The sequence below is a fragment of the Sus scrofa genome, chromosome 8 (assembly GCF_000003025.6).
Source record: "Sus scrofa isolate TJ Tabasco breed Duroc chromosome 8, Sscrofa11.1, whole genome shotgun sequence".
In the NCBI taxonomy this organism is placed as follows: domain Eukaryota; kingdom Metazoa; phylum Chordata; class Mammalia; order Artiodactyla; family Suidae; genus Sus; species Sus scrofa.
The window spans coordinates 72,522,893-72,811,250 of NC_010450.4; the positions used below are offsets into that span (position 1 = coordinate 72,522,893).

The 288,358-nt window shown below is 43.6% G+C and overlaps 4 protein-coding genes and 2 long non-coding RNA genes across 22 annotated transcripts; 4 read left to right on the forward strand and 2 right to left on the reverse strand.

Moving 5' to 3' along the window:
• Nucleotides 15,912-20,424, reverse strand: SOWAHB (sosondowah ankyrin repeat domain family member B). Its single transcript, XM_005666780.3, has one exon. The coding sequence runs from the start codon at nucleotides 20,341-20,343 to the stop codon at nucleotides 17,944-17,946; it is 2,400 nt and encodes a 799-aa protein (XP_005666837.1). The 5' UTR covers nucleotides 20,344-20,424; the 3' UTR covers nucleotides 15,912-17,943.
• Nucleotides 20,749-156,281, forward strand: SEPT11 (septin 11). 14 transcript variants are annotated; one of them, XR_002346719.1, is made up of 12 exons: nucleotides 65,301-65,483; nucleotides 114,319-114,433; nucleotides 124,867-125,062; nucleotides 132,264-132,450; nucleotides 137,132-137,293; nucleotides 140,545-140,641; nucleotides 141,661-141,829; nucleotides 145,652-145,784; nucleotides 147,095-147,282; nucleotides 153,095-153,163; nucleotides 155,198-155,699; nucleotides 155,860-156,281. XR_002346719.1 is itself a non-coding variant. In XM_021101474.1 (11 exons), exons 4-11 carry the CDS (start codon nucleotides 124,896-124,898, stop codon nucleotides 153,117-153,119), a joined length of 1,128 nt encoding a protein of 375 aa, XP_020957133.1. In that variant the 5' UTR covers nucleotides 20,749-20,862; nucleotides 62,416-62,548; nucleotides 114,319-114,433; nucleotides 124,867-124,895; the 3' UTR covers nucleotides 153,120-154,703. The 14 variants fall into 14 exon arrangements, 13 of the variants coding, with proteins under 13 accessions (XP_020957133.1, XP_020957135.1, XP_003129144.1 ...); XM_021101474.1 differs by lacking the exons at nucleotides 65,301-65,483; nucleotides 155,198-155,699; nucleotides 155,860-156,281 and adding exons at nucleotides 20,749-20,862; nucleotides 62,416-62,548 and having other exon boundaries at nucleotides 153,095-154,703; XM_021101476.1 differs by lacking the exons at nucleotides 65,301-65,483; nucleotides 155,198-155,699; nucleotides 155,860-156,281 and adding exons at nucleotides 20,749-20,862; nucleotides 62,416-62,548 and having other exon boundaries at nucleotides 150,835-154,702.
• Nucleotides 163,203-196,415, reverse strand: CCNI (cyclin I). 2 transcript variants are annotated; one of them, XM_003129097.6, is made up of 7 exons: nucleotides 195,612-196,415; nucleotides 186,874-187,030; nucleotides 175,929-176,057; nucleotides 172,986-173,060; nucleotides 172,695-172,835; nucleotides 172,173-172,403; nucleotides 163,203-164,739 (listed from the first exon to the last, which is right to left on the reverse strand). In XM_003129097.6, the coding sequence occupies exons 2-7, from the start codon at nucleotides 186,985-186,987 to the stop codon at nucleotides 164,296-164,298; spliced, it is 1,134 nt and encodes a 377-aa protein (XP_003129145.1). In that variant the 5' UTR covers nucleotides 186,988-187,030; nucleotides 195,612-196,415; the 3' UTR covers nucleotides 163,203-164,295. The 2 variants fall into 2 exon arrangements, with proteins under 2 accessions (XP_003129145.1, XP_020957137.1); XM_021101478.1 differs by lacking the exon at nucleotides 186,874-187,030 and having other exon boundaries at nucleotides 163,211-164,739; nucleotides 195,612-196,162.
• On the forward strand, nucleotides 219,470-249,537 carry LOC110262131. The gene is made up of 3 exons (XR_002346720.1): nucleotides 219,470-219,766; nucleotides 247,494-247,618; nucleotides 248,791-249,537. It is a non-coding gene; the product is annotated as an uncharacterized LOC110262131 (long non-coding RNA).
• LOC106504701 lies at nucleotides 262,586-265,381 on the forward strand. The gene is made up of 3 exons (XR_001298375.2): nucleotides 262,586-263,909; nucleotides 264,332-264,377; nucleotides 265,083-265,381. It is a non-coding gene; the product is annotated as an uncharacterized LOC106504701 (long non-coding RNA).
• On the forward strand, nucleotides 267,502-277,661 carry CCNG2 (cyclin G2). Of its 3 annotated transcripts, none has more exons than XM_003129100.5 (8): nucleotides 267,502-267,854; nucleotides 268,812-268,949; nucleotides 270,058-270,195; nucleotides 271,497-271,747; nucleotides 272,222-272,300; nucleotides 272,395-272,493; nucleotides 274,831-275,036; nucleotides 276,205-277,661. In XM_003129100.5, the coding sequence occupies exons 2-8, from the start codon at nucleotides 268,812-268,814 to the stop codon at nucleotides 276,326-276,328; spliced, it is 1,035 nt and encodes a 344-aa protein (XP_003129148.1). In that variant the 5' UTR covers nucleotides 267,502-267,854; the 3' UTR covers nucleotides 276,329-277,661. The 3 variants fall into 3 exon arrangements, with proteins under 3 accessions (XP_003129148.1, XP_013834264.1, XP_003129147.1); XM_003129099.5 differs by lacking the exon at nucleotides 267,502-267,854 and adding an exon at nucleotides 268,410-268,725; XM_013978810.2 differs by lacking the exon at nucleotides 270,058-270,195 and having other exon boundaries at nucleotides 267,536-267,854.

Genomic DNA, 288,358 nt, shown 5'->3' on the forward strand with positions numbered 1-288,358 from the left:
CCCACAGCCTCATGGTTCCTAGTCAGATTCGTTTCTGCTGCGCCATGATAGGAATTCCCAATTTTCCCATCTTACAAATCACCAACCACTACACCAAAGAATCTGAGCTCCTCTATGACAGAAACGAAAGCCGTTATTTCCCAAGGACCACATTACAAGAGTGTCTGCATTCTGTTGCATTTCTCATGTATGACAAATTTTAAGAACATAAAAATTATAATACCATAGGGAGGAGTACATTTCATGGCTAGGACTTATAATATAATAAATAATACTCATCATGCTAATAAAGAGTGAAAATTATAGTGGTGCTGCCAAGAGTATTTCATTGAATGCCAACTGGAAAATGAACTCGTGATAAATTAAAAATCGTACTAATGGTATCAGCAGGAGAGACATCATACATGTCTTCTGAAAACTGATAGACTCTCACAGTTTACTTGAAAATATTTCATACTGTAGTTATGTAAGATGTCACCACTGGAGGAGATGGTGTGTCTCTCAAGTGAGCCTTTCCTGCAGGGTGGGGCTGAAGTACCTAAAAGAATCAGAGAACTAGGAGCCTCACGGAGCTTACGCAACAGGTGGTATAGACTGTATTCTGCTTTTTAATGGTCCTTTCTTCCAAAAAACATGCAGCAGAATTTGGACTGAGGTTGACTTTTGTTATAACTCGCTATCTATGTGTCATGATTGAGTCGGTTGGCAGGGTATGTAACTGCCTATTCCACCCTACACTTCTTGAATAGTTAAAATTGTCTTTTTCCAAAAGGAAGCTCAGCCTTGCGACCAAGTTATCTCGGGTCAGTTTGCAACAGTGCTGAAGTGACTGACAGCTTGGGGGTAAATAACCTCTTTGTCCCCTCCCTCTGGAATCAGAAGATACTGGAAAACACACATCATCAGGTCAGATCACTATCCTACAGAATTCCTCCAATGGCATCATTTTGCCCCCAGGATAAAGCCAAAAATCCTTAACATAGTTTTTATGGCCCTTCAAAATCTGGCCCAGTTACCTTTTCAGCTCATGGCTAACCACTCCCCATTCACTCTCCACTGTAATTCAGAGTTTCTTTCAGTTTCTCAAAAGAGCTGACCTCTTGCTCCAGGTTTTTGCTTTTGGTTTTTTTCCAATTAAAAAAAAATGAGATAAAATTTACAAAACACAAATTTGACCATTTTAAAATGCGTAAGTCAGGATGTCATGCAACCATCATCACTATCTAACACTGAAAGAAACCTCACACCCACCAGTGGCCACTCGGAATTCCTCCCTACTCGCATCACCCAACCACCACTAATCTACATTCTCTCTCCATGGATTTACCTGCTCTGGACATTTCACATAAATGAAATCATACAATATGTGGTCTTGGTGTCTGCATTCTTTCAGATAGCGTAAAGTTGTCCGCGTTCACCCAAGTTGTCACATGTAACAGTGTTTCATTCCTTTTTCACAGCGGAATAACTTTCCATTGTATGGATGGACAAATTTGGTTTATTCATTCATCAGTTGGTGGACATTTGCATTTTTTCCATTTCTTTGGCTATTATGAATGATGATGCTATGAATGTTTGTGTACCAGTTTGTGTGTGAATGCGTATTTTCAATTCTTTTGGGTATATACCCAGGAATGAATTGTACTAAGTCAGATGATTAATATTTAGCTTTTTGAAAAAACTGCCCACCTATTTTTTTTTTTTTTTTTTTGTCTTTTTGCCTTTTCTAGGGCCACTCCCGTGGTGTATGGAGGTTCCCAGGCTAGGGGTCCAATCAGAGCTGTAGCCGCCAGCCTACACCAGAGCCACAGCAACATGGGATCCGGAGCTGTGTCTGCAACATACACCACAGCTCAAGGCAACGACAGATCCTTAACCCACTGAGCAGGCCAGGGATCAAACCGCAACCTCATGGTCTTAGTCGGATTCGTTAACCACTGAGCCACAACGGGAAATCCCTGCCCACCTATTTTCTTTCCAGGATATTTTCAATGGCCCTTGGGAAAGTGTGAAGGTGCCAGGCCTTAGCATTCATCCTTTCACGTCCCTGCTTAGACAATACTTTTCTTTCTTTTCTTTTTTTTTTTTTTTTTTTTTTGGTCTTTTTGCTATTTCTTGGGCTGCTCCTAAGGCATATGGAGGTTCCCAGGCTAGGGGTCTAATCGGAGCCGTAGCCACCGGCCTACACCACAGCCACAGCAATGCAGGATCTGAGCCACGTCTGCAACCTACACTGCAGCTCACGGCAACGCCAGATCGTTAACCCACTGAGCAAGGGCAGGGACCAAACCCGCAACCTCATGGTTCCTAGTCGGATTCATTAACCACTGCGCCACAACGGGAACTCGACAATACTTTTCTAAGAAGTCTTCTCTGACTTGAAATTAGATGTCCCTAATTCTGAGGTAAAGAATACTATCCCAGCACTCACCATATTCTTTTCTTTTCTTTTTTTTTTTAGGGCCGAACCCCCTGTATATGGAGATTCGCAGGCTAGGGGTCCAATCGGAGCTACAGCTGCCGGCCTACACCACAGCCACAGCCACAGCCAATACGAGCCATGCCTACAACCTACACCACAGCGCATGGCAACACCAGATCCTTAACCCAGTGAGCTAGGCCAGGGATGGAACCTGTGTCCCCATAGTTCCTAGTTGGATTCGTTTCCACTGTGCCACAACAGCAACTTCCCAGCACTCACCATATTATTTCATATTTGTTTTTCTCTCTCTACCAGCACACACAGTCTATGGATTCTAGGGGTGTAAAGAGGGAACACGTGTATCTTATGCTCTTGCGCAGTGCCTGTTACCTGGGGGCACCCAATGAGAAGCTGTAAGAGTGCATATATTCTATTCAAAGCAACAAAAACCTCTGCTGCAGGATTCTTCCACTAACAAGTCTACATGAACTGATTCATGGAGTTGTCACTGAAGTTTGGTAATCAGTGAATTATTTATGTATATATACACACATGTATATATACGTATATCACTAATACTCATGACTATTTTATTGTTTGCTTTTTTGCTGAGTTGTTTTTTGTTTTTGTTTTGTTTTGGTCTTTTTAGGGCCATATCTGTGGCATGTGGGTCGAATCGGAGCCGTAGCTGCTGGCCTAATCCACAGCCACAGAAATGCCAGATCCAAGCCACATCTGAGACCTACACCACAGCTCATGGTACCGCTGGACCCTTAACCCACTGAGCGAGGCCAGGGATTGAACTTGAGTCCTTGTGGATATTAGTTGGGTTCGTTAACTGCTGAGTCACGACAGGAACTCTTCATGACTAATTATTTTAGTGACTGATTTTTTTTAAGTGTTTTAAGAATAAAGTTAGGGATCACTTATTATGCCAGAGTGAAACTGCATTAATATTTTAGAAAACAACTGTTACTTTTGACCAAGTAATTCCTCATCTGAAAATCCTAAAGAAATAACTCTACATGCATAATGTTTTGCCTGAAGATCTTTTTTTTTTAAATAATGTTTTAGAAGAATCTAGTATAATTTGGTAGATACTGTAATATACTATGACCACACTATTTAAAGAGAGGGGGGAAAATCCCACACCTTTTTAAAAAATATATCAAAATGTTAACACTGAAATGGTTTGTGTGGTGGACGGTGGACAGTTTTTCCCTTCAATTTCATTTTCTAAATTTGTATATGTGATTTTACTACCATAATAGTTTTTTTTTTTTTTTTTTTTTTTTTTGTCCCACAGTATATGGAGTTCCTGAGCCAGGGATCAGATCCCAGCCACAGGTGCAACGTACACCACAGCTGTGGCAAAGCCAGATCTTTAACCGACCGTGCCAGGCCAGGGATCAAACCTGCGTCCCAGTGCTCCTAAAACGCTGCTGATCCCATTGCACCACAGTGGGAACTCTTACCATAAAAATGTTTGAAGTACAGTAAAACAGGGAGTTCCCATCATGGCTCAGTGACAACAAACCTGACTAGGATCCATAAGGACCGGGTTCGACCCTGGTCTCACTCAGTAGGTTAAGGATCTGGCGTTGCCGTGAGCTGTGGTGTATGTAGATCACAGACTGGGCTAATATCTGGTGTTGCTGTGGCTGTGGTGTAGGCTGGCAGCTATGGCCTGGGAACCTCCATATGTGGTGGATGTGGCCCTAAAGAGAAAAAAGTATGATAATCATTGAAGCACGTAACACGAAAAAAAATGTTAAAAGTCCATATGACTAAAAGGGATGGCTCTGATGAAGTTTTTGTTTAGGACTTTCACTTTGAGAGTACGGAGATTTATAATGCTTTATGAGATGCTGTAAGGCCCCTGGCAATTCAGAAGAAAGTGGGGGGGGGTCACTTTCTTCTCCCCACTTGTCTCCAAGGTTACCCGGGACACTGGTGAGGACAGGGTGTGGTCTCCATTTCCATCCTCAGCAGGAAGCTTGTGTCTGGCAAAGAGCGAGGCAAGACACAAAGACTCAAAAGAGACCCATATTTAGCCCAAATCATCCAAGAAAATTAACTTTCTCCAATACTCACAGAAATATTGGTACTCTTATCTATAATTTTCCACATTTCTAATAATTATGCAATGCCTGGGGAATACAGAGCCAAGCCCAGCCTCAAACTTCAGTGAGCGTAATAATCACCAGAGTGCCTGGATTGAGAGAGATTCCCCAGTCCTGGCCCCAGAGATTCACATTTGCTAAATCTGGGATGGAGTTCAGGCATCAGCCATTTTTACCTAACAAGCAAAGTAATGATGCAGATGAGCTATAGACCACACGTGAGAAAACATGCTTTCCATCATCTTCCAAGATCTTGACCTGGTTCTAATTCAGAAGTGGCCAATTGTAAAGAGCTCTGCTATAGAAAATGAACGCTGCAACATTCATCAGCCTACAGCACAGCTGACTCCAATGGCCCCAAGTTGGACGTTTTACTGAGCATTTCACCTTAGTTTGCTTGCTCTTAAGGAAAAACAGAAAATAGAAGAAAAAAAAAAAAACACACACACAGAAAATGCCTATGTTTTAAATTTGAACAAATATCCTGTGTCTTGTCACCTTGGGACAATAATACAACAAATGAGCAGTCACTTTTATCATTTCTAAACGGGCTCCTTTGATAGGTTTAACATAAAAAGCAAGCTCAAGCACTACTTCAAACCTCCTTTCCTAATTCCAAGAAACTTTGCTAGTCAGTCACTGTTTGCACTTGGACTTTGGATAAACAATGATACTATCTCATCTGCACTTCAGTGTAATTTTATCATCTTAAAACTTGGAGAGCACCAGCGAGAATCTGGCTGTCTGGCAGGGTTTCTCTCTCCCCGAGATGCCCTAGAGGCGAGAAAGTTGGACAGCCACATACCCCATGTGTTCACAGTTCCAGCCTTTGCCAAGTACATGTCCAATTGCTTGGAGCTGGTGATGAAAGGAAAAGGAAATCTTTGCTGGGAGCGTTCACCTAATTCTAAAGGGAATTTTGGTCCATCTGTAGCCAGCCCCGAGTTCTACTTCTCCAGCAGACGCGTAATTAAGGCGCAATGACTGGTTAAGAGTCAGAGCCACAAAAGAGAGAAGAAAAAAAAAGCTTCAACAAACCTGTTAACTGCTCTTCGTTGCTACCGCCGACACTTTTTAAAAAGAGCCCGGGGTCTCTGCACATACGTCTACCTCTTCCCAGCCCCAGGGAGCACCTCTAAGATATTGATAGACGGGGGCGTGGTTAGGGGAGGAGACCAGGGGCAGCAGACTTTATTTAGGAAATGAGGGGTCCTTCGAAAACCTGCTACCGGAAGGACGGAGGCTCAAAATACCTTTTAAAACGCACATGAAAAGACAAAAAAAAAAAAAAAAAAAAAAAAAAAAAAAAAAAAAGGGAGTTCCCGTCGTGGCGCAGTGGTTAACGAATCCGACTAGGAACCATGAGGTTGCGGGTTCGGTCCCTGGCCTTGCTCAGTGGGTTAACGATCCGGCGTTGCCCTGAGCTGTGGTGTAGGGTGCAGACGCGGCTCGGATCCTGCGTTGCTGTGGCTCTGGCGTAGGCCGATGGCTACAGCTCCGATTCAACCCCTAGCCTGGGAACCTCCATATGCCGCGGGAGCGGCCCAGGAAATAGCAACAACAAAAAGACAAAAAAATAAAAAATAAATAAATAAATAAATAAAACGCACATGGCTGCTGAGCTATACCTGCTGGGTAGCATTTGCACCTTTATTTACCTGGCCAGGAACAGCAGCCTCTGGCTGTCCTCGGTCAGCCCTGTTCCCTTCCCGGTTGCCCCAAACTCGAATTTTGCCTAGCAACACGCCATTTGAGATTCCCATTGGTGGGAACTAAACTTATTTAATAATAACGATAACATCCTCTTATTACACATTGCAGGATTAATTGTTGGTGAGCATTTAGGATAGATGTGGTTCGAGAAAGGGATAATCAGTTTTATATTTTTTAAATTTCTAGTTTGAAAAACTTAAAGAAAAGGTGCAAGAACCATACAAGGAACAATTTACCCTTTACTCCTATTTCATGATAATATTTTACCATCTTTGCTCTGTACTCCCCCTTCTATCTTTTCTTTTTAAGTTAATAAGCTTTTTAACAACAGTTTTAAATTTGCCCCAAATTTTTTGAGCAGATAGACATAGAGCTAAAATACCACCCCCCAATACACGGTTTCCCCATTAGTAAGATGTTACATAGGTATAGTACATTTGTTATAATGAACTAACATTGATTCATTATTATCTAAAGTCTATAACTTACTCAGGTTTCCTTAGTTTTTACGTCCTTGCTCCTGTCACTTTAATTCGACTCAATCTCTGTGAAGTAAAAGCTGGCAAATGTAAGCCATAAAACTGCACCTGGGAAAATAGCCAAGAAATAAAAAGACCTTGCGATTATTTTTTTAAAAGATATTTGAGTATTATTTGTTATAGTGAGAAATGACCTGAATGTCAAAGAGTAGAGAAATAGCTAAGGAAACTATTATGCATTAACATAGTGGTATAACTTCTGGCTATTAAAAATATAAACTAGGAAAATTGTTTTAAGGTATGGAGTATGCGCTTAATGAAAATAGTGGAAGGTAAAATAAAAGATGCATGCTGGTTAGCATTAGACAGCCCAAAGTTAAAATGAATTTATGGGGTTGGAATGATTAGAACTTATTACTTCCTGGGTCATATCTTTTGTAAGTATGTTTGAATTGGGTTTTTTAATTATTATTATTAAAAAAATAAAAACCAGCAGTAATTTTCATCAAGACATGTTTTAAGATTTATACAATCAGAAAAAAAAAAAAAAAAAACTTTTAGGCACCTATATTCCCTTCCGCATTCTTTTCTTTTTGTCTTTTTTCTTTTCTTTTTAGGGCCGCTCCAGTGGCGTATGGAGGTTCCCAGGCTAGGGGTCCAATAGGAGCTGTAGCCACCGGCCTACACCACAGCCACAGCAACGCGGGATCCGAGCCGCGTCTGCAACCTACACCACAGCTCACGGCAACGCTGGATCCTTAACCCACTGAGCAAGGCCAGGGAGCCAGCTCAACTTCATGGTTCCTAGTCGGATTCAATGCCGCTGCGCCACGACAGGAACTCCTTCTTCCCCATTCTTAGGTTGAATGATAAAGTAGTTCTAAAATATCCTCCCTTGTACACCTATAAATGTAATAAAATTCATTGAATAATTTAAAAAATAAAATAAAATATCTCCCTAGCTATCAAATAAATAAATAAATAAATAAATAAATAAATAAATAAATAGAAACCCCAGGTCAGTGAAACTGGAAGATCTATCCCATTTTAAGTTGTAATCAAGCATAGTAAATGTTCTTCAATCATATCTGGCCCACACCTGTCTCCTGTCTCCACTGCCCCCACGAGCAAACAAAACAGCTACAGGTGTGAGATGGGTGTCATAGCTGGGAGTTCCCTCTGTCTGCGGGCCATGAGTGAGAGCAGGCAACCAGTTTGCTCAAGGAGGGGCCTCCTGACTGAAAAGTCATGCATCCAGAACACCAGGCAAAAAAGAAAGGAAAAAAAAAAAGCTGATTAAAAACAAAAGAAAATCATGCTTCAAGTCAAATGAATGCAAAGAATGATTTTTGAAATAGTTCAAAACAATACATTTAGGATCTAGCCCTATATGGGAAAGGATGTAACACTGAAGTGAAGTCTCTAATGAATTCTGAACCACCCCACCTTCAGCCAACTGGAGACCTAAACTTTGTTTTTTCATTTTGAACTCAATATATAATGCCCAATTCAAGTGAAAAAATAACAATAAACAACAAAATAGGTTGGAAATTGCTATTTACAGTATGGTTGCACTTTGGGTATAAATTCTGGAAAGACATGCACCAAAACATTATCAGGGTTACCCTAATGTAGTGAAATTAGGGCAGTTTTTGTTTGCTTCTTTTTCATCTATGTTATTTAATTTGTTTACAATAAAGTATCACTTGCATAATTTAAAAATTCTTCAAAATATGAAAATAGATGTAAAATTTCTAAAACCCAACCTTTCATCAACTGACTTTAGTTCTACATATCTAAATGCAAAGAGAGTTGATATTTATAATAACAATCACAAAGCACTTAAGGCTCTTGTATGGTTTTTTAAAATCATAGATTGGAGTTCCCGTCGTGGCTCAGCGGAAACAAATCTGACCAGCACCCACAAGGATACAGGTTTGATCCCTGGACTAGCTCAGTGGGTTAAGGATCTGGCGTTGCCGTGAGCTGTGGTATAGATTGCAGACATGGCTCAGATCCTGCACTGCTCTGGCTGTGGCATAGGCCGGTGGCTATGGCTCCGATTCAACCCCTAGCCTGGGAAACTCCATATGCTGCAGGTGTGGCCCTAAAAAGACAGAAAATAAATAAAATCATAAATTACTTTGTGTTTAATTTTAGTGGTGAGTATATTTAATTGTAGTTCAATTTTCTTGAACTATTAATCAAGTGAAATACATGTGAGAAATTCCTATTAATTAAATAATTTATTATCCAGAGCAATCCATTTCTCAAACCTTCCAGATAATGGGAGTATATATCATGGCACTTTCTCATATGACAAAATACGGCTTCACTTCTATATAAACTTCCTCTTTTTTGGTGGGGGGGGAACACCAAACACTTCATTACTTCAAAGCCAATTTCTATCACAAGCCAGTATCTAGATGCTGTGGCTTTAAAGTTATAAAGGACCAGGATTTTCTTTTCTCAACTCATAGAAAATGAACAAAGACATACAAAGACAGAAGAAGTTTTGAACCTGAGGAAATAGCCCCAAAATGGAATTTGAGTCAAATGCTTACCACAATCAAGAGAAAAGGTTACCTTTGCTAGAATAAGCACTGCCCTGTGCCCATAATGCTGGATTGCCAGGTCGTACCTGTCCACCTGTTCTGGCGCTCTTCTCTCCCAGGTGGTCTTGGAGAAGTTTTAACAGGAAAACACCTGGACCCAAGAAACCATAGAATGTGTCAGGTGACACACGTATAAGAGATATAGGGTTATGGTCAGGTGGCACCTAATACAACTTCTGCCTGCAGCTGTTCATCTGTGCCCTGTGTTTAGAGAATTAATCCTTTTCTCAAAGAGTCACAGACTGCTTGCAAGATTAGGAGCTTTTGTAGTCACTCATGCAGATGCCTTCCTCAGAATCTGGGAGACATCATAAATAGACACAATAAACCTTGTGGTGTAAGAATAGAAACAAAACCAATTTGATTCCCTACTATCCATGTTTGAACATACATGGTAGAAGGGGGGTATTTTGGAATAACACAGAATATCAACAACACTCATCACTGAAATTTTCAGACAATTAAAAAATCTTAACAAAGTGCAAGCAGTCATGTTTCAATTCCCTGGTCAGTTCCTGATTGAAAGCTGCAGTTGGCTGGAGCTGCCATGCGGATGCGGGTTCAATGGCTGGCCTCACTCAGTGAGTTAAGATCTGGCATTGCTGAGAGCTATAGTGGAGGTCACAGACGTGGCTCGGATCTGGCGTTGCTGTAGCTGTGGCATGGCTGGCAGCCGCAGCTCCAATTAGACCCCAGATCTGGCATTGCTGTAGCTGTGGCATAGGCTGGCAGCTGCAGCTTCGATTAGACCCCTAGCCTGGGAACTTCCATATGCCATACATGTGGCCCTAAAAAGCAAAAAGAAAAAAAAGAAACTCCAAATACTCTGATCTAGGCATCCTTATGCAATTGGACAAGCTCTGTCCTCAAACCGCAAAGGAAATGGGACTATTTCTGACCCAGTTGTCCCGAGCCTTAACTTGACCTTGGCCAGGCCCAGACTCATAGGCAGTGAGACCCATGGTGAAATGATGACAGGTCACTTGGTTCTCTACATTCATGTCCTTGAAGCACTTCTCAGTCAACAAATAAGAGTTCACCAGAAAGATAACTGTATTTGGGGATATAAATATAATAGAAAAATCTTCAAGTTCTATAATAGCTACAGTTACAGGTCCACAAGAGTCATGGCACAGAAATACCCCTTAACAGCTGCTGGACTTGGGAGTAGTCACAAAAGAAGAAATGGAACACAGGAGAGAATTAGACCCTCTAAAAACAGAGTCCTAGCTTTGGCCCCAACAGGCAAGTTGAAAACTATCTTTCTCCTTAGTTGTCTTATGTTCTTATTTAATTGAGGCATAATTTACATACAGTAATTTTTTTTTAATCCAAGTCTTAAAAGTAGAAAAGAGGGAGTTCCCTTGTGGCTCAGTGGATTAAGGATCCAGAATTGCCACTGCTTCAGCTCAGGTCACTTCTGTGGCACAAGTCTGATCCCTGGCCCAGGAAATTCTGCATGCCTTGGGTGTGGCGAAAAAACAAACCAAAAAAGAGTTGAACTTGGGAGCTAGGCATCAAGAAGTACTATTCTCACACCAGGGAGGAAAAATATCTCAATATGTCAATAATTTTTACTCTGGTTCAGTGAGACTTCATCTTGACCAAGTTAGTGGAATTTGGGTAAAGTTGACTACATGGCCAAATTTAGATATTTCACATTTCATGAGTGAGAGTGGCTTCACACACACTCCCACACTACCCTTCCCATAAGCCTTCAGAGCTCTGCCTGGGTTTCAATTCTAGGCTAAACCAGAGCTGTTAATTTGACTGGTGTTACTTCATAGGACTTCAATTAGGCCTAATTCTCTTCAATGACATACTATAATAACTCATGATTGATACACATGAGATAATTGAATCATCTTTTTCATTTGAAATTAGAAACAGGAGCATCTTTTTACGTAGAATCACAAGGGAAAATGTTTGCCTCTATTAGCAAACCTTTCCTGTAGAGCCTTTTTGTTTTATTTTATTTTTATTTTTAGGGCTGCAGCTGCGGCATATGGAAGTTCCAAGATTAGGACTTGAATTGGAGCTGCAGCTGTAGGCACACACCACAGCCATGCCAGATCCTTAACCCACTAAGTGAAGCCAGGAATCGATCTTGAATCCTCATGAATGCTGGTCAGGTTCTTAACCCACTGGAGCCACAGTGGAAACTCCATTGTAGCACCTTTTTAATCAACTAGAGAACTTGTCTTCAGCATAGATGAAAACTTAAAAAGTGAACTGTATATTTTGGATGGTGTTTAAAATAATAATAGCTAACATTTTCTGAGGATTTACTATGTACCAGGCATTTTCTAAGGACTTTGTGTTCATTCACTTGATTAAAAAAATTAAAAAAAAAAACAAAACACCTTAAAAATGAGAAAACAGAGAAGCCAAAGGTTGTCCAAGCCAAGACAGGAAACCAGGCAGCCTGGGTTATTGCTGAGCCCAAGTACTACACTCTCTTATCACTTCATTACCTGTTTGTAATCATTTATTTGATATCAGCAAACACAAGCACACCCACTTACAGGGCTGTGCTACACAGCCTGAACAGAGATTGAATTTACACTCTAGATCAGTGCCACCTTGAACCTAGACGGTCATCACTGTAATGACGTGATCTCGTCACTGACCCTGGGCATTAGAGATGAGAGGAAATGGAGAGATCCTTTTGGATCTTCCCTAATTCTTTCTGATTTTAGCAGTTATGTAAACTGCTCCAAGTAAAAATTTCTTTCTTCATTGTAGACGTCCAGTCTCATTCACCTGATCCAGCAGCTTGAGGCAACGTTCTTATTAATGATACGAAACGGACACTGCAATTACTTAACTGATCTCTGCTTCTACGTTATCTCCTTCAGTGTAGCGAGAGGAAACTTTGTTTCACTGCAGTCTATATATGTCACTCCTCTGCATTAAATTGTCCATGGCTCCCCATTGCCTGGGACAGTAATTCTCAAATGTGTACAGGAATTTATTGTGGTGATGATTGTGCATAGACTCGAAACCTATGAACTGTGTACTTTAAATAGGTGAATTGTATGGTATGTAAACTATACCTCAATAGAGTTGTTACTTTGAAAAAGTTATTGAAGTTCTTTTGTGGCCCAGCGGGTTAAGGATCCAGCCTTGTCACTGCAGCAGCTCAGGTGGCTGCTATGGTGCAGGTTCGATCCCTGGCCCAGGAACTTCCACATGCTGCAGCCGCCACTGGAAAAAAAGAAAATTTATTGAGGAAACAAAGCATCTGGAAGGCATAAGATGCTATGTGTAACATCCTGAAATGCTGAACCCAAAGTGGTTTTATTAGCAGAAAATAAGACTGTGGTAGATATATAAGATCACTACTTTACAACTTTCTCTATAAAAAAGCAAGTGGTTAAGCTAAAACTATCACCAGTTTCTAATGTTTCTCTTTAATGTTAAGTTGTCACGGGTTAAATTATTTTATTGCCTACTGCTATGTGCCAGCAAATAAGCATTGACATCAAAGACAAGGAACAGTTGGAGTTCCCCCAGGGGCTCAGTGGTTAAAGAACCCAACTAGCATACATAAGGATGTGGGTTCGATCTCTAGCCTTGCTTGGTAGTGGGTTAATGATCCCACATTGCTGTGAGCTGTGGTGTAGGTCGCAGACATGTCTCAGATCCTGTGTTGCTATGGCTGTGGTGTAGGCTGGAGGCTGCAGCTCCATTGGACCCCTAGCCTGGGAACCTTCATATGCTGTGAGTGTGGCCCTAAAAAGCCAAATAATTATTTATAATTAAATAATAAATAATTGTATTTAATTTATAATTAAATAATAAATAAAGACAAGGGGCATTTGAAAGGGAGACTTTAAAATTCAGTACATTCTATGTAATAATACTTTTATCTACTCACTTGCCTTCAGATTAAGACTTTGGGGAGTTCCTCTCATGGCGCAGTGGTTAACCAATCCAACTAGGAACCATGAGGTTGCAGGTTCGATCCCTGGCCTTGCTCAGTGGGTTAAGGATCCGGTGTTGCCATGAGCTGTGGTTAGTTCACAGACGCGGCTCGGATCCCATGTTGCTGTGGTGTAGGCCAGTGGCTACAGCTCCGATTCGACCCCTAGCCTGAGAACATCCATATGCTGCAGGAAGCAGCCCTAGAAAAGGCAAAAAGACAAAAAAAAAAAAAAAAAAAAAAAATTTAAGATTTTGGAACAGCACCAAGATTTTCTGGAGGAAATTTGACAGTCCCTGGCTTCCTAGAAGGTGCCTATGTTTCTTGACACATCATAAAAGATCCTTTTTTCAGCCTGGCTTTAAATTCCCTTTCCATCTTTACCTCGTTGTTCCATACACCCTGGCAGCCGGCATCCAGCATTCACCACGGATCACACCATCAGCCTCGAGCAGTTAAGTATCCCCCAGGCACACCCTGCAGCTTTGCTCATGCTCCTCCTTCTCCTAGAATATTCTTTCCTCCTTTCTCCACTGGACAATCTAACTTACCATTACCTCCCTGACCTCCCCATTAGAAAGAAAGGGTCATGAGAGCAGAGAGCACATGTATGTTCCTGAATGTTGTATTTCCAGCATAAATATAGAGGCTGGTATCTAGAAAATTCTTCATCAGTATCCCCTTCTCTGCATCCCCACAGACTCCAGGCTGATGTCTCTCCTCATTGTGCTGAAATCACTTTTCAGTGACACCACTCCCCTTCATGGAAGATGATGGGTTCTTTTTTTTTGTTTTTTTTTTTTTAATTTTTTGTCTTTTTGTCTTTTCTAGGGCCACACCCATGGCATATGGAGGTTCCCAGGCTAAGGGTCTAATCGGAGCTGTAGCCGCCGCCCTACGCCACAGCCATAGCAACGTGGGATCCAAGCCGAGTCTGGAACCTACAGCACAGCTCAGGGCAACGCCGGATCCTTAACCCACTGACTGAGGCCAGGGATCGAACCTGCAACCTCATGGTTCCTAGTCGGATTTGTTAACCACTGAGCCAAGACGGGAACTCCCAGAAGATGATGGGTTCTTAAAGGCAGGAATTATGTCTATCACATAGCAGATGCTCAATAAGTACCCACTAATTTTTTTTTCCTTTTTTTCTTTTTAGGACCACACCCACGGCATATAGAAATTCCCAGGCTAGGTGTCAAATCAGAATGGCAGCTGCCAGCCTACCCCACAGCCAGGACAACACAAGATTTGAGCTGTATATGCCACCCATGCTGCAGCTTGTGGCAGTGCCCAATCCTTAACCCACTGAGGGAGGCCAGGGATTGAACCCGCCTCCTTATGGCTACTAGTCAGGTTCTCAATCCACTGAGTCACAGTGGGAACTCCAATAGCCGCTAAATTTAGATGAATTGAAAATTACATTCTCAGAGTTCCTGTCATAGGGCAGTGTATAGAATCTGACTAGGAACCATGAGGTTGTGGGTTCAATGCCTGGCCTCGATCAGTGGGTTAAGGATCCGGCATTGCCATGAGCTGTGGTGTAGGTCGCAGACGCGGCTCGGATCCCACACTGCTATAGCTGTGCCATAGGCTGGCAGCTGTAGCTCCAATTAGACCCCTAGCCTGGGAACCTCCATATGCCGCAAGAGCGGGCCTAGATTATGCAAAAAGACAAAAAAAAAAAAAAGAGGTTTTGGTGTTCCTGTGGCTGTGGTGTAGGCCGGCAGCTGCAGCTCTGATGCAACCCCTAGCCTGGGAACTTCCATATGCTGTGGGTGCGGCCCTAAAAAACAAAAACCAAAAAAGCCAAAAACAAAAACCCAAAAAAACAATTTTACTAAAATATTTTAGTATTTTGCCACCCAAAAGAAAGTGAGGTGTCTACACAGTATTATGAGAATCCTGATGAAGGAATTTAGACGTGTGGACCCTGGAATCCTCACAGAGACTTAGACACTTGAGCTGTTCCTTGAACAAGAAAAGTCCTCCAGGAAAACAAGGGATTGTACGGTGAAGAAATTCAACACCAAGACAGAAACTGAGGGGGAAGGGTGTTCACATCCCAGTGGTTCTGACGAGGCCTCAGTGTGGGGTTCATGGGAGGGAGTGAGGGAGTGGCTGGCAGCAGGCTGGGCCTGGCAGTAGTCTTAGCCTGTGCCCCAATGACATGAGCAAAAGGGTGACCCCATCAGATGTGTGCTCTACGCTGCTCCCGGCACCCCCTTCTGCCTCACCCTTTCCCAACACACATATTGACCACATAAGAAAGTGGGCCACTGCCACAGGTATGATATATGGACAAAGGCTGGAGGGACCTGACGGAGCTTCATGAGAATGAACCTGGGACCCAGGATGGTGTCCTAACCACTGAGCAATCAGCCGACACTGTGTTATGCAAATCACATGCTGAAGCCAAAGTCAAGAATGTGGCAGAACCAACAAAGCTGGTTTCTGTGGAAAGCCGGCATCATTCATGTAAAGATGCCTGGCCTTCCAGAAGCCTGCCCTGATTTCCTTAGCCCAAAGGACTCTCTTGTCCAAAACCCTCTGGAGCACTTAATGTTGTACTTAACAATACTTTGAAAAAAATTCTTTTCCTGCACAGTTGTTTTGCCCTCATTCCTGGTATCCTTTTTTTTTTTTTTTTTTGGTCTCATTTTAAAAGCTTATACCTAATACAATGCAGCTTTAAAAGACACCAGGGCAGCAAGATAAGGTATAAATCAATCAACAACAAGCCTTGCTCGATTTTAAGAGGGGAGAAGTCATGTCCCCCTCACCTTTATAAATCCCACAGCAAGAAGGAAAACATATTTGTTGAATAAATTGACATTGTGATAACAATATGGTAAAGTAAAAACATTCTTTGGCTTTTAAAAGTTGACATTTTTATGATTTCTTCCCCCTTGGAAATCACCCCTTTTACTAGAGTATTCGCATACATGTTTATCTTTTATTTTAAAAAATGTCATCTCTCCTAAATGTACACTTGCCATCTGTGCTTATAGCTTTTTTTTTTTTTAGAAAAGCAACATAGATTTCTTTACTCTGCCTAGTTTTTGTTTCCTAACAGAACAGAGATACATTTATTTCAGTAAAACTATAAAGAGACGAAAATATTTGACACAGAGATACAGTTTTGCAAAGCGGATTGTTAACAGTAATCAGCATTAAGTACAATAAATTATAAAGAACTATTCATATTTTAATGGGGAAAAAAGCTGAAGAAACATAAAAATACTTAAAAAAATACAATATCATTACCACCGCACATGAAACACATTTCCATAACAAGTTAACTATTTGCACATGGACACTTAACTGCTCAGCCCTCTTAGAACTTACATTCTGAAATCCTGATGTTCTATTGCAGTTTCTAAACTAGCCACTCTCTCATTCCAGGGACCCACAAAGATCAGTCCCATCACAAGCAATTAAAAGGAACACTTCTCGTTAGAGCACTTCAAGGCTAATAGTTAATCTTCATTGGCAACAAGTTTAGTGCAAATAAATTATATTTAGCAGCTTAGAAAATTCCTGGTGGGGAGGCATTCACCTCTTACTCCTCACCACATCCCCAGAAGAAAACCATTTCTCTCTTTTCATGAGTATGAGCACTGGCCATTCAAATGGACTGAAAGCTACAAATGCTAATTCTGCTGTTTGTTACACAGGGAGTTTCCGTGAAAGATGGTTTCAGTCACAGGCAAATGAACCACACAGTGTTTACATTTGGAAAAGCCCCCTTAGGCTGACTTTTTTTTTTTTTTTTTAATGGCCCCACCTATGGCACATGAAAGTTCCCAGGCCAGGGATCTAATCTGAGCTGCAGCTGTGACCTATGGGATCCCTGAACCCACTGCCTGGGAGGGGGATCAAACCCATGCTTCTGCAGCAACCTGAGCAGCTGCAGTCAGCCTCTTAACCAGCTGCACGACAGCGGGAACGCCTAGATTGATTTTTTTTTTTTTTAACAAAAACAGGGCCTGAATGTCCGTCATAACTGGATCTTACTTAACTGCTTCTCTGAAATGAGGCCCTAATGATTTCTTGCATCGGCCACCAAAGGAAGATCTGAGGATGGCACTGAGGAAGCTGTTAAATCAAGTTCTACTCCCCAGTACTAATTTTATTTCACAGATTCGAATACAAAATAAAGGGGGGGTAGGGGGGAGTAGTGGAGTCATCTGATTTCACACCTGGTGCTTTCCACTCTCAGCCAAGATTTCATGTTCTCCAAATGAATGGAAGCCAGAAAGCTCCTAGCCAGAGAGAGAATGTGAGCTTCCTCGTTCCTTGAATTGCCTCTCTTCTTCTTAGACATCTGTTCCCTCTCTAGCCAAGGCCTAGGAGAGCTGCTTGGGAGCAGAGTGTGGCCTGCTGGCCTGGATCTGCAGTGGCAAGGGACAGGAAGAATGCCTGGGTTTTAAGCACCTGTTCTTCGTCTACATTCATGGGCCCGAGGACTTGAGTCATCAGAAAGCTTGGATGACTTCTGAGGTCCAGGATGTGCTGACACAGAATCCAGGGAGGTAAACACTAGGCAGGCCATCTCAGTTGACCAAGTCCTCAGCAATTTTTCCATCGCCCTTGAATCTCCTCACCGAATCGCTCAAAGACAGGGGCGCGGTGGCCGTGTTGGAGTCGGGGGTGGGGGGGCACCTCAGTCACTGTATTCCTCTCTTTCCCTTGGCGTGGGGAATTTCTCATACTGGTTGGCCAACTTCCATTTGTTGTGCTGACTTTTGAGCAGTGCAGCAAAGGAACTCTTTCGGGTGACACTTCTAGATATTTCCCGGCTCTTGGCCTTCCTGGTGGGGGAAGAGTTTCGAACCAAGGGCTGGGTGGGGAAAATGGGCTTGCCCCGTGGGGCTTCCAGTAGCTGCCATATTTCCCCAGAGGTATTACTGGTCAGATACTGCCAAGGCTTCTTCCCACTGCTGTCCCGGACATTCACACGAGACGACAACCTTTGCACTAGCAATCTGATGATCGCCTGGTGGCCGTGGATGGCTGCAAGGTGCAGCGGAGTATACCCACAGCCAGACTTCACATTTACATCAAGAGCAATCCCTGCCTTCTGTGCACCTGAGACCAGGTCCTGAAGGGCCGTGAGGTCACCATGTTTGGCTATCCAGTGCAAGGCAGTGTACCCAGTCAGAAAGTCTTTGTGCAGCGCTAGCTGGGGGTCCTGCCAGAACAAAGTCAACGCCTGATTCCAAGTGCCACTGGCAAGCTTCACAATCCATTCATGCTCCCTGGCATCGAGGGGAACCAAGGATGACTTGTGCTCAGAAGATCTGTGGTGGACGAAGGCTGCAGGCCTCTCCCCTCCGAGGGCCCATGGGCTGTGTGGAGGACCCTGCTCCGTGGCAGCCTTAATGTCTACAAGTTTGGATGTCAAAGCAGCATCCACCCTTAGGCTGGACACTGCTCCTGCCTTGGAGGGCTTCCTGGACCGGGGCGGGCGCCGGCTCCTTTTCAGCAAATCTTCCTCCAGGCACTCCTCATCAGAGGAGGACAATCTGGCTCTCCCTGCCCTGGAGCTCCTTCTTAGAGACCTTCTTAATCTGGGGACTGGCCAGGGCAAAGGCTGCTGCGGGTGGCCTTCAAGGCCATCAGCTCCTACAGGAAGGGGCTGAGAGGTATGGCCATCCCCTGCGTTGCCTAGACCCTGGGAGCTGCCGTTGGGGCTGCCCTTCTTTGGAGAGGGGTCCCCAGCTGTATTCCTGAGCCTTCTTCCATCTGGGGCTCCTGGGGCAAGATGCAGCTCTTCGTCAGAACGCCCAGGGGACTCTTTGGGGCCACTGCTGCTCTCTTCACTACCATGGCTCTCCTGGTCTACGAAGTCCTCCAGATCTTGTAGGGACAACTGACAACGAATGCTCCGAAAGACCGCCAGTGGCGAATTCCCGGGCCAGGATTCCGAACCAGCAGGCAAAACAGAATGAGAGGAAAGAGGGGGTTCGGGTGTTGCTGACTTAGATTCGGGGACCCAGAAGCCTGGCTCTGGGGGTAGCCGGGGGAAGTCGTCGGGGAGCACCGACCAGGCTCGGATGGGGCCTCGGTCCCGGGCCTCAGGTATCTGGGGGTGTCTCGCCACCCACTCTCGAGTGCGCTGCTGCTGCTGCTGCAGGGTTGAATAAAGCAGAGGGCCGCGAGTCACCAGCTCTGGAGGATCTCCGGGGGCAGGAGAGCAGGACAGGAGAGAAGGCGACAAAGCCCAGCTCTCGGCAGCCTCGACGGTTGTAGAACGCGAGCGGGACGCGGCGGGCACAGGCGGGGGCTCCGCGGGCGCACCTTCCCGCTGCGGCCTGGGAGCCCGGCGGTCGTCCTGGGCTGGCGGAGCCTGCGCTGTCTCCTCCCCGGCGCAGGCGGTGACAGTGGTAGTGGCGGGGTCAGGGAGTGCGGCAGGCAGCGGCTGGCCTGGGAGTCCCCCCAGGCCGTTCTGGAGGCATTCCCAGCAGCAGCGGCCCTGCGTCTCGGCCGCCGCGCACCTCGCTCGGGCCTGGGCAGCCGCAGCCACAGCCGCCGGCACCCGCTCCTGGGGGCCAGAGCTGCCCCTCCGCCCCCCGCCTCCTCGGGGCGCCTCCCGGACGCCGCTGGCGGGGAATCCATTGCACCCCGCAGCGGGAACCGCGGCTGCGGCTGCGGCACCTGCTGGCTCCTCCTCTGGCTCCTTCTCGCGCCGCCGCCGCCGGGGCTGCTGCGGAGGCAGCGACTCCCCCGGGCAGGCGGGGAGTGGGCAGCGGGGCGCAGCTCCCCCTGCAGGGGCGGCGGTCGCGGGCGGGTCGCTGGGTCGCTGCAGCCCCTCCTCCCCCAAAAGGTCCCTGTACCTCCTCTTGAGCACCACGTACTTGGTGCCGTCGGGGTCCTGGCGCACTGCGGCGACCGAGTTAACGAAGCCCTTGAAAAGCTCGCGGCGGCGCTGGTGCTGGCCGGGGGGCGCGTCGGGGTCTCGGAGGAAGTGCTTGAAGTGGCTCAGCAAGGCGGCATTGGTCACTCGGCCCCCGGCTTGGCACAGAAAGTCCAGTAGTGCCTCCTGGCTCAACTCTCGGGCCATAGCTGCCCTGTGGTCACCTGGCCCCGGAGTGTCTGCGTCTCGCTCTCGCTGAGGTCTCCCCCGCCAGCCGAAACCCTGGCCTGGCGTGTGTCACCTGCGCCCGGGGCGGCGCCAGGCTCCTCCATCAGCCGCGGCCTGCCTGCAGCCCCCGAACGTGCCAGGAGGGCTGCGGGTCCCCCGGAGAGAGGCCGGGGGAGAGGGCGGCTCCCAGGCCGCCCCTGCGCGACGCGCTCCTCTTGCAGCGAGTCCCAGGCGGCGAAAGTTGCAGGGATAGGTCGGAGTCGGTTTCACCTGCGCCCTGGCGACGCCTCCTGCCCGGCTTTGGGGGAAGGGCCCGGCCCGCCTCCTCTCGTCCCTCCGCCCTCCGAGGTCTCCCCCACCCCTGCCACCCATCCCAGATGAGTCAGGCTGGTCCGAGCCGGGAGAGCGCTGTAAGGTGAGGTCGGCGGCGAGCGCGAGCCGACAACCAACAGCTCTGTGGGCCACGCAGCTGCTCCCCGCCCGGGGAATGGAAAGCAGGTAGGCGACTCGCGGTTCCTTCGGGTCTCGGCCACGTAGGAAACGAAAACAATAGAAGATCTGTTCCTGGCCTCTCCTTGCGCTGCGTAGGTCGTGGCTGAAGTCGATGGGTGGGGAAAAAGGAGCACATTAGCCAGCACCCTGCGGTCTCTCCAAAACGTATCTTTATTAACGCTGTAGGGTAGTCATTTCAGATTCCCCGAGGCGGTGCCGAGGTCGAGGAAACTGTTGCATCCCAAACAAACCTATCTCGATCTGGAGATACTGCTGGGGCGGCTCCTCCAGACACTGGCTCCTAAGGGTTCAAATACACCGTTGAAGTCTGTGCTGAAATAACACTCTGAAGGTTACGTTAAGGTGCCAGAAACATCATGATGGTTGAATTCCGGAGCAGCGGAAATGAACAAGTCTTATGTCTGGACAGTTATGGTATTTGTTGCTTAGTGTTGCTCTGTTTTTATTTACTCCAAAATTAGTGCACAATAGAGGTTTGTCCAGTCTCTTTTGTGTTGGCATTAAGCGGTGAAGTTGTTGTCCTCCGAATGTAAGGTTTCCAACACAGGCTCAGGGTGTTAAGCATCACAGGCTAGCTTGATTTGCTACCCACCTTAGAAAGTCTGCTTGACTCACTGAGGGGCTGAGAACTTCCTAATTTCAAGTTCAGTTGTAGATTAGAGCTTGAAAAACTCTAATTTCAAGACACTGGCTTCTTCCAGACTGGTGGAATCACAGCACTTTTCTTAACAGCTGCTTTCCCCCCTTCATTTTATTTGTCCACATGTGGATCCCACCTGTCCCGTAATACTCCTTCTGTTCTTATCCTGTGTCTTTATCAGTCCTATCTACATGCCCAAAATACTCTTCTTTTATCTACTCACCTGTCTGGCTCCATGCCCTGTCCCATTCTTTTTTTTTTTTTTTTTTTTTTTTTTTAAATTTAAGCCTTCCTATTTCTTTCAGTTCTGATTGGTTGTTTATCTTCAGCCCAAACTGTGACAGCAAATATGCTTATTTTTTGGAATCTTCGGTCAGCTACATTTCCAATTACAAGGTGTCTCTTTTCTCCTGCCTTGTCATGGCCAGTCTTCCTTCATGTACTGCCTCTGTCTTTCCCCTTTTCCTTCTTCGGCTTTGCTACTTCTGATTGTTTCATGACTCCTTGTCCTTTGGGCCAAGTCAGGGGTGGTGGTGTTAAAAGTATGTTGGCCCCTTAATTGTCAACATGTGTTAGCATAAGCCAGTTTTACTGACTGCCATGTAGACCACATTAGCTGAGCTTTGTTTTATGTCCCCAACAGTACTCTGGTACTTTTCCATGAATGAATTGGAATTCTTGGTTTTAAATTATCTAGGTCAGAAAGAACTGGGAAACATTTTTGTCTACCTTTGGCATTTTCTAGAATCCAAACCCAAGACTGGGTTACAGGGAGGTGGTGGTAAATGTTTTCCACTGAGGCCTCTACATTAACTTTGAGCCTTAAGGAGAGTCATTAAAATAAAGGTTTCATATAAAACTTGAGTGTCCTTTTGTGTTTATTTCCTGGTGGCATCTTGATGGGCTGCCAGATGTGTCCCCACCTGGGGCAGGAGGGCGACCCAATGGACAGCTCAAGTGGGCACTGTGGAGTGTCAAGTGGAAAAAAGCCCCCTTTGGTACTTTTCAAAACTCTGGTTATGAGATCAGGGACTTTGCAGCAAGAGAAGGTGAAGATGGGTTTGAACTTGAAGCACTTAGGACTAGAAAGACAGGAAGGGGTCATTAAGGCCACGGTTGTTGATATCAGCTTATCTTTAGTGGAAGGTGGAATTAGTAGGTCTGGAGGAGTGGAAAGTAGAAAAAGGGGAGATAACCCCTTGCTTTAGCTTTCTGGGTACCCAGGGGGGTTGGCATCCAGACCTTCTTTTTCTCTCTCTTCCCAGGTTAAGGTGAGAGATAATTGGGATGCTCTTTACCTTATCTTAAGGAACATTTTCCTGCTTCTCTCATATACAGTTCGTTTATTTCCAGAAATATTTATAGGACACCCATATTGCCCTGGCACTGCTGAAAATGAGTATAAAGAATGCATGCTCTGGAGTTCCCGTCGTGGCGCAGGGGAAACGAATCCAACTATGAACCATGAGGTTCCAGGTTTGATCCCTGGCCTCACTCAGTGGGTGAGGGATCCGGCGTTGCCGTGAGCTGTGGTGTAGGTCGCAGACATGGCTTGGATCTGGCATTGCTCTGGCTGTGGTGTAGGCCAGAGGCTGAAGCTCTGATTCAACCCCTAGCCTGGGAACCTCTGTATGCCATGGGTGAGGCCCTAAAAAGACCAAAAAAAAAAAAAAAAAAAAGAATGCATGCCCTGGAGTTCCCTTCGTGGCTCAGTGGTTAACGAACCCGACTAAGATCTATGAGGGTTCAATCCCTAGCTTCATTCAGTGGGTTGAGGATCTGGCGTTGCTGTGAGCTGTGGTATGGGCTGCAGACCCCACTCAGATCCCACGTTGCTGTGGCTGTGGTGTGGGCCAATGGCTGCAGCTCCGATTCCACCCCGGCCTAAAAAAAAAAAAAAAGAACACATGCTCAAGAACTCACTACTTATTGGGAGGAATAAATAAGACACATGGCTACAACCTGTATGTTAAGTGATTTAACAAAGACGTGTGCCAGATGCTAGAGAAATGGAGAGGCATCACATAAGGCAGGCCCCAGGCTCAGCTGCAGGGGATCAGGACAATTTTCCAATAAGAGGCAATTTGGAGAAGAAAAGGTGATGAAGAGGCCAAGGAAACTTCGGTGCAAAAGCACCAAGAACTGGCTCAGCAGAGCATATTTGGGGAACTAAGTGCAAATAGGCTTTACGGAAGAGAATGTGTGTGGATGTGCTAGAAATAAGACTTGCTGAAGTAGGAGGGAGTCAGAAGATGAAGGGGATGGAGGTGGGGGTGGCAGGGGAGACTTTGAAGAATTTTGGGCAGGAGGGCAATGACCTGACTAACTTTGTACTTTAGAAAGATCACCCCAGAAGTAAGAGCTGGTTTGGAGCATGACCCATATTAACAAATAAAAATAGCACATTGCAGAACAATAATTTATTTAACCAAATCTAAGACACCATTGATTATATGATACAGTTGACTTCAGAGATCTTAAAATATGGGGGGGGGGTGCCTCTTAAAGTAGAAGCAATACATCCTGTTCAATAAAATCCTATTTTTAGGAAAAGCATGCATTTGGGAGTAAGGTTTGAGGTCTGGATCAGGATAAATTTAACTTTTTCTTTACAGCCTTATAAACGATTGGCTGTTTTACACTAAGTGTATTCCTTCTTAGTTTGAAAAAGACAATAAAGGAAAAAAAGACATAAGTGGATAACAGTGACAAAGAAAAAATATCGAATCTTTAGGTTGGAGGAAGGAGAGGACGGCCAGCAGGAAGAAGAGCCCAGAAATTACTGAGATGATCCAGAAAAACGGGAGCCAAAAAAGTCCAGCAGAGTCAGAGAAAAGGAGGCAAGTGGATGGATTGGAGAAAGAGGGGGCCAAGTCAGTGGAATTTGGAGCCAGAGGAGTCTGGAGGTGAGGAACAAGCTGGCTTCTCTCGTGCCTTTGGCCTGAGTTGCTGGCCAAGTGGTCCTTGCCATGTTCAAGGATAGTAAATATAGAACGAAGAGTCAGTTTGGGAACTAGGAAAGATGATCACGTGAGTATGGAACACAGTGAGTTTGAGGGGCCTTCAGGCCATAACAACAGGAATGTCTAGAAGCCAGTTGACCATATAGGTTGGAGGCTCGAAGAATGTATGACCTTAGTTTATATGAATGTTCCTTTAAGCCACCACTGACGATAAAATTGCTTAGAAAGAGATATGCTGGTGGTGGGAAGGAATGGGGGTAGAGAGTGAATCCACTTTTACCAAAGAGAAAGAGGAAAAGAGACCCATTAGGAGATTTAGAAGTGGCTACAGGGGGAGAGGAACACCCCTGTGCATAGTAGCACAGAAGCACAGAGGGAAGCTTTCTAGAGTTGATGCCAAGTTAGCTAAGAAGCGAAATGTGACCAGAGCCTGTTAGATCTCTGGAGCCAGGTCTGGAGCAGTTTCAGAAGCATGGTGGGGACAGATGGCAGGTTACAGAGGGGTAAGGAGTGAGTGGGATTAGAGCAGGGAGAGAAAGACTTGAGCATGAAAGGAAGAGAAAGAGAATTCCAGGTCAGGAGACTATCAGATCCTGTCATCTAAGATTTGGGCGGGGGTTGTTAGAAGAGAAATGATCACGTCTCTGTGCTGAAGGAAAAAAGCCCAGAAAGGATAAGTGAATTGGAAAACCTAGAGGAGAGGGTAAATAATTAATGAGACAGGGCATGGGGGTGGGGCTGGAGTCCAGAGTTCAGGTGGTGAGATTCCCTGGACGGGACGGCAGAGCCACTTTTCCCTTTGAGGACAGAAAGAAGCCACATGGCAATTTCCCTCTTGAGGAGGCGAAGAGATCAGGAGAAAAGGTTAGCAGACATCCTGGGGGAGTTGAAAAGCAGGTACAAAAGCAGTAAGTGAATTTGGAGCTAGGAGTCTAGGTGACTGTAAGCAGGACCTGAGATATTCTCAAGCCTTGGGGCTGAAGGGTTCCAAAGCGGGATGGGATCGTTTGGAGGTGATGACACGATTCAGAGCGTGGCCACCCATCGTGGAAGTGACAGGCACTGGAGAAGATAACGTCACGGAACTGTGAGACGGGGTGTTGGTGAGCCTGACGGAGGATACTGGCATCACCTTGGAGGGAGAGGACACTGTGAATCATTTACGTAAGGCTTTAGTCTTGCGGTATGAGTAACCCAGATGGCATTTTGCCAGGAGCACTCGCTCTGCTCCTCATCAACAGATACACCAGCAAACAGTGTGATATAGTGACTAACGCTGCATGACGCATTCCTGATGACTCGCCTTATCTGATCCTCAGAACAAGTAAGGGAAACATGTAGAACGGAGGTCATTGTCTTGCAGGAAGTAGCTCTCCTTGCTATTAATATGTAGGTTTGTTTTGTAGGATTTCTTTTTTTTTTTTTTTTTTTGGTCTTTTTCGGGCCACACCTGTGGCATATGGACGTTCCCAGGCTAGGGGTTGAATCAGAGGTGCAGCTGCCAGCCTACACCACAGCCACAGCAACTTGGGATCTGAGCGGCATCTGCGACCTACACCACAGCTCACGGCAACGCCGGATCCTTAACCCACTGAGCGAGGCCAGCGATCCAACTGCATCCTTATGGTTACTAGCTGGGTTCGTTACCACAACCAGAACTCCTGTAGGATGTATGCTGCTGGGCCTATTCTTTGCCTTCAGTCCAAACCTCTGCTATGGGTGTAGAGTGGAATCCCCATCCAAAAAAGTGGACCTGCCCAATGTCAACCCTCCAGGTAGGAAGACAGCTCCCCCGGTGAAGCCAGAGCTAAGGTGTACCACAGAAAGACAGGAAAGGAGTTCCCATTGTGGCTCAGCAGATTAAGAACCTGACACTGTCTGTGAAGATGCACGTTCGATCCCTGGCCTCTATCAGTGCGTTATGGATCCGGTGCTGCCGTGCAGCTCTGTTTTGATCTCTAGCCTGCATGCCACAGGTGCAGCTATTTTTAAAAGAAGAAGAAGGAAAAAATGCAGGAAAGAAAACCAGGGTGCTGGAACACCCTCCCTCTTTCTCCCTCGCTCTCTACCTCTCTCCCCCTTCCTCCTTTCCCCCTCCTCTGCCCTTCCCCACCTCTCCCCGCCCCCTTCTTTCCCCGCCCCCTTCTTTCCCGCCCCCTTTTCCCCTCCCCTCCTTTCCCCTCCCCCTCCTTTCCCCTCCCCCTCCTTTCCCTCCTTCCCCCTCTCCTCCCCCCTCTCTTCCTCTTTCCCCCTCCCCTTCTCCCCCCTCCTTCTCCTCCCTCTCCTCTCTCTCTCAGGTTCAGATTTCCACAAGTCATTCCCCAGGGCTCTCTCAAGCAGCAAAGGGAAAGCGTTTTTATGCTGGGCTACAAGCTAAGGTCTAGGGCTCTCATTTACACGCCAGATAATCTAGTGATATTGAGCCCTCTGCTTTCATTTCCCCTCTTCTGTCCTGAGCCTTTAGTCATTTATGTATCTGTCAGTATTTATTGAGGGTCTACCGTGTCTGCACTATTCTGGGGCTGGGAACACAGTGATACACCAAACAGACAAAACCTCTTTCACCAAACTTGTACCTACAATAAACATGAAAATAAACAAGAAAATATTGCCAGATAAGTAAGTGATCAGATACAAAAGCCAGCTGATCTGAGAGTGACTGACTGGAAAGATGGGCAGAGGTTTCTCTTAGAAGATTTCAGTAAACGGAGACCTCAGGGATGAGGAGGAGAAGCTGGGGGAGATGGGAGCAGGATGGGGATAGTATTCCAGACAGCGGGAATAGCTAATGTTACACCAGAAATGAGTGCGATGTTTTAGAAAGCTAGCATAGTGCCACAAACTCCATAAAAATTGACATAATGTTTATAAGCTAATTGCCTAATAAACTCCCGCGACAACTTTTTTCTGTTTTTTAAAGTACACTCTTTGATGATCTCATCAAAATATCACCCAAGAGAGCATAAAAAGATCATTCATTTTTTTCTTTTCTCTCTCTCTCTTTTTTTTTTTTTTTTGCTTTTTAGGGCCACGCCCACAGCTTATGGACGTTCCCAGGCTGGGGGTTGAATCAGAGCTGTAGCTGCCGGTCTACACCACAGTCACAGCAACACTGGATCCTTAACCCACTGAGCAAGGCCAAGAATCCAACCCTCATCCTCATGGATACTAGTCAGTTTCGTTACCACTGAGCCACAGCAGGAACTCATTTTCTTTTCTAACACATGATTGAAGTTCACTCTTTTTTAGTGATAGTTTGGGTGATTCAAGCATATCATTTCATACACAAATATGCTAGTTGTTTGTAGAAGTACTATGAATTTAGGTCATACAGACCCAAAAATTCTGATCAATTTATTTCACAAAATTCTTCTCAAAAAAGGAAACAATGGAAGTTCCTATCATGGCTCTGTGGTTAACGAACCTAGCTAGCATCCATGGGGATGCGGGTTCAATCCCTGGCCTGGCTCAGTGGGTTAAGGATCCGGTGTTGCCATGAGCTGAGGTGTGGGTCACAGATGAGGCTCAGATCCTGCATTGCTGTGGCTGTGGTGTAGGCCGGCAACTATAGGTCTGATTTAACCCCTAGCCTGGGAACCTGCATATGCTTTGGGTACGGCCCTAAAAAGACAAAAAAAAAAAAAAAGGAAAAATATTTATACTTGTTTATGCTTTATTATCAAGTATACTCCTAACAAGGAAAGAGATTGTGTTTTTTGTTTTTTTTTTTTTCTTTTATTCGGAGGAGTTACCTGAACATATGATATTTTCCTCCCAGCTTTTTGGAGGTATAATTGACAAATAAAAATTGTATGTATTTTAAAAAGAAAAAGGAAAAAAAATGAATGCAGTGTATTTGAGAAACAGAAGCAACAACAACAACAAAACAAACAATGGCTAAGTTGGAGCACAGTGAGAGAGGGAAGGTGAAGTGAGAAAAAGCCAAAACAGTGAGCAGCATTTGGATCTTGTAAGACCTGATGGGGTTTGGGTTTTTGTCTGATTGGTGTGATGGGAAGCTTTTGGTGGTTTATAATTAAGAGGGAAGCATGTGATTTCTTTTTTGTGTGTCTTTTTTTTTTTTTTTTTTTTGTCTTTTTGCCTTTTCTAGGGCCGATCCCGTGACATATGGAGGTTCCCAGGCTAGGGGTCCAATTGGAGCTGTAGCTGCCAGCCTACGCCAGAGCCACAGCAACATGGGATCCGAGCCCTGTCTGCAACCTACACCACAGCTCATGGCAAAGCCAGATCCTTAACCCGCTGAGCAAGGCCAGGGATCGAACCCACAATCTCATGGGAAGCATGTGGTTTCTATATAACAGAATATCCAGCTGCTGTGCGAAGGGTAGTTATAGGGGATGCCAAAGTAGAAACAGAAAGGCCAACTTGAGAGATGACCCCAGAGGTCTATGCAAGACATGGTGGTAACTTGAAATAGCCAAGGACAGGGTGCAGAGAAGGGTTGAGATCTGGAAAATCTGGAGGTGGAACCAAGTGAACGTGCTGGTGGATTGAATATAAATTTCCTGAGATTGGGACTTTGGAGGTAAGGCTTGGTCTGGGGCTTGGAAGGCAAGTGTTCCCTTTGGAAAGGTTAAGTTTGGGATCATGGCCTTTAGACATCTCAGTAATGATCTAGAGTAGCCAACTGCTCCGGGGTGGAATCAGGGCTGAGATATAAATGTGAGAGTCTTGGGCCTTGAGATTGAAAGTTATGGGATTAGATGAATTTCTCTATAGAGGGAACCTAGAAAGCAGAAAAGAGGTTCACAGCCAGCGCCAGCATTAGGGCTCCAACCTTTGTGGTGTCTTACTTGAATGCTATAATCTGTCTCAGCCCTACTGGGGCCATGATAGGAACTGGATGATCTTATTCTGTCCCCCTAAGTCCCCCTGCAGCTGCTTGTGGCTGCTGCAGGGATTAATGTGAATCACCCCGAAAGAAAGTTTAATTTCAAGGTCTGGAGTAAGATCCACCGACCCCTCCTCAGCTAGAAAGTCTCCCTCCATTGCCAACCTTACAAGATAGGGCTTAACATTTGTTAAAGGAGTCAGCAGCTTGTCCCTGCATGTCCTGATTTTACGTACAGGAAACCCAAGCTCTGGAGCTTAGTGTCTTGTGGAATCGATGCTCTAATCAAGTTGACTGAGCAGTTTGCACAGAATCATAATCTTTCCTCAACTCTGGAGTATTTGACTCCACTGACCATCTCTGTTTCAGCTTCTACACCCCTTACTCTTTTCTAGTTCTTCTCTTTCCTCCCTCCCCAGCTCTGAGCATCCCTTGCAAACTCTTCTTTCCACATTTTCTCCTCATTCTCTGCCTTCTACCTGAGTGATGTTTATTTTCCCAGACTCAGTTACCCCCTGGATTCTTAGGATTCCCAATTCTGTATGTGATGCCTAGAAAAAGCGCAGACTTTCCAGTGGTTACACTCATCTCGATGCTGCCCATTGCCATGTCTTTAAATTTGGCCAATTTACACACCAAACTCTGGGCCTCAGTTTCTTCATTTGTACAGTGAAGGAATGAGACCAGCTGATGCTTTTTGTTTCTTTTTTAAAAAAGGTTTATTGAAATATAGTTGATTTACAGCGTGGTGATAATTTCTGCTCGACAACAAAGTGATTCAGTTACACATGTACACACATCCATTCTTTTTCAGGTTCTTTTCCCATAGAGATCATCTCAGAATATTGGGTGGAGTTCCCTGTGCTGCAGAGGGGGTCCCCGCTGCCAATCATTCCACATACCAGAGTGTGCCTATGTCAAACCCAAACCCCCAGTCCATCCCCTCCCCCACCTGTCCCCTTTGGTAACCGTAAGTTTATTTTCAAAGTCTATGAGTCTGTTCTGCAAATAAATTCATTTCTATCCCCATTTAAGATTCTACATATAAGTGATATCATATGAGGTTTGTCTTTGACTTACTTCATTTAGTACGATAATCTCTAGGTCCATCTATCTTGCTGCAAATGGCATGATTTCCCTCTTTTTTACGGCTGAGTAGACCAGATGATTCGGAAGTACCTTCCAGTGCTCACAGTCTGATTCGAAACTTGATACTACTGCTCATGATCTCCGTCATAATGATGACATCGATTGCATATGCTCTGTGCCAGACGTGGAGCCCAGTACTTCATACATATTAATATATTTAATTTTCCTAACAAATTCCTATGAGCTAGAAACTATTAATATCCTAATTTTATAGTAGAGGATATTAAGATCCAAATAATGTAATTTCCTGCTATTCTGTAACTGGTAAGCTGCAGAGGCAGGATTCAAACCCAACAGTCTGAGTCTAGGCTCAGCATCCTTTAGCCCCCGCTCTATTCTTGCGGTCTTCCTCTGAAGACCCGGAGCCCTGTTCTGCTTTCTCAACGTAGCCCCACATCACTTCTGCCTCCTCGGGACCGTGACTCCTGCTGCTTCCCCTCTCCCTGTATCTTCATCCTCTTCCTCTCTTCATCCCCAAGGGCCGCTGTCCTTCCTAAAACCAAACCAAACCAAAACCAGCACCTTGCTCTGAAGCACCCTCCTGTGGTCACTGCCTTAGCCCACCCTCTGCATTCCTGCGTGGGCCACCTCCTCCCAGAGGCCATTCCTCCCCGTGGGGATAAATCAGCTGCCACTTCCAGGCACCTCCAGGCACTGCTGTCTGGGGCAAGTTAAGTCTGAGATGCCCACTAGACATTTAAGGAGAGACGCCAGATACTTACCTGGCAGGGAAGATACCTTGATGATGAAGATGGTTTTCCCAAGGCGAGTCTCTCCCAATGCACTCCGGGTGTTCTGACCCCTGCAATTTCCCCAAATGTGGGAAACTTGACTGCATAATTTGTAGTAGAGGGGGACCGTGTGCGAGCTTTCCCCTAAAAAAAAAAAGTAGAGATGCCAAGTGGGTGATTGGACAGACAGTTTTGGAGCTTGGCTTTCATAGCATCTAACGTGCCACTATTAAGAATACTTTTGGGAGTTCCCATTGTGGTGCATCGGAAATGAATCGGACTAGGAACCATGAGGTTGTGGGTTCAATCCCTGGCCTCGCTCAGTGGGTTGAGGATCAGGCGTTGTCATGAGCTGTGGTGTAGGTCGCAGACGTGGCTCGGATCCCGAGTTGCTGTGGCTGTGGCGTAGGCCGATGGCAACAGCTCTGATTAGGCCCCTAGCCTGGGAACCTCCATATGCCACCAGTGCAGCCCTAATAGGACCAAAAAAAAAAAAAAAAAAAAAAAAAAAGAAGAAGAAGAAAGAAAAGAAAAAAGAATAATTTTGTATTTGTTCATTGTTACATCATCCCCTCACCTGGAACACAGACTCCTTGAGAGCCAAGATTGTGCCCTATTCACCACCAGCAAAGAATTCATTGTGGAGGAGTTCTCTTGTGATGCAGCGGGTTAAGGATCCAGCGTTATCACTACAGCAGCCCGGGTCATTGCTGTGGTGTGGGCTTGATTCCTGGTCCGGGAACTTCCACATGCTGTGGGTGTGGCCAAATAAAATAAAATAAAAATAAAAATAAAATAATTAGTTGTGGAGAGGACCAGATTTGGAAAACAAGCCCTGTTGGTTTCCTGGGGCTGCTGTAATGCATTATGACAAATGGGGTGCGGGGGAGTTCATCTCAGAGATTACTCCTCACATTTCAGGAGGTGAGACCACAGAGGGGACACACTCCTTCTGAAGATTCTAGGAGAGCATCCTTTTCCCTCTTCCAGCTCCTCAGAATGTCTTCATTCCTTGGCTGCTTTGGCGTGTGGCCATATCACTCCCTTCTCTGGCTCCATCTCCCCGTGGCCCTCTCTCTTCTCTGTGCCTCTCCTCTTCTGACTCTTACAAGGACATTTGTCAGTGGATTTAGGTTCCCTTCCAATAATCCTGGATGATCTGATCATAAGAACCTTAATTTAATTACATTTGCAGATCGTCACCTTTTTACAAATAAGGTAACATCCGAAGGTTCCAGAGATTTGGACTTGGTTGTATATTTTGGGCGGCCACTGTTCCACCCACTACTTAAGGGAACAGGAAGAAGATCAGGAATGTCTCTCCAACCCCACCCCTTCTCCCTTTATTCTGGCTAACTTACTTTTCCTTCAAGATTCAGCTCATTGGTCACCCAATCAAAGGAGTCACGCCCCAGCCAGTACTGCCTCTCCCATTGTAACAATAGCTATCGCATATCCAGCTGTTTTAAGGGCTTTATGTGTATGAACTCACTTAATACTTGCTACCACCCTAGACAATCATCCCTATTTTGATCCTATTTTTACTGAAAGCTAATTGTCTCTCTTCCCTGGTAGACCTGCCCCCACGACAGCAACCAAGATTTATTCTCTCTGTCCTCAATACACACTGTGGCACATCTGGGCTGTCTATGAAGGCTGATGAGTTGAATAAATGACTGAGCAAGAGGAAGCCTGATACTAGACTGGGCAGGGTTTTGACATTAAGACAGTTCCATTTTCTCTTTTAGATCACAGGCAGCCAGCAGTGTTATTTTATTTTATTTTATTATTATTATTTATTTATTTATTTATTTTTTGGCCATGCCCAGGGCATGTGGAAGTTCCTGGGCCAGAGATCGAACCCACATCACAGTAGTAACCAGCGCCATGTCATCAGTGACAATGCCAGGTCCTTAACCTGCTGAGCCACCAGGGAGCTCCTGGCCAAAAGTTTTAAAGCTGAGAATTGATAGAATGGGCCCTTCTTTCAAATATATCTTCCCCTTGGGAGAAACCTCATCAAATATTGTTTTAATTATTACCTCTAAAAATGGAGAGCTCCCCCCGGGACTTCCTCCTGAGCTCTCGGGGTACATACCCAGCTTCTTGCTGGGTCTCTCTAGGCTCAAATTCCGCTTGTCCAGACCAGCCTTCATCCTCTTTTCCCTAAAGTCACTCTTCCTGTGAAACTGAGCTCACATGCATCCAAACAAGACAACTTGAGTCAGTCCCAAATACTTTCTTCACCCACAGCCAATCAAGTGCTGTCAATGCCATCTCCTGAACCTTATCTCTTCCCATCTCTTGGCCTCTGCTATATTTCACGCTCTTGCATCTTTCACCTGGACTATAGCACTAGCCCCTGTACCAGTCTTCTTGCCTCTGCTCTTCCCTCTGCCACTCCGGTCCATCCTCTGCTCTGTTGCTCGTTTTGTAAGTCTAAAAACCAGGTCTGATCATTCGCTTTCTTGTTAATAAACAACTGTAGTGATTCTTCATTGCTTCTAAGATCAAGATCTTCAAGATCTACCTGCAAAGATCTACCTTTCTTCCCTATTCCTTCACTTAACACATATGTATGGAATGCCTATGTGTCTGGTCCAGTGCTCATTGCATTCATATACATATCATATATATACATATACATACTCATATATGCATATACTTTCATACACATATGCATGTAGTGAGGGAGATGTCCCACACCTATACAGCTGGACCTGGGTTTTCTTACTTGGGCTACCTCACGTTGTGGGCAGTAAGGGAGTACCCTAGACAAGAAACTGCAACTGGAGAGCATCCTTGCTGTTGGCTTTCAGGAAATACTGTAACTTTATTGCTATCACTCTATACCTGTTGAGTAGACTCCAGATTATATTTATCTACTTTCAAGTTAATCGTCCCTAAAAAGGAAAATATTTTTAAGTAATTCTGAATAAAGATAATACTAAAGAATTTCTGAATAAAGATAATACTAAACTTTAAGCCAAGGAAATAATTTTGCAAGTCCAGGGGACTGGGGCTACAGCTAGAATGAGACTTCAGCAACATTAGACATAAAAGAATAACCATCTAACCACATGTGACAGGAATTGGCTCCCAGATTTTAAATTATGATAAAGAATATTTGGGAGTTCCCGTCGTGGTGCAGTGGTTAACGAATCCGACTAGGAATCATGAGATTGCAGGTTCCATCCCTGGCCTTGCTCAGTGGGTTAAGGATCCGGCATTGCCATGAGCTGTGGTGTAGGTTGCACGCCAGGCTCAGATCCCGAGTTGCTGTGGCTCTGGTGTAGGCTGGCAGCTAAAGCTCCGATTCGACCCCTAGCCTAGGAACCTCCATATGCCATGGGAGCAGCCCTAGAAAAGGCAAAAAGACAAAAAATAAAAATTTAAAAAAAAAAAAGAATATTTGAAGTAGAGATTTACATTCTCCATCTTTTTTTTTTTTTTTTCTTTTTTTCTTTTTTAGGGCATATGGAGGTTCCCAAGGTAGGGGCCCTATCAGAGCTACAGCTACTGGCCTACACCACAGCTCATGGCAACACCAGATCCTTAACCCACTGAGCAAGGCCAGGGATCAAACCAGCATCCTCATGGATGTTAGTCATATTCGTTTCCACTGAGTCACAACAGAAACTCTTACATTCTCCATCGTTAATGATAAGCTTATTCTTAAATATATACTAGGATGTGAGATATTAGCTGATAATAGTCTAAAAACTATGATGATTCGCAATATCTTTTCTATTTTTATTTTATCGTTGTTATTATTATTAGTCTTTTTAGGGCCACACCCACGGCATATGGAGATTCCCAGGCTAGGGCTCAAATCAGAGCTGTAGCTGCCAGCCTACACCACAGCCACAGCAACTCGGGATCCAAGCCAGGTCTGCCACCTACACCACAGCTCACAGCAGTGCTGGATCCTTAACTGATCGAGGCCAGGGATCAAACTCACGTCCTCATGGATGCTTGTCAGGTTTGTTTCCACTGAGCTATGACGGGAATTCCAGCAATATCTTTTGCAGGGGGTGCAGAGGGTGCTGTGAGAGGTATAAGTAGAGTCTGTATGAGGTGACTATAATTTTTGTATTTATGGAGGGGGTAAGTCATAAAAATTCCCAAGTACCATGCTTTTCTTTGCTCTCACAGCCTTTCCTAATATCTCTCTTCTGGAAAATATTAAGCACCCAGTTAAGTATAAATAAATTGCTCAGTCCCATACTGTTAACTATTACAAAGAAAACAAATTAATGAGCTTTTAGTTCTCACTGATTTTAATCTAATTTTACTACGTTCACTACTGGTGGTAACTTTATCCTTGCCTATTTTTCCACCTAAGTTCTATTCATGTTAATTTTTACAATGTACATTAGTAGAATAGTAATGGAAGTTCCCAGGCTAGGGGTTGAATAGAGCTGCAGCTGCCAGCCTACACCACAGCCGCATTAACCCTGGATCCTTAACCCACTGATCGAGGCCAGGGATTGAACCCACGTCCTCATGGATGCTAGTCGGGTTTGTAACTGGCTGAGCCACAACGGAAGATCTGAATTGTTTTTTTCTCAGTCTGGTTTCTCTCTTCTCGATTTGGCAGAATCCTAAGGATTGTTCAAGTCTTCCCCAATATCCAGAGGCACAAATAATCTCTTTTCTCTCTCTTCCCAGAGAATATCCCTCTATTTTGGTCCATCTCGCTTGGGTTATTCTTGTCTTATTTATGTCTTCCCTAGTGGATTGTGAGTTTCCAGAGGTTAAGGATCATTCTTAGTCCTCATCTTATTCCCAGTGCCATACAATTGCAAGTAGTGGGTGTTGCAAGTGTTAATTGAATTTAATCATCTCAGAAAATTCAGTGTTCTAAATCTCAAACCAGTTTGAGAGGTATAGAAAGCATGAGACAGGAGTTCCCGTCGTGGCGCAGTGGTTAACGAATCCGACTAAGAACCATGAGGTTGCGGGTTCGGTCCCTGCCCTTGCTCAGTGGGTTAACGATCCGGCGTTGCCGTGAGCTGTGGTGTAGGTTGCAGACGCGGCTCGGATCCCGCGTTGCTGTGGCTCTGGCGTAGGCCGGTGGCTACAGCTCCGATTGGACCCCTAGCCTGGGAACCTCCATATGCCGCGGGAGCGGCCCAAGAAATAGCAACAATAACAACAACAACAACAACAACAAAAAAAAAAAAAAAAAAAAAAAAAAAAAAAAAAGAAAGCATGAGACAATATGAGATATAAAGAAACAAGAAACAGGAGTTCTCTGGTGGTACAGTGGGCTAAGGATCCAGTGCATCACTGCTGTAGCTCGGGTCACTACAGTGCAGCCAGTTCAGTCCTTGGCCTGAGAACTTCTGCATGCCATGGGTGTAGCCAAATAATAATAATAATAATTACTGTTTTTTAAAAAACTGAAAAAGTGTTTGGAGTTCCCACGGTGGTGCAATGGGATTGGTGGCATCTTGGGAGCGCTGGGATGCAGGTTCGATCCCCAACCTGGAACTGTGGGTTAGGGATCCAACATTGCCACAGCTGTGGTTTAGGTTGCAACTGTGGCTTGGATCGGATCCTTGGCCAGGGAACTCTATATACCATGGGGCGGCCAAAAAAAAAAACCTTAAAAACTTTTTAAAAATTAAAAAAGAAAAAAGAAACAGTGGGCTGCGAATTTAAACAAAGAGCTTTAATTTCACATATAGTATTTCATAAGAATGATTCTCAAGATATGGTCTGTAGATCCTCTTAGCAGAGTGCAAATTTAACAAATGCACACTCTTCATTCGTCACGTGAAGGATGTGTAATTCCACAGGTTTTCATTTTTGCTTGCAGCTAAGGGCTGCTTAGTAATCTACTAAATGAGTTATTAAAATTTGATATTTATAAACTATAAATTGGCACATATCTTAAAAGTGCTAAGGATTCTAATTTAGCTCTCTGCCCAAAAGTCTGGCAGCCACAAAAATGCCTGGTGAATGCACATATGCTTGGATTTCCCCAAAAATTCAGGGGGCCGATTTCTTACCGTGGCTCATCGCTATTATTTTGAGGTATCTGAGGTTCTGATTATAGTTCCTCCTACTTATTAATTATATATTATTGTTATTTTAGGTTTTTTGCCTTATCAATTTATTCTGGGTTTCATTAATATTTTGGTGTCTTCTCAGAGAGATAGTTTCAGAAATGGGCTCTGGAGGCAGTGTCTTCCATGCATAATTTGTAATGAACTTGGGCAGTTTATTTCATCTTTCTGAGCCTCAGGTTTTTCCACCTCAAAGTGTTTTCTTTCTTTCTTTCTTTTTTTTTTTATTTGTATTTTTGCCTTTTCTAGGGCTGCTTCCGTGGCATATGGAGGTTCCCAGGCTAGGTGTCAAATCAGAACTTTTGCTGCTGGCCTACGCCAGAGCCACAGCAACGCAGGATCCAAGCTGCATCTGCAACCTACACCACAGCTCACGGCAACACCAGATCCTTAACCCATTGAACAAGGCCAGGGATCAAACCTGCAACCTCATGGTTCCTAGTCAGATTCGTTAACCACTGTGCCACAACAGGAACTCCACATGTAAAGTGTTTTCACAGAATGGTATTTGGTACATGGAGAAAGTGTCCGGCACGCCAAACATGGTTATATTTTAGTTAGGATTTGGTTTGGCCAAGGATGACAGGAACCAGTGACTTATTCAGATAGAAGTTTATTTCTTCCCATAGTGCCAAGGGCAGCCCAGAGTGGGTGTGACAGTCTCTGCTGACCATATTCCTCCCATCTTGTTCCACCATTTCTCAGAATGGGATTTGCACTCCAGGGCCTGGCTAGCTGTTCCAGGGCTGGCCATCATATCTGCATCCATCCCAGCTAACAGGAAGGAAGAGCAGCAAAGAGAGGGCACAGCCCCTTTCTTCAAGGACACTTCTCAGAAGTCACACACACCACTTCTGCTTCTATCCCATTGCCTAGAACTTGATCACATGTCACGCCCAGCTCCAAAGTCAGACTGGCAAACAGAATCTCTATTTTAAGTGGCATGTTCCCAACTGAAAAAGAAAGAGTGAGTTTGTTTGTTTATTTGTTTTGTCTTTTTAGGGCCGCACCCACGGCATGTGGAAGTTCCCAGGCTAGGGGTCAAATCAGATCTATAGCTGCTGGCCTACACTACAGACTCAGCAACGTGGGATCCGAGCCACGTCTGTGACCTACACCACAGCTCACGGCAATGCCAGATCCTTAACCCACTGAGCAAGGCCAGGGATTGAACCCACGTCCTCGTGGATACAGTCAGTTTCATTACTACTGAGCCACAATGGGAACTCTTATATGATCCTTTTTATAACAACAGAGGTGAGAAAATGGGTCAGCATCTGACCCAGGCCAGGCCACATAAGATCTTTTCCCAGGTTTTCAAAAATTGGACTTAGGGCAAGAATTTTAATTTCTTCATGGGTGGAGATGCAAGATTCAGGGTGTTTCATACATGACTGGTGAGACTGTAAAATGGTGCTGCTGCTGCTGCTGCTTTAGAAAACAATCGGGCAAGTCTTTGAGAGACTGGATATAGAGATATCATCTGCCAAAGCAAGTCTACTCCTAGGTATAGATCCAGGAGAAATGAAAACATATGTCACATAAATGTTTGTACGTGAACGGTCACAGCAGCCAAAAGTGGAAACAGCCCAAGTGTCCACCAACTGCGGAATGGATAAACAAAATGTAGTCTATCTATGCAATGGAATATTATTTGGCAATAAAAAGAAATGACTTACTGATATATGCTGGAACATGGGTGAAAGGGAGGATATTGTGCTAGGTGAAAGAGGCCAATCACACATACCATGTATTGTATGATTCAATTTATATGAAATGAGCATGATGGGCAAAGCCATAGACACAGAAAGTAGATTACTGGTGGCTGGGGGAGGTAAGGTGGGGAGTGACTGCTAATAATATGGGGAGATTGAGTCCAGTCACATGGCCAATGATTCATCAATCATGCCTGTATAATGAAACCTTGATAAAAAGTCTAAGGAGGTTCAGAGAATTTCCTGGTTGGTATATTTATCGAGGTACCTGGAGGGTCACAACCCCCAGGCCTCATCCACTCCAGACCTTGCCTTATGTGTCTGGTCCATTTGGCTCTTTCTGGGTTGCATCCTTTATAATAAAATAGCAATTGCAAGTGTAGCATTTTCCTGAGTTCTGTAAGCCATTCCGTTGAATTATCAAGCCTGAACATAGATCATAGGAACCCTCAAATTTGTAGTCAAGCTGGTCCATTCAGAAGTGTGAATGGCCCCCTGGATTTGTAGCTGGAGTCTGGAGTAGAGGTAACCTTTTGGACTAAACCCATCATCGGGGGAAGTAGGGGGATCTGACTAGTGTCAGGTTTGAGTGGAACTTTTGGGCACCCATCTGGTATTGGAGATTTGCTGGAGAGCACTGGGGAAGGTAAGTGGGTCATTGGCTAAGCGGGCTATTACCTAAGAAGTCTGAGAACACTACAGATCAGTATTTAGTCCAAAATCTTAAATACAGACAGAAGGAGCAACTGTGTTCCTTGGAGGCACTTCTTAAAGTGACAGATAAAATTGTTGACATTCTTAGAGTTAAACTGAACTTTACAATACAATACAAATGTTTACTAAAGGTACTTTTCAAAAGACACTTTCTCTTATCAATTTTTTTTTTTTTTTTTTTTTTTTTTTTTTGCCTCAGCCTGTGGTGGCTTTATTTGGAACCTCAGTTCCCCAGATCAGGGATTGAACCCAGGCTGCAGTGCTGAAAGCACCAAATCCTAACCACTAGACTACAAGGGAACTCCTCTTATCAAAATTTTCAAAGATAATGAAACCCGTCTACCCCAATACATAGGGGTGGGTCTGTCTGAAGGTGCACAGATGAAATTAGAGGTTCTCTTTTAGCCCTGTGATTATGTATTTCCATCAGGAAAAAAATCTTCCTGGATCTTGAAACAAAACAACTGCTGCTATCCAAATATGTACTGAATGCAACATGCTCTATTCCTTTCAATAGATACTTTTTATTACATTGTTTCTTTTGGAAATGTTGCTTATTTCCATACTTGCTCTGTATCCTCCTCTCCTCTTTGGTCTCCTTCTTTGGTTCCTGATCCTCCCAGATCCGAGGAAGGACATTCTTAGAAATTCACATATACAGTGGCAGAAATACTCAAGACCACAGGGGCAAGACACCGTCCATGATGAACAAAGTTACATCACTTCAATAAGATGGGAATGAAAGATGTTACACCCTGGTCTTCATGGCAGGGAGTAGGGGGAAAGAAGGGACCATACTTTCAGATTTGGTCAAGGACAAAGCTTCAAAACAATTCATGTGGCATAATATAAACTAAATAAATATGAAATGAATAGAAAGAACATGAGGATTAAAAAAAAAAAAAAAAAAACAGGGAGTTCCCATCGTGGCTCGGTGGTTAATGAATCCAACTAGGAACCAGGAGGTTGTGGGTTTGATCCCTGGCCTTGCTCAGTGGGTTAAGGATCCAGCATTGCTGTGGCTGTGGTGTAGGCCGGCAGCTACAGCTCCAATTAGACCCCTTGCCTGGGAACCTCTAGATGCTTCGAGTTCAGCCCTAAAAAAGAAAAAAAAAAAACAAAAAAAAAAACTACAAGAGTTGCCATCATGGCTCAGCAAGTTACAAACCCGACTAGTAACCATGAGGACACAGGTTTGATCCCTGGCTTTGCTCAGTGAGTTAAGGGTCCAGTGTTGCTGTGAGCTGTGGTGTAGGTCGAAGATACAGCTTGGATTTGGCATTGTTGTGACTGTGGAATAGACTGGCAGCTGCAGCTTTGATTTGACCTCTAGCCTGGAAACTTCCTCAGTTACAGCCCTAAACAAAGAAAAAAAAACAAAAACAAAAACACACATCCCCCCCCCAAAAAATCTGCAAAAATAATTAAGGAAATAACTAGTCAGTGTGTGTGGATGTAGGGTTCTCCTTGTGAGGAACCTTATCACTGTCAAATCTGTGACTTTGATCTTACTAAATCAGAATCCCAACTTATGGCATTAATTTACAAGTTAGAATTTCATTTCGTTAGTCTTTTTTTTTTTTTTTTTTTTTTTTTTTTTTGTCTTTTTAGGGGCACACCTGCGGCATATGGAGATTCCCAGGCTAGGGGTCAAATTGGAGCTGTGGCTGCCAACCTACACCACAGCTCATGGCAATGCCAGATCCTTAACCCACTGAGTGAGGCCAGGGATCGAACCTGCATCCTCATGGATACTAGTTAGGTTCATTAACCACTGAGCCATGATGGGAACTCCACAAGTTAGAATTTTAATACAATATTTGTTTTCCCCTAGACAAAAGCAATGTGTCTAGTTTTAGTGCAATTTTAAGTGAGAATATTTACTGTGAATGAGTTCATCAAATCATGATAATAAAATGGTACACTGACATTTTTTTCTCATTGTAAACGATTGCCATTAGCAGTCGTATGATGGGTTTTTGTGGATTGCCTTTTGCACTAACGAAAATGTCTTATGTGACTTTCCTCATATTTTAAAACTGCAGGAGTCCTTGTTCATAGCACCTGAGGAAATGGTGAGCATGAAGAAAACGATGTTGGCAATTCTTAGTTTGCTAAATGAATAACACTTTAGTTCATCCCAAGTGGTGCCTGGAGATGATAATGTGTCGTTCATTTCTTTTTAATTGCTAATTTAATTTCAGCAGTAATGCTTTTATTTAGGAAATGACTTCCTGGGAGAAAGTATGAGCAAGAAAAGCAATAATAAACTGTGGAGTAATCGTTGACATTCCACTAGAAACAGGGCTCACGATACTATTTAGAAGAAATGAGGCTGTTCTGTAATTTTCCCATTCAAATGTAATATATATTACATTGTAATGAAAATCCGTATATATCTTTTAATTTTCTTAACATGTTAAGTATGTTTCCAAAACAGGCTGCACATTGTCATGGAAGGGACACCATGGGACCATCTGTGGGGCTGGTTCTGGGTCCTGCTGTGAGACCAGGCAGCTCTGTGGTCACAGACTTACAGGTGAATATAGCTTTCCTGACTCCTGACTCCTCAGCCTGGGGAGCAGACTCAGAAATCGTGAATGGAGTTCCCTTCGTGGCTCATCAGAAACAAATCTGGCTAGCATCCATAGGATGTAGGTTCGACCCCTGTCCTTGCTCAGTGGGTTAAGGATCTGGCATTGCCGTGAGTGGTGGTGTGGGTTGCAGACACAACTCAGATCCCACATTGCTGTGGCTGCAATGTAGGCTGGCAGCCACAGGCTACAGCTCCCATTCGACACCTAGCCTGGGAACCTCCATATGCTGTGGGTGCAGCCCTAAAAAGACAAATAAATAAATAAATAAATAAAAGAAGAAGAAAAAGAGGAAGAAGAAATTTCAAATGTACTTCCTAGCTCCAAATTTCCATGATTAAGTCCATCATCATCAATGTGTACCTACAGCATTAACATGCTTTAGGAAGAGCCTGGAGCCCCAGTTCTGCAACTCACTTGTAGTGAAACTTTGGGCAACTAACCTTGCTGAGTTCCAGTTTATCACTTTTTTTTTTTTTTTTTTTTGTCTTTTTGCCTTTTCTAGGGCTGCTCCCGCAACATATGGAGGTTCCCAGGCTAGGGGTCTAATCAGAGTTTTTGCTGCTGGCCGACACCACAGCTCAGGGCAACGCTGGATCCTTAACCCACTGAGCAAGACCAGGGATCGAACCTGCAACCTCATGGTTCCTTGTTGGATTCCTTAACCAGTGCACCACGATGGGAACTCCAAGTTTATTCACATTTAAAACCAGATTGGGAGTTCCTGTTGCAGCGCAGCAGAAATGAATCTGACTAGGAATCATGAGGTTTTGGTTTGATCCCTGGCCTTGCTCAGTGGATTAAGGATCCCGCATTGCCGTGAGTGGTTAGAATTTTATTACAAGATTTGTTTCCCCCTAGACACAAGCAATGTGTTTCGTTTTAGCACAATTTTAAGTGAGAATATTTACTGTGAAGGAGGTTCATTAAATCATGATAATAAAAATGGTATAATGACATTTATTGCTGTGGTATATGTCCCAGAGGCAGCTCAGATCCTGTGTTAAGGTGGCTGTGGCGTAGGCCAGTAGCTATGGCTCTGATTAGACCTCTAGTCTGGGAACCTCCATGTGTTGAGAGTGTGGCCCTAAAAAGGAAAATAAAGAGGTAAAATAAAATAAATAAATAAATAAAACCAGATTGGTAATAGTACAGCAGACACTGCTGGTGCCTCCACAGCCTTCCGTGTCCCTGGGTGGCTCTCGCACAACCCAGACATACAGGGCTCGAATAATCCCCAAGTGTGACCTTCCACCACTGAGAGACAGTTTTCCTGTCTTTTGGGGCATATTAATCCGGTTTCTCAGTGGATGCCCAGCTGGCTGGAGTTCCTGTTCCGCGCAGTGGTACCCAGCTCATTGACAAACTCTGTAAGTCTTCTCTCTCCCACTGTCTCATTTTCCCACTATCTCCTTATGCCTCCTGGGCTCACCTCCCAAACAATATACTTGCACACAATTTCTTGTCTCAGGTTTTGCTTTTGGTAAATCACATTTCACAGTTGCTATGCAATTAAGAGCATGTGGAAATCACCCACTAGATCCAAGAGTAAGACCCTAACATAGTAATGATTTTATATCTGACAACTGAGATAGAATTTCATGGTTCTAGGCAATGTTTATTTATTTATTTATTTATTTATTTATTTTTTTTTGTCTTTTTGTCGTTGTTATTTCTTGGGCCGCTCCCGCAGCATATGGAGGTTCCCAGGCCAGGGGATGAATCGGAGCTGTAGCCACCGGCCTACGCCGGAGCCACAGCAACGCAGGCTCCGAGCCGCATCTGCAACCTACACCACAGCTCACGGCAACGCCGGATCGTTAACCCACTGAGCAAGGGCAGGGACTGAACCCGCAACCTCATGGTTCCTAGTCGGATTCGTTAACCACTGCGCCACGACGGGAACTCCTTTTTATTTTTATTTTTTTTTATTTATTTATTTTTTTTTGGGTTCTAGGCAATGTTTAGATTGTGTTCCTATAGTTAAGAGATGTTAAGAGCCTGTTAATGTATATTTACATAATTTTATGAAGGATATAAAATGTATAGAAAATTTTGGAAGTGGAGAAACTTTAGATATGTTTAAAAATTGGGTATAGAAAAATAATGTCTGCTAAGGACTTTTTGCTTTTTCTGTTCCACTTTTCTTTTTTTTCTTTTTGGTGGCTCCAAAGCATACAGAGTTCCCCAGCCAGGGATCAGATCTGAGCTGCAGTTGTGACCTATGCTGCCTGGATGCTAAATCCTTTAACCTACTGTGCTAGGCCAGGGATTGAACTTGCGTCCTGGTGCTGCAGAGATGCCACTGATCTCACTGTGCCACAGTGGGAACTCCTCTTCCATTTTTCATTTTTCCTTTTCATTGTTTCTGTACTAAGGTCAAAATTCTACTTCTGTATGTGAGATGTCATAAATTGAGCACTATTTCATTGAAGAAATAACTAGAAGAGCATTAATAATGTAAGAAACAGCCAGTATATAAATATAAATCTTTGGGGGTAGGGAGGGATGGATTGGGAGTTTCAGATTAGCAGATGCAAAATATTACATATAGAATGGATAAACAACAGGATCCTACTGGGAACTATATTCAATATCCTGTAATAAACCATAATGGAAAAGAATACGAAAAAAAATATATATACATGTATGCACACACACACACAAATCACTTTGCTGTATAGCAAGAATTAAAACAACATTGTAAATCAATAAAATAAATTTTTAAAAAAATGTATAGGAGGAGTTCCCATTGTGGTGCAGCGGTTAACGAATCCAAGTAGGAACCATGAGGTTGCAGGTTCAATCCCTCGCCTTGCTCAGTGGGTTAAGGATCCGGTGTTGCCATGAGCTGTGGTGTAGGTCGCAGATGTGGCTTGGATCCCATGTTGCTGTGGCTCTGGCGTAGGCTGGTGGCTGTAGCTCCGATTAGACCCCTAGCCTGGGAACCTCCATATGTTGCAGGAGCAGCCCTAGAAAAGGCAAAAAGACCAAAAAAAAAAAAAAAAAAGTATAGGAGTTCCCTGGTGGCCTAGCATTTAAGGATCCTACATTGTCACTGCTGTGGCTCAGGTCGTTGTTCTGGCACAGGTTTGATCCTGGCTGGGGAAAATCTATATATGTTTGACTATTGAATCCTTTAATCATTTCTTGGTCTAGTCTTTCCTTGGCAATTGTATTTAACATGGATGTCGTGGTTTCCTGGTAGTACGTCTCTGTCCAATTTAAAATGCATTTTTGTGAGTTCCCATTGTGGTTCAGTGGTTAGCGAACCCAACTAGCACCCATGGGGACACAGTTTCGAGCCCTGGCCTTGCTCAGTGGGCTAAGGATCTGGCATTGCCATGAGCTGTGGTGTGGGTCACAGACACGGCTTGGATCCCACATTGCTGTGGCTGTGGCATAGGCTGGTGGCTACAGCTCGCTCCCATTCGACCCCTAGCCTGGGAACCTCCATATGCTGCGGGTGCAGCCCTAAAAAGACAAAAAAAGGCCAAAAAAATGCATTTTCAGCTCATAAAAAAGGTTGTGAACAAGTGTATAGCTTATGTAGAAATTCTAAAAAATGATGAAGTGGAGTAGAATAAATCTTGAAGCAAGCAGCTGTAGGTAGGTCAAGTTCTTAGTCATACATACTAACTGAAAAGAGCTCTCTAGGATATATATATATATTTGAGGGCCACACCTGGGGCATATAGAAATTCCCAGACTAGGGGTCCAATCAGAGCTACAGCTGTTGTCCTACACCACAGCCGCAGCGACTCGGGATCCGAGGCTCATCTGTGACCTACACCTCAGCTCACAGCAACCCCGGATCCCAGACCCACCGAGCGAGGCCAGGGATCAAACCTGGGTCCTCATGGATACTAGCCAGATTTGTTTCCACTGTGCCACAAGGTGAACTCCCTAGGACTTCTATATTTATTGGCAGAAGTTTGATCCCTGTGGGCTCACTCCAAGCAGAAAGACATCCCCTGGACAGTGCCAGGTACATGCAAAGGGAATAATTCTTCTTTTCTTTTTAAAAGATATTTGTATTGAGATGTAATTGGCACATAACACTGTGTAAGTTTAAGGGGTACATTGTCTAGACATTGCAGTATGATTACCAGGATAGCTTTAGCTATGACCTCTATCATGTTACATAATTACAGTTCCTATCAGTGGGATGGCTTAAGATCTAGTCCCTCAGCAACTTTGGTTTTTATGATGCAGTACTGTTGTCTGTAGTCACTAGGCTGTGCATTATTTATTTATGTGTGTATGTATTTATTTATTTATTTTGTCTTTTTGCCTTTTCTTGGGCCGCTCCTGGGGCATATGGAGGTTCCCAGGCTAGGAGTCAAATCGGAGCTGCAGCCACTGGCCTACGCCAGAGCCACAGCAATGTGGGATCCGAGCGGCATCTTTGACCTATACCACAGCTCACGGCAACGCCAGATCCTTAACCCACTGAACAAGGCCAGGAATCCAACCTGCAACCTCATGGTTCCTAGTCAGATTCATTAACCACTGAGCCACGACGGGAACTCCATAGGCTGTGCATTAGATCTCCAGTCTTATTTGTCTACTGGTTGCAAGTTTGTATCCTTAAGCATCTCCCTAATTACTCTACCTCCAGCCCCTGATAACTACCACTCTACTCTGTTTTTACAAGTTCGGTTTATTTTTTGTTCTACATATAAATGATATTGTATAGTATTTGTCTTTTTCTTTCTGAATTCTCTTACTTAGCATCATGCCCTTAAGTCCATCCATGTGGTTGCAAATGGCAGGACTTCCTTCTTTCTCATTGCTGAATAATATTCCATTCATCTATTGATGGATACCTGGGTTGTTCCATATATTGACTTTCGTGAATAGTGCAATAAATGTGGAATGCAGATATATCGTTGATATTCTGTTTTCATTTCCTTTGGATACTTACTCAGGAGTGGAATTGCTGGACCATGTGGTAGTTCTATTTTTTTTTTTCCTTTCTTGGCTGCCCCACAACATATGGAGTTCCCAGGGCAGGGATCAGATCCTGTCTGCAATTGTGATCTACACTGCAGCTGCAGCAACACAAGATCCTTTAATTCACAGTGCCAGCCAGGGATTGAACCTGCGTCCTGGCACTGCAGAGGCACCTCTGATCCCATCTTGCCATAGTGGGAACTCCAATAATTCTATTTTTAAGTCTTTTTTTTTTTTTTTTTTTGGCTTTTTGCCATTTATTGGGCCGCTCCCGCGGCATATGGAGATTCCCAGGCTAGGGGTCTAATCGGAGCTATAGCCGCTGGCCTATGCCAGAGCCACAGCAACGCAGGATCCGAGCCATGTCTGCGACCTACACCATAGCTCACGGCAACGCTGGTTCCTTAACCCACTGAGCAAGGGCAGGGATTGAACCCGCAACCTCATGGTTCCTAGTCGGATTCATTAACCACTGAGCCACGACGGGAACTCTTATTTTTCTTTCTGAAGGTATGGTGACCTGAGGACACCACTATGTTGGTAATGGGAATATAAATCGTTTGGTTCTTTCTGAAAAATAACACAATTCTATGTATCAAGAGTTTTAAAATAGTCACACTTATAGATTCAATAATTTCACTTTTAGGAACATTTCTTAGGGAAAAAATTAGAAATTTAGGCACATGTGTGCAAAGATGTTTATTGTGCTTTTTATAATAGTAGAAAGGAAGAATGAAAAGAGAGGAGGAAAGAAGGAAGAAAAGAAAGGAAGGGAAGGTGGAGATGAAAAGAGAAGGAGAAATTGAAAACGTAATATTCAATAACCAGGTTGATTACATAAATTCTGATGTGCTCACATGGTAGACTATTTGCAGCCAAAGAGAATTTTGTTTCTCTGCTTATTTTATGCATAAAATCTAGAAAAAATATTAAACTAGCTCAAGAAAAAAAAAGTTAAACACTCTATGAAAATAATAGACAAATGATGTAAGTAGGAAATTTATAAAGAAATTAAAAAATGGCTAGTAAAATATTTTAAAAATTCGATCACTGTTATATAAATTTAAATTAAAAAACCACAAGCTATCTATCATTCTTTACTATAAAAATGGCAAAGATTTTTTAAAATTAACGTATAGTTAAATTAAAATGTGCTGAGTTCCCACTGTGGCTCAGTGGGTTATGAACCCAACACAGTGTCTGAGAGGATGAGGGTTTGATCCCTGGTGTCACTCAGTGGGTTAAGGATACAGCATTGCTGCAAGCTGCGGTATAGCTCACATGCCGCTGGGATCTGGCATGGCTGTAGCGTAAGCCGGCTGCTGCAGCTCCAATTCAGCCCCTAGCTTGACAACTTCCATATGCTGTGGATGTGGCCCTAAAAAATAAACCAAAAAAACTGCCTTGTTTCTACCCAAAGTTAGTTAGATATTGAATGGAAAAAAAAAAAAAAAAGGAAGCATGGCACACATATTGCTATCTGAAAGAAGGCAGTCTTGAATGTTACATAATGTATAATTGCATTTCTATGACATTCTGGAAAAGACAAAATTATAAAACCTGTAAATAGATCATGGTTGCAAGGGGCTTGGGAAGGGTTGAATAGGTGTAATACAAAAGATGTTTTAAGATATTTAAAGTATTCTGTGTAATACTGTAAATGGATCTCAGATGTAATAAGCTCATGGCACTCTGCATTTGTGAAACCTGTAAAACTTTATAGCCCAGTAAACTTTAATGTATACATATTTTAAAAAATCTTAGGAGGGTGAGGATCCCAGGATGGTATACCAAGTATGACAAGAGAGTCTAAGTGTATTACAGGGGTTCTCTTTGGCATAGTGGGTTAAGGATCCAGCATCATCACTGCAGAGGCTTGGGTTGCTGCTGTGGTTCAGGTTTGACCCCTGGCCTGAGAACTTCCATATGCTGCAGGCATGGCCGAAATATATTTATGTATATGTAATAGTTATTGTAATATATATACACAAATGAATATATATGTAGTATATTGAGATATATATACACACACACAAAGGAATGAAATAGCCTCACTAAAGGGGAAAGGTGCTGATCTAAGTAACTATGAGAATGAATGGAGTCTGTAGATTGGATTGATTTCTAATATAAAACTCTAATGATAGGACTCAGAGCCCATTAGAGAAATGGCAGGCTCCAGGACTGGGGCAGGAAATAGACCAGATAAGCCTGGAGCATTTTGTAGTGCCAGCAAGTAAGGAAGTACTCAAAACAAAGAGCAAACACAACCAACGATGGGCGTGTGTTTAAGGGACACAGTAGCTGAACAAGTTCCCAAGGCTCCTCTCATGACATCACCTCAAGGGCTCTAGACAATCAACATGACTCCTCATTGTTGATTCTCTTAATCATCCGGCTGAGTCGCGTTTGCCCAGTTTCTCCACTTATGATGTACAGAGAATGGCGTGTTACCGCTTTGACCTTCCTGCTGCAGACTCATAACCTCAGTCTCATCATGGAGAAAATGTCAGGTGAATCCAAATTGAAAGCCATTCTACAAAATTCCTGACCACGGACTCCTCAAAACTGTCAAGATCCTCAAAAGCAAGGAAGGTTTGGCGTTCCCATGGTGGCTCAGTGGTTAACGAATCCGACTAGGAACCATGAGGGTATGGGTTCAATCCCTGGCCTCGCTCAGTGGGTTAAGGATCCGGCATTGCTGTGAGCTGTGGTGTAGGTCGAAGACGCAACTCGGATCCCACATTGCTGTGGCTCTGGTGTAGGCCGGTGGCTACAGCTCCAATTTGACCCCTAACCTGGGAACCTCCATATGTCGCTGGAGCAGCCCTAGAAATGGCCAAAAAAAAAAAAAAAGTAAGGAAGGTTTGAGAAACTATCACAGCCAAAAGGAGCCCCAAAAGATGTGACAACAAAAATAAGGGGGTGACCTATACAAGATTCCCCTGGAATAGGAAAAGGACATCAGGTAGAGACTAAGGAAATAGGAATAAATTATGGATTTAAACTAATAATAATGTATCAATCTTGGTTCATTCATTTAACAAATGCATCACTCTATTATGTTAATGGTAGAGGAAACCGGGTATGGGTTATATGAGAACTTTAATTACCGTCGTCATAACTTTTCTACAAATGTAGAAGCATTTTAAATAGAAGATTTAGGAGTTCTCATCGTGGATCTGTGGAAACAAACCCGACAAGTATCCATGAGGATGTGGGTTTGATCTCTGGCCTCACTCAGTGGTTAAGGATCTGGCGTTGCTGTGGGTGTAGGTCGCAGACACAGCTTGGATCCCGCATTGCTGTGGCTGTGGTGTAGGCCGTCGGTTACAGCTCCCATTCAACACCTGGCCTGGGAACTTTCATATGCCACAGGTGTGGCCCTAAAAAGACCAAAAAAAAAAAAAAAGAAGAAGAAGAAGATTTATTTTAAAGTGACTGCCAAGGAGTTCCTGTTGTGGCTCAAGAACCTGACATAGTATATGTGATGTGGGTTCGATCCCTGGCCTCACTCAGTGAGTTAAGGATCTGGTGTTGCCCCCACACTATAGGTCACAGACACAGCTCAGATGTGGCATGGCTGTGGCTGTGGCATAGGCCAGCAGCTGCAGCTCTGATTGGACCCCTAGCCTGGGAACTTCCATAGACTGCAGATGCAGCCATAAAAATGAAATGAAATGACAGACATAGCTTTGAAAGCAGAAAAAATAAAAAGGACCTGTGGCTTGTGGTCAACAAATGCACAACACAAATCCCTTTCAAGGAAGGATTTGCTTCCCAGCCACTGAGAGTGTGGGTAGCAAACGGTCTCAACTATCAGCTCTTTTCGGTCTTCCTTAGCTGTAGAGAGAGGCCCCTCCTCACTCACAGTATCTGGGAGCAGCTCACCTAATGACTGAGCAAGGTGGGCAGAAGGGCGCCACCACCTCTGCTCAAAGACCAACAGCTCTGATGCTTCAGAACTTCCCACTGTGTTGGTTGAGGCTGTGCTAGGTCCACCTTCTGGTTCCAGTTCTCCCTGGGCCCAATCTGGCTTCATCCCATTTCTTTCCGCATCTCTAATAAACATCTTGTGCCCCAAACTCCACTTTAGCATTCGCTGGCAGGTCTATCTGCTCATCATGGGCCTCCTCTCTCTCTCTCTCTTTTTTTTTTTGTCTTTTTTAGGGCCACTCCCATGGCATATGGAGGTTCCCAGGCTAGGGGTCTAGTAGGATCTGTAGCCACTGGCCTATGACAGAGCCACAGCAACACGGGATCCGAGCCTCATCTGCAACCTACACCATGGCAACGCTGGATCCTTAACCCACTGAGCAAGGCCAGGGGTCGAACCCAAAACCTCATTGTTCCTAGTCGGATTCGTTAACCACTGTGCCACGACGGGAACTCCAAGGGCCTCCTCTCTTAACAGAAGGATTTTACTTAATATGCAGGATCATCTCTCTCTGAGCCTTACCTTGGCCCCCAATTTATGCTTAAATGTTGAAACATACTTAATGCCTTCTCTGTTATCATTTAAAGACATCTACAAAGGGGTTCTTGCTCTGGTGCAGCAGGTTAAGGATCTGGCATTGTCTCTGCAGTGGCTCCAGTTGCTGCTGAAAAAAAAAAAGCAAAAATGGAGCTCCCATCGTGTGGGAGGTCTACCACATGTATAGATAGCCTCATGAGGTAAAAGAAAAATTATAAAATATGGTTTGTCCAAAAAAAAAAAAGAAAAGAAAAGAAACAATAATTTAACATTGACAAAACAGTTCAAAGTCTTTCCAGGATAGGATGGCACCACATCAGAGGCAGGATGACAGAGTAGCAAGGGCATCAGACTACGGTGGCCTCCCATCAGCCTCTACCACTTTCTTATGGAATGTGTGACTTGACACATCGATAGACCCTACAAATATCAATTTTCTCATCTGGAAAGTGGAGAAAATACTAGCCTACATGTTACCACATGTAGCTGCATGTGGTATGTACGTGCATACCACATGCTGCAAGTACCTCTGTCAGCTGCAGAGGTAGTCCCTAGTGATTCTTGCTTTACAGCCCCTGTGTAGTCACCTCCTATACTGAAAAGAGCTATTTTGATAACCAATAGGATGTTGCCGAGATGGTACTGTGATTTCTCTAATGCTAGGTTGTAAAAGACCTTGTGAGTTCCACCTTGCCCTTTCCTCTGTTTGGATCACTTATTAGGGAAAGTCAGCTGCCGTGTCATATTGACATTCAGCCTTATGTTGAAGTCTCCACAGGGAAGAACTGTATCCGTTAATCAACAAGTAGTGCCAACTTGCCGGGCCTCTGAGTCTGGCATCTTGGAAGCAGATCTTTCAGTCCTTGCCAAGGCTCCAGATGACTGCAGCATCATTAGAGACAGAACCACCCAGATAGGCTGCTTCTGACTTCCTGACCCATAGAGGCTGTGATATAATTACTGTTGATTGCTTTAGGTCACTGCATTTGAGGGTAATCTGCTATGCAGTAAGAGCTAACCAATACTCTATGTCATGACATATCAGTGTCTTTTTGTTTTCTTTGCCTTCTGGTCCGACATCAGACAATTGAGAACACAGGGTCTGAGAGCCAGCCTCTTTGGAAAGGTAGAGTGATGCAGAGAGCTACCGGCATAGGGGCCAATTTGTACATTAGAAGGAAGTGGGCACTCCTGATGGGAAGGTTGCTTTTTCTCTGTAAGTGGAAAATATGGAAAAGCTGCTAGAGGGAATGGCAGGCAACAGATAATATAAAAAAGGGGAGGGGGGATAGACAGTATGAATGTATACTGAAGTGATCTCTGGAGCTCTGGTCTTTCTCCATCAATTCTCTGTGTTCTAGAGGTGGAAATGATGAAAACAGCCAGCAATGGGGAAGTTCAGGAATGGCCAAGAATATTCAGGGCATTAGCAAGGGAGATTGATGCTCTGAGTAGCAATGTGTATAATTTCTTTTATGTGAACACTATGTGCAGTGATTTACACTGTGAAACTGCCAATATTTGACCACTTTGACCTACAAAAATGTCAATTTCACATAGTCAACCTATATTAACTTGGTAAAGGGTAAATCTATGGAAGATATGTCTTCCATGTAGAGGAGTTGGAATAGTTGACCTCATTGAGGAGAAAGAAGCAAGTCTCTTAAAAAACAAAAAACAAAAAAACAAAAAAACAAACAAGGAGTTCCCATCATGGCACAGTGGTTACCGAATCCGACTAGGAACCATGAGGTTTTGGGTTCGATCCCTGGCCTCACTCAGTGGGTTAAGGATCCGGCGTTGCCCTGAGCTGTGGTGTAGGTTGCAGATGCGGCTCGGATCCTGCGTTGCTGTGGCTCTGGCGTAGGCTGGTGGCTACAGCTCTGATTGGACCCCTGGCCTGGGAACCTCCATATGCCGGGGGAGCAGCCCTAGAAATGGCAAAAAGACAAAACAAAACAAAACAAAAAAAACCAAAAATAAAATAAAATAAACCCCATAAGGTTAAAGGGGACTTTTCTCAAACACTCTCTGTTTCCCAAAGCCTGGAACACAGTAAACTCTCAAAATCTTTTAAAATAGATATACATGCACATGATTTAAAAAGAAAAAGGTAGAACGTATATAAAAGGAAAAAAGTCAGTCTCCATCTGCATTCATGGTTTTCAGCTGTAAGTTGCAGAAACCTGACATTTGATTAAAACTGGCTTAAATGAAAGGGAAATGTATTCGTTCACTTATCAAAGACATGTGAGGTCGAGTTCAAGAGTTAGTTGATTTAGAAGCTCAAATCAACATCATCAGGGACCAGATTTTTTTCTTCCTACTCTTTTCTCTAGTGCATGTGCTTCAGCCTGATACTGATTTCTTTCATAGCTGTAAAATGGAAACAGTTGGGCTTCATGCTTCCTTTATGTTCAGCAGGAGAGAGAAAAGCTGACTCCTGTGAATTTCCTCAGAGTGAGAAAGCATAATCCCAGAAGCTTCCAGCAATCCTCTCCTCTCATTTCACCAGACAGACCTGGGTCTCATAACACAGGTCACTGTCAAGGGAATGGAACCATATTTATACCAATCAGAGACATCCCAGGAGAAAAAGTTTTCCAAATGCATTTGGGTAAAATGGATCTGATTAAGGCACCCACAGTGTTTATTACCTCGACCCACACCTGCCCCACAGGCCCTTTCACAGAGGCAAACACTGTTAGGCGTTTCCTGTGCATCCTTTTGAAGATGCTCTTTGCGTGTTCACTTAGAAGGCTTTCTCTCTCCATCCTCTTTTTACAGAAATGATAGTGTAGTACACACATCATCTTTTACTTTGCTTTTTTCCATAATACATGATGGGTAAACATTTCATTAACAAATGGTAAGGGGAGTTCCCGTAGTGGCTCAGTGGTTAACGAATCCGACCAGGAACCATGAGGTTGTGAGTTCGATCCCTGGCCTTGCTCAGTGGGTTAAGGATCCGGCGTTGCCATGAGCTGTGGTATAGGTCGCAGATGCGGCTTGGATCCCAAATTGCTGTGGTTGTGGCATAGGCTGGCGGCTACAGCTCCAATTGGACCCCTAGCCTGGGAACCTCCTTATGCCGCAGAAGCAGCCCAAGAAATGGCAAAAAGACAAAAGAAAAAAAAAAAAAAAAAGGTAAGGGAGTTCACTGGTGGTACAGAGGGCTAAGGATTTGGTATGTAGTCACTGCTGGGGCTTGGGTTGCTGCTGTGGCATGGGTTTGAACCCTGGCTCTTGGAACTTCTGCGTGCCATGGGCGTGGCCAAAAGAACAAAAAAATTACAGCGTTGGTGAATGTAAATGGATAGTGAAGGAACATGAATCCAATTGTCCTAACTCCCAAACGCATGAGTTAGGGAGTCAATGAACAAGGATGCAGCTTTGCAATGGCCAATTCTGTTCAAAGAAAATATAGCAGAATATAGCAATATTATATGTATGTTATAACAGACTATAGTAATGAGGCATGGAGCATAACCGGCCAAAATTTAGCATACCAACCAAACAATAGCCACTTCTGTTAATCCAACTGGGATTAAATGAAACAGAAGAAAGAAATACGGTGCTGGTGACTTTTAAAATCTTGGGTTAGAAAGAGGGAATTAAAGGCAAACCAAATTTAACTTGAAAAAAATCAACAAAGGGAGATGAATGCAAAATAATAGATACTGATAGGTGAGGGACTTACGACTGAAATAAGGAAGCTTTACCTCAATCAAAAGGGACAAGTCTCCGAGAAGGGAAATGAGGGTGCAGAGTAGCCCCAGGCACTAGAGAGTTAGCCAGCTGGTGGCAATCAATGGCAGTAGCATGATGGATAGCAAATAGGTTGAGACCAAAGGCAAAAATATAGAAGTGATATTGCTATTAGAATACACAGGCATGTATGTATGTTACTGTTCAAATTCAGTGGTAATATCTAGTGACCGAAGGGACTTCAACTACATACATTTTCTAGGCTTACAAAAAGGAATAATAACGGATATCACAATAAGTGGCTGCAGGGAGAAAGGGATTCTCTGAGAATTAGAGATGCTACAACTATGAGAACTGACCCAGCTCCAGGGCTGGCTGCTAAGGAAAGTGACCGGCAGGCCAAGTCATCTTTCTCCAGGGAGCATGTCATTTCACAAGATGCTTCTTAATGAGAGCAGATTTCTATTTTATTTATTAATTTTTTTTCATTTTTGGCTGCCTCGAGGCATGTGGAATTCTCGGCATGTGGAGTTCCCAGGCCAGGGATCACATCTGATCTGCAGTCATGACCTCAGCCACATGTGTGGCAACACTGGATCTTTAACCCACTTGTGCCGGGCAGGGGATCAAACCCGCCTCCCAAAGCTTCCAAGACTTGGTGAACCTGTTGCATCACAGTGGGAACTCCAAGATCAGATTTTTAAAAGAGCATGTATTAAAGAGTAGCACAAGCCTAAGACGACTGATACTTTCTTGTAGGCTAGATCATTTTTTACTTTAAAAAATAATAGTATGATTTTTCAAAATTTGTGTTTTGCTTTTCAAGTAATACTTGCCATAAGAGAGTGAAAAGAAAAAGTCTCACTTGATGCTGATGATATAGTGCTATCAGAAGACAAAAGTCAAAACTACCCAACTCTTGTTTTGTCTCCTTTCTCAAAGAGAGTAATTCTTTTCATGGAAATAAAAAGTAGCATAAACAAGATTAAGTCTGGTAAAAGCAACCAGTAGTTTTAAGTGAGTTAAACTTTCTAGGCCTAAATGAATTATCCATGAAAGACTTTGCATAATGGGGTTCCCATTGTGGCTCAGTGGTTAACGAATCCGACTAGGAATCATGAGGTTGCGGGTTCAATCCCTGGCCTTGCTCAGTGGGTTAAGGATCCAGCATTGCCATGAGCTGTGGTGTAGGTTGCAGATGTGGCTTGGATCACACATTTCTGTGGCTCTGGTGTAGGCTGGCGGCTACAGCTCCGATTAGACCCCTAGCCTGGGAACCTCCATATGCCGTGGGTGCGGCCCTAGAAATGGCAAAGATACAAAAAAAAAAAAAAAAAAAAAAAAGAAAGAAAGACTTTGTGTAAGTGATTTTAGATCAATATTAGTCAGCCTTGAGGAAACCAGAGAAAAATAAATGCCAAAGACTGAAGAAGGGCAAATATTGTCCTCATTTTCAAACAGAATAAAAAGCAGCAGGAGCGGGGCAGAATTTGAAACATTGGTAAATTTAATATTGTCCAGAATGAATTTTTTAAAAATTATTTTAACAACAGAGGAAGAGACTGAGCTTATAAATACCAATTTCAAATTTTTTTCTTTCCTTGTGTGTCCATCAAAGTCTCAGTGGAAAAAAATTACTGCCGACATTTCAAATAAAAAAACCCCAAAACTTGGGAGTTCCTGTCACGGGCTCAGCGGAAACGAGCCTGACTAGCATCCATGAGGTTTCGGGTTCGATCCCTGGCCTCGCTCAGTGGGTTCAGGATCTGGTGTTGCCGGGAGTTGTGGTATAGGTTACAGACGTGCCTTGGATCTGGTGTTCCTCTGGCTGTGACTGTGACGTAGGCCGGCAGTTGTAGCTCCGATTCCACCCCTAGCCTGGGAACGTCCATATGCTGTGGGTGCAGGCCTGAAAAAAAAAAGAAAAAAACTTAAAGGGACTACTTTAGAAGAGTAAACACCTGCTAGTCCAGTATGATCACCAGACAAGCAGTGTAAGTATCACTTGAGAGGCTAATGGAACTAAACACTATCGGGCCCCATCCCAGATCTGCTTATTGTAAAAACTGCATTTTAACAGGATCCCCAAGGGATTCATATATACTAAAATTTGAGAAGCACTGAAATAGAACAAATAAGGGATGGTAAGTTACCCCAAAGCTAATAACATTAAGAAGTCATTACCACTACTAAGGCTGAAGGAGCAAATGGAGGAAAATGTGAGACTGGAAGTGGTAAATATATTCAGGGTTTTTTTTTTTTTAATTTTTAAAAAATTTTTGCTTTTTTTTTTAGGGCCGCAACTGAGGCATACGGAAATTCCCAGGCTAGGGGTCTAATCGGAGCTACGGCTGCCGGCTTACACCACGGCCACAGCAGCGCCAGATCTGAGCTGTATCTGTGAGCTACACCACAGCTCACGGCAATGCCAGATCCTTAACCCACTGAGCAAGGCCAGGGATCGAATCCGCAACCTCATGGTTCCTAGTCGGATTCGTTTCCACTGCGCATGATGGGAACTCTGGTAAATGTATTCAAAACCATTAAATTGTACACTTTAAATGGGTAAATTGTATGATATGTGAATGCTCTTCCAATAAAACTGTTTAAAAATAAGAAAACAAAACCAAAAAATACATGCAAAGTCTGTATGCCGAAGTCTCCAAAATATTAAAGCAAGCAAGCAATGGAATTAACTGGAGTGCTATACCATGTTCTTGGACTAGCAGATTCCATAGTTTTAAGATGTTAATTCTCCCCATGATCTATAGGTTTAATGCCATCCAAAATAAATCCAACCACGCTCTTTTGGTATAATTTTACAAGCTTATTATAATTGCACATGGAGAGACAAAGGATCTAGATTAGCCAAAATAATTTCGAAAGAGAATAGAGTTGGAGAGTTTATTTTGCCTCATTTCAAGGCTTATTACAAAGCGATAGTAACTAAGGCTGTGTGGTATTGGCAAAAGGGTAGACACAATTAACAGAGTGTCTAGACAAGCACGTATATGTGTTACCAATTTTTGACTAGGGTACAAAGGCAATTCAGTGGAGAAAGGATAATCTTTCTAATATGTGAAGCTGGAAAAATTGCATATGTGAAAGAATGAACTTTCACCCTTATCTCACACTGGAGACAAAAATTAACTCAAACTAGATCACAGACCTAACTGTAAAAACTAAAACTATAGACTTCTGAAAGAAAAACAGGAGTTCCATTGTGGTGCACTGGGTTAAGGATCTGACATTGTTGCAGCTGTGGTGAGGTGAAGCTGTGGCTTGGATTCGATCCCTGGCCCCTGGCCCATGAACTTCCGTATGTTGCTGGTGTGGCGTGGGGCCAAAAAAATAAAAAGAAAGAAAGAAAGAAAAGAAGGAAAACAAAGGTTTGACACAAATTGCTTAGACACCAAAAGCACACTCCATTAAAAAAAATCAATGTTATACTCCATCAAATAAAAATCTCTGCTCTTAAAAAAAAATTCTGTAATTAGGAAGATGAAAGATCAACTCTAGACAGAGAGAAATATGTGTAAAACATGTTGAGTGTCTATAAGAATAAATAATAATAAAATGACCCAGTTTAAAAATCAGGCAAAAAGCTCACATGACCAAAGGCAGTATACGGATGGCAAATAAGCAAATGAAAAATTCTCAAAGCCATTAGATACTGGAGAAATGCAAATTAAAATCACAAACTACTAGAATGACTAAAAATTTAAAAATATATTGAATACACTTACAGTTGGCAGAGAACAGAAGAGCTGGAACCCTATATGTCACTATAATAAATTTTATTTATTTATTTTTTTTGTCTTTTTGCCTTTTCTAGGGCCGTTCCTGCGGCATATGGAGATTCCCAGGCTAAGGGTCTAATGGGAGCTGGAGCCACTGGCCTACGCCAGAGCCACAGCAATGCGGGATCTGAGCTGCGTCTGCGACCTACACCACAGCTCACTCACGGCAACGCCGGATCCTTAACCCACTGAGCAAGGGCAGGGATCAAACCCGCAAGCTCATGGTTCCTAGTTGGATTCGTTAACCACTGAGTCATGACGGGAACTCCTTGAAATAATTTTTGTGTGTGGTAGGTCTGAATTTATTCTATTGCATCTGCCCAGGTAGTTGTCTACCATTCGTTAAAAAGATTATTCTTTTCCCATTGAATATCCTTGTCCAGTTGCCCACAGACATTTGGGTTTATTTCTGGCCAATTCAATTCCATTGATCTTTATGTCTATCCTTATGGCAGTACCACAGTCTTAATTACTGTTGCTTTGTAGGAAAATTTGAAACATGGAACTGAGAGTCCACGTTTTGGCTATTCTGGGTCCCAATTTTTACATAAATTTTAGAATCAGATTGTATTCTATAAATAAGCCAGCTAGGATTCTGATAGGGATTGTGATGAATCCGTTGATCAATTTGGGGATGGCATCAATGAATAAGTCTTCTAATCCATGAACATAAGATGCTTTTCCATTTACTCAGACTAAAACAATTTCTTCCAGTGATGTTTTTTAGCATTTTATACTTTTTTTTTTTAAAGTTTATTCCTAAGTAACTTTTTGATTTTTTTTTTTCTCCTTTTTTGGTTGCACTAGCAGCATATGGAGGGTCTCAAGCCAAGGGCTGAATCCAAGCCAGAGCCATGACCTATGCCACAGCTGTAGCAACTCTGGATCCTTAACCCACTGTACCAGACCAGGGATCGAACTGGTGCCTCCACAAAGACAAGTTGGATCATTAATCTGTTCTGCCACAGCGGGAACTCCTATTTCTTTTTGTTATTATAAATGAAATTGTTTTCTTGTTTGGGTCCCCCACCACCACCCATGGCATGCAGAAGTTCCTGGCCCAGGGATCAAACCCATGCCACAGCTCTAACCAGAGCCACAGCAGTGACAGTGCCAGATCCTTAACCCACTGAGTCACAAGGGAAGTCCTGAAGTTGTTTTTTCTTAATTTCATTTTTGGATTGTTCATTGCCAGTGTGTAGAAAAAGAACTGGCTTTTCTGTACTGACTTTGTATCAATACAATCTTGTTGAACTCATTTATTAGTTCTAATGATTCTTTAGTGGATTCCTTAGGACTTCCCATATGTAAGTTCATGTGAATAGAGATGATTTTACTTTCTCCTCTCCAATCTGGTTGTGTTTTAAAATATTAGAACATCTTTATACATTGGGTTCCAGGAGGGGTTCGGGATCTGTTGTGGGTTAAGTGTCTGAAATGAAAGTGGCAATAGCTTCTAACTTTTTTTTTTTTTTAATCTTTTTACCTTTTCTAGGGCTGCTCCTGTGGCACATGGAGGTTCCCAGGCTAGGGGTCCAATCGGAGCTATAGCCACCGGCCTATGTCGGAGCTACAGCAACGTGGGATCTGAGCTGCATCTTTGACCTACACCACAGCTCACTCACGGCAACGCCGGATCCTTAACCCACTGAGCAAGGGCAGGGATCAAACCCGCAAGCTCATGGTTCCTAGTTGGATTCGTTAACCACTGCACCATGATGGGAATTCCGTTGTGTTAGAGTTTTTGATTCCAAGTCACAGAGACAAGCTTTAGATAAATTACAAAATAAAAATAGATGATGGAATGCATAAACCCTAACCATTTGTTCTGTTGGTTTGAGTCACTTGACTTAAGATTCAAACTTCAGTGTCTGATTGGCCAAGCTTAGAGCAAAGGCTCTCTTGGATGTACTTTCATGGTAAAAGAAGGATTTGATGGAAAGCAACTTGAGGAACCTCTTTTGTAGAGGCATTTACTTTCCATCAAGGTGGAACATACATTGGAAAATCTCCCCAAACAAATTGGGGTTCCATTAAAAAGGGAATAGACCTGGCATGACTAATAAAGTCAAATATGCAGTAAAAATCTTTTCTAAAATGCAAACATAGGAGTTCCCTTTGTGGCGCAGTGGTTAACGAATCTGACTAGGAACCATGAGGTTGCGGGTTCGGTCCCTGCCCTTGCTCAGTGGGTTAATGATCCGGCATTGCCGTGAGCTGTGGTGTAGGTTGCAGACGCGGCTGGGATCCCGCGTTGCTGTGGCTCTGGCGTAGGCCTGTGGCTACAGCTCCGATTAGACCCCTAGCCTGGGAACCTCCATATGCCACGGGAGCAGCCCAAGAAATAGCAAAAAGACAAAAATAAATAAATAAATAAATAAATAAAATGCAAACATGATGCCACTTCTATGCTTAATCTCCTTGGCTCTTCATTGCCCACAGGATCAAGTTCAAAATCCTTAGCGTGGCAATAAAGGGTTTTTGAAGCCTAGCCCCTAGCCTCATCTCCATTCCAATGCTGCCCAATATTTACTGAATATATCAGACTTTGTGAAACACTGATAAGCACTCTTGCCTTGAGACACTCAGAGTCTAGTAAAAGATGTGTATTAGTATGATCACCTCTCAGTAACTTGTAATAATAGCCAGGGTGACTGTAAGTCCTGGTTTTTGCCTATTGTCCTAGAGTAGTTATTAATATAGCACCAGTGGTCTTTTTCAGTCTCAAAAGCTTCTCAGTTTGGACAGTAAGTATAGGTCACTCTAATAATAGCCTACCTCTGTTGTCTCAGTTAACTGAAGAAATTCTCTGAAGGACTGAATCTGTTAAGGTTGAGATGGTACATTCCTATTGGGTAATTTGAGCAGAGTTTAATAAAAAGACAATTGGCGAAGGTATGGGCAAAATGAAGAGAAACCCCAAGGGGTTTACCCTAGGTTACTGTAGAATAACCTCAGGAGCTGTGACCTTCAGATGTAGTCATGTCATGGCAAGGGGCCTGAGGAAATAAATTCCCAGACTCCTTTGGTGTGGTGCGGTTGCTCCCCATTGCCTGAATCCAATGGACTGAACCTAAGGGGAAGAGAGCCCTTTCATTTCAGGCTCTCCTCGGGGCAGGAACATGGATATCTTTCACCAGGACTCACTGTTTCTACCCTATTTTGCAACAGGAAAAAATGAGATGAAGAAAGGCGAACATGCTTGATGTTGCAAAGCTGATAAGTGATCATCTGGAGCGAAGTGCTGCGTTCTCCCCACTCTACTAGGCTCCCTCTAAGGCTCCTACATACTAGCGATGCCCAGGTACCAATCCTTCCCATAGCATCATCACCCTTGAAACCATGCAGTCCTGGCTCCTTCTGTTCCCTGGTTTGGAATGTCTTCCTTGCTCTCCCTGCCTCCTCCACCTCTTTGATGAAGCCTTTCCTGTTCTTTCAGGCAAAGTGAAGAGCTCCTTCTACTGTACTTTCAAATCCCCTAATTCATAGAGCTTTTCTAGGATTTGACTTATCAGAGTTGTTTTCACATCTGTCTTCCAGCAGACTGTACTGGTTACGAGTCAGAGAGGCATCCTTATTTAAACATATTTTAACTCCTAGCACACTGTTGGACATGATTTAAAAGGTAATCTAATCCCTTAGCTCCTCTATTAGGGAGGAACTATTACTAAACAGGTCTTGAGAAAAGTGAAGCACTGAAAGGTTAAGTAATTTGCCCAAGGTCGCGCAGATATGAAGAGGTGAAGCCAGGAGTCTGAATCTAGGCAGTGGGGTTGTAGAATGATATTTGAATAACTTCAGAATGAGAACTGATATTCTGAAATGGCCTTTCTTCATTGAAAGTTAATGCCTATCTGCCCCAAAAAAACGGGGGGGGGGGGATTTAAGATATTGCTCCTAGTCAATGAAAACATTTAGGCAGAAGCTGGATAAACTGATGATATCATCCTAAAAGGGTTTCCTCAAACAGATGAGATGGTGGAAGAAGTGACTTGAAGCTTCGGTGATGAGAATAAACTAACCTACCAACAAGGGAGTTCACATTCTTATAAACGAATCAGCTCTTTTCCACATCAGCACTTGCAAACAAAGAAAGTAAATAAAATTAAAAGCAATTCATTGAATCCTGCAGTCTGGTTTGTTCAATATAACACCAAATGGGGAGCTGGTTTACAATTGCCCTTACATCTGGTTGGCAGACAGTGGAGCTGTCTTTTCATGAGGTTTACTTAAGACCTCTTGTCCATGGGCAGTGCTGCTGCCTAGTCCTCGGTCTGGGGGAAGGAACAAAATGGCCATATACAGACAGCTCAGATCCAAGTATTTCTTCCCCATCCCTTTGCATAGCACCCGTGCATGTGGTAATACTAGCTCGACGAGAGCCGGGTGCTGAAGCTAAGCTTGACATAAAATGGTGGTCCCTGTCTTCAAAAGATTGGAAGTTTAGGGGTAGAAATTGGTCAAGACTGGAGGTTAGTGCTCTGCAAGTCAGGGCTCGCCCTCACACTGGAGTGGTCCCTATTCAGAGCCCCTCATCTCTCTTTCACTGTGAGTGCTTTCACCGTATTCTCATTCCTGGCGGTCTCACCAGCGTCCTGTGGGTGGAGTTCAGTCTGGGTGGCTTTGAACCCTCGACCCCTTCCGGGGCAACCCTGCGTCTACCTCGCAGCAGCGGAATGCACTCCCAGAGCCCACTCACCCTTAGCCAAAGGCGGCGCAGCGCGTTTGAATCCTCTGGCCCATCGCGGGCAGAGAGAGCAGCAGCGGCAGACACAAGGCCCCGAGCAACCTGAGCGCTCTCAAGTCAGACTCTGCGGCGCCCCAGTCTAAAAAGGTGGTTTGTCTTTCACCTAATTCAATAGGCCTGGGTTTTCCCCAAGGGCGCAATCCGGTGGCCTGATAACAGCCCGTCTTTGCCTCACCACTCTTTGGATCCGACTGGTTCCCTGCCCCCGACCGGTCGCTATCCTCAATCCCCTTGTTGTCTTGCCCGCCATCCCTGCTCCCGGGCCCCAGGAATCTCCACCCCGCAGGCACCAGGACCCTACCCTGCCATTCTGCCCGCAACATAGACAAGCAGCGACGCCCCAACAGCGGCTAAAAAAATATCCTACCCCACCGAGGAGCAGCTTCCCAGTCCCACGCGCTTAGAGTCGCACCCCTAGACTCTAGGGTCACCCGCCTGGCGCCGTCGCAGCGCCCCCCCAGCAGCTGCCCAGCGCGCCTGCCTCCAGGAGGTCGGGTCAGTCTCCAGTGATCAAAAAAAGGTCGGCTGAGCTCTCCCTTGTGCCCAGCTCTCTCATTACACCCCGGGGAGGCCTCGGCCCCCACGCTCTAGGGCAGTCAACAGCTGCTCCAATTCTCCAGCGGGGGCGTCCTTTTCTTCCTCTCCAGCTGGCGGTGGTTAGTCGTCCTCAGCAGCAACTACTACGGCCTCTTCCTCGCCGCCCGCAGTCACCTACCCGGCCGCATGCCACAGTGACAGCTTCCAGCTGCCTGCCTTTTACTGTCTCCCTAAGGAAGACTAGAATTGTTGAGAGGGCACCTCTACGCCCAGCCCCACCTTGGCCGCCCGCCGCTCTCCCCAGTGGCCCGCACCCTTTCCAAGCCGGTTCCTCCGGGTGGGGCGTGCATGCCCGGGGCTAACTTTCCACTGTCCCGGGAGACCTGCCTCGCGCCAGTGTTCGGTCCCCCTCTCCGCAGCCGCTCCAGCAGCCGGCTCCGCGAAGCGCGTGGCGAGACCCGGGGCCGGGACCTCCTCGCCCAGGTTTTTTACTCGGACTCTAGCACGTGGTGCAACGGGGGGGTGGCTGCGGCAGGCGCAAGGCTGAGAGCTCTCGGTGGCACCGGAGAGGGTCATTTCGGGGCCGACCGCTACATTCGGGTAGTGCGAGCCCTGCGGCCTGAGCCGACTGACCAAGGCTAGAGGCCCGCCCACCATTCTCCCTCCCACCGCCTCAGCCCGGGCGCTTAGGCTCACACCCCTTCCTGGGGAAGCAAATGGTCCCTTCCAGGCGGGTGGCCATGTTGCTCTAATAAAGCAGGAGGGGCGGCAGCGTGGGGGGAGCAGATGCAACTGGCTGCGCGCGGGAGCCGGGCGCTAGTAGAGCGCAGCCGCGAGGGAGGCGCGGAGGAGGAGAGCCAGAGCCGGAGTCCAAGCAGCAGCCTGTGTTGGCGGAGAGCACCCGGGCGCAGCCGGAGCCGCAGCCGCGATGGCCGTGGCGGTGGGGAGACCGTCTGTGAGTGCTGGGGCCCTCGCTTCCCATGCCCGCCGCTTCTCCGGCGTTGGGGAGTGCTCTTGAGGGCGGGTGCTGGCGGGGACTACCGGGGACCAGGGCGGGGGCTCGGGACGGCGGCGGCGGTGGCTGTGGGTGTGTGCATGAATTTGGGCGCGCGTCTGGGGCTGAAGGAAGGACGAGGAGCCTAGAGGCTTGGCTACTATGTGATGCAACAGTGTATCACCTCGTCGCGCCCCGATTCCGGAGACGTGGGGGAAAAAGGACCCCTCTTCCCATTTTTCCCTTTAAAAGGATCCTTTTAGCAACAGTGCTTCTCAGCCGCCTCCCTCTCCCTGCGCACATCTTTTCCCTCGTGACAGCCGAGAAAGGGGCCGGTTGCGGGGGTTTCCTCCTGGCTCCCCCACGCCGAGGGGCGACCTGGGCGTGGGAACTGTTAGCCCAAGCGCCGTTTCACACGGTTGTAGAAGCGAGTCAGAAATGAAGGGGTGGGATTTCGGTGGTGGCTTCCCCAGTGCATTGTGAGATCCCGGACACCCTCGGGCACCCACCCGGGTGACCGGGCCCTGCCCAGGATGTGGACAAAAGCCCTAGATACAAACACAAAGTTTTCAAAGGGCCCCCTTGTCGGGGTGGGTGGAAGTCTGAAAAATGCTCTGCGGTTGGAAGGCCGGGGGCGGCGGGCCGGGGAGGCGGGCACGCGAGGAAGAGGAAGGGAGGGCGAGTGCGTGGAGAATCGGGTCCCCCGGCCCGGGGCGAGGGAGCGGACGAGGGAGGGGAATGCTTAGCCCCCAAGTTTGCTGGCGGGGCAAGGGCCGCATCTCCTGGGGTGCGAGGCTCCTTTGGCGACTCGGGACCCGGCTCGAGGGCGGCGGGACTTGGAGGGTGCGGTTTCAGTCCCGGCTCCGCATCCCCGGGTGAAAGGCCGAGGGAAGGGGCGGCGGCGGCCTTTCCATTTTCACTGATCCTTTTTTAACTGAAAGGAGCAGAGCCGGGTGGGAAAGGCGGAGTCCTCTTTCTTTCTTTTTCCCCCTTTCTTGGTCACAGTTCAGAGTCCACTTTCGCCCCACGGGCGTTGTGGGCTCCCTTTCCTCCTCTTCCCCTTCCCTCCGCTGCGTAGCTGCAGGTGGTGGCTTTGAGAGATTTTGTAGGTGCAGACCAAAGTCTCGCGGAGATACTGGAAGCTCTGAAAGCCCAGAAAGGCAAAAATGCAAGACTGTGCTTTCAGACTCCCGGCTGTTCTTCCAACTCCTCCCCTAGATAGACTCGCTTTTTGTTCCCCCTCTCCCCCTCGTCATTTCGCGGGTCCCTCTGCGTGTTCCAACCCGGTTTGGTGGTTGAGCTGCCGCGATGTTTTCAGAGACATTCTCCACCGTCAGTAAAATGTGCATCGGGCACATGGAAGTGTAACCGAGGATCTTTAGGCATTTCCAGCGCTAATATTTAATGACATACTCGTAAGAATTCAGGTCTCCTCTTGATAATTAGTGGTCATAGATTGTTATTACTGAGGGAATTTGCATAGTCTCTGGGGTGATCCCTTTATTTTTCTGGTGAGAAAATTGAAGCCCCGAGAAGTCAAGTTATTCTGGTTAAATTACCCACCCCCTTCCCCAACACACACACTTCCAGAGCATGGATTCAGGTAACTAAAACAGCAATGTCTGCTTTAGACGAGTGGACAGTGGCTAGGAATGCAAATGTTCCCTCTTTGTGAATGTGTAGGGGGTGTCTTTCAATAACACCTATTGCTGGTGCATTCTTGAGGCATGGGGGAGTTGGACGAAATAATTTGCTGCACATTTTCTATAAATTCGTTAGTTCATGTATGTCACTTAAATAGGAACAGCATGTGGATTTAAGATTTAGTTGTGTGGCCATAATCATATCCAACACCAGGTCTGCCAACCAGATGTGAGCTTAATCCCACAGAATTTTTGTGTAAGACCTCTCTCATTCAAAAACTAGAGGCGATTTTACAGAGCGTTTGTCTTCAGAGGAGGTAACTGCTGTCTCTGCACATTCCCTATTGTCACTAGAATTAAGATTAAATTACTTACAGATTGAAAGCAGAAGACTTTTTTTTTTTGGACTGAGTTGTGGTGGGGGGGTGATCAGGCATTGACTACAAAGTTAAAAAGTCTTTTCATGCAGTTTCCAAGGAATTTCACTTTGGTTCATTTGGTTACTGTGTTAAGCTTAGTGTTTGCAATTAGGTCTTCAAAGCAACTCCAGTGAATGCAGAAGATTCTCCAAACCCTGCCCCAAGGCCTCTACACTGAATCCTTCAGTTTTAGAATTCACTGCTCCTCCTTTTCCCTTATCTATTCTGTGATTTGAACAAAAGAAAGGGAGGGAATGTTGAGAGAAAAGACTCATCACACAGCTGTTTTGTGAATGGAGTTTCCCTAGTTACTCCTTTAGAATTAGATTTTTAAAAAAAGCCGTTTAGGGGAGTTCCTCTTGTGGCTCAGCAGGTTGGGGAACCCGAAGAGTATCCATGAGGTTGTGGGTTCAATCCCTGGCCTCTCTCGGTGGGTTAAGGATCTAGCGTTGCTGTGAGCTGTGGTGTAGGTCGCAGAGGTGGCTCACATCCTGTATTGCTGTGGCTTTGGATAGGCCAGCAGCTGTGGCTTCCTCTAGCCTGGGAACTTGGGTATGCCACAGACACAGCCCTAAAAGGAAAAAAAAAAAAAGTTATTTAGGAAAACAGGAACACATCTCCTCTCCCTACAAACTATGCCTCTCTCTCTCTCTCTTTTTGGTTTGTTTGTTTTCTGGCCAGCAGTCAGAAGTTCCCAGGCCGGGGATCAAACACTACTCCATGGCAGTGACCCAAGTTGCTGATCCTTAACCACTGCACCGTAAGAGAACTCTCAAACTGCCTCTCCTGTTCAGATTGAAGAAAAGTTCAATCAGAATAACTTGCCCCCAATTTTAGATGGACATTCTTGGACTTGAACATATTAGTGTGATATCCCAGGTAGGGATATGAAGTTTTACTGGGCAGAAATCCTTATATATATATTTTCTGTTTTATGAAGTGGTTATATGTAGTATCCCCATTTTAACTTCAAGGCTAATTTCATTTTTAAATTTTTTATTTTTGTTTTTAAATGAAAGTATAGTTGATTCAAGGCTAGCCGTGTCTGTGACCTACACCACAGCTCACAGCAATGCCGGATCCTTAACCCACTGAGTGAGGCCGGGGATCGAACCTCTGTCTTCGCGGCTACTAGTCAGATTTGTTTCTGCTGGGCCACAACGGGAACGGCTCAAGGCTAATTTCTTAAGTGGATTTGTTGTTGACTGGGAACCAGACGCTTCAGTTTGGTGTGATACAGTTTATTTCCCTCTTAGTCTTGACCCCTCGCTTCTCCATTTTCCCAGGAGTGGCTTTTGGACTTGGCCATGAGAAGACCCTGAAGCACGTCTGCTCTTTCCAGAGCGAGACTGATGATTAGCTAGAGCATTTCTCCCCTAGGGATGTGTCCACATTTTGGATGAGTTAGTGCTTTGGCATCCAAGTCCCAGGGCAGCTATTATCTTTATTTTAATCAGAGCATGGTAATTTACTCTACCTGGGAACAGGCTTTAAGTACCTGCTCCTCTCTCTTAAGGAGTGGTGTTCCTCAAGTTATAGGGGCCAGGAGTTTAAAGGGACTCTTGAGAGGTCATCTGGTTCAGCCTCCTCCCCAGTGCAGAATTATTTTCTGCTTCCTCCCTAACAGAAGTGTTTTACCTTTTCCCATGGCAGAGAATCCCCTATAATATTAAGAAACGAGTTGTGTTCTTTTTATCCTTTGTACCCAAAGGAATGGAAAACCAATGGGTTCATTAACCCACTTAACACCGTTTATTAAAAACCAATGGATTCATTAACCCATTTAGAGAGCCTCCTTGCCTGCCTGCTTGTGTCTCTCACAAGCGTCCTATGTTAATAAATCTATTTCCTGCCCGGAAAAAAAAAACCCAAGCAAAAAACATTTAACACTGTTTATTAAGCTCCTCCTATGTGCCAGGTACTGTTCTAGGCGCCAGAGATCCAGCAGGGGACAATAGAGAAATTCCTTCTTAGCAGGAGCTTTATTTTCTGAGAAAGCTAGTGTCCGTGTGTGTATTGCAGTAACAGATTCAGTGGCGTGTGTAAGCCATTTAGGGAGAAAGGAAATGATGTGTTTGTTGCTGAGTCGGCAGTTAGACTGAAGGTAAAGGATGTTAAATCTGAGGATCATTGTAGGCCCTTCTTAAGGATATGGTCTGCCTTTGGCCGGGGGCCGGGGCCGGGGGGTTGACAATAAAATGCTACTTTGCCTTGTTGTAAAATGGCCATTTCTACACCTTGAGGATGTGGCCCCCACGTGGAGGGCTCTGGCCCTTGGACCTGGAGAAAGATGGCTGGACCTGAAAAAATGTCCCAAGCATGGCCATTTCAGTGATCAAGTCCTGGCGTCTAGGGGGAGGTTTTTAAAAATGAACTCTTTAGTTGTCAGTGATATAAATTATACACGTGAAGGCCCTATAAGCAAGTATTAAGGAAGGCAAGAAGTGTTTGAGGGCTAGTAATGCCTGCATTTTAGGTCTTTTGAAAGCTGTAGATTATTTTTTTGTCTGTTAAAATACATTCTTTAAAAATGATGTGTTCACATCACAGTGAAAAATCAACCCAAGTAATTGATTAAAAGACCAAACCCGCTCATACCCTTTCCTCCCGACAGAAGAGCTCTTAGACTGTTATTTGCATCAACTTTCTGAGGTCTATACCGGCAAGCACAACCCATACCATATACACTGCTACTAATAAACCAAATTGTGTGCCTGGGTGGACTCTGTCTATTGGGACTTTCATATACTGGAGGGAAGGGATGCTTAGTGACTTCACAGGGGCCAGGCTCTGTCTGGGTCCAGACAAAGGAATGAAGGATCTGGACTGCCTGCTTTGATTACCAAAAGCTCCAGTGTTTAGCCCCAGGGTCACCACAGCTGATAATGATCTTTGGGCTTAGACTCCCTGCCGAGCACCACAATCACCAGTTTTCCGTGTCTGTGTTTGTCTTTGTCTTTATAGGACTTTAAACTTGGGTGGGGGTGGGGGTAGGGGAGGTAGAGGCTGCTCTTGGATTTTATTGTTTATTGGGGACTGTCTTTCCTAGCCTTGGCTAGACACTCTGAACCAGGGTCAGCCAAGCTGAACCATTATTTATTTAAACAAAGACCCCATAGATCTAAAGCTTCTATCCTTTTCCCAAGGAGAACTACTTTACAATATAATTGATACCCTTTGTTTTGGTTTTTTTAGTTTGTTTGTTTTAATCCAGATTGACAGAAAACCCCCTTCCAGCTAAACAGTACCTCTCCTGCCCACTCTGGCCTGCTGGCAGCCCATCAATGCTCTGCTGTTGAACAAAAAAACAAAACAAAAAACCCCCCAAAAAACCAGACTTGGGCTAAGGTGAAATAGATGGGCTTTTAAAAAGAATTGGGGAAGTTCCTGTTGTGGTTCAATGGTAACGAGCCCGACTAGTATCTGTGAGGACATGGGTTCAATCCCCGGCCTTGCTTGGTGGGTTAAGGATCCGGTGTTGCCGTGAGCTGTGGTGTAGGTTGCAGATGTGGCTTGGATCTGGTGTGGCTGTGGCTGTGGTGTGGGCCTGCAGCTGTAGCTCCGATTAGACTCCTAGCCTGGGAACTTACATATGCCAAGGGTGGGCCCTAAAAAGCAAAATAAATAAATGAAATAAGAGGTAAAATAATTTGCTGGTGATCTAAAATCAAGTTTGCTTTGTCTCAGGCCTGGCTGAGGTAGAGATCAGGAGTCTGCTGCCTGATACGACCAGAGCTGAGGCTTTGGAGCCACCTTTTCAGGATCTGTGCCAGTGATTGGGCCTGTGGCACTCAAGCCCAAGGATGCAGGAAGTCAACTTGTGTGGACAAATTCTGTCCACCTGCCACACTAGTTGGGGGCAGTGGAGTGTGTGTGTGGACCGAGGGGCCGGGCAGAGGTGGGGGAGGCTTCATGCTCTAAAAGAACATCTTTGGTACCCAGCAAGGTTCCTGCCCTCCCCCTTTTTCACTTTTAAAAATTATTCTAAAAATATACATAACATAAAATGTACCTGCTTTTGATAATTTTTTTTTTTCTTTTTGCTTTTTAGAGCCGCACTTGCAGTATATGGAAGTTCCCAGGCCAGGGGTTGACTAGGAGCTGCAGCTGCCACAGCAACGTGGGATCCAAGCCACGGCTGCGCCCTACACCCCAGCAAGACTGGATACTTAACCCACTGAGCAAGGCGGAGGATCAAACCGCTTCCTCATGGATACTACTAGTCAAGTTTGTTACTGCTGGGCCACAGCAGGTAGTCCTGCTTTTGAAACATTAAGTAACATTAAGCTTAAGTAACATTCTTTTGGGAAGTATTTATGATTTTCTTGCTTTCTAATTCTTCTTCTTGGAGAGTAGAATTGCAATAATATAAGATAGGTTAGAAATGTGGGAAAAAAAAAAAACAACAACAACTCTCAACACCCTAACACACCAGTGGCCATTCTTGACTTCTTATTCCGTCCACTTTATCAGATACTCTGGGCACACTTTCTTTGCACAGGTGCTGAGGTTATGATGTCCTTGAGATGCCATCCCTGCTGCTCTCATCAAATTTCTCTGAAGGATGAGTCAGCACTGGGGCTTAGTATGGAATGCAAGGTGGGACTCTGGCGGGAGAAAAGTGTTTCAAGCCAAGGGAACAGCATGTGCAAAGCTCTGAGGTGAGCATAGTCTCGTAAGGAAACCTAGTGCGGCCGGGTCATCAGCATCCAGGGTGGGAAGAGACCAGATCCCAGTGGGTCTCAAGATGTGGTGGATTACCCAGCAAAGGTGTCCTTCTCACGTAGGGTCCTTGTCTGCTTCATCCCCTGAGATCTGCTCCATGCCAAACTGGCCCTGGGACCCAGGCTGAGGGAGGGCCCTCTCCTTTCTTTGGGCATTGCCACTATGGTGGCAGAGGAAAAAGTCATGCTGTGGTGTTCTCTTGTGGCACAGTGGATTAAGTTTCCGGCATTGTCGCTATAGTGGCATGGATTTGATCCCTGGCTCGGGAGCTTTCACATGCATGCCAAGGGCACAGAAAAAAAAGTCTTGCTCAAGTCTGAATTGACTCTTCAAGCTCTTGGATGGGTCACTTCCATGTGAACTTCGTTGGCTAAAACAAATGGTCGCTGTTAAATTCAGCAGGCTGGAGATGGCTGATCCTTCTGCAGAGAGTGGCTCTGCCAGTCTCTTGGCCGATCTTGAGGGTCTGGGGACGTAAATGCTCCCCTGGAGAGGGCCCGTCATTGTGTTGAATACTAGGAGTTCCCCAGGCCTTCCTAGTCAGGGCATCTGCTGTAGAGCCATGAGTCTTTATTATTGTGCGATGTTGTCTCCCGTCCGTAGTGATTTTTCTCAGTCTGTTTATCCTACTCTGATTCCAGCTGGACATGGTAGCATGATGAGAGCGGGAGAAAGAGTATCTCTGTGTGTTAAGGAGTCTGCATGAATTGAAGGTGAAGTGTGATTAGTCCTATTCTAGCATGATGAGCTTCCCATAGCACCAAATAAGGGATGGGTGGTGACCTTCTCAAAGACCTTCTGTGCTGCTCTCTGGTGGCCCCGGCTCTGGGACTACTCTCTGGGACATGGTTTTGAGGCCATTAGGACTTCCAGCTGCTTGATAGAATGTTTTCCCTTAGGATGTTTCCAAATCAGTCCTTTCCCAGCCCGTCTGTTCCGAAATGCAGCTGCATCTATGACACCATGCTTTTCTGTGCTTTTTCTCTGTACCGAGAGGTAGTAGGACAGTCGTCCCTTGGTATTCACAGGGGTTGGTTCTCCGACCCCGTGGATGCCAAAATCTGCGGACGCTCACGTCCCTTATATAAAATGACCCTGGATAGTTGCCGCTCTGCATCTGGATTCAATCACCTGCTGATGTGGTCCCTGCAGATAGGGGTGGGGTCCCTGCAGATAGGGATGGGGTCCCACATATACAGATGGGGTCCCGCAGATAGACATAGGGTCCCCACAGGCATGGGGTCCCGCAGATAGGGATGGGGTCCCACAGATAGGGACCGAGGACTGTCTATTGGCCTTTGGTTGAGAAAGTGGGTGCCAGAGCCTGACTGCTGGGGTTCCAGGGTATCAGCTCTGCCATCTGACCGCCTTTGTGACCTTAGGCAAGTTACCCTGTGCAGCTCCCATTCCTCATCTGTAACGTAATTACAGTTTCTTCCTCAGAGGTTTCCAGGATTAAATGAGTTAGGTGCTTACAGTGATGCATGAAACACTCATCCTCCATAAAAGGGAAACAAATACTGAAATAATAACTACTGTATACCAAAGACGGGGCTCAAAGCAGCATGGCCACCCCCCCACCCCCTTTGGCATCAGAGGCTAATGCTCCCCGCTACCTCTTCCCTTTTTCTAGTCAGGGCACACCTTTTCTAGCCAAACACACCCCCTCCTTGAAGCGTCCATTCAGCAAAGCAGGTTAGGGTGACTTTTCAGTTTTGAGTCTCAGCAGCAATGCTCACCACACCTGGGAGTCCCCCCCTTAGTGTTCCACCCCTCCCTCCACCTTTAAGGTAGTTTTTTTTTTTTTTTTTTTTTTTTAATAAAGAGGAATGAATGATCAATTGGAGTTGTGAGTGTTTGAAAAAACCTCATTCCTGAGGGCAATATGTTCTGACAGCCTTGACCGCGTCCATGCCCTCCTAGCCCACCCTGCCACGCGCAAGGGACGGGACTGAGCCGGGCACGCCCACAGCCCCTAGTAAGAGACTGAAGGAGTGCAGAGTGGCCCTTTGGGTCAGTTGGATGGAACAGGTGCTTGCCCATCTCCTCTCAGGCCACTGTTTTATTCCAGCTGTGCGGGGCGGACCTCTGGCAGGCATAGACCTCATCTCTATAGTGTTCTGCCCCAGCTTCTCTGCCGTAGCCACTTGAGTTCTGCTTAGCCATTCTGACCCTCTCCGAGTCTGGGTGTGCAGGGGAGCACCATTCCCCGGGCCCACCCTGCTGGGGCGTAGACACCGATGGAGAAGTACTTCTCCCTTTTGTCGCTAAGTTGGACAGTTCTTTTTTGTTTGTTTGTTTTAGGGCCGAACCTCAGGCATTTCAAGGTTCCCAGGCCAAGGATTGAATCAGAGCTGTAGCTGCTGGCCTATACTACAGCCACAGTAATGCCAGATCTGAGCCACATCTGTGACCTACACCACAGCTCAGGCAACACCAGATCCTTAACCCATTGTTTGAAGCCAGGGATTGAACCTGAATCCTTATGGATGCCAGTCAGATTCATTTCTGCTGAGCCACGATGGGAACTTCATGTTGGATAATTCTGAGGCACCATTGATCTGGCTCTTCAGAGGGTCCACCTTTCTTTGGCTCCATATGTATATCCTTTAGGATGGCTTTCCTATTTCCCTGTTAAACTAGGCTAGTCCCCCTCTGGCCTTCTGGTCACTTTTCAAAATAGCTGCATGCTCGTAGCCTTTGTCTCAGGCCCCTGCATGCTGGGGAAACCTAGGTGACAACACCCTGTTTCCTCGTTTGGGGCTCTTCTTTTGCTGTATGCCAATGAGGGACCATGAATGTTACTTTCCTAAGATACCAAATTACTCTGGACATCCAAAAAATATGTTCAGAACAAACTGGTCTTTTATAAGGTTTTTACTATTTACTGGAGGACAGACTTCATACTGCTGTAAAAACGAGACTCAGAAAACAACAACAACCAAAAGCTGGATCCATCGAATTCTCACACTCTCAGTATGCAAGTGCCTGTATTTGAGTGTGTGGGGCCTGGTTTGTTCTGTGACTTGTTTAACATACCAGTTTCAAGTTAAGTACATGTTATATCATCCAGAAGCTCGTTAAAGAGCATATGAGGGAAGGCGTGTGCTCGTGACTTGGGCAAGCTTAAAACTCTTTGAAAAAGAGCAATGTGGGGGCTTACCCTGTCCACATAGATTGGGAAAATGAGGTACCAATTTTTTTTTTGTCTTTTTTTTTAGGGCCACCCCTGCAGCATATGGAAGTTCCCAGGTTAGGGGTCGAATCGGAGCCACAGCGGCTGCCCTACACACACAGCCGCAGCCACCCGCTGAGCAAGATCAGGGATGGAACCCGAGTCCTCATGGATACTAGTCAGGTTTGTTACCGCTGAGCCACAGTGGGAACTCCGAGGTACCAATTCTTGCAAGCACTTTTAGTTAACTAATATGGAGTAGTTTCAAGGGCCCAGATTAATTTACGCATCTGCCTGAGAGTTCTTGTTCGAGTCCCCTCTTTGTCTGAGCCTCGTCCAGAGGCAGTCTCTGGTGCGGTAGTAGAGATGCCTAGAAACCACAGAAGCCAAGCTGATCCATTCTCCAGTTCTCCCCCGATTGGTCACCTTTGCGCCTGTGCTGAGATGAAGTTTGACTTTTTTGTGTGAGGGGGTAGGCTAAGACTATACCTCACCTGTAGGAATGATTTGATTGTTTACCTGTTATATATCTCTGTTTTCAAAGCCTTTTCCTATCCTTAATCAACCTCTTAATCTCCCCAGGAAATGTTGGATGGTCCTGAAGCACAGTTTTATCTCTGAGCCCTCTAAAGAAGTCTTTCAGTTGCTGGTAATCAAATTTGCCCCGTTCAGACACCAGAATTCTAAGGTAGTTTATGAACTTAAGGCTGAACATCAAATTAATTAAGATAAGGTTTCAGCCATCGAAATGACTGATAATTAATTTGGTGTTACCAGCTGCCATTCCAAAGCTGGCTTTTATTGGATTTTATAACCCAGTCAGAGCCAAAGGACTTTCTGTAACACACATTTATATGGGATATTGGGGAGTTAGGGATACCGCTAAATATTACAAATCTCCTTTCTCGAAGAACTCGTATTCTTACTCCTCAAAGGCTTTTCCTGTTTCCCTATTTCATTAAGTCCACAACCATTGAACCCTGGCCAGCACCACTCATGAGTGAAGATGTCAAAAGCTTATGCCTTCTCACTGTCTCACCCAGCCATGCCAGAACCAAAACTCTTGTTTTGTTGTTGTTACTGTTTTTGTCAGATGGAACTTCCTGTCATTAAGGTTCAAAAATCTTGGAATATGGCTTGGATTCCTGGGTGAATCACCAAGTTATGTTTGTCATTTCTCCCTTGCGTCTCAACCACTTGCAGCCTCATTCCTGATGGTGTGTCATCAACCCACCGGGTATTTGAGGGTCTAATATATTTGTAGCTTTGTGATCCAATTTCTTTGGAAATACCTAAGTATAAGGTTTAGCTCATGCCCTTAAGAAGTCTGCAGTTTACTTTAGGGAAAAGCCGGAGACTCAGATAAAATGCAGCTTCCATGATTGGGGGACGGGGGGTCTTGTCAGGCTCTTCTAACTACAGGTGAGCCCCCCACCTTTCTCTGGGGTAATGAGCACAGGAACTTGGTTTAGAATTCAGAGGAGTAGGGCCCATTTTATTTCCCTTCCCTTCCCTAATGTAATTTGAGGAGTGTTAGAAAGATAACCTCAACTTTCTTACTTCCTAGGCTACCATTAGAAATTTATTCTTTTGGGTGTTCCCGTCGTGGTGCAGCGGAAACGAACCTGACTAGGAACCATGAGGTTGCAGGTTCGATCCCTGGCCTCGCTCAGTGGGTTAAGGATCCGGTGTTGCTGTGAGCTGTGGTGTAGGTTGCAGATGCGGCTCGGATCCTGTGTTGCTGTGGCGTGGGCCGGCAGCTGTAGCTCCGATTCGACCCCTGGCCTGGGAACCTTCATAGGCTGCAGGTGGCCCTAAAGGAAAAAAAAAAAAAGAAATGTATTCTTTTGGTAAAAGGCAAGGATGAAAAAGGCACAACACAGGGAATTGAAAGGTTGTATCAGAAGCTGGAGGGGGTATTTTCAAAGTCTCTGCCCAATTGATTTGAATGCTCCATTCCCTCCTCGAAACACACTGACTGCCACAGCATGCTGAGTGCTCTGACCATAGCATTCTGTTCTCGGGCATCTCTGTACCCGCTGGGCCTACTGGATTAGTCTGCCAGTACCAGGCTTACTGGGTCAGTCTTTGTCTCTAGTCCTGCTTAATGCCCGTTGTCGTCATCATCATCATTGCACAATTTAATCTAATGTTATGTAAATCGATGAAACCTAAGTGCAAAAATAGAGTTGCTTCTGATTTGAAAAATTTAGAAGCAGTGAGAATTTTGCTGAAATCAAACTACTGTGAATTTGATATGATAATTCATGGTAAAAAGTTGGAGGAAAAAAAAAATCATACGACGCTGCAAGAGTCTGCATTCAGATTGCATTGAAAATAGTTTACAAATCTGACTCCACTTGAGAGAAACAGACTGGAAATCATAGATGGGTTTGTGTTGAAAGACACCTCTGATTGGCATGTCTCTAACTCACGATGATGAAAAAAAACCTTGGCCCTTTGTCCAAAAATTGCTGAATGAATGTATGTTTATATACTTTTAAGGTAAAATAAAATGTTTAGGCTGTAACTATTATTTATAAAATCCCAGTCTTTAAGTGTTTTTTAAGATAAATTATCCAGTCCTGCTCCTAGTAGCTTTGGATAAAAGCACTTGTACAGAGCAACCATCCTTTTCAACTGCCCAGTTCCCATGTTCTAACACATCCGGGTGGATGGGAAAGCAGTCGAGAATTACTGGTTTTTCCTGGGTGCGATGCAAATGTCTCTTGGAGAATTTACTCACTTGACATTATTTAACTTCTTTTCCACCTAATATAAATATAAATGGTTATCAGTGTTTGTCTTCTTCCTGATTTGGGAGAGATGAAAAGACACTGGAAATTTACCTGTTTGCAGCCTTCCGTCTCAGGTTAGTCCACAATAAAGGGGAAGATGTTTTGGGGAGCAAAATCATCTCCGTTTGGAAAGGTTTGTTCGTGATTTTTACATTCTCTCTTTGAGGTACATGAGCCCACGAGAGGTATGAGTTAGTCAAAGATGTACTCCGTCTGGGAAGAAGAAAGCACCTCCTTAGGTGTAGATGAAAGCTGTAGCCATAGTCTTAGAAGTCAGCCTGGACTTGTGCATTCGTTCTTCCAGCTCTCCTCGGATAATCTTGCATCAGCAATTGGATTTAATATTAATCCCAACCATGAGAAAACTGTGTTTAAAAAAAGTAGGAAATGGAGTTTCCATCATGGCTCAGCAGTTAACAAACCTGACTGGTATCCATGAGGATTCGGGTTTCAACCCTGGCCTCCACTCCGTGAGTTAAGGATCCCGTGTTGTCATGAGCTGTGGTGTAGGCCGGCAGCTGCAGCTCTGATTCACCCCCTAGCCTGGGAACCTCTAGAAGCTGCAGGTGTTGCCCTAAAAAGAAAAAAAAAAGAAAAAAGTAGAAAATTGTTTCTCTATTCCAAAATAAAGGTAGTGGGAGGAGAAACTTAACAAATTGGAAGCCGAAATGTGTGATTTCTCCATTTCTCAAACTAAAACTGGAATCATTTTTCAGCTTTTTTTGGTCTTTAAATATGCATTTGAAATGTTGCTGCTAATTTGCACATTGGCTTTGCCACTAAACTCATTGCACACACAGCAGTGATGTCCTAATTGAAGTTGTGCAATTCCACGCATTTTTCCTGTGATAAGATTTCAGTGGGTAAAAGTTGATTTTTGAAATAACTTTGTGAGGTAGTTTGATTAGATATTATTACTAGTATTTCTTTTTATGGCCACACTCGAGGTATATGGAGGTTCCTAGGCCAGGGGTTGAATTGGAGCTGCAGCTGCTGGCCTATGCCACGGCAACACTAGATCCCAGCTGCATCTATGAGCTGCACTGCAGCTTGCAGCAATGCCAGATCCTTAACCCACTGAGCCACGATGGGAACTCTGATTAGATATTTATCCTTGAGTCAGACCCTTTAGCCCCTAATTAACGGGTTGGGACTCAGACTTGATGATCTTAATTAAGGCCAAGTCTTCTGACTATTGGTTATACCTCTTCTTACTGAATAGAGATGCCACCCTCGGCTGTGAAACAGTGTTGTCAGGTAGAACTTTCTGTGACAATGAAAATGTTCTACTACTTTGTTGTTCAGCATTTGTCCGCTAGCCGTATGTTGAACACTTGAAATGTGGCTGGTGCAACTGCAGAATTAATTTTTCTTTCTTTTTTTTTTTTTTTTTTTTTTGTCTTTCCTAGGGCTGCACCCGCAGCATATGGAGGTTCCCAGGCTGGGTCCAATTGGAGCTTTAGCTGCCATCCTGTGCCACAGCCACAGCAGTGCCAGATCCGAGCCGCGTCTTTGATCTACACCACAGCTCACGGCAATGCTGGATCCTTAACCCACTGAGCGAGGCCAGGGATCGAACCTGCAACCTCATGGTTCCTAGTTGGATTCATTAACCACTGAGCTACAATGGGAACTCCCTAGAAATAATTTTTTTATCTTGTTCAGTTAATTTGTATATAACTTTAAATAGCTGCATAAGGCTAGTGGCTATCATACTGAATAGCAAAGCTTGAGGAATATAGCCCAGAAGTATTTATAATCTGATAGCTCTTTCACTTTTTAGAGAACTTTTTTTTTTTAATGGCCACACCCAAGGCATAGGAGGTTCCCAGTCGAGGGGTCCAGTTGGAGCTACAGTTGCCAGCCTACACCACAGCCGCAGCAATGCCTGATCCAAGCCACATCTGTGACCTACACCGCAGCTCACGGCAACACCATATCCTTAACCTACTGAGCGAGGCCAGGGATCGAACCTGCAACCTCGTGGTTCCTAGTCGGACTCCTTTCTGCTGCGCCTCGACAGGAACTCCTAGAAAACTTTTTTATTAAGGAAAATTTCAGATATACACAAGTGCAGTGATGGAAGTACTTGTTATAACCTTCTCTCATCACCCAAGCCAGGCTTGTGTCACCTCTTTCCCCCTTTCTCTAACCTCTTCTCTCCCCTACCCCTCAACTCCCTAAATTATTTGGAAGTACATTCCAGACACAGTCTAATCTCATTTTGTTTTAGAAGCTAAGGTGGTGACTGGGGGGAGGAGGAGAATGGCATCAGGGGCAAATACTCAGGATCTTCAAATGTATTTGTGATGAAAAAATGACGAAGTACACGGATGGGAAAAGTTACGGTTTGACAGCAAGAGGTAAGAGTATACAGATGTGTTACACTTTGTATGCTTGAAATATTTCATCACCGTCATCATCACAAGAAGCCAGGTTTGAGCCCAAAGATAGAGCAGTCACCATCCCAGGTCTTGCTTACCTGTGCTTATAGTGAACTTTGCTTTATGGATAATTTAATCATGTAAACATTATTCATATGCAGTATGTAGCATTGAGCTTAATTGAATGCTTAGCAGTACTATAGAGTCATAGGGTCTGTAAAAAGGTGGAAAGCAAGCTGAGGATTTTTTTTTTTTTTTTTTCTTTTTAAAGCCCAGTTTCCTCCCAACACTTGGTTCCAGAGAGTGGTAGCTTGACACGAAGTCACATTGAGGCTGGCGCTTTCTGTCACACCACACTTGTCAGAGCGACTGAAATTCACAGCCCTAAGTCATCCGTGCCTACTTTTTAAAATGGCAAATTCTTCGATCTCTCTTAGAGAAGATCACATTATTTCTTAGACTACTTGCGGTTTTGCAGACACTCCTGTTGGAGGGAAATGTTTTTGTAATTAATGGTGTAAAGAAATCATTTATGAACTTTTATCTTTGGGGCTGAGAATTGATGCCTGTTCCTGGCAGAGATGATTATAGGACCTGCCTGTTTGTTTTTGTGTATTCTGTTTATGGAAGAAACCCTTGAAGCAAGCACATTCTGGTCCTGTGGACACATTCAAGGAAATAGTGCTTGCATCAATGATATTTAAAAGTGCATCTTTCTTTCCCAACAGAAAGCAATTTTGTTGCTGTGCTTTTGTTCTTGAATTTAGGGACTAATAATGATTTTCTTCTTCATAGAGTGCGGAATATGCATATTCTAGAGAAGTCCAATGCACTATCCATTGTGCCACAGAGCCTGATGGAATATGCATATTCTAAATTTGGAACCCTATACTTAGGATCTCAGGGTTTCAAGGGGCTGAATTTGTGATGGTAAAAGGATCTTGTATCATCAGAAATGCTCCTGGGCCTTGGCTCAGCTGTCCTATTGATGTGTAGAGAGAATACGTTTTAGAAGAGCTGTTAAAAACTCCAACAACATTCTGAACAACTGCAAGCCTAGAGTTGCAACAGGATGCTGGCAACTCCTTTTCTGTGGTCAGGTTCCTTAAAGTCTGCTCTTTATGTTCCCTGGGTCTTTTGTTAGCCACGCTCCTAAGACAGAAGGAAGAGCTTGGTCTAATCTCGTCCTCTGCAGTGCTGCTGAATCCACTGTGTTTTTATTCCCTGGTTTGCGGAAACAGTGAAGAGCTGCTTAACCTTCTGCATGCTAATGTTACCATGACTCAAGACTTACGCCCTTTTCACAAATATTAGTCCCATGAAATGAGCCACCTTATCTCCACTTGACAAGAGATATTTGAATCCATCCATGGTAGGGCCAGAAGATCTAGGGAAGAGTTTTGTCAAATCGGTTGCTCTGTCCTTCTCTTGCAGGGTAGAGACAAGAAACCATTAAGGCTTCTAAACTGACTGTGACCTGATTAGGAGAATAGAGCTACTATTTTCAGTAAAGAGGGCACAAGATTAGCGTCAGTGGCAGGGTTTTTTTTTTTAAAAAAAATTATTTAAGTTATAGAATTGAAAAACTTTTAAAGTGAAATCCAGCAGTAACACGTCTTGAAAGAGACAATAACTTCCTGCAATCTACATCTCAATTCAGTGATCTTAGGCTTTATTACAGTTAGTAAAATGCCACACTTGTAACCATAATGCTAATAAATAGAAGGTTATCTTATGTATCCTCTTTAGAATAGTGAGTTCCTGCTGTGGCATAGGGGGTTAAGGATTCGGCATTGACACAGCTGTGGCTTGGATTTGATCCCCTGGCCCAGGAACTTGCATGTGCTTCGGATGCAGCTGAAAAAGAAAAAAAAAGTTAATGAGCAGGGTTTATTAGCAATCTGCTGATCTTTGATAGGCCTCAGCTTGAATTGTTTATGGCATGGTGAGAAAGTAAGGGAGAGAAATACATCAAACCATCTTTGACCAGGGTCAACTTTATTAGTTGGCTCACTTATCTGAGGAAAAAAAAGTACCAAAAGGTAATTCCTGTCGTGGCTCAGTGGTTAACAAATCCGACTAGGAACCATGAGGTTGTGGGTTCGATCCCTGGCCTCACTCAGTGGGTTAAGGATCCGGTGTTGCTGTGAGCTGTGGTGTAGGTCACAGACGCAGCTCGGATCCTGTGTTGCTGTGCCTGTGGCGTGGGCCAGCAGCTGCAGCTCCAATTAGACCCCTAACCTGGGAACCTCCATATGCCATGGCTGTGGCCCTAAAAAAAAGACAAAAAAAAAAAAAAAAAAAGGTATCAAAAGAAGGGAGGGTGTTCAAATTCTTCAGTTAAACTATTATAAACAGGCAGGCACCTGCCACTTCTTGATTCTGGCATTGAAATGAGGGTGTCAGAGGTGCCACGATTTTCAATTTTTCAAGAGAAGACAGACGTTTCAAGCTTGAGGTGAAATTACCCCATCTGAAAATGTTGGCAACAAAACCAAGTATTTTTAAAATACTGTGTGGGCCACGTACACATGTTCAGGGGCTGAGCCTGCCAATTTGCAATCTGACTCCCATTGGAAAGAATTCATTTCTTTTTCTTGTATATGAATACAGATCATTAAAGTTTTTTTTTTTTGTTTTGTTTTGGTATGCCTTTTAGAATGCTTTAATATTTGAGCAATTAAAGCGCTTTTAAATGTGGAGGATATGCTGGTTTTAAAACAAGCGGTGACTGGAGCTCTGATATGAAAGTGTCTGGATGGTTTGAGGGCAGCAGCAAAACTTGGAGTTCCCTGAACAGGATTATCGCCAAACCGGTTTGATGAAATTGGGAGAAGGAGAACAGAAGTTGTGTGGTGCTGTGTGGTGCGATTAGACCCAGGGTAGGGGAGCGGGAGGGATTCTGGAGTCCAGAGCAGAGAGCCCTCTTCAAAAACATGGGCTATATATAGTGAATGGGGTTGGAATTTTTTTTTTTTTCTTTTTCTTTTTGGTTGAGGTCCAGTGACAGTTAATGGCTGTTCCGTACAGGCTGTGAAATTATTTATGAGTTTGGCAGTGGGATGATGTGTAATGCAAGTGGATATAGGTAGGATCAGGTCTGTTACCAAATTCCAGTACCTTGTCACTGCTGAGCCACAAGGGACTTTCAAGGTCACCTGGGCAGGACCTGCCTTTGAGATGGGAAATGGAGGCCTGGGGAGTTCTGCGGAGATCCGAAATTTCCCAGTAACCCTTCCCTGTCCAGGGGACTGAGCACGCTCCCTGCTTTCCCTCTTCTTCCTGCCTGTAGGACAGTGTGTCTGCTGGGAGCCGTGTGACCTCAGAGAGTCTTGGAAAACAAAAACTGCTCTTTAGGGGAGTTCCCATCGTGACTCAGCAGTAACAAACCCAACTAGTGTCCATGAGGACACGGTTTGATCCCTGGCCTTGCTCAGTGGGTTAAGAATCTGGCGTCACCATGAGCTCTGGTGTAGGTCACAGACCGAGGCTTGGATCTGGCGTGGCTGTGGTGTAGGCCGGCAGCTGCAGGTCTGATTCGACCCTTAGCCCAGGAACCTCCATATGCTGCGTGTGTGGCCCTAAAAAAAAAAAAAAAAAGACAAAAACACAAACAAACAGATGTTTTGGGAATAGATTATTTAAAAAACATGTTCCCAGGAGATTGCGTTAGCTTGTCTTTCTGATTGTTAGACATCTTGATGGATACAGTTTCTTTGGTTGTTTCTGTGTGAGTCTAGATAGCTTTCTTCCAAAAGTCTCTCTTCCATAATGTTTGCAGGAAGCTAAAAACCAGATGGATCATCAACAGAAAAACATAGCAGTTAATTACTTGTAATTTTGCAGAATTTCCTGGTGGTGGGCTCAACCACACGAAAGAGTTGATTTCAGCTGTTTCTGAACTAGGAAAATGGTAGCTTCGTGTGGTTCAAGAGAGTAACTCAAAAGGGTAATAAGTACAGTTGACCATTGAACAACAAAGGTTGGAACTGCCCACGTCCACTTAGAAATGGCTATTTTTCTGGCCATACTCCCCAAAGCAATCTACAGATTCAATGTAATCCCTATCAAATTACCCAAGACATTTTTCACAGAACCAGAACAAACAATCCAAAAATTTGTATGGAACCATGAGGGACCCAGAATTGTCAAAGCAATCCTGAGAAACAAAAACCAAGCAGGAGGCATACCTCTCCCAGACTTCAGGCAATATTACAGAGCCACAGTCATCAAGACAGTGTGGTACTGGTACCAAAACAGACATATAGACCAGTGGAACAGAACAGAGAACCCAGAAATAAAACCCAGACACTACGGTCAATTAATCTTCGACAAAGGAGGCAAGACTATAAAATGGGAAAAAGGTCGTCTTTTTAGCAAGTGGTTCCGGGAAAACTGGACAGCTGCATGTAAATCAGTGAAACTGGAACACCCCCTCATGCACAAAAATAAACTCAAAATGGCTTAAGGACTTAAACGTAAGACTAGACAACATCAAACTCCTAGAAGAGAACATAGACAAAACATTCTCTGACATCAACCTTACAAATGTTTTGTTAGGTCAGTCTCCCAAAGCAACAGAAATAAAAGCAAAAATAAACCAATGGGACCTAATCAAACAAAAGCTTTTGCATAGCAAAGGAAACCCTAAAAAAAAAAAAAAAAAAAAAAAGACAACCTACAGAACTGGAGAAAACAGTTTCAAACGATGCAACTGACAAGGGATAAATCTCTAAAATATGCAAAGAACTTATGCAACTCAATAGCAAAAAAACAATCCAGCTGAAAAATGGACAGAAGCACTGAATAGACATTGCTCCAAAGAAGATATACAGATGGCCAACAAGCACATGAAAAAATGCTCAACATCACTGATTATTAGAGAAATGCAAATCAAAACTACCATTAGATACCATCTCATACCTGTCAGAATGGCCATCATTAACAACAAATAAATGCTGGAGAGGGTGTGGAGAAAAGGAAACCCTCCTACACTGTTGGTGAGAATGTAAATTGATACAACCACTGTGGAAACAGTATGGAGGTAGCTCAGAAAACTAAATATAGAACTACCATAGGACCCAGCAGTCCGCTCTTGGGCATATATCCGGACAAAACTTTCCTTGAAAAAGATTCATGCGCCTGTTATGTTCATTGCAGCGCTATTCACAATAGCCAAGACATGGAAACAACCTACCTGTCCATCAACAGATGAATGGATTAAGAGATGTGGTATATATACACAAAGGACTACTCAGCCATAAAAAGAAAGAAATAATGCCATTTGCAGCAACATGGATGCAACTAGAGACTCTCATACTATGTGCAGTAAGTCAGAAAGAGAAAGACAAATATCTATGACATCACTTAAATCTGGAATCTAATATACAGCACAAATGAACCTTTCCACAGAGAAAGAAACTCATGGACTTGGAGAGTAGACTTGTGGTTGTCAAGGGGGAGGGGGAGGGAGTGGGATGGACTGGGAGTCTGGGGTTAATAGATGCAAACTATTGCCTTTGGCATGGATAAGCAATGAGATCCTGCTGTATAGCATGGGAACTATATCTAGTCACTTGGTGATGGAGCATGAGGGAGAATAGTGAGAGAAAAAGAATGTATAGGTGTATATATGTATGACTGGGTCACTTTGCAGTACAGTAGAAATTGACAACACTGTAAATCAGCTGTAATGGAAAACGTAAAAAAAAAAAAGAAATGGCTATTTTTCAATAGGAAATACCACAGTACTACACGTTTGTGGTTGGTTAAGTGTGAGAATACAGTGAAACCCCTGATAAGGAGGGCTGTAAATTACACAAGCATTAACTCCTGCTTTGTTCAAGGGTCAGCTGTCCTGGGGTATCTTCCTAATCCTCTAAAAACATCCTTTCGAGTTTCACAGGGTCACTGACCATTCAGCTCTTCTCAACTTATCCCGCTCAGACACTGTTCTGCTGGGGCATTTTTGCTGAGAAATGTGGAGTTGAAAGCTCCATGTGCCCACGTGGCAGTCTTCCTTCCCCATGTTATGTTTGGCTTGAAAGGCCTCCTTTGCCTTCAAGAAAAGAGGACCCAGCTCAAGTCAGATGCTGGAGTTGTTTTTAATGTTGTAGGCCAATAGAAGCCTGTTGGAATGGAAGTCTTAGTCAACAGCACAATAGTTTGCTCTGCAGTTCTATTAAATGTTACACTTGTGTAGAAGATCTGAGACTTTTGGAAACATTTGCCCTGTTCTTGTAATTGAATCCTAATTCTGATTTGGCAGGGGTAGCGGTGGTGGTCAGGGGTTTGGGGGGGGTGAGTGGGCTGGCAGAAAGCGGTGTTCTAATCTTTAGACCTTTGTTTCTGCTAGCTTTCTCAATCAAATCCACTGAGCGTTGGCTTTGTCAAACCCACTTTTGTAAACGAAATGGCATTTTAGCATTCGGCAGATGACAAAAAAAAAGTATAAAATAGGAGACATTTGAGCTTCACTCTTGTCGTTAGGGAACATTTTAATGTAGAGATCTCTGAATCATATTTCAGACCCCTGACCAAATAGAATACATCTTTTGACTTTAGGTATCAAGAGAATGAATAACATAGACATGCTTATTTTTCTTAAATTAGGAAAGGAAAAAAAAAAAAAAAGTCTGCTTGAGCCAATCAACAGGGGAAAGCCAGACTACCAACTTCATGGTTCATAAAGATCAGAGTGCATCACAGCTGAATAAACACAGGGAACGAGCCACCACAAACAGCAACTGGGAAATGCTCTTTTTCTGTACTGCTTTGAACAGAGGGTTAGTGAGAAACTCACTTCTGATATTCCCGCCCCCTTTTGACTATTAGTTTACAATTTGTGTTCAACTCCAGTGCTTAAGGTATTTCATCATACTCGTTGCACACGAGCTGCAGAGGTAAAGGGCCCATTTATTGGTATGAAGGATTTTCCACAGAAAAAAAGGTGCTGGAGAGGCTGAATCTCTTAGGTTATTTCTGCAGAGCTGCCCTTCCAGACTGTTCTCTTTGAGATGCAGGGTCGCCTCCCACGTTGACTGGGTGCCTTTCCTCCCATAACCCCTCCTGGGCCATTGCAGGTCCTGTGCGCATCCCCCCTGCACACCTGTCTTTCTCTGACCTCTTCCTCCCTCTACACCTGCACATCCGGCAGGACTCTCCATGCCGCCTCGCTTCCCCCTTGCCCGGTAGATTTTCTGAAAAGTCCCATTTTTCTTGGGCTCCTGGAATAAGCAGATTTCTTACTGTACCATGACAGTTTTCATGCCTGATTTGGTTTTGTCTCTTAAATGCAGTGTAGACTAGAGCCTGGCCCAAAGGAGTTCCTCAATACACTTCTCAAAAATAACTCGGCAGTGACAGGCCCAGGTTTCTGCCTAACATAGGACCTAATCAGTAAAATTACTGTGGCAGAACATCCCAGAAGGAGGGTCTGGAACAAAGAACTTAATGATCCACTCAACTTAGCCCAGGAAGTCTCAGTTATCATTACTTAATGGTTGAGCATCTGACGGCAGGGCCCTTCAGAGGGGCTGAGGAGTGAGCACAAAGGCAGTGGGCTGAAGAGTTGAATTTTCATTTCACCTGCTTCTTGTCTCAGCTCAGTTATTCTGGCCCTGGGTTGTTCAGGCCATACAAATTGGAGTTGGCAGAGCGTCGTATAATTTACTCCTGCCCACCAGAAAATATTGCGGAGTGGCTAGGTAAAGCAGCCTCAGGAAATGCGACGGGTGGACCTCTTTGATGCTGTGTTCTGGGCCTTCCTCTGAGTGTATTTTTCCCTAATTATTGAAATTATATGTATAGCAATGATTGCTGAAGCTATTCTGTATGTGGGCTGTTTTCAGTATGATTAGAGAATCAGAGAAATGATTAGTCATAGTTGTCTTTGGGTGGAAGTGGAGATATAGGATTCATTGGGAGAATAAGTTTGTTTCCTAACGTTTATATATGAAATCTGTATGTACATATTATATAAAAATATCTTTAAGTGGCTGGCAGAATTGCCATTGAATGGCTAGGGAAAAACATTTTAAATATTGTTTACTATGAAATTGCTTAAAAGTGGGCAAGACTGTACAAGGTGCTTTCTATTATCTCTGTTGAAATGATCACAAACCTATGATACAGACATTATCTCGACTTTACAGTGAAAGAAAAAGAGTCTTAGAAGTCACTTGCCCAAAGTTATTCCACTCAAAAGTGGCAGAGCTGGAGTTCCCTTTGTGGTGCAGCAAAAATGAATCTGACTGCTATCCATGAGGATGTGGGTTCATTCCCTGGCCTCGCTCAGTGGGTTGGGGATCCGTCATTGCCATGAGCTGTGGTGTAGGTTGCAGACATGACTTGGATCCAGTGTGGGCTGTGGCTGTGGTGTAGGCCGCAGCCGTAGCTGTGATTTGACCCTTAGCCTGGGAACCTCCATATGCCATAGGTGTGGCCCTAAGAAGCAAAAAAGAAAAAAAAGTGGCAGAGCTGGAAATTTTTATTCCCAACTGACTTGCAGCCAGTGCTTGTGACAGTATTCCATGTGGCTTTATTTTTTGTATTAAAGACATTGATATTTAAATTTTAAAAATGGCCCCATTGACTTCATGCTGACCTGCCTCCGATGCAGGCTGGTGAAAGGTAACACTGACTACTTTTAAAGTTTAAATCATTTTATGCCTTGTTCTGGAATAGAATATTGAGGTGTGTGTTTCAGCTAAATACTTCTTAGGATTTTTGAATGTTGGCTGAGTGCAGCACAATACTTATGAATAGGTCACTACTTTTAAGAACTTCTTAGAAAGGTAGTATTCGCTTGGGAAAAAGAAAACCCATTTAAAAATGGACACAATTTGGGGGCTATTCAGTGATACACTGCTTATCTTTTTTTTTTTTTTTTTTGTCTTTTTGCCATTTCTTGGGCCGCTCCTGCGGCATATGGAGGTTCCCAGGCTAGGGGTCAAATCAGAGCTGTAGCCACTGGCCTACGCCAGAGCCACAGCAACATGGGATCCAAGCCGCATCTGTGACCTACACCACAGCTCGTGATCCTTAACCCACTGAGCAAGGGCAGGGATCGAATCCGCAACCTCATGGTTCTTGATCGGATTTGTAACCACTGAGCCATGACGGGAACTCTGATACACTGCTTATCTTAAAAGAAGATCAGAATGAGCCAGTGAGGGTCTGGGTATGAAATGCCAGGTGGTTATCACAGTGCCTCTTTTCTGTGCAGCTTTACATGGTCATGTGAAAAATGGGCCCTTTAAAATATGGGGACACATTGGTTTCTTTTTTTTTCATGGCCGCGCCTGCAGCATAGAAAGTTCCCAGGCTAGGGGTTGAATCAGAGTTGCAGCTGCTGGCCTACACCACGGCCACAGTAACACTGGATCCGAGCTGCATCTGAGACCTACCCCACAGCTCATGGCAACACTAGATCCTTAACCCACTGAGCAGGGCCAGGGATCGAACCCATGTCCTCATGGATACTAGTAGTCGGGTTTTGTTACTGCTGAGCCACAACGGGAGCTCCATGAATTACTTTTCTCAAATAATTCCTAAGACGGCCAGCGAATCCCCAAGAAAGAGCAACCTCTAGCTGGTTATGATATCCAGCTACCAAGACTGTCGTCGGCTTGGACATCTTTTCCTGTGGCTGTTGGCCATTTGTTTTTATTTCTCTGCGAATGACCTATTCACGTCCTTGCCTTTCCCCTCCACTACCCGAAACGGGGCCATTTCACTCTGTCTTGTTGACATTCATCCCTTTTACATGTGCAAATACTCTTCTCCCAGTCTGCCATGTATCTTGACTTTGGTTTCTGGTGTCTTGTTCTCTAGACCCTTGAAATGTACTATCTTCTTTTTGGCTTGTATTTTGGTGTCTTGTTTTAGAAATCTAATTCACTCTTCACTAAAGTTCATTTAATTATGTTTAACAGCTGTCTTGTGTTTGGCTCAGCAGTTAGGGGGCATAATGATGTAGCATCTGTGAAGAGAGAGAGCCCATTCATTCGGTGGGAGATGTCCTGAGCTAATAAATTAGGACCAACTCACAAAGGAGACAGAAAGGGAAGAGTTTGGAACCCAAGACATGAAAAGGAGCTCAAGGATCCCGCCCTTTTAGAGGGGCACAAGGCCTTTAATGCTCTGTGATGTGAAGCGATTTTTATGCAGCCATTAACACCTAACTTGTAATTAGCAGTTGAGAACATGCCAAGGTAGATGGAGGACAAGCAAGGGAGCCCTTGAGTTAGTAAATGAGTTAAACTGAGTCAGAAACCTGTTGTTGGGAGAGGGAGATCCCATTTCAACACTGCTTGCTTGCTTGCTTTTTTTTTTGGTCTTTTTAGGGCTGCTTATGGAGGTTCTCAGGGTAGGGGTCCAATCAGAGCTGTTGCTGCCCACCTACACCAGAGCCACAGCAACACGGGATCCGAGCTGCGTCTGTGACCTATACCACAGCAACGCCGGATCCTTAACCCACTGAGCAAGGCCAGGAATCGAACCCGAAACTTCATGGTTCCTAGTTGAATTCGTTAACCACTGAGCCACGATGGGAACTCCCACACTGCTTTCAAGTGGATTATTTCCAGGTTTATAGTTCAAAGTATTTTATCGATAATGCTGAATAATAATCCTGAATAGTCACTATAGGCCAGGCACTTTGCCTGAGCCTTTTATATGTATTATCTCATTTTGTCAAACTTATGAGCAGGTGACATCATTATGCCATCTTCCAAATGAGAAAACAGGCTCAAGAAGGTTAAATACTGGGCCCCAAATTACATAGCTGGTGATAAATGGTACCAGGATTTGAATTGAGTCTTTTTTCTGACCTCAGAGCCATCCAAAGGCGATTGTTATACATTTTTTTTGGTTTTTTTTTTTGTTTGTTTTGTCTTGTTTTGTTTTTATGAATTTATTACATTTATAGTTGTACAATGATCATCAAATCCAATTTCATAGGATTTTCATTCCACAACCTCAGTGCATTCTCCCCACCCTCCGAACTGTCTCCTTTGGAAACCATAAGTTTTTCAAAGTGTGAGTCAGCATCTGTTCTGCAAAGAAGTTCATTCTGTCCTTTTTTCAGATTCCACATGTCGGTGAAAGCATTTGATGTTGGTGTCTCATGGTATGGGTGGCTTCACTTAGAATGGTAATTTCTAGGTCCATCCATGTTGCTAAAAATGCCAGTATTTGTTCCTTTTGATGGCTGAGTAATATTCCATTCTGTTTATGTACCACATCTTCTTGATCCACTCCTCTATACATTTTTTTAAAAATAAAATTTGTGAAGATTCTGAATGGTTGAGCCCTTGAGGTCGATGACTGTGGCTGTTGTGCTTCAGAATCACACACTGGTGGCAGTTCAGCTGCTCTCGAAGTTTCTGAAGGACTTGACACTGGAAACTTTAAAAAATCAAAGCCCCTCCCTTCTGGGGTCCTGCTTTGCTATGCAGGCTTTGCTACCTTCTGCCAAGGTGACAAGCGTGACTTTTTTCTTTCTCAGCCACACCTGCGGCACATGGAAGTTCCCGGGCCAGGGATTGAACTCGAGCCACAGCTATGGCAGTGCCGGATCCTTAACCCACCATGCCACAGCGGGAACTCCAGGAGTGACTTTTAAAGAAATCGTCTCATCCAGCTCTTTCCATCTTGCAGAGAAGGGAGCCAAGACCCAGGAGAGCCAGTGACCTGCTTAAGTCCCTCAGACTCAGAACTGGAGCCAAATCCTCTGACGTTTGCTTATAATACAAACCCAAGGACAGTGGAACCGAGGTGTTCTAGATAGGTAGTTTGCAGGCAGATTCTTCAGTGGCTGCCCGCTGCCCAGTCAGTAATTCCTTTCCAATCTCTGAGCTCTTGTTTGGGACCCTGGTCACTGACTGATTTATGGTGAAAAAAATCTTAACCGTTTTGGAGCTACAGATGGAATGAATCAAGTTTAACTTCGGCCCTCTGTACAGTTGGAGGTTTATGGTGAGTCAGCCTTTGTACAAAATGTGAGCGCTTGTAAAAGTCTTACATAACGCAGCTCGGGTTACTGTGGGTGCCGCTTGTGTGCACCTCCAGCCTGTGGCCTAGAGACTAACTAATGCCTGCAGACAACACAAGCTCTGCCACCACAAAGTGCTTCCTGCGACAGTATCCATTTAGGACATTTTTTTGCTAGTTATGTAGTTTATGTCCCAACAGAGCACTTCCCCATAGCCATTCCCGTGGGGTTTCATGGCAACTTCAGTCCACTTCTGTTGTCATTATTTTATGTTTAAAAAAATTTACTTATTCATTTAAAATCACACTAACTGTATTATATGTTAACACAAATAACAGTTTTAGGAAGCGCAACTTTTTCAAGCCAGTAAATGAGTGAGATGAGATACATTGTTTTACGTTTTTGTAATTCTTGTTCCTGTGGGACCTCATAGAGGATAGCTGGGTCTTTTTTTTTTTTTGCTTTTTTTTAGGGCTACTGCTGCAGCAACGTCAAATCCGAGTCATGTCTTAGACCTACACCACAGCTCACAGCAATGCCGAATCCTTAACCTACTGAGTGAGGCCAGGGATCGAACCTGCAACCTCATGGTTCCTAGTTGGATTCGTTTCTGCTGTACCACGACGGGAACTCCTGACAGCTGGGTCTTCAGAGCCGCTTTTTGTTTACTCCCATGCAGTATGTCATTGTGGTTGAAGTACATGAGAAGTTCCAGCCTCACAGATAATGGGGTTGGAAAAGGAGGAACTCGTATACCCCCAAAAGTTCCCTGGAAAGGCCCCAGGGAACCTCTGACCACACTTGAGAATGACTCCTTTCTTTCTTTTGTCTTTTTAGGGCCACACTCACAGCATATGGAGGTTCCCAGGCTAGGGGTCTAGTCGGAGCTCAGCTGCCGGCCTACACCACGGCCACATCAAAGCCAGATCCTAGCCGAGACTATGACATGCACCACAGCTCACAGCAATGTCGGATCCTTAAGCCCCTGAGTGAAGCCGGGGATCGAACCTATGTCCTCATGGATGCTAATCAGATTCGAGAACGACTCCTTTCAAGTAACTCTTCCAGCTCTGAATCCTCATTCATGCCCCTCTAGGGATGAGCACTGGGTGTCCTGATAGAGAAGGAGGGGGGCGCTTTTATTTTGAAGTTAAGACTCTTGGTGTGTGGTGTATAAGGGAACATTTAAAAATTAAAAAAAAAAAAAAAGAAAGAAAACAAGAAAATGATTCATTGCCAATTCAGGATAGCATTTGTCTCTGGTGGTGGCGGGAGGGAGAGCTGTGCCATCATTTGGGGGACACCGGGGCCTCAGCGCTCTTGCTGGTGTTGTGTTTCTTGAACTGGGTGTTGTATATGCATGTTCATCCTATTCTCTTTATATGATAAGGATGCTGTAGACACGTACATTTAAGGAGAGCTCTGGTTTCTAGCACTTGCGGAAACAGCGAATCTGTTCTTGGCCTCATCCAGCCGTTTCCGCTGCTTTGGCTTGGAGCTCTTGAGTCTCTCCCGTCTAAAAAAACACCTGTTTGGTTCCATGAGTTACGACTACATCCATCACAGTTATTTTTCACTTCCTGTGCACGTGTTAACATCAGATCTGAGGCTTGTAATTCCCTTATTGTTGTAAAGAGTAAAGAAAATCGGAGCCTCTCAAGCTCTGGTGTGGGCAGAGAATCCCCAGAGCCCTTGGGGTGGGAATGGCCTGGTGACAGCGGCCACCACCACTCTGAGCCTGCTATGTCACATAGCTCCTGGCCCACAAGGGCTGGTTGGTTGTTTTCTTCTGCTAGATAATAGGCTGGCTTTGTGGTCCCAGCAGCTAAAGTTGTGCCTCTTGGACAGGCTAACGTACTGTTTGACTTGCCTTTGGATCCATTCCTCTGTCTGCTGTGTCTTCCTGCTTGGCCTCCTCTTTTATACTTCTGTTTTGATGACTGGATACTTCTAGCAAGGTTTTACTTGAAGCCTAAGAGCTGCTCTGATGTAGGTGCTGGCATCGTCACTTCTCTTCCCCACTGTGAGTGATAAAAGCCCGTAATTTAAGGGTTCATGTACCCTTCCTGAGCAATGCCTCTCCCTCACCTGTGTTATAGAAGAGGCAGCCGAAGCCCAGAAAAATGGTAGTTGCTGTCATTTCAAGCAGGCCCTACGTGGCATATGGCTGCAAGCCCTGGAGGATTCTTAGCCATGGAATATAATGGCTAAAGTAGCTTTCTATGCGTGTGTGCTTATTTGTTTAAAAGGTCAGTAAGTCCAGCTTCACAATATAATATGGAATGAGGTGGAGAGAAGAGTGTCGTATTCCAAAGAAAGCAGATTTGGTGGGAGAGAAATTTCGACCATAGGAAAAAGCTCAGGAGGAAGCAGCAACTGCCTGTTTTTATAGGAGGGGATAAAATGGTATTAAATAATATGTGGCTTTAAGGGAGTTCCCACCGTGGCTCAGCGGAAATGAACCCGACTAGTATTCATGAGGATGCTAGATCAATCCCTGGCCTCGCTCAGTGGGTTAAGGATCCAGTGTTGCCCTGAGCTGCTGTGTAGGTCGCAGATGCCACTTGGATCTGGCGTTGCTGTGGCTGTGGTGCAGGCCGACAGCTGTAGCTCTGATTCAACCCCTAGTCTAGAAACTTCAACGTGCCATGGATGTGGCCCTAAAAAGCAAAAGAAAAAAAGAGAGTAACTTTATTCAAGTTTAATTTTAGAATGCTTTGCCGTTTGTTGCACTGACAGAAATATTGCCTACATAGATGGCCTCTGACCGTGGTTTCCATGGGTCTGAGTAAACTGTTAGTGATTACCTCATGGATTGTTAGGAAATCAACAAACAGGTATTTGATGTTGATGCCACAGTGGCTGATGGTTTGAACATACGTTCCTCCTTGTGAGCTGTTGACAAGTGCATGTGCAGGAATGCGGGTGCCATGAAAGTGCCTTTAGAATGCGAGTCTAAGTAAATACTGCAGTCAGTGAAACAACCTGAGTGAAACTGCCGTCTAATGCCTAGCTCAGGGTAGGCTTTTAGAATACTGAATGTTACTGTCCCAGAGGGTAAAAATATTACTAGTTTTAAAAGTTTGTGGGTTTTTTTTTTTTAATATATATGAGCTCAGAGGAAGTGGATAGTGGTGTTCCATCAGTAAATCAGGAGAGATTCATTTTCTCTTTAATCTTAAATACCTGGATGACAAGCCTTCCCCTCTGGACAGGATGAGGCAGTGAACGTGGAGACATCCCCACATATCAAAAGGTGCATCTCTTTGAGGATAATTCAGTTGATAAGATGTCTGGCCAGCTCCTTGCATATACTAGGTAGCGGCAGAGAAAATATTTGTTCTTCTCTATCCGCTACTCAGAGGTTTTTTTTTTTGTAGCCGTCCAACCATATGTGTGTGTGCTCCCCAGTGGTCTCTGAGAAGCTAAGGAGGAAGTGATGGGAATTTCCGATGTGTCAGCCATGTGGTTTTAATCAGGACTGCTAACTGCATCCTGTCTTTCTCTCTGGTGCATTTTCCTTTGCATCGTCTGTGTGAGCTCGGGTTGATGTTTCTCTGCACCAGAGAATGCTAAGAAAGGGGGCTTGATACTCTGCTTTTTGGGTGAGTGAGAGAGTGATTGCTAGGCTGCTCAACTTTAACCTGTATTTGTTTGGTTGGACGTGTTCCTTGTGTGAGACCCGTGAGAATCCATGCCAGCAGGTGATGGTGGAGCTGCACCTCTTCTGAGATCCTTCTTTCTCTTGCTTCCGGCTTTCCCCAGTCCCCTTAGTCGCCTCCGGGCTTTGGGTGCTCCACCAGGTGACTTAGGGCATGTGTGTGGCAGAGCTGCCCCTCCTGCTCTTACTGACCTTGGGAGGCGGTAGTGTAGTGTGTCCCTTGATGGCCAACACACACATACCACTCTGTGGCTTATAAAAGGTTGACCAGCAGTAGCTTCTCTAGTTTCTCAGGTCTTCCTAATGTGATGGCAAAGCCTTCAGAGGGAGCCTGCCTGGCTTTGAACTACCACCCGCTTGCTGCAGGGCCCTGAGCAGCTCAATCTCTGAGCTTCAGTTGCATCAACTATAAAATGGGAATCATATCAGAGGTGATGGTGCAAAGTGAGATCAGTGTAAAGTACCCAGGATGGTGCCTGGGGCACGCATGTGTACACGCATCCCCCCCCACCCCGAGATCTAGGGCCCTACGCTATTTACCTTCTTACTCCATGCAGTTAGTTGCCACTAGGTGTGGGGAAGGGACCACACTGAAGTCGGGGCCGTCTTCAGCCTCACCTCCTCCATCAAACTTACCCTGGGGATCTTGGTCCACAGGGAGTGCTCCTCAGTCCATAGCCGTTGTTTTGCTTGGGGAGGCAGGGTGAGCCTATTAAAAACTCTGAGAACTGAGTCTCTGCATTTTTTCAGCCTAAATATACAGACCAGGCTAGGTGTGACACCGTGGTAAAGTTCAGAGTAAGATGAGTTAAGATGGAGTTCCTGTCCTCAGGAAACGGATCTTCTTCTGGGGGCCTGAGCAGTGGAAAACTAAATATACTAACAGGTACAGGATGTGCTGCATGGCCCAGTTACAGTGAATATTCGTAAAAACAGAGAGCAGCGGTGTCTAATTCAAGGAACCGGGGAAGGCTTAATGCAGAAGGTGGCATTTTGCCTGGGATTTTAAGGATGAGTAGGATTGGATGGGTGGAATGAGGATGAAGCATTCTCTCTGCAGAGGCGGGTGTGCTTTGAAAGAGTCAGCTGTCCAGCTTAAAGTGTAGGTGTTGGTGGACAGGGAATCAGCCCAATCTGGATTGAATGCCACCTCTGCCATTTCATTGAGCTTTGGTTTCCTCATCTTTAAAATGGAGCCCCAGGAGTTCCCGTCGTGGCTCAGTGGATAACGAATCCGACTAGGAACCATGAGGTTGTGGGTTCAATCCCTGGCCCTGCTCAGTGGGTTAAGGATCCACCGTTGCCGTGAGCTGTGGTGTAGGTCTCAGATGCAGCTCGTATTCTGTGTTGCTGTGGCTGTGGCATAGGCCAGTGGCTACAGCTCCAATTCGATCCCTAGCCTGGGAACCTCCATATGCCGCAGAAGCAGCTCTAGAAATGGCAAAAAGACCAAAAAAAAAAAAAAAAAAAAAAATGGAGCCCCAAATACCTACTTCACGGAGTTACGAGGATTAAATGGGAAGCTGTTTTACAGGGCCAGGTGTGGTGTGGGGCACAGAAGTGCCCAGTAAACTGTTGGTTATGTGATGGTTGAAGTGGAAGGAGGCCGGTATTGAAAGGCTTCAAGAATAGACCACGTGGGGTGGCCTTGGATTATCTGGTTGATTTTTGCTCAACTATACTTAGCCTTGTGGTCTCAACATAAATGTTCAATGATTGCTCTTTGGTTGTTTGTTCAGGGAGATGTCAGACCGCCTCTTTTTAGTTCTCCAACTCAAAAAGGACTAGAGCCTGTTTCCTCCTCTCCCTACTCTGAATATTTTAACCTTCATTATTCAGGCAACTTTGAATGGATACTTTTTTTTTTCTTGGTCCCAGAATATGAGGTGAAATAGGAGGTATATTTATTAAAGCTCGACTCTCCCTGAGGACCAAAGCACCACTCATTCCTCTGTCCAGATGTAACTGGTTTGACAGTGCTTCTTCCTTGAGTATTTGGGCATGTGAGCAGCCAGATGACTTGTGGCTGTCATGCTGTCTTCCGAATTATTAATATCTGGGCTAGAGCGTGGGTAGGAAGTTGGATGGAGGACGAATCCTGGGGGAGAGCTGCCAAGCCTTATTTGCTTACCCTGGTGGTTGCAGCTGCCACATTGCACAAAACCCACTCCTGGTAATAACCAACCTAAGTGTGTATCATTGGTGCAGTTGTGGCCAGAGGGGTTTAACTCTGTGTGGCCATGATTACAGCCAGATATATGGTCTGACCCTCTCTATGTGGGAGGGATTGGAGGCTTGGATCTTTCTCAAATCCAAATGGCCAGAGTCGCTCTTCTTGTTTTTGCCAGGGTAATTATCACTTACTTTCCCTGCCTGCCTTTCGTTTGCACGACGTGAAAATAATTATTCCAATGAACCATTCAGGCTCTGGAAGAGGTTAATGGCAGTGACTTGGCTCTGTGCCTCAGGCTTTTGCTAATTCCGTTCTTTCTTTCACCCTGGGTCTCATTTAACTTTCTCAGTTTCTCCTTCCTACAGCCTGTATAAATTAACAGCAGGGCTCTCTTGCCAAGCTGTAATCTTTCAAGTTTCAATTTCAGCTTAAGGCTTCCCTGTAATCACGCTGTCAAAGACTGTCAGAGACATATTCCCATTCACATATCCCATAACTCTTAATCTGTTAATCTAGGAGCATTGAGCTGGGACTGGACCCCATCTCAGTAAAAGAAAAAAAAAAAAAAAGCCTGGGCTCCTGACCCAGCGCCTTCATGTGTTGTGGAAACAGCATGCCTGGAAATGTACCCTCTACTGTTGCATACATTTTGTCATCTATTTTTGAAAGCTGATCGGATTTGGTAACAGCCCGTTGATTTGTAGAGGTTTCCCAGTGCCCTACTTGGGTCCTACTTGATTGTTCAGAAATAACATGATGGGAATGATAATGAAAATTCCTCTTTAAGAGACAGTGGAGGGGGTGGAGGGGACTGTGGGAACATTCTTCTGTGACAGCAAGTGAAAAGAAGGTTTGTTTTGCATTCGTTGATCAAGACAAGAAAGCCAGCATCTGAAGTCATCCAACAATTAGGAGACTTTTGAGAATAGAGGAAAACTGTAAGCCTCTGGGTTCTGCTGTTCTAAGCAGACCAATGAGCGTGAGAAAACCCCTCAACTAACTTTCTCTTACAGCTATGAGGATGCTTGCATGAGGTGCAGCTAACCTTCTATAAGGCAGGAACTTATCTGTTCTCCTAGTTGGAATATTTTATTTTCTGTCGGGGTTAATCCGTTCTCTTTTTTGAGAAGGAAGACAGTAAGGAAAAAATAAGAAAGCTTTAGTTTGACTAGAATAGCAGAAGTTGTAGTCATAGTTAATGAAATCAATCTATTAGGTTCTCTCCAAGATATGCTTTAAAAAAGGCTCTGAAGGACATTTGCATCAGATAGCTTCCCATTGGGATGGCTGCCCAGGCTGATAATCTGGGTTAAAACCTTGGCTGGCAGGCACTTCTACACCCAAGATCCCTTGGGCCGCTGCCCTGGTGGGAAGATCTATTTCTAAGTGCACTGGGTGGTAGGAAACCAACATCTTTGATGCTGTGACCGCCCAACGATGGCTCCTTGATCTTGCCCCCACTCAACACTAGGACACCCAGTGACAGATCATAGGCATGTGTTTAGTTATGCGTTGCTTCCATGTGTCTTGGTAATGCTTTCTTTTGAGGGATATTTCCAATAAACTGAAGTGTGAACAAGTTTTATTTAAAGTCTTATCCTCTAGGCTGAATTAAATCTTCACTTTTTCCAGTTCACCGATTCCATGCCTCTTGAACCTCTCCCTCCCTTGACAGACTCTACTTCTTTCCCTCCATTCCTTCTCCAAGTCTGTTTTACCTGATCATGCACTAGATCAGGTCTGACCCCCACTAAGAAAGCCTTACTTTTGTACTAGTAGTGGTCCATGCTGCTCTCTGTTTTCTCACCCTGGTAACCTTTATACGATATTTCATCATCAGTTTGCAATTGTCTTGTTTTTCCTCTTTGACGTTTTCCCCTAGTAATGCTTAAGTTCCTTAAGAAGGCTTTGCATGTCCTAGAATTCTTGTTTGTAGCAGCTACCTAAATGTTTGCAAAGTTTGCCGTCATTGTTGGAAGACTTCTTCTGAAGACAACGTGGCCCTCCAGCTAGTTCGTTGTCAGCCGCCTTACCACTTTTGGTATAAAAGAGGGTGGAAATGCCTTGGTATTGAGAGAGTTCTAGTTTACCATGGTCTTACTCATTTCTGGCTTCTCCTTTTCCCCTCGGAGACTTGGTTGTGTTTTGTTTTTGCGTTAGGGAAATGCTGCTGTTCATTGTTTGCTTCTATCCTAAAGTTACACAGGAGAACACAGGAATATTCTGCTGTGTATGTGGTTGGCAGCATTCTGAGATGACCTCAGCACCCCAGCTCCCTGGTGCACATGCCCCTTGCAGCCCCAGATGGGCTAGTCCCTCCTACCATGAGGTTACCTTATGGCACAGTTGACGCTATGATACGAAGATGATCTTGGGGGGAATCTGACCCAATCCTTCACTTAAAAGGGACTGAACTCTTTCTGAAAAAGGAGATCTGAAACATGAGAGGGACATGAGGGGATTTTCTGTTGCTGCCGCTGAGGATAAGGTGGCCATATGGCTAATGACTGTGGGTGACGTTTTGGAGCTGAGCGCAGACCCCCACTTATGGTCAGCAAGGAGAGGAGGCCCTCACTCCTACAGCTGCAGGGAATTGAATTCTGTCAACAACCTGAATGACCTTGCAAGTGGGATTTTGCTCAGAGCTTCTCAGCCTGGGCAGCAAGTCCTGATTTCAGCCCTGCGATATCCTGGGCAGAGAACTCAGCCATGCCATACCCAGGCTTCTGGCTGATAGAACCAAGAGCTAATGAATACATGTTGTTTCCAGCCACCAAGTTTTGGTACTTTGTTCCCTGGCAGTGAAAAACTAAGACAGACCCCAAATGTATGCACACAACCTCTAGTCTAGACTGATGGCACTTCATCCACGGCAGAGGTTAAGATGCAGGGCAACTTTGATCTTAGGAAGGCTTGAGAATTTTGGCCAGAATTGTTTAGCAATATTTATAGAGTGATAGCAAATGTTAATGTGTTTATTTCCTGAGAATGTATTTACTGTGTCTCTGGTCATTTTTGGTAGAGCTCCTCGATGTTCACTTTAGACATGTAACCCTACATCCAAAGATGGTCTAGATCAGCCTGGCCAAGGAACTGAAGATGCTTTTTTTTTTTTTTTTTTTTTTGTATTTTTAGGACCACACCCATGGCATAGGGAGGTTCCCAGGCTAGGGGTTGAATCAGAGCTGTAGCCGCCAGCCTACACCACAGCAACGCCGGATCCTTAACCCACTGAGCGAGGCCAGGAATCGAACCTGTGTCCTCATGGATACCAGTCAGGTCCATTTCCACTGAGCCACAATGGGAACTCCCCTGGTGCTTTTGTTCATGACTGCCGGGCAGGTGGCTTGGATATTTTTCTCTTTTCTCAGAGATTGCCATTACGTGGTCATTACAGTAACTGAAAGCCCCTTGCATTTTCAGAAAGGGACATAAATAAATGGTATCTTTCAAAAAGGAAGTGGCTAATTTATATCCGGTGATAGAAACGGTGGCAAAGGGAAGGAAGTGTCCCATCCATATTTCATTCTTTGCTGATTAATGCATTCAGTGAAGAGAAAGACAAGAACCCGAACCACAGTATTTCTCAGATAGGAAGCTCTGAGGATTTGATGTGTGACTAGGAGGACCAAAACTGTACATAAGAAGTTGAGAACAAAGCTTCCAACTGATATGCGGGCCCCCGAATTAGCGTTGACCTCCTGTTTATCGCTGTTGTCAACAGGCTCGTCTGAAAAGCCTGTCACGCTGTGAGATCAGGGCAGCAGGGACAAGAGCGACCCGTATGAGTATCTCTGACAGTTGGGCGGGTTTTCTCCCCTGCAAGACATTGGAGATGCACTGGGGCTCTTGGGATCCCAAAACCCTGGGAAGCCGAGGGTTTTGAAAGGAGGAGTGATTCTCCTCCAGGTCTTTTCTTTTCTGTTAGCTTCTCTTTCACCCCCCCCCCCCCCCCCCGCGCGCGCTTGCTGGTGAAGGTGAAGGGCGTCTCTCCCTCTCCGTGATGTCCCGTGCTGGGAGAGAACAGCTGTAGCAGGTGTTCCCAGTTGGAGGGCGCCTTCCTCACTACTTCTTGCCTGTTTGTCGCATTGCTCCTTTGCCACCCCCATCTTCCTCTGAGCCCTGCAGAATCTGTATGAGCCCCTGGAATGCGCATGTGGGCCTTGTCATTCCCCAACCCAAAGGAAACTTTCTGCCGATCAGCACTTTGTAATGTGAGGCTCTTCCAGGCATTCGTCCCTTGGACTCAGAAAGATTGGTCTTTGGAAACTTAAGAAAATGGCTTTTGTTGCTGTTGTTAATTCTTGGCCAGTTAGATTTAGCTGTTCAGAATTTACACGGACTTTTAGAAGAAAAAAAAATTCTGTCTGTAAGAAAAAAAGTGCGGCCTCTTTTTACAATTTTTGGACCGTCACACATGGTCATTATTGGCTGCAAGTCTGTTTTACTGATAAGCCAATACCTCCCCCTCCTGCTGCCCTTCCCCCACCAGCCCAAGGATCCAGGGTTGTGAGCAGCAGCGGGGGGCTCTTCTCACCTCAAAGACCAGATTCTGGGGACTGTTTTTATTTTATTATTCTATTTTATTTTATTTTGGGCCGCACCCATGGCATATGAGGTTCCCAGGCTAGGGGTTGAATCGGAGCTGCAGCTGCACACAGCCACATCCACACAAGATCCTTAACCCACCGAGCAAGGCCAGGGATTGAACCCATATCCTCATGGATACTAGTCTTATTTGTTACCGCTGAGCCACAACAGGAACTCCTGGGGACTGTTTTCAAATAGGATTTTTCCTAAGAGTTAGGTGAGCGCTCTGACATCTAAAGGGACAAAGATGAGACTCTAAGCACAGACAAAGCAGCAGGATCTTGGAGGAAGTGGGCAGTCAGTGGCTGCTTTCTATGAGGGAGGATGGAGTCGTCAGAAAGGAACACGAGGCCCGGGTGGAGGGAGAGCACGGGCAGGGCTGTGTCCGCAGGCCCTTAGTGTGAAGCTTCACTCAGCAACAGCAGATGAAGGAACAACATGAATTCTTACCTCCCAGGCCAGCCCAGGTGTAGAGGAGGGTGAGCTGGGTGCTCCCGGGCTCCGTCTCCCCCGGCCCTGGGCCTTGTAGGGAAGACCCATCAGCTGCTGGGCCTGTCCCCTTATCTGCAATCGGTGGTTGGAAAATACGATTTCTATGAAATAACAGAACTACTGGAGCACAGCTGGGAGCGGTCTAGCGGGGGTGGTGTTAGGAGCCCAAGCGCAGAAATGGAAATCAGCTGGTGACTGGGTGGACTTGTGTCGGGTCAGAATGCTGGGTGGGAAGGTTCAGCCCAGACGGGGGTGATGGGTGGGTATTACATCTGGGCACCCAGGAAAAAATCGAACCCATGACTGACGGCCTCAGGAAAGCTTCACTGAGGGTTTCAGATGATTAAACGGTGGACTTCTTCCTTCTCCAAGAGGGTGGAGGCCTATAAACATGAGCAGGTTTGTAGCCACATGCATACTTAATTGATGTCATTCCAGGAGCCTCAATCCCTTGAAGTCGAGCTTCCTATTTGACATGAGAAAATGGGAGGAAGGACAGCTTTGAATGGGGGTGGGGGTGCGTTCCACCTGGGAGACACTGACCGAGGGGCCTGTGCCCCGTTTGCACAGGAAGGGGCGGAGCTGCCGGTTGTGTCTAAGGAGCTGTTAGCCCCCGGGCTGGTCACTAACCTCTGGGGCAGAAATGCGGTCGTCTAAGAACGGTATGTCAAACTCGGGGAAGATAGAGAATTGTGTTAATTAATTCTTGCAACAGCTTGCTCAGCTGGTGTATTTTAAAGCTGACAGAAGTGAGGCTGAGAAATTCAATGACTTCACCTAGGTCACACAACTAAACAATGGCAGGGTCCCCTGACTTCATGTGTCAAGTACCTGCCACTGTTGTGTTCTGCCTTTTGGCTTACGCCCGTCACTTTCTGTGTGACTTGGTTCTGTCATCAGAAAAAATAAGTATTCATTTTTGGAGTTTCCGTCCTGGTGCAGTGGTTAATGAGTCCGACTAGGAACCATGAGGTTGTGGGTTTGATCCCTGGCCTTGCTCAGTGGTTGAAGGATCTGGCGTTGCTGTGAGCTGTGGTGTAGGTCGCAGATGTGGCTTGGATCTGGTGTTGCTGTGGCTGTGGTGTAGGCCGGCGACTACAGCTCATTTGACCCCCAGCTTGGGAACCTCCATATGCTTCGGGAGCAGCCCTAGAAAAGGCAAAAAGACGGAAAAAAAAAAAAAAAAGAAGAAATAAGTACTCATTTTTTATCACCCACCTATTAACTGCAGTGAACATTGCAGGCTTAGCTCCTTTGAGAAGATTTTGGTTATTTATTTGTCGTTTATTATTGTTACATTGCCTGATTTTTCAAATCTCATGTCTATTATAGAAGTGTGAGGAATTTTTTTCTTTTTTTTCTTTCTTTTTTTTTTTTTGTAATTCAACTACTACAGAAAAATAACAGAAAGTAAAATTTCCCCATAATTCTCGCATCTCCCAAGAAAACTCCTGTACATTTCTGAAAGGATCTAGAAAAGAAAAATATGTTCCTCCGCTGGCAGTGTTTTGGAGAGCGTTGCTTAGAGATGGCACTTGATTTTGGAGAAGTCGCTCGATATTAAGCAAGGCCTTTTCTGGTTGTTTGGTGGTGTTTTGTGGGTAGCTCCTGGGTTTGGTCCTCGAGCTGACATCCCCGCCTCTGACGTGGGGACTGGCCTCTGGGTGCCTTTTTTTTTTTTTTTTTTCTCCAGCTGGGCTGCACTCCAGATCTTTCCTCATATGGTTTTCCTCCTAACCATCCCCCTCTCCTTCCTGGCTCTCTCTCTTCTGCTGCTTGTGTGAGACAATTTCCTTGCAGGATTTTCTTGGCTCCAACCTTGGGATTTCATGGTATGGATGACAAGCAGAGTAGCAGATGTTGTCCAAGTCATCCTGAAAGAACGCGATCCTCATTGGTAATGAGATGCTTCAGACGTTTTATATTATGGAAGTGACCCTAGCAATGCCTGGCCTTGGAAACCTCCCGATGCAGGCTTCATAGTTGTGGTTTGGGTTGATACTTTGCATTCCAGCATTTTCCCTCTCGTATGAGAAGAACTAAGGGCGTTTCCCATCTTTCCACCAACTTTCCTCTCTTTAAAAGAAAATATGAAACCAGCTCAATACTCTTTAGAATGTATTTGGATAAGTGTGTACAAAAGCGATGCATCAGGCACTTGCGTAGAACTTACTTCTTGGACAGTTTGTGAGGCCAGGATTTTCCCAAATACCTGGAGGTGGCTGGTGGTCAGTCAAGGATTCCATGTGAGAAAAAGCATATTTTTCTCTTTGCCTCATCTTAGCTGGGTGACCTCTGTACTATTGGAAAAAAAAAAAAAAAGCCTCTAAGATGATGAAAGGGTAGCTCCTCTAAGATGACATCTTCTCTGTGGGAAAAGACAAAAGAGTAACAGGAGCTTAACCCGTGCTCCATCTCAGCTCCTTGAAAAATTGGACATTCATTTTCTTAAGACTGAGTCTCAGTTATTTCTGCCTTCTCCCATCAGGCAGTGCTGGTCAAAAGGATTCTTTTTTTTTTTTTTTTTTTTTTTGGTCTTTTGGTCTTTTGGTTTTTGTCTTTTTAGAGCCGTACCTCCAGCACATGGAGGTTCCCAGGCTAGGGGTCAAATCAGAGCTGTAGCTCCCAGCCTTTGCCACAGCTCGCTGCAAGGCCGGATCCTTAACCTACTGAGCAAAGCCAGGGATTGAGACTGCATCCTCATGGATATTTGTCCGGTTCCTTAACCACTGAGCCATGACGGGAACTCCAAAAGTATTCTTTGTTTTCATTCAAATACAGAAAACTGCACATCAGCTGTACATCTGTCTCATCTGTACCCACTGGACTATCCTATGAGTTAGCATTTTTTTTTTTTTTAACCATCATCTCCTTAGCATTTAGTGCAGTATCTAGCACATGTTGGTGTTCAGTATTTGTTGAGTGCATGAAAGCATGAATAGATTTGCTTTTCTTCTTGAAGACAGATGATTAACTTACACAGAAGAGTTATTTTCTGCATTTTGATTTGAGGCTATAAACCCACTTTTCAAAAAGTTTCTGGAAGACTACAGATAGAGCTGAAGAACAAGATTGTTTTTAAGCAGGACTGTTGTAGTAGGGAGTTTTAAAAACTAACTTTTGTTTTAAATCTTAGTGTCAAATTACTGTCCTTAAGCAAGCAGAAATGAAAAGTTCACCTGAAAAACACTGAGGTAAGCACACAGAATTCTGTTACGTTTGGAATTAACCAGGGTAACTAACAGAAACTCGTTTTCAGCTGTCATGTAGAAGTTGAGCCATCTTGATCTGGCAGGGGAAATTATACTACCAAGAAGTTTTTGCCCTGTGTTGGCTTTCCTCAAACAAAATGGCAGATTTAGATTTATGCACCTCTGATTTCCAGACTCAAGAAATCTTAGAATTAGCATTAGAACTGAAGGCTTCGCTTAGAGGTCATTTGGTTAAATCTCATTTTACAGGTGAGGAGATCAAGTGACTTGGATCAGTGTAATTCATTACCCAAAAAATGAGGCTTTGAGATGAATGTGATTCCCAGCTCTTTCATACATAAAAGAGGTTACCTGTTTTAAAAAAAATAGTAATTTAAATGCTAAAGGGGCAAAACCTTTCTGTACTACAATTGTCATATCTAGTTTTGAATGGTGAAAAGTGAAGTCTAGTTGTTTTCAACGTACGTGAAGACATATCGCCTTGGTAACATGCTCTTCTGCTTCCGCTGGCTGATAAGGATCAGCCGCTGTGGACTTCTTACTAAGCATACCTACTGAAGCCTTTTCGTTGCTAAAAGGAAAGGGATCGGTTGTCACTTCGAGTGTGGTGAATAGAATCCATCTGGGCATATCCAGTTCATTTTCAAGAGCTCCGGGCTGGGCTGTGTAGAAGGAGGAGTGAAGATGGGAAATTCTTTTTTTTTAATAAATTTATAATTTTATTAAGCCAAAAACCAACAGTGTTGGTATGAAGTTTACATTTAAACAAAGTTGTCACAGAACCCTAACACATGCCTAAAAAGATTTTACAATGGTGTTCTAGATGCAGGTCTAGAGGATGCCAAGAACTGATGGATCTCATGAGTCAAGACAGCATTTCGGGTACTGGTTAATTGCTAGGATTGAAAAAAAAAAAACACACACACACCAAACTTTTGTTTTAAAGTAAACTGCTGCCCCAGTATGAAAATTTAATCTTCTCCTGAGACCAGTGAACTTGTGCTGTTGGTGACTGAACCCTGCCACCGATGGTTTCAGAGATCAAATTTCAAAGAACAGAGGCTCCAAGAGTTTATCCACTCTAAGAAACAGGCCCTTGTCTTTCTCTACTCTCCTACTTCCTAGACTGCCCTCTGCCCCCTCCCCAAATACCTCGGCCAGTGGTTTGGATGGACAAGCTGATATTTGTAACTTCCTACGTGGAAAAGAAAGGGTCTCCTTGTCAGTTTCAAGAAATAGCACCTCTAAGACAGAATGATCTGCCTGCATATTCACTCCAATAACATTTTTTCCTCCTCAACAAGTTTCCATTGCCCAAATGGCAGCTTTGGTAACTTCTTCACTGGCTTAGTCCTTTGTCAGGATGGGGAATTCTTAATGTTTTTCGGCGTGGAGCCTGTTGGAGCCTGCGAATAGGAATGGGAGTCTGTGTGCCACCCTCTGCCAGCTTTGTCAATGAGCTTCCTATTTAGGGTGGATTTTCTTCACACTGGAGTCCCCATTCTCTCTTCCACCTTCTTTTCCTTCCCTTCACCCTTCCTTCCCTGGCTAGTCTGTGGGCCTTGCTCATCTGTAGCTTCTCCTAGGTCGCCCCACAGCCATAGGAGAGTGCCTTGTTTTAAAATTACAGCTGTTGGAGTTCCCGCTGTGGGGCAGTGGGTTGAGGATCCGGCATTGTCTCTACGGCAGCCCAGGTTGCAGCTGCAGCCTGATTTGATCCCTGCTGAGAACTTCCATTTGCCCAGGGTGTGGTCGAAAAAGAAAAAAAAAAAAAATTACAGCTGTCTCTTCCTCTCACCTGATTTGGGGAGAAGAAACCCAGGCTGGCACTCTCATACCTACCATTTCCTTAGTTTCTCCAGCCACCCTGCCAAGTGTTCCATTTTTACTCATGGGGGAACAGAGACTAAACCAAGTAGGGATTCCAGCCCATGGCCGTGTGACTCCAAGCCTTTTGCCATCCTGCTTGTGGTTAAGCAAGATTTGCAATTGCAGAACATATTTAAAAGCAGCACTCAGGATGTAGGTGTTGGCATACATTCTTATATAATTGTTTTATAATCACTTCAGTAATGACATCAGCCGGGCATCTTCTAAAAAGCTTGTTGATGATAATCTTCAGGGTACACATTCGTAATAAAGTGACCATCTAGGCACAGATAGCATTTATCTGGAAGGTCCTGCAAGCTGGACTTGTGTTTCCCTGGTACATTTGGAGAGCTCCACCCTTCCTAAAAGATGCTCCCCCAAATTCCTCTAGCCCAAACCTACTACCTGCTTCCCTTTTGGCATGGTATTTATCACGTCTATCCTTCCTAGTGTTACATTGCCTTGTGTCCTATCTCTGCTGCTGCATTGCAAACCTCTGAAGGGTAGGAAGAGTGTTTATCAATAAATAACAGAAATAACATTATTTTGCTCTCTTGGTGCTTTGAGCAATGAGTTTTTTTTTTTGAAGGAACAAATACATAATTGTGTTCATGTCAAGATGATCTGGAAAGAGCAAAATGAGATTGTCACGTTAAAGACTGGTTATTTTGTTTTATACCATAGAATTTAGTAATAACTCATTTCACACTGGAGTGGGCGTAGAAACCAGCCCCTCTTCAGGTTGATTATCCAATGGAGGCCTAAATCAGTGAAGGCCTTATAGTTACTTACTTGGTGGCTTCCAGTTGGCACTTTCATCTCAAAAATGGTCCAAACTAGGCCTTTTACTATTGGCTTCATGTGTCCTGGTTGTAAAAATCAGAGTCTGTGCCATTGCCAGGATCAGTGAACATACACTTAGAGCTACTTTGCCAATTCTGCTTCTCCACTTCCACCTCTCATGGTTGCCAAAGAATTGATTTTAGAGAACATTTTTTTCCTTTCTAGTCTAATCTATTGGATTTCAATTGCTGCTGAAGTCATTTGTATTGTCTGGGGCTACCTGGGAGCTGAGATCTTCTCGAGATAACAGAGACTAAGTGTGAGGACTCTGGAACCTGACTTCCAGAGGGTCCGTGTTTCAGCTTTGCACCTTACTGGCTGTGTGACCTTGGACAAATGACTAAATTTCTGTTTTTATATCAGTTAAGATTTGGTCACAAGTAACTACCTCATTGTTAAGATCAGCTAACTAGTTCGTTCATATTTACAGCTTTCCCAGATCCTTGATCAATAAGTGTTAGCTGTTGAGGGTTCCCATCATGGCTCAGTGGTAATGAGCCTGACTAGTATCCATGAGGATGCGGGTGTGATCCCTGGCTTCAGTCAGTGGGTTAAGGATCTGGCATTGCTGTGGCTGTGGTATAGGTTGCAGATGAGGCTCGGATCCCATGTGGCTGTGGCTGTGGTGTAGAATGGTTGCTACATCTCCAATTTGACCCCTAGTCTGGGAAGAACTTCCATATGCCGTGGGTATGGCCCTTTAAAAAAAAAAAATGTTAGCTGTTACAACAGTGGCCATGAAATGCCAAGTATCTTGAGCCATGCTTATGCATTATTTTCCTTTTATTGGTAAGGGGAATGTTTACTGAAATTCTCCATGAGATTTCAGAATAAAGACAAGGCTGGAGATAACATTTCTGCAGGGTCTGGAAGGTTTGGGTATGTATACACGAGCTGTAGGTGCCTTCCAGACAGAGGAAACAGTCTGAGTGGAGTCTGATGGGGAGAAGCCGGGGTGGCCCCAGGAGCTGTAATTCCGTTTAACTGTGGAGGAAGATGCCTCTGGGAACAGTGGGAGATTGGCTGGGTGTAGAGATTTGAGTTTAACCCATGGAGGCCCTGAGATGGCAGGCCAAGGCGTGTGGATTGAGAGCCTTTGAGTACCAAGAGCCCTTTGGCAGCAAGGTGGAGAGGAGGGGATTAGAGGGAGTGGGGTCCAGGCCACAAGACGGTTGGAAGGCTTGTTGAATGAACTCTACCCAATATTCTGTGATAGTTTATGTTGGAAAAGAAGCTGAGAGCGAATGGATGTGTGTATATGTATGACTGGGTCATTTTGTTGTACAGCAGAAATGATCACAACCTTGTAAATTAAACTATACTTTAATTAAATTTTTTTTTTTTTTTTTTTTTTTTTATTAAAGAGAAGGGGAGTTCCTGTCCTGGCTCAGCAAAAACAAATCCGACTAGGAACCGTGAGGTTGCAGGTTCGATCCCTGGCCTCGCTCAGTGGGTTAAGGATCTGGCGTTGCTGTGAGCTGTGGTGTAGGTTGCAGATGAGGCTCGGATCTGGCGAGGCTGTGGCTGTGGTGTGGGCTGGTGGTTACAGCTCTGATTAGACCCCTAGCCTAGGAACCTCCATGTGCTGAGGGTGCGGCCCTAAAAAGGGGAAAAAAAAAAAAAAAAAGAGGATGTGGCATTGATAAGCACAGAGACTTGCCCTTAACAGAAACAGGAACTCTGGAGGAGGGGTGGGTTTGCACTCGAGGAATAGGATTTCAAGTTGTGTGAAGACTAGTTTGAGGTCCCGAGAAGACAACCCGGGAGAATTGTTCTTTGGTAGAAAATCAGAACTGGCATGCAGGCAGAAGTCAGCATGAGAGAGAAAATGCTGAGAGTCACTTCTAGGTATGTGCTGGCAGTAAAGACATAAAGAGATCTGAGATTGCCCCCAAGCTCATGCCTGTAGATTGAAAAGAGACCCCACATTCTGTGGGTAGAGGCAACTGAGATGCAAAGCCACAAGCATGGACCATGAAATGCTGGGGTGCAGGAATTCACTTCAGCTCCTGTGAGTTAGCTGCCCCCCCCCGCCTCTATACCTTGCAGGGTTTTCAGTTTTTAAGTCTGTTCACGAGCTTCCTAGCTCCCATCCCCACTTTCATACTGATGAGCAGTAGTTCTCAGGATCCCTTTCATGCTGGGCAGAGAAAGAGGCTTGAAAGTAGGGAGTTTTTAAATGGCGTTACAAAATCTACGTCGTTTATACGGCAAAGTTAGGAGACACACTCTGAAGCCATAGATTTAAATTTTTTTAGAAAAATTTCAAGACCCAAACTGTTTTATAACCCTTCATTTTGTATGTGGCTTTCGGTGGGTATAAAAATACTCAGGGGGTGTGGGGGTGGTTTCTCGTGCTTTGGAAATGGTGAGAATATGAGATGCTGAGCATTGGGTTCTGGGATGAGAGCTATAATTACTAACGCTGATTCTTTCCCAGGATTGGCTCCTGGGTGGGTATCTGAACCTGAAAACGCACTAACAGTCCAGAATCCAGAGCAATAAACCACTCTTTCCTCCCCCACCCCCCCACCCCCACCCCCCGGCCACCAAAATTAGAAGAATTATTGTGGCAGAGGGGAATGCAGGGTGGTGGCTTGTCCTCGCCTGGTCTCCTCTGGAGCAGCTCGCTGGCTGTTTGAGCCCGTGATGCATCAGGAAAAGAGGCTGGTGCAACAGCTTCTCCTTGCCGTCTACACAGCAGCCACTGCACAGCTGTGATGGAAAGAGTTCTAAATATAACCCAGACTCGCTTGAAACCTTCCTTCCCCCCCACCCCCGTCTTGGCGGATGTGGTAAACACCCTAAAAATACCTGCTGTCTGAACCTTTGAGGTATCTGGAGAGGCAGGGCTGCGGGGTGGCATTGGGAGGCCTGGCCAGACACCAGGCTGCTGCCCATGGGGGGCGGCTGAAGCTGCTGGGTGTGCTGTGGGCCAGCCCTTCCTGCTCAAGGATAAGAGCCCACTCTCGAGTCTCAGAGTCGCTGTTGGCAGGTTTCAAGGAGACTATTCATAGACCAGGCATCTGTTCGCTGTCCCATTGACCTCAAACCTGCAGCTGCCACCGTGGTGTTCAGGCAGCGTGGCGGTTGTTCATCTTATTTCACAGAATCAGAGCTACAGAATCAGAACTGTAGCCCTCGCAGGGCCCTTAGACATTGTATTGCTCCTCAAACATCCCATGAGGAGTCACTCCATTCAGGAATCATGTGTCTCGGCCCCTCTAGTGACCATGGTGATTTGGAAATGGGGTCAATCTTTGACGATTGAAAGACATGCCTCAGATCATTTCGTTATCCACATAGGAGGATCGTGAAAACCAGCTTTTTAAAAATATTGACTAAAATGATCCTGGGTGAGGCTTTTTCTTATTTTACTAAACAATGGAAAGATGGAATGAGTTCTAAGTATAACACAGTTTTGAGGCTCACTTTCTCACCCCACAATTCAGGAGAAAGCTCCCTTAAACACCAGGAGTCTCACTGGCAGTGCAGACACCAGGTGTCTCATTTTCAAGAAGGTTCTCCATATCTGGTTTCTGGAATCCTGTGCCGTAACAGTGGCATTTAATTGAAGGGCCACAACTGGCCTCCATTTTCCTGGGAAAGAAGGTTCCACAGCTGGTCCCTGACAGCCTTTGCAGTGCGTGCACAGTTGCAAGGCAGGCGGCATCACCTTAGAAGACGGCATAGACCACCCAGCTCGTTGCATGTAGAGTAGCTACCTTAGCCCCAGCCTCCTTCAGTAGACTCTTTTTTTTTTTTTTTTTTTTTTCCCCCTTTTTAGGGCTGTACACTCAGTATATGCAAGTTCCCAGACTAGGGGTCGAATTGGAGCTACAGCCACCAGCCTACACCACAGCCACAGCAACTCTGGATCCGAGCCCTTGTCTGCGAGCTACACCACAGCTCCCGGCAACATCGGATCCTTAACCCACTGAGCAACTATGTCAGGTTCTTAACCTGCTGAGCCACAGCAGGAACTCCTTCAGAAGACTCTCTGAAGGCACAGGGAGTGCAACGAAGGGCCCCAAGGAAGCCCGTTCAGCTTGCAGAGGAGAAGGGACAAGTCCTGTGCTGCATCATTTTCAATATGTTTGTCGTGGTGGTCACAGAATTTCCTCCCCTGTGAACTTCTCAGAGCTCCTCCCTGTATCTGGAAGGGTGTCATTTATTTTTTTTTTTTCATTTGGGTTGAAAGCAAATCGAAGGCATTTCTTGAGGGCTTGAAGCTGTCACGATGGTTTGGGGTTTGTAATGTCACTTGGGGCATATCTGAAGCAGCCACCTCTAGAAGCTCATTTCCTCTGGACCAGCGTACCTGCCAGGACCAGAGCCGCCTTGGGTGATGGTGTCCTTTGGGAGTCAGTGTGATTTTGTGGAAGGAGTGTGGCTCACGGTTTCAGCCGTGTAGAAGCCAAGGAGGGCCTGGGCCCAGTGGGGTCGCCTTTGTCCCTGCATGTCAAGAGGGAGGGGAGGAGTTCTGGTCTTGGCGCAGTGGTTAACGAATCCAACTAGGAACCATGAGGTTTCGGGTTCGATCCCTGCCCTTACTCAGTGGGTCAAGGTTCCGGTGTTGCCGTGAGCTGTGGTGTAGGTCGCAGATGCGGCTCGGATCCAGCGTTGCTGTGGCTCTGGCGTAGGCCTGCGGCTACAGCTCCAATTTGACCCCTAGCCTGGGAACCTCCATATGCCATGGGAGTGGCCCAAGAAATGGCAAAAAGACAAAAAAAAAAAAAAAAAAAAGGGAGGGGAGAGGGTGGGTCCCCAGGTGGTATTGTCATGGATTCTCAATCATTTCCCCTCTGCAATTCCAGAATGAAGAGCTTCGAAACTTGTCCCTGTCTGGCCATGTTGGATTCGACAGTCTCCCCGACCAGCTGGTCAACAAGTCTACGTCTCAAGGGTTCTGTTTCAACATCCTGTGTGTCGGTAAGAGACTCATCACTTGCTGCCGAGCAAGGAGTCTGACTCTTGGGTGTCAGGTGACTGTCAGAGGAGCGTGTTTTGGGAAATCAGGCGAATGGTATTTTTACTCTTTTATTTTTAGTAAAGCAGAGCACTAATACCCACCTGATGGGCATTACACAGTTACAAAGATTGGGACTCGTGTTCAGGTAAAATGCTTTATAAGCTTTGTGGTGTTACTCAAATTGTTATTTTGTGTCAGGTAGTCAAGCAGTGGTGCGTGTACTATTCTTATTGAACCACTTATTTTAATTTTTGGTGGGGGGAGGGACTTAGACCCTCACTAGGCAATAGGAAGTTGAAAGAAGGAGTGGAGATGTGTGTACACAGGAGGATCATTCAAAAGCAATTTTTTTTTTTTTTTTGTTTTGTTTTGTTTTTTTTTTAGGGTTGCACCCGCAGCATATGGAAGTTCCAGGCTGGGGTGGAATTGGAGCTACAGCTGCCGGCCTACACCACAGCCACAGCAATGCAGGATCTGAGCCACATCTGCGACATACACCACAGCCCATGGCAACGCTGGATCCCTAACTCACTGAGCGAGGCCAAGGATGAACCTGCAACCTCATGGTTACTAGTCAGATTCATTTCCGCTGCACCACAACGGAAACTCCTCAAAAACATTTTAAGAATTCGTTTCTAGAGTTTTTGACTGTGGTGCAAGAGTAATTTCCATTGAAGTCTTTTTAAAGATTCGCTCCCTACAATAAGTAAAATCTGAAACTACTCTAAGTACTTTAATAAACTTAGATTGTTAAAAAAAAAATGCTTTTAGGGTAGGAGATATATTTGAAGTAAATTTTCTGCCTGAATTACTAAATTAAGCTTTTGTCCTTAAATTGGAATCTGAACCCGACCTCAGTTTATTCTGGGTAGACAAATGGAAAAGGCCAAAGGGACCTCCTGACTTATTTCCATCATTAGTGTGTTTTGTTCACATCCTTTAAATGTTAAGCATTGGCTCCAGGCTCTGGCTTTGATATTTTTCTTCTTCTCTAGCCACATCTTTTTCTTTTTTTAAATTTTTTTACATTTAAAAAAAATTTTTTTTTTTTTAATCTTTTTTTAGGGCTGCACCTGCAGCATATGGAGGTTCCCAGGCCAGGGGTCCACTCGGAGCTGTAGCCACTGGCCTATGACACAGCCACAGCAACCCGGGATCGAGCCACATCTGTGACCTACACCACAGCTCACGGCAGTGCTGGATCCTTAACCCACTGAGCGAGGCCAGGGATTGAACCCACAACCTCATGGTTCCTAGTTGGATTCGTTAACCACTGAGCCACAACAGGAACTCCTAGCCATATTTTTTCTAAACTAAGAGGAGGAAGGTAGGAAAGAAGGTGGAGAAAAAGAGGAAAATAGAAATAGCAATGTCCTTGAAACAGACGTGTCCCTGGAATAGACAGTGGCCTTGCCTTTGCCCTCCCTGTCACTCTGATGAATAACCAGGCTCAGTGGCTCTGGCTGCATTTGTTGCCGTTGTCCTCTGGACACAGACTTCAAGACAAACTAAAGGGAATTCTGTATGTGGCCAGTGTGTGTTCTGCGTGTATCCTTGCCCCAAGCTTGGCAGAATGTAACTGACTTAGTAAAAGGAAGTGAATTTAGAAAAGGTGTGTGTTCAGGGTAAGGACCACAGTTTTTTTCAGTTGGGCGGTCGTTGGGGGGTGGGGGTGGCGAGGGTGGATAGGTCCTTTCAGAAAAGCTTGGCGAGAAGCAGGTTGCAGGGCTCGCGGTCTGGCATTATGTCTGCAGCCCTGGAGAGAGGATGACTGGAGAGAAGCATCACCAGCTCTCCCACATCCCCTTCTCCCCACATGAAGCCAATTAAAATTCAACAGGGGACCTCCTGGATGGCAGCTAGTTCCACGGAGTGGCATAAATGAATTGTCTTTTCTCTTCTGGTAAATGCTCATTGCAGAGCAGGGCCATTCTTCATGAGCATAGCAATTTGTTGGCAATTTGTTGATTTTCTATTGAAAAGAGTGCTGAATTATAAGCCAATTACTGTTCTGGCTTCTCTTCTCCATCTCTGCCAGCTCTACCTTCAAAATCAGCTTCAAGAATCTCTGTGAGAGCTGTGTCCCAACCCCTGCATGTTGGGAGTTCCCATCGTGGCTCAGCGGCAACGATTCTGACTAGTATCCATGAGGACATGGGTTCGATCCCTGGCCTTACTCAGTGGGTTAAGGATCTGGCGTTGCCATGAGCTGTGGTGTGGATCTCAGATGTGGCTTGGATCCCGAGTTGCTGTTGCTGTGGCTGTGGTGTAGGCCAGTGGCTACAGCTCCGATTTGACCCCTAGCTTGGGAATCTCCTTATGCTATGAGTGTGGCCCTAAAAAAAAAAAAAAGAAAAAGAAAAAAACCAGCCCCTGCAAGAAGCAGGATAAAGGCTTCTAGTGGGATTGGGCTGGAAGAACTGGTTTTGACTCGGTATGTGGTGTGCAAGGGGGCGTGCTGCCTTGCTGGCTGACCTTTGTGTTACTAGCACAATTACGCTGCTAGTTGGAATTCCTTACAAGCTACCTCCATGCTGTGCTGTTGGTTTTGTAAAGCAACTGCTATTCTGACTCTTCTGGGTGGGTGATAATACCTGTGATTGTTTGTTTGTTTGTTTTTTAATTCTGGTTCTATTCTTAACCATGTTTAAAATTAGTTTTTCAAATTATTTAAAATAGTACATATTGGAGTTCCTTGGTGGCTTAGCCAGTTAAGGATCCAGTGTTGTCACTGCTGTGGTGTGGGTTCAATTCCTGGCCCAGGAATTTCCATATGCTGCAAGGACAGCCAAAAAAAGATTAGCACATATTTATTAAAAAAAATTATAAAATAGTCCTCCCTTTTTCTTCTCCTACCCGCATTTCCATTCCGCAGAGATAACACTGTGGAATCCTTCTAGAAACTTTCTGCATTTTTCTGTACTTGGAAATTATTTTTGGAAGCTGAAAACAACACCAGTTTATCATCTTAGGGTTTTGTTCAAGTCCCATGTGGGTCTTACTGGGCTAAAATCAAAGCACCATGAGGCTCTGCTCCTTTCTGGAACCTCAGGGGGAGAAGGCGTCCCCTGCCTTGTCCACCTGCTGGAGGCTGCCTACGTTCCTTGACTCTTGAATGCTTTCCTCCATCTTCTTCAAAGCCAGTAATGTTTTATGTCTGACTGTCCTTGTAGTGGGGAAATACACAGAGAAGTACAGAAATTTAGTTTAAACTTAAGGCTCTTCTTCAGCCCCCAAACTGAAGATTGAGTTGCATAATTAAGAACAGCTGACTCTGGGATGCAGGGTGTTTCAGGGCTCCGTTGCTTGGTTTTGATGCTGCATGCTCCTGCAGGGCTCCAGGTTTGGGTTTTTCTTCACAGAAGTTGCATGGCCTCCAGTAGTGGTACCAGTCGAGCAACCCAGAGGAGAGAATAAGCCATTCCTGACATAGCTTCCTCAGCAGTCACGGTTTGTCTCTGATCCACATATGCCCACCCAGAGTGGGTGGTGGGATTAGTCTACCCCAAAACACACAAGGTTCCCGCACGAGAGAAGACATGGTCAGAAAGGAGAAGGGGCTGAGGAGAGACACACTGGGCAGATAGAGAAAGCTCTCTCAGAGTTCCCATTGTGTCCCAGTGGTAATGAACCAGACTAGTATCCATGAGGATGCAGGTTTGATCTCTGGCTGTGGCCAGCAGCTTCAGCTCCAATTTGACCCCTAGCCTGGGAACTTCCCTATGCTGTAGGTGCGGCCCTAAAAAAAAAAACCAACAACAAAAAAAACAGGTCTCTCATGATGACATAAGCACTTTCGGATTTTGGTTTTATACAAATGAGATCATGTTTGTTTTTCACTCCATACTAAGTCCTGCCTGTCCTTCCACGCCAGTGTATCCAGCTGTCCAGGTTCTTTTCTGTAGCACTTTGGGGTCCTTTAATGGCAGCCAGCATTAGCTCTTGGGGAGATGAGGGTGTCAGCATAAACACACTTATCCTGGAGGTAGGATACATCAAATCCCTTCACAGATATTTGTGGCAAAATATCTGTATAAGAAAACAACTCTCACTGTCAATTAATGGTCTCTTTTTGAAGCAAGAGTCTATGCAGAAGCTTTCGAGTTGATAAAATATTTTGACAGCCACGGAGAGGAGTGGGTGTCATATTTAACTTAAGAGTATCCATGGTACTTTCTTTTCTCCTTGTCATCCCACCGTCCATTTGTATTTTTTGCACAGTATGCACATCTTTGGTGTTTATAGCATCATTCTTTTCATGTGAAAAGTATAGAAAGGAATTGATTTTTTATTTATTTATTTTTATTTATGTATTTTTTTAGGAATTGATTTTTTAAAAGCTAGCTAGGATCCTAGTAAGGAAACCAATGATGTTTATCAAAAAGGTCTAAGAACTGTAATTTTGTTTGGGGGCAAGAGCCCATGCATTGCAAACAGAGGAAACAAACCAGGGCAGAAACAATTCATGGTGGAAGTTCAGTCCAGTTTTAGAAGCATTGAATTACATGTCTGGTATTAGCACCTGTCTCTGTTGAGTCCTGAGGAAGTGTAATAGAGAGCGGGAGAGTAGTGTTCACTTGACCAAGAAGAGGATTCTTGATGCTCAGTTGGGTACCAGACACCCAGGAGTTCATAGTTCCCCTACTCTCACTCTCCATCTGGTCTCCAACACACTGACTCGCCCCCAGAGCTGCACTTTGGTTTAAGTCAAGCCTTTCTTTCTTACTCATACTGCATATGCCCAGAGGATATGAATTAGTATTCAGCCTTTCTCCACAATTTTAAGTTTATACATCTTTCTCATTCACTTGGCACCAGCTCTGAGAAGCTCCAACACTGATCCAGTTGTAGGTTGGTTCTTTGTGTACTTAGCCCAGTGGATAAAATACTGTGACACCCTTGCTTTTGCAGAAGAACCAGTCCAATAGTAGGGGCAGAGGAAATCAATGACATATTTTGAAAACAGAATTTTAAAAAATAATTGTTTTAAGGGGATGGCAGAAAAGGAATAGGGAGCAGAGATGTTTAAGGTCATTTTAGCCAAAGCTGTAGTGGCAGTGTAAACTGTGGCATTTTACAATCAGATCTTAAAGGTTTTTATCCCATCTCGCCTTTCCAGGAAAGGCTAAGAACTGGTTTACAAGGTGAAATGAATAAGTGAATAAAGATAAAATAAACCCTAGAAAATACAGCAAAGCCTGGGTTAGAGTCAGAACACGAAGCCATTAGGCTTGCCTATAGCAGTTGATTCTCCCAGGAACACATTTACCTCTCAGAGCATGGAGGCACCCATGTTTATTCAACGGATATGTATTGAGCACATATTATGTGCCAAACACAAGTTAAGAGTTTAATGATGACAGATTCATGGTAGCTATAAAGTAGAAACGAAAGAGTTGCTTCAGATGAAAGTTCACCTGGAAAGACGTCTCCCCTGGATTTTCAGAAGAGACATATGGTGGCTGTCCTTCTATTTGAATATGGGTCCCTGGATGTCCCCTACTCAGTGTCATTGCACTGTGCTATGCCGAGGGTCACATGCTGGTCTTTCAAGTCCTTCATGCTGGCTGGTGGTATTAGCCAAAGCATGTTTCATCAAAGGTGATTCTATAAGGAGTGAAAACAACATCACATAGCTCTCTGATTATCTGGCTCCATCCAAGAATAAAATCTAGAATATTTAGTGGAGGCAGACAGAGCTTCATGCACAGATATTTGAATAATTATAATAATAATTATCCAAGTAGCCAGTCTTGGCAGTCAGAGTAAAAAAAACCTGAAATCATAGATCAACTATTTGATCAGTTTACAGTTATCTTCTAATTAATAATATGATCCTCTGTGGGGTTTTTTTGTTTTTTTAAAAAATAATGTCCAAGTAGAGCTCGTGGTTTAAGTAAGCCTGAGAGCAGAACGGAAGAGGCAGCTCTGCTTTCCACTGTGCTGTGGGTGTCAGGTTCACCCTCATTGGCAGGAGCAGGAGAAACAGAAGCCCCAGATAGCACTTCAAGAGTAAATCTCTAATTATTCTAACAACTGTTTAGGCAGATGAATTTATACCAGAATAAACAACAAACTGAAAAACCTACCAAAGTGGCCAATCTCAGTGATCATTTATCTTTTCAGTTAACTTCTACTAAATGCCTGCTCCGTGCCAGGTACTCTGCGAGGGGTCCTGAGATGCTTCAGAGTTCCTGTTAGTCATTGATTGTCTCAAAATATTGTTATGCTTGTCAGGTTTGAATTGGAACCTATGCCTAGTAGGCTTTCTGTTACTCCATCCAAAGGGAGCCTTTTTGCTCTTGTGTGTCCTCAAAAGTATAGAAAATGTCTTCTTTTCTGAAGCCAGAGGTTGACCTTAACAACCAACGCATTGGAAAGCTCCCCTAGCTCTAGAATTTCTTTCATTCCAAAAGTGATCATTTCTTACTGAACTGCTTTTGGTGCAGTGCACTGCTGCAAGAGAAGCTATGTCTAATTAAGGCTCTTAAAAGCACAGAGCCTAGAAATGAAAAGCAAAGCACTCTGAAATTTAGAGAAACTGTGGTTTTTCCAACCTGATGATTAACCCTGTGCTCCACGTCGGGCCTGGAATGCTAATTGTTGATGATTTCCACCTTAATGCAAATAATAATTAAAATTACCTTGTCTTCTAAAAAAAAAAAAAGCATGGTGTTCTTGATTCACATATATATACTTAACTAATTCTTACCCTGATAAAATGAGGTGGTCATTTCGGTCCTATTCAAGTAACCTAGAATCCTTGCCGTGTAAATTGAAGACTTTATTGCTGTCCTTAGGGACAGAGATGAAAGTTAAATGGGTCACTTTCCTCTGACAGAGCCTTTACCTTATGGGGGAACCTTTATAAGTTAGTTTTGCTGTTGTCCCTTTGTCCTTGCTTTGAAACAGTTAACTACTGAAGAGAAATTTGCTGTATTGAGAAAGATACACATGTAGCAGGTACTTAAAATGACTGGAGCACCTTCAGAATTGAATTGGCTACAGGGTTCTGGCTATCTTATGAGTGAGAACCCTTTTTGTTTGTTTGTTTCTGTATCATTACCCAGTAACTTTGTTTTGCCCAAAGTTATTTTGTTAAGCCAAGACTCAGGGATATAAACTTGCTGAGCATTAGGGAACAGAGACTACTTTAGATTATTTTACAGTGCGTTAAGGATCCGGCGTTGCCGTGAGCTGTGGTGTAGGTTGCAGACGAGGCTCGGATCCCCAGATCCCGTGTTGCTGTGGCTCTGGCGTAGGCCAGCAGCTACAGCTCCGATTAGACCCCTAGCCTGGGAACCTCCATGTGCCATGGGTGCAGCCCTAGAAAAGAAAAAAAGACACACACACACACACACACACACAAAAGATTACTTTTATTGACAGCTCTTTTTCAGTAACAATATTAAGGAAAGTAAGGAAGATAGGGTTCCCGTCGTGACTCAGTGGTTAACGAATCTGACTAGGAACCATGAGGTTCGGGTTCAATCCCTGGCCTTGCTCAGTGGGTTAAGGATCCTGCATTGCCTAGAGCTGTGGTGTAGGTGGCAGACATGGCTTGGATCTGGCGTTGCTGTGCCAGTGGCGTAGGTTGGCAGCAACAGCTCCAATAGATCCCTAGCCTGGGAACCTCCACATGCCGCGGATGCGGCCCTAGAAAAGACAAACAAAGGTGGGGGGGGGTAACGAAGATAGGAAACTCCAGACTTGATGGATATTTGGAATGATACTCAGGATATCACAGAAGTTTAAGATGTGTCTGTTGCTGTTTTTATTCACCATTTTATCCCTAGCACCTATGCTTGTCACATAGTGAATACTCAAGTATTAATGAATAAATTTAAGATAGGAATGTCCACTGTATCTATCTGCTCTGTCTCTCCTATATTCCCAGCTGATGGGCTATCAACCACACATCATTTATTTATTTACAGCCTTTGCTACCTTGTGGCATCTGCTTATCACTTCTCTCAGTGTATCTTTTCTTCATGCCATCGTGGTGTGTGTAAATTCAAACTCCCAAAGTGAGAAGTTCACTTGGATAGGCAGGTCACTGTCCAGTACGGAACATTCTCACAGCGTCATAGTTGGTCTCCCATGGGTGCCTTTGCACAGGGAGCTCGCCTTGGTCCAGTTACCTGTGGCCAGCTGCAAGGTCCAGGGTATAATCCGTGTCTTGCTCATAAGAGGCATGTGGTTATGGCAGAAGTCTAGAACAGCGTTCCCGTAATAGTAAATCAGTCTGGTTGGTATTGAGTCATGTTCCAGGTCAGATGCTAGGCTTTGGGAGAACACCTTATCAGGCCAGTTCATTGCTCTCCTTCAGGAACTTGGCACAGAACTGGACAAAACACTGGCTGAATGAAGACCGATGAAGGAGAAAATTCTTTGGTCAGAGATATATGGAGTCCAGTGAGAAAAGAGTGAGGCAAATGTACTTGAACAACTTTTATCCTGTAAGTGAATCATGCTAGTCAGTGGCAAACCACATAAGGCTTCTAATTAGAGAAAGCTCAAATGCAGAAGCATTCCGTTCTTCTTCATTTTCGTACTGTGTTGGACAGCAAGAAGTAATACAGAACTTCTCATTAAGAAGTGGATTTTGTCATTACAGTGGGAAAGTTGCCCTCAGGCTACAAATCCCATGGCTCTTTATTCCCCCAGAGAACTGTCACCATCCTAAAAGTCATTGGCGGCACTTCTTCAGAACAGAGGTCCTATACTTTGGAACATCGCGGGATTGGGGTTTGCGGAAAGGACTGCGGTATATCAACATGTTTACATTGAGCTAAAAACCTAATTGGGAAAATTTCCAGATTTTTAAGAAAAGGCTTTTCTGTGGCTGATGTTTCTGCTTCTTGCCCCCCTCTTTGTTCCATCACACACAACCACCACCATCTCTACCACCGACAAGGGTGGGTTCATTCTTATTATGGCCAGCTGTTTTTGACTCAACCTAAGAATTGGAATTAAGATAAATTTTTTCTGGGTCTTATTTCGAAGGCCAGGTTCGAGCTCTCCATGGCTCCACAGTTGGGTCTTACCATGTGATCAGTAGAGGGGTGCTAGGTACGGGCCACTCTGCTTTGCGTGTGTTAGGGGCTCAGTGAGCACTTACTGACTTGAATGACCAGTGTGATTTATGAGGCCATTGTGGCAGGTCATTGAACATCATCCAGTTTCATTGTCACAAACATTTCCCAGCCTGAAACTGGGAAATCTAACAAATGCTTGATACCTGCTGAATAAGGAAGCAAAAATGAAATGATATGGAGATATTTATGAAAGGAGATAATATGAAAGATTTTCATGACGATCACGAAAAACATTAGGTGGTCGGTTTTCTCTGTAACAGTACAGTCAGGATGTTGTGTTGGTTCGGTGTACGTGTTAGGACCACACAGTCTTGGGTTAGAACCCCGGCTCTGCCGCTGAACAGTGTGAAGTTAGGCAGGTTACTTACACTTTGTCTAAGCCTTAATGACCCATCTGTAAAAGTAAGGATACAGTAGTACTTACTTCATGAGAGTTAGTACTTGGTTGATTGGTTTCTTTCTTCTTAGGGCTGCACCTGCAGCATATGAAAGTTCCTGGGCCAGGGGTTGAATTGAAGCTGCAGCTGTTGGCCTATGCCACAGCTGCAGTAACACCAGATCCAAGCCTCCTCTGCAAACTATGCTGCAGCTCGTGGCAATGCCAGATCCTTAACCCACTGAGTGAAACCAAGGGTTGAACCTGTGGCCCCACGGATACTTCTAGTCGGGTTCTTAGCCCTCTGAGCCGCACCAGGAGCTCCCAGAACCGGGGTTTCATTGAGACCGTGCATGAGAAGCTCTGCTCTGGACCTGGCACAGAGGAAAAGCTCAGCACCTGCAGCTGGGTTTGTTACTATCACTGTTCTTTGTCAAGAGTGTTGTTTTGAAAAATGGAATTCTTTTTCGCAACATTAGATGGTATCAGATAATTCATTAGAAATTGCATCTGTCTTTGTAACTTTCCTAGGAACTCGGCAATATAGACTTTTTTTTTAAAGTGATACAGTTTTACACGCCAACAAGGAAGAGCTACGCTTTATGTCTTTGTGTTGACCACAGACTGACCACAGGCAAGCTGATAGGTTCTGCATGTCTCTTCTGGGGTAAAGAAGATCATCTTGATCTGTAAGCTCAAGATCTTTTCTGCTCAGTGGTTTTTGAAATTCACTAAGGCATTTCTAGGGAGTTATTCTAGCGATCTCACATGGAAAGAACATCCTTTTGTAATGGGATTTCTGAGGATCCTGACTTTGCAAAGAAATGTTACAGGCGTGATTGTGAAAAACTGCCAATGACGTGAACTCATGTCTCAGAGGCATCGACACATTCTCTGATTTCTTCTTGTGGTCATGCAGGCGAGACGGGCATTGGCAAATCCACGCTAATGGACACTTTATTCAACACCAAATTTGAAAGTGACCCAGCTACTCACAATGAACCGGGTGTCCGGTTAAAAGCCAGAAGTTATGAGCTTCAGGAAAGCAACGTGCGGCTGAAGTTAACCATCGTGGACACCGTGGGCTTCGGAGACCAGATAAATAAGGATGACAGGTACATCTAGGGGTTTCGAGGGGATATAAATGGATGAGAAGGTAACAGGACCCATCCTGGGTAAAGGCAAAGACTAAGGGTTCGCAAGTTATGGGGCTTAGTCTCCTGTCCCCTAAAAGATAAGACATTCTTGTCCTCTGAGAAATTTTCTTAGAGTGTTCTTCAGGTCAGAATCAGCTCATGTGACTGATTCCAGCTACTGTAAGCAGAAAAGCGATTTGTTTGAAGGAATAAGCTAGCTTATGACATTTTTCCAGGAGTTACAGAGCTAGGTTTGAGGGCTTCCCCTCCTGGAAAAGCAATCTAGAGAAATTACCTATGGTTACCGAAACTCCTGCCACCAGCTAACTTATATAGTTCCGTGCCTGTGATGCTGGGGCAGGTCTCTAGAATCTCCACCAATCTGCCCCCCCACTATGAACCAGATGCTTTCACCCTTGCTTGCAAGAAGAAGCCCTTTCCCTGTGTTGTGGTCTCTGCCTTGTGTGGGTCACTCCCTGCATCTGTTTGACAGAAAGCAGACCACATCCAGAACACTGGCTGCAAGGGAGTCCAGGAAGTGTGGTTTCTGGGTTTTGTTGTTATTAATGCTGGGGTTAAAAAGGGGGGGGGGGCATGAAAAAGTAAAAGGAGTTTGGAATGAGCATTTGCCGTGCTCTCCTCGTCTCTGCAGCGGATCGGGATATTTGAATTAATCCCCAGATTCCTACAGAGCTGAATGAAGTCTCCAAGTGGACATGATTTTGCCCAAGAAGCCACAGCCTGGGATTGAGGAGACTGGGTTGCGGTCTGGGTTCTGCCCATGACCAGCTGCGGGCCCTCTCGCCCCTAAGGGAATTACACTAGTTCTTAGGTCTCTTCTCTTCTTAGGTGAGGTCTCAGGAAGCCTGGAGGAAGGGTGTGGTAATAATAGAGAGTTTGGCTGTGTTTTGGTGCCTTTGGCAACAGTGGTATCGGCTTCTAAAATCCCAGAGCGAAGAAAGCATTTTTATGAAAGATAAAGATTTTTGGAAGAAATCGTCATTCATTTCCAGCCAGCGCAGGATCTTAATATTGATGCCGTGGTGCCAGCACTGTGAGGCCTTTGTGGATTGTCTCCATCTTCCTGTAGGCTGCTTGGAGCTGGGTGGCCCGCTGGGCGCAGAATGGCCACATTGAGTCTGAATAATGATGGTGGTTTGAGTGCAGCCTACTGAGGAATTCAGGTCACTCTCTATCCAGAGAGGGCTTGGTAAGCGAATTAGATAATGCGTACAACAAACTTCTGTGTCGCTGTGGCAGAAAGACATCTTTAACCTGCTTAAGAAAGAAAATATCTTTTCAGAATTCTGGTCTAGTAGTTTGAGGAGAGAAGCCATTAGCTGTGAGTCAGTCTTGTGTAGTCATTCACTAAAGCTGCCTTACATAAACTCACAGATGATCTTATGATAAGATAATATGGTGAGGCTTTATTTGTATAAAAACATACGTACTCAGTGTATAAAGTCAAGCAAGTTTGACTTTTTTCCTCTGAAGTTGCTGTATGCCCTTATTTGAGGAAAGCTGCTAATCCTTAAAACTTCCTGGTACACACCCATATGTTAATCTCAAGATCACCCATCCTATCTCATGGTTATTTTAAATATATTTTAAGTATCTCCATTCATTCTTAAAAGAAGTTTGAGAGAGTTACAATGAAATTGTCCCTTGCTCAAAGATAATTCCAGAAGGAGGCTTCCAGAGACATTTTTGTTCAGTGACCACTTAAGGGGACTAAGACATCAGATCATTGAGTTACATTATGTTTGCTTAGGGCTCAGAAATTTCATTAGTACAGGTTTGTTTGTTTGTTTTCATTTTCCTCAAAACATGTGTATGTGTGTGTTTTGTAAAGAGGAATTTGAAGTATTTTTATCCAGAGCTGTGTATTAGCTAGATAAAATTTTAACTGTTTTTGATATAAATATATGGGTACACAGTAATGACAGAGAAATATTTAAGTCATGCTCTAGCTAAGCACTGAACTGTATTTTATCTATAGAACAATTTCAGTGCTCTTCCATACACATTGGCCTGTAGTAACAGGAGCAATTGTTAGCCAGAGTAAGAAGGATTTTATTTTGCATCTGTCAAAATGGACTGTCTGTACATTGTGTTGGAGCGGGGGACAGCTAAGCTCAGCCCCTGCAGCTGAGCAGTTGATCTTAATTTATGACCCCGATGCCTGCCTGAAGGCTGTTTCTAATGCCCAGTGAAACAGATGAAGACAGAGCCCGGTGACAAGCAGAAGAGCCCCAGTGCATTGTGGGAGCCAGGGAGGGAGCCAGGGCTCCCGGTCCTTGCACAGTCAGGTCTGCATCTCTGACCTGCGCCTGTTTCTCCCTGGGGTCGTGCACTCCCTGATGGGAAGACAGCGGCCTGACCTTCCCAGGCTGCCTTCCTGCAGGAGTGAGAACTGCCCTCTGGCATTTTGCTGCTGAGATCCCACGAGCTGTCCCAGCACAGAGTCGTGGCCTCAGCACTGCCGCAGCAATTTTACTTCTCCCCTAAACGGGGACTTTCCTGCAGTCTGGTAGGTTTTCACTCGCCAGCCCGGAACAGCAGGTGGCCAGTGCGGTGTGGAGCCACATATATGCAGCTGGAGGCTTCTTTAAGAAATTATCTGACTCATTCAGGGCAAATAATAGTTTCCAAGGAAACTTAGAAGAGAGGAAGTGTGATATTAACCTAACCTAGATACCAAATTTTTTTTTTTCTCCTGAAATTTCTTGACAGCTGTTGCATAACTTCTGTAAGTGGCATTTCGTACCCTGTGCCCCAGAAGGACTGGTGACACGGTTGACTATTAACCCACATGACCACTGCTAAAAAAAGTCATTACTCAGACAGGGTCTGCTTCCATCAAAAATTGGAAGGGAGATCTGCATTTTTGTATCAATATGTAAACATAAGGGAAGGATGCTGTTTCTCTAAACCCATGATTATTTTTACTACTTTGGGGATTAGGCAAGCTTTTCTGCCATCGATGCAAGACTTCAAGAATGTCCCAGTTTGTTTATGTAGGCTTCAGACATGTCAGCATTCCTGCATCATTATCTGCCTGGGACCAGGCTAGCTAGATGGAGGCAGGAAGAGCGATCTGGTGAGGTCTCCTGTTTTGCTTAAGAGCACCATTAACTCTTTGTGGTCTAAGGGCCTCCTTGTTTTGATGTCTGTACTCTTCTGTGAGGAAGGAAAGAGATCTGGGCCAAAAGAGGAACCAAGTTTTGCCCCAGTGCTTGAAAGAGAATTCATGTGCCCCACATTTGGGAGACAGGGCATCAGTGGCATTATTACAAAATATAAGATAATCAGCCCTGAAAAGCATGGATGATTGAAATCCACTGAGAGAATCCTCAGACTCACCAAGTCTTCATCAGAGTTGTAAAATGGTAATGGAGTGGACTGTTTGCTCTTTATTTTTTTTCAATTTTTATTTTATTTTTTAATTTTTTGCTATAGTTGATTTACAATGTTCTATTTCTGCTGTACAGAAAAGTGGCCCAGTCATCCATATATGTATATGTATATACACACATTCTTTTTTTTTCTTTTTTTTTTTTTTTTTTTTTTTTTTTTTTTTGCTTTTTAGGGCTGCATTTGCAGCGTATGGCAGTTCCCAGGCTAGGGGTCAGATCAGTGCTGCAGCTGCCGGTCTACACCACAGCCATGGCAATGCCAGATCCAAGCCGCATCTGCAACTTACACCGCAGCTCATGGCAAGGCCAGATCCTTAACCCACTGAGTGGGGCCAGGGATTGAACCCTCATCCTCATGGATACTAATCAAGGTTGTCACCACTGAGCCACAATGGGAACTCCCAATTTTTTGTAGTTTTTATGGTGGGAGATTCATGGGGGCAAGAAAAAGTGGTGGGTAAAAGGAATATCCTCATGCCTTAAAAGGAGATTGTGTGAAAATGTAAGGACTAGATCTGATTGGCACCCCACCCCCACCCCCTTCCTCTGCTTGATGGGGCTACAATCCAGAGAAGTTGGAATTGGGCAAACAGAATAGAGATAGGTATCCTTGCTGTAAGAATGGAAACCAGCAAAGGGCAAAATGGGAATGACGATCCCTTATCTTTATGACTTTGAATGTAGCTGACAAGCAGACAGGAGTAGGAGAGAAGGCAGAGAGTTGTGTTTAAAGGATGTGAAGGGAAGGACAGAGCCACTGGGCTGACTCCTCATTCATCACGAAGAAACTATTTCATCAACATGATTAAATCTTGAACACAGGGAATAATGATTTTGGTAAATAGTTCTCCTGTAAGACATCGATTTGTTTATAGTGACACAGGGGGTAAATGGATGAGATTTCTTGCTCGAAGTGTGGGAGGCAGCGAGGGGGTCTCCGGGTGGACCCCAGGGTTCTGAACCGGCCAGTGGTATAGATGGAGGCGCCATTTGCGGAGCTGAGGAGTGTGGGTGAGTGTAGGTTTGGGGACAAGAGGCAGAGTTTGATTTTGCACACATTTAGTTAGAAGAGCAAATGCTAGTATCTGGTAAGCATTTGGGTGAATTGGTCTGAAACTTGGGTGGAAGATCTGTTTAAGTGCAGTGTAGGAATAAATGTGATTTTTCCAAGGAAACGACATACAGGGAAAAGAAAGCGATTGAAAAGATTGGTCAGAAGTTCCCTGGTGGCTCAGCAGGTTAAGGATCTGGCGTTGTCCCCGCTCGGTGTGGGTTCTATCCCTAGCCAGGGAACTTCCTTGTTTTGTGGGCGTGGCCAAAACAACAAAAAGAAAGGGGCCAGAACTCCTTAACAGGGGAAGGCAGAAGGAAGCCCGAGGTGTAAGAGAACAAAAGATGTCTGGCTATTCTGACTGCAGGACAGGAAGCTTTCCTCACCAGGAAAGGACAGATGATATGCATCCTGAAATCTTGGAGGGTTGGAATCCAAACCAAAGGCAAAAAGAAAATTCACAGAAAGAAGAAAGTACTTGGACCTCCGTTGGGGGAGGTGCTGAAATGCTGGGGAGACAGGAGGGAGCAACCGCTTGTCAGCTGCTGTTCCTCCCTTGGGGCTAAGAGGGTGTGTGTGTGTGTGTGTGTAGGGGGGGGACCCTGACTCCCCCTGACACAAGCCTCAGGGTCGGAGCCTGGAAAGTCAGGCCCTGCACTCACAGGGCATGGGTGGCGCCAGAGTGGCCTGGTCCCCTGCCCTGCAGGCTGTGAGCTCATTGCACAACAGTTACCATGGAAGCAGGTCACTGTGAAGTTCCTCCCCCCCCAATCTTTTCAAAAGTCAGGCTTGTTTTTCTCTTGCTATTTATCATAATACTGTGAAATAGTTATACCTCATGCTTATATGGCAGTTCTTTATATATATTAGCTCACTTGCTTCTCACATGAGCTCTCTGATATAGGTACTATTTTTGTCCTTGATGTTACCTATGAGGAAATTGAGACACAGAGAGGTTTAGTAACTTGTCCAAAGTCACACAGCTAGTAAATTTGGAATTGGAGTTTGGGCTTAGGCGTTCTGGCTTGAGTCTATGCTTCTAACCACCATTTTATTTAACTATTCTCACATAATAATAATTATTACTATTGTTATGTAATACCTGCCTACATTTTCTAATTTTAAAATGTAGGAAAATCTTATTACTTGCTCATTCTTTTTGAAGTCAAAGTGGGATTTCTGTTGTAATGTTTAGAATTTTATTGAGGCACGTTCTACGTTTTCTTTGAACTTCTAGAGATTTTGTCTGCTTAAACTGAATCAATGGATTGTGATAAATCACCAAGGGAAAATATATGAAAACATTCTTCTTTCACTTTTGGTCATAAATTTTTGTTTTGTTTTTATTTATTTATTTATTTATTTTTTCGTTTAAGACATCTGCTGTCATCCTCATTATAAAAGATTTATAGGTCCCTTTCAGGGATTTCAGTTTAATTTATGGATCTGAGAGTTGAGTGTTGAAAGGTTTTTATTTTTCTTGAAGCTTAAATCATTCCTCAGCAAGGTAGTTAAGTTTGGGGGAAGAATTAACCCATTTTATTCTGAATGTCCCTTATCTCATTGCTGCTGCCGCTGACTTCTGCCCAGTCGCCTTGGAGGCTTTTCCGCAGTGACCTAATGTACTACTTAACCCCCGGAGAACCTCTGGTTTATTGGGTATAGAGTCCTAGTATGTCATTAACAGTTGTGTTTGTGGTCACTTAATAGAATCATGGGTCATTATCCAAAACAGATTTGAATTCTGACTTGGTGAGAAGAGAGGGTTACAGAGTTTACCTTCAAATTATAAAATTTGAAAGTTGTAAGGAATCTTGATGCTAATGGTCCAGGGACTTCAGTTTCTAGGTGAGGTCATGGCATGTGCGTGGCGGTGCAGGGACAGGGCTCAGGAGCACAGGGGCTGCCAGCAGGAGGTGAGGCCACATCCTGAAACTGAAGACCAGTTTCTTTCCTTTTTTATTTTTCTCCTTATTTTTAGGGCCGCACCGGCAGCAAATGGAAGGTCCCAAGCAAGGGGTCAAATTGGAGATGCAGCTGCTGGCGACACCACAGCCACAGCAACACGGGATCCGGGATATGTCTTCGACCTACACCACAGCTTACGGCCCTGCTGGATCCTAACCCACTGAGCGAGGCCAGGGATCGAACCCACATCCTCGTGGTTGCTAGTTGGGTTCATTACTGCTGAGCCACCACGGGAACTCCAGCAGTTTCATTTTGCACAGCGGTGCCCATTAGTTGGTAGAGCCTATCAAAAACCGCTTTCTTGGGCCTGATCGTGAGGCTCAGTTGTGGCCCAGCAGGAACGAATGCCACAGTCTCTTAGCAACACTGTCCTGGGGGCCATGGAGGAAGTGACAGTGTGTCCCCCATACTTATAACGTCTGTTTTAGAGGACAGAGGTTATCCAGGGGAATGATAGGAAGAAGACTGTTCTGGGTAGGGGCCGGTGTGAGCAAAGGGCACAGAGGCAGGCGCAAGCTTGATGTTGGGGCAGCAAGGGTGAGCCAGGGAGGCAGTGGAGAGAGGGGCCTGGGGTGAGGTTCAGGGGCCAGATGGCCCAGGGTCTGGGCTGCCAAGGAAAGGAACTGGGGCTTTAGCTCCTAGCAAAGAGGGAGCCTCTGAAAACTTTCCTGGAGGATTGCCCACAGGGGTTTGACCAGCAGCATGCTGATTTGAAAACTGTTTTTAAAAACCTTCTGCATTCTAGCTACAAGCCCATAGTGGAATATATCGATGCCCAGTTTGAAGCCTACTTGCAAGAGGAATTGAAGATCAAACGTTCCCTCTTCAACTACCACGACACCAGGATCCACGCCTGTCTCTACTTTATCGCCCCAACCGGGCACTCGCTGAAGTCCCTGGACCTGGTCACCATGAAGAAGCTGGACAGCAAGGTACACACTGCCGCTCTGGGTACTGTCCACTCCCTGTAAGGCCACCTTTATCCCAAGGCCCCGATGTACCCTCTGCTTTCGGTATAATTTGGTGCTTTGTTTTAAGGGGTTTTTTTTAGAGGAGTTTTAGGTTTGTAGCCAAGTCAGGAGGCAGGTATGGAGGTTTTCCGTGTGCCCCTGTACCCCCCCCACCACGTAGCTTCCCCCATTGCCAACCAACGTCCCTGCCACATGGTGCTGGTGTTGCAGTTAAAGAACCTACACGGACACATCATCGTCACCCAAGTCCATGGTTTGCATGAGGGCTCTCTCGTGCCCTCTGCGGGCTCAGACACACTGACACATAGTCATCGCTGTGCTGTCATACAGGGTAGCTGCACTGCCCTAAAGGTCGTCTCTGTCCTGACTCTTTGGCCCTCCCCTCTTCCTAACCCCCTGGTTTACAGAACCATAAGGTTTAACAGTGCGAGAAAAATGGTTTAAAACTGTACTGGATATCGGGACAAACCAACAAAACCACGTAGCTCATCACAAAGTATTTTTAGTTCCTCAATTAGCACTAGTGTGTGCTCTGCTGAGGGCATTATATGGGGTTATATCGGGAGTTATATGGCGGAAACACCTAAATGGTCATGGGAAGGGTTAAATTTAGGGAGATTGAACTATAATTCATAATTTGTTTATTTTCTTAAAAGCTTGCTTGCTCTCTTTTTTTTTTTTTTTTTTTTTTTTGTCTTTTTAGGGCCACACCCACAACATATGGAGATTACCAGGATAGGGGTGGAATCAGAGCTGTAGCTGCTGGCCTACACCACAGCCACAGCAATGCCAGATCTGAGCCGCATCTGCAACCTACACCACAGCTCATGGCAATACCAGATCCTTAACCCACTGAGCCAGGCCAGGAATCGAACCTGCATCCTCATGGATGCCAGTCAGATTCATTTCCGCTGTGCAACAATGGGAACTCCACTAAAAGCTTTCTTTAAATCTCTCTTTGAAATGTTTTCATAGGTTTGGCTTTAATGTGAGATTTAGAATGAAAAGGTGTCCATTTTTTATCTATGTGATAACTGCTTAGATTCTAAAACAAAACTGCACCATGTGTTTAAAAGAAGTAGAGTCTTAGATTGCATTCGACCGCTGATCTTTGCACCTTTATAACCTCTTTCACAACATTTGAAGCAAGGGGCGGATGAGTTTTAAAACATTTGATGATTTGCTTTATGATTAATTTGATTTTCCATTTTGAAATAAATGGAAAACTACATTCTGAAATAAAGAAGCAGCCAGTGGCAATAAGAAAAAACACAAAATTTAGCTATGGAATTTCCTCTTAGAATCTAACCTCTTTTTTTTTTTTTTTTTTTTTGTCTTTTCTAGGGCCACTCCCTGGGCATATGGAGGTTCCCAGGCTAGGGCTTGAATCAGAGCTGTAGCCACGGGCCTACGCCACAGCCATAGCAACACAGGATCCAAGCCGCATCTGTGATTTACACCACAGCTCACGGCAACGCTGGTCCTTAACCCATTGAGTGAGGCCAGGGATTGAACCCGCAACCTCATGGTTCCTAGTCGGATTCGTTAACCACTGTGCCACAACGGGAACTCCGAGTCTAACCTCCTTTTGAGTTCAATAAAAAGTCTTAACATCTTTAGGAGTTCCCACCATGGCATAGTGGGTTAAAAATCCAACTGCAGCGACTCTGGTCTCTGTGGAGGAGTGAATTCAATCCTTGGCCCAGTGAGTGGGTTAAAAGATCTGGCATGGCCACAGCTGCGGTTTGGATTCAATCCCTGCCCAGGAACTTCCATATGTGGTGGATGCAGCCATAAAAAGAAAAAGAAGACAAAAAGTCTTATCTTTAGAGAGCTTTGTTGAGTATTACTTTCTGTCCAAACAACACTGTTTAAAAGCTGCTTTCTCTCCAGAGAGCCATATTAGTGAGAGAACGCTGAGAAGATCAGCCTGTCCCCAAAGCCTGTGCCTGGGCCAGCCCACAAAGGGCCCTTGGGGCCCTGCCAAGCCAGGCTCCCAGTGCCCTCAGCCTGTGCAGATGCACTGCTTTACAGAATCCTATCCACCAGCCAGAAAGACTGCACAGCTAGGGCACCCCTGGGAGAATCGAGAGAAACCCTTTCTCGTTTCATGTGACTCGCTGCAGTGAAGCCACAGATGGTGGAGGGATCTGGGCAGGGAGCCCTACTCCTTGAAAGAAGGGCTGGGATGCAGCAGAGGGAGGTGGCTTCCTCACCGAGGCCGGGCTTCTGGACCAACATAATATTCAACAATAGGATTATGCCTCATAGAGTTGATTTAAAAAAAGGGGGAAGAAAATAGGCACAACAAATACATCTAATAAAAACAAAACAGTCACTACAAGGAAGGTTAGACTGGGGAGTTGCCATCGTGCCTCAGTGGTAACGAACCCCACTAATATCCATGAGGACACAGGTTCAATCCCTGACCTCACTCAGTGGGTTAAGGATCCGGTGTTGCCGTGAGCTGTGGTGTAGGTCACGGATGCAGCTCAGATCCTGCGTTGCTGTGGCTGTGGTGTAGGCCTGCAGCTGCAGCTCCCATTGAACCCCTAGCCTGGGAATTTCCATATGCTGTGGGTGCAGCCCTGAAAAGACAAAAAAAAAAAAAAAAAAAAAAAAGAAAGTAGAAGGCTAAACTGCTTTCAAAGAACAGACATTGTAGAGCTGGAATGGTAGGGAGTATCTGAAAACAGTATTTGCAAAGGTTTATTGATACAAGTAAAGTGAAGAGTTAAGGCCAATGTATAATTTCAGAAAAGATTTCCAGGCACCTGCCACTGAGGAGGAAGAGATCTTAAATCTCAATTGCTTGGTTCATCTGTCTACTCTGGTCAAATTGGCCATGAAACTCTGCACCTCTGTCACTTTGTCTATGTTGACATTAACTACATATTAAATGTGTGCAAACGTTAGCCAGTAAGAACAGCAGGGAGGTGTTTATTCCCCAGGTCCTGATCCAAACATTCCCTCAGTATCGGTGAGGTCTGCCTCCATCTGCAGTTTTCTGGAGGCAGCCCACGTGTGATAAGGTTGGGAGTGGGTTGAGGAATAGGAAAGAAGAGGTTTTACCATCAGCCTGTCATCTGATTCTGGTTTATCAGGGATTTTTCATCTGGCTCTTGGAATAAAAGGAGAAGCAAAGAAATGCAGACATGACCCAGAACCCCCTCTACCCCCAAAGATGCCCTCTTCTTTGGCTAGGACACTTGCTCACCGAGCCTATTCCCTCCTCACCTGAGCTGAGTGAAGAGCTTAGTCCAGTGTCAGATGTCAGATGTCAGTAGCATCTTATTGAAACCTCTGTACCAACCAGCAAATAGAAGAAAGTTAATCTTAAAAAATGATTCTTGGAGTTCCCTGGTGGATAGCACTTAAGGCCCCGGCATTGTCACTGCTCTGAATTGGGTTTGATCCCTGGCCTGGGAACTTCTGCATGCCTTGGGCCCAGCCAAAAAACAGACAAAAAAATGATTCTGCCATTGTCAAGCTCCAAGTTTTCTCCTGGTCTTTCTTTGTAAATGATACTCTGAAAGTGGACCTTGTTTTTGGCCCCAGATCTCATTCTGGCATGAAGAAGCAGTGTCTTAGAAGCCAATTTTCAAGAGAATTTGTTGGTGTAATTTTGAAAAATTTAAAAGTAGGTGGACCCATTTTTGTTGTGGTTAATACTTAGGTCTCAGAGTTCCCCTTGTGGCTCAGTGGGTTAATAATCCAGAGTTATCTCTCTGGGGATGCTGGTTCGATCCCTGGCCTCGATTATTGGGTTAAGGATCCTGCATTGCCTAGAGCAGCAACATAGGCCACAGATGAGGCTCAGAGCCGGTGTTTATATGGCTGTGGCATAGGCTTCAGCTGCAGCTTCATTTGACCCCCAGCCCAGGAATTTCTATATGCCACAGGTGCTGCTGTAAAAAGAAAAAACTTAGGAGTTCCTGTTGTGGCTCAGTGGTTAACGAATCCGACTAGGAACCATGAGATTGCAGGTTCGATCCCTGGCCTTGCTCGGTAGGTTAGGGATCCGGCGTTGCCGTGAGCTGTGGTGTAGGCTGGTGGCTACAGTTCTGATTAGGCCCCTATCCTGGGAACCTCTATATGCTGCAGGAGTGGCCCTAGAAGAGACAAAAAAAAAAAAAAGCTTCTCTGCTCCTGGCCGTCTTCAGGTCCTCAGAAGAAAGAAAGGGTTCTATCCTGTGTAGAGCTGATTATTCTGCTGTTCTGACCGATGACAATTTTGGTATTAGGCTGTTAGGAACATGCAAAAATCAAGCTCCTAAAGTAGCTGGGAGGCGTCTAAAAGGAGTGGTTGGTTACTCAAAGAATAGGCTGCTTTGTTATCGCTGTTTGTCATAGAGTAACACTTCCTTTCACACTGTAGAGAAGGATGAGGTGGCACAGAAGAGGAAATTACGAGGATGATTTCTTTCAGCACCAGATGGGAGGAAGTAAAGGTGTTCAGAGATGGAACTAAAAGATTATCCCATTGCTTCTTAACTTCACAGCTAGGTTGGATGTCCAGTTTTTAATTATCATCTCTATTTTCCACGTGAAGTTTTACAGTATCTGTTTGTTTATTGTATTCATTTGTCTGTTTTTCTTATGTGGGAATTGTATAAAAATGGGGGGTGTGTTTGGTTTATAGGTGAACATCATTCCAATCATTGCAAAAGCCGACACCATCGCCAAGAACGAACTGCACAAGTTCAAGAGTAAGATCATGAGTGAACTGGTCAGCAATGGCGTCCAGATATATCAGTTCCCCACCGATGAAGAAACAGTGGCAGAGATTAATGCAACGATGAGTGTAAGTCCTCAAGTAAGAAAAGGCCAACCAGTGATTTTCCTGAAAGCTTTTCCTGAGTGGCAGCCTTGGCAGTGGCTAGAACACTGGACGGGGAGTCGGATGTCCTCAGTGTGGTCCCAGCTCCGCCACTGCTGAGTCAAGTCATTTCACCACCCTGCTCCTCAGTTTTCCATCCGTCACGTGGGAGGGTTAGGTGTAAAGAAAGGAAAGTTGTCACAAGGGAGAGTGGTCAGACTCATTCAAAAGCAGAACCAAAGCCTTCACGCAAAAGAGCCGTGGGGGGGAGTTCCTGTCGTGGCGCAGTGGTTAACGGATCCAACTAGGAACCATGAGGTTTCGGGTTCGATCCCCGGCCTTGCTCAGTGGGTTAAGGATCCGGTGTTGCCGTGAGCTGTGGTGTAGGTCGCAGATGCAGCTAGGATCCTGCGTTGCTGTGGTTGTGGTATAGGCCAGCGGCTACAGCTCCAATTCGACCCCTAGCCTGGGAACCTCCATATGCTGAGGGAGCGCCCCTAGAAAAGGCAAAAAGACCAAAAAAAAAAAAAAGAAGAGAATTGAGGGGTTTGGGCCCAGTGTGAAGTCATTGCTTAGCTCGGTGCCACCACCACAAATGGCCGACCAATAACAGGTTCTGTTTCAAGGCACTTAGAAGAGATTCTGGGGAGGGAATTCATACACAGGATTCCAGTCCTAAAATTCTCCGGTTCCGGGTACCAAGAGCTTCACAATGACAGTAGTGCCTGACGTTTTGACACCTACAGGGGTTTGCTATGCATCAGGCACCATTCATGGCTCCACATTCAATGCTCAGAGCAGCCCCACGGGGATGCTAGTATCCTTCCCACCTCGCGTGGGAGGAGACCTAGGGGAGCACAGCTTCGGGTGGCGGGGCAGGATGTGCACCTGGGCAGCTTGGCTCTAGCTGACCTCTGACCCTTTATCCTGATGGCCACGCATTCGGGAGCAGAGAAGGTGACCACGTTGTCAGGAGCTCAGGCTGTGACGGCGCTGTTCTGTTCTGCTGCACAATTGCGATTTGGGGTCAGTGTGGGATCCAGGAAGTAGCAAGAATGAGTCCCATCCAATTTTTCTCTATATCCCTTCCCATCTTTTTAAATCACTTGCCTGGCCGTGAAGCTAAATTTGTGTTAAATTTCTTGGAAAGAAAATGCCCATGAACCTCTGCTCTTTCTCTCTCATTATCAGGTTCATGGAAGTGACATTCCCAAATTAATCTTGCTCTTTATCAAGAAGTCTTCTTGGAGGCTCTTCCTTGCAGACAGCTCTTGGTGATGAAAGCCCATGTGACGTGTGGAAAGCAGATGTCATTGGCAGCTGCTTTTGTCTCTCCGTTGGGGTGAAGAAAGCAGTTTCCTTGGGCGTCACATCACGATGTTGGCTGGAAGGGTCCTGTTGCTTCCAGACTTGGGGAAAAAAAATGCTTTCTTTCATTCCACCAGTATGAGAGGAACGAGCAAATATAAATATCTTGAGCATCAGACAAAATAGCCTGTAGGCAGCCTGCGCTGGAGGGTTAGGCCAAGCTCTCTGCAGGAGGGGATTCAGCTTTAAAACATTCTCATGTTTTTCATTTTATCTGTGGTGCAAGAACTCTGGACCAGGGAGCCCCGAGTAATAATTCTCAGAGCAGCCGTTTCAAATGTGATTCTTCCACGCTAACAGGAAAAAGAGAGAATGAATGTTTTTTCCCCAGAATGTAGCCGTAGCTACCAGCTAAACCATTGTGGCACAGCTAGGTGTCTTGAACCTATCTCGGCTCAAGATACGTCTGGTGCAAGGCCTGAGCCAATAACTTGGGCTATGGTGTATTTCTCATTTGAGTTTTGTGTGATGATTCAACTTTCAAAAGCAATGCTGTTCAACAGATATATGAGCCACAAGTAATTTAAAATTTTCCAGTAGCCACGTTTAAAAAAGCGAAAAGAAACATGACACTAGTTCTAAGAACTTATTTAATGCAACATATCAAAAATGTTATCATTTCAACATGTGATATGAAAATTAGTGAGATTTTTTTGCAGTTGGGCTTTGAAATCCAAAATATATTGTACAATTACAGCACACCCCAAACTTGGGTGCATACCCAGTTTACTCCTAATATACTTAAAAGTTTTTCAATATGAAATAAGTACCAAAGCAATAATTTCCCTTTATGTTTGCATTCATGTTTTTTTCTTTTTTTAAAATATAATTTATTTTATTTTTTGTCTTTTTAGGGCCACACCCATGGCATATGGAGGTTCCCAGGCTAGGGGTCTAATCAGAGCTGTAGCCGCCGGCCTACACCAGAGCCACAGCAACATGGGATCCAAGCCACGTCTGCAACCTACACCACAGCCACAGCAACATGGAATCCGAGCCACATCTGCAACCTACACCATAGTTCACAGCAATGCCAGATCCCTGACCCACTGAGTGAGGGCAGGTATCAGACCCAGCACCTCATGGTTACTAGTCAGATTCATTCTGCTGCACCACAACAGGAATGCCTGTTTGCATCTATGTTGATAGAACTGATGGTTCATTTTTTAGAACTGACGGTTCATTTTTTAGAAGACTGGAGTTTGAAGCAAAATGCAGTCCTGCCAAAGCAATAAAGTTATATTTAATAGAAAAATATTTTGTACTGCTTCCCATTAAAATTCAAATACAGGCGTTCCAGCTGTGGCACAGTGGGTTAAGAATCTAACTGCCATGCTCGGGTTGCTGTGGAGGCCTGGGTTTGATCCCTGGCCCGGGACAGTGAGTTAAAGGATCTGGAGTTGCTGCAGCTGTGGCATAGGTCACAGCTGCAGCTTGGATTAAATCCTTGGCCTGAGAACTTCCATATGCTGGGGTGTGGGCATAATTGATAAATATAATTAAAAAAATCAATTCAAATTAAATTAATTAAACGTAAATAAAATAAAAATTTTCTTGACCCCATACACTCAATAGTCATATATGTTAGTGGCTACTCGGGGACAATGGATGTCCCACGCTTAGTGTATAGTCACCACAGACTCCTAGTTTTCCCTTGAGCCTGGCTTATCAGACATTCCTACCTGGTGGTGGAAGGGGCCGGTTCACGAAGCCCACCCTCACTGAGCCGTCAAGTTCCCTCGATCCTCTGCCCCCGCACGCCCCCTGCACCCAGCAGATTTCTGCGGGCAGGGTGAGCCTGGAGGCCAGAGAAAGCCATCTTCACAGTGCGGGGTGGCTGACCACTCTCTGCGCTGCTTGCTTGGCAGGTCCACCTCCCGTTCGCCGTGGTGGGCAGCACCGAAGAGGTGAAGATTGGCAACAAGATGGCAAAGGCCAGGCAGTACCCCTGGGGCGTTGTGCAGGGTATGTGCGCGTCTCGGAAAGGGCTCCCTCTCCCGGAACCCCAGGGTGACGTCCCCACCGGGTTTGGGCTGATCCTCCACATGGGCAGGCAGAAGGGGGCGGCAGCTGTGAAGGTGAGAGAGAGATGGTGACCCGACAGGTAAGGCCTGGAGAGAGGTGGACCCAGAGCCCAAGTGCCAACGGGGCAGCCTCTGGGGACTGCCGGGGTGAGTGGGCAGGTTAGGATAAATCCCTGAGAGAGAGAGATCTGCCCTTGGAGTGTGAACCAGCTTCATTAGCAAAGTGTAAGAAAGCTGTAGGAAGTTCCCGTCATGACACAGCAGAAACGAATCCGACTGGGAACCATGAGGTTGCGGGTTGGATCCCTGGCCTCGCTCAGTGGGTTAAGGATCCAGCGTTGCCTGATCTGTGCCTGCCGTGTGGGCGGGGCACCTGTAGCTCCCATTGGACCCATAGCCTGGGAACCTCCATATGCCACAGGTGTGGCCCCTCAAAAAAGAAAGACAGTGACCCTTTTCATGGATCTTCCCAAATTCTCTACAGTAAGAAAACTTTCTTCATAGTCTTATTGATAAAATTAAAGGAGTTATATAAAACCTGCCTTATACGGGCCTCGACAGCACAGAGGAGTAGAAATCAAGCTGGCTTTGGAGACAGTGTCTGAATGTGGGCTCTGCTCCCTCCCTCATCAGAGCCACCCTCTGTGTCCGCCAAGCAGGTCCCAGGGCCTGCCTGGCAGAATTGCTTACGAAGTCGAGGTGGTACTTTTAAAGCTCCTCCAGGGGGCCCTGTCCCCAGCGGGCACAGGGCAGTTGCCGTCCCCCTCGGCAGTCACCGTCACTGCCGTCAGAAGCCCTGTCTTGTAAGGGCGTCGGGAGGGTCCGGTAAGGGACCTACAGGCGGCTCGGAGACCTCAGATTTCAGGAGGTTGATGGTCCCAACACCTTGGAATCGTCACTTCCGATTTCAGTGACACGGCTGCTGAGCGCCCTCCCCGCTTTCGTCCCCGTCCTTTGCAGTTGAGAATGAAAACCATTGCGATTTTGTGAAACTCCGGGAGATGCTGATCCGTGTGAACATGGAAGATTTGCGAGAACAGACTCACACCCGCCATTATGAACTGTATCGGCGCTGCAAGCTCGAAGAGATGGGGTTCAAGGACACTGATCCTGACAGCAAACCCTTCAGGTAGGAGGGCACCCAGCTGCCGGGCCCCCAGGCAGCGGGGCAGGGGTGGGCTGGTGCATCACAGAACCCCTTGCTGGACTGAGATATGGGTGCCAGAGGGGACGGGTGGGGCGACGACAACCGCTTGCGTCATCTCTGTAACGGGTGTGGGACTAAGTGATGCAAATTGGGAGCTGTGACTGGCCGTCCACAGCCACATGAAGTGTGCTTTCTGAGGCAGGGCAGAGGGTGCCTCTGTCTTCATCTTTTCATAGAGGTTCCCCCCACACACACACACATAGAGATGGAACGAAAGGAACCCCAGGAGAATGGAGCCCACATGCCCCCCCCCTCATTCAGACCCAGGCACTGGGCCAGGGGCAGCAGGCTGGGTTCAAGGCTCCGCCCTGCCGCTACCCAACTCTTTACCTGTCTGAGCCTCGGGTTCTTTATTTTTTGGACGAAGTGAAAAACTTTATTGGAAAGGGGCGGTCTGGCAGAGAGCTGCAGGGTAAGGGAACCCAGGAGAACTGTTCTTGGGCCTCCGATTCTTCATCTGTAAAACCAGGAACTGGAGGAGATTGGGGGACAGTTAGATCTAGTGAGAGGACTTGTTCCAGAACATGCCACAGAGGAGGTGTTCCAGGCATTGTGGACCCCTGCAATCTGTGTCCAGCTGTCTTCGTCACACCCAGTGGTGTGAAGGCAGCCCGAGACCCCAAGGTGTGAATGGGCGTGGCTCTATCCTGATTTGCAAAAACAGGTGGGGCCAGATTTCGCCCTCAGGCTGTAATTTGCTGGCCCCTGGACTAGAGGGCAGGGCAGAAGTGAAAGTGCAGAGGTCATTGACCTCCATCAATGCTACCAACTGTTCGACACAGCTGTGCTCTTTTCACCTCTGGAATTTGGAGTCTGTGATCAGGCCCCTTTGCTACCCCCCACCATTTCCACCCACCAGGCTGCCTGGGATCCCGGGAAGCCTGGAGGGCCAAGATTCCTGCTGCAGCTGCAGCTGGGCGCCTCTGCTGCCTCTCCCTTCGCATTGGAGCTACAGGTTCTTTACTCTTTATCCCGTATATTCGGAGCAGACATAGAAAAGTAGTGCTTCTCCTCTGAGAACCCCACTTGCTCACCTCCAGCGGCCCTCCTGGGCAGGCGGGCTTATTTGGAAAATGCAAGTTGGCTTTAAACCCCATGCCTTGGCAGATAGCAAGGTGCAGTGAACTTGGCTTTCCTTTCCTTGGAAGCCACTGCTTTGCAAAGGGCCTGGCCCCTCCCCAGGGGAGATCCTGGCCCTGAGGGTGCAAGAGGGAACCTGCTTGCAGGATGGCACAGTTAGGGAAAGGCAAAGGCCACACTTGACTTGAGGGACTTCCCAGAGCTTCACCTTTGAAGTCATCACTCCTGGAGGCTCATAGACATCTTTTCGCCCCTGTGAATTCAGGGTGACCTGGGAGGAGTGTCAGGGAAGGACCTGAGTCCTCATGGATACTAGTTGCATTTGTCACCACTTAGCCACAATGGGAACTCCTTGTTACCATCTTTTTAAGTTGAAGGACTTTTCAGAATGTTTAAGACAAGCAGTGGTTGGCAGACTATGTTTCTTGACCCAGGAGTGTCCCCCTCTGGTTAGAAAGAAGGGGGGAGTGTGTTCATTATCTTAAAATCAACAAAAACTGGGTCACACCCCCCCCTCAGATTTCATAGCAAGGCCAAGTCATCCTCTGCCTTTGGCAGTTCTGACCCAAATAATAGTGATAAAGTGTTTATTATAGATGTTATCAAGCAAAATCAAATTCATGGATTACTTTATAGTTTTGTTGTCAATGCATTTCTCTGTCTCTATGGCGCTGTAGCTTATATTTCATGTCCAAATATCACAATTAATATTAACCAACCTTAGGGAGCTCCCATAGTGGCTCAGCGGAAACAAATCTGACTAATGTCCATGAGGATGTGGGTTCGATCCCTGGCCTCGCTCAGTGGGTTAAGGATCTGGCGTTGCTGTGAGCTGTGGTGTAGGCCAGTGGCTACAGCTCCAATGTGACCTCTAGCCTGGGGAACCTCCTTATATGCCTTGGGTGTGGCCCTAAAAAGACAAAATATATTTATATTAATAATATGTATATTAATGTATATTTAAACATATAAACATATTTATGTATATATATAATTAGTATAGTTAATATTTAGTATATATTTATAAACATGTGGTATATTTAATATTAATATGTCATGTGTTTAAATTAATTATAAATTAATGTTATGTATAAATATAATGTATAAATGTACTATATATATATATATATTAGCCAACATTAATGTCAGCCAAAGTTGGTGTGGTCTCATAAGATAGTGTGAAAGCCAAATGTATCTCCAGAAACTCCAAACTCAGGGTTGCCTACTGATGGGTAACACTCCTGGTTCAGGAAACCTTATTTTTCAGCAGCCAATGGAAGTGTTGACTATAGAAGCATGGACAATGCTAACGAGCACATTTTGTAAGTGTGTAGCTCTTTATGAGCATATATCCGCACGCACACACTTCCCCACCACCTGGATCTCCTCTGTCTCCTTCTACGTGGACAAGTGTGGATGCTGGGGAGCCCCAAGCTTAGGGTCGCCCACAGGGGCTGTCCTTGTTGGAAGCAGCCCTTCGGATGAATTTGGTCCCTGGGCAAAGGTGGACAACCCTGCAGACTTGTGTTAACTGTAACAATGCTTGTTCCAGGGAAATTGCAAGCGGGGAGAGAGAGAGAAACTGTACTTTCTGGCAAATGTTTCTCTGTATGAATGTGGGTGTGGGTGTCTTTGTCTCTAAGTTGTGTTACCAAAGGTGCCTTTTCTGTAACATATTTTCTCTGACTTGGAGGTAAAACTGAGTCATGGCATTTGCTTTAAAATATTGGGCCCTGAAGGTCCCATCATGTCTCAGTGGTTAACGAATCTGACTAGGAACCATGGGGTTGCAGGTTCGATCCCTGGCCTCGCTCAGTGGGTTAAGGATCCAGCGTTGCTGTGACCTGTGGTGTAGGTTGCAGATGTGGTTCGGATCCTGCGATGCTGTGGGTGGCAGCTATGGCTCCAATTGGACCCCTAGCCTGGGAGCCTCCATATGCTGCGGGTGCAGCCCTAGAAAAGACAAAAAAAAAAAAAAAAAAAAAAATTGGGCTCTAAGTTCTGTAGGCAGTCAGGAGGAGGCCGAGGTTGAAAAATACAACGCCACCCAGCTCTGTTTACAACTGATAATATCATTTACAGAGTAGCCATTGTCTATAGTGTCTTTAGCTATACTGCTGTCTCCTCAGGGGGCTCACTGAGTCTCTCTTCTAAATCAGGGGCTGGAGGGCAAGGACCATTTATTGAGCCCTGAGGCTTCGTCTCATGCTTGACTCACTCCGCCCACCCTTACCTCCTCTAAGCACATCCCTGGAAGGTACCGTATCCACATCTTCTGTAGGGAACACTGAGGCTGCAAGGCTGTGCCCTTCCCACAGTCAGTCTGTAAGTTGCTCTGAATCCAAAACCAACCAGTTCCAGTGCTAGTCTGATCTGGGAGATACCGGCCAGCCCAAGCTTCCCCTCTGTGAATATGGGGTGGGTGCAGCTTGACCCATTAGTGCTACACCCAGCTGGCTGCCTCATCTCTGGCTCCTGATGTGCTTGTCCTTCTGATCGCCACGTAATTGAAAAGAAGATGGCACCACTTTATGTGTCCTTGATTGAACCTGGTAAGTGGCAGCCTTACCTAGTTTGAGGAAGTGGCTGGGTAGACACGGTCTGAACTGGAATTTCTTACTGTGCAATTTCACGACACTGTTCTTGGTTTGTGGCTTTGAATAGCCTTCAGGAGACCTACGAAGCAAAAAGGAATGAATTTCTGGGAGAACTTCAGAAGAAAGAAGAAGAAATGAGACAGATGTTTGTCATGAGAGTGAAGGAAAAAGAAGCTGAACTGAAAGAGGCAGAGAAAGAGGTGAGCCACGTGTCCTCCGATGAAGGGAAGACCCAGAGGCCCCGGGCTGTGCTAAGCACTTGCTGCATACAGTCTATCCCACGAGCGGCCCACAAACCTGGGCAAGAGAAAGGACAGCCAGTCTTGTCCCCATCTCACAGATGGTAACACTGAGTGTCATAAAGGTTACGTGTGTTCTTCAGTCAGCTGCCTTGTTAGGAGCAAAGCCAAGACTAAAGCTAGATCTTAGGTCTCCAGACCCTGTCCCCTGAAGCTCCATATTTCCTCAGGTTACAAGTGATGAAACGCAAGATTTGGGCTCGTGGGACTGTTGTGTGTTGTCTTAGCCTGTCTGCCGATTCAGTGAGCTAAGCAGCGGGGGGCCTTTCACCCGTGTGCTGATGGGGGATGCGGGCTTCCCACTGGGGTGCTTGCTCCGTATCCAGCATCCTGCGGACTCCCCCTCATCCTCCACACCCCCACCAGGGTAACTGCTTCCTAGAGTATCCCACCTTTCTGCTGTGACACTCCTCCCTCGAGAGAGTGAGCCCGAAAGAGAGGTTTGCCTTGGATGGTAGATAAGGAGCATCTCCAGTGCCTGACCGAGAGCTTCATACATTCCAAATGCACTTGTCTAAATAGTTTCCTCCTCGTCCCCTGTTAATTTATCTTTGTAAAGTCTACTGAAACTTAGAGGTGATTTAAATAGCTAAGCCCTCAATGTAGTTTTGCTGCAGAGAAAGGGAAGTTGAGCCTTCTTCGCTATTGGCTTCAAATATCAAGAGGGCTCTGGGTAAAAGTTTAGAATTATCTAGTAAGAATTTTTTTCTCCCTCCCTCCCTTCTTGCTTCCTGTTTTTGTTTCCACATTGTGATGCTTTTCTAAGTTCAGTTTGTCAAAGGCCAGAACTTTCTTCCCATCCTCTTCTTACTTGAATAGCCTGTGTGCAGATGTCTGTGGTGTGGCTGTCTCCAAGTAAATGTATAATGTATGTTTCAAAAAAGGACCAGAAGTCAAGAACTACACTTATCCCTAGGGTGAGCTTCTTATTAGGAGCATGGGTGATTTTTATTTTCTTCTTTATACTTGTTATAAGGAATATGGATTTTATTAGTAGAGCCAAGTGCACAAGGATCCGCCTTAGTTCCAAGGGATCCAAGTCTCAGGAGGGTAGGGCTCCCGGGGTGCCCCACACCCCCTGGCTGGGCGCCATCCAGCCCCTCGCTCCCATCCTGGGGGCCCGGCAGGGGCACACGCGTGTTCTGTTTCTGAACAGAACCAGTAAGCGTCCGGTTCTCTTCGCCAAGCTTGTCCCCTCCTCTTCTCTCCAGCTCCACGAGAAGTTCGACCTCCTCAAGCGGACGCACCAAGAAGAGAAGAAGAAGGTGGAGGACAAGAAGAAGGAGCTGGAGGAGGAGGTGAACAGTTTCCAGAAGAAGAAGGCGGCAGCTCAGTTGCTCCAGTCCCAGGCCCAGCAGTCTGGGGCCCAGCAGACCAAGAAAGACAAGGACAAGAAAAAGTAAGCAGGTGCCACCCCCGCACAGGGGGCCCTCTAATAGTTTCTCCCTCTTGCATGTCTCTACTTTTCCCCTTTACAGACTGGAAACTGGTCTGTTACCTGAAAGATGAGAGCAAGTATTTTTCTCTTCCGTGCAGGGAAGACGATAGAGTTTTTAAAGTATTTCTAAAGGGTACACAAACAGTAATTTATAAAACTTGCCCACACGGTCTAGCCATCAGGACCAGGGTGACCTATCGTCTCCAGTAGCATCTTCTGCACCAATCCTAGGACTCGCGAGAAGACAGTGTATTTATTTCTCTTCTCTACTTTCTGCAGACAATCCTCATGGGCTCCTGATAAAGAGCATCCTAAGATTAGGACTGCTAGAATTATTTTTCTATTCTCTGTTGTAAGGCCTGAGACGCCAGTCATTGAAAGTGTCGTCCCCCGAATGCCAGATTTGCAAGAACTGCTAGTGGCCACTAGGTTTCCTCTAAATTCAGTGACACGATAAATTATTTTATTGTGACATTGGGATCAACATGTGCATCCAGTTAAGACACCTTCACCAACTCTCCAGACCCAGCTATAGCCACACAAAAGCATTTTCAAAGATGGCCTTGATTTAAGGTGCCCAGGGGTCAGAGTCTGCTCTTGAGTTGTCGCTTCCTATGATCCTCGAATAGCAGCAGGCAGAATCCAGTGGGAGACCTGGGCCTTCCTTGAAATTCTCCTGTGATCTGAAGCTTTACCCAGACGCCCTTAAAGACGAGAGGGTGCCGCATTATGACAAGACTGTGGGTTTGACAGTAAGCTCAGTGGTCAGGTAGAGACCTTGGAGGAAAACCTTAGCAGGACCTCGTGGTCAGCCCGTGGGCGCCACCCTCCTTCGTTTCGCGTGTGGCCTCTCAGGGCAGCAAGAAGGCAATGCAGAGTGTGTTTCAGGATTCCTGCTCTTCCTTAGATGCTGAGGTTCTAGGAGCGAGGCTGACAACTAAGGAAACAATCAAGATGTTGGGACTCGAGTAGGCAAAGAATTACGTTCTTACACACACATAGCAGGCAGGATGGAGCCTTCACGGCAGTCAGGGCGATCAAGTCCTATCGCAGGGGAGTGAGCGTCACAGTGGGGGTGACTTCATCTCGTGAACATGCAGACTGGCCCCCAGGAATCTTGCAGCATTGCCTGTTGTCGAAGCCAAAATGTCAGTGACACAGAGAGAGTCTGAAATTCTGCCTTACGGACTTGGACTCTCCAGGCTCTGAGGCAGCAGAAAATATGAGGAGCGAGCAGGGGAGCAAGCCCATTTGCTAAGCCATTGAAAGTCCGTGTCGGTGGGCTGGGATTTGACTGGGGTCGGCACAGACCAAGTGACCAAAGGACTCCAGGGGCTAAACATTTAGTCATGCTGGATTAAGTCTAAGAGTAACTACCTAGAGAATAATCCAGCTCAAGAAAGCACACTGTAGCTCCGCAGGTGGGCAGAGCGTTCCCCAGGCAGGATCAGAGATGAGTGACTTTTCCAGTGAAGACAGAACGAAAGCCATTTGGCCTCAGACCCTTGTTGATCCAAACTAACCCAAGATAAAAATAGGGGTGTAGGGTGTGTGTGTGTGTGTGTGTGTGTGTGTGTGTGTGTGTACATCTATAGGCATGAATGAGACAGAAAAAACTGCTGACTCACGGTTTAGGAAACCCAAAGTCAGGTTATTCTCACCCTGAAGCACAAAAGTGTGCAAAGGTACATGTTTTAGAACTAAAAATGTTTATAAAAGACCAGCACTGTTCTAAGGATATTCTCGTGTATACTGGATGTGCCTTTAAGCAATAAAAATTCCAAGAGCTGACCAGTATTGTGCCTCCATTTTAAAAAGTCCATGTAATAACCAACTTCCCCACGTAGGGAGGTTTTTCTTGTCCTTTTGACCATTTTAGATGATTTTCTCCCCCCCACCTCGGGCCTTAGCCACGCCTAATGCTTTTCAAGTTCATGTGACGTATGTGTGAATTCTATTTTCGCCTTATTTATATACATTCTCCTTTGTCATTAATGGACTAGACTTAATTGGGGACACAGGCGTCACCAGATCTCGTGCCTGACGACAGCATGTATTTTTTGGTGGCTTCTTCTGGGTTCCTAACCTTTTCCATCCTTGCCCGTTCACATAGCGAAATCAAGTGCCAACTGGAGGCATGAGGTCTAAAAGGAAAAAAAAAAAGAGGAAAAAAAAAAAAATCCCTTCTCTTGCTGCCAGTGGAGAGTTTTGGTCAGAGGGGACCACAGACAGACAGTAACCAGGGTAACCAGCACAGCACTTTGAAAGTAAACAGGAAGCTCTTTTCTCCTCGAGTAGCTGGAGGAGATGCTGGAGTTGCCATACACGCCGCTTAGGAGCTGGCTCTGTTCAAGGGCAAGGGAGAAAATGAAGAGAGGGATGCTTGTGTATTCACCTGCTGTCTATTTTTCCACCTCAGAGCTTACCTCCGTTTTTCTAACAGTTTCCAATTCTGTTTTCTCTATGCTAATGACACGCTCCCTCTTTAACGTAGGTAAGGCTTTGCACTTCTCCCTGACCTGTAGTGGCATGAGAACACATAAGCTTTCCTAAGATTACAGACAAGGTAGAACTAACCCTGGCCCTGCCATTAGCTGGACCCCCACCTCCTGCCATCTCTGGCCACCAAGTCACTTTCCTTGTTTGCGGCTACACCTCAGTGGTGGGACTGCCCGAGGGTAAGTTGCTCCGTAGACGGCCTTCACCTGCTCTGAGAGCTTTGCACAGCTGCCAGCAGGCACTTTGCTGGCTAAGATGCATCCATTCCAAAGGGAAGTTTTAAAACCTATCATTTTAAAACTGGACCTGCCATCTGATAACTACAGTGTACCCATTCATCTACTCATCTTTGCTCTTTGTTACAAAATAGTTTGATTCTTGCTAAGGAATGAAGTTGCATGTTTTGGACTTGCCTCAATTGAGACCTGTGGACCTGGGGATCTGGTGCCGCTTGGTACCTGAGCGGGGGGCAGTCTCCTGGCCCTGCGGCAGCCGTGACCCTGTAATGATTGGCCTTTCTTTTTCTCCCCCTCCCAAGTAGATCAATAGCATGTCCTCCATCCACTGTATCCCAGTTGCCCAGTTAATTGTTCAAAGACATTTCTGGCATATTTATTCTCTGACTCCAGCAGCTCAGAAGTGGAAGACGCAGCTCCTATTCAGTACCGATGTGATGCCCAAATCTGATAGATAATGGTTTTGTGTCATTTGAATGAAACTCCCAACAGCACATCGTTCTGCCAGAACATATAGTGGTTTCAAGAAGTCAACTCGTGAATTCTGAATTACATGCAAATGGAAACTAACTGTGTGTTCTCTAATTCGGTATTGAGATTTTGCTTTTGCTTGTCGTGTAGAATAGCTTACTCAAATTTTTGGTTTTAATTTCTGTCAGTTCCATAATCATTGCATGAGCATTCACCATCACCAAATGCTGGTGCTGGCGCTCCTAATTTTCTTTCTTTTTAGTTTATTATTATTTCTAACTTTTTTGTTTTGTTTTTTAACTTGCAGTGCAAGCTTCACATAAAGCCTGGCAAGCCAAAGGATGGTCCGCATTCACCTGCTTTTGCAGTAATATCGTATCTCTGCCATCTGTGTCCTTTTAGTTTGGTTTTATTCTTAGTTTTTTTTTTTTTTCCCCCTTTCCCCAGACACCATATAACTATTAACTCATGTTGCTGACTGTTTTTGGGTGGTGGAAAATGGTAGAACAAGAGAATAACAGGAAAAGCTGTGTGCAGCGGGACTTTGTTTCTGGAAAGCAAATGATTTGCCTGTTATGCCTGTCCCAAGTGGCGGCAGGAAGCATGCCTGTTCTGTTCCTTGTATGTTGCTTTGGAAAGCGGGAAGGAGGAAAACCTGTTGCCGCCTCAGCAGCCGAATAGCCATGACAGCAGCTTGCTTTTCTTGATGATTCATCCCCATGATGGCAAAGGCCCTCGGCCCCCTCTGTCTCTTCGCCACACCTGGCCCAGACCAAGGCAGCTTTGTCTGTAGGCAGAATGGGGAATAAGCTGGCCTTGGATTTTTTTTTTTTTAATTACTGTAATAACATTATTGGCTTGTGGGTCTGTTCAGACGGTCTCCACTTATGGCTTTCAAAATGGGTCTGAACCCCCCCCCCAATTCCTGGCCAAGTTGGGTTGTAAAAAGAAAACGATGACTCCGTTGGCTTTTATCAGGGCCACTTTGACCCTCTCCCAGAGTGCCATCTGCAAGGCCGGATTGTTATTCCCTTGCTTAGGAGAAGCATCCTCTACCAAGGCTCGGAGGGCTTTCCACAACCCGCTCACTCCTTGCAATGTACCCAGTCTTCTGCAAACGCGCCCAAAGCCACAGGCTGAGGCGGGGCGGGGCGGGGCGGGGGTGCTAATGACTGATTCCCGGATATTGGTGCTTCTAATAACATTTTTCAATAAGTATGGGAAGAACATGTCCAGAGAGACTTCACATAGAAAGTGAGAGGGGACCTTGTCATGCTGAGGTAGAACCGGGGAGGGCATGACACACGCCCGTGAGTCAAGAGCGCAGCCCTGGACCTTCCGGTCCCCTTTCCCTGCACGGTTTGCTTTGGATGTCTGCCAGCAAAGGGACGAAGACATAGGACCGCTGCTCTTGCACGCGCAGTTGTCTTGCAGGAATTCCCTCACCTTTTTCCTCGCCGAGACGTGCTCCCCCTGGTGCTCCACCCGTGGCCTGTGGGCGAGGGTGGAGACGGAGCCGTAGGCAGGACCTGGACCGCTCGGCGCTGCTGTGGGAGGCGCACCTGCTCTCCTCTCCAGGCTCTGCCTTCCGTCAGGCTGGTCTTCCATCCTCTGGATGTTTCCCCCCCGAGCTTCCTCTCTTCGTAGCCTCCCGTTTCTTACTCGAAAGAATTAACATTTCTCATGAATCCAATGCATCACCTCTGCATTTTCCTTTTGGCTTTCACTAATCAGACATCAAGTAAATAGGATAGAATACACTGCACACACACACACACACTTTTTTTTTTTTTTTTTTTTTTAAATGAATGAGTCTCTGGTTGATTCCCATAGAGAGTCTTTTCCCCCTTCTCTTCATCCTTGACCACACTTAGGGGAAAGAAAGCATGGTCTTCCATGAACTGATTTTGGCCTAATTAGGCCAAGTAAGAGATCAGTTCCGTGGAAGCCCAGACTAAGCTTCGATGGAAACTAAGCCAGAAGCGACAATAGTGGTGTACAGACGGGCTTAGGAGCTACTGGAGCATTGCTTTTGTTTTTGCTTCTGTTTTTGTTTTTGTTTTTTTTAAATGATTTTAGTCTGAAGCTAGCAATGAAGCAGCCAGATATGAGATAGCATGCTGATTCTAACCATGGGCTGAATTTGCTCGGATGCTCTGCACCAGACAGAAGCTTGAACGCTTGTGTTGTATGCTTGCGCCAACCACTGCTTGTGTGAGCATTTTGTGCCTTGTAACAGAAAATAACTTCTAAATTCTAAAAATGCAGTTGTCATTTTCCATGCATCACAAAAGCCCTTTTCAAGTGAGCCTAGCCGCAGGAGGCATCCAGCTGACTTTTTGATTCCAAGATTGTTGATTGATTGGATTGATTTTTTTCCCCCCATTCAATTTTTCGCAGAAAAATAAATCATCTGGAGAGTCAGGGAATAAAACGTCAAAGGAAACATATAGAAGCTTAAAAAAAAAAAAGAGTTGCTTCTGAACTTCTTTCTGCCCCTGCTCCTCCGCCTGTTTGGTTTGTTATTGCTGCCTCTTTTCTTTCTGTACCTATGCCTTTTTTCACAGCAGTCCTTGGCTCTGCACGGAATAAATGATACCCTCCAATCTAATTGGATATGCTTTCCGCCTTGGCATGTAAGTAAGAAGTAAGAAACCTTTGAGGTATTTTTGACTTTTTTTAAATTAGGGAAACCATTGGGAAAGGTGGGTAGGGAGATAGTGGTTTGCGTAGCCTTCGTTTACAAAAACAAAAAACCCCACCAAAACCCCACATGCATTTCAAATGGCCCACATTTGTATCTTTTTCACAAGAAACAGATAGCTTTTACTTCCTTGATTCCAGACTGGGAATCAGAAATGACTAACCCCAGTCTGTGTTCTGCCCAGCGATGTGGGTTCATTGGCTGTCACAGTGGGTTCTTGGTAAAGCTAGAATAAGAAACTACTCCCTTTCACTGGAAAAAAAAAAAAAAATGAAGAGGAAATTTTTTCTTTTATGCTAGGCTGCCTTTATGACTGCGAAATCTTTAGGTGACCTTGGTTTAATGGTCTTTCCTTTGTGCTAAGTACTGCTGAGGATCACCTTTTTCTTCTTCTTTTCTTTCTTTCTTTTTTTTTTTTTTTTTTTTTTTTTTTTTTTTTTTTTTGCCAGATAGCTCTTGCTGGCCTCTCTCCACATCTTTTGTTGAAACACATAAAGACCATCTTTTCGCTGCTTCGGGACCTTAGCTACCCGTGACAGGTGTAAGCGCAGTGAGAATGTGGTGGAGACGCATTTTTGAAAATTTATTGGCAGCTCAGAGACTGTGTTTTCCCAGCTTAGGCCCTGTATTCATTGGTCAAGGTTTCCTCCAGAAAGGCCACCTCAGCCAGGAGAACATTTATCACACTGCTGGGCGCAGGTTTCTGTTACCTTCCTTCCGTCTCTGCTTTGTGGTCCCCCAGCAATAACACTCACTCTTGCTGTCTTGTGCATCTCCAACAGGCAGACTCAGTTTCCTCCCTCCGGACATGTCCATACGTGTTTCACACGCAAACTGTTGAGTCGGGTTTTTCAGCTGTCACCAGCCCACGTCATACTGTCTCTGTGTGGTCCTCCCAAAGCCATCCGTTCAGGTCCCTTTGCTTTGCCATTTCCAAGTGTCTGAGGTGGTCGAGTCTCAGCTTCCAGAAGTCTTGGTTCTGGGGACAGGAAACCTAGATGGTGACTCTTTAGGGGAAGTGGTGGCATACAAAGTCTAGAGCATATGGCAGTATGAAGGGAGTTTTTAAAATAAATCGAAGATGAAGCTGTGAACAGCATTAGAACTTTGTCTCTCTGTTCATTTGAAACTATGCTGATATGCCTTAAACTGTAGTTGTAGCTCATTGTCATTTTGCTGTTTGAAAATAACCAATGTGTTTTTTAAACTGTTGTATAATCTACCTTCAGTGTTAATGCCGAATTGTCATCTATGTAAACTGCATGTTAGACACGTGTCTTTTTTTTAAAAAACTAAAATAATTGTATCGATGTGAAGCGTATCCTGTTTGGAAGTGTGACAGTAATCCCTTACGGACGTCCCCGGTGATGTGGTGTCTGTTAAGGCAGGAGCATGGCGGCCAGGCCATCTATGCATTTAGCACTAGTGCCAAGACGTTACCCCCGGGGGGAAATATATTTTTACCCAAACACTGTGTGCCCTTTTGTGAGTTCTTTTTAGTCACCGTTTGATATGCAAATGTACACATGCTTCCTCTGTTGGATAAAAGAAAGAGGGATGAAAGAGTCTCGTGCTTTCCTGCCTTTGTCTGGACTTCACACGTTACCACCTGGGCAGCACCAGTTCCGCCCGAACGCTTGCCACGTCGTGTCTGCACCGCACATCCCATCTCTGCCACCCTCCCTCCTCCCCACCCCGTTCCCTTCCCCTCCTACCCTGATGAGCGCCCCACGGCCCCGGCCCAGCTGGGGCATCCTCTTCCCCGGCCTCTGGTACCCGTGCCACCGCCACTGCCCCCCACCCCCACCCCGAGCTGGGCTCCTGAGAGTCACCTCTTTACTGACACACTGCGGTTCCTTCACAGTTTGTTGTAGAGACGCTCCTTTTTTTTTTTTTTTTTTAATCTTTTTTAAGCCTTTTAAGAATCAAAATTTGAACCTGAACCTTTCTTTTTTCTCTTCTGTAGCTTCTTCTTTCTGTAAGCGTCCTGTTGACAAGCCCTACTCTCTCCTAATGGACATAGAGCATTAGAAGAGCAGGAGCTGTCTGTTGACACGTGTTGGGGAAGAGTTACCTCCTTTCCACCATCGCCTCCCGCCCGTTCTTTTAAAGTCTGGGTCACATACGGCACTGCTGTTTGTCCATGTCTGTTTACAGACCACTGCCTATAGTGGTGGCTAATACTAAAGAGACTTATCACCACCCAAACCAGTAATACCAGTAATACCACTTAAAAGGAGATTGAGTGAAACAGAGAACTTGGGCCAAAACCCCAGGTAGCCATGTGTGGGGATCCTCTCGCGTGGCTGTCATGTTCTTGAAGCTGCTGACCCAAGACCTCATGGACTGAAGCCAGCGCGGACCCTAATCTGAGGGTCCACAAACTTGATCTCATGTTAACTCCAGGCCTCTCGGTCCCATGAGCAACATTCTCAACAGCCCCACCAGGACCCTCAATCGTCAATCAGGTCATAAGATCTAGGCAACAATTTTCCTTCCTTTTGTTAGTTTTATGGGTTATCTCGAAGTTTGGGATTTTTTTTTTTTTAATTTGATACTGCATGAACAAAGATGACTGCAATTTTAAAATTTGGAGTGTTCTATTGATACAATGTTTCTATTTTTCAGCTGACCGTCTGCCTCTTGAGAGAGAGAAGTGGGCCTCCTGCCTGTAAATTCAGGCACCGTTGTTTAATTTGACTCGTTGTTACCTGCACCCCTCATATAAGTTTTCTGAGCTTGGGATTCTATTTTGAAAAAAAAATTTTTTTCTACTTAGTTCTCTTTTATGTATTGGTTATTCCAACTTGGTTTTGGTATCAAAATTATGCCAGTTGTAAGCTCAAGGGGAAATTTAAGTGAAGTTCAAGCTATAGAATTCTGTTTACGATGCTGTCCGCATCTCAGATACAGCAACAACACAAAAATCCCTGTGCTGTCAGAGGATTTTGACCTACAAGTGACTCAATCATGTTTAAAATGTGCCCGTGTTGGGTAGGCGACTTTCTGCCTCTGGGACTCAATTTATACTTAAAGGTAATTGAAAATAAGTTTCTGGACCATCCCTGCCTTTTTATTTATTGAGAAGCTCCTCTTTACCTTATGTCCAGGGTTCCTGCGTCCTGGGCCGTGGGAAACAAACCCCCAAGTCCATATCCTGTGCCAGACAGCAGCAGCATTAATGATGGTTCTGACCCACATTTGCCAGTCACCACGTGGCTCTCTCCGCTGTGTCTACAAAAAAAGATCTGCTGGAGATCACTTAAAATGCACCCACATGCAAACACAAACACACACACACACACACTTCTGCCAGTTGAGTTTGTGGCTTCTAATGCTGACTCATTTGGTATGGGCTAGACTCATGACTCCATAATTTTATTAGCAGTCACCATTTAGGGGCAGTTTTCATAGTCAACAAGCAATTTTCAAACTCATGTCTATTTTAGAGCATGAACATACATTCTAAGTTACCTTTTAATTTCATTACTTGTCGGTAGTCTTTGCTTCCTTCCATCATTTTTTCAGCCCCAGAGTAGGGAGATATTGGTGGCCTGAGTTGCAGTTGGTTAATCCCTTCTATTTAAGAATGGTAACATTGGAGTTCCCGTTGGGGTGCAGTGGTTAACGAATCCGACTAGGAACCATGCGTTTGTGGGGTCGATCCCTGGCCTCGCTCAGTGGGTTGAGGATCCAGCGTTGCTGTGAGCTGTGGTGTGGGTCGCAGACAAGGCTCAGATCTGGCGTTGCTGTGCCTCTGGCGTAGGCTGGCGGCTACAGCTCAGAGTAGACCCCAGCCTGGGAACCTCCATATGCCGAGGAGCAGCCTTAGAAAAGACAAAAAGAAAAAAAAAAAAGAATGGTAACGTATACTGCTGTTGAAAGGTGAAATAATGAAGCAACAGTCCCTGCCTCTTGAATCATTTAATTCTTGGAAAGAGGTTATTTAGAGCAACTGAATGAGCATGCTGGCAAGAGGCTTTGAAAGACACCTTGTTAAGTGCAGTAAAGTCAGGTTCATCTGAGCCATTAAGTGATGGAAATGTCAGAGCCTTCCCTTCCCTGGTACTCTATGGTTTCCAAGGAGAGAAATCAGCTAGGGATGTGGTCAATGGTTTAGGGGGTGGATGGATGGACATCAAGTCCTTAACTGATGCTAAGGCTGGACATGCTGTCAGTTTTGTAAGTGAAACATCCTATTGTGTGAAAACCACTGTAATTACTAAGTAGAGTAATTGGGTTTATTCTTGAACTCCTTATTTTTAATATCGCCTTTATCCTAGCACTCATTTTAAAAACAAATTCTGCATCAGATTGTAAAGATTTTTTAAGGCATATTTAAAGATCATGTTAGGTTTTTTTTAAGTAGAGAAATGTGTAGTTCATTGCTGCTATTCCCTTTTTGGTCCTCAGGTTGGAGGAGGTGTAACAATAATCGTCCTGGAGTTCCCATCGTGGCTCAGTGGTTAACGAATCCGACTAGGAACCATGAGGTTGCGGGTTTGATCCCTGGCCTCGCTCAGTGGGTTAACGATCCGGCGTTGCTGTGAGCTGTGGTGTAGGTTGCAGACTCGGCCCGGATCCCACGTTGCTGTGGCTGTGGTGTAGGCCGGCGGCTACAGCTCCGATTCAACCCCTAGTCTGGGAACCTCCATATGCCGTGGTAGCGGCCCAAGAAATGGAAAAAACAAAAACAATAATCGTCCTGATGGGAGCGGGTGAGGGTGCTGGCCATTCATGTAGTTCTCCAGGGAAAGTGGACCGCGGACACCGCTGGTCCAGTACGCTGCTGTCCTCTGCTGATTTGGCATTTTACTTCAGGAGGTTCCTTTTCTTCCTGTTGATAAAGCCAGTAGGTTCTCAGGTTCTCCTGACTGACCCACTAAGAGGTACGGAAGCATCCCAGGGCTGACTATCACCAGTAGCAACTATTTGCTTATCCCAAGCTAGATTGTTGAAAAACAGGGAGAGCAGAGCCATCTAAAGCAATTACCATTAATAGCAGGCTTTTTATTTTTTATACAATCTTAAAAAAAAAAAAAATCTTAGTTGACTTCAGGTACAGCCTCTGCCTTACTGTTCAAAGTGTATTCTGGATGGTGTTGTCCAAAGACTGGCAGAGCACATGTGAAAAAGAAAGATTTAGTATGTGCTGAGCTGGGCTACGTAAAATTGTCATCTTCCCTATATGCTTGGCCATATATTCTTCCTTATTTTGGTTATTTTTCTGCCTATCATTGGCCCAACTTTTGGGTAAACAGTTGTGCATACCTGAACAACTAAATACATAATTTTTGCTGTATTTAAATGACATTTCTATGCAAGACCTTTTGCTTTGCAGATGACTGTCCTCATTCCGCTCTGGAGACGGACAGTGTTGGCAGTGCGGCTCCCTTTGAGCATCCTTGTCCTTGAATCCTGAAGACCATGGTATTTAGTTCTTGTGGCTGATACCGTCTGGCTTTCAGATCAGTCTCTAGCGAGCAGCTGGCAGGCACCCTCAGGGTGGAGTTGAGATTGAACATGTTGAATTGTGAGCCTCGGTATCCACTCACCTCCCTCTCCAACCTTCCTATCCTGACAGGTAGCTGTATATCAATGAGATTTTTTGGTCGTTAGTGGAACATTGTGAGAGGTACAGAGGGCAGATTTCACATCTTCCTCAAATCAGTTATTTGTAGTGTTGGGAGTTGAATGGCGTTTCAGTCCACCATGGAAACTTCCTTTCAAAATCCTGGCACCCGGATCAGAGGAGACAGAGGTTATTACAAGGTTGGTCCCTGTCCCAGCAAAAAATGTGTAAGGGGGATGCAAGAGAATGTTCTACAAAGAACTGCCTGCTTCACCTTGTCTTCTGGGCACAGTGCTTTTAAACCTCTGAAGAGTTGCAGTTCTCGCTCTGTCTGCTCTTTAAACCCATCCGTCTTCCCTACCCCGTCCTGTCTCCGAATACTTTTTTTTTTCTCTATAGTGCACCAGGCCCAGGTGCTGGGCATGCAGTCAGTCACTACGAGTTGCACTCATCTCTCTGTGTGCCTCGTGCACAGCACATTTGTGGAGTAAAAGAAAAGGGAAGCCCCGCTGAGTTACTGAATTGTGGAGAGCAAAGCCCACCCCCAGCCCCCATTGCTTTTCAGTGATTTCTTTCTTAAGGTCACCCTTTTGGAGTGTCCTCTTGCCTGACAAAATCAGCTGCTTCTGAGAAATGAGAAACCAGTTCATTGAGCCTATGCTTTCCCACTGACCTGCTTGGTTGTATCCCTCAATAAGGCCAACAGTTTTGGTATCTGACCTGCTGCCAAGGTTGTACTTTTTACGAGTTGAGAAAAGGAGAGGTTCAGCCTTAACTCAGAAGCTCCTGAAAACTTAAAAAACCAAAGTTGTGTGCCATTCTCGAATCACTAAGATGTAATTGCTTCCCTCAAATGACGACTTTTCAGTAAGAGGTGGCCCAGGGAGAGTTATGTCTATTACACATACGTCTTCCATCATCAGCGTCACTACAGATCGTCTCTGATGTAAGATAGTTTGACTTGGGGTTTTTTGACTTTATTATAATGTGAAAGTGACACACATTCAGTAGAAACTGTAATTCTGAATTTGGCTCCTTTCTTGAGCTAGCAGTATGCAGTATGGATACTCTGGTTTTGCTGGGCAATGGCAGCGAGCTGCAGCTCCCAGTCAGCCCTGCAGTCATGAGGGTAAACAGCTGATACACTTAGAACCGTTCTGTTTTTCACTTGAATAAATTCTAGAAGATATCTGACACTTTACTATAGAAGAGGCTGTTAGATGATTTTGTCCAACTAATGTAATGTAAATGCCCTGAGCACGTTTAACATAGGCCGCCTGACAATGTTTAGCAGATGAGGTGCATTAAATGCATTTTCAACTCAAGGATATTTTCTGAGTTTTTTGGGATGTAACCCTGTCATAAATAGAGGAGGGTCTGTAAAATCATCGATATGGTGAGGAAAAGCTTTCCTTTTAACTCCTTGAGGCCAGCCTGTACTTCATACTACTGTCCTAATGATCAGTCAAATCCGACTTAAAATGAAAGCACAAGCTTTTGGGACTTGGCTGTTTTCAGGTTTCTCAATTATAATTCTAGGTTATTTTGCACAACTCACAAACATTAGGATTTTTCATCTGTGACACTTGTTTTGGAATGAGACATACCTCGCCACACATCTGTCCCAAACCATGGCAGATCCTGCTAATTCTCCCTCAGTCCACAGGCGCAGGCCGCCTGTGCCTTAAGTGGTAGGAACTTGAGTCTGCAAACGATGCTGGCACATTTACTGCTTAGCAACAAGAGGTGAGTGCTCAGCTGCTCATCCCCACACAGTAAGCCTAATTTCTCCCAGAAACTTAAAAAGATATTTTCCTAAAAGCGCCATCTAGTGGCCAAAGCTCAAAACCTATTCATGGGCACAGGAGACATTCTGTTAAGAGGTTAAGACAAATTAGACGAATTTTGGCGGCTTTAGGAGTAACAATTACATGTTAGACAAAACTTAATGATCTCTCAAAGCTTTATCTTTTATATTTAAAAGTTGAACCTTGCTAAAAATTCTTACCTATGTGGCATTGGACGATTCTCTAATCCTTAACCTGCTATCTCCCAGGATGGTTGTGGGGACATGTGGCTCATTCTCTTCCCTTTCCAGTTGAAAATGTACAAACTACCTTAAGGATGAAGATAACAGGACTCCCCATTATGTCGGCTGAGCATCAGTGGCTTAATCACACTGTAAGCGAAAGACTATTGTGAAGCTTTGGGCACTAAAGCTCAAGGACAACCAATTTTCTTGTTTCAGGAACTCCAGAATGAATGAATTAGCAATCTTGAAAATCCAGATATGTAAAGAGAATAGAGAGGATACACATTATGTGTTGGTTCTAACAATACAGGAGAAAAGAAATATTCTTAGGAAACAGACATCCTTGTCTTAACCCAGCAGAAATGTAGGCTCAGATTCTCATCAGTTTAGCTGAGTGAGGAGCTACGCTCTAGCTTCCTTCAGAGCCAAAGGCAGATGTCAGGAACATTTCTGGCACATCATTTAGGTCAGTCTTTTTAATTGGCATTTGAGAGCATGCTTCTTTCCAGCAACACCTGCCCCCCCACCCCCCACCGCTGCCACTGTCTGTAGAAAAAGATACTCGGTTCTCACAGGTAACCAGCTTCATAGTTCTTCAAAGAGAATGAAATATTTGGCCAGTCTTGGTATGATCGTGGAAAGCTAGAACATGCACTTACATTTCTGTTGAGTGGAGGATTAGAGAATAACTAACTTATCCCATCAAGTTTATCCTTTGCCTTTGCTGAGCCTTCATGGAATGATAGGTCTTCTAACCACCAAGAGGCACCAGGCGATTGCGATCTCTCAGTTCAAGTTTCCAAGTTGGAAGAGCATAGTTGTGATGTGGTGAGAAGCTTTAAGACATGTATCTTGGGGCAGACCAATGAGAAAGAATCGTTTCAGGTAACATAGGATCTACTATAACAGTAAGAATACTCATGAAAAGATTCATGCTATTGAGAATGTTTTGCTTTTTTCTGCTTCAGTCCCGTGAGTTCAGGCCCTAGAGAACCAAAGTTCTCCAAGAGCTCATGGTAACTCAGGTCTTGGGGACAGTGGCAGAGAGATATAACTGAAAGCCTGCTCAGGAGGTTCTAGTCTCCAAGGTTCTGGCATTTAACTGAACTATAGTTTATGTTTCAAGGCATGGGACCTAGCAGTGCAACCATTCCAATTCAGTTTCCCATGAAAACAAAACTTTTTTTCAAACTTATTTACCATCAATTTTAGCTTAGCCTCAGGATCAAGAAGTTAAAATGTTACTATTTTTACTGTCTTTTTAGGGTCACATCCATAGCATATGGAAGCTCCCAGGCTAGGGGCTGAATTGGAGCTGCAGCTGCCAGCCTACACCACAGCCACAGCCACAGCCAGATCCCTAACTCACTGAGTGAGGCCAGGGATTGAACCGCTTCATCAAGGATACTAGTTGAGTTGGTTTCCAATGAGCCACGATGGGAACTCCTTAAAATATCATTTCTAACTTCTATACAATCTGTAGCAACTTCACCACAAATGAAATACTCTGACTCTAGATTCAATTTCATCCCTAGCTTTCTATATGACAAAAAAGTTCATTTGTTAAGTGGGGGTAGGGGAAGCAGAGCTCAGTGTCACTTACTGGAGGTCCCACAATGCAGGAGAATTAACAGAACCAGATGAACATTAGGGTAAATGGAATTTTTTTTTTTTTTAACATGTAGCTGCAAAGCCTCATGTGCTCTTTACCTCAAATTCATTCTTTTATATTCCTTCCACTCCCTGCACTTAAATGTAAATAGATGTCTCCCATTTGATTGGACTATGAGGTCATAAGTAGTAGGTTGCCAACTCCTAAGTTTTTTGTTTTGTTTTGTTTTTCCCCTTTCCAGGGCCATACCCGCAGCATATGGAGGTTCCAAGGCTAGGGATCCAATCGGAGCTGTAGCCACCAACCTACGCCAGAGCCACAGCCACAGCCACATGGGATCCTAAGATTTCTTTAAGAGTTCCCTGGTGGTTTAGTGGGTTAAGGATTGGGCTGTGACATGGGTTCCATCCCCGGCCAGGGAGTTTCTGCATGCTCTGGGCGGAGCTTAAAAAAATAAACCCACTCTTGGTCTGCTAAAACCAGTGAGCTAAAAATACCAAGTTATTAAGATATGGGTCTATGCCTGGTTTCATGGTTCCTAAGGATGAGAATTTACTGTGTGGAAGATCACAGTCACCGGTTAGAAAATAATAAAGGAAAAAAATTTCAGTCAAGCCTAAACTCAATCACAATTAAATCCCTCTTCGTGTTTCATCTTCTGCAAGCATATAAGGGTTTTCGTCGTCTTCCACAGTTCAAATAGCAATGCCTAACCAATCAAGTACTTGCACTTCTTCACAAGCAGAAAAAGGAGATACAAAGGTTAAGGACAACTTTTATTGCTACCAGAGGCTTTTTATCTTCAGTACATGGTTCTGACTGCAATACCTTCTTCAGACTGCACAGGGGCTCAGGATCCAGAAGTCATTAACAGAAATACAGGTAGGCTGGGGAGGCGGGGGGATGAACTTTTATCCAGAAAATCCTAATAGCTTAACATAAACTAGGAGACTGAATTCAGTTATTACATGTTACAGACCCAAATCATAGAGCTGCCCCAACATTTAGACAGTCCTACTGATTATAAATGAGTGATCAGTTTTTTTAAAAATCTAATTTTAGTTGTTACATGTTTCTTTGGTGAGCACCTGGACATATTAACTTTACCACAAATGCTTTTATACAATTGTCAAAAATGCTTTCAACAAATCTAAGAGTGTCCTAATCACATGCCACTTTTAAGCTTCAATTTAAGATAAAAATGAAATAATTTTGTTTCTAAACTCTAGAAATTGAAAGGAGACGAAAATCAACATGGTGATGGAAGTCCTTTTTCTGTTACCACCTCTGATTTGTATGGGGCAGTTTTCAGGTATCTTTTTCAGATTAGTTTTTAATTTGAATCATGGATTAAACATGAATGTCAACACTGAAATAATCTGTTCACTAAATTGCTAAAAAATTTTGAAGGTTTCCTCATCAGTGGAAGTCAGGCTATAGATCAACATGCATAAAATTCATTAAGTATTCAAAAACGACACAAGCAAAAGCAAGAGGAGAATTAAATCAGGATTCTGGGACAAGGTTTGCTAGCTAGGAATTTTGGAACTTAAACACTGAATGTGAATTTCTGACAGGGTAATCTACATTTTAACAGAGAAAAGGGTGGAACGCTACAAAGATTTACTTAAAATTTTTTCTTGATCTTGAATTTTACACTTTTTTTGGTCTTTAACTGGTTACATAATATTGAATTAGAATTAGCCATACAAGTAAATGGTTTTTTCTGGCTCATTCTGAATCAGCCTGATAAGGTATACATGCATCTTTATATAGCCTCTCCTGGTTTCCCACATTCCCTTTCCCAGAGTAGGCTACCTTAGTTTGCACTTGAAGGTAACACTGAAGCTACATGACAGAAACAGGCTGCAAAGGTGGACAAGGGGAAGCGTGTCCCTCCTGCCTTGACAAATCGGCGCCACACACAGAGCCCACGTTTTCTGCAGCGTTATCTTCATTATAAAGCCTTTTGATCCCGTCATAGAAGTCATCCACTTCCATTTCCTCCACTTTGCGTTTAGCAGAGGTAAGCTTGCACCCGCTGGCAGCTGGGAGGTGATGGTAGAAGGCTGCTGTACCTCTGACTGGCACTTCTGGTTTGCTCTTGTCCTTGGCGAAATCTGGGCCTGGGGCAGAGGAGGGATGTAATCTGAACACTCCTTTGTCACAGGTCACCAGGGTGTGCTTGAGGGGACGGTAGACATAAACGGAGTTTAGAGGCAGGGCAGACTGCAGAGCAGAAAGGTGATGTGCCACAAGCTCCCGACAGTGGATCAACTGGGAGCTCTCCATCTGCACCAGGGGAAGAAAGCACAAGATGATCAGTGTAGGCTGCTCTATCAGCTCTGCTGGCCACTTCTTCTCCCCCTGCCCTCTGTCCCCCCAAATGTCTTTCCCCACATCTTTTACCTCACACTCATCTATTCCCACCAGCCTACCCATCATCTTAGAAATTGTGTCCAAATCTCTATTTCTAATGTAAACCTTTTTGGAACTTGAATTATGTGTGTGCAACTGTATGCAGGACATCTTCATGACAGCGGAAACTACTCTCTTGTTCACTGCTACATATCCGCTCTCTGCTCTTGTTTTAAGCTCTCTCCCCTGTCTAGATAGAAGGCCTTTCACCCCACTCTCTTTGCCTCTTCCAATCTCTTGAGAAGACCAAGGTAGGCATTCCCATTGTGGCTCAGCAGTAATGAACCGACTGGTATCCATGAAGATGCGGGTTCGATCCCTGCTTCACTTAGTGGGTTAAGGATCCAGCATTACTGTGAGCTGTGGTGCAAAGTGCAGATGCGGCTTGGATCCAGAGCTGCTGTGGTTGTGGTGTATGTCGGGAGCTACAGCTCCAGTTGCACCCCTAGCCTGGGAACGTCCACATACCACAGGTGCAGCCCCAAAAGACCAAAAAAAAAAAAAAAAAAAAAAGTTGACCAAGGTACAGATAAACGTAAAATCCATTAAAAATTTATAGAAGTCAGAGACAAGAAAAAATTTAAAGGGATGGAGAAGGCTAAGAATTTAGAACTACTTAAGTATTTTGTTTTTCAAACAGTAAATGATAACCTTTGACAAGTTTTATTTTTGTAGAAAATAGCACACTTGACAATAATGGAAAAGAATGTTTTTGCTGATATTTTCTGTTTAATTTGGGAGTTTCCTTCAGGATAGTTCAGCTATCAGTCCTTTCTAAAGCTACCCTTGACACCCCTAAGGCCCTTTCCAGGGTCATGTTTTTGTGTCAACCAGTCATCATGCTTACCACACTATATAAGAATAATCTATTTAACATTTATGCTTTGATACTATAAACTACAAGATCCCAAGGCATTGTATCATATTCATTCTTATTCCCTAAGTTTCCAGCACCGATGACTATACACGGAAGGCCTTCAAAATCTTATCTGTGATAGTCTAATTAGTTTCTGCTTTACTTTCCCAGCAATTACAGTGCTAGTCAAAATTCCTCTAGCAACATACAGTTCTCCCTATTCAGGTTTCTTTAGCGGCACCCCAAATACCTACCAGAAAGAATCGAACCACTTTAATTTGGTATTAAGTCGGCTCTCCACAATGTGACCAGCCTTAGTTGCTAGCACATCCCAATTTGTGCTCTACATTCCCACCAAACGGGCCTGCTCTGTCCTTTGCACCAATCTTGCCCTTTCTCACTGTACTCTGCTCACCTTATTTCTACCTGCTGAAATTCTATTACCTATTCCTTTCACCTCCAGGAAGCCTATCGTGACTATTTAACTATCAGAGATCACTTTCTAGTCTTATATTCTATAGGTATTTTTAGACATTCCTTTACCAATTCTTATTCATAACTTTAAAACTTGCAGCATACAGCATGACTGTTTTCAATACCACAGAGAAAATAAAGGAAAATAACACGCACTACAAGAATATATTTGCTGGAGTTCCCGTTGTGGCACAGCAGAAGTGAATCTTCATGGACTAGTATCCATGAGGATGTGGGTTCAATCCCTAGTCTTGCTCAGTGGCTTGGGGATCTGATGCTGCCCTGAGCTCTGGTGTAGGTCACGGACGAGGCTCAGATCCCACATTGCTGTGGCACAGGCCAGCAGCTGTAGTTCTGATTCGACCCCTGGCCTGGGAACTTCCATGTGTCACAGGTGCAGCCCTAAAAAGCCAAAAATTATCAGCAAAATTATTTCTGCTGATGGCAAAATTATCTTTATCTCTAAATAGTTTCATTGCTTGTTACCCAGGAAAGTGTATCAGTGGAAAGGAAGAGGAAAGGCTGCCGTTAGTCATCACATAGTACAAATGTAGGAGTAAGTCATCACAAATGTAGGAGTTCCCATCGTGGCTCGGCAGTTAATGAACCCAACTAGCATCCATGAAGACAAGGGTTCGATCCCTGGCCTTGCTCAGTGGGTTAAGGATCCGGCGTTGCCATGAGCTGTGGTGCAGGTCACAAAGGCGGCTCAGATCCAGCATTACCATGGCTCTGGCATAGGCCAGCAGCTATAGCTTCGGCTGGACCCTTAGCTTGGGAAACTCCATTTGCCGTGGGTGCATCCCTAAAAAACCAAAAAGAAGAAGAAGAAGACGAAACAGTACAAATGTAAAAATGTGTGAAAGTGTCAGAAACAATACGTGAAAATGACTTTTATTATCTATTATGTTCACTATTCTTGCCTAGTTTGAAATGGGCAAGATACTATTAACTAGTATTAGAATTTCTCTTCCTCTTTTAGAAAGAAAAGAAAAATTACACAATACTTAAGATGGTCCCCAACTATCAAGCTTGCAACTGTAGGCTAGAGAAACGAGCTAAGCTAAGCTAAAAACAGTGGAACAAAGCACACGAGATGAGGCTTCAAAGTTCTTTACGGCAACCGGTACCCTAGGCCAGGTACCAGGCTTCTTCAAAAAGCCTACAAAAGAGAGGTAACAGAAGTGAAAACAGGAACTGGGAAGTGAAAAGAAGGCTATAGTATAACAATTATTTTTAAAATTTAAGTACCTAATTTAATGAAGTGTTCTTTAACAAATGAATGATATTTAGTAGCCTAGAAAAGTAAAAATGCCTTGGTCATTGGGCAAAGTATCACAGCACAACCCTGAAAAAAAGATATGTATTCAAACAGAAGTATTATGCCACTATAATTTTTCTCTGTTAAAGTAGTAAATAAACAGGGAGTTACATTTTAGAGGTGACAACTGGCAGAAAATGGAGCTAGAAAGACACTGAAGATTATGCAAACCAATACCATTTAATGAACTGTACTTCCACCTAAGTCCTTTGGCTAAAGTAATGCATCAAATCAATTTCTTCTACTCTACTATAACCTGAATTTGCTGTAAGAAAATAACATGGCCCTCGTTGAGATACAGTGGAGGAAACAAAATAGGCACAAATACTGGATTATTGCAACTTTAGACACCAGATATGTCCTCTAATGAAACTGTTACAGAAAGATTTGAAATGAACTTGTTCTAACTTAGAGTGTCAAGAGAATATCCATTATTTTTCATGACTATCTCCCCCAAATTCAAATATGATAATCATTCCTTGCTAAAAAAGCAAAGAAAACTGTAATTTATTTCACCAAGGAAGAAGGGTAAATAGCATTAAAAGGTTACAGAGCAGAACAGCATGATCTAATTGTTCAGGAGGCCTAAGAGGACAGCATGACGCATGACAAATACCCAGCGCAGGAAACATCAACTGAGACTACAGTGCCTGGATAGGGACTAGGAAGACCACACTAACCTGGGTAAAGTTAAGATCCTGAGATGATCGAGGTGGACCACATCAGAAAGAGGAGAACATGAGTAGAGCCCCAGAAGCATAGCAGTGAGAGAAGGGCTAAGAACAAAGACAGGATTAGCCATCCCAGAATCATAACCACCAGGTAGTACAAGAGATAAGAGGGGTGGGGACAGTGCAGTGGAGCAGTTGGTGATGGGACTAGGAGGGGCAAGAGGCAGCTTGCCTTTCAAACCAAGGAACACTCACTGTACTTTGAAGTTCTGAGGGAACACAGGCAGAGTAGGTGATAGTAGGCCCCTCACAGCAAGATATGTCTATGATGGACCATTAGAAGTCCTCTCAAACCAGGACCTGGGAAACATGTCAGAATTCCAGCATGATCTTACCAATCTGATGCAAGAATTTCCTAGACTAGAACTAGAAATCTGATATTACTATGGCCCGTCACAGTCAAATTACAAAGACAGTCAACCTGCTGCTCCTACCAGAACACAGGTGAACTTTGCAAAGACAATTAAATCTTGATGAATCATGAGCCTCCCAGATTTGGGGCACAAGAGTTTCAGAGAACTGCTGAGACCAAGTCCCAAACTCTTCAAAGTTTTGTTATTAACGATCTTCCTCATTATAACCTGACTACTACATGGAGCAGAGACTTTAAAAAAAATTTTTTTTTCTAGAATCACTACGTCCTCAGTGCCTAGATCACAGAATTCTTAATAAATGTTTGTAGAATATAACTATATACATATACAAGAGAATGAGAGAGTGGTTTTCAAACTATGTACAAACAGATTATGAAAGGGAAGAGGCCAAGCTGAGTAGAATGCATCTGATAGGCCTCTGCCCCAAACACACAATACAAGGTAATACTCTACTTAGTATTTTGGAATTGTGTATATATAAGATTTTATTGGGGGTGAGGGAAGGGTTCCAATTCTAAAGGAAACTCTGAAAACCACTGGGCTAGAATCCTCAAGGTTTGTGTGCCACTGGGGTTTTTTTAGTCTTCTTTACTACTGAGTTCTGTGTGTCTCTGAGAAAGTTCTAAGTTCCCTGGACTGCAGTTATAAAATAAAGGAGCTGAATGATATCATTTCTAAGAAGATTCCTTCAAATTCCAAGCTTATAACACTTGGGGGAAACAGTTTCTGTGAACATTTTATTCCAGCAACAGAAAATTTATGCAAGAGAATAAGCAGATTCTCCTGTGTTCTTCAGTACAGAACAAGCCATCAAAGCTACAGAATATCCACGCTATTTACATTCTCGCTTAAGCTTCAGAGTCTGTCCTTTCTGGGAGAGTAACTCTTCATACAGCAGATTTTCTCTGTACTAGCTTAGAAACAGGCACAGAGACCAAGTCATGGAGGCATTTAGAGATATGTCCTTTGTTCTGATAAACTAAAAAATGTAGAAGATAGGAGGTAATCTCAATGCCCCTTCCCCCACTTCCACAGTCTAATGTAAATGGTTAACATTCGACTTCATTTTCCAACACTCTAGGTAGGCAAAGAAAATCTTCTGTGCCACACTATTCACTTATGTGGTGGTTTGGGTGAGTTTCTAGAAATGCTCACTAAATGGTAATTATCTATCTCCTAGGGTTTATTTTCATTATAGCATTTATTTAAACAAAAACACTTCTCAATTATTTCAATCCAAGATATGCAATCAAAAGAACATTATCTCCCTTGTAAAGGAGAAATAATTTGTTTCACATTAACACCATGTGTCCTAGGGAAGTAGAATAAGCTAAGCTATGCTAAAAACAGTGGAACAAAACACATATAAAAGAGGGATGGCATTCTAGTTGACATATGGCTCTGACCATCATCATCATTCTTTTTATGCAAAGATTTGCAGCCCTTCTCTGCTCACAAACTAGGGCCTGAAATTCTCAGACCTGAGAGGTTGCACATATCTTACGTGTCTGCTAATAAGATCGTCAATTAAAACTATCTTACAAAACACCAAATTCAAGCATTATTCTCTTTTTTCTTTTATAGAGTTCTTTTTATAATTTTATTAGCTCAATAACTTCAGCCCTTCGCTAAAATCAGTTCTTTTTCCATTATTTTTAAGCTTAGAATTGAAGTCTTGAATCAGTTCTTTTTCCATTATTTTTAAGCTTAGAATTGAAGTCTTCTCTAAATGACATTCAGTAAAACAAATCAGAGTAACTATTGCCAAATGAGAAGAAACAGGGACATAGAAAGGGAAAATGGGTTCATAACTCTTTTATGCACTCAGCTGGCCAAAGAATATCGTTTGAGGCAGATCTAAATTTTAAGTTATATTTGGTTGGTGACATGAATGGAATCAATAAGGACTCTGAGTAGTTGCTAACACACAGCACTCTTACTTTTCGATTGAATGTGAATTTTTTCTACCAAACCTTTATATTTTATATAGATGGCTGATAAAAATTTCACTGGCCTATAACATTTTATATCAATCTGCTGATACAAGTTGTAAGCCAGTCTTAGGCAAGAATGAACACTACCAGGACTTCAAAAAACGTTCTGAAACTTCAGAAAACAGTCTCTATTTATAAAATACTTCCATCTCTACCCAGCAGTAAATTATTTGCTTGTCTAAAAAGCAACTTTTTGCAATTTATATTTTTGACTTATCTTTCATAAAATGAGTAAAGTAGAGAAGTACTATAATGAAACCTACAAATATAACTAGGAATGTTCTTCATATAAAACTAATGGAGTATATTTATCAAAAATCTTATTAATTCCATTTTTTTATTAAAGTATAGCTGATTTACAATGTGCCAATTTCTGCTGTACAGCAAAATGAGTCAGTTATACATACACATACATCCTTTTTTTTTTTTGGTCTTTTTGCTATTTCTTGGGCTGCTCCTGCAGCATATGGAGGTTCCCAGGCTAGGGGTCAAATCCGAGCTGTAGCCACCGGCCTACGCCAGAGCCACAGCAACGCAGGATCCGAGCCGCGTCTGCAACCTACACCACAGCTCACAGCAACGCCGGATCGCTAACCCACTGAGCAAGGGCAGGGACCGAACCCGCAACCTCGTGGTTCCTAGTCGGATTCGTTAACCACTGCGCCATGACAGGAACTCCTCATACATCCTTTTTAAAAATATTTTCCCATCATGGTCTATCCCAGGAGATACAGCAGGACCTTATTGTTTATCCATTCTAAATGTAACAGTTTGCATCTACTAAACCCAAACTCCCAGTCCATTCCACCTTAAGTAATCTAGAAGAAGAGGTAAAAAGAATTAAGAAAACACTAACTAAGCTTTGTAAGAGAAGAAAAGAGGGAGTTCCAGTTGCGGCTTAGAGGGTTAAAACCCAACTAATAACCATGAGGATGCAGGTTTGATCCCTGGCCTCACTCAGTGGGTTAAGGATCCGGCATTGCCATGAACTGTGATGTAGGTTGCAGACCTGCTTCGGATCCTATGTTGCTGTGGCTGTAGTGTAGGTCAGCAGCTACAGCTCTGATATGACTCCTGGCCTGGGAACTTCCATATGCCACATGTGTGGCCCTAAGAAGAAAAAAAAAAAAGAGAGAGAGAAAAGAGACATCTAACCCATAGAATGTCTACTCTTAAAAACAGGTTGCCAGGAATCCCCGTCATGGCACAGTGGAAACGAATCCAACTAGGAACCATGAGGTTTGGGGTTCGATCCCTGGCTTTGCTCAGTGGGTTAAAAATCTGGCGTTGCTGTGAGCTGTGCTGTAGGTAGAAGATACGGATTGGATCTGGCATGGCTATGGCTGTGGCGCAGGCTCGCAGCTGTAACTCTGATTGGACCACTAGCCTGAGAATGTCCATATGCTGTGGCTGTGGCCCTAAAAAGCAAAAAAAAAAAAAAAGGTTGCCATTATAAGATTAAAAGGTCTCTTAGTTTTATAATAATCTTCTAACCTTATGTATCACGGTAAAAGAAAAAATTTTAAATGAACACTATTTAATTAGACTGACACCTACCTGTGCTTTCTGAAGCAGTTCAATTGTAAGAGGAAGCCAATCAGGAATGAGTTTCTCCATTTCCAAACTAACCATGGCCAGAGCAAGCATAGATCCTTTGAACTGCAGAAGTTGGTTGCAGGCCATACAGTGAAGTAGTTGCTTGGTAAGGACTGCCAAATGTTGAGATGGGCTCAGTTTGGGCAAACTAAAAAGTAACTGAGGCCTAGTTGACACTGCAATGGCATGGAACTAAAAAAAAAAAAAAAAAAAATCACAAGAACATCATTCTAGTTTTACTTAAATGTCTAGATAAGTTCTAACAAAAATTGATGTAACCTCCACAGGTGTTACTCAATTTCTAAGTTTGCAATTTTAGCTTCAGTGACTTGACGTATCCTAATTTCTAAATTTTCCTGGCTAATTGCAATAATTTTCCTTTTCCTAAAAATCAGAACAACAATAAAAAAAGAGAGGGCAATTTACTTTTGAAGCTATTGAAATAGGACCACATATTCATATAAAGACTTCAGGTATATTTACAATGTGAAGAAAATCCAATGGTGTGGCTGTGTGAAGATCCCAATTCAACTTATCCAGAATAATTCTCTCCATCCTTAAAATTTCAGATGAAGAACATCCACAGAAGCTATCTCTTGCCAACACCTTCAGTACTGGAATTCTCTATCCAAAGCAAAGGGGGATGGGGCAGGGAGGACAGGACAAAAAACCAAAAAACTCATTTTCAGTTTTTGTTTTGATAAACAGAAAGCAAGTTAATAAACAGAAATTTCAAAAAAGAAACATGACTAATCTTTAAAGGAAAATATTTACCTCATCCTCCTCAACAGTCTTGGCAGCTAAGAAAAAACAGCTGATTGCAATACAACTCAAGTATTTTGGGTGGGCCTAAAATGGGGAAAAGGGAAAGAGAGGAACTTCAATGATTCTTCAAAAAGTTAAGACTTTATTTTTTAAAATTAGATATGCAGATGAGACAAGTATGTCCACAATTCCATGGTATCCATTAATTTGATTCCCACCCACTGCTTCCTAAGATCAGAACTCTTACCTTCATAACCCTAGCTATATTACTCTCTATGGAAATACTAAGATTATTCCATTGCTGGACATTCAACTAATGCTAGTTAGCCAAAGTCAATTTCTATCCAGCAGAGATAGGCTTGATTTCAGAAGACATTTTTTTATTTTTAAAAATTCCTTCAATTAAAAATATACTTGTGTATTTTTTCTAAGTTAGTTTTATTCTCTTTACCTGTCAGATTAACATACTAGATGTTAGAGGAATTATAGAGAAAGAAGACTATAAAAGGAAGGCTATTTATATGTTTCATATGCTTTAAAAAATTATAGGATGCTAGCAGATGAAAATTTCTAATTAAAATTTTCACCTCCAAAATTATATATTCAGGTTCCATGGTAAGAATGAAAGGCCCCTAAATATATACAGAATCAATCAGTGGAGGGGGGAAACCTCTCCTGGGTTTGACAACCATAGGAGGGCTTGAATTTGCCTCTTTCCCTTATCTGTAATAAGGTAGGCCCACTTTCTACCTTATTGGTAGAATAAGGGTTTTGCCAACCCAACATCAGAATCCAGTATTAAATAAATAGGACAATTCAGTCCAGTTATACTGACACAGAAATAAGTTATTTAATGTTTCGACATTTACTTTGTATTTAAATACTATATTCCCATGAAACTGGGGAAGGCTTCTAATGACCAGAGTATAGCTTTGATTAATCATTTAATAAACATGCCAAAGACCACTGCCTCATTATAAATGGCATACTGTCTAGGAACCTTCCAATCCTCTACCTGTATGAGAAATAAAAGCTAGTTTAATACTACCAATATTTTAAAATAATCCTTAATATTAATCAGAATACTATGGTTTAGAAAGCACTTTCATAAATATTATGCTTTACATCTTCTTTTACAGGTGAGAAAAGTCTCAGCGGTTAACAGACACCATACAGTGATCCAGAAAGTGAAGTCAAATTTTGTTGCTAAGACAGTTTTCCAGGTTCCCTTATTTCCCCATGTATACAACACATCAAAACCATATCCCTGAGGTAATCAGGGTTCATTACAAAGAAAAGGGTCCAAAAGTTAACAACTTTGGGTAGGCAATGCAACTCTCAAATCAAGGACACCAATAATCAATTTAGTGCTAAAAAGAATCCCAACAGCAAATGTGTATGTGTGTATTTTTAACAAACATCAGTTCTCAATCCTGGATGTACATCAGAATCATCTATGTAGTTTTTTTTACATACAGATATCCAGATCTCATCTGTCAGAGATTCATATTGAGTAGGTCTGGAATAGGGCTCAGGGTCTACACTTTTAAAGAACTTCAGAGTACATTCTTCTGCACAGCTGGGATTGAGAAGCACTGTTGCAGCCCGCTGAAGGTCTGCTTTAAGCACCTTTAAACTCTAATGCATTTTATAGTTTCTATATTGAACAATATAATCATAGAGATATTTCTATACTGAACGATACAGATTAAACATCTCTATAATATAGATTAATTATAGAGATTGATATAGATTAATTTCAATATAGATTAATCATCTCTAAGTAAGAGTATCTGAGGCTAGTAACATAACAGGACCCATTAAATAAGAAACATGAAAATAATGAGATTTTACTTGGCAAAATTCTGTTACAGAAATTTCATTTAACAATAAGGTCAGTAAAAATCTTTTCTATGATAGATGCTAAGTAAGCCCATTAAATTTTTTGAAAAAACACATAACCCAAGACAGGACATTGACTTCCAATTCATCTTTCCCTATGAAAGTGGGATTAGCTACAGTCAAGGAATAGGGAGAAGGGGGAAGGGACTTGGTGCTGGGGAAAATGCAGGCATCTCAGTAACCCAAACTTCAGGAAATCAATATCACTATAATTAAAGTTTCTTTAAATTTCTCAAAAGTAGAAGTTTGAAACACAGAAAGGTAACTGAGTAACCATCCAAATTCTTCCACTCCATAATTTTTTTGGCTTCTTTTTTTTAAAATACCTAATAACAAAGTATACAGTACCTTTAGCACTGAATTCATAGTTCCCCCAGCTTACATTTTCCTGGCATTCAAATGAAAAATGAATAGCTCTTCTGCTTTTTCATCTTGCCACTGAATAAATGCTGACTTTCTGCTCTAAATCTGTTGAAGGCTACTATGATTGATTTCACATAATATAACCAATGCTACATTATACCAACAGGGACAACATAAAACTTATTTCTAACAATGCCATTTAACAAAAATACACCAAAGTTATTTTATGACAGTTCATCTTGTTATACTCCAAATGTATGCCTCTAGAAAGTATTTATATATTGTTCAGAAAGCTACACAAAAGGGATTCAATAAATAAGTAGTGACAGAAAAATATACAATAGGTTTATACTAGTCTGATTCGCTATTCACAACTAGACCTCAGTGTGTTAAAAGATGACTAAACATTCTGCCAATGCTATGATATGTATTAAAATCAAAGGATCAAAACTCTCATAGATTAAGTGTAAGTTATGAATACTGGTAGCCAAAAGAAAATTACAGAATTAGAAACATTTCTGAAAACTTAAAGCAAGAGCAGAAGACATCACGTCTTTTTATAGGTATATATCTATCATCAGGTTTTCCACTCCATCCACTTTGTAGAATATTCTACTAATAGCCCCTAGTGTAGCATATAAACCCTCAATAAAGAAGCTGTATGTAAGTGTATTCTAAAATATTTACCTTTACAGTAGCTAAGAACCTGTCCAAAAGACTGCTAGCCAGAGCAAATGTTTCTGGGTAAAGGTTGAATTGGTACTTGAGTTTGGCCAGCCACTGAATCACTTCATCTCTCTGGGATGGAGAAACATTCTACAAGGGAACAATTAAAAAATAAAAATAAAAGAGAACAAGTAAAGTTTCAAGTTATTAACAAGGATAGTTTATAATTATTGCCTATAAAAGGTTAGCAAATGCTATGGAATAAGTGTTTATATGTTCAAAAATACTTTTAAGTTTATTCAAAATCTGTCAAATGAGATAAATGAAGGTAAAACCTTATGTACTATGTTATAGCATTTAATATTAATTTTTTTCATACTTATTAAATAAAACTTTCACATTGTCACCTCATCATACACCTATACTTTGAGGTTTTCAGGGAATATAACATTTTAAAGTTTAGGTAACATTATTCTCAACTGATAGTAATTTTAGAACTAAATTTTCTCAATTCTTTTTGTTGTTTTGTTTTGTTTGTTTGTTTTAGGGCACCTGGAGGTTCCCAGACAAGGGGTCTAATTGGAGCTACGGCTGCCGGCCTACGCCACAGCCACAGCTACATCAGATCCAAGCCATGTCTGCGACCTACACCACAGCTCACAGCAACTCTGGATCCTTGAGCCACTGAGCAAGGCCAGGGATTGAACCTGAAACCTCATGGTTCCTAGTCGGATTCGTTTCCATTGCGCCACGACAGGAACGCCTCTCAATTCTTGAGAATAAAAAAATATAGTGAATTTCTTTCCAATGAAGCAAATGGCCCTTAAACTGCCTCGGGAAATATAAATGGGATAACAGCTTATTCAAAACAAAAGTCAATAGGAATAAATTAAAGATATGAACAACAGACGAACTATACATTTAAAAATGATGAAAGAACAGCAAAGAACTTAACCTGAACCAACTTATCATCACAAGTTGTATGGATACAATACAAACACTAAACATTATTGATGTTTTAATCTTCCTACATGTTATTTTTAATTGCTGAGTATGGGTTTAGTTTTTAAAAGGTGCGCATTTTAAAGCAACAGTTAATGATTTAGATACCTTTATCTTGAGTTTTGCAGGCACCATAAAAAAACAAAACGAATCTAGTAATACTTAATCTTCTACTAATACATGAAACATTTCCACATAAGTACTACTTCTGCGTGGTAAACACAAAAGTGTACAGAAATGACTCCGTGATTAATGGAAAAGATTATTTTCAGTAAGTGAGGGTTTCAGACAAGTAAAGGTTTAAACACTGCAAGATTTATCATCACCATGACCATTTTGGATAGAAATCTCTTTTATCTCATTCCTCAGAAAGTATAGGAACCACAGCTTAAATCTTTCTTCCTGATCACTCAGGGTCAACTTTATGAGACTGATTGCTATTATCACAGAAAGATGCATTAAGAGCTTGAGATGTACATCTTGAGAATATATCTCCTCAAACAGTATTTCAGCTGGAATTTCTTCTCTCCTTCCTCACTGCACTGGCAAGTTGCCCTTATTTTATTCCAACTCCTCTTTCTGTCAGTTTTCGGCTTTGGCACAACAAAGTCAAGTGTTTCTGTGTTGGCCAAACTAATCATACACATAATTTTTACATTTAGCTCAAAACTCAGTTATAACTGGTCGTTTATAACTGCCATACATTCACCTTCTGGTCAATACCCTTTGTCAAATAAAGACTGACCCTAGATTGCACAAGAAATACAGACAAGAAAATGAAATAAAGATGATTTACAACCTCTTATATTTTTACATCTCACCACCAGGATGATGTGAAGACCATGAACAATAATCTGAAAATATTTGACTGTAAAAAAATTTAGTTTAGTTCAAATGTAAATCAAATGATATTAAGTGTTGATTGTTATAATATGTCATGGGAATACAACGAAGAATGAAAAACTCCCTGTTTAAACTTCAAAACTTAAGTCTCATGGTGAGGCAAATAATCAAAAAATATCAATAAAATATGGTAAGCATTAAAACAAATGTAGGGCACTCTCTGGTGATCTAGTGGCACTGCAGCCCAGGTTCAGTTTCTGGTCTGGGAACTGAGATCCTACATCAAGCTGCTGTAGCCCAAAATCCTAAAACTAAAAGCGAAACCAAAACAGATGTATGTAACAGGGTGCTAGAGGAGCACAGTGGAAGGGCACCTGGCCCATTGTGGGAGGGGAATAAAAAGTTCTTAGAGGAGACAGCAGCTGACGCATTTTAAGAGTGAGGGGAGAGGGTGACTATTTGTGAAGCAAGGAAAAGAACCAAGTATTTTAAATCTGTGAACTTTACTCTGAAGGATAAGAACCATGTCAACCTGGAGGCAATAACCTATTGTTAAACTCCTCTGTCTTGTAAATAATCAAGATGGATGGAAAAGACTGCTATAAACAGATACGCTGAGAATCAGTGATACAATCCCATGAATCATAAAGAAACATGGGGATGGAGTTCCCATCGTGGCACAGTGGGTTAAGAACCTGACTGTAGCGGCTCGGTTGCTCTGAAAGCACAGGTTCAATTCCCAACTGAACACAGTGGGTTAAAGGATGCAGTGTTGTCACAGATGCAGCCTGGATTCAATCCTTGGCCTGGGAACTTCCATATGCATGGGGGCAGGGAAGGGAGGGAGGAAGGGAAGGAACACAAGGTTGTTCACGGTAATGAAGTCGTGGGCTTGACAGGTTTTGGGTACTTGGAGTAGCAGGGAAATTTATGTCCTGCAGAGACTATTGTCCAACTTGACAGAGGAAACTGTGGAGTTAGGCTATTAAAGCCAGGAGTTGGATTTTCTCTCTCTCTCACACACAAAAGGAATCTGAAAAAGGCACCAAAATAATATCTGGAGCTATGGCTTTCCAGAGATGGGAGGAAAGCAGACACAGCCCCATAGCTGGTCCCTGGGTCAAACAGTTCTTAGCATGGTCACTGGTTTTACAATATTCCATTCTCCATAAAGCCTTGAGGTGCTACTTTAAAGCATGAACTAGGGGCCCTAAGGGTCCCTAGGAACCAAGTGAAGCAGTCACAAAACTTGCACATGGAGAGAGTTAAGCATTCAAGAAAAATTAAACTTCTACCAAGATGAGCTTTTATCTAAAAATGTCCAAAGTTATATTAAGTAAGCCATCCAAACAAGTCGAGAACAAAGAAATAAACTGTAGATGGTGATACAATCGGATACAACTGGGGAGGCTTTTAGTAGGGTGAAAGAACACAGACCAAGAGCAGCAATGAGGATCAAAAACACCATTAATTCCACCTTCAGGTTAGTAAGAAAGGAGAAAAAAAAAAAATCCCTAAATGACAGATTGCATTACATAATGTGACTTGGTATTTGACATTAAACAATTAATACAAACATATAACTGTTAAGAAGTCCTACAAAAGATGGACATAATGTGCTCTAACTATGGGTTTAACACAGGGGAACACAGTTAAATAGATTTTCATACCATATTTATAACTAAATGATATAACGTGTAGAGCACATAGAATGTAAAAGGCACTTAAATACTAGTTTTGTCCTTCCCACATCTAGAAATACCTGATGCTTTAATGATGCCAGAAAAAACATTTACAAAACACATGTAAATTACATATAAATAATTCTTTTATACCAATTATAATACAATTAGTTAACAAAAATTTTTGGAAATTTAACATAACCTCTATTTTAAAATTTGAAACTAGGACCAAAAGAGCATTCCTGCGTGGCTAGTACTATCACTAGCTAAAACTAATGATAACCAAAAAAACTCCACAAAAGACAACAGTCTGAGAAGATTTACTCTTTTCTGGGAGTAGGGAGGGCATATCCACGGCTTATGGGTCATACCAGGGCATAACAGGCTAGTGGTCAAATTGGAGCTGGAACTGTAGCCTCCAGCCTACACCACAGCCACTCGGGATTTGAGCCCCATCTGCAACTACACCACAGCCCACGGCAACGCCAGATCCTTAACCTGAGTGAGGTCAGGGATTGAATCTGCGTGCTCATGGATACTAGTCGGATTCATTTCCGCCAAGCCATGATGAGAGCCCCATGAGAAGACTCACTCTTAACTGAAGTGATACTGATCCTAAGATCATTTTTTCCAATCATTTCAAACATGTACTGAACAGTAATATTATCAGAATACCTTTTAAAAATTAGGTATATGCCTAATCCCACTCAGGAGGGAAGGGAGAAGGAGGGCAGAGTCTGCCTACCCCTAAGAGTATTTCCTGATCAAAGGATCTGTTTTCTCTCATATGGGTTGCTCAAATGGGGTTAAAGGGTTGAACTAACCCCAAAGAGAATTTATGATGGTTTGATTCAACATGGTAAAACACAGGGCTTTATATTCCACCTACTGCTATTCTGATCATTAAAACACAAATCCTCCCCAGCTTTAAAATCTAAAAGGTTCACCATTACCTAAAAGATTAACTATAATCCCCCAGGGATGGTATACAAATCCCTCTATGACCTACCTCTCTAGCCTCACTTACGTTTCATCACTTTCCCTTAAAATTCATAAGAGCAGTACTTGTATTTACGGTTCTTCCTTACTCCTGCCATGTCATCTTCTATCACTGTTCCCTCTTGTTGGAACACACTTTCCTCTCTTTTACCCCATTATTTATCCTTTAAGAGCTATTTCAGTGGTCATTCCCAACCAGGTACTTTTCCCTGATAACTCTAGTTGGGCTAAAGTATCTTCCTGTGCTCCCACAGCATCTCTTGTCACACCTGCTAAACAGATCAACACTTTTTAAAAAATTACCTTTTCGCTTCCGGCCACAACTGAATAGTTAGCAGCAAGTCTTCACTCTAGCTGAGAACAACTAGAAAAGCTATTAACAACAACAACAACAAGAGGAAGGTATCAGAACTTCTAGGATAACCAGGCCTTGAGGGGCCAAGAATCTAGAGAGAAGGTAACAAAAAGAGATGAGTCAACACTCTGCATAGCTTTCCCTTTTGGGCATTCACCCATCCTGTGAGTACAGCAAAAGGCTTAAAGTTGAGCAAAGAAATGAAGAGAGCTTTGGGGAGTCTTACAAGGAAAGAGACAAAATATGGAGACTTGAAGAGCCAAGAACCTAGTGGGAAGAGGAAGAGTCAGAGAGCTCTGAATGTGACCCTCAGCTGATTTTCCTCTTTAAACATTTTCTAAATGAAATTATGAAGTTAGGACAAGAATCTAAGAGACTAAGCAGAGAGCGAGTGAAAAGCAAAACAGTGTTAAGAAGAGAGTTTATTAGCACCCTTCAGGAATAAGGGGAGCTGGTAAACACCCCAAGCTCTCAGCTGGAATCCTGGGCTACCCTCTAGGAGTTGGGGGCAACCAGAAGTGCATGAAGCCATACACAACAGCAACACTGCCTCCAATCAGCACAGGCCCTCAGTGGATTAAAGTGTAATCTATTCAGTTTGCCTACCAGAGGGAAGACTGAACCCAGCTGCAGAAAGATAACATCTAGAGCACCTACAATTTTTCCTAAAGTTCAGCAACCAATCAAAAATAACCAGGCATGATAAGAGAAAAAACCAAGTGATCAAAATCCAAGAGGGGAAAAAAAAAGTAAAAAGATCTCAGACTTTGAGTTATCAGAAAAGGACTTAATATAAAGGCAAACAGAGGAAGGAAAATAGATGAAAAGATGAAAATTTTCACTAGAGAAATGAAACATATAAAAAATCCAAAGAAAAATTCTAAAACTGAAAAAATATAACAAATCAACCTAAGAACCCAATACTGGATCTAATAACAAATTAGGCAAGGGTGGCAGTCATGCCTTGAGGAAAATTTATAACTCTAAATGCATATATTAAAAAAGAAGAAAACTGGAAAATCAATTATTTAAGCATATATCAGGATAAAGAACAGTAAATTACACAAAGAAAATAGAAATAGTGAAAGTAAGAGCAAAACTAAAAACAAAGGTACAACAGGGAAAATCAACAGAACTAAAAGACTGACAGACCTCTAGCAAGACTGATCAAGAAAGAAAAAGCACAAATCAACTAAGATGAAAAAGGAAACATCACTATGGACCCTTTCGATGTTAAAAAGAGATTATTATGAGTAACTTTACACAAATAATTTGATATTTTCAATAAAATGAAAAAAAACCCCTTAAAAAACACAATTCACCAAAACTGAGATCAGATTTAGATGAAGACCTGATTAGCCTCATATTTACCAAAGAAATTGGATTATTAAATATTTTCCTATAGATAAATCTCAAGGTGGCTTTGCTGTGAAACCTTTCAACATTTAAGAAAGAAATAGTAATGGAGTTCCCATCGTGGCTCAGGGGTTAACGAATCCGACTAGGAACCATGAGGTTGCAGGTTCGATCCCTGGCCTCGCTCAGTGGGTTAAGGATCCAGCATCGCCCTGAGCTGTGGTGTAGGTCGCAGACACGGCTCGGATCCCATGTGGCTGTGATTGTGGCTGTGGTGCAGGCCAGCGGCTACAGCTCCAATTGGACCCCTAGCCTGGGAACCTCCACATGCCATGGGAGTGGCCCAAGAAATGGCAAGAAGACAAAAAAAAGAAAAGAAAGAAAGAAATAGTAACAATCTAAACAAACTGAGAGCATTTTTTCAAAAAAATCCCAAATCATTTTACAAAGCCAGCATAACTTTATCATGAAAACCTAACAAAGGCATTACAAATGAATCTCACCCATGAACACAGATGTGAAACTCCTATCCAAAATGTCAGCAAAATTCAATGATGTATAAAAATTCAACACCTACTTATGAAAAAAATCTGTTAGCAAACTAAGGCAGAGAAAGGAATTTCTTAATCTGTATGACTAAGAACTATACATATAGCAAATATTAGTTAACGGTGAAACATTGAAAGCTCTCTCCTCAATTTAAGACTTCAGCAGTGTTCTGTAGCTAATTCTGTAAAACAAGAAAAAGAGAGACCCTAGCTAATTCTGTAAAACAAGAAAGTATATATACCAGCATATAGAATTATATAAAAAAATAAAAAAATTTAAAATGATACCACTTGTAATAGCCTCAAGAAGACTCAAACACCCAGGAATAAACCTAAATTACCAAACACTGTTAAAAGAAACTGAAGATCACCTTTACAGAAAAATGGAGAAATATTCTATGTTCATGGATTAGAAGACTCATAAACATGTTAATTTTTCCCCAAATCAATATACAGATTCAATAAAAACAAAATCCCCACAATTTTTTAATTTTTTTGGAAATTGGTAGTATGTTTAAAAACACATATGGAGAGTTCCCAATATGGCATAGTGGTTAAGGAATCTGACTAGGAACCATGAGGTTGCAGGTTTGATCCCTGGCCTCACTCAGTGGGTTAAGGATCCGGTGTTGCTGTGAGCTGTGGTGTAGGTCGCGGACGCCGCTTGGATCCTGCATTGCTGTGGCTCTGGTGTAGGCCAGCGTCTACAGCTCCGATTAGACCCCTAGCCTGAGAACCTCCATATGCCATGAGTTCAGCCATAGAAAAGACAAAAATAAAAATAAAAAAAATAAAAATAAAAACACATATGGAAGGGCAAAAGGCTTAAAATAGCCAAGACAATCTTAAATTTAAAAAAATTATGCCACCAAAGCTGAGGCAGTGTTGTATTAAAGAGAGGCAGACAGAACAATGATGAGAAAAGAAGCAAGAAACTGACCCACAAATATATCTACCCATTTACAGCAGTCACTTAACAAAAGTACGTTATGGCAGTGGTAAAAAATTCTTTTTAATAAATGGTACTGGTTTTCTACATGGAGAAGGATTACTTGTGAAGCGATTACTCCTACTTCATAACACACAAAAAGAAAAAAAAAAAAGAATCCTATCTTCATTACTCTGCAGTAGGCAAACATTTCTATAAAATGATTAAGCAAAAAGGGAAAAAGTTTGATAATGTGGCCATTAAAAATTAAGAATTTCTATTCATCAATACAACACAAATAGAGCTATAAAGATATGTATAAAACATACAGCCTGCAAAAGAAAGAACTCCTAACAAAACAATTCAAAAAGGAACGCAAGAGAAAACGAGGTGAAAAGTCTGAACAGATATTTTACTTAAAAAGTGTACTTAATGGCCAATAAGCACACAATAAATTGCCGAATTTCATGAGTTTGCAAAGAAATGCAAATTAAAACCCAATTTGATACTATCACACACTCACCAGAATAAACTAAAATGAAAAAGACAGACAGGAGTTCCTGTCAAAGCTTTCCAATGATTTATAGAGCTTTTCCCTGGTGGAACAAACAAAGTATCCAAAACAGAGGATCACTTACCAGAGATGTGAGAACACTTTATTGTGTGGTTAGACTAAATCAGTGTTTCCCAAACTTAACACATATTAATAAAACAATGAAGTTTTTTGAAATGCAAATTTCCATAGTTGCCACAAGCCCCAGCAGGTTTGGAAGAGTATCTGGCATCTATAAGAAGCCTCCTGGGTGACTGTGATACACCTGGTAGCCCAATGGTTCAAATCCTGTATTTGGAAATCACATAACTGGATGGCCAAAAAGGTTCCTTAGTTTCAAAAGGCTAATGAAAATCATCTTTATATAAACAGCTCGAGGCAGGGCTTTACCTTTTTATATCAAAATAGAGACTATCTCAAAGTACATGTCACTTGAACCAGTTTTCAAAATTTCCCCCCAAATTCCTAACAAAACTGCTGTGTACTTCAAAATATTATTATATAAGAGAACCTCTCTAATCTGGATGAATTATAAAGAAATGATAATCAACGTTCATTTAACATGTACTTACTGTGAGCCTATTATATGCCAGTAAACAAAAATGACACAACTCTACCCCAAAGGAACTCAGTCAAACCACCTGGGAATTGTAATACTGTGAGCTGTCAGGAAGTACAGCGTGCCTAGGAGCACACAGAACAGGAGTCATAGGTGTATAACATTCTTGTGTGACCACTTTGTCCTGAACTGCATGATAGGAAATGTCAATTACAAGAAAACTGTGAAAGAACAGAATGAAGTCGAGTTTAGGTGTAGAAAGAAGAAAAGTAGACAAAAATTAGCTTAAAAATATTTTATTTTTCTATTTTAACCAGACCAAAAAAAAAAAAAAAAAATTGGAAAAGTTAGGAAAGATACATGTTTGTTTTAGAGACAAGACTGTGCTTCTTTCTGCAAGGGGGAGACAAGAAGGAGTTAAACCATGTTTAGAGCAATAGTAGAAATGGAAGTAGAAAAGTTAGTTCCCTGAGAGGCGCAAAAGAAAATAAAAGAATTAGAACTGGAATATAGAAGTGTCCTTGGGGGTTATTCCGTCAAGTGGCTCAAACCCTATAGCTCTTTACTACTACCTCTAGCTTATCTTCTCTTCCCACCAGACCAAGCCCACACACATTTTACAAGAATTAAGTATGGCTTCTACTTGGCATTACCAAAGGCAAAACCTTAAATAGATCCCCCTTAGACATTCTCATTCTCTGGTATTACAAACCTTGGTAATATTTGTTAAAACACCTATAAAAGGAGTTCCTAGTGTGGCACAGCGGAAACAATAGGACTAGGAACCATGAGGTTTCGGGTTAGATCCCCGGTTAAGGATCCGGTGTTGCCGTGAGCTGTGGTGTAGGTCGCAGACACGGTTTGGATCCCATGTTGCTGTGGCTCTGGCGTAGGTCGGTGGCTACAGCTCCCATTAGATCCCCAGCCTGGGAACCTCCATATGCCGCGGGTGCGGTTCTAAAAAGACAAAAAAAAAGAAAAAAAAAGAAAAAAAGAAATGGTTCTAAAAGAGGTGTAATAAAGCTTTGAGGCTTACTAGAATGTCAGAACATAGGGCAGGAATTTTTATTTTTCTCATTCTTGTATTCCCAATGCTAGAACAGTGCTCAGAATACAGCAGATACTTAATAAACATTTACTGAAAAACTGAAACCCCAGTCATCTAAAAAAATCACACAAGCAAATATGAGTAAAAAATAAAAAACAAAGAATAATGGGAAGAAAACTGCTTCAAGGTTCAAAGTTATAACTGTACTACTAATTTGCTGTCTTGATCATACTGGGACTTCTACCTATTTCAATGGATTAAATGAGATATTAAATGTGACAGCACATGCAAATGTTCCTAGTACAAAAGGCACTCATTCAAGTAAACTAATCTTCAATTCACTAAATGACAACAATAAATGCAAAACATATTTCCTCAGCTTTTTGTGGGACAGAATGATAGAAACAGGTTGGAAAATTAGAACCTATGAGCAAAGGTTAACCTAAACCAACACAGGAAGAATTTAGATATTGTCATTTGCCTACGTACACCAAAAATTTCTTGGCCATCATTCTTTATCTCAAGCACAGTGCTAGGGATAAAAAGTACTAGGGATAAAAAGATGTGTAAGACATCTCACATAGTATGCTTCTGGAGTAGATAAATGTCATAGTTATTTGTAAAAAATAACTAATTATATGAAATTTCTCAAAGAAAAGGCATATAGCCAACAGTAACTGAGAGGTCAGCTGCTCATTATCTCCCTGGAAGCTCTCAATATGGCACTGCCTTAGTTTACATGAATTCCTTATATATTCATGAAAGAGCAATTTTTTTGCTCACTAAAGACAATTTGACTATGTTCAACCTCTATGGCAAACTTTTTACCTAGAAATAAAGATGGCTTACTAAAAGTATTGGACTATGAGGAATGAAGGGCCTATCTTAAATATGTAACTCAGATAAAACAAGCAAACAAAAACAGTTCACTTTTGTTTTGAGAATGAAACGAAGAGATGTTAATTCTTAAAGAAGCATATCCTTTAATGGCACATTTTTCTCCAATGCAGTGTCAAGATACTATTACACATGAGAGTAGTACGCTTATCTCTAATAAAAGTCATCTATCTAGAGTGAAGAGAGAAATTGTTACCTGACTTGTAGGCATCTTCGGCACATTCACCTTCCACATCTGGGCTTCCCTAGAGATTGCCTTTTCCAACAGGAAAGACAATCTCTGGTTTTCCAAAGGCCCTAGAAACTTCATGATATCCTTTGGATCTGCCTGCCACCCAGCTTGATGTAGCTACCTATAAAATCAAATATAAAGCAGTGCTCTGTATTTAATTATATAGTAAGTATAGCATTATATAAATATGTTGATACTTATTAAGCAATTTATAAAACAAAATAAAATGTTATGAGACAATAAACGATTTAGCAGCTTTTTAAAATACATATTAAAACATTATAATAATCATCAGTTATCTAAATATGCTCACTTCAAAGAGAATAAAAACATGATCATGTAACTGACAGAACTTTTGGACCCTGGCCAGAATATTATTATATCGAAAATTTTTAAGTCATAGGCTTTTTTTACTAGAAATACTTTAAAGTACTTGTTCCAAATATTCCTCTTAAAAATCTAGCCAGGTAAGGGCTAATCTCTCTCTTTATTAAAAAAAGTTGTCACATCAATTACACTAAATCTCACCCATTTCCACTTATTCAGTGTGAAACTGTGCTTTCAATAGTGTCCACTAGCTACACATGTAGCTATTACATTAGAATTTAATAAAGTTAAAATACAATTTCTTAGTCACACTAACCCCACTTCAAGTGCTCAACAGCCCCACATGGCTAGTGGTTATGCCACTGGACAGTGCAGAAAGGAACACTTCTATCAATGCAAGAAATTCTAGTGGACAATGTTGATCTAGAAAGCTCAACAGTAAGGTAACCAGCACTCTAAAATGAGCAGCCAAGTCTAAAGACCAACAGGCTAAATCAGTGCAAGACTACTGAGAATACTAGAGATGTTTCTAGGGTTTTTTTTTTTTGTCTTTTTGCCTTTTCTGGGGCCGCTCCTGGGGCATATGGAGGTTCCCAGGCTAGGGGTCCAATAGGAGTCAGAGCCACAGCATCGCGGGATCCGAGCCACGTCTGCAACCTACACCACAGCTCACGGCAACGTTGGATCCTTAACCGACTGAGCAAGGCCAGGGATTGAACCCGAAACCTCATGGTTCCTAGTCAGATTTGTTAACCCCTGAGCCACGATGGGGACTCCGGGGTTTTTTTTTTTTTTTTTGAAGGAAAACTATAGAAGTTTGAACATGTATAAAAAATTGAACTGAGAAGCTGCTGAAGAATAAGACCTCACTAGATTTGATGAAAGCTACGCAACTGAAAAGTTTATTAAATTCAGAAAAAGATTTTGTAAGAAGGTAAATATAATATACCACAATATTTACATAGCATTAAGAATGAAAATACTGAAGAGAGATTTCAACACAAACTCTGTGATAAAACTACACTGGGAGGATGTGGGGCACGGGGAGAGATAGAATGAAAGCCTCATCTTTATATTTCAGAGGAAAACTGTAAATAATATCTAAAAGTGAAATTATCCAAAAATAGCAATAGGTCAAGTTATTTGAAAATATGATGTAAAATAACAAGAAAAACAGGTAAGAGCTGAGAGTGATGAACCTCTACCGAGTGAGAAAGGGTGGGGAAGCCCTGCACCAGGGGAACGTGTTTTTCATTACAGACCTCATATAACTATTTCCTTTTACCTGTATTATGTATCAGCTTTAGATTCCAGGGAGTCTTAAAACATTTTTTAAGTCTAGAATATATGAGAAGTCCCTAATTTTTGATAAAAATTTAAAATTTGAAAAAAACAAAAAACCCACAAACCTAATCTTCAATTGCCATGTTCCTCCCACCCCAACTCCAGCTACCATCCTCTTTCCTATTAATCACACCACATACTTCACTTACTGCAAATTACCTCTGGTTAACTAGAATTTTTTTCTTTTTGCTTCTTTAAAATTCTGGGCTTTTACAAATTCTCTATATTGAGCATGAAGCACTTTTCATACTCAGAAGAAAAAAATAACTCGGGGAAAATAATAACTACCCTGAAAGTTCCATCTCAAAGGTATTTTAAGAACTTTTGATTCTCTAATCTGGTGATTTCTCTCCCTTCTGAAAGTAGCTTCTCACCATCTCCCCTAATAAATTATAAATCCCTTTGTAGTCATATCTACTAATATCATGTTTTTATTGCTAACAATGCCCACAGAACAGTATCCTGATGAAAAAGGGATGCAAACAAAGGCTCGTTTCAACCCTTGGGGCCAAAAACAAAAAACCATAACCAAAAACAAATACTCAAGTCCAATCTCTGTCACAGGCCAATCTTTCAAATGTTTGAAGGCTGCTATCATGCTCACAAGTTTATCTTTTGCAAGCTGAAAAACTGTCCAAGAGTTCCTCACATGACATGATTTTTGCTGTTCTAAGTTGGCACCAGTTTATTAATGCAGTCTAAGATCATTAGCTTTATTTTAATTCATGAATTTATTTTTAGGGCTACACACATGGCATAAGGAGGTTCCCAGGCTAGGGGTCTAATCAGAGCTACAGCTGCAGGCCTATGCCACAGCCACAGCCACAGCCACGCCAGATCTGAGCCACGTCTGAAACCTACACCAACAGCTCACGGCAACGTCAGATCCTTATTAACCCGCTGAGTGAGGCCAGGGATCGAACCTGCAACCTCATGGTTCCTAGTTGGATTCATGGTTTTTGTTTTTTTCCCCATCCTTTTTAGGGCCACACCTGCAGCATATGGAGATTCCCAGACTAGGGGTCAAATCGGAGCTGCAGCCGCCAGCCTACGCCAGAGCCACAGCAATGTGGGATCCGAGCCGAGTCTGCGACCTACACCACAGCTCACGGCAACGCCAGAACCTTGACCCACTGAGCAAGGGCAGGGATCGAACCCTCAACCTCATGGTTCCTAGTCGGATTCGTTAACCACTGTGCCACGACGGGAACTCCCAGATAGACTTTCTAAGGTACACTCCTAAACAAACTTCCCCCTAACCTGCCCCATGACATTGTGTGTAGGGTTTGGGTGCCCTGCGGGGGGCGGGGTAGTGTATATTCCCTGTTAAAACCTTAAATGCATTCATTCTTTTGAAAAAAGTCATCTTTTTTTTTGCTTTTGTTAGGGCTGCAGCCTGTGGCATATAGAAGTTCCCAGGCCAGGGGTTGAACTGGAGCTGCAGCTGCCAGCCTATACCACAGCCATAGCAACTCAGGACCCATGCTATGTCTGTGACCTACACCACAGTTCATGGCAACACCAGATCCTTAACCCACTGAGCAAGGCCAGGGATTGAACCTGCGTCCTCATGGATACTTGTCAGATTCGTTTCCACTGAGCCATGACAGTAACTCCTAAAAAAAATCATCTTGTTAAATTCCATCTATTGTTATATTCTGCTGAGATGTTCTGAGATTCCAATTTTGTTGCCTTGGTACTTTTCTCAAATTTTCCACAATCAGATAAACACACTCACTGTAATTTCATCTAAAGCAACATAAATACATATCAATCAACCTCAGAAACAGTGTAAACTATATGATCACCTGCCCAAAAGTATTTAGAAGAAACACCTATACTGGATGGAGATTGAACTTCACTGGTTCTAAGGCTTCTTCTAATTTTAGTCTACAATTGATTAACTTTTGTTAAAAATTAATTATTCCATTCCTTGAGCTACACTCAACAGAGTGGCTCACCAGGATCTGCCTCAGCACACCTCAATAGCTGGCTACCGCTGGTAACTACTTCCTTTACATGCTTCCTCTGAAGATTATTTTTAGGGGAGGATGCGTGAGGGACAGAGAGTGACATGTAAAATAGAATCATAAAAAGAACTATAAGATTCAAGGGATTCCTATTTTTCAATCTCCTATAATTAAGGCCCCTAACAACACTTTCAAATATTTACATGCTATAACAACTTTCTTAAAACAAAGGGAAATTAGAAAATACTTTGAAATGAATAAAAAAGACCAAACATGCTAAAACTTACGGGAAACAATGAAATACCTGTAAGTGCCTATATTAAAACAGATCTCATATGTATAACCAAATCACTATGCTGTATGCCTGAAACTAACACAATATGGTAAATCAACTACATTTTGATAAATACAAATAAAAAAGAGATAAGGTCCATTTTCTAACCTCCTACCTTAAAACACTGGAAAAAGTAGACCATATTATGTCTAAAGCAAGTCAGAAGAAAGAAAATAAATATCAGAGTGGAAATTTAATGAACTAGAGAACACAAAAAAGAGAAAAGTCAATGAAACCAGAAGCTGATTCTTTGAAAAGAGCAACAAAATTGGCAAACCTTCAGCTGCACTGGTCAAGAAAAAACAGAAAAGAAAAAGTACTAAAATCAGGAATAAAGAGGGGACATTATCACCTATGTTATACAAATAAAAAGAACTACAAAGAAATTTTTTTTGGTCTTTTTGCCTTTTCTAGGGCCACTTCCCCAGGCATATGGAGGTTCCCAGGCTAGGCGTCTAATAAGAGTTGTAGCTGACAGCCTAAGCCACAGCAATGTGGGATCTGTGACCTACACCACAGCTCACAGCAATGCCAGATCCTCAACCCGCTGAGCAAGGCCAGGGATTGAACCCGCAACCTCATGGTTCCTAGTCCGATTCATTAACCACTGTGTCAGGAGAACTCCACAAAGAAATTCTATTAACACTTGTATCCAAATTCACTGGACAATTTGCATGAAACAAACATCTAGAAACAAACTATCAAAATTGACCTAAGAAATAGAAAAAGCTGAATAGCCAGAGAGCAAGTAAAGAAATTCAATCAGTAAACTAATGTCAAAGAGAAGCCCATGCTCAATGGCTTCACTGGTGAATTCTACCAAATGTTCACAGAAAAATAGAAATTCTTCACAAAGTTTTCCAAAAAATAAAGAGGGCACTTTTCAACTCATTTTGAGGCCAGTTATTATCCCGCTACCAAATCCAAAGACAACAACACCAAAAACCATAGACCAATATCTCTTTTAAATAAAGAATTCCTCAGCAAAATATTAGTAAACTGAATCTGGTAACATAAAGGATTATACACCATAACCAAGTGGAATTTAGCCCAGGAACGCAAAGTTGGTTTAACATTCAGAAACTGATGTAATACATCATCTCGATAGAAGAAAAGTACCATTTTTTGGTCACAATAGGGAAATAGACAAAGGGGAAAAAAGTTCAAATTCCCTTAAAGAAATGGAGTATAAATAATGTAAATGAGACAATAAGAATAGCGGACACCTACGAGGATGTTCCACATTTTCCAAGCTACAGAAAAATTGAAGTGCAATACCTGACCCTAGACAGGATCCTGTCCTGGAGAGAAAAACCCTATAAAGGTCATTTGACATAATAAGAATTTGGACATATTTGACAAAAGTAAATGTATCAATGTTAAATTTACTAAAATTGATTACTGTGATCATAAAAGAAAATCTCTATTCTCAGGAAATCGACACTGAAAAGTTCAGGTATAAAGGGCCAAAATGAATGCGGGGGAGAGGGGAAGGATTGGGGGAAGGAAAATTTGATAAAACAAATTGAGTAAAAGGTTAACAAAAGGTGAATCCAGGTAATTTCTTTTTACAGTTGTTAACAAGAATACAGAAAAAGCAAAACAAAACCTGTAATTTATGAGAAAGTGCTTGTATTACTGGGGTATTTTTTACATTCCTTTTTTTTTTTTTTTTTTTTTTGCCATTTTTTGGGCTGCTCCCACAGCATGTGGAGGTTCCCAGGCTAGGGGTTGAATCGGAGCTGTAGCCACCGGCCTACGCCAGAGCCATAGCAACGCAGGATCCAAGTCGCATCTGCAACCTACACCACAGCTCAGGGCAACACCAGATCCTTAACCCACTGAGCAAGGCCAGGGATCGAACCCGCAACCTCATGGTTCCTAGTCCACAAGCCTGTTTCCTAATGTCTAAAACAGTCTGAGTTAGATGACTAATGAATCCTAAGGAATAAAACACTAAACACTAAAAATGTAACTTGAGGAGTTCCCGTTGTGGCACAGTGGAAACGAATCCAACTAGGAACCATGAGGGTGCGGGTATGATCCCTTGCCTCACTCAGTGGGTTAAGCATCCAGCTTTGCCGTCAGCTGTTGTGTAGGTCACAGACGCGGTTCTTTGGATCTGGCATTGCTGTGGCGGTCACAGCTCCAATTCGACCCCTAGCCTGGGAACCTCCACATGCCGCAGGTGCAGCCCTAGAAAAGACAAAAAAAAAAGAAAAAAAAAAAAAAAAAGGAGTTCCCTTTGTGGTGCAGTGGTTAACGAATCTGACTAGGAACCATGAGGTTTCGGGTTCGGTCCCTGCCCTTGCTCAGTGGGTTAACGATCCGGCGTTGCTGTGAGCTGTGGTGTAGGTTGCAGACGCGGCTCGGATCCCGGATCCCACGTTGCTGTGGCTCTGGCGTAGGCCGGTGGCTACAGCTCCAATTCGACCCCTAGCCTGGGAACCTCCATATGCCGTGGGAACGGCCCAAGAAATAGCTAAAAAGACAAAAAAAAAAAGTAACTTGACTGTTTTAAGTAACAAAACTTTGTAGGTGCAGATTATTATTTTATGCCTATTACTGGTCATATTCAGAATTCTGACTGCTCAGATAGAAAAGTCTCTAGTAACTAAAAAACAAAAATTTGACTGTATTTTGGTTGGTATATTCCACACACTTTGAACTTGATGTGTTTCACATTTCTCCTTCCATTCTTTTAATTTCTGTGCTTCTGCTTATCAAATAGCTTACTGTCTGGGCAAATAGTTTATAAAATGCTTATTGAACAGCATAAACTATATTACAGATCTACATAAAGGGCCTCTTGCTCTTCTGAGGAAAACTGCTGCACAGTACTGGTTATACAACAGAAACAACTTCATTAACATGGAATTACTTTATCTATTATGATCTAATACCAATTCCACTAATAATACTGATGCCGGTGCTGTTTGCAGATCTTCACTTCACTTCTAAAAAGAGGGATTAATATGACCACACAAAAGCCTCATGTTCTAGTATCACCTCCCTGACTTTAAGCCCTTAACCTAATAATGAATTACAGGTACCTGTAATTCCAAAATAGCCTGCTCTTTCCCAATTTCCACACCTTGCCACATTGTTTTTCAACTGAAATGTCCTTCTCCAGCTTGCACTCTCCTTTCTACAGAGCAATGGTTTGCATTATATGTACTTGGACATAATTCTACCTTTGCATTTAATTGCTCCATGATAACTGATTATTTGTAGTCTGGTTTCTCCTACTATGAGTTCCTTGATGGCAGACATTCTCCAGAGTTGAGCCCTGTGCCTGGTAGCTTACACTTGTTAAGAGCTTAACAACTAAAAACAATGAATGCTTACTACTGCGCCAGGCATTGTTCAAAGTACTACGCCATATTAACTCATTTAATACTCGAACATAAAGGATAGTATTATTTTCAAGCCCCTTTTAAAGATGAATTCGTACACAAAGGTGAATGCTTTTCATTTTTAAAGTATTATACAATCAGAATAAAACATGTACACACATATTAAGCTTCCAATCTTGAGTTCCATTCTAAACGACTAGGATGTCACACTGCTAGATAAACTCACTTACCTAAGAGTAACTGCAAATCATCCCCACTGCACCTTCCCAACACAAGGTGATTATCACTACCAGTCTGCTCTTCATCAGTATTAAGAAACTTCTGCTCCTCAGAATCTCTGATGTGTCTGGTCCCAGACTAGCAAATCTAAATCCTATCCATCATCTATTTGCCGGTTCCCTTCTATTTCATCTGCCACAAATGACCTGGAATGGCTAGAGACAGCTAACGCTATTCTCATTTCAGCAGACACTACATAGCATAGTCAGGCTGTTGGGGCTGGAATTCTGGCCACTGGGTTCCAGCAGTCACCTAATGGGAAAGTCAATCTTATGAAGCCTAGCCTCAGTTTCCCTCATCTGTAAAAACGCTCAACTATCTGCTCTTGTGAAGATTCAATAGGTTGCAAGCCACTCAGAATGATGCCTGTCCGATGAGCCCCTCCAAGGGTTATCATCATGTCACACTGCTGCAGCTCAAACGCTGATGGCTCCCAGTGACAGAATAAAAGCTGAATACCTTGGTCTGACATTCAAAGAGCTTCACATTCCATCCGCCCTCGGAAGAGATACCTTCCACTATTTTGCTACTCAATTCTCAACTCCTGCCAAAATGATCTGCAGTGGAACCCCTGGCTCGGCAGAGGGCCTTCTTTTCAATTTTGGAGTGTTCTTATGCCCTTCGGGGTGTAACTCAAAGCTCACCTCTCCAGATGCCCGAACCCACGCAAACCCTAGGTAACGTCCCTCTCCCACAAGCTCCCGCCGCGCTGGCGGGTCACCCCATTCATCTGGCCTGCCCCCGGCTCTGCACTATAAAGCATCTTCCCCTCACTCCCGCCCGAGCACCGAGGTCTAAGGGTGGGGGTGTGTCCCCGTCTTTGTGCATCCCACGGGCTCCGGAGCCTAGAACTCTCACTAGTAGGCAATTTGCTGGTGCTACAAAAAAGTTACTTGCAGACACACAAAAAAAAGGCCCGAAAGGGGAAACCAGCGGAGCCCTTTCCAAACTGGGAAGGGGCCGAGTTGACCAGGCGGGCGTCCGAAAGGTTTCTGGGGTGGCGAGGTGGGGAGCGCGGCGACGCGGAACAGGGGAAGGCGCGCGCACAGGGGTCGCGGGGACGCGTCGAGCCCCCCGCCCCCGCCCCCTCACCTTCTCCTCCTCTTCCTCCTCCTCCTCCTCCTCCCCGGCAGAGCTGTAGGCCTCACAGTGGTGACGCGGGGTCATCCGGGGGCCCGTTACCACCTCATTTTTCTCAGCGCGCGGCGGCGGGGCGCGCGTGACGAGGACCGGGCCGACTGAGGAGGGAGAAGAGGGGGAATTGGGCCGGAGGGCGCTGGCGCTCGAGCGGGACGCACGGCTGCGGCCGGTGGGTCGGTCAGCGAATTAGTTCCATGACGCCCCCGGACCTGAAGCCGCCGCCGCGGGTCCCGCTCCTCCAACCGCCGCTTGTGCCCGGGTGGGGAGGGGGTTCCCTCTCGCCATAGGGCGGCGGGGGCCGGGGAGAGGCGGGGGGTGAGACCGGCTCTGCCCCTGCCCGGGGGAAGCACCTCCGAGGGGAAATGGTGAAAGGGGGGAAGGGGAGGAAAAAGAAAAAAAAAAAAAAAAAAAAGGAAGGGGAAAAGGGGGGGAAAATAAGAAAAAGCGAGACAGAGGCGCTGCCGCGTCCGCTCGCGGGGAAGGCAGGGGAGGGAGGGGAAAGGATGAAGAAGCGCCGGCTCCCTCGGCTCCGCCCTCGCGGACCGATCCCTAGACTTGCTCACTCCTTGTAAACAAGAGTGAATTGGTTTCCCCTTTTTTTCCTCTCTTGTGCCTTCTCCGTCCAACGAAAGCACGGAGAGGTCTGGAAAAAAGCTGGACTGTTGGAAATGGGCTGGAGAAGTCGTTGGCACCGGGGTGGGAGAAGGGAAGGCTTTTTGTGGGCTAAGAAAAGCTAAAGGTGCATGGACTCATTTTCCGTGGAGGAGCGGAAGGGCTCCTCTTCGACCTCACGGTGACGTAAGTGCCTCCTTGGCTCTTAGAAAGAGGCGTGAGGTGGCCGGAGAGCAATCTGCGCATGCGCGCCGAAGAAGAAAGACGCGACGGAGCGCTCCGTTTGGGGGGGTTGGGTTCTGTGGATGCTTTTCTGGCCGAGCGAAGCGCTACCTGGTTTTTTTCTTTGTTTTTTGGGGTGTTTTTTTTTGTGGGGTTTTGGGGTGTTTTTGTTTTTGATCCAGCCTATCTTTGTCTAGGGTTTGTAAAAGGGTTAATTGGGAAAAGGTTGACGTCTGTTGTGTAAGGATCATGCATTCTTTGTTGCCCTCGCGAAAAGTTCCTTGTTCTCTTCTTGCAATTGACGTGTAAATAGAATTGCGGGTTTTTTCCGCTGCCACGTCGTGGGTGGAGGGAGATTCTAAAGCGCATTAGAAATCGGGAAGTTAAGGGGTAAATAGTAAACACCTCTTTTAAAACGAAATGATACTGCTGGCAGCCATGGGTACCTTCTTGGTAACGTGCCAAGGGAATTCTGTCTACTTAACTGACACGGCTGAGTATTTCAGAGTAGGTTTTATTACCAGGTCTTTAAAGACTGTCTGGTGACATAAGTGTTTTATTTGGGGTTCCTTCACTGGACAGGAATCAAACCTGTGCCACAGCAGTGACAACTCCGAATCCTTAACCCACTGAGCCACCAGGGAATGCCAAAATGGGACTTTTTTTTTTTTTTGGCCATTTGCTCATCTTTTAATTATTTTGGTTATTAAAAGAATATGTAAAATTACAGAAAGTTTTGTAAGAAAAAAAAACCCCTCAAACTCAACCTTTTACAGAAGTTGTCATGTTTGTGTTTTCCATCTCTGTTATATGCCTGTTTTAGCAGTCTTAAATTTGTTTTGAGCTTATTCATAGAGCCAGACCAGGTGCTAAGCTCTAGCAACTAAATAACTAAGAAATGGCTTCTACCTTCCTAGAGTTTACAATTCAAACACCAAAAGTAACCCTTGAGCTAATTATCACTATGTAAAATCACCCAGTACATTGATCTGCTTACTTGAACATTGTATTCTCTCCCTAGAATATACGGTCTAGGTTGGCAGAGATCTTACATGTTTTATTTCACCCAGTATTCCTGCATGTAAAAGGTTTTCAATATTTGATTACTGACTGAATAAACAATTACCAGTATCAAATGTATTAAGATGCAGGCTGCTATGGAAACATTTACTCCCAGTCTAGTTAGGGATATCAGAGAAGTTCTGTGAGGAAGAGACATTTAAGATGAGACTTGAAACCACTGGGCAAAGAAGTGGGGAAAGAGTGATATACAAGAGGAAACAACCTTGCAAAGGCTCTAGAGCTGAGACATTGTAAAAATCTCTGAAAGTTTATATAGCAGGTCCTCAGAGAATTCAGGGGGAGAGAAGTGAGACCAGGGGCAGGGGACAGGTCCCTAAAACAGAATAGGGAAGGGAAGCCCAGGAAGGGTTTTAAGTGGGTCATATTTTGCTTTTTTTTCCACTTCATGTAGCTTTTTCTTAAATGACCTTTATTGCTATATGGTCTTCCTTCTATATAGGCAACATTTTTCTGCATAATACCATTCATTGTTGGACCATGAAATTACTTCTGGTTTTCACTTACTATGAGAATCATACTGGGGCACAACATTGTAAATCAACTACACTTTAATAAAGAGAAAAAAAAAAAAAAAAGACTCATACTGGAGTTCCTGTTGTGGCCAGATGGGTTAAGAATCCATCTGCAGCTGCTCCAGTCATTGTGGAGGTGCAGGTTCAATCCCTGGCCCAGCACGGTGGGTTGCTGCAGCTCTGATTAAACCCCTGGCCTGGGAACTTCCATACGCTGTGAGGCCATTTAGAAGGAGAAAGAAAGGAAGGAAGGAAGGAAGGGAGAAATCATACCAATTCCATTCCCAGATATATAGTCAAGCGAAATGTGAACATGTCCATGCAGAAACTTGTACTTGAATCTTCACAACAGCATTATTCATAATGGGGAAAAAGACGAAACAACACAAATATCCACCAACTGATGAATGCATAAGTCAAATGTGGCATATCTACACAACGGAATGTTATTTGGCCGTAATAAGGAGGTATTGATATATGGTGTAACATGGATGACCCTTGAAAACAATTGCAGTCTTTTGTGGCTGGCTTCCTTCACTTAGCATAATGATTCCATTTATATGAAATGTTCAGAATAGGCAAATCTATAGAAAGTAGGTTAGTGGTTGCTTAAGACCAAAGACGGAGAAAGGGTTGGAGAGTAGTAGGTAAGAGTTTTGGGGTTTCTTTTTGATGAAAATATTTTACAGTTAATTGTGATGGTTGTAAACTCTATACTAAAAACAATTGAAGTGTGCACATTTAAAAGATGAATTGCATGAGATGTAAGATCTCAATAAAGCTATTACCAAAAAAATGAAAGAAAAAACAAAAATAATACAATTAATAACTTCCTGTGTAACATTTTCTGGGTTATTCCTGGGTGCAAGAGCATTTACATTTTTATGGTGTTTGATAAATACCAATTTTCCAAATTGCTTGGCAGAGGATTTGAATCAATTAAAATATAACCAAGAGTTTTTAAGAGCTCTCCATTACAGGCACCAACCAGTCCAGGGGATACCACCCCCAAGTATGGCAGCTACAATGTCTTGTGGTTCTCCAACCCAGGACTCTCCTCGACAGAGATGGTGAAGGGTTGCCTAAATAGCTGGTTTCAGCATCTGCTCCCAGGGGCCTCGCCTGAATGCTACCTCGGCTAGCCAGGATCTCTGAAGTGGGAGAACAGAGGCCCAAGTGGTCAAGGACAGGGACAAGGGCAATTTTTGATACAACAGGTGACGCTGAAAGTCAAAAAAAAAAAAAAAAAAAAAAAAACAAAAAAACTCTCCATTACATACGTACATACTTACCCTTTTTGAAACTTAGTTTTATTAAAACTCTTACTGCCCATGAGATCGCCAGTGGCAATTTAGTCTAGAATACTATAAATATAAGTACAAGTAATTAATAGGTGGATAAGGAACTGTTCCAGTTATCCTAACCAAAAATATGGATATTCTTTTTCACCATTCACTGGAAAGATCTTCCTTTTTTGTTGTTTTTTAGGGCTGCTCCTGCAGCATATGGAGTTGCCCAGGCTAGGGGTCTAATTGGAGCTACAGCTACAGGCCTACGCCACAGCCACAGCAACACGGGATCCAAGCCGCGTCTGCAACCTACACCACAGCTCACAGCAACACTGGATCCTTAACCCACTGAGCAAGGCCAGGGATCGAACTAGAAACTTCATGGTTACTAGTCGGATTCGTTTCCGTTGCACCACAAGGGGAACTCCAAAAGACCTTACTTTTAATCAACATCTTTTTATAAATGGAATATTATTTTTTAAAAAATGAGTTGTTTTAGTTGTAGCAAATAGAAAGTCTTTGCAATTCCCTGAGACAATAAAGAAGGCATTAAAGAAAATATTAATATCCCTGTGTTGGTAAGGAATTCATATTTTTTCATTTTAAAAATATATTTTAGGAATATTTTGTCCTATATACTAAAAATAAAGTACCTTTCAGGAGTTCCCATAGTGGCTCAGTGGTTAACGAATCAGACTAGGAACCATGAGGTTGCGGGTTCGATCCCTGGCCTTGCTCAGTGGGTTAAGGATCCAGCGTTGCCATTAGCTGTGGTGTAGGTTGCAGATGCGGCTCGGATCCCGCGTTGCTGTGGCTGTGGCGTAGGCCGGTGGCTACAGCTCCGAGTGGACCCCTAGCCTGGGAACCTCCATATGCCAAGGGAGCGGCCCTAGAAAAGGCAAAAAGACCAATAAATGAAAAATAAACTACCTTTCTCATGGTATTTGGGACTAAAAAAAACTTAAATTTATTGACTACTCACTGTGTACCATGCATTGCACTGAGCACTTTTATCGCTTTCTCTTGTGTTTGTTCCTATAGCATTCCTCTACTGTAGGTGTTTTTGTCATCTCCATTTTCCAGAAGATAAAGAGGTAAAGTAAATCCTCAAGGCTGATCACACAGCCCAGAGGGGCACAGCCAGGATTCAAACCCACCTGGTGTTGCTCTAGAGATGTGTTTTTAGTCACTACCCTTTACTGTCTAACCCTGTGGGTATTTCTGGCTTGCACTACAGTCTTTGAACCAAAATACTCACCCTGTGGTTATTTTTGGCTTGCCTTTAATCTTAGGACAAATATTCCAAAGAAAATTTTTAGTGAGTAGTTCATATTTGTATTTCTGGAGAGTTGATTTTTTCTTGAAAACCGGTCATTAAAATTTTCTTACACTTGTTTTATCTCATGACTGGAATACTGAATCTTGAAATATAAACACGCCTTGCTTCAAATGCAGAGTGGTAGAGTAAGGAGGAAGCTGAGAAGCTATGTGCTCTCAGACTAAAAGCTCTGTTCTGAAATGCAATGTAGTGAGACCCCTTCAGAAGTCTTTGGACTGCTTAAGGGGGATCAGGTTGATGAACAAAGTGGTTTGCTATCTGAAATCTTTCAAGAAAAATAATCAGAAATGGACTGCTTACATGTTTGAGTATAGATGGATGATAAGGCTATTCAATCTTTAATGACAAATTTCTAGTCTCCTTTTTTTTTTGTTTTTTTTTGTTTTTTTGTTTTTTTGCCATTTCTTGGGCTGCTCCCACGGCATATGGAGGTTCCCAGGCTAGGGGTCTAATCGGAGCTGTAGCTGCCAGCCTACGCCAGAGCCACAGCAACATGGGATCCGAGCCGCATCTGCGACTCTTCAACTCACGGCAACGCCGGATCGTTAACCCACTGAGCAAGGGCAGGGATCGAACCCGAAACCTCATGGTTCTTAGTCGGATTCGTTAACCACTGCGCCACGACGGGAACTCCCTCCAGTCTCCTTTGTCTTAAAGTTCTAGGTAATGTTCCCAGCAGACAATTTACAAAGGCACTATCTTGTTGGAGGGATACTGAGGCCTACAGGAACAAAGAACATGATTTATTGTCATTATCACTTAGCTTTAATGTTTATCTATGCTTAAGGATCCTTTTTACAGCTTCCAAAACACTTGGTTTATTTAATTCCTAGAGAACAGAATGTAAGATGAGTAAAGCTGTCACATTAAGAAAAAAGGAGTCTAGTAGTTTCCGTCATGCCTCAGAGGTTAATGAACCAGACCAGTATCCATGAGGACGAGGGTTCAATCCCTGGCCCTTGATCAGTGGGTTAAGGATCCAGGGTTGTGGTGAGCTGTGGTGTAGGTTGAAGGTGTGGCTTTGGATCCAGCGTTGCTGTGGCTCTGGTGTTGGAGGGGGCTACAGCTCTGATTAGACCCCTAGCCTGGGAACCTCCATATGCTGTGGGTTTGGCCCTAAAAAAAAAAAAGAAACAGGAGTCTAAGTTCACCAAATAACATAAAGACCTCCTACTTACTATTTCTGTTTAATTGAAGTATATTTGATTTACAGTGTTGTGTCAGTTTCAGGTGTACAGCACAGCTGTTCAGTTATACACACATATATATACATACACATATACATACATATATACATGCATATACATATAAATCTTTTTAGATTATTTTTCATTATAGTGTATTACAAGATATTGAATGCAGTTCCCTGTGCTGTGTAATTTGTCCTTTTTTTTTTTTTTTTTTTTTTTTTTTTAAGGGCTGCACCCAAGGCAGATGGAGGTTCCCAGGCTAGGGGTCCAATCGGAGCTGTAGCTGCCAGCCACAGCCACAGCCACAGTAATACCGGATCTGAGTCGTGTCTGCCACCTACACCACAGTTCACAGCAATGCTGGATCCTCAACCCACTGAGCAAGACCAGGATCGAACCCCTATCCTCATGGATACTGGTCGGGTTCATTATCCACTGAGCCATGACAGGAACTCCTTGTTTATCTTTTTTATGCCTCCTACTTACTATTAAGTGGGGAGAAAGTGCTCAGAGAAAACAAGTCTAAAATTCTAAAACAGGAAACTGCAAGCTGCTTTCCAGATTTTGACCACCTCTGAATAAACTGGCTTTAGGTTTCTCATATTTGGATACTTATTTAGGAAGATTTCACCAGGCAGGATCATTGGTTGCATGCTTTATTTTATTTTTATTTTTTGGCCACCCCAAAGCATATGGAGTTCCTGGGCCAGGGATCAGCTCCCAGCCGCAGCCTTGAACTAAGCCGCAGCTGCAGCAATGCCAGATCCTTAACCCACTGTGCCAGGCCAGGCATCGAACCCATGTCCCGTAGCTCCCAAGACACTGCCAATCCCATTGCATCACATCGGGAGCTCCAGGTTCCATGCTTTATTAAAAACAGCCCCAGGAGTTCCTGTCGTGGCTCAATAGTTAACAAATCTGACTAGGAACCATGAGGTTGCGGGTTTGATCCCTGGCCTTGCTCAGTGGGTTAAGGATCCAGCGTTGCCGTGAGCTGTGGTGTAGGTCACAGACACGGCTCGGATCCTGTGTTGCTGTGGTTCTGGCATAGGCCAGCGGCTACAGCTCTGATTCGACCCCTGGCCTGGGAACCTCCATATGCCGCAGGTGCAGCCCTAGAAAAGACAAAAAAAAAAAAAAAAAAAAAAAAAAAAAAAGGCAGCCCCAGAAGTCAAATAGCCACTCTTTGAGGTTTTTTTTTTTTTTTGGTCTTGCCTTTTCTGGGGCCGGTCCCGAGGCATATGGAGGTTCCCAGGCAAGGGGTCTAATTGGAGCTGTAGCCGCCGGCCTATGCCACAGCCACAGCAATGTGGGATCTGAGCCACATCTGCAACCTACACCACAGCTCACAGCAATGCTGGATCCTTAACCCACTGAGCAAGGCCAGGGATCGAACCCGAAACCTCATGATTCCTAGTCAGATTCGTTAACCACTGAGCCACAATGGGAATTCCAAATAGCCACTCTTTGAAATGTGTAAATCAGAAAGTCTTCAGTGGAAACATTCTTTCAGTGTTGTTCTTGGGAGAAAAATACACCATTAAAATAACACCATTTTACTCTCACAAACTGTCTTGAATCCTGAACTCCCAAATTTAGTAAAGGAAAAATATTTTTTTATATATCTTACGTAACCAAACTACGAACACATTTTATTTCTTGTCAAACATGTATGCGGGAGGTGTGGAGAGAAAGGTAAACATCTTCCAAATTGTATTTTTAGTCTCCTCACAACATGTTTACTGTAATCCTTATTTCTACTCACTGGAGGAAAAGAATCATGTTTGGGGAATCAATTGAAATTATCCACAATCAGTGTTTCCAAGACTTCTTTCTCACATACATAAGCTGCTTTTCTTACCAAAATGATTCAGTAACTATTTGAGTCCCAATTGCATGGTGGGCTAGGCACTGTATGAGATTCTAAGGTGAGTCATATATGGTCCTGTTTCTAAGAGACTTTTCCATTCATTCATTTCTTAATTCAACATTTACTAGCTGTGTGACCATGGGCAAGTTAACCAGCTTCTCTGTAGCGTGACCTCAGTTTCATCCACTGTAAAACGGGATAAAAATAGTGTCTCTCCTAGGTTTTATGAGGACATTTAAATGGAATAATATTTGCAAAAGGCTGAGAACAATGTCTGACACATAGAAAACACTAACAGTTAGCTTAACTATTGTAACAGTCCTTTATGAGCCAGGTTTGACTTTGATTTTTTTTTTTTCACTTAATGCAGTTAAAAATGGCCCACCCTCCATCAGCTCTCAGCCTCGCACAAGGCAAGAAACAAAGAGAGGGGAAATTCTGTATGTTGGTCAGAGAAGGCTTTTATAGTCTTTTTTTTTTTTTTTTTTTTTTGTCTTTTTGCCATTTCTTGGGCTGCTCCTACGGCATATGGAGGTTCCCAGGCTAGGGGTCTAATCGGAGCTGTAGCTGCTGGCCTATGCCACAGCCACAGCAATTCAGGATCCGAGCCATGTCTGTGACCTACACCACAGCTCACGGCAATGCAAGATCCTTAACTCACTAAGCAAGGCCAGGGATCAAACCCACAACCTCATGGTTCCTAGTCTGATTCGTTAACCACTGAGCCAGGACGGGAACTCCCAAGGCTTTTATAGTCTTGAATGTCGCATTCATTATTTGCTGTTGAACAAATTACCTCCAAACTTACCTGTGAAAAACAATAGGCAGTTAGTATCTCACACAGTTTCTGAGGCTCAAGAACTGTGAGTATTTCAGCTGGGTGGTTCTGGTTCAGGGTGTCTCATTGAGGTTACAATGACATTGTTGGCTGGAGTTCAAGTCAAGAAGGAACTGGAGAAAGAAATGATCTCAGGATTGTAGAGGCTTGGTAAGTCCAAAAGCTGCAGAGGCTGGCATACTGCAGACCTATGGAAGAGCTGTAGTTCAAATCCAGATGCAGTCTGCTGGCTCAGCTCCTTCTTGCTCAGGCTTTGTTTCTATTAAGACATCAAAAGTTGGTTGGATAAGATCTGTGCACATCATGGTGCACATCTGCTTTACCAAATTTAAATGTTAAATCTCATCCAAAAAAACACTTTCATAGAAATATCCAAAATAATTGCTTTGGGTTTTTCTTTTTCTTTTTCCTTTTCGGGCCTCACCATGGCATATGGCAGCTCCCAGGCTGGGGGTCGAATCAGAGCTGCAGCTGCTGGCCTACGCCACAACCACAGCAATGCAGGATCTGAGCCACGTCTTCGACCTACACCACAGCTCATGGCAAAGCTGGATCTTTAACCAACTGAGGGAGGCCAGGGATTGAACCTGCATCCTCATGGATGCTAGTCAGATTCGTTTCCACTGAGCCACGACAGGAGCTCCCTCTAAAATGATTGTTGACGGAGTATCTGGGCACCATGGCTCAGCCAAGATGACACATGAAATGAACACGTGAAATGGTAGTACCCTCTGCAATAGTGACTATTTGGTCCAGACTGCACAGGGCCCTGGATAGCATACTAAGCAGTTTCTTGGAAAAGTAGTTATGAAAATTAGCGAGTGGCTGGCTCTGAGAGACATAACCTTGAATAATTGATATTGGCTGGAATGTCCCCATAGAATATTGTAACTCCTTTAGGAAATGTATCTTGGAATCTTGGTCTATCATGCTTGATCTTCAGTCCTGCTTTGACGAACGACCAATATGGTTGTTATTAACATTGTATTTTTTCCTTCCAATGCTTTCCTTTTCAGTCCACATATTTTTAGTAATTAGCTTTTCACATATTTCAAAATGATTTTCATTTCAAAAATATATTCCTCTATTATTTATTCTCCTCTATTTGGACCTTTTTCCTCTTAACTTTTTCTTTCACTTTGATGCCTTGTTTCAAGTCTTCCTCTGAGTCATGCCTCCTACCAGAATGAAATGTGAAATTAGGGAGGAACACAAAAATGTAGGTGAGAACTAAGGAACTCAGTTTGTAGACCAGCTGGACTCGGCAATTCTAATAGTGTAAATATTAGCATCATTTCTTTGTTGATGGTGCACAAAAAAGTGGCTTGTGGGTTTTGTCTTTTGGGGTTTTTTTTTTTTTGGCCATGCCCATGGCATTTGGAAGTTCCAGGCCAGGGATCGAATCCACACCACAGCAGTGACCTGAGTCACAGCAGTGATAATGTCAGATCCTTAACCCACTAAGCTACCAGGGAACTCCAAGAAAAGCTGTTTTAATCTAGCTGCTGGAGATCTTTCTCTTTGTCACTTACAAAGAGCAGGAAACCCAACTTTTTTCGTGAGGCCTCAGAATTTAAATTTGCAGTGGTCCCAGCATGTTCTTTTGACCCACTCCAGTCTGAGTCCCCCTTGAAGACATGACACAGATAAAGGGTGGGCTGGAGAGTATTGTGAGGCCACCTGGGAAGTGATCTGGAGTATAAATTGATGGCTATACCTTACCAGGAGAGAACAGGGAGCAAAATCTAGAAAACCCATAGAGTAGAAGGTACAACCAGCTGGAAATAAAGGCAGAACTGGACTTGCAGAATAAGTGGGGCTGAGACCCAGTGGTAAAGCATAAAACAAGGTAAGAGGGTTTGAGAGCTAAAGTTTGGGCCTTGGATACAGCCCATTTTCAGCTTTCCTTCTTCAGAACAGCATGATGTAATTTGTGTTTCAAAACACCCAGGGGGTGGATAACACCACTAGGTGGTTTGGTGAGTTCTAGCAGATGGTCAGATTTTGTGTGAGTGAAGAAGACATCAACACCATTCAAAGGAGAAGCTGGTTTCCTAAAAAAGGAACATTGAATGCATCAGTCAGTGCTCTTCTGTGTTCCTTTTTCTCTCCCTGCTATCTCCTGTTGCTATACTGAGCATCCTACAAGCTCAATCAAGTGTGATTTCCGTCTTTAGGGCTCTTAAAAAAGAGCTTCATTAATAGCAGGACAGAACAAATAAAGGTTTTTACTAAAATCAATTTCTTTTCTTTTCTAATGTATCAACACAAATATTATGTCAATGATATAGCAGAGACATTTTGACAGTTTATTTATCTTTCTATTTTTAATAAAATTAAACCTAAACCATCTTGGAAAAACAGCTTTCGTATTTTACCTTGAAAGATTGCCAGTAAGAGATATTTATAAATTCTGTAAGTAATCCATTCCAAAGGAATAATCTCCTTTTAGTTATGTTCCTTTGCATATTTCAGAAGGCTATTCTTAATATGTTATTCATTTGAACTCTGTGATAGCAGAAACTAAGACTCAAAGATCCAACCATTCAAAGCACTCTTTGGATCAACCCAGCTAATTTTGACTTAAATCTTAGAAAATGATCAGCTAACTTCGAATTAAATCTTGTTCTTACGTATAAGCACTTGCATTTTATTTATTTACTTATTTATTTTGTCTTTTAAGGGCCACATCTACAACATATGGAAGTTCCCAGGCTAGGGGTCAAATTGGAGCTACAGCTGCCAGCCTACACCACAGCCGGAGCAACACCAGATCTGAGCCATATCTGCAACCTGCACCACAGCTCACAGCAACACTGGATCCTTAAAGCAATGAGCAAGCCCAGGGACCGAACCCACATCCTCATGGATGCTAGTCAGGGTCATTACCACTGAGCACAATGGGAATGCCACACTTGCATTTTAAAGTGAAAAAAAATACATACCTGAAATCCACTACTCTATAATTTCCATTCTTCAATCCAAAATGTCTTGTGAGTGCTTAAGGATAATATTGGGGAAGGAAGAAAAATAATGCTGGAGAAATAAGGTGAGAGAAATCGAGCATTATGCTAAAGACATTGCAGCATCCTGTGGGACCATCCCCTCCCCCCACAACATCCGGTTTTCTCCCTCAAGCCTCTGAGGGGCCCATTGATCAATTTTCATAGGTCCACTGAAACTGGCCACTATCAGGAATTTACAATATGCATATAAATAGGTAATGAATATTAAAACTCTGATTTGAATGCAAAGTCAGTTGTTTGGTTTTTTTTTTCACCCAGAGAATTGTTGAATAGGTCAGACTTCCTTTAACAGCTCCTCCCACATACCTTGTAATATATGCACCATATTTCTGTAGAATGTTACAGTTAAGGTCATAGAAACTGAATCTCGTCCATATAAAAAAAACAAAAAACAAACTAGTCTGCCTGTTACTAATAGTCTTTTATGTTTATACATATATCTTGTGTGTATAAGTATCTTGCTCTTTGCCGTTGCCTTTAAAAATACATTACAGCTTCGGTTTTTAAAAGTGTTCAAAAGTCAAGGAGTTAGTCACTAAGTTCTCATCAGTCGCTGAATTCAAATTGGATTTTTAAAAGTGCTAATGTCACAGAGTGTATGTTGCCTTTTGTAAGTTTGATATACATGAAACAAAGGAACCAAGAAAAATGTAATTTCCTATGCTACTGACACCAGGATCCTTTATCATCATGCTAAGATTATCCCTAATGTCAGGAGTTAAATTAGAGTAGAAATTAGGAATAGGCAAGATTTGCAAAAGATTTTTTTGAGTAGAGGGCTTTATTGTATTGAGTCAATCATTTTACCTTTAAAAAATTCAGTAAATTATGCTGCAATCAGTATGTGCCCTCATCTTCCACAGAAGCTTCAGGAGTATACCCCAAGGGGTAAATGTTAGGACAGCAGGAATTTCTGGCTCTGAGCTCTCCCTGTGTAGTTGCTGGTGCCCCAAATCTTCCAGCACTTCAAGCTCCTCTCTTCCCTTGGCAGGTCTTAGAAGAGTTAACTTGACCTCTTTGACAGTCTTTAAAAGAATCCCATCTCTTTGTTCTCTGCCTGGTTGCTTTGGCACAGCTGCCCTGCTGGCTCTTTTCAGAGGTGTACTGACCTTGGCATGGCACTTGGGGGATCACTGCCTCACAGCTTATGCTTCCTGTCATCACTGCCCAACTGCTGATTGATGTTAGATTAGGTCCCTTGAGATCAATCAATGTCTTCCTCATTCTAGGTAAAGGAGGCAATGAAGTAAAACAGAGACCCTCTCTCTGCTGGTGCTACAGTCCTTTCCATGAATTAAACAGGGTGGTCTTGCTTTCTGTTGTTATGGAGCTCACAGTGTTATATTTTATGTTGATACATTTCATGTTGATACATTTCATTGAGGTTTGTAGCTGTCTCTCATCAACTTCTGTGGATACTGAATCAGGCCACAGTCAATGTGATATGACTTCATCAACCCCTGAAGTGTCTGGACACTTTAAGCTGTTGGAAGTGAGTCCCTTACCCACTCTGGTCCCCCTGAAGAAATCAGGGGGAAGCCTCTGTTCCTCCTCTGCTCCCTTCCTGTGAAGGCTACGCTAAATGCCAATGTATTTTCTCTCTCTGAAGACCCAGTAGAACCTCTGGTGGCCCTACTGCCTAATGTGCCTTAAAGTAAAGAAACCCCTATGTTATACGTAACTTCTCCTTTTCAAGAGAAACATTCACTTTCTGTCATCCGAAAAGTAGAAACATAAAATTTTATTTACAATAGGTATAATTATTCATTCATTGAATTATTAATATAACACTCTGACTTTTCACTTAATATTATGGTTAGTTGAGAAAGAGGAAAAAGCCTTGTACCTGAGGATTACATTTGACGAGAGTCTTTATTATTATTCAGTTTTCTAAATTTTATTTTTCTTACCAGAAACACTTTTGTATTTCGTTAGATCGACCAACTCAGTTCTTCAGAGTTAACTGGGTTTTTTATAATAAACTGTTATTTGCTATCATTTAATAGTTTTTTGTTTTGTTTTGTTTTGTTTGTTTGTTTTGGCAAGCCTCTTTTCTAAGTAGAACCCTCAGAGAAGCTCCTGGGAAGAATTATTTCCTAGGATGAAGTATCATGGCCAGAACAACATCATTCCATGTTGTATTTGCCAGTAAGTCAATGAAAGGATGCCTTTTCATCAGAGTTCCTGTTTCTTCTTCTTCTAAGAGTAAGCATTTTAAAATGTGAATTTTAGGAGTTCCCACTGCAGCTCAATGAGTTAAGAACCTGACATACTCTCCATGAGGATGTGGGTTCGATCCCTTGCCTTGCTCAGTGGGTTAAGGACCTGCCGTTGGCATGAGCTGTGGTACAAGTCACAGAAGCAGCTCAGATCTGGCATTGCTGTGGCTGTGGTGTAGGCAGGCAGATGCAGGTCTGATTAAACCCTTAGCCTGGGAAATTTCATAAGCCATAGATGCAGCTGTAAAAATAAATAAATAAGTAAATTTTAAGTAACTTGCAAATTCCTTAACACTCAGAGTGCAATTACTTCTCAAAGGCACATTTAAACCCAACATAGTACATTGTGTGGTACAGACCAAATGCTGGTATCAGTTGAATTTGCCAGTCACATCTACCTGTGAAAGCTGGAGTTATGTGAGATTCTATCTGATTCAATAAACAAATAGCCAAATGTTTTTGAACATCAGTTGTCTATAAGGCGTTGGCCTGAATTAAAATATCAAGCTGACCACAAAACCAGGAGCTAATTTAGCAAACACAAGTATGCCAGTTGTGAAATATGTGCTGATCACAATTTTAAGGGATAATTGGAAAAACTCTGCAAATATTTTGTGCAATGGAATTAGAAATTTCTTTATACTTTGGAATGAGATTACCCAGGAAGTCATCGAGTTCCTAATTCAAGGGACATTTTCTATGTAGTCAAAGTTAGATTGGGCTTGTATTTACTATTCTTCAGGATTGGACTAGACCAGATGGAAAGGGAGCAAATGCCCCAAAATTCATATGCTAAGCTACCATTTCCCAGTGATCTGGTATGAAGTTTTTCAGACATAAGTAGAGCAAATGCTTCCTACTTTTTTTCTAACAGCTAGGACCTCAGCCTCTAGTCTTTACTAGGTTATAGGTTTTTGGAGCTTCCCCAATTATTTCTTCTGCTAGGAATAAACCAAATTGCTATCATCATTAGGAAACTCTGCCTCTTGTCTACTGTTTGTGCTTTTATTCTCCTTATTTCCTATTCTCCTTATTTACAATTGTACCTCTCATCCCACTTACTTACAATTGTACCTCTCATCCCACTTTCATAAATATTCTGAGGAAATACTTAGAGTTCCCATTTTCCCAAGTATTCTTTTTTTAAGTGTTTATTTTAAATTTTTTTCTGCTATTTTCATTTTAAAAATTTTTATTATTGTGGACTTACAGTGTTCTGTCAATTTCTGCTGTTCAGCAGAGTAACTCAGTTATACATATACATACATTCTTTTTCCCATATTATCTTCCATCATGTTCCATCACAAGTAATTGGATATAGTTCCCTGTGCTATACAGCAGGATCTCATTGCTTATCTACTCCAAATGCAATAATTTGCATCTACTAACCCCAAACTCCAAGTTCATCCCACTCCCTCCCCCTTCCCCTTGGCAACCACAAGTCTATTCTCCATGTCCATGAATTTGTTTCTTTTCTGTAGATAGGTTCATTTGTGCCATATTAGACTCCACATATGTTATATCATATGGTATTCAACTTTCTGACTTAAAATGAAAATCTCTATCTAGTTCCATCTGTGTTGCTGCAAGTGACATTATTTTGCCCCTTTTTTGTGACTGACTGGTATGCCATTGTATATATGTACCACATCTTCTTAATCCATTCATCTGTTGATGGATATGTAGGTTGTTTCCATTTCCTGGCTATTGTGAATAGTGCTGCAGTGAACATAGGGGTGCATGTATCTTTGAACGAAAGTTTGTCCAGATATATGCCCAAGAATGGGATTGCTGGATCATATGGTAGTTCCATATTTAATTTTCTGAGGAACATTTGTACTGTTTTCCATAGCGGTTGTATTCCTAAGAATTCTTAAACATTCTCTTTTGTTCTGAGGCCTGCTAAGAGCTTAGCAGATCCATCTCACCTCCCACACCTCTGTTTATTGCCCCCAATTGCAGTGGGATATCTATTATCTCCCTAAATGTGTGCTGTGCTAGTCTCCTAGATTTATGTCAGCTTCCAATATACGTGGAATCACTTGAAAGGTCAGCATCATGATGGCCTTATTTAGGTTACAGGTTAGCTTCTTATTTTTCTTTTTTATTTTTAATTTTTTTTTTGTCTTTTTTTTTTTTGCCATTTCTTGGGCCGCTTCCGCGGCATATGGAGGTTCCCAGGCTAGGGGTCTAATTGGAGCTGTAGCTGCCAGCCTACACCAGAGCCACAGCAATGCGGGATCTGAGCCGTGTCTGCAGTCTACACCACAGCTCACGGCAATGCCAGATCGTTAACCCACTGAGCAAGGGCAGGGATTGAACCACTCATGGGTTCATTAACCACTGCACCACAACGGGAACTCCCAGGTTAGCTTCTTAAAACAATAGACTCAAAAACACAGATACCAAAGTGGTGGCCTTATAATTGAGAGAACCTAGCCATGTCTATCTTGTTGCTTTCCCATCCTAAGGAAGTTGACTTCATTTTTGGACCTGAGAATAGCTCACCACCACCTCTGATGCCAGCCCATTTGGAAGGAAAAGAGTGAAGGTAGCACCTGACCCAGAATTTGCATACATCACTTCTGCTTACACTCTACTTACTATGCTTGCCTTTGGCTATATTTGGATCCAGCTTAAATTATTGTTATTAGTATGGGAGACAACATATATTGAGGAGACATGATCCAGAGCCCTTAAAAAATTGTTTCTAAAAAGCAACAGCTGGCAGTTGGTATTTTAGTTGATGCATCACTTTTCAGTTTCCTTGTGAGTCTTACTAGTCCTTGGAGCAGGGAGGTTCAGGTAGCAAGAAGAAAGTAAAGAAAACGTATTTGACCTGCTCTCAGAGCTATGCCTATGCTGACTTCCCCTCGAGGAGTGTAACCTCTACGCTGTGACAAAGAACCAGATTATGACTCTTGAGTCACCGTACCTTGGGTGTACATGAACACTGTAATAGAGTAAATTTAAAAACAAGTTAAAGCTATAACCAATACAAGTAAGACTGTGAAGCCGAAGGTGCCCCTTTCCTGTATAGCTAAAATGTCCATGCTTTTGAATTCTCCTCCCTTTACCTTTTGGAGCTAGGGAGCCTTCCTGTTCAGGGTCCTCATCATTCTAGCTTCATACTCTGTTGACCCTCAGCCTCCTGCTTCCTTGATGCCCATCGGGCTGAGCTTCAACACGCTGCTTGCTCCCACCGGAAGCCCTACCGTCTTCAGCACATTCCACAGGATGTGTGCTTCCTTCCTTAACTACTCTGAAAACTGTGGCTGACAAGTACACCATTGTCTCCACCAGGGATCTCTGCAACTCAGCACCGGGGTGTGGAGGTGGAGAGGATATTTATTGAAGGGATATTTCAGAACACAGAGTCCTATTTCATGGGAAGTAGAAAGTTGTACAACAGTTGTTCTTTCTGGGACTGGATGAGCTTCATCTCTGCTTCTCTGGGTGTGTCCACTTGTTCCTTCTCCTCCATTCCATCCCTTTCTGATTTTTTCCAGGCTTTGTGAGGGTCACTTCCTCACAATTCTCACCTGAGGCTTTGATGGGCCATGGTGTCATGTTTGCGCCAATCTTCCCATAGGTGATAGCTCCTCTGAACAAGAGGAACAGCCTCAACCTCTGTATTTTGGCTCAGCTTCTGAAATGAGAACATCTAATTGGCTCAGCCTGAATCAGGTGTTTACTGCTGGTCCAATTAGTTGTGACCAGGAAACTGGTTGCCTGAAGCAAGCATGCCCAAAGGATAGAGGGCAGATTCTCTTAAAATGGGCTGGGAGGGGGAAGATGACTGATGTATCTAGAAAAGACATAATCTTTTTCATGTTTTTAACCCTGAGTCCAAATTTGGGCTGAGCAGAGTTAGTCCTGGAATGATATGAGAGATAAACAACTGGTTAGTTGCAAAATATTATCTGGCCAAATACCATAAGTGGTAGCAGGGGTGATCCCTCAAAGGGCATTGCTGCTCCCCTAGCCAGACAACTTGCTGCTTGTTGCCTTCATGCTCTCTTGTTCAAGGATTGGCAGCTGGAGTTCCTGTCGTGGCTCAGTGGAAACGAATCTGACTGGTATCCATGAGGATGTAGCTTCGGTCCCTGGCCTTGCTCAGTGGGTTAAGGATCCAGCATTGCTGTGAGCTGTAGTGTATGTAGGTCACAGACATGGCTTAGATCCTGCGTTGCCACCCGTGGCTGTGGTGTAGGCTGGCAGCTGCAGCTCCAGTTCAACCCCTAGCCTGGGAATCTCCGTTTGCTGTGAGTGCAGCCCTATAAAGAGAGAGAGAGAAATAAATAAATAAATAAATAAGGATTGGCAGCTGCAGACTCTCCTAAAGTGGTATCAGCTTCTGGAAATATGGAGTATTTAAATCCCTGGATTATATCTTCTTTGGGACATATCTTCACATCTACTTTTGAAATTTTCCATGTTTCCCATCACATCCCTTTACATTACATAATCTGTGGGCATCGTTTAGAAACACAAAAATAGATACTACAAATGTACCTGCAGCAAGAGTAGATTGAAGTTTCTCTGGGGCTTGAAGTCACCAAAAATATGGTGGAATGGGAAAGGGGTAGTTTTTCAATAGGTCAGGCTGGGAAAACTGGATATCCACTTGCAAAAGAGTGAAACTGGACCACTCTCTTAAACCACACACAAAAATCAACTCAAGAGGGATTAAAGACTTGAAATGTAAGAGCTGAAACTGTAAAACGTTTAGAAGAAAACATAGGGGGATATCTTCTTGAGGGCGGTCTTGGCAATGATTTTGTGATTTGATATCAAAAACAAAGGCAAAAAAGAAAAAATAAACAAGTGGGGCTGCATCAAACTAAAAGGCTTCCTCACAGCAAAAGACACCAGCAGCAAGATAAAAGGGCAACCTACAGAATGGGAGAAAATATGCGTAAAGTACCTATGTATAAGGGATTAATATCCAAAATATATAAGGAACTCAACTCAATCGAAACCCCCCCAATGGAGTTCCCCTCGTGGCGCAGCGGAGAAGAATCTGACTAGGAAGTATGAGGTTGCGGGTTCAATCCCTGGCCTTGCTCAGTGGGTTAAGGAACCGGTGTTGCCGTGAACTGTGGTGTAGGTCGCAGACACAGCTCAGATCCTGTGCTGCTGTGGCTTTAGTGTAGGCCAGCAGCCACAGCTCCAATTTGACCCCTAGCCTGGGAATCTCTATATGCTGCAGGTGCGGCCCTAAAAAGACAAAAAAAAAAAAAAAAAAGAAAGAAAGAAAGAAAGAAACCCCCCAAATAACCCAGTTGAAAAATGGGCAAAAGACCCAAAAAGATATTTATTCCAAATAAGAAATGATCTAAAAATGGCTAACAGGTACAGAAAAAACATGTTCAGCATTACTAATCATCAGGGAAACGCAAATCAAAACTGCAGTGAGCTATCATCTCACACCTGTTAGGATATCTGTTATTAGAAAAAAGACAAGATAACAAATGCTAGTGAGGGTATGGAGAAAAGGGAACGCTTGTACACTGTGGGTGGGAATTTAAATTGGTACAACTAATATAGAAAACAAAAATGGTGGTTCCTCAAGAAATTAAAAATAGAACTGCCATATGATCCAGCAATCCCACTCTGGGTATGTATATGCAAAGGAAACAAAAGCACTATCTTGAAGAGGTATCTGCCCTCTGATGTGCATTTCAGCATTATTTGCAATAGCCAAGGTACGGAAACAACCTACGTGTCCATCAACTGATGATGGATAAAGAAAATGCAAATATATAATGTATGTTTCTTCTTTTCCATTGAGGATTATCATAGGACAATTGACATAGTTCTCTGTAGGATCTTTTTGATTATCTCCTTAAATGTGTAGTATGTACATCTGCTAACCAACCAAGAATATTTTCAAAAAAGAGTGTATGCATATGTATATCTGAATCACTTTGCTATACAGCAGGAATTAACACATTATAAATCAACTATACTTCAAATAACTATATATGTAATAATAATATAAACACACACACAGACACACACACACACGCACAGAGGAATACTATTCAGCCTTAAAAAAAAAAGGGAGATTCTGCCGCTTGTGACAACCTGAATGAACCTAGAGGGAATTATGCTGTGATATAAACCAGGTAGAGAAAGACAAATACTGTATAGCATAATTTTTTTGTGGAATCTAGAAATAAAAATCGAATCCATGGAAGCAGAGAGTAGAATGGTGGTTGCCAGGGGCTTCAGTGTGGGGGAAACAGGAGAAGTTTGTAAAAGAGTCCAAACGTTCAGTTATGAGATGAATATGGAGTGAAGATCTAATTATAACATGCCCAGCATAGTTGAAACACTGTATTGTATAATTAAAATTTGCCAAGAGACTTAAATGTTCTTACCCATTCCCCCACCAGAAAAAGGTGAATATGTAAGGTGATGGATGTGTTGCTTGAGTGTAGAAATCCTTTCACAATGTATATCATATCTTGCACTTTTATATTACAATTTTATGTGTCATTTATGCCCCAAGCTGGGAAAATGAACAAACAAATCCTCATTGTAAGGGTGCTATTCATGCATTACATTGAGGAGGCGGGGGGAACCAGAAAAGAGATTTTTGGGTCCACTCCCAACCTACTGAATCTGAATTTCTAAGTGAGGTCCAGAGCCTGCAGGATAGCACCTGCATCCTCATGTAGTCTGAATGATTTCAGAGAGACAGCAGTGAGTGATGGCTTGAAGCAATATCTTCCACTAGTCTGTCCTCCACCTCACCTATTCATTCTTCTGCCTCCTATATTCTGCTGTTGGTTGCTTCTAATGAATTTTTTATTTCGGTTATTGTATTTTGCATCTCTGCCTGCTTAAGTTTTATATCTTGTATTTCTTTGCTCAATGTTTGCTTTAAATTATCCATCTTTGCCTCCAGGTTATTTCCAGTGTCTTGCATCATCAGTCTAAAGTCTTTTTCCTGGAGGCTGATAATCTCCAGATCACGTAGCTGTTTTTCTGGGGTTTTTTCTTGCTCCCTTATCTGATTTAGAGTTCTCTGCCTTTTCATTTTTATGGGTTTTTGGTGTGGTCTCCTTTTTGCAGGCAATAGAGTTATAGCCTCTCTTCTAATGTCTGCCCCCCTTGTGGCTGAAGTTGCTACAGGGGTTGCTGTAGCCTTCCTGATGGGAGGGACCAGTGCCCGCCCACTGGTAGGTGGGGCTTTGTCTCTGGGTGAGATTAGAGGCAGCTGTGTGCCCGGGGGAGGGGGGGTGCTCTTTAGGCAGACTGTATACTGATGGGTGGGGCTGTGGTCCCACCGGGATTATTGTTTTCTGGGTTTCTTAGTTCTGATGGGTGGGGCCAGATTTTCCCAAAACGGCCACTTATAGAGGAACATACTCTGATGAATATTCCCGAGAGCTTTGACTCCAATGTCCTTCCCCCACAATGAGCCTCAGTCACCCCGTTTTCCCAGGAGATCCTCCAAGAACTGAAGTCAGGTCCAGCCCAAATTCCTATGGAGCCTCTGCTTTGCCCTGGGACCCAGTGCACATGAAAGCCTGTGTGCATCTTTCAAAGAATGGGGTCTCCGTTTCCCCCAGTCCTGTGGAGCTCCTGCACACAAGCCCCACTGGCCTTCAATGCCAGATGCTCTGGGGGCTTTTTCTCCCAATGCTAGATCCCCAGGTGTAGCTACCTAACGTGGAGCTCAGAACTCTCACTCCTGTACGTGAGTCTCTGTGATACAGTTACTTTCCAGTCTGTGGGCTGCCCACCCAGTGGGTATGAGGTTGCTTACATAGTGTAATCACCCCTCCTACCTCTTGATGTGGCCTCCTCTTTGTCTTCTGGAGTAGGATATCTTGTTGAAAGTTTCCAGTCCATTTGGTTGAAGGTTGTTCAGCATTTGGTTGTAATTTTGTTGTTTTTATGAGAGCAGGTGAGCTCTAGTCCTTCTATTCCGCCATCTTAATCCTGTCTCCTTGAAGCAAGATCTTAATTCTCTGCTCAGGAATTGAACCTGGGCAGCCTGAGTGAAAACCAAGAATCCTAGCCACGAGACTAGCTAGAGGCTGAAAGCCGGATTGCCCTGATTCTTGCCACCTGTTGAAAGCAAGAATGCCTCAAGGAGGTGAAGACTGTAAAAACAGGTGCAAAGTTTATTGTTGGAAACACAGTACAACATGTAGGAGAGCACACAGAGAAGCAGTTTACTTACTAAAGGCAGAAGCAAAGCACGAATACAAACCGAAAGGACTGAGGGTGTGGGCGTGCCCCTCAATGAGAAGCACACCAGAGAAGTGATTTAATTCTCTTACATAGGAGAGTTCTGGGAATTTGTCTTCCTTTATCAAGTTACCTTGTTTCATCTTTTACACTCGACCAGACCCAGGGCCCTCCCCTGATCTGTGTGCAGCATCTTTTGGCCAAGATGGATTCCAAAGCAAAGCATGGCGGGAAGGTTATCTCGACTTATTATGGTCTGGCACCCCCTCCCTTTCTGACCCAGAGGGGTCTCTCTGCACCTGTGTAGTTGGGGTCTCCCCAATCCTGAGGATGGGGAGTACGTGACCTCTTGGTCTTTTGTCCAAGCGGGGCTCAGCCTCTATTTTGAGCCTGTCATTACTATTGTTTAACAAGTTCGCAGAAGGCAAGTCCCAGTTACTTGCCTTGTGCCTGTTGCTATTTCTACCTTGAAGTGTAGGTAGGTGGCTGGTAGCAAATGTTTGCCCCAGAGCCCACCAACCTCCTGCCTCAAGATGTATAAATAAGAGTGGCGAATGTCTTTCCTGGAGCCCATCTACCTCCTGCCTCATGAAAACCATGTTTTGAGATGAACTAAGTGTACACTATCGTGAATCAATAAGGTTTTAAAAAAATATTAATGTCTTTTAATAATTATGGTAAGATTTTAATATATTTTTGTGTGTGTACATTTCCTAGGAATATCAATTATCATCACTGTATGAAAGAAAAAAAATTTGTTTGTCTTTTTATCTTTTCTCACACCGCACCCATGGCATATGGAGGTTCCCAGGCTAGGGGTGGAATCGGAGCTGTAGTCCCCGGCCTACACCACAGCCACAGCAAGGCGGAATCCGAGCCATGTCTTTGACCTACACCACTGCTCACGGCAACACTGGATCCTTAACCCTCTGAACAAGGCCAAGGATCGAACCCACAACCTCATGGTTCCTAGTTGGATTCGCTAACCACTGAGCCATAATGGGAACTCCAAAAATAAAAAATTTATAGACATCTACACCATCTCTGTAGAATTCATATTTACAATTAAAATATTCCCAAGTTGAGGGGGAAAAATAGTCTGACTTTGTAGCTCCAGGGAAATACTGTTCAATACATTTATGAGACTTCCAGAAGGAGCAAAATGAGGTATGGAAAACCAGAGAATTTTCACTTTTCTGAAAATGGAACTCAGACTCCTGGGAGCTGTATAATTTCTACCCTGAAGGACTGGTTCCTCCTGAAGGCGTTGGTCTCCCTGGACCTTGAAAATAAAAAGCTACCCCCTCAGAAATCAAATTCTAAGCGGTTGGGGAGGTGTTAAGTCAGCCAAGGATACAGAGTTCTCTAGAACGGAGCTTTCTTGGGACATGAATCATGTTTATTTTAGACCGAAAACTTTCTAGCTCCAAATGGAAAAAAGAAAAAAAAATCCTTCTCACTTTATAAAAAAATGTTTCTCTCTGCCAGACTGTTAGGAAACAACTGAGCCATCCAAGCCCTGGGGCTCTGGGGCTCCTCTGCAATGTTCACCTTCTTAATTGCCTCTGGACTGGCTGGCTCTCCGCGCCTCCCTGACCCTGGGCCAGACCGGGGTTCTGATCCTGCCCCTTGTGCGGAGGACAAAAGCACGTCTGGAGCGTGGGCTACCTTCTCCAGCGCGTCTGTCCACCTATGCCAGGTAAGTCAGGTTGTCCCAGGAGAATCTTCGGGACACAGAAAGCACATTGTGCCCAATGAATGCAGCCCTGTTTGCCGGCTGCTTCAGAACCTGTCATTAGACAATGCCATAGCTCTCCATGTCCTGGAAAGATTCCTGCCTGAGTTTTAAAGTTGTTACGTGATTTACAACCTTATTAATTTTGGTTGCAAACTTGAGCACATACAGAATGCTCTGTTTAAACCCCGAGTCAGCCTGGGCTGCACTGAGTGGAGTTGTGTTCCTTCCACAGTTGCGCTTTGCGGTAGTGTCGTCAAGTTAAACTCTAGGCTTGCAAACAAAAAATTCCAAATCTCGTGCCTGTGCCTGCAGAGCCTGTTGGGACAGTATCCATGCATGGGCCGCTGTCACTTTAAAAAGTGGTTTCCCATAAAGTCTGAGGCCCTGGATCTAGTATAATCTGATTTGTCTTCTAAGATAGAGACTGAAGCATGAGGCAGACTTCGCACGGGGAAGGGTTTCTCAGCCTCAGTGCTGTTGAGGTTTGGCGTTGAGCAATTCTTTGTTAAAGAGTTGTCTTGTGCATTGAAGGCCGTTCAGCAGTAGCTGGTTCCCCGAGGCCTCAAGCACACTAAATGCTATAGCCCAGGCAGCAGCTAGCAAAAGTTTGGTTATTTCCACCTTCCAGCAGTAACACCTGGTGATCTCTGGCCCCTTCCCTTCAACGGAGGGCTTTGAGCCCATTTTCCCTTTAGAAGCTCTAACCAGTCACCACCAAATTCCACCCTGAGCTCTCAGCAGGCCAGGTGCTTGAAATCCCTCTTATTCTAGTCTGTGAACTATCCCAAATCCTTCTGATGAATTCATTGAACACTCTCAAGTGCCTTCCCCCCGCCCCGCAATACAATTCTCTAAATAGCAGCCCTATTCTTCCAGGTGCTCAGACCAGAAATTTGGAGTCATCTTTGACTTTTTTTTTTTCTCATATCCTGTGTTACTCAGGGTCCCAGCAGGATACAGATGGCACACTGAAGCGGGTATCTGAGGCAAATGCAAGGGATTATTTATAAATGTGAGGTCAGGTTAAGGGAAACTAGTAAAAAATGGTGACGTATATCCAAAAGTCATCACAGTGGGAAGCCACTACTACCCCAAGGCTGGAAGGAGGCAGGGGTGAGAAGGGTTGACCAGAACCACCAAGAGCTGTAGAGTAGCTACAATAGACCACTGCCTGACAACAGAGGAGGGCAGCCATTGTCAAGCTGTAGCCTGTGGGGCAGGTGCCCAGAATAAATATTGCTGTCTTGCTCCCCCTGTGTGCATTCATTTCACTGGACCCAAGCAAAGGAGAATAGAAGAATCCTGGCATGTGGTCTGTGGAGGTCAGGCTGTCAACTGAAAAAAATAGGCACAACCTAAAAGTTGAGAAGTATGTTTTATTCAGTGGACAAATCTGAGAACTTCAGCCCAGGACACAGCATCTCAGATAACACAGAGAAACTGTTTCAAAAAGGCAAGGGGGTGGCGGTGGGGGTGAAGGTGGGGGTTGGGGTTGGGGGGGACAGGATATATGGGAGTTTTTGCAACAAAAACCAGGTAGTAGATATGTCAAAAGATTACTGTTAATGAGAGAAAACCAAATACCTCAAGTGAAGAATATAGCACTTTTTTTTTTTTTTTTTTTTTTTTTGTATTTTTCTAGGGCTGCTTCCCGCGGCATATGGAGGTTCCCAGGCTAGGGGTCTAATCGGAGTTGTAGCTGCTGTTCTATGCCAGAGCCACAGCAATGCAAGATCCGAGCCATGTCTTCGACCCACACCATAGCTCACAGCAACATTGGATCCACAACCCACTGAGCGAGGCCAGGGATGGAACCCACAACCTCATGGTTCTTAGTCGGATTCCTTAACCACTTAGCTATGACGGGAACTCCAGCTCTTTTCTATGTATGAGAAGGTCCAGGTGTCTGGGCTCACTGAGATCATTCCTTTGATGTGCACCTCAGCTACCTGGGACCAGTATCCCATGCTTTCTCATCCTGAGTCTCTTCAGTGTGCACCGTCAGGGTGGCTGCAGCAGTTGACTGCTAGATGGCAGGCAACCTGTTTCCGTTCTGAGGCTCCCTCAGGACTCATGGTTGGGGCAGTTGTAATGTGAAGGCTTCAGAACTACGGCTGCCGGCCTACACCACAGCCACAGCAACTCGGGATCCAAGCCGAGTCTGCGACCTACACCACAGCTCATGGCAATGCCAGATCCTTAACCCACTGATCGAGGCCAGGGATTGAACCCTCATCCTCATGGATGTTAGTCGGGCTCGTTACCGCTGAGCCAAAAGGGAACTTCCAACATTCTTAATTCACAAGTCCCTAGAAGGAGTGGAGGGTGGATCTAAAGAGACAATCAGAATCCCTGTGTGCCCTTACAGGCAAATTTGTCAGCTCTGCCTTGAAATATATCCAGAATCCAACTCTCTCTATATATGTACCTTCTTAATCCAAGCCACTATTTCTCATCTAGATGACTGCATTAGCCTCTACCCCTTCACCCAGCTTTATTTTTTTACAGCATTTATGACCCCCTAAAATATTATATATAATTTGCTTATTGCTTGTCTCTTTACACTAGAATGTAGATTCCATGAAGTCACAATCTTAAATCTGTTTTAAGTGCTATGAAATTCTTATACATTGTAGGCGGTCAATAAATAATTATTGGAGTTCCCACTGTGGTGCATTGGGTTAAGAAGATGGCTGTAGTGGCTCGGGTCGCTGCGGAGGTGAGGGGTCTGTCCCTGGCCTGGCACAGTGTGTTAAAGGATCTGGCATTGCCGCAGCTGCAGTTCAGATTCAATCCATGGGCCCAGAAATGTCCATATGCCATGGGCACGGCCATAGAAAACAAAAAACCAAACCAAAACAAAAATTATTAATTCTTAAATTAATCCAATTTAGTTTCCGTTGCTTATTTCCAAAGAATCCTAGATAATTTCAGGCGTGTGTAATGTAATCTCATTTTGTTTTTTAAAAGATTTGTGTGTGTGTGTGTGTGTGTGTGTGTGTGCATATAAAAAAGAATAGAAGTATATTTAAAGAAAAATTAGAAGTGATTACCATTGGAGAGTGGGATTGGGGGTAATTTTCATTTTCTTTTTTGATTTTAATATTCTGAAATTTTCTACAATGACTACATAGGATCCTTGTAATAAGATAAAAATAAGTCCCTTTATTTTAAAGTACTGACTAGCTTCAAGCAGATCTAGAGAAGCTCGGCATTTCCTTTTCATCTCTTGGCTCCTCGCCCCTTTTCTGACAGTGGCATTGCCAAACCTTTCCCACTCTTTTTAAGCACTCATGCTGGATCTATCCCCCATTGTATCTACCCTGCTCTGTGCCATAGGAAGCTGTTCCATGAGCTTGCAGCCATCTGGCTTCGGCCCTCTAGCTTCCAGTTTGTTCAGCTAGTGGCCTTTTTTGAAATCTAGAAGACAAGAGGAGAGTTAAGTCAGATTACATAGTCCCTCAGCACCTGCCTTACCAGTCCCCGCAGATTGGCTCTGTCCCTTCATCTAAAAGCCACAGCTTGGAATTCCCATCGTGGCGCAGTGGTTAACGAATCCGACTAGGAACCATGAAGTTGCGGGTTCGATCCCTGGCCTTGGTCAGTGGGTTAAGGATCCGGCATTGCCGTGAGCTGTGGTGTAGGTCAGCAGACGCGGCTTGGATCCCGCGTTGCTGTGGCTCTGGCGTAGGCTGACAGCTACAGCTCCAATTAGACCCCTAGCCTGGAAATCTCCATGTGCTGCAGGAGCGGCCCTAGAAAAGGCAAAATGACCAAAAAAAAAAGGGCCACAGCTCCTGCCAGATGGTCCCCTCCAGACAGCTTTCTCCAGATTCCACAGTGTGGTCCCTCCTCCTGCTTCTCCAGGTCCAAGGGTGGAAATAGTTCTCCCACCACTAGTGCTGGGATAACGCACCCTCCCTTGGTCTTCCAAATCCTTGCCCACAATGCTATAAACTCTCCTCAAATCCCCCAGTTCGAGTGGTCCATATCTTTTCTTCCAGGGTCCCAGGGAAGCACTCAGCCCCATCCTTCCATCACTCTCCGCAAATGACCTCACCTCATTCTTTTTTTAATTTTTTACTAAGAAGGTCTTCTTGTATCAGCTTTCTCCACAGTTTCTCAGGTTGCTATGCATTATCACATTCCTGCAAGTAGTCTAGCCAACGTTCCTGCAAGTAGTCTGCTCTCATGTCTCATCTTGCCTCTCAGCGTACATCGGGGATCTCAGGGCTCTACCCTAAGGTCCTCTTGCCTCTGAGAACAGTTTTCCTTTGTTGGCTCTTCTACTTCTTTCCATAATCTAACTGGATATTCCCAATGTGTCAAATCTTGGTTTTGCCCCATGACAATTTCCTTTCTTTTTAGGACCGTACCCTTGGCAGATGGAAGTTCCCAGGCTAGGGGACAATAGGGCCACCACGCCATGGCAATGCCGGATCCGAGCCACATCTTCACCTATACCACAGCTCTTGGCAACACTGGATCCAAACCCACTGGTCGAGGCCAGGAATTGAAGCCACCTCCTTGTGGGTACTAGTTGAGTTCTTAACCCGCTGAGCCACAATTGGAACTCCAACAAAATTTTTTAAAAGAAGAAAGCTTATCAATTTTTACTACTTTATTGCTTATATTCAAATACTTTTTCAAATATTTACTTGTTCTTCTATTCATTTAACTAAACCAATCCTTTATCTCTCTAATCAGACTAAATATTTTACATGGATTCCCAATTATCTCCTCTTCAAATCTATTATCATTTCCTTCAATTAGATCTTTTTTTCCCCTGGTGTCTGTGTTTTTCCCAATGGAATCTGTTTCTTGAGCTCAAGAGTTTAAAAGATTGTAGTTATGTATTACTGCCTCCATTTTCTCTGCTCCACAGCTGTAATTAATTACTTTCTGAATTCTCTAATTTTTTTTCTTAAGCTCATTTCTTAGAGTTCTTTCTTTCCATTCTCACTGCTGTAATCAAATATCCTTTTTTTTTCCACTATAGGCCAAGATTATTTCAACAGTTATCAAACTTATCTTCAAATTTCAGGTTTCCCCATTCCTACAAAAGGATTAAGAGTTCTCAGAGTTCCTGTTGTGGCTCAGTGGTTAACGAATCCGACCAGGAACCATGAGGTTTCGGGTTCGATCCCTGCCCTTGCTCAGTGGGTTAAGGATCCGGCGTTGCCATGAGCTGTGGTGTAGGTTGCAGACATGGCTCGGATCCCGCATTGCTGTGGCTCTGACATAGGCCAGGGGCTACAGCTCCAATTAGACCCCTAGCCTGGAAATCTCCATGTGCTGCAGGAGTGGCCCTAGAAAAGGCAAAAAGACCAAAAAAATATGTATATATATTTCTAGAATATTGCTAATAGCATGTGGTTTTAGAATATGGCTCCAATGAATAATAGTCACAACATCAGCAATTAATATTCACTGAATTCTGTGCTGGCTGCTATATTAAGTTCTTTTTCACATGGAGTCTTTATTTTAATCCTCAGAAGAATCCTGTAAATATACAATTGTACAAGTGGAAGAATGTTTGTTCCTATAAGTCAAATGCCTTAGATTTGTCCACAGTCAGCACTGGCAATTTTATTGCTGGGCTTCCTCTCCCTGCACCCCATGGCCTCCACAATATTCATGTTCTTGCTCATCTAGCCAAAGATGGCATGCTTGCCATTCAACTGCTCCGTCCTGGCAGTGCAGATGAAAACCTGGCAACCATTGGTGTTGGGTCCAGCATTTGCATGGATAATATGCCAGGACTAATATGACTCAGGATGAAACTCTCATCAAGTTTCTCCTCAGAGGTGGACTTGCTGCCAGTGCCACTATGGTATGTGAAGTCACCACCCTGGCACATAAATCCAAGAATATTCTGTGAAAAACAGGAAACTTTATGACCAAATTCTTTTGACAGATTGTAGAACACTTTGGAAGTCATGCTGAGGGATTTGGATGGCATGGAAATAAGATTCAGAGCATAACTTTTTTTTCTTTTTAGGGCTGCATGCATGGCATGTGCAAGTCCCCAGCCTAGGAGTTGAATCAGAGCTGTAGTTGCTGGCCTATACCACAGCTACAGCAATGCCAGATCCGAGCCTCGACTGCGACCTGCACCACATGCTCACGACAACAGCAGATACTTAACCCATTGAGCAAGGCCAGGGATCCTCCATGTTATTTAATCTCTGGTTCATACTTTCTGTCACTTTAACTCTCTGTGCTGCAATCTACATAATTTCCTTGGTTCTATAGTCCAGTTCATATTTTTTTCCTTTAATGTGGCTAAACAGATTATGTTTAGCTTATCCATTGAGTTTTAAATTTTAATTCTTATTATTTTTATTATTTGGAATACTTGCTGGTTCTTTTTCAAATCTGCTTGGTCAATTTTAGAGTCTTTTCTTCCATATTCGTCTTTTTAAATGTCTATTCCTTTGAACATGTTAAGCATAGTTATTTTCTGTGACTAATAATTCCAGTATCTGAAGGTTTTTGAGTCTGATGCTTCTGTTGGTTGTTTTTGCTGGCTCTTTTATAAAATACCTTCTTACTTTATGAGTTTTATGTATTTTGTGATTCTTCTGCTATTATACTTTGAAACTCTATCTGGGGGGAATTTTTTTTTTTTGTCTTTTCAGGGTCGCACCTGTAGCATATGGAGGTTCCAGGCTAGGGGTCCATTCAGAACTGTAGCCGCCAGCCTACACCACAGCCACAGCAAGGTGAATCTGAGCGAGTCTGTGAACTACACCACAGCTCACGGCAAAGCCAGATCCTTACCCGCTGAGTGAGGCCAGGAATCAAACCTGCAACCTCATGGTTCCTAGTCGGATTCACTAACCACTGAGCCACAATGAGAACTCCATATCTGGGTGAAATTTTTGAAACCTGAGTTGAAAAAAGCCTCTTCCAGAAAGAATTTGCCTATGTTTCTGGATGGCGGATTGTAGTTTCCAATATGGCAACCACATCTCCCACCCCCTATGCTCTTCTTACAGGTAGATTTGACGCTCCTCCCATGGAGAACTGGGGTCTGTGTTCCTGCTCCCCAAATCCGAGAGGGCTGGTAACTAGAATGGAAGAGGTTTCCAAGGCTGGGAGATAAAAGGCCATGCAGTTTAACTCTACTTCTCTTCAGATGTTTTGCCCTTGGAACCACCACCATGCTGTGAGGAAGCCCTTGCAGCCACCTGGAAAGGTCATGGCGGGTCTTCTCACAATAGCCTAAGCTGCAGTCCTAGCCAACAGCCTGTGTTGACCACCCTGCGAGTAAGCCAGCTTGTAGGTAATTACAGCTTATAGCCCCTGAGTCATCTCCCAGTCCTCAAGTCTTCTCAGATAGGCACCTAGTACCTTGGGACAGAGATACGTTGTCCCTATGACGCACTTTCCAAATTCTTGACCCACAGAATCAAGGGGGATAATAAAATTCCTGTTGTTTTATGATGCTAAGTTTGGGGGAGCATTGATTTTTTTGTCCAGCAGTCAATAACCAGAACACTTCTGAAAGATACCTGGGGGCAAGACCAACCTAAGACTACTTTATTTATTTATTTATTTATGTCTTTTTTTGCCTTTTCTAGGGCCGCTTCCCGCAGCATATCGGAGGTTCCCAGGCTAGGGGTCCAATCAGAGCCGTAGACGGCGGCCCGCACCAGAGCCACAGCAACGTGGGATCTGAGCCGTGTCTGTGAACCACACTACAGCCCATGGCAACTCCAGATCCCCAACCCACTGAGCAAGGCCAGGGATCGAACCTGCAACCCCATGGTTCCCTATCGAATTCGTTAACCACTGAGCCACGATGGGAACTCCTATTTTTTTTTTTTAAATTTTTTTGTCTTGTTAGGCTCACACCTAACCTCCAAGTCTGTGACTTATGGAAGTTCCCAGGCTAGGGGTCAAAAAAAAAGCTGTAGCTGCCAGTCTAGACCACAGCCACAGCAACAGCAGATCCGAGCCATGTCTGCGACCCACACAGCAGCTCACAGCAACACTGGATCCTTAACTCACTGAGTGAGGCCAGGGATCGAACCCATGTCTTCATGGATACTAGTTGGGTTCATTACCACTCAGCCACAATGGGAACTCCAAGACTACTTTAAATTCCGGGATTTAAGGCTTTGGGGGCAACAAAAGCAGTATAAATTCAGGCTACAAATCTGCTCAAGGCTGGTCTGTGAATTACTGAGAGGACTATTTTTCCCTCTACCCAATGCCATGGTTGAAGAGTAACAGTTTTCTTGTGATCCCAGGGTTGGTTGTATGAGTAGGGGATGGGCTTATTTCTAGCTCACCCTTAACCCTAAATGTGGATCCCTCTGGTTTAGGGGAGCTTTAATTAGATTCCTCACCTTGTGTTTCATCTCCTGTTCTCTGCTCTCTGCAAACTAAAGAAAAACAAAAACATTTAATGTGCTTAAAAGGTCACCAGGTTTTGACAAATGCTCTCAAAATATAACCAGTTTCACTGCTTTATTTACTTAGTTTCCCATTTTAACTTGGGTTTGGCCTGTGGGTATATCTTTTTTTCCCCCCCTCTCAGCTCTTTGATGCATTTAAAAAGATACTAAGCATATTATAATATAAATGGAATTTTTGGTGGTTTTCAGCAGGTGGCTTAGTCAGAACTCTGTTATGGGCTGAATTTCAGGATCCCCTAAAACTTACATGTTGAAGTTCTAAGCTGCAGTACCTCACATGTGACTGTATTCAAAGAGAGGTCTTTAAGTGGGTGACTGTTCAAATGAGGTCATTAGAGTGGGCTTTAATCAAGTATTATTAGCGTGCTTTTCAGAAGGGGGAAATGAGGACACAGACATGTACAGAGCTGAAACAGTGTGAAGACAGAGGGAGGAGGCAGCCATGTACAAGCCAAGGAAAGGGGCCTCCAAAGAAACCAGCCCTGCCAACATGGATCTTAGACATCTAGCCTCCAGGGCTGTGAGAAAATAATTTTCTGTTGTTTAAGCCACTTGGTCTATGGTATTTTGTGTGATAGCCCTAGCAAACTAATACAGGGCCCCCCACTCCATTCATTTGGTTAATCAATAGCTGAAAATACCATTAATACCAATTCACGAAGGGACTGACTATTCAATTTGTATTTTTTGCAACTTATTTGCTTCTTCTAACTTCTCTCCTGCTATCTCCCTTTAGACCATTTCATGGTTCTTTAATACTCATAAACAATAAGAAAGGGACATAGAGGCATTAAAATCCAGTACTTTTGTTATACCTCCTAATTAACATTCCAGGTAATTAGTGTGATTTTGGAGGGGAAGAAATTTTAGGTTAAGTTCTTGCATAACTATATGTATTATTTTGCATGACCCTAAACATTTTAACACAGCCTCTTTTTGTATTGGTTAAAATGACACTACATAGATCAATGTTCAACCTACAGTGCATTGCATGTTGCCTAAGACTCATGAAGGTTTTAAGCTACTCAAATAAACATAACAACTTAAAGCTATAATAGGAAAACCATCAGGGTGGCTATATTCATTCAGTGGTTATTATGATATTTTAAGTTTAAAAATCCAACCATTGAATGTACTAAGGGTTTGGGATGGACATGCTGTAGGGTTTGGTTGTGATGATTGTTGTACACCTATAAATGTAATAAAATTCATTAACTAAAACCAACAAACAAACAAACAACTCAACCATGAATCCATCTTATTTGGAGAATTTTAGTTCCAAACATAAATACTTAGAAAACTTGAAGGAATCATGATTTGTTGCTTCAATTAATTCAAAATTTACAACATAGGCAAGAAATCAAATTTCCTCAATAGAAATCTTATGAAGACTTTTCTAAAATTTTCACATTATTTTTGGAGATAAGAAGATGTAACACAGAAACAGATGGAGAATCAAAAAACAAATATTTGTTTTATGAAAGTAAGAATTGGATTTAAGCACTGAGTGAGTCACAGTTTCTGTTCTTTCAGACCAATTTAACTTCAGTATAATTACTCAGGCTTAATGAAGGAGACCTCACACTATGTGAAAAAGGTGTGATGATATGTATACGCATTTGGTTGAGATGTTTGGGAGCTCTGGAGACCTCCAATAATGAATGGATGCTAAAATGGGCTTTAGGAGTTCTCCCTGTGGAGCAGTAGGTTAAGAATCTCAGGTTGGTGCGGAGGCACGGGTTCAATCCCCAGCCCAGTGCAATAGGATAAAGGATCCAACATTGCTGTAGCTGTGGCATAGATGGCAGCTGTGGCTCAGATTCAGTTCCTGGCAGGGGAACTTCCATATTCTGCAGATGCAGCCATTAAAAAAATAATAATAATAAAATAAAACGGGGCTTTAAAAGATAATAACAAACTTTGGAGTTCCCGTCGTGGCTCAGCAGAAACAAATCTGACTAGTATCCATGAGGATGAAGGTTCGATCCCTAGCCTTGCTCAGTGGGTTAATGATCTGGTGTTGCCGTGAGTTGTGGTGTAGGTGGCAGACGCAGCTCAGATCTGGTGTGGCTGTGACTGGTGTAGGCTGCAGCTTCAATTTGACCACTAGCCTGGAATCTTCCATATGCCACAGGTGTGGCCCTAAAAAAAAAAAAAATATATATATATATATATATATATATATATATAGAGAGAGAGAGAGAGAGAGAGAGATAGGTAGATAATAACAATAAACTCATTTTTTTAATATTGAGTAGCCAAGGACATTTCCTTATTAAATCAGAGCAAAATTTCAGAAAAGGGGCAGGATAAAAGTATACTTTTATAATGAAAATAAAATCAAGGTTTTTTTTGGTGGAAAAAGTAAAGTATTCGCCTCAGTTCTTCTAAGCATAGGAAGGGGAAATATTGAAATTTGGTAGTAGGCTGGGGAGCCCAAACTCCTGCTCAGGCATCTGAGAGAGGGGAGGGCCTGGAGCTGGGAGAAGGGGTGTTCTGGAGAAATCAATGCAGGGGCAAGGCAGAGGCCAGGTGGAGGGGTGGCATGGGAGCAAAAACCAGGGCCCCCACCGAGAGCTCTTGAAGACAGGCCTCTTGGAAGCCTTCTTTTAACTTTTAACTTTCTTTTAGGAGAGCAGGTACCGTTTAAAGAAGAGAAATGGGCAGAGCTGTGATTTTTTTGACCCCACTTCAGTGCATGAAATGATCTCGATTAGTTTCCATTTGGAGACCAACCTGCTGATAATCCCCATATGATTTCATAGGCCCTTTATCCCCTGCACATTCTGTCTGAGTGCTGATGTGTGAAATCCCTTCAGTGGGTCCAATAGCCACGGTTCCACAATGAGAGATAAAAGGCTTACAGGGCAAATGAACTGAGCATTCCCACCCACGCGCGAAGCGTCTATCACTGAGGAGAATCAGGGACCCATAGGAGAGGTTTTCACTTTTGGGAAGTGCAGGCAGCAGAGCGAGAGAGAAGAGCTCCAGTTTCTCTAGTCTGCCTGGGCCTCTTTCTCTTCGTGTTTGGTGACAAGTAGAGGTTTCTGTGGAGGTATTTTTATGTGGGATACTTGATGAGAGCAGCTAAGCCCCATGGTGCTATGAGGTCTTAAAGCAGAATTTATGAAGCAGATTTTATTGTCTTACTCAGTTCCTAGTGGCACCAGCAACATTACTAAAGAAGCTCATTGGAGTTCCTGTTGTGGCTCAGTGGTAACGAACCCGACTAATGTCCATGAGGTTGCAGGTTTGATCCCTGGCCTCGCTCAGTGGGTTAAGGATCCGGCATTGCCGTGAGCTCTGTTGTAGTTCACAGATGCAGCTTGGACCTGGCATGACTGTGGCTGTGGCTGTGCCTGGCAGCTGCAGCTCCTATTTGACCTCTAACCTGAGAGCTTCCATGTGCCATAGGTGTAGCCCCCCAAAAAAGCTCATTTTCTTAGAGGACAGTGGACTGATATCTCATGGATGCATGAGACTGACTGCTCTGATTTCTTCAAAAGGGTGATCATCGGCATTTTTTTTGTTGTTGTTGTTTTGTTTTTGTCTTTTTGCCTTTTCCAGGGCCGCTCCTGGGGCATATGGAGGTTCCCAGGCTGGGGTCTAATCGGAGCTGTAGCCACCAGCCTACTCCAGAGCCAGAGTGACTCGGGATCCAAGCTGAGTCTGCAACCTACACCACAGCTCACGGCAACGCCAGATCCTTAACCCACTGAGCAAGGCCAGGGATCGAACCTGCAACTTCATGGTTCCTAGTCAGGTTCGTTAACCACTGTGCCACAACAGGAACTCCTGATCATGGGCATTTTTTGGAGCCAACAGCACTTTTTAGTTTCTGCTTATTTTACTTTATATTCTCCTTCTACAAAGCATTTCGTGCTCTTGCAGGAAACACACTTCATCAACAGAAATCGTCCGATTTTGCTGAAAGAGCCTTGGGTCCTATTGCTCATCAACGGGGAGGGAACAAAAAAGTCAGGCTTGACAACAGAACCGGTTGGTGTTCTACGCCACCCACCTGCCACGTGAAGCTGACCCAGGTCAAGTGTCTTCAGGCAGCAACAACCCGCATGTGTGGCTGAAATCATCCCAATGCAGGAATTCACTTGTTTACGATGCCTCACTGAGTCACTGTTTTTAAATGGGCACTCGGTAACCCAAATAAATCCTTCTAAAAAAGGAAGAAGCATTTCTGAGGGGTGTGGAGGTCTTCCAAACTCTTCCTCATCAAGCCTTCTCAAACTTGCCCAAAGCCTTTTTCTTCCTAACTTTTTAGAAATAACATGAGAAATACATTGTCATTTTTAAAGACAATGCAGAAGCATACAGACTTGGAGGATGCCTTTCCTGAAGATTTTTGACCACCTCCTTTGCTAGAACAGAGGCCGTTTCTTTGTGGCTCTTGGAAGTGGTGAGGAGAACAGGGCTGGCTCTGGGCTTCTGCTCACATCCCTTTCTGTATCCTTCCCTGTATCAGGCAGGAGAGGATCTGCGGGGTCACAGTGATGACCAGACCCTCAAGCCTCACCCAGCTCACTCTTGCAGAGTCTGCTGGAGGTTCAGCAGCTTTTCAGGGCAGCGCCTTCCAAGCGGTGACTTAGGAATTCAGGTGGCTTTCACCTTACAGCTACTCCACCTGGAAATACGAGACTTCCAGGGTCTAAAGCAGGAAGAATTTAAGAGAATTTTTATGTGCTTTCAACTGCCGTAGGCTAGAAATGACACACATCAGAGTTCCCACCGAGGCTCAGCAGAAACGAATCTGATTAGGCTCCCTGAGAACGCAGGTTCAATCCCTGGCCTTGCTCAGTGGGTTAAGGATCTGGTGTGGCTGTGGCTGGAGGGTAGGCTGGCAGCTACAGCTCTGATTCAACCCCTAGCCTGGGAACATCCATATGCTACGGGTGCAGTCCTAAAAAGACAAAAAAAGAAAGAAAGAAATGACACGCATCACTTCCACTTCCAGTTCATTGGCCCGAGCTTGCATGTGGCCCCAAAATAACTTCAAGGAAGGCTGGAAAGAGTTCTTGTGTGCCCAGGAATGAGAAGCAAAATCATAAGGATGAGCACTGCTGCAATGCTACCATCGTCCGTCTCTCCCTCGTGTTCTTTCTACCCCGGAGCCCTTACACTCAGCAGCGATGACTGCGAACGCCCTCGAGCAGTGTGTAGGTAGCTCTATACCCCTTCCTGAGGAGAAAGCTCTCTGAGGCAGGTTAGAGCCTGAGAAAGGAGAAGGACTAGATAGTAGGTGAGATATGAGGAAGGGAACTAAATTTCTCCATGGGTAAGATTTCCATGCTTGAGACGGGGCAAGCCAGCAGAAACCAGTTTTTCTTTTTCTTCTTTTTTTTTGGCTTTTTGCCTTTTCCAGGGCCGCTCCTGCTGCACATGGAGGTCCCCAGGCTAGGGGTCGAATGGGAGCTGTAGTCGCCCGCCTACGCCACAGCCACAGCAATGCCAGATCCGAGCTGCGTCTGTGACCTACACCACAGCTCATGGCAACGCTGGATCCTTAACCCACTGAGCAAGGCCAGGGATCGAACCCACAACCTCATCGTTCCTAGTCGGATTCATTAACCACTGAGCTACGACTGGAACTCCAGAAACCAGTCTTTGCCTAAATCTGTTTGCCATATGGCCCTACCATGGTCTGACTGATGCTAGAGCTCTCCATCTGGTCCTGCCGCTGGGTAACAATGGGAATTGTTCAGTTTTCTCCTGTGAGCCTCCGTTTCTAAAGAAGAGACTCTGATGTCTAACTTAGCCCTTGAGAAGAGAATAGACAATAATGTAGGAAATTTTTCTGAGATTTATGTTTAGAGATCTGTGAACTTTGTTGGCTTATTTCGAAGGTATCCTCTGCTTCGTAATTCTGCCTCCCAACCTCAACTTCCCTCTGACGTCACAGTTATCCACACTCACAGTGCAACGGCAGAAATTCTCCCCCTAAATTGGTTTACAAAGTCCCTCTTTTCTTCCCCCAAGTCCAAAATTTCTCAGCTCTGATGGAGCCAGATAATTATTTATGAAGCGAATACCAAGTATAATTTGTGGTATAAGGGCCTTTGTTAATTCATAATGCAATCTAGATGTGATTTGTATGAGCAAACATTTTAATTAGGCTATTAATTTCCTCCGAGTGTTTGGGTTTATATGTCCTCTGCAACAAGGTTTTTGTACTTTAGTCCTTATTCTTCAAATTTCTGTGATCGAATGCTCCCGGTTACACAGTTTCAATACCATGATTTTTGGCAATCTACCTCCATCCCTTTGGAAGGTGAGGGCTTTCTTGACCATGACCCAGCCCCCCCTGTGGGCACGCATTGTTAGGTGACAGTAGACGGAGGAAGTGGCTAGCAGACAGCTCTCCACTTCCGTGAGGGGTTTGGTTGAAAGCTAAAGGGGTCTTAGAGTTCCCGTCGTGACGCAGTGGAAACACATCTGACTAGGAACCATGAGTTTCCTGTTGTGGCTCAGCAGAAAGAAAACTAACAGTATCCAAGGGGACTTGGGTTCAATCCCTGGCCTTGCTCAGTGGGTTAAGGATCTGGCGTTGCCGTGAGCTGTGGTGTAGATCACAGATGCAGCTTAGATCTGGCGTTGCCATGGCTGTGGTGTGGGCCTCCAGCTGCAGCTCCAATTCAATCCCTAGCCTGGGAACTTCCATATGCCAAAGGTTCTGCCCTAAAGGAAAAAAAAAAAAAAAAAAAAAAAGAAGCACCGTGGCCTCTCTGCCTCTCTACTGAGAGAACAATGTCCCTTTGGTAGTAACCTCATCAGATTCTGCCACTGGTCAGAGGGGACATGAAACCCCAGACTTCAAGGCACTGCAGTGTGCTCCTTTCTGCACAGAAAGACTCAAGTGGGTATGGAGAGAGCATGAGGATGTAGAGGGGTTCAGACTTTGAACTTTAATGAATAAACACACTCCTCCTTGGAGTTCCTGTCATGGTGCAGTGGTTAACGAATCCGACTAGGAACCATGAGGTTGCAGGTTCAATCCCTGGTCTTGCTCAGTGGGTTAGGGATCCGGCATTGCCGTGAGCTGTGGTGTGGGTTGCAGATGCGGCTAGGATCCCACATTGCTGTGGCTGTGGCGTGGGCCAGCGGCTGCAGCTCTGATTAGACCCCTAGCCTGGGAACCTCCATATGCCGTGGGAAGTGACCCTAGAAAAGGCAAAAAGACAAAAAACAAAACAAAACAAAACAAAAACCCAAAAATCACACTCTTCCTTACCCCAGAAGGTCCCTCCCTGCCCACTGCTCTGCATATGTGTGCACAGACTGCGGTCCCTTAGCCAGCGTGCATTCTGCGGACAAGCGAAGATGAGCTCCTCTTGGCTCTTTTCTTTCCATAGCAGAGTGGCGTCTGGGGATGCTGAGATCCCAGGAATGGGTTCTCTAAACCCAGCACTTGCAGACTCCCATCTCTGACGCCTTAGAGAGGTCTCATTCGCAGTGTGTCACAACAAAAGGTTTAGTCTAAAAAGGGAAGTATGAAAGATGTAGCTAAGCGGAAGTAAAACTGACCATGTTAAGCTTCTCCTTTCCCCTGTTCAGAGACTTGGAGAGGTTTGGTGACTTCTCTCAGTCATCCACGAGGAGGTGAGGCTAGATCTCTGGGTTCTCAAGCTACTCTTCCGACCGCAAGACCACACTTCCTTCCTCTCCTCCTGATACGCAGAGAAGACTGTAAAATGTATGCAGCCAGGGTGGTGACGAGGGCACCAAGGGAAACTCCACATGTTACTTAGCAAGAGTACAAAATAAAATCTGCATTTAGATGGCGCTTTTAAGAAATTGCTTTGTAAATTCAATAGGCTTGAAGTAATTTAAATGAATGAAACAATGGATTAAAAAATGGTCATAGGCTAGGCACTCTGATAAGTACCAGGAATACAAAGAATGCACAAAATGAAGTTCCTACCATCGTCATGTGTTAAAAAGCATCACTGAATGATGGACGGCAGCGTGGCAGACATCGTAGCCCAGCCCAGATCCCCTTCCCAGGCTGAAGCAGCTATCCTCCAGCTTCTATAAGGGCCTCAGCTAACAGCTCTTACCTGTGACCTTCTCCAGAGTCTTGACCTTGGCCAAGTGGAGCCACTTCATTGAAGACTCCTGAGAGTCTCCCATCTCCAAGGGTAACCAAGGACTGACTCACTTCTACTCTCCCATATCCCTCCTAGGCTCTACCCAGGAAGACAGCCTCAGCTCATTCTTACACAGCTTCTTCCCCTCCTCCAGCTTTTCCTAAAGAGCATTTGCTCAATAAAGTACACACACTAGAACCCTTTCTCAGGCTCTCCTACAAAACCCAATGTTAAACAACAGATATTTCTTTAGGTTACATAGTAGTTTCCTTCGTTCCATGGTCTACGAAGAATTAGTAACATTATGTACATGTGTATAAGTCTTTAAAGACCCCAAAATTTTCTACCATCTATAGGACATTTAACAGGCTACCCCACATTCCCTCCATTTTTCTTTTAAAGACTAAACAATTTGTTTTTTCCTTCTTTTTTTCTTTTCCTTTCAGCTGCACCCACTGGATGTGGAAGTTCCCGGGCCAGGGATTGATCCTATGCCACAGCAGTGACAATTCTAGATCCTTAGCCCACTGAGCCTCCAGGAAACCTCCCCAACCTGGTTTTTCAGTGTCACATTTCAGTGACTATATTTTGGGCACTTAAGAGAGATTCTTTGGGGAATGGACTATATGCAATAGAACAGTAAATATGTATGTGTCTACATGAATGTAAGTGTTTTAGCACTTTCCCACAATTGTGTGGTCATTAAAAGCCATTTCTGTAAAAGGCTTTTCCATGCTTATTATAGAATAATAGAATAAGACCTATCTAGGGAGAACCTGGTAGTCTTACTGCCCAGAAAATCATCCTTGCTGGGCAGGAGACTCAGCTATTGTCTTCCTTATTCATACGTTTCAACAAATGAATTATGACTGCATGAGAAAGAACAATATCAATACCAACACTGTTATAATCTAATTTTTTTTTTTTTGTCTTTTTAGGACCACACCCACAGCATATGGAAGTTCCCAGGCTAGGGGTTAAATCAGAGCTGTAGCTGCCAGCCCACGCCACAGCCACAGCAATGCCAGATCTGAGTCGCATCTGCGACCTATGTCATAACTCATGGCAACATGGGATCCTTAACCGACGGAGCAAGGCTAGGGATCGAACCTTCATCCTCATGGATGCTGAGCCACTACAGGAAATACCCAATCTAATGTATTTTTAATTTAATGCCAGTTTTTATGGTGACAATAACGCCTGCTGTCCATTCTCCTATCCTTCACAGGCTGGTCCCTCTAAGCAATCATATTCTCAAATATTTTCATTTTCAAATCTCCTATGGAGTTAAGGTACAAATATTCCACCACCCACACCTTAAATATTAATAAATGAGGTTAAATTATTAGAGATAAGATTAAAATATTGGAACCATCTCCAAAATGTGTCTCTCCTCCCACTCTGCACAAAAGATGATCAGTTATTGTTTATTTTCTTTTATTTTTTTGCCACACTCATGGTGTGTGAAAGTTCCCGGGCCAGGGATTGAACCCATATGGCAGTTGCAGCCTGTGCTGCAGCTGTGGCAACGCTGGTCCAGATCTTTCACCTGGTAAACTACAAGAGAACGTCAGGTGGTTGATTATTTAAAGACAAAGGGCAGTGTTAAAGAAAAAGATTATTCATGACGTAGGTCGGAGACAGTCAGGCCGACTTCATTCGAGGGAGACCATCTCAGTGGGGTTTTGTAGCAGCAGACAGAGATCTGACCCAGCTCTGACTCCAACAAGGGCAAGGGGAGATTTAAATCCAAGGGAGAGGGTAGGGGTCAGTGGATGGAAACTACCTTTCTAAGAGAAAGCACCACGGCTGGGAGTTCCCATCGTGGCGAAGGGGCAACAAATCTGACTTGGAACCACGAGGCTCGGATCCTGTGTTGCTGTGGCTGTGGTGGAGGCCAGCAGCTGCAGCTCCGATTCAGCCCCTAGCCTGGGAACCTCCATATGCCGCAGGTGTGGCCCTCAAAAAAAGATAAAAAGACAAAAAAGAAAAAAGAAAAAAAGAAAGAAAAAGAAAGCACCATGGCTAAGGAGGATTCAAGCTGGAAGCCAGCAGAAGTCTTGCCAAAGTCAGGATGGGAGATGTTCCCTCAACTGATTTAGCAGGATTTTTGTCAAATTCTACAGGGACAGAGAAGGAAGCCCTGGGCCTGCTCTGGTCCAGCGGACGACTCAGAGGAGTCTGGTTAAAATTAGGTCAAGAAAAGAGCCGTAACTGAGTCAGTGCAGGTTATAAAGTTAGTGCAGGAGTTCCCATCGTGGCGCAGTGGAAATGAATCCGACTAGGAACCACGAGGTTTCGGGTTCAATCCCTGACCTACGCTCAGTGGGTTAAGGATCCGGCGTTGCCGTGAGCTGTGGTGTAGGCCGACAGCTGTAGCTCTTATTTGACCCCTAGCCTGGGAACCTCCAAGTGTTGGGTGCGGCCCCAAAAAACAAAACAAAACAGAAAACTTAGTGCACTACTAACTAACCCTTAATATGATTGGTTGCCGTTCTAAGACCTTTGACGCATTAATTTGTTTTTTTGTTTTTTAGGGTTTTTTTTGTCTTTTTAGGGCCGAACCTGTGGCATATGGAGGTTCCCAGGCTAGGGGTCGAATCAGAGCTGTAGCCACTGGCCTATGTCAGAGCCACAGCAACATCAGATCTGAGCCACGTCTGCAACCTACACCACAGCTCATGGCAACGCCGGATCCTTAACCCACTGAGCAAGGCCAGGGATCCAACCCACAACCTCAAGGTTCCTGGTTGGATTCGTTAATTAATGAGCCATGACGGGAACTATTTGTTTGTTAATCTTCACAATAATAACATGGGTAGATACTATTATGACCCCCATTTTACAGGTGAGGTTACTGAGACACAGAGAACTTAAGCAAATTTCCCAAAGTCTCCCAACTCTTGGGAGGGATTTAAACATAGGAAGTTTGGTTACTGAATCCATTGTCTAACCAGTTAAGACGTACTGCCTTTTTCTGTGAGAGACAAGGAGAACTAAAGCCCAAGATCTGGGGATAGGTTTTATAGCTGACAGTGAGTGGGAAAGTCTTATAGAATAACTTATAATCTCATCTTGCTGGCTACTGTACCATAGTTACAGATGGAATTTTAGATTAAGTAGGTCAGTTTCTAAGATGCTCTGCAGCCCCTTAGGTGAAGAAAGCTGGATGTATGAGTAATACTTATTAAAATGCATGTAAACACCAATATTTCCCTTTAAAAAACCCCTGTTCTTATGGATATTTGTATATTTGCATTTTAAGAGGACAGAAACTGCAAATTTTAGAAAACTCTCATCTTTGAAAACTCTCTTAGGGCTCATTAAAAACTGATTATATTCATTCTTTAGGGGTTAGAAGGGATTGCACCAATGCAGCCTCATTAGGATTTCTTATGAAGTGCCTCTGGTTCATAATGTTATTTATTATGCAAACAGCACAGTATTATGGCTACAATCTGAAAAAACACAGCAAGAGCGAGGGAGCGAGCGAGCAGTTACAAAGTCAGTGTGGAAAACGCCATTACCAGTGTGGGATGGAAATGGAAGGAAATGTTGGGTCCCACATTTTAGAAGAAATGGCTTGCACTGGAAGTAGTAGGTACAATGATGGACCTCCTTTCTTAGTGTATCTTTTTTTGCACCCCTGCCCCAGGGTTTTTGCTGTCATCAGAACCACTCCCCTGAAATAAAAAATTGTCTCTGATAAACACTGCTTTTATTTGAAATGGTTTACAGAATCAGACTGTTAAAGCTCTAACACAGGTTACTTTTCCAGCTGCTATCATGGAGCAAAAGACTGTAATATAGAACAGATAGATTTTGCTCACATGAAAAGAAAGAAAAAAACGGGTGTGGAGTGTAGGGTATGGCATGAGGGGAGGGCCTGCCAGGGCTGAGTGGTAAAGTGGCTCTGAGATGTGGTAGGAGGGACAGATTTCCTAAAATAGATTTGGTCACTGCGGGGATCAGCAAGTTTTTGTTTTTTTGTTTTTTTTTTTCTGGGAAGTGGGTCTGAAATGTCCTTTTCCAAGGTCATGAGATGGAGCTGTATCCATTTGGGATCGTCTGAGTTATTTTGCTTAATATAGTGGAATTAAATGGTTCACCCTTTGTAATGGACATCTTTTGGAATGAGTTAACCAAAAAGAAGCACCTAGGGAATTCTTTGGTGGTCTAGTGGTTAGACCAAAAAAAAAAAAAAAAAAAAAATCTCACCCTCTGGTGACCTACAATGATAAGCTCAGACCAACCACCAGACCACTACCTCCCACACCTCCACATCATTCCACCATCATGTGTATTTCATATACGATGTTTCCTTCCTTCTGCCTCTCAGCTCCAGTTCCCTGTCGCGATGATGGCTATTTGACCCAAGCTCAACCAATCAGAGCACTTTCCCTACAAATAGGGAATTGAGGTGGATGAAGAGCAGAGGAAAGGAGGAGACGGAATTTCGCTGTGAGGTAGACTAGCAACCGGCAAATTCAGGAGCAGTTGGGGTAGCTGGAAGAAGGCAGGCAAGTGTTCCATGGAGGAAACACATAGAGACACAGGAAATCCTGGTGTGGCTCTTTCTGCTGCTGAGCATGGCTTTGTGCATCTGTGAGTTGTCTCGGTCGGGGTATCATAAAGTGCCTTGTTTGCTTAATTGAATTCACCTGAATTGTCTGTTACTAACAACAGGAGTCTCACCGGATACACCCTTTTTCTCACCTTAGAACATGTAGTTCAATTGTTTTTTTGTTTTTTGTTTTGAACCAGGAGGAAAAAACAAGATTCCTTGGCAACACAGTTCCTTCTGGCTTGTGGCCTCTGTATTTTATGTACTTTATGGCGTATGGAACATGAAAAGCACGTCAACTTTGTGAGTTCCCATCGCACCTGATGTGTGGGAGCGTGGTTGGTACTAACGCTTAGATGGAGAAATACTGTTTAAACCTGAGATAATGATGCGAAAGCAGCTGGCAGGATGCCTTCCCAGTGGTTAGGAGGTACTTAGGACCCACTGGATCCAAGGCACAGAGACTCATTCAAGTTACCATTATTATTATTTTAAACAGTGGGATTTGGGGAGAAGATTACCAGTCCAAAGGAATCTCAGCTAAGAGCCGAGGCCTGGCTTGGCAGCTCTGAGAACTGGATTTTCTAGTTGGCCGCTCAGTGGCAGGAATGGGTTGACCTTACACCACGACAGTGCCTTGGCTGCTCTTTGTCTCTGCATTTCCTGCTTCTGTTTCTCCTGACCTACTTGCTCTGTTTCTCTTCAGCCCCCTTCTCTCCTCGTCATTTCTCCTCTCTCATTATGTCTCCTTTCTTTTGTTTTTATTGTCATTACTCTAGGAGGTGGATCTGAGAAGATGTTGCTGTGGTTTATGTCGGAGAGTTTTGTCCTATGTTTTCCTTATGTCTCCTTTCTTGCAGCTTCAACCTCTTCCATAATTTATGAATCTTTGTGACCTATTGTAGCCCTGACTACCATTTCTTATCTGCATGTGTTTTTCCCTCCTAGCTTCTATGCCACCTACACCTGGCTGATTCTTTTTTTTTCTTTCCTTTTTATATGTTGGAAAGAAAGAGTATGATTTCTCTAGTTAATCTTTTTTTTTTTTTTTTTTTTTTTAGGGCTGCACCTGCCCAATTTTTTTATTTATACATGTAAATATAAAATATATTTTCTATTATTGTTATTATTCTTTGCTTTTCCAGGGCTGCACTTGCAGCATATGGAAGTTCCCAGGCTAGGGGTTGAATCAGAGCTGCAACTGCCAGCAATGCTGGATCTGAGCTGAGTCTGTGCCCACATCACAGCTCATGGCAATGCCAGATCCTTAACCCACTGAGGGAAGCCAGGATCGAACTGGCATCCTCATGAGTACTAGCTGGTTTCATAACCCAGTGAGCCACAGTGGGAATGCCCTAAGATGGTCCAATCTTATAACCTTGTTTCTCTGTATTGACATTTGCACTAACGGTGGAAAGCAATGGTGGTTAAAATTGCTGGCATCTCTGGAGTTCCTGTTGTGGTGCAGTGGGTTAAAAATCTGACTGCAGTGTCATGTGTCACTGCAGAGGCTGGGGTTCAATCCCACAGCCTCGTGCAGTGGGTTAAAGGATCTGGCAAGCTGTGGCATAGATTGCAACTGTGGCTTGGATTCAATCCCTGGCCCAGGAACTTCCATATGCCTCAGGTGTGGCCATAAAAATAAATAAATAAACAAATGAAAATTGCTAGCATCTCAATATGGCTCAAGACAGTGGCACCAAATGGTATTAGAAGCCATTATTTTTCTCACTGTCATGTACTAGCAGTAAAAACCAGCACACACACATACACACAAAGCCAGTTTCTCCTAAGAACATCTTTGATGGAGCAGTAAAATTATTAATTTTATTAAATCTTGACGCTTGGTTATACATTTTAAAATATTCTACATTTCAAAAATGAGAAAAGTACAGTAGTTGTCTTGGGTGAAATACTTGAGGATTGAGATATGGGCTGAACTAGCTGCTTTTCACATGGGACATGATTTTCACTTGGAAAAAAATGACTGACAGGAAACCTGTGGTTATTCAGACTTGGGCATTTGGCAGATATTTTATTAAAAATGTATGAAGTGAAGTGTTACTTCAGGGAAAACCACTGTCAGTGTTTATTGCCAATGAGAAAAATTGGGTGGAAAATTAAAATTTTGGGAAACTTGTATTCACCACTGTGAAGTTGATGGATTCTCAATATTTAAAGACTTTACTAATAAGATTTACGGTGATAGTAGTGAATATAATTTTTGATATTGTATAAAGAAATATGCTAACATTTTGAAGGTCTGCCTAACTTGGTAAAGCAATCCTTTTCAAATGACCAATACTTTATGTTACAAAATCATGCCACGTAAAAAATCACTCAAAATGCAGGATAGACCAATGAATTTTATTGTAATAGAGTATAAAACTCGTTATATTGTTTCATATTCCACACTACAACTAACTAACCTTTAGGAAACTTTTTTTTTCTTTTGGCTACACCTTTGGCATATGCAAGTTCCTGGGCCAAGGCTCGAATATGAGTGGCAGCTGTGACCTACCTCACAGCAACAACACTGGACCCGTTAACCCACTGAACCACAGCGGCACTCCAGAAACTGCCACTTTCTGAGTTTTACTGTAGCATCGAGAAAAAATACCACGGTTACCTAAAAGGGTTATTAAAATCTGTGTACTCCTCCCTTTTCTAACAATGTATCTGGATGGGGCCAGATTTTCTTCATATACTTAAAACAACAAATCACAACACAATGAATGTCAGAGGTAGGAGAACCTTCTAGTCACCTAGAAGTTAAGAGATTTGCCAAAATGTAAAATGGTGCCTCCTTTTCATGTGTGTTGCATTTTGTTTTGGGAAATATAGTAATGTTTTATAAAAAAGGTATTTTTGCTAACAGGTAGTAGGATTATTATTATTACTTTTGATAGAATTTATAAATAAAAATTTTAAGAGATAAAGAGTTCTTTTTTTTTTTTTTTTTTTTTGTCTTTTTGCTATTTCTTGGGCCGCTCCTGCAGCATATGGAGGTTCCCAGGCTAGGGGTCGAATAGGAGCTGTAGCCACTGGCCTACACCAGAGCCACAGCAACGCAGGATCCGAGCCACGTCTGCGACCTACACCACAGCTCACGGCAATGCCGGATTGTTAACCCACTGAGCAAGGGCAGGGACCGAACCCGCAACCTCATGGTTCCCAGTTGGATTCGTTAACCACTGCGCCACGACGGGAACTCCCGATAAAGAGTTCTAATTTCTTTTCCTTTTTCATTCTTTTTTTTTTTTTTTTTTTGCTTTTTAGGGCCACACCTGAGGCATATAGAAGTTCCCAGGCTAGGGGTCACATCAGAGCTACAGCTGCCAGCCTACACCACAGCCAGAGCCACGCCAGATCCAAACCACATCTGTGATCTATACCACAGCTTGCATGGATCCTTAACCCACTGAGTGAGGCCAGGGATTGAACCCACATCCTCACTGATACTAGTCAGGTTCTTTTCTGCTGAACCGCAATGGGAACTCCCAAGAGTTCTCATGTCTAATTTCTAATGTGTAAGTATTTGTCAATATATTCCACATAAGCTAAAGTTCTTTGAGGTCCTCAACAATGTCTAAGAGTGTGAGTTGATGCTGTGCAGGAGCTGTCTGGCACTGACTTGTGACAGCCAAGGTGAGCATCTCTTAACTCTGTCCAATGACATCATGTTGACGGCTTAAAATTGGACATGGAGAAAGTATTTACAAAACAAAAATCAGCAAATGGTCAGAGATTTTTTAATTTTTATTTTTATTTCATCTTTTGCTTTTTAGGACTGCACCTGTGGCACATGGAAGTTCCCAGGCTAGGGGTCAAATCAGAGTTGCAGCTACCAGGTGACACCACAGCCACAGCAATGCCAGATCTGAGCCATGTCTGCGACCTACATCCACAGCTTGTGGCAATGCGGGATCCTTAACCCACTGAGGGAGGTGCAGGATCCAACCCGTGTCTTCATGGATACTAGTCTCCAGTTAGCAGAGATGTTAGAGAGCAGACAATCCCCAAATTCTGTGATAACTGTTGTGCTAGGGAGTTGTTAAAGACAGTAAAATGGGAGAGAAATTTCCACCCTAGACAGAGCAGGGGTGGGAGCAGGTGAAGGAATCCTCAGAAGGTGTCTGCATCAGCCAGCATCCTGTCTAGAGATAAAACTGCACCAACATTTAACACAAGGAATTGTTAACCAGGTACAAAGTTGTTAACTAGGTAACAGAAAAGACGAAAGAAGAATGCTAAATGATTAGGGAAGCAGCAATTTTGGCAAGCAGCTACCTACCTCTCCCAGGCTGGTGAAATAAAGAGAAGAGGTTGGCGTTGTTAAAACTGGGAAACTTGGGTGGGGCCTCTTGGAGCTGAAGTTCAGGTTTTGGAGCTTGAGGTTCTGCTCAGTTGGTGCTGGTGTCTCTGAATTTGGAAGAGGAGCCCTTTGGGTTGGGAGCCAGATCTCTGAGAAGGGAGTAACTGCTGTCTGGTGCACCATTGTCTCTAAAGTGGAACAAAAGCAGGAAGGTTTTAAAAGTAAAGGAAAAACTGCAAACTGAATTAAGCTGCTGTTATGGACGGGAAAATCTGCTGCTAGGGTAGAGAAATGATGCCAGGGTAAAGTTCACAGGCACAGAGAGCAGGCAGAAAGACATATGCAGCAATCTGTTCATTATCTTCCCACCTTGCAGTATCCTTCTAGAGCACCCAATTAGTGGTGCCTAACAGGAAGTCAGCTGGCATTGCATAAATGTGATTTGGGGAGTTCCTGTATCAGCATCGTTAAACAGAATAGAGAGGGTGCATTTGCAGCTGCAAGATAATAGCCTAGGAACTGACATGGTGTACCCCCTGGCTCCTCAGCATCCATACTGATCCCACTACTCATATCCATCTTCTCACCTACAAAGAAAAGAACTCTGCATTTCCACCTACCAAGACTCAACTATCCTTTATATAAATAAAGACTTTTTTGACTTCTTGCTAATAATCATTGAATCAATTTCTGGGAGTTAGTCATACCACCCATCTCTGGACCACGTTGATTACTCAGCAAATGCAGTCATTGTCCTTCCTGCATATTCTTCTATTAAAGACAAAATTGTTGGAGTTCCCGTTGTGGCTCAGCAAGTTGAGAATCCGACATAGTGTCTGTGAGGAAGCAAGTTCAATCCCTGGCCTCGCTCAGTGGGTTAAGGATCTGGTGTTGCCATGAGCTGTGGTGTGGTTCTCAGTTGTAGCTTGGATCTGGTGTTGCTGTGGCTGTGATGCATGCTGGCAGCTGTGGCTCTGATTCGACCCTTAGCCAGAAAACATCCATATGCTGCAAGTGCAGCCCTAAAAAGCAAAAAAAAAAAAAAAAAAAAAAGACTAAATTATAAAGCTAACTTCCAGCAAAACTGTGTACAATAATAATGGGAAGAAGGAGAGAGAATAAAATCATTTCTCTCTACACATCTGTATACATACACAAACACACTCTTATAATAAGGAAGACAATATACGAAGCTGCCACAGTCTTTGTAACTGATCATAAGACCACAATTGATATTCATAACTTTCTCTTCCCTTCTCTTTTTCATTTGTCCTCAGGACCTCAGCAGCTACAGGGTTCTTTGCTTGACAGTGTAATCTAAACTTTTAATACTGAAGCATCAGTTCAGTTGCCTTGATTTTATTTTATGGCTGTAGTTTTCCATTATATTTCCTTACTGACCTTGGAAGTACTGAGAGGCTCCTCAGAGAGCCCCTGGGTTCTGGACGTGGTCCTCCCTGCCCCCGCTGTGTAGCAGCAGGTTACTCTACCTCAGTAACCTGGATCAGCTATTCCAGTAGTATAAGTAGACAGCCAGGAGGACAAAAGATCCAAGGAGTCAGATGTCAGTCTCAACTTCAAATTCAGTGGAGCCATTGTTGTATCTCTTGGCAAAAAGATTTTGCACTTTGAAACCACAATCTCCGCATCAACAGAAATGAAAATTGCAAGTACGTAGGCAAAACTTTTATGAGAGGTCCTTAAGTGTCATGTTGAGGGGATCCGGTTCACGCTTTCCCCTTGATTCCTGAACCCATTATCTGGGTTACAGAAGAGGTAGCACCACATCTACTGGTTGCTGACTCAAACAAGGAAGGCGAATCCTTATCCAAAATACACATCCATTTCAGCAAGGACCAATCTCTGCCTCCTCCATGATGTAGGGGTCCAATGGAATCAGTCTGTATGTGGGAGCTGACACATCGCCTGGGAACAGCACTTTATCGGGGACTTGGTGTTGGTCTCGGCTGTTGGCTAAGTGTCGTCTCATCAGTAATAGCTAGGTTGATCCATATTGTTAAGCCCATGAATAAGCTCCATTCTTGCCACTGTGACTACCTTATATATAGGCCCACTGAGTATGTGGCTGGTGAAAGAAGCTGATTGACCTGTACACAATACATCATTTTTCCCACCTGCCTGATTATCGATAGCCTCCTCTGCAATGGATGCTCTTTGTGGGTGTTCACAAATATCTTCAGACTCTGTGCCCCCATGAGAGTTCTATCCACACACCATCCCCCAGACTCCTTTTCGTCAATATTTCGATCTTATTTTTTCCCAGGTCTCTGAACATCCAGCAAAACTGTTATTAACCACCCATGAATCGGATAAATCCACACTTCTGGACATCACTCGACGCAGAAGAAATGGACAACCAAATGAAGTACTTGAAGTTCTGCCTCTGGGGTATACTTTCTTTGCCAATGTCCAGAGACACTGCTAAGTAGAAGTGTGATGCTGCAAGTGATAACTCCAATTTGTCCCAGCAGATTGCTTTCCTATCTGTAGATCAGGACTGAGCTTCTCTTCCCTCTTTCAATTGGTAATAAGAAACTCCCATGAGGCTAGAGATATGGCAGAAGGAGAGGGGCCAGGGGTTGATATCGCAGGAGTGAAAGACACCTGCTCAGGCCACTTGGTTGTGCCTTCCAGATTTGCTGGAGCTCAATCTTACATACACCATTTCCATGAGATGGTAGGTTTTTCTGTGCCCACTGGACCTTATGGCTAGAAAGGTCACCCAGTTCACAGTGGGCAACAGTTTAGACATAAGGCATTCTGTATTAGGGAGAGCTAGAAGCTGCTTCTGACAAGGAGACTTGTTATCTAGAGAGGAGGCATAGATTGGCTTCAGGGTTCTATGCTTGCTTCCTTCATTGTTGCTTGCTGGAGACTTGGTTCCTTTTTGCCAGATACTCCAAGTGTCATATCATTGGGTCTATTGGGTCACAAAGAGCAGCTTGTACTGCAGCCTACACATGTTCTGCACTCTTTCAAAACTGGCAGCTTTATACAGATTACTTTTTTTTTTCTTTTTTTTTGTCTTTTTGCCATTTCTTGGGCCGCTCCCGCGGCATATGGGAGGTTCCCAGGCTAGGGGTCGAATGGAGCTGCAGCGGCCAGCCTACGCCAGAGCCACAGCAACGCGGGATCGAGCCACGTCTGCGACCTACACCACAGCTCACTGCAACGCCGGATCCTTAACCCACTGAGCAAGGCTAGGGATCGAACCTGCAACCTCATGGCTCCTAGTCGGATTCGTTAACCACTGCGCCACGACGGGAACTCCCACAGATTACTTTTAAGTGGGATCTAAGGGGAACACTCACAAGTGGCATGTATTACCTCTAAAATCCCTAAAGGCCAACTTAGTGCCGCTTCTTTAGAGGCAGATCATGCAAGATGCAGCTATTTATCTTTTACTTTGGAGGAGAAACCTTGAAATGTTGCATGCCTTTTGACTCCCAGGCATCTCACCTATGTCATGACTCTCTGAATTTTCATGGGGTTTGATCTGCTATTCTTTGGTTCCCATATGTCTACTAAGCCATGGAAAATACTTGCTACTTTCTGTTCAGGTCTTGATCTTGTCCAATCAATATAGTGTCATCAATGCTGTGGATGCTGATGTGGGCTGAAAAGTTGATCGTGATCTCTGCAGACTACGTTATGGCAGAGAACAGGAGAGTTGACATAGTACTGAGGCTACATCAGGTAAAAGCGAATGGCTCTGATGGACCTTGCAAACTGGTGCAGGAAAAAAAAGCAGCATTTCCAGATCAATAGCTGCACACCCAGTGTTGGAGACTCTTGATTTGTTCCAGAAAGCAGCTGAAGTCGGAGGCCCCTGATGAAGTGGCCATACTGCACAGTCATTCTCTGAGGTCCCCACAACTCCCCTAGAGGCCAAATGGGCAAATTAAATGGGGATGCAGTAGGTATCCCTGCCCCTGATTTTCTGTCAAGTCTTTGATGGTAGTGCTAGTCTCGAGGTCCCATCAGGCATGGGGTATTGCTTTTGGTTTACAATCCAAAAGGACAGGGATTTCCAGGGCCTCTCACTTATGTTTACCATCATAGTTCCCAATGGGCAAAGATTCAGTGGGACTACTCTAGAGTACCTAACAGAATTATCCCACCTGATTTAGGAAGGTACTGGTTATGTGTCCACCCATTCAGTCATCGGTTGAGGGCTGTTCTCATATATAGGCAGTGCTGATTCTGGAGGCCAGAGAAAATGAACAGGACACCTGCAGCATCTGCTGCAAAGTTATCTCAAAAAATTTTTTTTATGGAAGTATAGTTGATTTAGAATGTTGTATTAGTTTCAGGTATACGACAAAGTGATTCAGCTATACTATATATATATATATATATACACACACACACATACACACACACATATATACACAGATATGTATATACACATGTATATATATTGTTTTTCATATCCTTTTCCCTTACAGGTTATTATAAAAGATTGAGTATAGTTCCCTATGCTACATGGTAGGTCCTTGTTGGTTATCATTTATATATGGTAGTATTGCTATCAAGTTATTTGAATGGGAATTTCTCAGTTCTGTTTTGAACATGGTTGAGAAGTTAATGGTATCTGGTCAACTATTGAACTGGTGAGTCTAACACTCAGGAAAGAAGATCAAGCTCCTTCTCCAACCCCCTCCGGCACTATGCTCACCCCTATCATAGCATTTACTACATTTCCTTTGAATGATCTATTTATGTGCCTGTGTTTTGACCAAAGTGTAAAGGGCTGTGTCTTTTTTTCTTTTTTTTCTTTTTCTTTTTTTTTCCCATTGCTCATTGTGGTACCTGGCACAGAGTAGCTATTCATTAGGTGTTTATTGAGCCAAAGTGAATGTTTTTCTCATCAATGTTTTTGTGCTGTCTTAGAAAACTCTTCCAGAACTGGCACGGTAGAAGCTGACATATAACCAAGAGCAGACGGTGAGAGCTGACACATCAGCTGCATTTGGGAGACTGGCACAATGCCCGGCTTATCCCAATCAAGCTTTCCATGGGCAATGAGGAAAACCTTATCCCAAGGGAAAATTGGAGTGGTCAGAGTCTATAATTAATTTACAGTGTGCATGCTAAGATTTTATTTCCTCTATTAGGATATGGTGTGATGTAAACAAATTTAACTGATCATCTTGCATCCCAAAAGAATGCTAAAGTCATTTATTGAAACCATACATAATTCCCAAAACTTAAAAATTGACTGATAATATGTGTACAGAATTTAGATTGTTTCCTGAGACCAATGACAGAAAAGGAATTACCAGCAATACATGAATCACCCTGTTTTGTTGTTTTCAAGTAAGAAATTATCACCTACCCCAAACCCATGTCTGAAAGGAAATACATTTGGTTTGAAATAGAATGCATGTGCATATTTTAGAGTCATCGAAACCCAATGATCAAGTTCCCTCAGCTGCATTAACAAATAAACAGGTGTTTGATGCCTAGTACTTGTATAACTGGTTGGGATAAGATCAGAAGTTACCATGATTCAGTGGTTTCTGGGAAAACAGTGCTACTAAATACTTATGGACAAATAAGACAATAACTAGACAGTAACATTACTCTTGTTCTATATGTCACACGCTACAACACACCAAAAATGTATACTCTCTGTTGTGTATAACTTTAGGATTTTGGGTTTTGTTTTGTTTTGTCTTTTTAATGCCATGAAATAAGGGGCTAGCATCATTTGGAGCCAGAATTGTCCCAACAGCTGTCTGGTTTCCCTGGCATGTTGCTGATCTGTATTTGGGTCATAAATATCTTGGAAATGTCTGACCTCTGGGGCAGTAGGGAAAGTGAATTAAGCCTGTGAGAAGCAGCACATGGCTCATTTCCATGGTGACCCACTTTGTTCACTTTTTATTTTTTTTTTTCAGAAAAACATGGAAAAAAGACAGCTGGGTAGAAGAAAGACAGCCAAAGCCATTTGGTTGCAGAAATGGGTGGTAATAAGGAAGGACAGAATACAGATTGCAAGGACAGGGTGATATAAAAACAAAAGCAAAGAGGAAGAAATAGGTCATAACTGAAGTGTCCTTGGATAAAATATACAAGCAATATTAGTAGTTTCCCCATTTTTTTTTTTTTTATGGCTGCACCCACAGTATATGGAAGTTCCCAGGGCCAGGGATTGAATCTGAGCCATAGTTTCGACCTATGCCACAGCTACAGCAATGCCGGATCCTTTAACCCACTGCACAGAGCAGGGATTGAACCTGTGCTTCTGCAGCGACCTGAGTCATTGAAGTTGGATTCCTAACCCACTGTGCCACAGTGGGAACTCCTACCCCAATTTTTTATGAGTGTAATATTCATCAAATTATACTTATGCTAATTCTTGGGCTTTGTGACTATATTCTTGGCATGTGAAATTTGTTTACACAATTTGTGTCCAGGTTGATTCACCCAGTTGATTCATCTAATAAGGGTGAGGGTTGGTTTTCATATTGGCAAGTTATCTCTATGGAGAGAAAAGATCTGTTCCTTTGCTGTAGCTTGTGTGCTATCCAATTCAGATCTATCTCAAGCACAGGTAATTGATCATGTGACTGGTTCAGAGTAATCTATGATAATTATTGGAAGAACAGCTCAAAGTAATTTTTTCTCCTGATATGGGCAATAAAATAATAACAATAAGAAAAATAGCTTTACAGAGTCCTTATCATAAACACTATGCTGAAACTCTCTGTTTTTTTGTGTGGTCTGTGCATGTGGGTCGGAAGAAGAATTTCGGACTTGCATGGGGTGATAAGAAAGAAGTTTACTGAGTATGGTGAAGTGGAGAAAAAGTAGAGTTTATTGAGAAAGAGATGCTGCAAGAGCAGCAGGATGGCTTTCTGATAATCAGGGAGAGTCATGTGTGTGGTGTGTCTGTTTTTATAGCCCAGGGAAAGGAGAGGTCTCAGGATACACCTGCTGACCTGCTGATTGGTTGGGGAAAGAGGGGTCTTAGGATACACTAGCTGGTTGGTTGGGGGTGTATAAGGCCCCCAGAGGGGTGAGGTGAGGAGTGGGTATCTTTCCTCACAGGACAGGAAGGAGTAGCCCGGTTGTGCAAGGTCTGGGAGGGGCATTACAATGTGAAGTATGGGGTGATGATGAGGGTCTGATAATTCTTGTCTGGCCCAGAGGCTTTGAGTTCTAGTTCCTTGAAGGGGCCTTAAAGCCCAACAGTATTGTCTCATTTAATCCTCATCAAACTGCCATTTTCAGGCCAGGAAATAGGCTTTTTAAAGTTACGTAGCTTGAAAAAAAGAAACAAGAAGGAGTTCCCTTGTGGTGCAGTGGATTAAGGATCCAGTGTTATCACTGCAGCATCTCAGGTCCCTGTTGTTGCTCAGGTCTGATCGCTGTGCCTGGCCCGGGAATTTCCACATGCCCCAGGTGCTGCAAATAAAATAAAACAAAACAAAACAAAAACCCTAAAAAAACCCCAAAACAAACAAGAGTTCCTGTGATGGCACAGTGGAAACGAATCCGCTTAGGAACCATGACGTTGTGGGTTCGATCCCTGGCCTCGCTCAGTGGGTTAAAGATCTGGAGTTGCCATGAGCTGTGGTGTAGGTTGCAGACACGGCTCGGATCCCCCGTTGCTGTGGCTCTGGCGTAGGCCAGTGTCTACAGCTCCCATTAGACCCCTAGCTTGGGAACTTCCATATGCTGTGGGTGTGGCCCTAAAAAAAAAAAAAAAAAAGGAGTTCCTGTTGTGGTTCAGTGGTAATGAACCCAACTAATTTCCATGAGGATGTGGGTTCAATCTCTGGCCTTGCTCAGTGGGTTAAGGATCGGCATTTTCCAGGAGCTGTGGCATAGGTCACAGATGTGGTGTGGATGTGGTGTTGCTGTGGCTGTGGTGTAGTAAAGCAGCTATAGCTCTGATTTGACCCCTAGCCTGGGAATCTCCATGTGCCACAGGTGTGGCCCTAAAAAAACAAAAAGACAAAAAAAAAAAAAAATAGCTGAGTCTGCTGCTTCCAGGTCTCTGGATCCTTCCACTCTTAGACAGCTAAGATCAGGCATATGTGTATTTATTGTGAAGTTCAAGTCTGTACCGTATAAAATACATGGAGATTTCATAATTATCCATATTCTTCAGACCCTACAGGGCCCAGGCACTTCAAATCTGCTTAATGAAATTAAAGACATGAATGAAGTGTTATCAGTGAAAATAAGCATATGTAATATTATACATAATCCAATAGAGCACCTCCAGGGCAGTACGAGAAAGCTTATATTCCCTACTACTTATTTCATTTATGTCCTAACTGGTGAAACACAATTTCTCTGCAGTTGAATTATTTGAAAAGAATTGTTTTTCTAATAATTCTCAAAATTATTAGATAATAAATACATCTGTCTTACTCTTTTTTTTTTTTTCTTTTTATGGCCACACCTGAAGCATATGGAAGTTCTGGACTAGGAGTTGCATCAAAGCTGCATCTGTGGCCTACACCACAGCCACAGGAATGCCAGATTCCAGCTGCATCTGTAACCTATGCCATAGCTGGTGGCAACACTGTATCCTGACCCCCCTGTGTGAGGTCAGGGATCAAACCCACATCCTTATGGAGATTATGTCAGGTTCTTAACCAACTGAGCCACAGTGGGAACTCCTGTCTTACACTCTTTAATGTATTATCATTTAGCAACCATTTATATTTTAGATAAAAATCATGTACTTGACTACTAAGAAATGACTTCTTTCATTCCTTTTTTTAAAAGTATAATTTTATATTTCACTGATTTTGAAATATGTTGAAATTTTGCAGATATACTTTTAACTTTAAAAATCTCAGTCTGGGAGTTCCCGTCGTGGCTCAGTGGTTAATGAATCGACTGGGAACCATGAGGTTTCGGGTTCAATCCCTGGCCTTGCTCAGTGGGTTAAGGATCTGGTATTGCTGTGAGCTGTGGTGTAGGTCGCAGACGCAGCTCGGATCCCGCGTTGCTGTGGCTGTGGTGTAGGCCAGCGGCTACAGCTCTGATTAGACCCCTAGCCTGGGAGCCTCCATAGGCCGAGGGACAGCCCAAGAAATGGCAAAAAGACAAAAACAAACAAAAAAAAACCAAAAAACAAAACAGACAAAAAAGTCTCAGTCTGTCTTGAAACTGACTGCCTTGACAAATGAATAGAAGGTTTCTGTTTAAAAAAAAAACTGGTTTAAATTTCTGGTAATGGTAGAAGGATGAAAATTTGTTACAGATCAGGAAGAAGTAAAATTCAAGTTTAAAGTAATTCACCAAAGCCCTATTTCTGCTTAGATGGGTGTATATTTAAGCTCACTTGATACTATACATTTTTAATTGGATTTCTACACAAATTGACAATGAGAAACTTTAACCAGTGGTTTCAAATGATGAGCTTGTGAAGTGTCTGTTCAAATGATAGTGTTTTAAAACCCATTGTATTCACAGCTGTAAATATCTAAGGCAGTACACACACTCATGTACACATGCACATACATGTGTCCACACATAGTGCACATTCATGTATGTGTGTCTGTAAGATAATTTTCAGACTCTTTTTAGCCAGAGTCTATTTCCTTGCTCCCCTGTTTTGTGTTAATAAATATTATTTATTTTTGTGTTTCTGTGTGTGCATGTCTGAATATGTTTATATGTGTATATTAAACTAAAAATAAAAGCAAAGCTTTCTCCTATATATGAAAATAATATCCATGTTTAAGTACAGTCATCTTTCGCTTTGTAGAATATATTCTCCAAAATCAACCAATCAGGGAATTTTTACTGAGCAACTCTCTGTACTTAGTTTTATATAAAGAGAAGGATACAGAGATATAAAAACATTCTGACCCTTGTTTTTAAGTACATGTTGGTGAAAATGTGTCACAGCAGAAACTCACAGAGAACCATGGAAACCGACGATGTTACTCAGCTTAGCCCAGTTGAAGATACACTTACTCTGGAGTTCCATCGTGGCTCAGCGGTTAACCAACCTGACTAGTATCCATGAGGATGCAGGTTCAATCCCTGGCCTCGCTCAGTGGGTTAAGGATCCAGCGTTGCCGGGAGCTGTGGTGTAAGTTGCAGAGAGGCTTGGATCTGGCGTTGCTGTGGCTGTGGTGTAGACCAGTGGCTACAGCTCTGATTAGACCCCTAGCCTGGGAACTTCTATATGCTGCGGGTGTGGCCCTAAAAAGAACCCCCCCCCAAAAAAAAGAAAAGAAAAAGACAAAAAAAGCACATACCCTGAGATCCAGAACTGTCATTCCTAGGTATCTTTTGTGGGAAAACTCTTAGATGTGTGCACAGGATGTGGAAGGGAAACATGCATGGCACCAGTTTTTGTAACAGCAATTGACTGGAAAGATTTCCTAAAGTCCATCCGCAGCAGGAACAGTAATAGAGTGTGGTGTTTTCAACAATAGAACATTATATAGCAGTAGAAATGTCTATGGCTCTAGGCAAACATGGAGGAAGATCAAAAATAAAAGGTTGAGCTGGAGAGGGTGGCAAAAGCTGGCAGCACCTGGCATTCTCAGGTGGGCTCGCACTCAGGTCCCCTCCCAAGCAAACAGCAAGAAAACCCTTCATGTTGAGGGGAAAAAATTCACAAAAATTATATTCAATGTGATTCCACTTACATAAAGTTCAAAAACGAAATGATATCTTATTCAGGGTACATATAAAGTAATCAGTTTTTAAAAAGGAAGGGAATGGAAAGTCAATAAATAAATAAATAAATAATAAAATAAAAAGGAAGGGAAGGATTAACTGAAATGTTATTAGAGCTACTTTTAGGGAGAAAGAGTAGAGATGTGGTCTGAGTAAGCCATGCAGAAGTTTCAAGATCCAGATTACATTCTTTTTGGGGTTTTTTTTTTTTGTTTTTGTCTTTTTAGGGCTGCACCCACGGCCATGGAATTCCCAGGCTAGAGGTCAAATCGGAGTTGCAGCTGCTGGTCTACACCACAGCCACAGCAATGCAGGATCCTAGCCACATCTGTGACCTACACCACAGCTCACAGCAATGCTGGGTCCTTGACCCACTCTATAAGGCCAGGGATCGAACCTGCTTCCTCATGAATATAGTCGGGTTCCTTACCACTGAGCCATGACGGGTACTCCTAGATTATGTTCTATTAGCTTGGATGTGGATATACAATCACTTGTTTCCTCAATGGTCTTTAATTAATAAATACACCATAAATTCTCTCTTGTGTGTTTATTTCATGATACAATTCAAAATATTTATATATATCAGAAGACAGACTGGAAGATTTTACATCACCACAATGAGGTTAGCTGTATTAGACTGATAGCTTATAGGTAATTTTTTCCTTTTTCCACATTTTCTGTACTATGTTTTAATTATTTTCATAACTAAACTATATTAAATAAGCCAGAATTCCCTGGTGGCTCAGCAGGTTAAGGATCTGGCATCATCGTGGCTGTGGTTCTGGTTACTGCTGTGGTACAGTTTCGATGCCTGGCCCCAGAACTTCTGCATGCCATGGGTGTGGCCAAAAATTAAATAATCCACTTACAGGGAAATGGCAAATATTCTGAATTAGCCTAAATAAGTCACAAAATATAACTTCAAGTAGTTTTAGTTAGGATAATGAATTTCACAAATATCTGAAAGATACCAGGGTTAAAAGAACATTCTGACAAATAAAAAACAAACAATGAACGTTCAATAGATTCACAGACCTAGAGAATGGACTTGTTGCCAAGGGGGAAGGGCATCTGGGGAGGGATGGATGGGGAGTTTGGGACTAGCAGATGCGAACTATTATGTAATGAATAAACAACAAGGTCCTATTGTAGAGTGCACGGAACTATAGTCAATATCCTCTAATACACCATAATGGAAAAGAAAAAAACCAGGAAAGCAAAAGAAAAGGAACATTCTGCAGGTGGAAGTTCTACCAACTTGTAGTCTTGAGGAGCTCAGATGCTGCTAATTAAATATGAATGTAACATTCTGAGTTGAAGGGAGAAGACAGAGTCACACAGTAGAAGCAATTTTTCAAGAAGCTGCCAAGAATCTCCTCCTCTGAACAGATTTCAGATTTTCCCTCCCCCTCCTGAGATAATAACTATTCTCTTCCTGTTTTTTTTTTTTTTTTTTTTTTTTGTCTTTTTAGGTCCGTACCTGTGTCACATGGAGGTTCCCAGGCCAGGGGGTAAACTGGAGCTACAGCTGCTGGCCTACACCAGAGCCACAGCAATTCAGGATCCGAGCCACATCTGCGACATACACCATAGCTCATGGCAACGCCGGATCCTTAACCCACTGAGAAAGGCCAGGGATGGGACCGAGTCCTCATGGATGCTAGCTGGGGTCGCTAACCGCTGAGCCGCAACTCCTTCCTGTCTTGCTGCTATACTTCGTACACACGTGTATGGTTGTGTAGATCTCACGGTAATATTGTTATTTGCCAACTGGGCTCTCTCCCGCTAGGCTCTGAGCTCCTCGTGGACAGGGTCTAATAGTCACTTTGTAACTCCTGTTTCCACCACTGTGCCTGGGTAGAGTAGTTGCCCCATAATATTTGCTAAACTAAACAAAAGCAGTGGCAAAACTTTGGAACCATGGTTATGGGCTGCATTTATAAAATACGTGACTATAAAGAAACCTGACTATGCTAAGAAGTTAGTCTTTGTGCAGAGTGAGTCAAATAAGTTTCTATACTGTTTAAATAGAAGCTCTAGAGATGGTATTATTATGTCCATCATAAAAAGCGCAAACATTGCACCCACTATAAGCACAATAAATTGGTAACGTCCAGGTGCAGGCCAAAAGAAGTATCTTCTGCACTGTGTCACTCAACCCTGTCTCCACCCTCCTTCTGTCCAGCACAGGCTGTAATGCTCAAACCTGCTATATTTAGTAGTGAGTGACCAGAGGGCCTTAAATTCTACTTAGAATTATAGTATACAGGTGAGACTATAAGAGTAGAACCAGCCACAGTAGGGTAAAGTATTTGCTGGTTACAATCTTTGGTTACAAGGGCAAAAAAAAAAAAAAAATGCTTCCATGTGGTAAGATGGAAAATAGCTCAAATATTTGCAAAATAGCCCCTATCAGGACCAATAGGAACACAGCAGCAATTGCTCTCTGGTACCTAGACATTTGCAAACTATTGACATGACACACTCAACATGATGTTTTAAGACTTTAGAATCTCCCCACAGTGTCTAAAGGAAGGTAGAAAAGAGCTTCTTTTTTCTTCTTTACAGGCTTTCTAGGGGTCTGAGTGGTGTAGCTGTGGTGGAACATCTGGCTTTCTTTGTTTGAAACATGTTAATTCAAAATTCCAGGGTGAGGGGGAGTTAATCCTAGCAGGCCTGGTCTCTATCTGGACAGTTTCTTTTCAGATTGTTTGGTAGAGAGGAATCAGATGTCTTAAAAGGATATCCATCTGTTGTTGAAGGAAAAAAAAAACCGAGTTCTCAGTTGTGTCTTGGTGGTAATGAATCGGACTAGTACCCAAGGAGACTCAGGTTCAATCCCTGGCCTTGCTCAGTGGTTTAAGGATCTGGCATTGCCGTGAGCTGTGGTGTAGGCCAGCAGCTGTAGCTCCAATTCACCCCCTGGCCTGGGAACTTCCAAATGCTGCAGGTTCAGCCCTAAAAACCAAAAAAAAAAAAAAAAAAGAAAGAAAGAAAAAACAAAGACCCACACATGCAAGTGTGTAGTTTATTGATTACATTTCCTAATAAAACATCCAAATCCAAATTGCCTTGGTTTAGGCTAGCCTAAACTACTGATGCAACCATTCTGTATGAATTTAGTAGAAAGTAGAGGCAAATGGATCAAGCTTATGTCCAATTTGCACTTTTATTCTCCTTCTGCCTGAATACCAGAATTACTATGTAAAATAGCGGTTAAGACTGTGGGCCCTAGAGTCAGCTTGTCTGCTCTTGAATACCAACTCCACCACTCCCACCTGTGGGATCAAGTTACCTAAACTCTCTGCGTCTCCACTTGTGCATCTGTGTGTGTTACAGGCATTACAATTATGTCAGTGTGTATAAATCACTTAGCACAGTGCCTGACAGCTAATTATTGATGACCAAATGTGGATCTACTGTGAGGCTGATGACACATAGCCTCAAGGCTCCTCGCTTGTCCAGGCTCTTTCTTTCTCAAGATGGGCCCTGGCAGGGTGTTTACATATTTTTTTTTTTTTTTTTTGAGTTTTCTAAAAGTAAGACATTTTAACTGCAGTCAGTTAAGGCTGCTGTCTCTCTCCATGTCAGATGCCACTGTACCGCTTTCTCTCGTGTTTGGAGGTTCTCAGCCTCCACCAGTATTTTGGGGATCTGGCTAAGGTAAGGGGAAGTTGAGGTGCGGAAATGCCATTTTAACTGCAACTTGGAAACACATTTTATAATGTTTCAATAAAACAACAGAGAAATTGCAAAGCTTTAATTTGCATGTAAAAGAAAGGTACTTTTTTTGTCATCTATAAGCATTCGTATTAAAGAACTAAGATAAAATTCTGATTTAAAAAGTAATGAGATATGAAATAAAAGTGATAAAAATGAATGGTAAAATCAGGGAGTTCCCACCGTGGTGCAGTGGTTAACGAATCTGACTAGGAACCATGAGGTCGAGGGTTCGATCCCTGGCCTTGCTCAGTGGGTTAAGGATCCGGTGTTGCCGTGAGCTGTGGTGTAGGTTGCAGACTCAGCTTGGATCCCGTGTTGTTGTGGCTCTGGCGTAGGCCGGTGGCTACATCTCCAATTAGACCCCTAGCCTGGGAACCTCCACATGCCGTGGGAGCGGCCCTAGAAATGGCAAAAAGACAAAAAAGACAAAAAAAAAAGAATGGTAAAATCAGTGGAATGTGCTTGAACATCAAGACACAAATACGAACAGATTTTTTTCCCCCAGATCATTCCAAAAGCAGTACTTCCCTAAAAGGAAGGGAGAATTTTCCAGAAGAATTAATAAATAAGCTCATGGATTGTTTGATCCTCTCATTAATGTAGAGGAAGGAATCATGATATAATTTTGAAAAACACTGACGTTTCCTGCTGATTTGAAACAGTATACTGAATTTGACAAAGATAACATAAAACTCAAAATATGTCTCTGCAATAAGGAAACGGACAACAAACTAATTAATGAGTATGGCTAGTCTTCATTGATGGCCTGAATAACTCATACATGAAAAAAAATTTTGATAAAATTTTTCTCAAATCAGACATCAATTCTAAAATAATATATTAATAGAGTTGCAAGATTGAAGAAATGTTTAAATACCAACAATTTTTTAAAAATTGATCCATCATGCTAGAGGAAAGACTAACTTTTTTCCATAGAAAATTATATTATTCCTGGAGTTCCTGTCGTGGCTCAGTGGTTAACGAATCCAACTAGGAACCATGAGGTTGTGGGTTCGATCCCTGGCCTCGCTCAGTGGGTTAAGGATCCGGCATTGCCATGAGCTGTGGTGTAGGTCGAAGAGTCGGCTTGGATCAGGAGTTGCTGTGGCTCTGGCATAGGCCAGCGGCTACAGCTCTGATTAGACCCCTAGCCTGGGAACCCCCATATGCCACGGCTGCAGCCCTAGAAAAGACAAAAAGACAAAATATATATATATATATATATATATATATATATATATTTCTTATCTTATGAAGATGTAATCAGAGATTTGACAGCCAAAAGCATTGACACTAAGTTTTATAGGTCTGTATCAGGTAATTTATTAATAAAAATGATCGTGGCCTTTCCTCGATTTGTGATGTTTGTGAGAGTGGAAGATTTTACTTTCCAGAGACTGTTCCCACAGCTCCCATTCCACATGCTCTTCTTATCATGTGATCAACAGGCCTGTCATCAAGAGGTAGAGTCTATGTGCCCTGCCCTTGAACCTTGAACGTGACCAGACTTGTGGCTGTGGCTGAAGGAATGCAGATTAAGGTAGAATAATAGCCCCCACAGATGTCTATGTCCTAATCCCTGGAACCTGTGAATGTGAACATGTCATGTTATATAGTGGGGGCAGGGGCAGGGGCAGGGGGACCAAGGTTGCAGATCAACTGACCTCCAGATGGAGATAGTAGCCTAGACGATCCAGGTGAGCCCAATGTAATTACAAGGGTCTTTATGAGTATAAAAAGAATGCAGAAGAGTCAGAATTGAGAAAGACTGGAAGAGGTTACGATGTTGGCTTTGAAAATGAAGGAAGGGGCCATGAGCCAAGGAGTGTGGTCTCTAGAAGGTGGAAAAGGCGAGGAAATATATTTTCCGTAGAGCCTCCAGAAGGAATACAGCCCTGCTGACACCTTGATTTTAGCTCAGTGAAACCCATTTCAAACGTCTGACTCCCGGAACTATAAGATAGTAAATGTGTTGTTTTCAGCCCCTAAATCTGTGGTAATTTGTCGTAGTAGCACTATGACACTGGTATACAAGCTATGTGACGGCCAAGGCTGGTTCATAAGAGGAGATACAGTGTTCATCTGGTTTTCTATGAGCCTTGTCACCATGTCACGAGGAAGTGGAAAGACCACATGGAGAGGTCGCATATGTCGGTATTCCAGCCATCAGCCTCAGCTGAGGTCCCAGCCCACGGTCAGCAGCAACTGCTGACACATGAGGAGTGAGCCACAAGGTGACTCCAGCCTCTGCCACCATCTGAAGGCAACTTCAGAAAAACCCTGAGCAAGGACTTCTAGCTAAGTTCAGACAACTCTAGAGCTGTGAGAGATGATAATAAATATATTGTTGTTGGTGAAGCCACTATGATTTGAGTGATCCATTACACAGTAATAGATAACTGGGAGTTCCTATTGTGATTCAGCAGACTAAGAACCTGACATAGTGTCCATGAGGATGTGGTGGGTTCGATCCTTGGCCTCACTCAGTGGGTTAAGGATCCCGAGTTGCTGAAAGCTGTACAGTAGGTTGCAGATGCGGCTCGGATCCAGTGTTGCCGTGGCTGTGGCGTAGGCTGACAGCTGCAGCTCTAATTTCACCCCTAACCTGGGAATTTCTTTTTTTTGAAGAAATATCAAAGCTCCTATTTTATTTTATTGTCTTCTGTCTTTTTAGGGCCATGCCCATGGCATATGGAGATTCCCAGGCTAGGGGTCTAATAGGAGCTACAGCTGCTGGCCTACAACACAGCCACAGCTATGCCAGATTCGAGCTGCCTCTGCGACCTACACCATAGCTCATGGCAACGCTGGATCCTTTACCCACTGAGCGAGGCCAGGGATCGAACACGCAACCTCATGGTTCCTAGTCAGATTCGTTTCCTGCTGCGCCACGATGGGAACTCCAGGAATTTTCACATGCTGCAGGTGTAACTGGAAACACACACGTCACACGTGCACACACACACACACACACACACACACACACACACACACGCACACACCAAAACGAGAGATAACTGGAGCATGATTATACAACTTCTAAAAATTTACAATTTTTCCTGGATTTGTCTCATTTAAAATAAATATTCACTTTCACATTTAATTTGTATTTCTAAATACTTCCTTTTTTCCTAGAGAGAAGCCCTCCACATCGTGAAGCTTCACTCTATCTCCCTCCTCCATCACCACCAGAAACAAAAACAAAAAAGAAGTAGTTTGCTCCTGCACGCAGTCATAATTTCTTATTCAGAATGTGGTTGAAAAACATAATACATGTAATTAAGCAGACCTAAGAATCTTGAAATAAAGCAATCTTTCTTTTTCAGAAGTTAAAAAAAACCCTCACTTCGAACACACTAAAGTGTTAACAAAAACAAAATATAAGCTTATATTACTTGTTCATATCACTTTGAATGTCAACTGCCTTTTCCTCTGAGATCAACATGAGAAAATTACTTTCACAGAAAATAAAACTTCCTTTAGAAATAAGATGATATGTTTAACAGAGGTCTCGGAAATGCTTCCCTGCTGACAGTGTCACCTTCCCATAGCACTGTGATCTCAAGACCAGACAGGAAGTATGTGATTTAGGTTACCACTCATGGGACAAAACATAAAAAAGGAATGTTATGTAAATAATAATAATCCCCAAATGCAGTCTGGGCTACTTCTAATATATTTGCTTTGGGACAGGCCCACCACTCCGACCCCATGTTGCTGTGGTGCAGGCCAGCAGCTGCAGCTCCGATTTGACGTAGAAACTTCCATATGCTGTGGTAGAGGCCCTAAAAAGCAAAAAAAAAAAAAAAAAAAAAAAAGCCACTCACAGAGGTAAGTGAGCATTGAGTTTGGGTTTCAGAGATAGTTTGCACAAGGCCCCCCTCCCCTTCAGGCTAGCAAGACTGAGAGAGGCTAACCTGGCTGGCCGGTAAAAGCCTTGCTGTGGTCACTCAGAGGGAGTCTACAGTGGAGGTTTCATTCCCCGTTTTCCAAAGCGGAGCGCATCAACATGTGGAATGAATATCCCCAGTCCTGTCATAGATACAACATGCAACAACTGCAATGACATATCTCCACGGTAAACAGATTAGAATATTGAATTTGCTAATTTCAGATTCGAAGTCTTGGCCATGAGCAAGTCAGAAAGCAGGATTGATTCACTGATTCATTCTCTGGTTGTTTTAAGAAAGGGATTCATTGACTGCTTATATATTGTCTCATTCTTGTAAGTTCAGATACAAAAATGAGCCTCTTGGTGGAAAAATCTGAACTTCTTCAAGATGGCACCCAGGTGAGTTTAGCCTTCCCGTTTCTCTCTCTCTGACAAGCATTCCTAGCTCCTTCACAGGTTCTGCTGGCAAAGTCGATCTAAGCACAGGAAGTATGGGCTGCAAACCATCTTTAAGGACAGAAAACAGCCCACGCAGGGGGCCAGAAAGAATGAGTAGTGGGGATGAGTGAGGGTGGCCTTTTGTCAGCTTTACCCTTTCCAATCCTGGATCCTGAGTGTCTTTTAGAGCTGCTTTCCACCAGATTCCTTTGATGAGATTAGGGATGATCCCTTCTTTAAGTCACAGGGTTGGGAAAATCCCATCAGCCCACAGGTATATAGTAAAAGCACTTTGGCAAAAGTTCGTATGTAATCTTTACACAGGAAGTAGAACAACTCCCTGAGTGCCCCCCAACACTTTGTTCTCATGTTTGCTTTTTCAGGTAAGAAAAATCTGGACAAATCGAGGTCTTCAAGGTGCCATCTCCAGTGAGTAGTAAAGTGCCAACTCCAAGTAAGGCTAAATGAAGGCATTGTGTGTGGGTGGGGGGTGTATTTTCCTGTCCTGTGTACATCTTTTTTTTTTTTTAGGGCCACACCTGCAGCATATGGAGGTTCCCAGGCTAGGGGTCTAATAGGAGCTACAGCTGCTGACCTACACCACAGCCACAGCGACGCCAGATTTGAGCCATGTCTCTGACCTACACCACAGCTCATGGCAATGCTCAGAGGAAACGAACCTGACTAGTATCCATGAGGACGCAGGTTTGATCCCTGGACTCACTCAGTAAGCTAAGGATCTGTCGTTGCCGTGAGCTGTGGTGTAGGTCACAGATGCAGCTTGCATCTGGTATTGCTGTGGCTGTGAGGTAGGCCGGCAGCTACAGCCCTGATTCAACACCTAGCTTGGGAACCTCCATATGCCCTGAGTGTGACCCTAAAATTAAAAAAAAACAAAAACAAAAAAACTAACAAATAGCTAAAAAAATCAGCAGAGTACAAAGAGGAAACTTGCATCACTTTTTCCATCGCTGTTAAAAGGAGATGCCCTTTTTTTTTTTTTAAAGGATGATTCAATTACTGGACCAATTATTTTTTAATGACTGGTTTGTTTTATCTTAAAAGGTAAGAGACAAAAATGGACACGGGGGCTCCATATTGGACAATTTAATCAGTCTTTTCTGTACTCAACAGGCCCTGTAAGAGCAAGAAATTCGACACCATTTACAAAGCTTTCTTGAGAGAACTGCTCATCATTCAAGAGGTTGCCCGTAGGAAGATACATAAAAAACAACAATTATGAGATAAGTAGTATACATTTTGTAGAGATTTGTAACAGTGAGTGATCTAGGCAAAGGCCAATGTCTCCAAATCTCCTTTTTTGTGTTATATTTATTTTCTCTTTTATTTAAAAAATCTTCTGGAGTTACTGTCGTGGCCCAGTGGTTGACGAATCCGACTAGGAACCATGAGCTTGTAGGTTCGATCCCTGGCCTCGCTCAGTGGGTTAAGGATCCGGCGTTGCCATGAGCGGTGGTGTAGGTTGGAGACGCAGCTCAGATCCCACATTGCTGTGGCTCTGGTGTAGGCTGGTGGCTACAGCTCTGATTAGACCCCTAGCCTGGGAACCTCCACATGCTGTGGGTGCCGCCCAAGAAAAGACCAAAAAAAAAATCTTCTGCCACATATTTTGACATTTCCGGTTTGTTCCTTTGCTACCTTTGCCCTCCTACTTGAAAAAAAGTCCCCAATCTCCTTCATATTTTGGTGCAATTCTCCTTTCTCTTCAGGGTGTATGTTTCCCGTCCAGCTGTTTTCTCTCTGGGCTCTGTCCATTGAGCCTCTTTACTGTAAAAGGAACTATCATGTATGTAATTCTAATCTTAGTTCTTTTTTCCATGTTAGTTACATGCCCTCTTTTATGTTTTTCAGCACAGATTTCCAGCAAGAAGTTTATGTAATATACAAGTAATAGCTCTAACAATATCTCCAAAATCAAACACACATTGAGTAAAATTATGGAAACTGTTAATCATTTAAAGTAGTCTGGTAATGCAATTTTTAAATTTTCCAAAACTCAGTACTAGGCCACACCTCTCTGGAATACGAGGATTCGCTCTGAGCACCCCTCCCCCAGTGGGCCCTGTGCTCCAGACGCCTCAGTCTAGTCCCAGCCAATATGCAAAGGGATCTAATTCCTTAGCTGCTCTGGAAAAAAAGAGAAAGCTGTTGCAAAAGCTATGTTACATGCCTTCGCATATTTTTACAAGTAGCACAACAATATACAGAAAACATACAGAAGAGGAAAGAAATCAGTTCCTTGGAGCTAATTGATTATTTAGAGTAGAATGTGCTCCTTTAGCAGGCAGCCAGCGAGGAACTGAAGCGAGAAAAAGTAAACTATAAATGTTAGAGAGGAGCCTCAACATCCCCCCATATATTCCGTGTGAAAGTTTCTCCTGCCCAAGGCACCCTTTGCTTTGCTTTTTGCCCTGCCTCAGAAGAGGTGTCGCCTCTTAATAACTACGCTAATTATAATGCACAATAAATGATAATTTATGGGTAACTAAGGACCAGGAAGCCTCTTGGAGTCGTCATTTAAACAACAGTACAATTACAACCCCAGGAGGGACGCTATTATTAGATGTTTACGTGCCATCATCAATGTGCACAGGTAAATTTTTAAGTCCTTTCATCGAAAATTTACTTTTATTAGGGAAAAATTTCAAGGTGCACAAAAGTAGAAAGAATAGTGCAACGAACCCTCTTGTACCCACATCTAGTTTTAAGAACTCAGCTTTTTGCCAGTCTTGTTTTACCCATCCTCCATTTTTTTCCCTCTCGGTCGGAAAGCTTTAAAGCAAATATCAAAGATGACAGCATTTTACTCCCAAATATTTCAATAAGTACCCTGAAAATTTTACTTGATTATCGCAAAAATGGACCTGCACAACAAATTATAAAAGGAACGCAGGAAACCCTCCCGTGGTGGGAGGGGTTGTCACAAAGGTTACCTAGCAGTTCCGGCTCTTTGGAGGGGAGAACCGAGAGTGGTACTTCCCTGCTTAGAGCCGAGGGGGCGGAGGAAAGGGAAAGACCACCGGGCCAAGTCAAGGAATTCCTCCTACGCGGTCCACTCAGGCATGCGCAATGCAGACCCCAGAGTTGCTAAGGCCCCAAGGCAGAAAGAGGAGTAGCATACGGTGAAAACCAATCAGAGGGCTCAAAGGCCAATCAGTTAGCCAATCCGGATTCGAGAGTGAATCAGAGCTTCAGCATTCGGCTAGCCCCACCAATATCCAATCAGGGAGTCGGCTACTTTGGGCGGACTTTTCAAAACAGCGAAAACAAAACAAATCGGGGACCTTTAAAAGGTGCAATGCGACCAGAAACTATCTCCTTCCGCCCCCTCATGCCTATCGCTACCATTTCCCCCCCCCTTAGGATCAATCTCGGAATGAAGCCGATGTCCAGATTCCATCCTTCGCCTTGAAACCGAGAAGGAGGAGTGGCTCAGTAAAGCAAAGGCGAGCTGAGGAGGCCTCAAAGCTGGCTGGAGATAAGGCTTATGGGCGGAACTATTTTTCAAAGTCTGTTGCGGCAGCGTCAGATCCCTCCGCGGGGAGTCACGTGCCCCGCCCCCTTGGGGGCGTTGAAAACTCAAAACAAAAACAAGGGGTTTGCTAGGGCCTCCGCGGTGGCGGCGGCTGCAGTGGAGCCCGTGGTGGGGCAGGGCTAGAGGGGCCAGTGCAGCGCCCCAGCCGGAGGGTGGGCGCGCAGGCAGCGGGATGACGCCGGGTCTGTGAGGCCGAGGCGGCGGCGGCAGGGGGGAAGGGTCGGATGCCGGTCCGGGGGCACCGCTGAGGCTGCGGGTCCCAGACCTCGGAGATAGGTCCGGAAGCACCCGCCGCGCCCAGTCCCCCCGACCGTGACGCGGAAGGCTGGTGGAGGCGCGGTTCCAGCACGGTGAGTGGGCCCACCTAGAATCGCAGAGTTTCTTTGTTCATGGTCGGTACTGCGGGGTTCGATGTCAGAGTGCCCAGTCCTCAGCCTGGGGAGCGACTCCGGTCCTGCCCTCAATCCTAGGGCAGTGGGCGCCCGGGGGCGGAGAGATGCTGATAGGATGGATAGAGGGTCGAGGAGACTGAATGAAGGCAGTTCTTTGGTGTATCCCCCTCGCTCATTTTGCCACGGGAGCTCGCTGGGGTGGTTCTTGAATTGACGGAATCGGGGCATCAGTGGATGCAAGGGTGTTCCTGGTCAAGGGGCGGGCTGGATTTCTGTCCCCAGACCCCGATCGGGTGGGCCCTGCCACCCCAGCGGTCTCTGGGACTGAGGTCTCTCCCGTTCGGGTTCTGTTCAGAGTAGGCTCTACTGAAGCGGATGGGGAAGGCTTGGGGGCTGGACTCCAGCGTGAGGGGCTTCGGGAGCCGAGCTCCGCGGTAGAGGCGGGGCTCGGGAGTCTCCTCCCTCCTGTTCTTTGTTCGGTCGCGAGACTTTCTCTCCCCTCCCCCCTATTGTGCAAAGCCCCTGCCCCCGGGACCCTCTGCCATCCGAGTCCCTGCTGCGTTCCACTGGGCAGAAACCCATCCCCCACGACTTCAGGTGTGGCGGATGGTCCGGACACCGCCGCCGGGGACAGTTTCCTGTTTGTGAAACAGTGGGGAGGCCGGGGCTGGCCGGTCTGACCCAGCGCTGGCCGGCGGACGTGACCAAGGGCCCTCCCCCTGCCACACCTCCCTGGCGGTCGGGGAGGATTGCGCTGGGGTTCGGCTGGACGTGACTGGTCCCCTAACCTGCTCCTCGCCAGGGTGTACCGGGGCTCCCCTCTCTGGAGGTATTGGCCCCGGCTCTTTTGTGGCTTCCCCTCTCACCTCTGCCACCCCCAGGATAGACTAACTGTGTGTGGTGTCTTTGCTGCAGATGAAGGATTTGGGGGCAGAATACTTGGCCGGTCGTGAAGGGGTGCAGCTCCTCGGATTGTTGAACCTCTACCTAGAACAGGAGCAGAGATTCCAACCTCGAGAAAAAGGGCTGAGCTTGATCGAGGCTACTCCGGAGGTAAGTTCCCAGGAAAGAACTTGTTCTAGCCGCTGACGCGACTTGGGGAAATAACTTAAAAAAAATTTTTTTTAGTTGAATTAAGACTAAAGGCTGCGAAGTTTTTTAAGACTAAAATTGGTCTTCCTAGAGTACTAAGATATATCTTAATACAGAGTCATGCTTTTGTTTCTTAGCAAGAACGAGAGTGATACTAGCTCTAGGGAAGTGTTTCTTCAAATGTGGCACCCCCAGCCTGCAGCTTCTGGGTTGGAGATTCCCTGGAAATTGAACGGGTCATTTGTGGAAATACCCTCTGGCTATGCAATACTGTATAGTAGGCTCTTGAATGATTTTTTTTTTTTTTTTAAGAAAACAGGCAAGCAGCCGTCTGTATGTCCATTACAAAGGGACTGAATTATATTTTATATAACCCTCTGGAAATTTGGCAACAGTTTGCTTTATATTGAATTGGAGAATGTTTTTTATGATGTGTGCATATATATATACATATATATGTATTTAAGATTGCCTTAATTTTTTATTTATTTGGCAGCCCCATGGCGTGTGGAAGGTTCCAGGCCAAGGACTGAACCCCAGTCATGGGTCACGGCAGTAGCAAAGCCCAACCCTTAACTACTAGGGAACTACCATATGATATTTATTTATTTATTTTGTCTTTTTGCCTTTTCTAGAGCTGCTCTCAGGGCGTATGGAGGTTCCCAGGCGAGGGGTCTAATTGGAGCTGTAGCTGCCGGCCTACGCCAGAGCCACAGCAACGTGGGATCCAAGCCTCCTCTGTGACCTACACCACAGCTCATGGCAACACCGGATCCTTAACCCACTGAGCAAGGCCAGGGATCAAACCCGCAACCTCATGGTTCCTAGTCGGATTTCTTAACCACTGAGCCATGATGGGAACTCCCCATGTGATATATTCTTTTAAAAAGCAATGATATGTACACATTTGTATCTGAAAAAGTGTAGTGCTTTGGTTAAATGATAGCACTCTGTTCCCTATATTCTTGAAGATTAAGGGGAAAAAACACCTTATTTGAATCTGTGTGTATTATCCATTCATTCAAGTTCTAAGATAGTCATAAACTTTGGCTCTTGGTTTTTATTGCAGAATGATAACAGTTTGTGTTCAAGATTGAGAAATGCCAAAGTAGAAGATTTAAGGAGTTTAACCAATTTTTTTGGATCTTGCACTGAAACTTTTGTCCTGGCTGTCAATATTTTGGACAGATTCTTGGCTCTTATGAAGGTATTTAATCATTTTTATAAGTACAACTTCCATTTTTTTTATACCCAGTGCACAGTGCCTTGCTTATGGGAATTCAATAAATACTTGGCAAGTGAGTGTACATTTTTAATCAGAGTTGTGATCTTTAGTCCAGGTTAAGAGACTACAAAACTAAGTGTAGCTTAAGTCAGGTTTTGCTGTACTGCTTATATACCTTCTCTTTGAAGATACAACGAAAGGAAGACTACTGATTTTTAAGTATTCTTTATTCAGTTCTCAAAATAAGGTTTTCACATTTTCATCTCCTATTATGTTTCTCTTGAGCCTCGGTGTTTTTAAACACCTGAAACATGACAAAATGGAAGGATAGCAGTGTGTTTAAAGGTGACTTATTGCCTTCCCTATGAGAAGCTTTTCAAAGCAGGGAGCCACAGTCATATTAACAATTACCAGCAACTGTTAGAAAAATGTGATGATTCTTCTGCCGGTGGATTGCTGTCAGCTGCTGGGTCAGTTTTCAGGGCACCGAAAAGAAAAGGGCAGCCATCTGTCCATGGCAGCTTTTACATATGCTCCACTCTGCACATCTGATGCAATATCTCTCTTGGGGAAATTTGCATTGAAGTATGGGATGATTCTTAAATAGATTAGAAGAAGATAAGTAGAGTATGTTCTTTTTATATCGGAAAAAGTGTATTTTCTTGGTGTCGAAAGGCTTATTTGAGGGGAGATTGTACTATTTGGAATTTCATAAATTTGAAATACAAAGTCAAACTCTGTTAGAACCTAGCTTTTGAACTTGCGTTACAGTTTCTTTTTTAACCTGCAGTTAAATTAAATAATTTATTATTTTATTTTTATTTTTTGTCTTTTTAGGGCCTCACCCCAGGCATATGGAGGTTCCCAGGCTAGGGGTCGACTCTAGCATGCTCCACAGCCACAGCAACTTGGGATTTGAGCCACATCTGCGACCTACACCACCGCTCATGGCAATGCCAGATCCTTACCCACTGAGCAAGGCCGGGGATCAAACCTGCATCCTCATGGGTACTAGTCAGGTTTGTTAATCGCTGAGCCATGAGGGGAACTCCCTAAATTAAATAATTTAAATGCTGAAAATGTCTTTTTTATTTTTTAACGGGAGATTAAGACAGTTTAAAATTAAGAAGAGTTAAGTATAATTGTGTATAAAGCTAAGTACAGGGAAGCAGCTTGATTGTGTTCTGTCTTAAGGAGAGGCTCATTACTGTATACTTTCATTTGTTTGTTTTGTTAAATCAGTGATGGTTGTTGGAAGAAGCTTTTTGTTCTTTGTTTTTCAGGTGAAACCTAAACATTTGTCTTGCATTGGAGTCTGTTGTTTTTTGCTGGCTGCTAGAATAGTTGAAGAAGAATGCAATATTCCATCTACTCACGATGTCATCCGGATTAGTCAGTGTAAATGCACTGCTTCTGACATAAACCGGATGGAAAAAATAATTTCAGAAAAATTGCACTATGAATTGGAAGCTACTACTGCCTTAAACTTTTTGCACTTATACCATACCATAGTACTTTGTCATACTTCAGAAAGGTCAGTGGGATTACAAATTAAAATTATGTACTTTAGCATTGCTTTCAATAACAGTAAAGAATTAGAATGCCAGTGAAATTAATATTTTTATCCCACCCACACTTTCACCTTGGATTTTTAATGACAAGTCCTTAACATTGTTTACGTTTTTGTAAGTTTTGTAAGTTTTTTTTTTGGTCTTTTGTCCTTTTAGGGCCGCACCCACGGCAAATGGAAGTTCCCAGGCTAGGGGTCCATTCGGAGCTGTAGCTGCCAGCCTACACCACAGCCACAGCAACGCGGGCTCCAAGCTGTGTCTGCGACCTACACCATAGCTCACGGCAACGCTAGATCCCCAACCCACTGAGCAAGGCCAGGGATCGAACCTGCAACCTCATGGTTCCTAGTCGGATTAGTTAATCACTGAGCCACGACGGGAACTCCAAGTTATGTAAGTTTTACAAAAATGTTTTATCCTTTCTTTCCATTGTATAGGAAAGAAATACTGAGCCTTGATAAACTGGAAGCTCAGCTGAAAGCTTGCAACTGCCGACTTATCTTTTCAAAAGCAAAAGTAAGTCAATTTCTTGCTTATATATATTTATATGTCATTGTTTCTATTTTGAATTTAAAAAATAATTTATTTTTCTCTCTTTTTTTCCTTGTAGCCATCTATACTAGCTTTGTGCCTTCTCAATTTGGAAGTTGAAACTTTGAAATCCATTGAATTATTGGAAATTCTCCTGCTTGTTAAAAAACATTCCAAGGTAATTATCTTTACAACTTATTCTTTACAGCAAGTTTTATTTTTTCCTGTGCTGCCTTAATGATTAAGTAACACTGTGTGGGGCTCTTACCTTTTACTTATTTTTTCTTATATCTTAAGTCCTGATGTTTTCCAAATGCAGGTTTTCTTTTCTTTCTTTCTTCTTCTTTTTTTTTTTTTTTTTTCTTTTCTTTTTCTGGCAGCACCCAACAGCATGGCATATGAAAATTCCTGGGCCAGGGATTGAATCTTAGCCACAGCTGCCACCCACACCACAGCTGTGGCAACATCGGATCCTTAACCCACTGCCTTGGGCCAGGGATTGAACCTGGAGCCTTGGCGGCTACCAGAGCCACTGCAGAGACAAAGCTGAATCTTTAAGCTGCTGTATCACAGAGGGAGTGCCTCCAAATGCACCTTTGGCCCAAACAGTGTTAAGTGGAAAGGGAACCTGGCCACTTAGCCTAGGTTGTTTCTGTATTCAGACGACCCTTCTGTAGTCTTCCTGCCATTTGGTGATATAGTGGTGTACATTGTTCCCTTGTTCTAAGATGTATACTAAGTAGCTTTAGTAAATACACTAATGGCATATATCCCATTACGTCTGTGGGGCTGAGTTATTGTCCCATTAGTGGCATTACCAAAATAACGTCAGCTCTTTTTCTCCTTAAACCCCTTTGTCAGGCTAGCCCACTAAGTTTTTATTCATAAAGAGGTATCAAACAAACAAAAGCACAGTCCTTTTTCTTAAACCGAGAGTCTAGTTGGAGAAGTATGGAACTTAACACAAGGTGGGGTCTTCTGTCGTTTATTCTGTTCCATAGTCTCACATAGGGACTGTGTCTCTGAACGTCGAGGGTACTGAATTTTATTAGCAGAGAAGTAGGGTAGCCTGGGAGAGACATGGTGATTGGGAGCCTGGTTGTACCAAAAGAATTTTAGACAGTGAAAGTTGGGGCAGCAAAGGCTTATGGCCAGGAAGTTGGGATACTCAAAGGCTTTTGGGAGTCATTTTAGGGTAGGTTCAGATAGAATGTCTAGGTGACAGTCACGGGCAGGAATAAGGACATCCAACTCAGTGGTTTTAGAGGCCAGGTGTGGAAATGAGGCATGGAGTCATGAATGACCAAGATTTAGACCTAATGATGGAGAAAATACTGGTACCACAGAGGGAATTTGAGAGAAGTTAATTTGTGATCAAAGAAGTATGATTTTAGGTGCTCGTAGGCCTTCCAGATAGGTAGATGTCTAGCAGATCTTTGGCAGTCTGGAATAAAAACTCAGAAGATCCTAGTTGGAGATTGATGTTAGGGATTTCTCATGAGGAAATAATAGTTGACACTGTAAGAAAATTGTGGGAGTCTTTTGCTTAGGGGTGGGTTAAAACTCCGGGTGTTCAGCGTTGGTGATTTCCCCGTTCGGAGCCACGTGAAGGGAGGTACATGAGACGCATGCAGGCACTGTCAGGTTGGAAAGAGGTTCTCAGGTTGGGGCAGGTCAAGGTATTGAACTTGGATGAGAGTCCCACAGGGTCTCATTGAAGGAGATGATTGGGTAGACAGGGTGATGTCAGGAGAAGAAGGGAGTGATAGCAGCCAGATTGCAAGGGGATTAAGACATGGTTGGATTAGGTGGAAATGGAGGCCAAGATGGTATAAAACCATCTTGTGTTTGTGGTGCAGGTGCATGCACTGTGAAGCATTTTATTTTAACAGATAATGTCCAGCTTTTGTTTGAATCACGAATTTATTCAAATGTAAACCTTTTATAATAATGTTATTTGGAGACATCTTCGGTGAAAATTGATTCCTTGCAGTAAACTGGGGCACATGCCAGTGGTGGAGGAACCATGCCCTTCTGGGGAAATTTCTTCTCTGATATTGCCAACTTCTCCATTCGCATGTGCCTGGTATCTTAATGTAAATGCATATTTTAGCAGTCCAAGTGATGCTCTCTTGCAGAAACCTAAATTATGTTCGGTTCCTTTGCATTGAGACTATCAGTGAAGGTTCTTAATAATTGATTTATTAACAGACGTAGTGTTTTTGGGTCAGTGTGTTTTCTCAAATTAGGTGGCGTGTTCTCTGTATCAAATCCTATGCACATTTATACCCATGGCGTTCCTCCCCCAAAGCTGTGGCTACCAAATTTTGACTGTACATCAGGAACTCCCAGGGAGCTCTAAAAACTCTTGATGCTCAGATCACGCCCTGTATCAATTAAATAAGAGTATCTAGGGGTGCGAGCCAGGCATCAGTATTTTTTATAAATCACAGGTGCAGCAAGGTTTGGGAACCACTGTTATAACCTCTTCATTTAATTTTTTTTTTTTTTTCAGATTAATGACTCCGAGTTCATTTACTGGAGGGAGTTAGTTTCTAAATGCCTAGCAGAATATTCTTCTCCTGAATGTTGCAAACCAGATCTTAAGAAGTTGGTTTGGATTGTTTCAAGGCGCACAGCCCAGAACCTCCATAACAGCTATTATAGTGTTCCTGAGCTGCCAACGATACCGGAGGGGGGGTGTTTTGATGAAAGTGAAAGGTAAGCAGGTTCCCTGATTAATTAGACTTTCCCAGACTAAACGTTACTGATTTTTGTGTATCAGAGCCCCTACCTCTAATAGCATCATATCTTCAGGTGGGAAGATTAACCAGAAATAGTTTTATTAAAATAGGTAATAACTTTTGGAAGTTTACCCCCTCCACTTTTTTCCTTTATTAAAACAGCAACAAAACCCAGCATCCTATACATTGTTACCCCCCACCCCCAGGACTTATACCTGGAAGTTTGTAGCTTCTGGCCATCTGCACCGGCCCCCAGCCCCCAGCCACCACCCATCTGCTCTCTACATCTCTGAGTTCTGTTTTTTGTTTTTAAGATTCCATATATAAGTGAGATCACACAGTATTTGTTATTCTCTGACTTATTTTACTCCTTCCCTTTTAAAAAACAGGTTATTTGCCATCTCCTTTGCTCTTTGAAATACAGTTCAGTTAAAAACAAACCAAAACAACAAACAACATTCTGGGCGTTTTGACCTTAGTATGAGTTCTTCAAATGGTACCGTGGGAGGAGGCTGCAGGTTAAATGACCAGAAAGCAAAGGGATCTGCCACCACTAACACGGCAGACTTCTGCAGATATTTTTAGTTTTGCCAAATGCCGTTGTTTTATTCAGAGTTTATTTTTGTTAGTAAAATGAATTATTTAATTTTATTAATTTGATTATTTTATGCAATAGGGAACAGAAAACCAGAAGTACCATTTGCATAGCTTGTTGGCTTGTTGGTTTGGTATTTGTGCGTATCAGTGATGCAAGTATTGATGCAAGGAATACATCAGGACCATGTGACAGGAGGTCTTTGTCATTAGCCTGCATTTATTGGATTTAAAATACATAGGATTCTACACTTCGGTGCTGACAGAGTTATTAATGGTATAGGAGTAGTAGTTTGGCGAATGGTAATTTGTTTAAACCTCTTAAGCAAATCTGTATTTTCTAAGGAGGTTATAATAGACTTCACTTTAGGAATCCTCATAAGTTAAATTTTTGTCTCTGTAAAGCTTACAGTTTGAATGTAAAAATCCCGAGACCAGACCTATCTGTTCAGCAGGTTTTGTTTTTTTGTGGGTTTTTTTTTTTGCCTGTATGATGATCAAGTGTGTTTTAAGTGATGGGATCCTTTTCTTCCCATTTCTTTTCCTTCTAGTGAGGACTCCTGTGAAGACATGAGCTGTGGAGAAGAGAGCCTCAGCGGCTGCCCTCACAGTAACCCGGAGTGTGCTTTCTTTTTCAGCTTCAAAGTGGCACAGACGCTGTGCGTTCCATCTTAGAAATCCAGTTGTCCTGGGTCCGAATTTACAGTGTATGTACAGGTTTCAAAGCAATAAATGGGGGAGTAGGTAGTTTCCTGGCCCAGCCCCCATCTAGGCAGGAATTGCATAGCCTGGAATACCTACCTTCTATTTATTATTCAGATCAGATCTGGCCTATTTTCATATTTAATCCTAAGCCATCAAATGGGTTAGTGCCTCTTGAACAATTAACAATACTTTAGACATTGGCACTTTATTTTTCTCGTTGATCTTTAGCTACTTGGGGGAGGAGGGAAGGTGCTGATATCTTCAATTTATTACTTTTCAAGAAGCTTTTTAAAGACGAATAGTGTAGCTTAAACTTTTTATAAAGCCTTCAGGTGTCATTACTGAAACAGACTGGGGAGCGTGCAGGTGCTTCCTTAGCAGGGATAATGGATAATCCTTTAACGGTTTATCTTAGATTCCCCCCACCCCAGAACAGAGAATATACTCTTAAATGTCGAACACCTTTTTTTTGTTGTCTTTTGAATAATCAGTGTACTATCCGATGCAGACTCTATACACTTAGGACTTATAATATTGACATTTCTGTGAATTTTAGTAAGTAATGTCTTCATTGCTTTGAGGTTTCTGCCAAAGCAGAAATAAGCAACAGGCTAGGGTTGTTAGATAGTTGCATTCCTAATGCCTAAGTATTGTCAGACTATAGTATTATTTTAATGTTTTTAAAATAATCCATAATCTGCTAGTTTTGCATGTACTGGTGTGAAAGCAGTGCAAGAAGTTGAACAGAACTAGGTAACTATGGAACTGATAAATGTTGATCTAGTAACACATCTTATCTCCTTTTCTTATATTAAAAATAAGTCTGCATGATTACATTTTCTTTCCTTTGTAATTCACATTTCAGAAATAATGGTATTAGTATATGGGTGCCATATTGAATATGAAGTGTAAAAAAAAAAAAAAACGAAGTGTTTGTAGTGTTAGTTTTAAGTGTATCTGTATGGTGGTACAGCCATAAGAATAGGGATTTACAAACTCTGTACACATAAGCTTTGTACAGAGAATTTTTTTAACTCTATAAACTGTATATAAAAATGTAAATCTTTAAAAAAATGTACATAAAAATAGTGTATTTTTTTACCGTGTGTGTGATAGTCTAGTCATTGCATGTAAATATAATTTATTGTGTATTCTGTATTATAAATCATATAGTGATGGCTTACTTTTTTACTGGTAAGTCAGCATCCATTGGATGTTTCCTGAAGTGAAGCTTTTTGAAGTAATAATAGATTACAACTCAAAAATAAAAATATCAATAAATTGTATTCCTTGGTTGCAGTCACATCTTAGTTTATAATTTTTTGGTGAAAAATAAAAAGTGCTTGCTCCATTTCAGTGGAGAGGCTCGAAGTGAGGCTGGCATGCCTCCAGGATGAACACTCTCTGGTTACCAGAAGTCAGCGAGGTAGTGTTTCCTCCCTACAGTGGCCCTTAGCCTTGGAGATACGGAAAGTCAGTCATTTGAGAGTTGACCTCTCTCTGGGGTGGCCTCACGTTAAACAAAAGAGTGGCATAATAACACGAGTTCTGGCCTGTTCGTGTATAGTGAAAGCCAGCAGGTATGAGATAGGCCAGAATACTCAGGTTGGTGGGTCAGCACAGTCTCTCTGTAGACAAATGAAGTTCTCTTCAGAAGGATGCTTGCTGAGGAGTTCCCGTCGTGTCTCAGGGGTTAATGAATCCGACTAGGAACCATAAGGTTGCGGGTTCAATCCCTGGCCTTGCTCAGTGGATTAAGGATCCGGTGTTGCCATGAGCTGTGGTGTAGGTTGCAGACGTGGCTCAGATCCTGTGTTGCTGTGGTCCTGGTGTAGGCCGGCAGTACAGCTCTGACCCCTAGCCTGGGAACCTCCATATGCCGTGGGAGCAGCCCAAGAAATGGCAAAAAGACAAAAAAAAGAAGGATGCTTGCTGAAATAAGCACTAGGAGAGACAGCTCTGACTGGACCTTGCCAGCCTCTGGCTCTTCGGATCTCTTTTTCTAAGCTTTAGGTTTGTTTTCAAAGTGGTGGCCTTTTTTTTTTTTTTTTTTTTGCTTAGGTTGTACATCTAGGTTGATTTCACAGAGCTTTGGTTTCTTTAGTTTGTTAGAAAATGAGATATGCTGCAAATGGTTTTCATGTAATACTTCTTCTCTTTACCCCTGAAGATTGGGGGATGTTTTCCTACCCTCCAGTAGAGAATCTGCTTGAATGACTCTCCTCCTTTTATTAAATAATTTTGGCACATAGCAGGCAATATATTCTTGCAGAGTTTGATTTGTTGAGATGTGAAAGTTTGTTGAGCTGTAAAAGTTCCTTGTAGCTTTCCAAGCCTTGAGTCCCCTTCAGTTCCTCTAGGGTTTTATGGCTTTTCTTACTGCCTGCTGTAAATCTCTGTGAATCTGTGCATGTGGGCCTTCATCCGTTCCCCGTTCTGGTTTTCAGTATATTTAGACCCTTTTACTGAGCTCCCAGCCTGTTTATTTACAACTGGCCATCCCGGGTGGAAGTTTCTGATTCCTCCCAAAGCTGCTTTTCCTGTGTGTCTGTTTGGGTGAGTAGGCATCTCATCTGCTCAAACTTAGATGATATTCTCGTTTCCTCCTGCCTGCTGCCACCCACCTGGAGGTCACCAGTTAGCATTTATACTGTGTATCTCCCCTGTCTCCACTTTTCTGCCACTGGTTTGGTTCAGACCTGTGCTCTATCAGCAGGGTTTCTACGGCATCCCAGGGAATCTCAGTCTCCAGGCTTACTCCTGATCTCTTTGTTGCCCGAATATCATTTTTTTTTCTTACTTTGTTTTTACTTTATTTTATTTTATGTTTTTCTCTTTTTTTGAATATCATTTTTTAAATTTATTTATTTTTTATTATTGTTATTATTTGATTTTCCAGGGCTGCACCTGGAACATATGGAAGTTCCCAGACTAGGGGTCTAATTGAGGAGCTGTAGCTGCTGGCCTACACCAGAGCCACAGTGGCCAGATCTGAGCTGCACTTGTGACCAGCACCACGGCTCAGGGCAACGTCAGATCCTTAACCCACTGAGCAAGGCCAGGGATACAGCCTGCATCCTCATGGATACTGGTCAGGTTGGTAACCTGCTGAGCCACAGCAGAAACTCCCTGAATATCTTTTTAAAATATGAAAATCTTTTAAAAATATGCAAATCTGGGAAGTTGCCTTGTGACACAGAGGGTTAAGGATCTGGCATTGCCTCAGCCCTGGTGCAGTTCCCAACTGCAGCATGGGTTCAGTCCCTGGTCTGGGAACTTCCATGTGCTTGCGGGCACATTCAAAAAAGTAAAATACGCAAATTTGATTATGTCTCTCTTGAAAAACTCTTAGCTAGGTACCTCAATCAGGATAAAGTCTATCATGATATGTTAAGTCTCTTCCTAATCTGAACACAGTAACTTTCTCCAGACTTTTTTTTTTTTTATGCCTCGCTGGTCTTTTTTTTCTCGGCATTTCCTAGAGCTAGAAGATATATATTAAAAAAGGTAACTGGCAGTTTTGTGGAAGATGGAGTGGAGCAGGTAGAGATGAATAACGTAACGGGGGGCCCACTCAGAAGTCTGGCAACATCCCAGGCAGTGACGGATACTGAATTAAGGTGATGGCAGTGGGGATGAGGAAGAAAGGTGGAAATCGAGAGGTACAGTCCTTTCTCTGGAGGCATTATTATCAGTCTCACAGACACGCCCAGAGGCCTGGTTATGCCCTTGTTGGGCCATTCAACCAGGTGGCTTTGCCATAATTGTGACGAATGAAATTGAGAATCAAGCCTCCTGCCCCATTCACAGCTGGGGTGAGGAGAAGCTTGCCGTCTTGGTCTCATATTTGCTTCTTGACTTTTCAAGTTTTGATTCCCTCATTTCCGAGTATGTGGGGTACACACTTTGCTGCTTCTGCCATTGCACATGCTCAAGTATGACTCTCCCTGGTCTTGGTCTGCCCCCTTTTGCCCTTCAGGAAGTGAGACTGGACAGATAACGTGTTTCACTCATCTGTTGTGCTCAGGTTTAGTACTCAAGCATAGAGATGTTGGTTGGGGAACACTTGTCACAACAATTTAACCATTTTCTTTCTCTAGCTTCTGCTGTTTTCCTTTAATTCTTTTTATTTCACATTGACTGCTAATTAGATGTTCACCTCTGCCTCTCACCTTCGCCTGCATGCATGCCTAGTGTCAGAGCTTGTTTAAACAACCCATTTATTAGATTCTTCTATGGCCAAACACCATGTACTTTGTATCTGTCACTTTTGAATTGAGTTTTTCTAATTATTTGTACCGAAAATGGTCAGCAACTTGACTGATTCTGTGTTTAGCACATCAGATGGGGGTGGTAGATGGTTTTGCAATAGCCCATGAGTCCTCCCATCCTGTGCACACTTGCCACTCTCCCCATCAGGAAGTGGAGTCCATTCCTTTGAATTCCAGCTGGCCTCGTGCCTGGCTTTGCCTACTAACGTGCCACGGAGTAAGTTCAGTGCATGTCCAAGCTTAGGCTTCGAGAGCTTCTTTTATCCCTCTTGGAAGTCAGCCACCATGTTGGGAAGAAGCAGGTTGGGCTACTGAAAGTTGAGAGCCTGGCCCAGAGAGGCTTTTGGGGGTGAGGAGCTATCTTGGATGTTCCAGCCTCAGCTCTCTCCCAGCTGAATGCAGCTTGCATGAACATCTTCAGCTAAGCCACACCGAGCAGAAGGACCACCCCGCTGATCTCAGTTAACCCACAGACATTAAAAATAATAAATCATTGTTTTAGGACACTAGGTTTGGAGGCCATTTGTTACACAGCAGTAGATAACCATATAATGTTATTTATAGTCAAATGGTGGTTATCCCTGAGTGGTGAGATTATAGGTGACATTTTTTTTCTAATTATGCTTCTCTGGAGTTTATTATTATTATTATTATCATTCAATGAATTTATCACATCTGTAGTTGTATAATGATCATCACAATCCAGTTTCACAGGATTTCTATCCCACAACCCAAGCACATCCCCCCACCCCCCAAACTGTCTCCTCCAGAGACCAAAAGTTTTTCAATGTCTGTGAGTCAGCATCTGTTCTGCAAAGAAGTTCAGTCTGTCCTTTTTTCAGATTCTACATGTCAGTGAAAGCATTTGATGTTGGTGTCTCATTGTATGGCTGACTTCACTTAGCATGATAATTCCTAGGTCCAGCCATGTTGCTAAAAATTCTGGTATTTCGTTCATTTTAATGGCTGAGTAATATTCCATTGTGTATACCTACCACATCTTCTTGATCCACTCCTCTGTCGATGGACATTTAGGTTGCTTCCATGTCTTGGCTATTGAAAATAGTGCTGCAATGAACATCGGAGTACATGTGTCTTTGCAAGTCATGGTTTTCTCTGGATAGATGCCCGGGAGTGTGATTGCTGGATCAAATGGTAGTTCTATGTTTAGTTTTCTGAGGAATCTCCATACTGCTTTCCACAGTGGTTGCACCAATTTACAATGCCACCAGCAGTGTACTAGGGTTCCTTTTTCTCCACACCCTCTCCAGCACTTATTGTTTGTAGACTTTTGGATGATGGCCATTCTGGCTGGTGTAAGGTGGTACCTCATAGTGGTTTTGATTTGCATTTCTCTAATAATGATTGATGTTGAATGGAGTTCCCTTTTTTTCCTTCAAATTGAGTTATTATTGTATTGACAGAATAAAAAATGAACTCTAAAACACACACACATGGATTATATCCCCCCCTTTTTTTTTGTCTTTTTAGGGCCACACCTGCGGCATGTGGAGGTTCTGAGGCTAGGGGTCTAATCAGAGTTGCAGTTGAGGGCCTATACCAGAGCCACAGCAATGCTAGATCTGAGCCGCATCTGTAACCTACACCACAGCTCATGGCAATGCCAGATCCTTAACCCACTGAGCGAGGCCAGGGATCGAACCCACAACCTCATGGTTGCTAGTCGGATTTGTTTCTGCTGAGCCATGACGGGAACTCCAAATTATATCCTTTCTTTGATTGACATCCTTATTGGCTTCCCATTGCCCCTTAGCATCAAGTTCAGACTCTTTACCTCAGTTTCCAAGACCCTACTTGATTGGTCCCTTTCTAGCCTAGTTACGTTTAGTTCCCCCACTCGCCTTGCTCCCCTCATTCCTGTGACTCCATGAACATTCCTACGTCTGCCTGGAACACCTTTCCTGTCATCCTCATCCGGAAAACTGCTCATTACCTTAGGGGTCGCTTCATTCCCTCGCCCACCACCAGCTGTTCGAATGCCTCTATGTGTCAGGCACTGCACTAAGTGCCTGGTGTACAAAACCAATCACCACACAAGGTCCCTACCCTCACACAACTTACATTCTAGTCCAGAACCAAATGGCTTACAGCAAATTATATAATTTTTTTTAAAGGTTGTGATGATGCGTTTTCTTCTATGAAATCTTTCTGGAAATCTTCTTTCTCTCCTTGTCAGTGCTATGTATTTCCATAAAACTCTTTCTCATCCCAGCAGTTAATATGTTGCTTGTTTGCTTACCTTACCTGCTATCTGGAATGGCAGGGAGTGTTTGTCTTTCTATTGTTGAGTCTCCAGCACCCAGCATAATATCTGGGCCAAGCTTCTCCTACTCTGGCTGCTCCTGGTAAAAAATAATTCCCCTGTTCTCTTAATATGTTCCAGGCACATTACATGAATTATTTAGTCCTTCCCACAATGCTGCTAGACAAGGACTTCTATTAGTCCCATTTCTCTCATGAAAAGACTAAAGATTAGAGATGCACTTTGACACAGATCTGGTAAGTGGCAGGTCTGTAACTATTCAAACCAAGTCTGTTTGCCAAACCCCATGCTCTTATTATTTTTTTTTTTTTTTGGCTGCACTTGTGGCATGTGGAAGTTCCCAGGCCAGGGACCGAACCTGTGCCAGAGCAGTGAACCAAGCCACTGCAGTGATAAAGCTGAATCTTTAACCTGATAAGCCACATGGGAACTCTAAACCCTGTGCTCTTAATACCTTGCTGAACTACCAACCCAGTGTTGGTGGTGCTCATTAAGCAGGTGTGGTATGAATGAAATTCATAATAAATAAATATTCATAATAAATAAAAGTTCTTATAAAGAACATCTTACTCATAATACCAGTAAAGTAAACCACAGTATTCTACCGTGGTTCAATTTTTACATGTTCTCACCCATATAAAGGAAAGGTGGCTAGTAGGATTGATTTATTTATTTATATAAATTTTTTTGTATTTTCTTGGGCCACACCCGTGGCGTATGGAGGTTCCCAGGCTAGGGGCCTAATCGGAGCTGCAGCTGCCCGCCTACACCATAGACACAGCAACTCGGGATCCGAGCCACATCTGCAACCTACACCACAGCTCACAGCCATGCCAGGTCCTTAACCCACTGAGCGAGGCCAGGGATCGAACTGGCAACCTCATGGTTAACCACTGAGCCACGAGGGGAACTCCAATGGCTAGTAAGATTTAGAATCAAAATGTCTTTAATCACCCAGGAACCACGTAGAGTAATGTAAACTCGAAGGCATTATACTGGCAGAGAAGATGGGGCCTCATCAGAAGCTGGAGACTTCTTTGTACTCAGGTTTGTGGGCCCTTCCCTGTCTCATATCTTTTACACTTTGGTTAGAGTTTATACTTTATCCGTATCTTGGTTTTTAAGGCCCACAGTCACTGGGTGTTCTTGGGGTGGGACTTTTAACAATAGAGGTCTGTTTTGTTAAAGACTTGCTTGCCCTTTGCCCATTTCACCATCCAACACAGCAATCATCTCCCATTTACTCTGTTACTGTTCTGGGATTTTTTCCAATAATTATTTCATGTGTCTATGGTTTATCCTCTTGCCTAAATTTTCCTCTTCTTGTGAGAAGAGACCATAAAAACCTCTTCCTTTAGAGCCTTCAGGGTGCCTAGCATAATGCTGGGTAGGAACATGTGTCAACATTTTTCTGCATGTATCAGACCTGCCAGTGTCTTTTCCACTCCTGATTGTAGCGACTCAGTTCTTAAAGGTGAACCCCCAAGCATGCAAGGATGAATTCACCCTCTCGGAATTTAGGATTTCAAATCATTACTAGATTTGAAATCAAGTCAATCAAGAGTAAGATGGAGGGAATTCCTGTCATGGCGCAGTGGTTAATGAATCCGACTAGGAACCATGAGGTTGCAGGTTCGATCCCTGTCCTTGCTCAGTGGGTTAAGGATCCAGCTTTGCCAGGAGCTGTGGTGTAGGTTGCAGACATGGCTCGGATCCTGCATTGCTGTGGCTGTGGTGTAGGCTGGCGGCAACAGCTCCTATTGGACCCCTAGCCTGGGAACCTCCATATGCCACGGGAGTGGCCCTAGAAAAGGCAAAAGGACAAAAAAAAAAAAAAAAAAAAAAAAGAGTAAGACAGAGTAGAGTTCCCCTTGTGGCTTAGTGGGTTAAGGACCTGACATTGTCTCCGTAAGGATGCAGGTTTAATCCCTGGCCTTGCTCGATGGGTTAAGGATCTGGCGTGGCCACAAGCTGCAGTGTAGGTTGAAGATGCAGCTCTGATTGGACCTCAGCCTGGGAACATCCATGCGCTGCAGGTGCGGCCATAAACAGAAAAAAAAGAGTAAGACATAGTGATTGGGATAACAGTCTCCCACCACCCTATCAGGGTTTTATCCTGTTTGACCACTCACTGTCTGACCTGATTGGCTGTTACCTAAAGTGTTTGTGCCTCAGTTTCTTCATCTGTATGAAGGGGTCAGTAATGGTTGGACCTGCAATGGACACAGAGACACGCTGTCTCGATGCCCCAGCTGCTGCCAGTGCTTTTGGTGCTGATGGCTGCTTTGGGACTATCCATCCAGACAGCAACCTCACCCAAGGTTGTCCCTGCCCAGGCGGGCCCCATCTCATGACTGATTGAGGTGAGGGGACATATAAAGACTTGGTTACTTTGGTCCAACACAAGACAACCCCGTGGTGTTGGCTGAGGCTGCTGTTGGGCTTGTGTTGCAGTTCACTTCCTTCCATCAACCTTGCCCTGTCTGCCATGGGTGCTGATTTCAGGGTATTCCTAAACCTGCACCCTAAGCTTTGTTTCCTGGACACTACCACCTGTGACACTGCCTTTTAGGGTTACTGTGTGGATTGAGTGACATGATGGTGTGTGATAAACTTGCTATGCACTTATGTAAATATTGGCTCTAAGAATTATTACTCCACGTTTGTCCCTACCTCTTACTTCCTTGCTGAGATAAGCCTCAATTATTATTATTACTATTTTTAATCTTCAACGTATTTTCTTTCTCTCTCTCTCTCTCTTTTTTTTTTTCCCTGCTTTTTAGGGCCACACTCATGGCATATGGAAATTCCCAGGCTAGGGGTCTAATCAGAGATGCAGTCGCTGGCCTACGCCACAGCCACAGCAACACCAGATCCGAGCCGCGTCTGTGACTTACACCACAGTTCATGGCAACACCAGATCCTTAACCCACTGAACAAGGCCAGGGATTGAACTTGAATCTTCATGAATACTAGTCGGATTTGTTTCTGCTGTGCCACCACAGGAACTACTGTGTGTTTTGTAATGTATTAATTACAACACATAATAGTGAAAAATATGTTTAAATCTGAACAACAAAGAGAAGAGTGGGTTTGGAAAGAGGCAAGAAGAGGAAAATTTAGAGAAAACAAAGAAATTCCCCCCACCCCCATGAAACAATACTATCATTATTATGCATAATGCACCTGATATTTTTTAATCTATTCCATTTTATTTTCTTTGATTCTATCTTTTCAAAGTATTCATCATAATCCTTTAAACTGCACATTCCACCCTTCAATCTCAATCTGCAAATTCAGAGATGTAAAGAATTGTCTCAACTGAAATAACTAAGATTTGAACCACATATTACAGATATGTATGTATTTCTATATATACCTATTCTTGGAAAAGAAGCAAGTATCAAAGTTTGCTTCCACTTAGAGTACATTTGTATAGCCTCAGAGGACTTTTTTTCCCTTATTCAACTATTATTGAGCTACTATGATGTTCTGAGTTTTGTCCTAGGCACTGAGGATGCAAAATGGAATCAAAGCACAGGTCTTGAGAATGAACACATCTGAGGGGGACAGACAGACATGTCAGTTACCATGCAGTGTGGGAAACACAGTGAGTGAAAGATGTACAAGGCCTGGTGTTAGCATCCTGGCGTTGCCTCTGCATGAGGTCTCTGATCTCCTGGATGAAACGAAAAGGCCCTTGGCTGTGATTTCAGTCATTCTGGGAGGCCCTGATCTTCCATCCTCTTTCTAGTGCCCCTCACACCCCTGTTTTCCTCTAGCCTCATTCTGTCCTTCCCACTTTTAGAAAGTCTTGCCTTTAGCCAAGGATTTTGAGTCTGGTTAAAAATGCAAATATCTGCAACAGGGTTTTCACCTTCATGGGATTCAGAAACTCTAGCGTGAGTCGGGGCCTGAGCACCTCTTTGCTGGGAGTGTAGTTTTGGACAAGCCACATGTGTTTTCTTTTGGAACCTGGGGAAGTAAATACTGAGATGACATCAGAAGTGCCGTAGGATTGTTGGGGGATGTGAACGAGAAACGGGGAGGAGAGGGGGTTGGGCACGGAGATGCTGGGACTGTGATGCAACTCTGACAAGACTCAGCCCACCTGGGCCTTGGGAACCCAAGCTGCCCATTAGAAGAGCCCCATGTTGGGTGGGATGTGGCCTGGCCTTGCCCCCTCAGTGCTCAGTTGCTGGCTAAGGATTATTCAAGAAGAGTGTGGCTTTAGCTCAAATGCTGAAGAGGTTCCTGAAGAGGCTACAGCTGGAGGCTGCCTTCTCAGCTGGTCCTTTCTAAGGAAGGGAGAGCCAGGGGGTGCATCTCTAAGAGGCCACACCCCATAACTTCTCTGATAATTACTGTTTTAATCCGAAAAGAGGAGACACCTAGAGCTGCAGAAACTCTTGGTAAGAACACTCCATTCAAACCCCTGCACCAAGAAACTTGCCAAACTTTAACAGCCTTGCAGCAGCCTGAGGCCACATTCCTGGGACAATCCTGCTCCCTGTTGAATTCCTCTCTGGAAAAGCTCAGGGCTGTTTAAGGAATCTTGCCAACACCTGGCCTCCCTTTCCTAGAGCCATACTAAAAAGGCTTACGACTGTGAGTCCTTTTTTGGTTCCTTTGAGATGCGTATGTTATCTCCTATAACTCAGGAGCTTCTCTCTCAAGGATCCGAAAGCCATTCCTTGGACATGGAATCATCAGGAAGATTGGGCCTCTGTCTCCCAGTCTCTGTGGGAGGGTAGAATCCTAACTTCTGTAGTTGCCAGATAGCAGACACAGCTGCGCTAATGGCATTGACATTCACCAACCCTGTAGATTTTCACTGAGCCTCCACTGGCCTCCCCTCCCTTCATCCTCTTTTTCCCTTTAAAACATCGCTTTTGCCCCAAACAGATGGAGCTCAGCTCTTTCTCCTCCTGGAGTCTGTTTTCACTGCCTTCACTAACGTCCAGCTTGGCTTATCATTGATGATGCTAAGATCTGCCTTTCCTGCTTCCTAGGCCTCTGAGGCCTGAACAAGTCCATGGAGAAAATAAAAGTATTTTGTATATTGTGAACCTCTTTACAAATACAGGTTGTTGGTGCGAAGGCATCACACGTATTTTCCTTTGAAAAGTACGCTAAAATATTTTTTTCTGTTCATACAGCTCCTTTCTAAAAATGTACACAATATAGAGGAGGTGTATAATGCCTGCAGCGTTAACCCTCAGAGATGCTACTACCCTCAGCAGAAGGGTACTTATCATTTCATTCTTTTTATGTAAATATAAACACAGAAACTATTTATTTTTTCACCTAAGTGGTATCCTACTCTATATATGCCTCCATGACCCACTTTCTCATTTAACAATATATTGAGGCATATGTCAGCATCAATTAATATGGAGCTACTTTACTTATTTGTTTATTTATTTTGTCTTTTCAGGGCCACAC

Bases quoted from the DNA above. Each gene is read 5' to 3' on its own strand.
- SOWAHB (XM_005666780.3), bottom strand. From the start codon at position 20,343: ATGGCCCGAGAGTTGAGCCAGGAGGCACTACTGGACTTTCTGTGCCAA.
- SEPT11 (XM_021101469.1), top strand. From the start codon at position 103,917: ATGATTAAACGGTGGACTTCTTCCTTCTCCAAGAGGGTGGAGGCCTAT. The intron at 132,451-137,131 runs GTACACACTGCC...TTTGGTTTATAG, and splicing joins TGAAGAAGCTGGACAGCAAG to GTGAACATCATTCCAATCAT. The intron at 141,830-145,651 runs GTAGGAGGGCAC...GGCTTTGAATAG, and splicing joins CCTGACAGCAAACCCTTCAG to CCTTCAGGAGACCTACGAAG.
- CCNI (XM_003129097.6), bottom strand. From the start codon at position 186,987: ATGAAGTTTCTAGGGCCTTTGGAAAACCAGAGATTGTCTTTCCTGTTG. The intron at 172,836-172,985 runs GTAAATATTTTC...TGCTTTGGATAG, and splicing joins AGACTGTTGAGGAGGATGAG to AGAATTCCAGTACTGAAGGT. The intron at 172,404-172,694 runs GTAAATATACCT...TTTTTTTTTTAG, and splicing joins CATTGGATTTTCTTCACATT to TTCCATGCCATTGCAGTGTC.
- CCNG2 (XM_003129100.5), top strand. From the start codon at position 268,812: ATGAAGGATTTGGGGGCAGAATACTTGGCCGGTCGTGAAGGGGTGCAG. The intron at 271,748-272,221 runs GTCAGTGGGATT...TCCATTGTATAG, and splicing joins CTTTGTCATACTTCAGAAAG to GAAAGAAATACTGAGCCTTG. The intron at 272,494-274,830 runs GTAATTATCTTT...TTTTTTTTTCAG, and splicing joins TTGTTAAAAAACATTCCAAG to ATTAATGACTCCGAGTTCAT.